At 37.5% G+C, this 276,242-nt stretch overlaps 2 long non-coding RNA genes across 8 annotated transcripts, besides 2 other annotated features; both read left to right on the top strand.

Moving 5' to 3' along the window:
- Window positions 1–38,612: 38,612 nt before the first annotated feature.
- On the top strand, window positions 38,613–214,242 carry LOC105374007 (uncharacterized). Of its 6 annotated transcripts, XR_001740463.2 has the most exons (5): window positions 47,414–47,509; window positions 212,827–212,969; window positions 213,083–213,447; window positions 213,590–213,709; window positions 214,093–214,242. It is a non-coding gene; the product is annotated as an uncharacterized LOC105374007 (long non-coding RNA). The 6 variants fall into 6 exon arrangements; XR_924270.3 differs by lacking the exons at window positions 47,414–47,509; window positions 212,827–212,969; window positions 213,083–213,447; window positions 213,590–213,709; window positions 214,093–214,242 and adding exons at window positions 38,613–39,296; window positions 59,768–59,958; window positions 86,856–87,114; window positions 88,133–88,225; XR_001740465.2 differs by lacking the exons at window positions 47,414–47,509; window positions 212,827–212,969; window positions 213,083–213,447; window positions 213,590–213,709; window positions 214,093–214,242 and adding exons at window positions 38,613–39,296; window positions 59,804–59,958; window positions 86,856–88,219.
- Window positions 89,149–135,381, top strand: LOC105374005 (uncharacterized). Of its 2 annotated transcripts, XR_001740466.3 has the most exons (6): window positions 89,149–91,598; window positions 119,738–119,839; window positions 122,262–122,344; window positions 126,907–126,996; window positions 129,530–131,217; window positions 133,748–135,381. It is a non-coding gene; the product is annotated as an uncharacterized LOC105374005 (long non-coding RNA). The 2 variants fall into 2 exon arrangements; XR_007095985.1 differs by lacking the exon at window positions 126,907–126,996.
- Window positions 196,856–197,391: an enhancer, noted in NCBI's record as "NANOG hESC enhancer chr3:99158569-99159104 (GRCh37/hg19 assembly coordinates)". NCBI's record gives its function as "activates a minimal SCP1, AML or CMV promoter by ChIP-STARR-seq in primed H9 embryonic stem cells {active_cell/tissue: H9 hESC(primed)}" and the evidence as "EXISTENCE:reporter gene assay evidence [ECO:0000049][PMID:30033119]".
- Window positions 218,251–218,390: an enhancer, noted in NCBI's record as "active region_20145". NCBI's record gives its function as "activates an Ori minimal core promoter by ATAC-STARR-seq in GM12878 lymphoblastoid cells {active_cell/tissue: GM12878}" and the evidence as "EXISTENCE:reporter gene assay evidence [ECO:0000049][PMID:35858748]".

Raw genomic sequence — 276,242 nt, 5'->3', positions numbered from 1 at the left:
GTAGCAGGCTCCAAGAGAAGGAAACTTGATGGTGAAGAGCAGAATTACTCAAACTTAGCACTACTGAAACTTTCGGGAGAATATTTCTCTGTTGTAGGGACCTCTCCTGTGCACTGTAGAATGTTAAGCAGTGTCCGTGGCCTCTACCCACCAGATGCCAGTAGCAGTACCCACTCCGCACTCGCCACCCAGCTGTGAAAATAAAAAATGTCTCTAGATTTAGCCAAATGTCGCTGAGGGACAAAATCCCCTCCTCTTCTTAAGAACTATTCGTCTAAAAAAGGCCCACAACTATAAAAAAGCATTTTAAAAGAATCTATTAAGAAAATACCCAGTAGTGCCATTTGGATAATAATAATACCTACGTCCATATGTGCCGAGTTTACACAGCACTTAGGTTTTTACATACGTATTTCCATCTGTTAGCTTCAAGAGCTCAAAGCCTCAATTACTTCCTTTGTAACTAAGCTTATTCTCAATTGGTTACGTCTGGGAGTCAACGAAATAAACTCCCATGTGCCCGGGATATGAGGCAAGAACAATCATATATGAAATAAAAAATTTAAAATTTTTATCGTAAACACAAATTTGACACCAGAGTTTTCAAATTTACTCACGATGTTTTGCATTATTGATTATTCGCCTTTTTATAATTTTTTATCTCTATGTTCCCTATTCAAATTATATTCAATAATTTTTTGGCTGCACAAAGTTATAACTAGTGGCTTACTAGCTAGTAAAAAATAAGTGCTCAATAAATATGTATAGTCTCGCTAATTGAATAAACAGCAATATTGAGGACTGACAATAGAGAATGGTCAGCATTTGTTAGTTTAATGAATGCTTAGAAAGCTAAAACTTTCACATCAACTTTCTGCCCGTTTGCTGTTTGGTTTTACTCTCTTCTTACCCTCCATAACTCAGTTTTCCTCTTCCCAAATAGTATGTCTTTTGAGGATGTGGCCAAATCTACTGAGTGAAGTCTGTCAAACGAGTAACACTTGTTACTAGACCTAGAAATAGGACTGCATTATCTATTCTTGGACATAACGCTGAAATCAGATGTGATTTTACAAGCACAATACCACTTTTGGAACTTTTTAATTTAGCAAAGAAATGTGTTCTGGGGAAACAAAATGGGACTTTTAGAGGAGAAGCTGGGTGATAAAGTATGTTAGTAAATACCCTTATCAGATTACAACAAATCATCTTTTCTATCCTAAGTTAATTCTTCTCAAACATTCCAGTTCCATCACATACGTATGAAAAAAAAAAAATACCAGAAAGGCAAGAAAAGCACATTTGAAGAAAAGACAATTGATGGCTGTAGGCTGAATTTCTCTTCTTATTTTTAATTCTTTCTTCCTTTCAAACCAGCCAACATAACAAAAGCACTGCTTTCATTTTTTTGGATGGCACTAATAATTAGTTCATTTCTCCCATTCACACTTACCTGAATCTGATTCAGTAGCAGATCTGGACAACAAGTCAGGAATCCAGGAATGTCGTCTCTTTGCTGACTCTTAGTGTGCCCTTCCTAGAATCTCTCTGAAGGTGACTGAGGTTTGAAATGACCTAGTTTGGTCTTCTGTGGAAGGAAAGGAATCCAATGACAACATACTAGATGCTCTGAAGTTTCCATTGTGTGGCTATAACAGCTACAGATCATTACCTTACTTTTGAGAGCTTTGCAAATGTAACCCTTTTTTGGAGTTTATTTAGAATTAATCAGTTAACAAATATTTATTAAGAATGGATATCAGACAATGTGAGGTATTCAAAGCAGAGGAAAATATGACATCTTTTCTCACAGAGGAAGAAAAGCATGAAATCCTGATAGTTGAATTTTAGTAAAGAGACTTCAGGGAGGAGGTGGCATTTGAGCTGAGCCATGGAAAGTAGCATTTGAATAGACGAGTGATGGACAGTAGTACATTCCAGGCAAGGGAGGATATGTGTGCAACCAGGGAAATCACAGGAATATTCAGAAGGTGGTGAATTGGCCAGCATGACTGTATAGAAAGGTCCATGTGGTAGAACAATGAGGCTGAGAAATGGAGAGGAGGGATGAGGAGGGATGAGGTCACCTCAGTAGTCTGAAGTATAAACTATATTCTGTAGGCAATGCAGAATCAATGAAGACTTTTGAGCAATAGAATGGCATGGTGAAAGTGGCATATTTTCAAGATTTCATTTTTCTTTGAATATAGGGTCTTTATTGTGGCTTTGCAGATAAATGCTTGCCTGTGCATCTCAGACTGATAGCATACTTAGAAATAGAGAAAACAGAGTGTCTGCATCCTGCAGACTTGGAGGCCTGAGCAAGGTGGCAGAAACAGTAGTGGTTCTAGCCCAGTTTTCCCTGGAGTGTCCTGTATGGTTGTAGGAAGGGGGTAGGAAGGCAGGACCCTCTCACGGTGTGGCCAGGGTGACATATGGGATTCACATAAAGAGTGATGTCTTCTCTGTGTGTCCGAGGAGCCCAGTGTCTTTCTCACCTGCTGTAGCTTTACATTATCCCTAAATAATATACCTGATCCATGAGATCCTTGAGTTTTCAAGGATTTCTGGATTGGAAAACAGTGTGATCTGGCTTTAAAAACTGCACATTCACATCTATGTTCTCAAATAGTTAATTTTTAACTATTTGTTTGTGCTGCCCATGCCAGATTTCAAGCTCTGATTCTTCCTTTCACTCCTTAGAGCTTTAAAATGCAAATGAATGTGGCTTTGGCCTAAGCAAAAGTCACAGACAGGTGTGCTCACTTGAAGTAAATCTGACAATTTGAAATACGGTGTACAGAAATTTGCTCTCCATCTATCAAATGACTCATCAGTCAATCAGTCTTAGCCCATGCTAAGCATGACCAAATATGATCGTAGTCCGTAAGGCACTTAAAATTGCCAGCTCTCCTAGGACATTTAAAATGGGGTTTTATTTACAAAAATGGAAAACGCTTTATAGCACAGAAGAAAGGCACACCTCTTACGCATTCCAAAGGACCGTTGGATTTTGTGAGTCACTGTTTTCCTGTTGGCCCATAGGGTAGAGCTGACTGATGCAGGTGACCCCACAGATGACTGCCTCACAGCTCCTGCTGGCTTTGTAAAGAGCAGTGCATGGAGAGTCAGGAAATCTGGAGTTTAGTCCCCGCTCTGCCACTAACTACCCAGGTGAAAACTTGGGGCAGGTGTTTTATCCTTTTTGGACTCAGTGTTTGCATTTGTAAAAGTGTCTGCATTTGTAAAATAAGAAGGCTTAACCAGACCCTCTCTAAAGTTCTTTCCACCTTCCAGATGCCTGCTGTGTGCCAGTTGGTGGGCACTCCACTCACTCAACATCCCCATGAAGTCAGCTCAACATACAATGATACACATGCTCAATTTAGGTATGTGTATTAGGGTTCTCCAGAGGAACAGAACCAGTAGGAGATACACACACACACACACACACACACACACACACACACACCACACACACACACACATACCAGTAGGATATATATGAGTTTATTAGGGATAATTGAATCACATGATTACAAGGCGAAGTCCCCTGCAAGCTGGGGAAAGAGAGAAGCAGGTAATGGCTCAGTCAAAGTCTGAAAGCCTCAAAACCAGGGAAGCTGACAGTGCAGCCCTCACTCAGTCTGAGGCCGAAGGCCCGAGAGCCCCTAGGGGGATGCTGGTGCAACTCCCAGAGTCCAAAGGCTGAAGAACCTGGAGTTTGATGTCCAAGGACAGAAGGAGAAGCTGAGTTTCCAGCACCACACAGGAAGAGAGAAAGAGAAATCTGACTTAGAAAGCAAGCTACTTATCCCCATTCTTCCACCTGCTTTGTTCTAGCTGCCCTGGCAGCTGATTGGATGGTGCCCACCTGCACTGAGGGTGGGTCTTCCTCTCCTAGTCCACTGATTCAAATGTCCATCTCCTCTGGCAACACCCTCACAGACCCACCCAGAAACAATGCTTCATCAGCAATCTAGGCATCCCTCAATCCAGCAAGTTGATGCCTAATATTAACCATCACAGCATGGAAGAGCTCCTAATTAATTACTCCAGTGTTTGCTACAAGGAGAGTACCCCTTAATATTAAACCTTATTTGTATCCTAGGTACAGAATCCCAAAAGGTGGGGCTTACCATTGTTCCTTAAGTAGATCTTGACTGCAACCATTGCCTCTCTAAGTTTCAGGGCTTGGTAAGCATCTCCTAGGCTCAGCCATTAGCCTTTTAACTCTTTTTTTCTGAAGCAAGCAGTATTGTCCTTTTGATGGATGAAAATGTAACCACACCACACAAATCTCTGGTTTCTGAAAATTTTCCCTATTGTGCCAGATTTACTTGATGTCTGAACACATTAGCTTGATTTCCTAAGAAACTCTCTACTCTTACTGTAAACAGTTCCTTTTCCCCAGTGCTGTACCCCTTTATTTAATTAGGAAAAATTTGATCACCCTTTTTGCTATAGACTAAATTACTGTAGCTCTTTCTAGTTTTCCAAACTATTAGACTTTTATTACGGTCTCTGAACCCTTTTTCCAGCTTTCACTCTCCCTATTACCAATGTCAACTAAAGCCACTTCAACCTTTTTTAATTCCTTAAGAAATTTAATTGTTGAGATTCTCTCATGGGGGCAGAGCAAGGGAGGGAGAGCAATGTAGCCCAAGTATTTTTTTTCCCACTCAAGGAGAGAAAACTAAAAAGCCTTCCAGGGCAGTAGAAATAAAATTCACTCCCGCTATGTGCTATCTTGAACCCTAGCTACCATACGACAATTGTCTTGATCCTAGACTTCCCTGATGAATAATTATCTCTGCTTTATCTTCTATCTTCTGCTCCTTCTACTCATGGTTTAGTCTCTTATGTTCTTATTATTTACCTCATGTTCGATTTTAGTAAATCCAGTATTTTCTGCTCGGAGTTATCATATCTTATACAGCCTGAGATTTTTCATGATATGAAAACTCTGATTTGAAAGGCAAAAATGAAAGTCTGAGATGAGAGATCTAACAGGTGTGCTGGCCTGGGACTGGCATGTCCTATTCCCAGATCACTTCCCATGTTGCCTCCAGAGTCATCACCGTAAACCTGGCAAAAATTATGTGATACCCTTGTTCAAACCCTGTTGATGGCATCACACCATTCACAAAAAACCCTAAATTTGTGTTTGGCATTCAAAGCCCCTTTCCAAGGTTCAGGCCCAGTCTTTATGTCCGGTCTGATTTACATAATTTATGCTTCAGTCAGGGGAAACAATCTGCTTTTCAAAATGTTATTAACTTCTCAGCTCCTGCATGGTCGCTAATGGAGCTCCTGCTGCTGGGTCCACCTACAGACACATGCTCAAATCCTTTATTACTTCCATGCCACCTTCAGGAAATGCTTCCTGGTTAGTTTTCTGAACTGCCCAGGAAAATTGGTACTTCTCTTATGCAATTTTTTATAGTCTACCTTGTCTTATACATATGCTAACCTCTTTTCTTTGCAATTTTACTGCTCTTTCCTTGAGAGCCTAACCCTTTTTCCTGACACTAAGCCTAGCATAGAGTAAGGTGGTCAATATGAATCTGTGGATTGCAGAGATTAAAAAATAATTAAATACTCTCTTATCTTTCCCCATTCCCAGCCCCCTTTACCCCATTTGGCTCAAAACAAAACAAAACAAAAACAAACATTTAGAGTTTCCTGGTACATTTCTTGCAGGGTCATAGAAATGAGTTCTGAAGATCAATATGACTGGCTTCCCATTTTTGAGGATTTTAAACAGTCTGGTAGGGGAGAGAGGAAGAGAAATAGATAATTTCCCTTCACTGAGGTAGATTCTATGGGCAAGATAAGTATGGGGCTGTATAGGAGATCTAATGGAGTCTACTCATTGGAGGGAGCTTTGAGGTGGTTACTGAGAATGCCAGGTGTAAGACAGAGAATATCTTTAAGTAACACACAGAAAAGAAAAGCTTGGTTCATCTCTGTGCTTTTTGGGGATGAAAAGACAATGATATGCTTTATATATTTTGGTTGAATATCGGGAGGGTCTGGCTGCCTGTTGGCCAGGAAACTAACTCTTCTTGCCAGGTGAGTCAGTCAAGGTGGGAGGGTTATTTGAACAGATGTGTTTCAACATTGCTTTGAAATATAAAGGGTCAGAATATACTCTTTTGTAAATACCACTGCACACTAAGAGTTTTGCCTGACTGACTGAGCAAAAGTTGCACCTAATGCTGAATGCACTTGAGAACTGGAGCACTTATTTTTGGACCCTCTATGATGGCTTGACACCCTCATGGTGACTAGTTCCCATTTATTTCCCTTAAAGACAAATAATCTTCTAAGATATCCTTAGCGAGTCTCTGTGACATTGAGGGGGAAAATTTAGAGCCCCATATACCTTGGCTTCTATATTATTTATGAATTTATTCCCTAAGTGTGGACATATAATGGTTGGCCCTTGTCATTTCGGCTTAGAACCACCATATGGTTTTGTGAGCACATTGAGCGTGCCAATACCAGATCTCTTCATTTCTGGCAGCTGGTTTGTTTTCCTAGAAGGAAAGTCAAACTCCTGGAGTTTCATTTTATGTATAAGGAAATAGGTAAGTCTCTTTGCCAGAACATCACAGCTATTGCACATGACTAAATGAATTTTAGATCACTAGGTAAGGGAGTGGGAAGAGAAATGACCTGTTAAGAAATGAGACTTAAATTCTTGTGCAAAAAAAGTTGTCAGATCCCATGAAGCTCTGTAAGTTGTAGCTCATAGTTTTGGCCTTCTTGGATTTTACAGAAGGAATTTGTGTCATTCTGTCTTGGTTTCATTTTATTTTTCTTAGTCTCATTTCTTCTGTTTTCTAATTTCCTTATTCTCTTACATTTTCAATTGATCCTTTCTGCATGTTGCATTCTTTCTGGAACACTTCATTTATATGTCTTTATTAGACTTTCTGTGCTGTATTTATTATCATAGGGTATAGAGTTTTTTTTGTTTTGTTTTGTTTTGTTTTTTAGACAGGTTCTCCCGGTGTCACCCAGGCTATAGTGCAGTGGTGAAATCTCATCTCACTGTGACCTCCACCTCCTAGGCTCAGGCAATCCTCACATCTCAGCCTCCCAAGTTGCTGGGACCACAGGCACGTGCCACCACTCCCAGCTATTTTTTTTTTTTGTATTTTTAGTAGAGATGGGGTTTCACTATGTTGCCCAGGCTGATCTCGAACTCTTGGGATCAAGCAATCCTCCCAACTCGGCCTCCCAAAGTGTTGGGATTGCAGACATGTGCCACCAAGCCTGACTTATCACAGAGTTTTAGGAGGGTATTGGGATCTCATCTGGCCACATGGCAAAGGAAGGACACTGTTCAGGATCAGATGGGCATCTTCATTCCCCACTCTCTCTGTAGCTGGGCCAGGAGGGTTTCTCACAGCTGGTGACATTTATCAACATAACTTATGTTTATATCTGAACAAATGCCTATTAACTATTATTTTAATTTTTGTTATCTTGTGCTTCCTTCTACCTTCTAGAACATATATTTCTCAAATAGAGGGGTCCAAAAGACTGCGGGCTCCTTGAAAGCAGGAAATGCTGTGTTATGCAAAGCCCTAGTATAGGGCTAACCTGTTCATAAACATGTATTGATTTATTTTCATTTTGAGACGAGGGCTATATACGTCTTTAAAATCCATGAATATATTTTCCTTTGATTTTTTCTCTTTGTGACAAAAATACTACAGGCACATGTAAATGATAGGCATTTGGGATATTGTTTTTAGGTCCCAAACTTGGATTTTAATTTTTGAAGAGGATGCCAGTATCAGTGGTTTTCTCATAAATTAAGAATCCCACCTTGCATGCTGCTAGTATAGGCAAGAATTTGGGGTTTCATGAAGGGAAGGAGTTGGCCTATTATGATAAGCATTTGATTCAGTTGAACATTTCATTCTATGTTCCTTCTAAATAATAATGATTCTCTGTGGAACTCTAATGCCTTGGAATATTAACAGATGTTATGTAGCAAAAAATATTTCTAATCCATTTATGTCTTAGAAATTCTGCATTATTAAAATTAAACATAGTTCTTTATTGTAAGGCTATTCTAATCCTTGAATGGCTAATGTCCTTTTCAAATTTCAAAAGTTAAATGTCATATATAGGGTTTTCTGAGGTTATTTGACTGCAAAACCAACCCCACACTCTGCCTGCCATCCGAGGGGCTTCTCACGGAACTAATGCTCTGTGGGCCTTAAATGAGGGAGACTGTAAAAAAAATGGCTACAATGGGAGGCCAAGGACGGTGGATCACGAGGTCAGAAGATCGAGACCATCCTGGCTAACATGGTGAAACCCTGTCTACTAAAAATACAAAAAATTAGCTGGGAGTGGTGGTGGGCGCCTGTAGTCCCAGCTACTCAGGAGGCTGAGGCAGGAGAATCACTTGAACCTGGGAGGCAGGGGTTGCAGTGAGCCGAGATCATGCCATTGCACTCCAGCCTGGTGACAAAGCGAGACTCTGTCTCAAAAAAAAAAAAAAAAAAAAGAAAAAAAAAAGGCTACACTTCCACCACTGGTGCTACCACCAATACCAACATCACCACTCTCTCTTAAATACAGAAAGGCCTTGAGGCTTTTCAAAGAAATTCCATATGTATCATCTCATTCCATTTTCATTGGCTATGATTAGTATAGGGCAAGTAGTATTTTAAAACTTGGTAGATGAGAAATGAGACACATTATATCAATAGTCGTGACTTAGTATGTCAAAAAATTTAATGAGTTTCAGTGATCTGTGTAAAGAGAACACAGATCCATGACCGAGTAATTCTTATATAGAGTTTTTCTGTTTTTTATTTTGTAAACATTTTTCTCCATTTCAGCACTCTGTCCAGAGGAAGTGTTTTTAATGTGTGTAGTGATTTCTGCATGATTTCAGATACTGTCCCATATGGACAGAAATATGCTTCAGACTCAGCATTAACATGCCAAATGCATTTATTTGCCTGTGTAAAACAGATTAATTCAATGTTAGATCATAATGGAATTAGGAGAAAAAGAGTCCTTATTGAAAACCAGCCAAAACATCTCATTTATAGCAGAGAATTTGGTACAGATTTATTAGAAATTCTGCATATAGGCAACTCATTTTGAATGGTTTGAAAACTTTCCTCCGCCCCCACTTTTTATATGGGAAAGGAGTGAGTGGTACCAAACAGATTCATTTCCTGATGTCCTTGAATGACACAGATTTATATAAAGTTGTTAGGTGCAGAAATAAAAATAACCAAAGTAAAAAAAAAATAAATAAGATATATAGAAATCTTCAACTGTAAACACTGACCTTTAAGCAATTGCAGGCTGAGAGGCTTCAAGGGTGTTGTAGCATCTGCCCTGACACCAGGAAGAGACAGGACAGTGTGGTGGGATGCTGAAGTGCCGCTCTAAGACAGAGGCTCTGACATTGTACAGATATCCTCTTTCCCCCTGCTGGAGGATCAGTGTCAATTTGGCTGAAATGTTTACCTAATGATTAATGCCAGCTAGCGGGCCAAGGGGTCATCTTGGAGCACTGAACTATTCAAGACTCAGGAGACATAGCTGGAGAAACAAGACTGAGACTTGATCTGTTAGGAAGAGCTGAGAGTCAAATATCAGTGTCTTCTCCATTACATCTTCAGTGCCTACCATGGTGCTTGGAACACAAAATAGTGTTCAATAAATATGTGTGGAAAATATGAGTGATGGACACAATGACAGTGGTACTAAGTCTGATGGGGACAGGCAGGATGGAAATTGGGGTGTAGTGTTGAGTCAGCGAGAGCATCAAGGGTGAAGAGATAAAACCTCATGGTGCCAGGTTCTGGATTAAAAATGACATAGTGGTTGGAAACAGGAAAAGGAGAAAACCAAGAATGTGTAGAGTATATGACTCAAGCTGTCCTTATTAAAGGAGAAGCAGATTGGTAGTAAATTTCACATATACACCCTCATGGTTGTATGTCATACGTATTGTATACTGGCAAATTCTTGTTAACCTTTTAATAGTATAGAATCAGTTCTTCTTGACTAGTCTTTATAAAAATCTGAATTATGCAAAACTTTTAAGGAGTTGGCAAAGAAGTAGGAAGACCCAATGGGGATTTCAAATCTGGTTTCATCTCCTATCTGGAGAAACTAGGTAAGCCCCACACTCATACACAAATACACAGTAAACAGGATGTATTGGGTAGCAAAGAGGGTCAGCACATGTTGTAAGTTTAACTAGAGACAATCTACATTATCAGGATAATCAACGTGGAGATGTGGAATAACCCATATTTCAAGTGACAGTCTGAATGGATTTTTTCTGGTCCTTGTTTATCATTGTTTGTCAAATCCCTAGAGTAAGCTTCAACAAGCAAGAGGTTTAAGACTTGTGTCGTTCTTATTAACTTTCACATTGCATTAGCAGTGGTTAAAGCTCTGGTTTCTATTTATGCCATGGTTCTGTTTTTAGCAAATTTGACTTGTGGCAGTTTGCCCATTATTGACATGTTGGTTTAAAGCAAATTGGCAATAGAGAATGAGTGGCTTGATTTTCAAGAGATGAGAATGTAAATGTAAATGTCTGAGTTATCATGGGACTGATCATGCACACACTTCACTTGTCACCATCTCATTAAGTCAATTTCAAAAAAAAAAAAAAAAAAAGAATTGCCAGACTTCTTAGCGTGCATATCTATTGTCCATATATGGGAATCATTAGACTATGTAAATGTTGCCTTTTTGTACTCATCTGTTCTTCATGTTCACTGGGTGGAGTTATTCAGTAATATAAATATAAGTCACAGACAAAAGTCCTAGACAAAGAGTTCTTTGGGCTGGGGAATAACATATGATTTAAAAAAATGTGTTTGTTGCTTCCATATGAGTTTTTGTTTATGTTCTGGATTATAGCCATTGCCACCATTGTGCAAAAGCCAGAATGAAATTTAATCGGGTGTTGCTCATAGGAGTTGAGATTTATTATAGTTTTCAGTTTTCACTACATCTTACTGAGTCAATGAATCCAAAGGCAGCATACCTCCACTGCAGAGGTCTAAGGCAGGCACTTTCAAAACGATTGTTTCATAATTCTTTAAAATTATTTCAGTCTCTTTGTTAAGTTTGTCTGACAGAATTCCGAATTCCTTCTCTGTGTTATCTTGAATTTCTTTGAGTTTCCTCAAAACAGCTATTTTGAATTCTCTGTTTGAAAGGTCACATTATCTCTGTTTCTCCAGGAGTGATCCCTGGTGCCTTACTTAGTTCATTTGATGAAGTCATGTTTCCCTGGATGGCCCTGATACTTGTAGATGGTTCATCTGTGTCTGGGCATTGAAGACTTGGGTGTTTATTGTAGTCTTGTCAGTCTGGATTTGTTTGTACCTGTCCTTCTTGGGAAGGCTTTCCAGATATTCAAAGGAACTTGGATGTTGTGATCTAAGCTGTATCTGCTTTAGTGGCCACCCCATGTTCAGTGACACTGGTTCTTTCAGACTCATAAACGTACTTACCCTGATGGTATTGGGCATGATCCGGGAGGATTCTCTTAATCACCAGGAAGAATCTTTTGCTCTCTTCTCCTACTTTCTCCCAAACAAACAGAGTCTGTCTGTTCTGAGCCACCTAGTGCTGGGGGGTGGAGTGACACAAGTATCCCTGTGGCCACCACCACTGTGACTGCCCTGGGTCAAACCATAAACCAGCACAGTGCTGGGCTTGCCTAAGGCCTGCTGTAACCACTTCCTAGCTACTGCCTATGTTTTCTCAAGGCTCTGGGGCTCTACAATCAGCAAGTGGCAAAGCCAGCCATGCCTTTGTCCTTCACTTCAGGGTGGTGAGGTCCTCCAGGCCCCAGGTAAGTCCAGAGGTGCTGTCTGGGAGCCAGGGACTCCCAGAAGTCTACCTAGTGTTCTATTGTACTGCAGTTGAGTTGACATCGAACCACAAAATACAGTCCTTCCCACTCTTCCCTCCCCTTTCTAAAGGCAGAGGAGCCTCACCCTGTGGCCACTGCCACCACAGGCCCACAGGGAGTACCGCCAGACTACTGCTGATGTTTCCTTGAGGCCCAAGGACTCTTCAGTCAGCTTGTGGTGAATGCTGCTTGCCCTGGGACTCACCCTTCAGGGCAGTGGGCTCCTCTCTGGCCCAGAGAAGGTCCAGAAATACTGTCCAAAAGCCAAGTCCTGGAATCAGGGACCCCAAGAAACTTCTTGACACCTTACCCCACTGTGGCTGAGCTGGTACCTAAGATGCAAGACAAAGTCCCCTTTACTTTTCCCTCTGCTTTTCTTAAGTGGAAGGAGCCTCACCCTACAGCCACCATAGCTGACAATGTGCTGAGTCTTACCTGAAACTAGCAAGTCTCAGAGTCTTACCTGAAACTAGCAAGTCTCAGAGTCTTACCCAAAGTCCTGACATAGTACCTGAGTTTCACTGCTGATTATTCAGGGCCAAAGGGCACTTCAGTTGGCAGGTGATGAATCCTGCCAGGATTGGGTCCTTCCCTTCAAGGCAGCAGGTTCCCTTCTGGCCTGGGATGTGTCTAGAAATGTTGTCTGGAGCTAGGGCCTCATGAATCTGATTGGTGCCCTATCCTGCTGTGGCTGAGCTAGTAACCAAGAGGCAAGACAAAGTCCTCCCCACTCTTCCCTCTCCTTTCCTCAAGAGGAAGGAAGGGGCCTTTTTTGGAGTCTTGAGCTGTACAGCCTGGGGTTGGGGAGGGATGATGCCAGCACTTCCTTAGCCAGCCTGGCTGGTGTCGCAGTGGGTCATGTCCTCCCTGGCCCCCCTACAACCCACCAGCCAGGTCCACTGACTCTGGGCCCAGTTCAGCACTAGGTTTTGCCTAGGACTTGCAGTCCTTGTGGCCTAGACTGCCTTTCAAGTTTAGGACTCCAGGGCACTGTAGCCCATGGTGGCAAAGCTTGCAGGAACTCAAGTTCCAACCACTGGGATCTGGATTCCTTTCTAGCTAGGGCTGGTTTAAATGCTCCTCCTGTGGGCAGTTGCCGGCTGAATTTGGTCTGGTTTTGTGTTCTGCTATAATAAGGTGGCACTGAGTTCAATGCCTCACAGTTGCTGTGATCTCCCTCTCTGTGCCAAACCACCACTGCCAGGTGCGGGAACAGAGGGGTGGGTGTCAGCAATTTAAGACTGATTTTCCTACCTCTTCAGCGCCTTTTACAGCAATATGAAGTTAAAACCAGGCACCGCGAGTGCTCACCCTATCTTTGGTTCTTATGAAGGTGCTTTTTTTTTTTTTTTTTTTTTTTTTTTTTGGTGTAGATAGTTGTTAAATTGGTGTCCTGGGTGGGGATGGGAGCAATTTGTAGTGCCTTCTATTCCACTGTCTTGCTCCATCCCAAGTCTCCTGTTTCATAATTAAAACATGGTCTTATCCATTCAGATTTATTCACAGATAAAAATGCATTTAAAAATGATCTTACTCTCCTAATTAAAAGTTCCCTCAATCCTTTTTTATGTCTAGTTTCCCTATGTCTAGTTTTTGGTTTCCTGCAAAACATCTGGCCGATGATCCTTTTCTAAGTGTATAATTCATACAATTATTTTACATTTCTCTAGCTTATATCTATTTGACAGTGTATTCCCTTCATCTATGTAAAATAAATTAAATTCTGAAAGAAGTGCCACTTTCAGAACTCAGTTAAGAAATTCCATCCTTCGCTCTTCCATGTTTTTTTTAGTATCTAGCCTTGTACCTCTCCTAGCTGCTTCATTGACTGTTAAAGTTTCTAAAAATCCTTTCCCCTTTTCTGCCTTCTGTATCCAGACTGTTGTTCAGTCCTGTTTATTTGATTGACATCTCACTCATCAATTCATTCATTCAGCTTGCACTTATTGAGGCAAAGGAATAGTCAGTCTCAGGGCACCATGGGCACTGCTGTCTATAATATTCCATTCCCCATTACTGGCAGAGTTCAGGCCAGTGAATCACTTCTCATTTAGACCACTGAACTTGCCCTTTACGGGCCTTAAGACAAGAGCCATTGTACACAGGTCTGACCCACAGTAGTTCAGAATACATTAGAACTGAGCATTCCCCTGTCCAGTACCATACTTTTGTTTCTTGATATTTTGAGTGTGTTCCTCATTCCTAATGCTTGGCTATGATGGCAGGCAGAATAATGGCCTCCTAAGGGTGGCCACATCCTAACCCTTAGATCCCTTGATACATATGTTACCTTTGCAGATGAGATTGAGTTATAAGTCTTAAAGTGGGAGTTTATCTGGGATTCTCCAGATGGACACAATCTCATCACCATTATCCCTTCAAAATATTTCCACTCCACCCCATTCTTAGCTGTAGTCAAAGAAGTTGTCAAAAATGAAGACGGTCAGAGAGATTCCGCCTTGCTGACTTTAAAGATGGAGAAAAGGTTCCATGAGCCAAGTAATGCAGGTGGCCTTAAGAAACTAGAAGAGGCAAGGAAATGGATTACTCCCTAGAGTCTTGAGAAATACAGCTTTGTTGATGCCTTCATTTTAGCCAGTGAGATGCATGTCAGACTGCTAATTTACAGCCCTGTAAGATAATGTTTATGTTGTTTTAAGCCACCAAGCTTGTAATAATTTGATATAGCAGCAAGAGAAAACTAATACAACTTTCCTCCTAGCCATGGGCTTTAAGCAGCTTCCTGATTGGTTATGGCATTTCCTGCCTAGTGGCCTCTCTGTTTTGACCTCATTATCTACTTTCAACCCTGTCGCTTGGATCTCAAAATGAAGACATCATCCATGCCTCAATATCTGATATTAACTGAGAATTTTTTTGTTTTTTGTTTCTTTCCTGACACATTTCTTTGGGCTTACCAACCTAATTGTTTTTTTCCATCTGTAGTACCTTCCTCCTGCAATATATCTTCTAGACTAGTCTGGATTTCAAGGGTTTGTATTATCTGACCTCCAGTTCTCTTTCTGATTTTATCTCCTCTAGCTCCTCATGGCCTAGCATGTTCTAGTTAAATTGTACTGCTCACCATTTTCACATACAACTTGTCCTTTGGAGATTTGGATGTCAGGGAAGGCTAGGTTTTGCTGTAGAAACAGAAACAACAATATATCCATGTGGGTCAACTGAGGACTCATGTACCTGACGAAGCAGCTACCATCTCAGCAGTTGCTGGTCACTGTGCAGTGGAAAAGAGAGAAGTGCATGAAGTCAGCAATTATACTTGGCCTGGAAGAAACATCTGTCCCTTTGGTTCTCAACCCACTATTCAAAGCAAGTCATATGGCCCCACCCAAGAGGACTATGGAGTATAAGTGTATCATTATGTGGAAGATAGCACTGCCATCAGTCTATAACCTGCTGTAAGAAGCATTGGGGAATAGCTTCACATCTACCAAGTCTGTCCACAGGTTTACTCTCCTGTAAAGAGGCTTCCTGGGGTATACCTGGTTTTGAAATGGTTAATATTACTGTGTCTTCATCTTACGTGTCCTATGTATAATGAGCATTTTAAGGGAGATAACATGTTTGTTCATTCAATCACCACAATCACGCATTGAAGTCCTACTGAATGCAAAGTAGCTTTGAGTGCTTTGGAGACTGTAATGATGAACCTGAATGCTGCAGGGTTACAGTGTCCACTAGGTGTAGGCAAGGGCTTTGGGAAAATGCTCTCCTCAACTTTGGTGGTCATGAAGGAGGTGGTCAGGAAGGCAGGTGGGATGAATACAAAAGCATGTTGGGCTTATCAGTTTTGTCAAGCACTTGCATAGGCATTTGAAGATGTTTGTCTAGTTTACTTCACAACTTCTGAAGGAACTTGCAATGAACCAAGTTTCATGGAATTTCCTTCTAAGGATTATTGTTATTGCAATAAAATAAACACGGTTTATTGGTTATTGCAATAAACCAAGTTTTATGGAAAAATCTCTAAGGAAGTATTGTGCAAGAGTGGAAAGAACACATGCTTTGGAATTAGGCATCTGAACTAGATTCCCAGATCTGTCTTAGATTACTGTGCGATTTGGGAAAATTACTTAACCTTTCTGACATTTGGTCTCCTTATCTGTAAAATGAGTAATAGATTCCTCAAAAGATTAATGAGAAGATACAGAAAATGCATTTATTCAGAGTGTAGACTAGGCTCTAAATAAACATTGGTTTCCTTCAATCTTCCTCATGGGACATATTAGGTACTAATATTTCATTTCACTTCATACCAGGTTCTACATAGCACTGTTTAAAACTTGTTCTTTAAAGACATTTGTTTTGTATAAGTTTGACTGTTTTATGTAGATTTCTTTCCTTTATGGTACTTTTTATTGAGATGTAACTCACCACAAAATTCATGCTTTTGAAGAGCACATTAAATGATTTTAGTATATTTGCAAAGTTGTACCAATTTTATAAAATTTCATATCCATTAGCAGCCACTCCCTTTCCCCTGGTTCCTGGCAACCATTAAACTACTTTCTATCTCTATGAATTTTCCTGTTCTGAATATTTCACATAAATTGAATTACATAATATGTGGCCTTTTGTGACTGAATTCTTTCACTTACCATGATGTTTACAAGGCTCACTCTTGTTGTTACATGTATTTCATACATTTTTATTGCTGAATAATATTTCATTGCATGAATATATGGACACTTCAGCTGTTTTCACTGTTTGGCTATTATGAATAATTCTACTTTGAATGTTCATGTACAGTTTTTATGTGGCCATATGTTTTCATTTCTCTTGGGTATATCCTAGGAATGAAATACAGTATCTCTATGTTAACTATCTAAGGAATTGCCATTGTTTCCCAGAGTGGCTGTGCTATTTACATTCCTACCAGCAGTGGATGAGGGTTCCATTTCTCCAAATCCTTGTCAACATGGGTTACTGCCCATATTCCTGATTATAGCCTTATTGTCTGTCTTTCTGATTATATCTCTCCTAGTGGGTATCAAATTGTATCTCATTGTCGCTTTGATTTGCATTTCCTTGATGACTAATGGTGTTGAACATCTTTTCTTGTGTATCTTAGCCTTTTATATATTTTCTTGTCTTTGGAGAAATGTCTATTCAAATCAGTTTTCTTTCTTTTTGCATGATTTCCTCTTGTTTTAAAATTTTACTTCTTTAACTTTTATTTTAAGTTCAGGGGTACAAGTGCAGGTTTGTTACATAGGTAAACTTGTGTCATGGGGTTTGTTGTACAGATTATTTCATTACCTAGGTATTAAGCCTAGTACCCATTAGTTATTTTTCCTGATCCTCTTCCTCCTCCCACTCTCCACCCTACGAAAGGCCCCAGTGTATGTTGTTTCCCTCTATGTGCCCATGTGTTCTCATCATTTGGCTATCTTTTATAAGTGAGAACATGCAATATTTGATTTTCTGTTCCTGTGTTAGTTTGCTAAGGATAATGGCCTCCAGCTCCATCCATGTCCCTGCAAAGGACATGATCTTGTTCTTTTTATGGCTGCGTAATATTTCATGGTGTATATGTACTATATTTTCTTTATCTAATCTATCATTGATGGGCATTTAGGTTGATTCCATGTCTTTGCTATTGTGAACAGTGCTACAATGAACAAACATGTGCATCTGTCTTTATAATAGATGGATTTATATTCCTTTGAGTATATACCTAGTAATGGGATTGCTGGGTCAAATGGTATTTCTTTCTTTAGGTCTTTTTTTTCAAGATGGGGTCTCACTCTGTTGTCCAGGCTGGGGTATAGTGATGTGATCATGGCTTGAACTCCTGGGCTGAAGTGATCCTCATGTCTTAGCCTCTTGAGTAGCTGGGATTACAGACACCATGCTTGGCTAATATTTTTTTTCTTTTTTTTTGTAGAGACAGGTTCTCACTATGTTGCACAGGCTGATCTTGAATTCCTGGCATCAAGTAATCCTGCCACCCCAGCCTCCCAAAGTGTTGGGATTACACATATGAGCCACTATGCCTGGCCTGCTTCTTTGTTTATACTGCTAGGCTTTCTTATTACTTCAAGGAAACACACATTCGAAGTCCAAGTGAGGTACCAGCTCCTTAATTGCAAGCTATTCAAGGAAAGAACACTAAACTGTGAGCCTGAGATCTGGGGCCTAGCTCTGGCCCTGTCACATCAGACTGTGCCTGTGAGACCTTGAACAAGTAGCTACAAACCTTAGCCTCCTCATCCAGTTTATCTAGTTCAGTTAAGATGATCCTAAGTCCACAAAATGTAGTATTGAGCATCAGTTATTAATCAAATGTGGTGCAAGTTCCTGGGAAATGAATAAGGCTTGGTTCCTCTGCCTGATGCCCCTTGATATCTAGAAATATTTAAATAGATATTACAACATAAGAAGATGCAGTTGCAAGGAAGAGAATCAAATCGTGTGCAAGCTCCAATAAGGGAGCAGCTTGCTGTCCCCAAAGCCATTTGAAGAGGCTTCAGGGAAGAAAGTCTCTGAAATGTCTTTCACATGAAAATTTCCTGAATCTATGACATCCTGCCTCTTCGGTGTGCGCATTTTGTTGTATTAAATGGAGACATTATATAGCTTATGAAGATATGAAGCCCTATAGTTAATTATGCTTATTGAGATCATGTTTATTGAGATTACTAGAAAAACTCTGTCAAATAGTGTTCCCTAGTTTTTGAATCTAAGGGGCAGGGGCAACTTTGCTTTGTCTTTGCATCTCAGTCCCTAGTATATGTTGAATGAATGAATGCTTTTAGACAGAAGGGGAAATTACAGAGTACATTTGAAAGGCCTCAGCTATATTTTTTTCTATCATACTTGAGCTCCAGTAAGAATATCTACTTTGAGAATACTTTAATCCTTAACAGGAAAAATTCAGTTTCCTTATGGAGAATTCTGTAATGCTCTTGGTTAGGAGGCAGTTATTGTTCCCTTTTTACCTTGTTCCAAAGTTCTTTACACAGTCAACCAAATTGAGTACATATCTGTTCCTTTTCCTCCAATATTAAATTAAAAGATTTGGAGAATTCTATAGATGGAGAGGATATTTGGGGATCATTTAAAATTTCAATCCTTTATTTTTTGAGACAGGAGTCTATGTTGCTCAGGCTGGACTTAAACTCCTGGAATCAAGCGATCCTCCATCCTCAGCCTCTCAAGTAACTGGGACTACAGGTGCACACCAGCATACTTTGCAACCTTTTATTTTATGAAAGAGGAACTTTGCATCAGTTATGTCAAATGATGTTGTTTAGTCCAAGTCCAGGATTCAGGCAGGCAGTCACCATCTTTGTAGGTTTCCTTCCTCTTCTACATTCTGTTTGGTCTCTTAAAAAAATAAGATTAAGTAGTCTGAACAGAAATGAATCCACAACATCTTTTAAATTGTAGGCATTAAGTTGAAGTAGGCAATAAAGTATTTTGAGCTCTGATAAACTTTTTGATAGACTTTCAAAAAAGTCTTCTTAAGACTGACTGTGTTAGTCAGCCCAGGCTGTCATCGCAAAATACCATAGACTGGGTGGTTCAAACAACAGAAATTTATTTTCTCACGGTCTGGAGGTTGGAAATCCAAGATTGGGGTGCCAGTATGGTTGAGTTCTGGTGAGAGCCCTCTTCCTGGCTTGCAGGTGGCCAAATTCTTGCTGTGTCCTCACATGCTGGTTGGGCAGACGATGATGGTAAATACACTAATAGATTGATTCTTCAGTTTAACAGTTTCCTCCCTCCTTCCCATCCTTCCTGCCTGACTCATAGGGAATATTGGGGTGAGGTATTTATAACGTAATACTTTGGAAGAATTTATCTTCATTTGCCTGATAAACATTATGTATGTGTATGTAATAACTAGAATACATAATACATATGGCTATTCCTTAGCCAAATTTAAATATTGTTTCCAACCACCCCTCAGAGCTTCTATTTGAACTGCAAACATGGAAAAGACTGTAACATTTACTAGTGGAGTAACTGGGAATTTGATCTGTTATTATTCAAAGTGCTCAAGCAGAATCTGGCTTGTGTAAATATCTGTTGGGGATAGGATAGAGGAGATTCTAGCACTGAGTGGGAATTTAAATAGATAACACTGGAGATTACTTCCAATTTTAAGATTTTATGACCATCATCAGGATATTACATGGGCTTGAGATTTGCCTCCTCTTTTCTACTGAACACTCTTGACAGAGGCGATAACAAGCAATGAAATGCCCCTAAATGCAAGTGGCTGAAGGGTGCAAGGACCAAAGCCAGATTTCTGGAATCCACCATCAAAATTGAGAGCTGGCTGCATTATTAGTATGGTGGATGTGTTATAATGATTTTGGAGTATTAATACACTAATGTTGAAAAGGGAAGATATTACCGTTACCCAAAGAGCATATGGTTAATACAGTGAGAATAACAGAGAAACAGCTACTCATGAAAGAGTGCTTTATATTAATAGGTATTCCTAGCAACATTCATTATATTTATTTAATATTTTGATGTAAAGAAAAATGCAAGGAGCATTAATTACCATCTCGGAAACAAATACCATAGCTTACTTTACCCAGTGATGCGTGTCTGTTATTTCACAAATCTGTGAAGTCCTTGGGAAGACAAGTCATGTTGTAGAAATATTTCTGCTGCCAGCATCCGGCACAATGATTAGCACATACGAGCCATGCAGTAGTTGTTGACTGAATGAATTAATGACTATATCTGAGTGATATGGGTTACTTATTTCCTATACTTATTTTAAAAATTTCCTTTTATGTTTGTTTATTTTAAAGAGTGTTGGTGGGAGTATAAATCAGTTCAGCCATTGTAGAAGACAGCATGGCATCTTCAAAGACCTAAAGACAGAACTACCATTCGACCCAGCAAATCCAATTACTGGGTATATACCCAAAGGAATATACATCATTCTATTATAAAGATATATGCACATGTTTGTTCATTGCAGCACTATTCACAGTAGCAAAGACATGCAATCAACCTAAATGCCCATCAATGACAGACTGGATAGAGAAAATGTGGTACAACTACACCATGGAATACTATGCAGCCATAAAAAAGAACAAGATCATGTCCTTTGCAGGGACATGGGTGGAGCTGGAGGCCATTACCCTTAGCAAACTACCATAGGAACAGAAAACTAAATACCACATGTTCTCACTTATAAATGGGAGCTAAAGGATGAGAACGCATGGACACATAAAGAGGAACAACATACACTGGGGCCTTTCAGAAGGTAGAGGGTGGGAGGAGGGAGAGGATCAGGAAAAATAACTAATGGGTACTAGGCTTAATACCTGGAAAATGAAATAATCTGTACAACAAACCCCTATGATTCAAGTTTACCTATGTAGGAAACCTGCACTTGTACCCCTGAACTTAAAATAAAAGTTAAAAAATTAAAAATAAAATAACTTTGGTTTTGGTGAAAAAAAAACTGTGCTGTGAGTTATAATAGACTGTAATAACCTACATGTGTTTAAAGCATATGATTTGATAAGTTTAGAAAACATTCTCACAATCAAGATAGTGAACATAGACATTACCCCCAAAAGTTTCTCCATTCTTCCTTTTAATTACCTTTCCTGCCCATACCATATATCTTTTCCCTAAGAAACCACCATCTTTTTGTCACTATCAATGAGTTTTCATTTTCTTGAATTTTATATAAAAGCTATCATACAGTGTATACTCTTTTTTGTATTGCTTCTTTCAATTGGTGCAATTATTTTGAGATTCATCTATGTTGTGTTGTTGCATGTATCAGTAGTTCATTCCTTATTTTTTAAAGCTCATTAGTTGTTATTGAGGAGTAGTACTACATTGTATGGACATACCATAATTGTTTATTCATTCACTTATTGATGATTTGCATTTTTTTCTAGCTTTTGGCTAGGATGAATAAAGCTGTCAAGAATACTCATGTACAAGTCTCTATATGGACATATGCTTTAATTTTTCTTGGATAAATATATAGGAATAGAATGGCAAGATCATATTATTTGAGGTTTAAATATGGTATGTTTTAAAATTTTTAAGAAACTGCCGAACTTTTTTGAAAAGTGATTGTACCATTTAAAATTTTCACTTGCAGTTTATGGGGATTCTAGTTCCTCAATTTCCTTACCAACATTTGGTATGGACAATCTTTTAAATTTTAGCCATTCTAATGGGTATGTAGTGGTATCTCATTGTGGTTTTAATTTTCACTTCTGAAATGACTAATTCTGTGATGAACATTTTTTCATGTGTTTATTTGCCATGTATATATCTTCTTTGGTAAAGTAACCATTCAAAACTTTTGCATATATACATTATATATATAGTATGTAATATATTTATGTATTTTAAAATAATATATTTTAAATATATATGATATTATATATATTATATTTAAATTGAATTGCCTGTTTACTTATTACTGAGTTTTTACATTTAAAAACATAAATCATACTTTTTTTCTTTTGAGACAAGGTTTCACCCTATCTCTCAGGCTGGAGTGTAGTGGCATGATCATGGCTCACTGCAGCCTCGACCTCCCAGGCTCAGGTGATTCTCTCACCTCAGTGTCCTGAAGAGCTGGGACCATAGGCATGTGCCATCATGCCCAGCTAATTTCTTTTGTTTTTTTTTTTTTTTTTGTAGAGATGGGGTTTCTCCATGTTGCGCAGGCTGCTCTCAGACTTCTGGGCTCAAGTGATCCACCTGCCTGGGCCTTCCAAAATGTAGGGGTTACAGGCATGAGCCACCGCACCCAGCCCTTAAAATGTATATTATTGATTCAAGTCATTTATCAGATATTCTTCTTATATTCTTCTGTGCATTTTGATTCGTAAAGTTAGAAATACAGTCCTAAGCACTTTATGTTCTACATACTTTATGTATGTACAAATATATAAAACAGTACTTAGTTAATTCTACTTCAAACCAAGCATATAAAAATAAGACAAATGACGATTGTGCTATTGTAAGCATAGGAAGTAATGATGGGGTCAAAGCAAGGTTTCCAGCTTCTCATTTGTATTACTTTTGCTTTTTCGACTCGCTAAACACTTGCCTCACATGTTCCTTCTTAGCATGCCAAAAATTATCTGTCTTAGCTATATAGAGAAGCTAGAAATGTGAAACACATTTTTGTTATTGCACAATATATTATTTCCTTAATTTAATATTTAAATTTTTAATCAAGGTAATGCATACCTATTGGTACATAATATAATATTTACAGAGAAGGCTTATAAAAAGTCAGTAATTCTCTGATACATCCCTCACTATGCTCAGATACAATCACTATCAACTCTGTTAGCTGCCTTTTCTGGAATTGCCTCCATTTTTCTAAATGATAGTCCTTTGTGTGTGTGGGGGGGGGGCGGGTGGGGAGGGGTGGGGGAGATTGTCCCATTTTACTTTATTTAATTTTTAATTTTTATTTTTATTTCAATAGTTTTTGGGGTACAGGTGGTCTTTTAGTTACATGGATAAGTTCTTTAGTGGTGATTTCTGAGATTTTAGTGCACCCATCACCTAAGCAGTGTGTACTGCACCCAATATGTAGTTTTTTATCCCTCACCCCTTCCCAGCCTTCCCCCCGAGTCCCTGGGTTATCCATTTTAGACTTCATCAATTGACTTGCTTTTAGGATAGAGGAAAATTTGGATCTTCTAAATGCCTTTGTTTATATATCCTCTCAATTTTAGTTAAATCAATAGACAGTAGTCATAATAATAATAGTGCAAATAGTCCCACATATAGCTACAATGTATTATGATTCCATTCTTTTCTTGTATATCTATTTTGCCTGGAGTTAATTATTTATTTCAATTTTATGTGGCACAATTTTCTTTGTATCTATTCTTACTATTTCCCATTTGCTCTATCAGATGGGTCATATACCCATAGTATTTTTGTCTCACATGATCAAGTGTTTTGGTTAACATATTAATTATTTTTTTCCCTTGAGATCTTTCCTGTTGAAGTCCTTATTCTTCTGCTCCATTGCAAACACACTGCTCTTTGAGCCTTCTGCATAGCTGTTACTCTGGGCTTAACATTCATACTTGTTTTCCTCTGTTAAATGTCCCATAGCCTGGATCTTGTCTTTTCCTCTTTGGCTGGAACACATACTTTAGCGGCTTTCCAATAAAGAATGCAAAGAAAACAGCATTTACTTTTCCCTCATCTTTGATTGACAGTTTAGCTAGATATGGAATTTTAGGTTGAAAATAATCTTCCATCAGAACTTGAAAGGAATTTCCCATCATATTTTATCATCTAATGGTGCTCTTAAGAATTCTAATACAATTCTAATTCTCTTGAATGCAACTTTTCCCTTTCTGGAAACTTCTGCACTCTGTATCCTGGTTGCTTATGGATATTTGTGATGATGTGTGTGCAACAGGTCTTTTCATTGTGTGAGCATTTAGTCGATTTTCTTAGTCTGTGGAGGCATGTCTTGATGGGGAAATTTTCTTGAATAATTTAACTGATGATTTTCTTTCCCCCATTTCTTCTGTTTCTAGAACTCCTGTCAAATGTTGGAATATTCTAAACTTATTATTCTCTCTCTCCTATTTTTCAATTTTTAAAATATTTTAATTCTATTTTTGAGAGATAGCTTTGATTTATCTTTTAATCACTCTACTGAATTTTTTATTTTATTACATTTCTATTTTCTAAAAGTTCTTCATTACTTTTGGATGTTTCTTTATCCGAGCACCCTCTCTAGTACATCTTTCTATTTTGTAATGCTGTTTCTTACTAGTCTTTTTGAAAATTTAAACTTATTGATGATTTTTTGTTTCTGTTGCCTGTATTACCTGTATTCTGTAGAATTCTTAGCCTTTTTGCGTTCTGAAGTATGAAACAGCTTAATTTTAAATTCTGGTTGATCTTCCTGTAGCAGATGCTGTTGGTGTCCTGCAAGATTCTTTTTACTAGGCTGCTGCACACATTCCTCTGCTTCAGGGAATGGTGCTTGCTAATAGCTTACATCTGCAGCCTTCTTTGGAAGCTGCTGTCCTGATAGAGCATTGGAATGATCTCTTGGTGGTATAATTGAGGGATCCACTGACACCTGCCAATCTTGGGCACTGCTCGTCAGGATACTGTATTTGCTCAAAACCAATGACCTTTGTATGTTTTATTGTCCCCAGTAGGTAGACTATATGGATCTAGAAACTAAGGAATATCTCAATAAACTCAGAATTGAAGGTATATACTTCAAAATAACAAGAGCCCATGACAAACCCACAGCCACCCTCATACTCAATGGGCAAAAGTTGGAAGCATTCCCCTTGAAAACTGGCATAAGACAAGGATGCCCTCTCTCACCACTCCTATTCAACATAGTATTGGAAGTCCTGGTCAGAGCAATCAGGCAAGAGAAAGAAATAAAAGACATACAAATAGGAAGAGAGGAAGTCAATTATCCCTGTTGGCAGATGACATGATTCTATATCTGGAAAACCCCAGAGTCGCTGACCAAAATCTCCTTGATCTGGTAAACAACTTGAGCAAAGTTTCAGGATACAAAATCAATGTACAAAATCACTAGCATTCCTATACACCAACGACAGCCAAGCGGAGAACCAAATCAAGAAGGCAATTCCATTCACAATTGCCACACAAAAAAATACCTAGAAATACAGTTAACCAGGGATGTGAAAGGTCTCTACAACAAGAATTACAGCGCTTCTCAAAGAAATCAGATGACACAAACAAATAGATAAACATTCCATGATCATAGATAGGAAGAATCAATATTGTTAAAATGACCATACTGCCCAAAGCAATGTACAGGTTCAGTGCTATTCCTATCACATTCCCAATAACATTCTTCACAGAATTAGATACAACTATTTTAAAATTCATATGGAACCAAAAAAGAGCCAGAATAGCCAAGGCAATGTTAAGCAAAAAGAGCAAAGCTGGAGGCATCACTTATCCAACTTCAAACTATGTTATAGGGCTGCAGTAACCAAAACAGCATGGTACTGGTACAAAAACAGACACATAGACCAATTAAACAGGATAGACGAGTCAGAAATAATGCCATATACCTACAACCATCTGATCTTCGACAAAGCTGGCAAAAGCAAACAATGGGGAAAGGACTCCTCATTCAGTAAATGGTGTTTAGATAACTGGTTAGCCACATACAGAAGAATGAAACTGGACCCTTACCTTATACCATATACAAAGGTCAACTCAAGATGGATTAAAGACTTAAATGTAAAACCTCAAACTATAAAAACTCTGGAAGATAACCTAGGAAATTCTATCTTGACTTAGGACTTGGCAAAGATTTTAGGATGAAGACATCGAAAACAATTGCAGCAAACACAAAAATTGAGAGATAGGCTCTAATTAAACTAAAGAGCTTCTGCACATCAAAAGAAACCATTAACAAAGTAGAGAGAAAACCTACAGAATGGGAGAACATATTTGTAAACTATGCATCTGACAAAAGTCTGATATCCAGCCTCTATAAAGAACTTAAACAAATTTACAAGCTAAAAACAACTCCATTAAGAAGTGGGCAAAGGACATGAACACACACTTTTCAAAAGAAGACATACATGCATCTAACAAGCATATGAAAAAGTCCGATATCACTGATCACTAGAGAAATGCAAATCAAAACCACAATGAGATGCCAGCTCACACTATTCACAGTGGCCATTAGAAAAAGGCCAAAGAATAACAGATGCTGGCAAGTTTGGGGAGAAGAGGAAACACTTATACATTGCTGGTGGGGGTTCAGCCTCTATGGAAAGCAGTGTGGCAATTCCTCAAAGAATTTAAAACAGGATTACCATTTGACCCAGTAATCCCATTATTGGATACACACTCAAAGGAAAATAAATTGTTCTACCATAAAGACACATGCAGGCATATATTCATTGCAGTACTGTTCACAATAGAAAAGATGTAGAATCGCTTACAGTGAGCCGAGATTGCGCCACTGCACTCCAGCCTGGGCGACAGAGCAAGACTCCGTCTCAAAAAAGAGAAAGAAAAGATGTAGAATCAACCTAAATGCCCATCAGTGGTAGACTGGATAAAGTGGCACGTATACACCATGGAATACTATGCAGCCGTAAAAATGAATGAGATAATATCCTTTGCAGCAACATGGATAGAACTGCAGGCCATCATCCTAAGCAAACTAACACAGGAACAGAAAACCAAATACAGCATATTCTCACTTATAAGTGGGAACTAAATAATGAGAACTCAGGGATATTAGGGGGTGAACAACAGACACTGGGGCCTACTTGAGGGTGGAGAGTGGGAGGAGAGAGATGATCAAAAAAATACCTATCAGGTACTATGTTTATTACTAGGGATGATGAAATTATCTGTACATCAAACCACTGTGACATGCAGCTTACCTATATAACAAACCTGCACACATACCCCTGAACCTAAATAAAAGGTAATAATAAAAAGAGAAATTAAGGGATATAAGTAAGCATGATCTGATTCACATTACCATGAAGCTCTAGCTCCGTGAGTCTAGAGATCCTGGTTCCCACAAGGGAAATTCTTTCACCTGGGATCACAGAAAGCGTTCAACCTAATTTAAAACTACATCCCTGGTGGCCTAGTGGCTAAGAGAAACCAAATAAAAACAAAACTATAGCTGACACCTGGCATTGTGGCCTACCAGCAGGCAAAGAAAGGAATTGTCTATTGGGAAGGCTAATTTTGACCCTTTTCACCACTGAAGTGGTAAAATTACTGCCATATGAAAAGGCAGGGAGGAATACGTTTGGCACTTAGATGATCCACTGGGCCAGTGGGATATCTCTTGATAAAGTGACACCCAATCTCAATTGTAAACTGGCAAATGAAACAATAAAGGCTTGCTAACAAGGGGCTTTGACTACTCAAGGATGAAGGCCTGTGTCTTCCCAATAGCTAAGTCACCTAAATTATCAGAAGTGTTATCAGAAGGGGAGGAAATCTAGAAAGGATGGAAGAAGAGGAAGATGTATATTAGTTAAGGTCTTGAAACCTATTTCAGCAGGGAGGCAGAAGCTCATCCCCAGTAACTCTCCTCCTGTAAATTTTACTGGAAATTGCAACCAACCAGAACCCTGAAGAAGCAGTGACCAGATGGAGTATATTTAAAGTGAGAAGCAAGTGGACTAAGCTGTGTAAGTGATGGCTAGAGAAGATACTGTTGGTACCTTGCCCAGATTCCCTTTACTAAGGGAGTACACCCAGCCTCCAGCTGTTGGAGATGCTTGCTGCTCTAGTGGCTCACACCTGTACACTTCCTTGAAAGATTGTCCTTGGCAAAGGGGAGCTTGTTGGTTCAGAGATACATGGGAGATCACACTTCTCTCCCTCTGCCTGGGGCAGACCTGTAACTGACTGATGCAGTGGTGTAATAGCCCGGCATTCTTTTGTCTGGAAGGGATAACTTTTTGGTACTATTTATCCTCCAGCACTCTTTGTGGGATCGGGCTGAAGCTAGACTTCTCTGAAATCACATTTTTGCCTAGCCTTTTCTTATGCTCTAGCCAACATCCTTCATTTTCCTATGAGTTTCTCCTGAGGGTATTTCATCAATACGTCATTTACGCAGGAATCTCCATTTCAGGCTCTGCTTCTAAGGAACCTGACCTAAGACCTTTCGAGGCACTTGAGATTGTATTCCTCCATAAGCTTAGTTACCACCACTCCATTAGTTATCCAAAAATTTGCTGAAATTTCTCATACTCTGATGTTGTCTTTCTCATAATTTTTTTGTTTTTTAGAACTGATATCTTTTTATTCCTCTACTGACATTGTAGCACATTTTTTGGAGAGAATAGTTACATGCATATGGTCAATCTCATAAGGAAGTTTAAGTTGTCTGTATATAAGAATTTAGGTTTATTCTGTATTTTCTACTAAATATACCATTTCCACTAAAGATACGAAGGACTCCATTAAAAATTTTTTTTGATAAGAAGACAATGAAACAGTATTAAACAAGACTGTCAGAAATTCCAAGAATAGCATGTTGGGGTGAGGTCATCCATTTTGCTTTTGGTTTAGTGTTTTCAAAAACACATTTCATTTAATAGAGTGACATGTATGAAATGTCTACTTTGATCAGATTTACTAATCTCTAAAACACCAAATTCCAATACCTTTGTTAATGGGATAGAACTAGAGTTATAATTACAAACCTCGCTAAATTTTCACCAACTTTGTTTAATTTGTTATTGTTTTCTTAAAATGTTTAATTGCCATGGTCATATTTCTTGGCTTGCAACCAGTGTGTATGTGTATAAATATCTTTAATGATTATGTGATGTAGGTCAAAATGACTCGATGATGACCAGCCAAAAACCTACTTTGATTCTTAAAGAATGTTGTCTCCATTATTTGTAGGCCCATCCCTACTGCATTGTGTTGTATCTATTTGTGTATGTCTTATTTCCCCTACAGAGTTGAAGGCAAGAGCTATGGCTTATTCATCTTTCTATCTCCACAGTGTTTATTACTATTCGGATACATTGTAGATACTCAACTGGGTATTGGTTTAAAACAAAACAACACAAAACAAAAAACAAAATACTCAGCAAATATTTCTGTTTTGAGAAATTTCTTATAATCACCAATGACTTGCAAATTGGTTGTGGTATCTCTATCTTTAATCTCTTGCAGGCAAATAAATGTTTTCCCTTGGGTCTCCATACACATTCTTGTTGCAAATAAGACTGGATCAAGGATTGTGGCACAGCTGGTTTGAGAACCAGCTACCAACTCATAGCTCAATTGAAGTCATTCTTGGTGCAGCTGGCTGGCTCACAGTCACTCAGTTTCACTTTGCAGAGGTGCACACTATTTATGTTCTTCCTCTCACATCTGCAGAACTGCTTTTAGAGTCAATGAGAATTACAGGGTTTTAGCACACTGGAGAGGTTGTATAGGATTTTATTTTGTGCTTTTTTTTCTTTTATTGCCAGAGGACAGGATTAATATTCGGGTGATACACAAATAGTGTTATAGAATCCACATAATCAAATAACTTCACAGTTGGGAAGGACTTTAAAACTCACTTAGCTGAATGCTCACCAGCTCTATTTTAAGCCTAAGAAAGGTGATACTTAAAGACTTGAAGTTACTTGACTAGGTATAACTACTGTTGAATGTAGGATTAGTGATGTTATCTCAATGCAGGTGTACTTTAGGAAACTGATGCTCAGTTGTTAGACATACTAAAGATCGTAATGGATTTCTATTGTATTCAATATCTTAAAATCTCGGTTTATTGGAATATTAGAAGTTAGTATTGTTTGGTTAATTTTTGCTGTAATGTTAAGGGACAAAGCTTTTAGTATTGAAAATCATTCTAACATACATCAATGTATGCTCCTACTTTGGTATCCATGAGGCTATGGGGGCCATTTTAATCCTTAATCAGTAAATAATAGACTATCCTTGGTTTAGAATTGTTTGTGTGAGATTTGAATACATAGAATCCTGATCCCAGGACATACAGGAATACCTTTAGAGCAAATTCCTTATGTAAGTTTGTTTTAATGACTTAATTTGTCTGACAGAAAGTTGAAAAAGTTTAAAAAGTTTGGACTATTTGAAAGCTAGAGCTAAGTAGGTTCTGCTAATTTAACAGCTGTTCTAAAAAAAAAACCCGTTCTTTATTTAATTATTTATTTTAGAGATGGGGTCTCGCTCTGTTGCCTAGGCTGGAATATAGTGGTGTGCTGATAGTTCGCTATGTTGCCCAGGCAGATCTCAAACTCCTGGCCTCAGCCTCCCAAGAATCCAAGATTAAGATGCAAACCACCATGCCCAGTCACATCAATCAGAATGGCTATTACTAAAAAGTCAAAAAATAACAGATGCTGTATCCTGATACCAAAGCCTGGCAGAGACACAACAAAAAAAGAGAATTTTAGACCAATATCCCTGATGAACATCGATGCAAAAATCCTCAATAAAATACTGGCAAACCGAATCCAGCAACACATCAAAAAGCTTATCCACCATGATCAAGTGGGCTTCATCCCTGGAATGCAAGACTGATTCAACATATGCAAATCAATAAACATAATCCAGCATATAAACAGAACCAACGACAAAAACCACATGATTATCTCAATAGATGCAGAAAAGGCCTTTGACAAAATTTAACAGCCCTTCATGCTAAAAACTCTCAATAAATTAGGTATTGATGGGACATATCTCAAAATAATAAGAGCTATTTATGACAAACCCACAGCCAGTATCATACTGAATGGGCAAAAACTGGAAGCATTCCCTTTGAAAATGGGCACAAGACAGGGATGCCCTCTCTCACCACTCCTATTCAACATAGTGTTGGAAGTTCTGGCCAGGGCTATCAGGCAGGAGAAGGAAATAAAGGGTATTCAATTAGGAAAAGAGGAAGTCAAATTGTCCCTGTTTGCAGATGACATGATTGTATATCTAGAAAAGCCCATCATCTCAGCCCAAAATCTCCTTAAGCTGATAGGCAACTTCAGCAAAGTCTCAGGATACAAAATCAATGTGCAAAAATCACAAGCATTCTTATACACCAATAGCAGACAAACAGAGAGCCAAATCATGAGTGAACTCCCATTCACAATTACTTCAAAGAGAATAAAATACCTAGGAATCTAACTTACAAGGGATGTGAAGGACCTCTTCAAGGAGAACTACAAACCACTGCTCAAGGAAATAAAAGAGGATACAAACAACTGGAAGAACATTCCATGCTCATTGGTAGGAGGAATCAATATTGTGAAAATGGCCATATTGCCTAAGGTAATTTATAGATTCAATGCCATCCCCATCAAGCTACCAATGACTTTCTTCATAGAATTGGAAAAAACTACTTTAAAGTTCATATGGAACCAAAAAAGAGCCTCATAGCCAAGTCAATCCTAAGCCAAAAGAACAAAGCTGGAGGCATCATGCTACCTGACTTCAAATTATACTACAAGGCTACAGTAACCAAAACAGCATGGTACTGGTACCAAAACAGAGGTATAGACCAATGGAACAGAATAGAGCCCTCAGAAATAATGCCACACATCTAACAACTATCTCATCTTTGACAAATCTGACAAAAACAAATGGGGAAAGGATTCCCTATTTAATAAATGGTGCTGGGAAAACTCGCTAGCCATAGGTAGAAAGCTGAAACTGGATCCCTTCCTTACACTTTATACAAAAATTAATTCAAGATGTATTAAAGACCTAAATGTTAGACCTAAAACCATAAAAACCCTAGAAGAAAACCTAGGCAATACCATTCAGGACATAGGCATGGACAAGGACTTCATGTCTAAAACACCAAAAGCAATGGCAACAAAAGCCAAAATTGACAAATGGGATCTAATTAAACTAAAGAGCTTCTGCACAGCAAAAGAAACTACCATCAGAGTGAACAGGCAACCTACAGAATGGGAGAAAATTTTTGCAATCTACTCATCTGACAAAGGGCTAATATCCAGAATCTACAAGGAACTCAAACAAATTTACAAGAAAAGGACAAAAAACCCCATCAACAAGTGGGCAAATCATTTGAACAGACACTTCTCAAAAGAAGACATTTATGCAGCCAAAAGACACATGAAAAAATGCTCATCATCACTGGCCATCAGAGAAATGCAAATCAAAACCACAATGAGATACCATCTCACACGAGTTAGAATGGCAATCATTAAAAAGTCAGGAAACAACAGTTGCTGGAGAGGATGTGGAGAAATAGGGACACTTTTACACTGTTGGTGGGACTGTAAACTAGTTCAACCCTTGTGGAAGTCAGTGTGGCCATTCCTCAGGGATCTAGAACTAGAAATACCAGTTGACCCAGCCATCCCATTACTGGGTATATACCCAAAGGATTATAAATCATGCTGCTATAAAGACACATGAACACGTATGTTTATTGTGGCACTATTCACAATAGCAAAGTCTTGGAACCAACCCAAATGCCCAACAGTGATAGACTGGATTAAGAAAATGTGGCACATATACACCATGGAATACTATGCAGCCATAAAAAATGATGAGTTCATGTCCTTTGCAGGGATATGGATGAAGCTGGAAACCATCATTCTCAGCAAACTATCGCAAGGACAAAAAAACCAAACACCGCATGTTCTCACTCATAGGTGGGAATTGAACAGTGAGAACACATGGACACAGGAAGGGGAACATCACACACTGAGGCCTGTTGTGGGGTGGGGTACAGGGGAGGGATAGCATTAGGAGACATACCTAATGTAAATGAAGAGTTAATGGGTGCAGCACACCAACATGGGACATGTATACATATGTAACAAAGCTGCACTTTGTGCACATGTACCCTAAAACTTAAAGTATATATAAAAAAAATAACAGATGCTGGTGTGGTTGCAGAGCAAAGGGAATGTTTATACACTGCTTGTGGGAGTGTAAATTTGTTCAGGTATATTGGAAAGCAGTTGGCGATTTCTGAAAGAACTCAAAACAGAATTATCATTCCACATAGCAATCCCATTATTGGGTATATGCCCCCCAAATATAAATCATAGGGTACTACCATAAAGACACAGGTATATTTATTGCAGAACTATTCACAATACCAAAGACAGGGAATCCACCTAAATGCCCATCAATGGTAGACTGGATAAAGAAAATATGCTACATATATACTATAGAATATTACATAGCCATAACAATGAATGAGATCATGTCCTTTGCAGCAACAAGGATGGAGCTGGAGGCCATTATCCTAAGTGAACTAACACAGGAACAGAAAAACCAAATACCACATGTTCTCATTTACAAGTGTGAGCTCATCTTTGAGTACACATGGACACAAAGTGGGGAATAACAGACACCGGGACCTACTTGAGGGTGGAGGGCGGGAGATCAGTGAGGACCGAAACACTGTCTGTCAGCTGCTATACTTATTACCTGGGTGATGGAATAATCTATACACCACCCCCCTGTGACACAAAATTTACCTATATTACAAACCTATACATGCATCACTGAACCTAGAATAAAAGTTAAAAAAACAAAAGAGTTACCACATTTCAATTCTTACATATGGTCCTTCTCACAGGCTTCCTGACATATGCAGTTCTGTATTCACTGAGGCCACTGCTAACTTGTGTGTTACTTTGTAACCCTTGCAGAATTGTTGATAGTGATTTTTTATGACCCGTGAGGTCAGTGAGAATTTGAATAACAAAAAATGGAAAGAACTCATTACCTTTCTCTTTAGAGCTTGGTTTTGTGGAAAATCTTAGGAAGATGAGGCATTAATAAACATTTTCAAACAGGGTAGATTTTTCTGACTAGAGGGGACCATATAAGTGTACAGGGAAATGTTTTTGGGTTATGATGTTCTGGAATTTGTCATTTCAACTAATTGAAAGACTTATGAATCTGTGAAAGTCCAGGAGTTGTGGTAAGAACTGTTTTCTTATTCCAGTCCCACCACGATATTATAGAATGACTTGAAAAAATTATTTCTCTGGATCTCAATTTCATTGTTGGGAGACAAGAAAATTTTAGACTAAAGCTTTAGGGTATTTTTCAGCTCTGTTCATGTTTATTTTTTGTTTCTCACACACAGTTTTGGCCCATAATGGGTACTCATTCAAAAAACACTGACTGATCCTGGCCTTCACAAAACCATGTGTTTCTAAGAAAGAGAAGTGGTCCCACGGGTTGGGCAAACAAGCAGAGAAGGATATGGATGAATAAACCTACAAATTGAGCGTCTTGCTGAAGTGTATCATAAAGAAGATCTGCCTGGCTCCAGACATTTGATAGCATGCCTAATTACTTTTGACAAGTAGAATTGCTGGTGAAAAAAGTTATGTCAACATCTGAGTGAGGCGTAGAATAGCAGTACCTAACTTCTTAGGGAAGGCTTATAACTGAGACACAAGAAAAATAAGGCCAATAGGAAGGGTATCCAAGTAAATTAGAATAAAGTCCAACCTACAGAATGTTCTCAGCTGAGGTGTAAAAGATTCAATTGTAATTGGCAGAGAAAGTATTTTCTTTCTACATGAGAAGAGCCAGCGAGAACAATGGAAAGGACCCAGCAAATAAATGAGACATTCCAAAAAGATGGAGAGACTGATGTGGCTATGTAGCTCAAACTGACTCCTTCCTACTACGTTTTATATTATCTTACCTCTTCTTTTCTCAAAAACAGTTTCCTCTTTTTCTCTCCCTTGTGTCTTCCTGTCACTTCTTGAAAGACTTGTTATTTAGATTACGGCTTCTGTATACCAATGAAAACTTGTACTTGAACCATTAAGTTGAAAGATTCTTACTCAAAGGCCCCTGAGAGATTCTGACAACAGAACTGCTTCTAGGGACTTGAGAAATGACCAGTCTCTTTGATTTCCCAAGGGAAGCCACCACAACAAAGTCCTCAAGGTCAAAGCTCAGTTTTACACTGAACAAGAAATTGCAAATTTTGACTTTTTGGTGGGTTCACAGGGAGGTCACCAGGACTAGTTCCTACACACATTGCCAGTAACAACAGACTTGTCAACAATGAAAAAAAAATCCTTGGAATATTGTTGCAAAGTCTCTGTGGATGGATTTAAAAATTTGATGAAGACTGGGCATGGTGGCTCATGCCTATAATCCTGGCACTTTGGGTGACCCAGGCAGGCTGATTGCCTGAGCTCAGGAGTTCGAGACCAGCCTGGGCAACGTGGTGAAACCCTGTCTCTACTAAAATACAAAAAATTAGCTGGGCATAGTGGCATGCGCCTGTAGTCCCAGCTACTCAGGAGGCTGAGGCAGGAGAATTACCTGAACCCAGAAGGCGGAGGTTGCAGTGATCTGAGATCACGCCACTGCACTCCAGCCTGGGCGACAGAACAAGACTCTGTCTCCAAAAACAAACAAACAAACAAACAAACAAACAAACAAACAAACACTTGATGAAATGATTGATCAACTGGATGTAAAATATGATTAAGTGGATCAAAGAGTAAAGAGTGACTTAGAGTGCAACTGTAAACACATAAACTTAGGTATAGTAAGGCAAAATTTCTCATTTCTGTGACTTTTGCAAGGTTAAACTTATAGTCTTGTTGTCTTTTTCCAAGTCAAGGCACATTGACTCAGGCTTCTCCCTGTGTCCCCTCTCCCCACAAAAGTGATTTGATGTTCTTCTGCTCTTTTGAATCTCTATTCACTCTATTAACTCTTCTCTGATATTTCAGGCAATAATCTCAACGAACTTTGGAAATCGGGTCTAAGCTTGCATAGGCAGACTGTCTGCAAAGCTAATAATGTTGCTGCAAATCCAGGTCATCATTGCTAAACATGGGGTTCTTTCTTGACCTGGCAAAGCATCACAGCTATGTCTGTGTTTGGAGAACCCGGGTTGTCTGAAAAGAAGCATTATTCATTTACAGCATTTTCTGCACTCTTCATTTAAAGTATCCTTTTTGGAAAGATTGTACCAGGGGTCTCTAGACCCTTTCCAATGATAACTCCTAGATAGGAGAGTGAAAGTTTTGTCCATAAGAAATTTGACACTTCACTCAAGAAAAAACACTTTTCTTCTAAAAATTGGGGGGCACATCTGAAACAAAAGAGACTTAATTCAAAGACAATTATTGTTTTATAGCAGTGACGAGAATGTACTAAGACAAAACTCAGTTGAAAGGTCTATCTTGGATTGGAAAGTGAACTATCCAAGAAAAAGGACTTGGGCTCTTGAAAAGCCTGATTGCTGCAGAAAACCCTTCATACTGCTCAGTCACTTTAATGTAAGTTTTGGGGAGAAAGAATTTTTGCTTTCCATCGTAGTTTTCAGGCTTGTTGCTTTAATATATCATTGTTTTTAATGTAAACATTTCTAAAATGTTTAAATCCTATTTGAGTCCCTGGAGCTGTAAGCTCCTTTTGCATTGATTAGGGACTGACTATAGACTGAGTCCTTGGTTTTGTTTTTCCTCTAGGTAGAGTTGTAATAAATTTTTCCCCATAGTTTGGACTTTGGAAGTTGGCCCACTGAGCTCAGTGGCTATTCTACCCTTGCTTTCTCAGGAAGGACAGCAGATAGCACTGCTGTGGAGTGCTGCTGAGAACTGCAGGACAGCCCACTGAGAAAGCCCTTCCGAGGGTCAGTTTGGCAAGAGCCACAAGAAAAGAGGGTGAGGGTTAATGACTCCCTTCGTGCAGCTTGCTGGCAGCGGTACTTTACCTCAAATGGAAATTTCAGAAGTTTCGGTACTGCTCACAAGAGCATTCCTGGAGTCGAGTAGTAGAAAGCAAGGCCAAACATAATGTAGTGACTCTGCTGAACACTGCTCTGTCTCCAAGAACTCATCATCATCATCAAACAGCATTTATTAAAAGCCCACACGCATATGGTGCAGAACAAACCACATTAAACAAGCACAGTTGGACTGCTCGTCCTCTGGAGGGCCACAATTTAAAACACTAAAAAATCAACTCTGCTTCTGTTAGGCTTTGTTCTTACAACCCAAGAACATTGAGAAAGATCAGTTACACGTTGAAAAACATTAATACAAATAACAATTATTGTTACGCTAAAAATAATATTAAATTAATATAGATAAAAGTTATTTAGTACTTTCTCGGTGCCAGTACTATGCTATTTGCTCATATTATTGCAAAACTCCATGAAGTAGGTGGCATTGATATATGTATTATATGAAACAGGCAACTGAAGCTTAGAGAAGTTAATCATTTGCTTATGAAAACAAAGCTACCAGGTAGCAGAGCCAGGACTTGAACCTGGGTTTATTGAAATCCCAAGATCATATGGGCCATATTACCAGATCTCATTAGAGTTGACAATTGGCCTTGGGCTGCTGAGTAGAATAGTTATATTCACAATATAATAATTTCTAACTTTCATAGCATAGTAATTTATCTATGACTTCAATAAAGTTCATTAGCTCTTTATTTGAAATGGTGCTGATTCATTCATTAATGGGATTAAAAATTTTCTTTGTCATGGCAAACCGGTGGGTCTCAAGGGTCTTGACTAGAATACTTTACACACTAAATTGAATGAGGAAGATTAATCTAGATAACTTGTCAGAATCACCTAGACCACAGAATTTTGAAATTCATGCTTCCTACAATAATCTATGCTGATTAATAATCTTCATATTGGAGGTAAGAGGATTCAACTAATTTCAACCTCTTCTCCTTACTATATTTTTTTCTAGTTAAAGCAGAGAGCTGACTGAAAAGTAGTTAGTGGAATTGCACAAAATGAAATCTATTTTGGGAACCATGCCCTCTCTTCTTTACCACTGTTCCTTGCCTATGAGGCTGAGCATAATGAGTGGCAGCATGGAAGTCAGGCAGATAAAAATTTGTATAAACAAATTTTATAGATGGCACAGCAACTCAAAGGTGGAGAAAAATCCGGGAGTGGAGAGGATGTGTAACTTACAGAACACACCTTGTGCTATAAAGAAAGCTTATTTCTTGGCCAAAGAGTTTGGTCCCTCCCTATTTTTATTTACTATTGGCTATATACTATTAATTTCTCTATATTATAAAATAATTATTATCCTACCTGTTTATATATTGATGTTTATGAACATCTTCCCCAACTTTAATATTCAAACTACATTTTTGCTTAAGTGTATTGATTTACCTGTTTAAAACATCATTTGTTCTCTTACCTGAACATTATGCTGACTTTTACAGACACATCTTCGAACTATTAAGCTAAGTAATATCCAAACTATTTTTTATTGTTGTGGAAGCATGTGGTGGATGCTGTGGTATGCCTTCTGCGTTGCCCCTTCAGGTCTGAAGCGTGCATTTCCACACCTGCGAGAAGTATTGGCTGTAGACATTTCATGGCTGAGTACCACTTTGGAGATTGCTCTAGAATAAAGGGAGCTGCTTTGCTCAAGGTTATACCCTCTTACTGGAGTTAGCTCACATCAAAGAACTGGTCTATGCAGATGTACGAAGACCTGGCCTTTTTGTCTCAATTCTGGAAAACTTGGAAGAGCCATTCTAGCTCCTGGGCTCTTGAAGGACTGGCTAAGACCTGTTAGAATTGCACACTGACGTTCAACTTCCCCCTCTGTCCAATTCTTATTTCTCATTCTTTTATAAGTATTGTTCCATCTTAGAATCTGTTTCCTAGGGAACCCAATTTAAACACCAGTTAGAATGTCTGAGGAAGCAGAATCTAAAATGCAACTTTGAAGCTGGATCCCTTGCTGGCTGCAGGGAAATGAGAACCCTGCCACTGGTATTAGGTGGGGAAATGATAGCCCCTAGCATGCTATAGCAGTGCAGTTGTTAGAACTTTTACAAGTTCTGAGCTGGAATAGGACACGAGTGGAAGGTAATGCACTGGCAGGAGCAATATCTCAGGCATTTGAGCGGTTCTAGGGAAGTAGTAATTACCAGGCCAAGGGAATCAGATTGCTTTTCCTAGATACTAGCAATGCACTGGAGAAGAAAGACAAGGAAAGGCTGAGGGTGATTAATCCCCACTTTAAGGCAAAGTATGAAAGCCAGGGGGCTTTCTTGGCAGCATACAAAATGAATTTTATCTTCTATAAACAGAAGAAAAAGTCGAAGATCAATTCCAGGACTTAATTATGGGAACAGTGGAACTGCAGAGAAGGTTGTCATTTCAACCTCAGCAAGTCTACTATACCAAGATCAGGGCCTAGGTAGGAAGCAGAAGGACTCTTGAGATTTGAAATGGGGACATCTAGGTTAATTTCCTCAAAAATCTTGTACCTGCCTGTTTCTTTGAATCCTCTGGGCCCACATAAGTAGCCCACTCCCCAATAAATCCTGTTTGAAGATGACACACAGGCTTTGAAAGACAACACATGCTCTTTTCAGGAACTCTCCTTACCTGCACTTCTGGGCACCAGCTAAAAAAACTAGAGTTAATTTACAATATAACCCAGCCAGAGATGTGCTGGGCTATATTATTTCAAATATCAAATTAGAAGAGGTTTACAAAAGGTAATAAAATCTGGTTAAGGCCAGATTTGTAGAGCTATAAGTTGGTGTAATATTTTTGAAAGGTATTTTGTAAAATATATTAGCCTTAAACATACACCTATATTGATCCAGAAATTCTCCTTCTTAGAAACTATTCTGAAGAAATTATATATATAATATTACACACACATATATAATATACATAGACAAAAATGCCAATTGGAAGGGATTTTTATGACAGAATCCATTTGAAAACAACCAAATTTTCTATAATAGAAAAATGTCCAGGTAAATTATGGCACATAGTAGAATGTATTATGTAGGTATATAGTGTTAATATGAAGCACCTTAAGGATAATTATGACATGAAAATAGTCAAGATAAAGCTAAATATCATATGATGTCAAAACACAAAGACAGAGACTTTGACAAAATATTAAAAATGGTTTTCTCCCCCTGGTAAAGTAATAAATATATTATTTTCATTTTATCTTTTTAAATGTATATTTCAACACTTTCCAAGAGAGAATTTTTAAATTTTACAATGTGGCAAATTTTTATTTTAGGAAGTAGACCTTGTGGTCTAATCTTTTACTTCTGATGCTGAGCTACAGAGGCAGAGGTGAAGGGTGGATAAGTAGGGGATGGTTCCTTTTCCTGCTTGTCCCCAGAAACGCCTGGTCCTTTAAATGAATCGTTTGGTTACTTTGACTAGTAGGAAGCAGAGTCAGTGTCCATTATTAGAACTCTCACCCAGTCTCACAATTGTCTCAAACTTTGTAAAAAATGAGGTTCATTTGGGAGGCTGAGGCAGGCGGATCATCTGAGGTGAGGAGTTCGAGACCAACCTTGCCAACATGGTGAAACCCTCTCTCTGCTAAAAATACAAAAATTAGCTGTGTGTGGTGTCACATGCCTGTAGTTCCAGCTACTAGGGAGGCTGAGGCAGGAGAATAGCTTGAACCTGGGGGGCAGAGGTTGATGTGAGCCTCGATTGCACCACTGCACTCCATCCTGGATGACAGAGTGAGACTCCATCTCAGAAAAAGAAAAAAAAATTAGGTTCAGGGTGTGGGACTGGATTGTCTTCTCTGAGGTTGTGAAAATGGAAAATATCTTAAAATTATTAAAGCTGTTTGGGATGCAATCTGTTAGCATCTTAAAAAAATCCATTAGCCCCTATCCTGGAAATCTAACTCATAGGAATGAAAGCATTGGCATATAATGACACATATATAGTCAATAGTGCTGTAACACTTGACTTTTAAAATGTGAATTTGCTAGAGTGAAGCTGATATATTAGGGAACACATTGAACATAGTGTGGATTTTGCTTTTGCTTCTGCATTATTTTTTCTGTAAGAAATACTAGAGGATGGCAGGAAACTGCATCCGTCTGAACCAAGCTGCCTGGCAAAACACAAAACAGACACCACTAATATCTCCAGTTACCTCAGTTCACTGCATAATGAGCCGTACCTATCCACATCTAGTATTCCAATGTTCCATCTGATTTCAGATAACCATCCATCTACCACTTCACAATAACTCACAAATTGCAAACCTACTTCTGCCCAGTTCTTCATGCAAATTTCAGGTTTTCTTCAAGGTTAAGTGCCATATTTATTATAGTATTTATGTATTTCTTAATGTGTATTTAACACATGTATTACCATTTTAAACCATTTTTTAGGTTCCTATCTTTTTTATATGTTGCTGTTTTGGGAGACTTTTTGAATGTTGAGTCCGCAACCCATTTTTCTCCAGAAGCTCTGTGGTTTTTATTGCACAATTTTGCATTGCATAGTGATTTTCAGGATGCATATATTATCTTAGAGCAAAATTGAGTATATAAGATTATTTACTGCAGCTGAGTATATAAGACTATTTATTCTGTTTGTAATGGCCGAAAACAAGAAACAAAGTAAATGTCTTACATAGGTTATGATTGAATAAAATGGGTTTATTCGGGCCATGGAATAGTGCAGTCTTTAAAAAGAGTGCATTAATGCTATAAAAGCACCTTAGAAAGATTTTCATAATGTAGTGCAGCTATATATATATTTTAGTACCTACTATATGTCAGACACGATGTTATGCTCTTTGGTATGTAATTTACGTAAAATTATGTTTGGGCATACAAATGTAAATGAGTGCAATGGGAGTTTTAAAAATTTTTTAAACATTATTATTATTATTATTATTATTTTATTGTACTTTAAGTCCTAGGGTACATGTGCACAAGGTGCAGGTTTGATACATAGGTATACATGTGCCACATTGGTTTGCTGTACCCATCAACTCGTCATTTACATTAGGTATTTCTCCTAATGCTATATCTCCCCCAGCGCCCCACCCCCTGACAGGCCTCAGTGTGTGATGTTCCCTGCCCTGTGTCCAAGTGATCTCATTGTTCAATTCCCACCTATGAGTGAGAACATGTGGTGTTTGGTTTTCTGTCCTTGTGATAGTTTGCTGAGAATGATGGTTTACAGCTTCATCCATGTACCTGCAAAGGACATGAACTCATCATTTTTTATGGCTGCATAGTATTCCATGGTGTATATGTGCCACATTTTCTTTATCCAGTCTATCATTGATAGACATTTGGGTAGGTTCCAAGTCTTTGCTATTGTGAATAGTGCTGCAATAAACATATGTGTGTATGTGTCTTTATAGTTGCATGATTTATAATCCTTTGGGTATATACCCAGTAATGGGATCACTGGGTCAAATGGTATTTCTAGTTCTAGATCCTTGAGGGATCGCCACACTGTCTTCCACAATGGTTGAACTAATGCATTCCTACCAACAGTGTAAAAGAGTTCCTATTTCTCCACATCCTCTCCAGCATCTGTTGTTTCCTAATTTTTTAATGATTGCTATTCTAACTGGTGTGAGATTGTATCTCATTGTGGTTTTGATTTGCATTTCTCTGATGACCAGTGATGATGAGCATTTTTTCATGTGTCTGTTGGTTGCACAGATGTCTTCTTTAGAGAAGTGTCTGTTCATATCCTTTGCCCAATTTTTGATAGGGTTTTTTTTTCTTGTAAATTTGTTTGAGTTCTTTGTAGATTCTGGATATTAGCCCTTTGTCAGATGAGTGGATTGCAAAAATTTTCTCCCATTCTGTAGGTTGCCTGTTCACTCTGATGGTAGTTTCTTTTGTGGTGCAGAAGCTCTTTAGTTTAATTAGATCCCATTTTTCATTTTGGCTTTTGTTGCCATTGCTTTTGGTGTTTTAGTCACGAAGTCCTTGCCCATGCCTATGTCCTGAATGGTATTGCCTAGGTTTTCTTCTAGGGTTTTTATGGTTTTAGGTCTAACATTTAAGTCTTCAATCCATCTTGAATTAATTTTTGTATAAGGTGTAAGGAAGGGATCCAGTTTTAGCTTTCTACATAAGGCTAGCCAGTTTTCCCAGCACCATTTATTAAATAGGGAATCCTTTCCCCATTTCTTGTTTTTGTCAGGTTTGTCAAAGATCAGATGGTTGTAGATGTGTGGTTTTATTTCTGAGGCCTATGTTCTGTTCCATTGGTCTATATCTCTGTTTTGGTACCAGTACCATGCTGTTTTGGTTACTGTAGCCTTGAGAGTTTGAAGTCAGGTAGCATGATGCTTCCAGCTTTGTTCTTTTTGCTTAGGATTGTCTTGGCAGTGTGGGCTCTTTTTGGTTCTATATGAACTTTAAAGTAGGTTTTTTCCAGTTCTGTAAAGAAAGTCATTGGTAGCTTGATGGAGAAGCCATTGAATCTATAAATTACCTTGGGCAGTGTGGCCATTTTCACGATATTGATTCTTCCTTTCCATGAGCATGGAATGTTCTTCCATTTATTTGTGTCCTCTTTTATTTCGTTGAGGAATGGTTTGTAGTTCTCCTTGAAGAGGTCCTTCACATCACTTGTAAGTTGGATTCCTAGGTATTTTATTCTCTGTAGCAATTGTGAATGGGAGTTCACTCTTGATTTGGCTATTTGTCTGTTATTGGTGTATAGGAATGCTTGTGATTTTTGCACATTGATTTTGTATCCTGAGACTTTGCTGAAGTTGCTTATCAGCTTAAGGAGAGTTTGGGCTGAGACGATGGGGCTTTCTAAATATACAATCATGTCATCTGCAAACAGGAATAATTTGACTTCCTCTTTTCCTAATTGAATACCCTTTATTTCTTTCTCTTGCCTGATTGCCCTGGCCAGAACTTCCAACACTATGTTGAATAGCAGTGGTGAGAGAGGGCATCCTCATCTTGTGCCAGTTTTCAAAAGGAATGCTTCCAGTTTTTGCCCATTCAGTATGATATTGGCTGTGGGTTTGTCATAAATAGCTCTTATTATTTTGAGATACGTTCTGTCAATACCTAGTTTTTTGAGAGTTTTTAGCATGAAGGGCTGTTGAATTTTTTCGAACACCTTTTCTGCATCTATTGAGATAATCATGTGGTTTTTGTCATTGGTTCTGTTTATGTGATGAATTATGTTTGTTGATTTGTGTATGTTGAACCAGTCTTGCATCCCAGGGATGAAGCCGACTTGATCATGCTGGATAAGCTTTTTGATGGGCTGCTGGATTCAGTTTGCCAGTATTTTATTGAGGATTTTCATATTGAGTTCATCAGGGATAATGGTCTAAAATTCTCTTGTTTCATTGTGTCTCTGCCAGGTTTTGGTATCAGGATGATGACCTCATAAAATGAGTTAGGGAGGATTCCTTCTTTTTGTATTGATTGGAACAGTTTTAGAAGGAATGGTACCAGCTCCACTTTGTATCTCTGGTAGAATTCGGCTGTGAATCCATCTGGTCCTGGACTTTTTTTGGTTGGTAGGCTATTAATTATTGCCTCAATTTCAGAGCCTGTTTTTGGTGTATTCAGGGATTCAACTTCTTCCTGGTTTAGTCTTGGGAGAGTGTATGTGTCCAGGAATTTATCCATTTCTTCTAGATTTTCTAGTTTATTTGCATAGAGGTGTTTATAGTATTCTCTGATGGTAGTTTGTATTTCTGTGGGATCAGTGGTGATATCTCCTTTATCACTTTTTATGGCATCTATTTTGATTCTTCTCTGTTTTCTTCTTTATTGGTCTTGCTAGCAGTCTACCAATTTTGTTAATCCTTTAAAAAAAAGCAGCTCCTGGATTCATTGATTTTTTGCAGGGCTTTTGTGTCTCTATCTCTTTCAGTTCTGCTCTGATCTTAGTTATTTCTTGCCTTCTGCTACCTTTCGAATTTCTTTGCTCTTGCTTGCCTAGTTCTTTTAAGTGTGATGTTAGGGTGTCAATTGCAGATCTTTCCTGCTTTTCCTTGTGGGCATTTAGTGTTCCCTCTACACACTGCTTTAAATGTGTCCCAGAGATTCTTGTATGTTGTGTCTGTTCTCACTGGTTTCAAAGAACACTTTTATTTCTGCCTTCATTTCATTATGTACCCAGTAGTCATTCAGGAAGAAGTTGTTGAGTTTCCATGTAGTTGTGCAGTTTTGAGTGAGTTTCTCAATCCTGAGTTCTAATGTGATTGCACTGTGTTCTGAGAGACAGTTTGTTGTGATTTCTGTTCTTTTACATTTGCTAAGGAGTGCTTTACTTCCAATTATGTGGCCAATTTTAGAATAAGTGCGATGTGGTGCTGAGAAGAATGTATATTCTATTGATTCCTGGTAGAGAGTTCTGTAGATGTCTATCAGGTCTGCTTGGTGCAGAGCTGAGTTCAAGTCCTGTATATCCTTGTTAACCGTCTGTCTCGTTGATCTGTCTAATATTGACAGTAGGGTGTTAAAGTCTCCCATTATTATTGTGTGGGAGTCTAAGTCTCCTTGTAGGTCTATAAGGACTTACTTTATGAATCTGGGTCCTCCTGTATTGGGTGCATATATATTTAGGGTTGTTAGCTCTTCTTGTTGAATTGATCCCTTTACCATTATGTAATGGCCTTCTTTGTCTCTTTCAATCTTTGTTGGTTTAAAGTCTGCTTTATCAGAGACTAGGATTGCAATCCCTGCTTTTTTTGCTTTCCATTTGCTTGGTAGATCTTCCTCCATCCCTTTATTTTGAGTCTATGTGAATCTTTGCATGTGAGATGGGTCTTCTGAATACTACACACTGATGGGTCTTGACTCTTTATCCAATTTGCTAGTCTGTGTCCTTTAATTGGGGCATTTAGCCCATTTGCATTTAAGTTTAATATTGTTGTGTGTGCATTTGATCCTGTCATTATGATGTTAGCTGGTTATTTTGCCCATTAGTTGATGCAGTTTCTTCATAGCGTCGATGGTCTTTACAATTTGGCATGTTTTTGCAGTGGCTGGTATTGGTTGTTTCTTTCCATGTTTAGTGCTTCCTTCAGGAGCTCTTGTAAGGCAGGCCTGGTGGTGACAAAATCTCTCAGCATTTGCTTGTCTGTAAAGGATTTTATTTCTCCTTCACTTATGAAGCTTAGTTTGGCTGGATATGAAATTCTGGGTTGAAAATTATTTTCTTTAAGAATGTTGAATATTGGCCCTCATTCTCTTCTGGCTTGCAGGGTTTCTGCTGAGAGATCTGCTGTTAGTCTGATGGACTTCCCTTTGTGGGTAACCCGACCTTTCTCTCTGGCTGCCCTTAACATTTTTTCCTTCATTTCAACCTTGGTGAATGTGACAATTATGTGTCTTCGGGTTGCTCTTCTCGAGGAGTATCTTTGTGGTGTTCTCTGTATTTCCTGAATTTGAATGTTGGCCTGCCTTGCTAGGTTGGGGAAGTTCTCCTGGATAATATCCTGAAGAGTGTTTTCCAACTTGGTTCCATTCTCCCCATCACTTTCAGGTACACCAATCAGACATAGATTTGGCCTTTTCACATAGTCCCATATTTCTTGGAGGCTTTGTTCATTTCTTTTTACTCTTTTTTGTCTAACCTTGTCTTCTCCCTTTATTTCATTCATTTGATCTTCAATCACTGATACCCTTTCTTCCACTTAATTCAATCGTCTATTGAAGCTTGTGCATGCATCATGAAGTTCTTGTGCCATGATTTTCAGCTCCATCAAGTCATTTAAGGTCTACTCTACACTGTTTATTCTAGTTAGCCATTCATTTAACCTTTTTTCAAGGTTTTTAGCTTCCTTGCAGTGGGTTTGAACATGCTCTTTTAGCTTGGATAAGTTTTTTATTACCGATCTTCTGAAGCCTACTTCCATCAACTTGTTAAAGTCATTTTCCATCCAGCTTTGTTCTGTTGCTGGCGAGGAGCTGCCATCCTCTGGAGGAGAAGAGGCGCTTTGATTTTCAGAATTTTCAGCTTTTCTGCTCTGGTTTCTCCCCATCTTTGTGGTTTTATCTAACTTTGGTCTTTGATGTTGGTGACCTACAGATGGGGTTTTGGTGTGGATGTCCTTTTTGTTGATGTTGATGCTATTCCTTTCTGTTTGTTAGTTTTCCTCCTAACAGTCAGGTCCTTCAGCTGCAGGTCTGTTGGAGTTTGCTGGAGGTCCACTCCAGACCCTGTTTGCCTGGGTATCACCAGTGGAGGCTGTGGAACAGCAAATATTGCAGAACAGAAAATACTGCTGCCTGATCCTTCCTCTGGAAACTTCGTCCTAGAGTGGCACCCACCTACATGAGGTATCTGTTGGCCCCTACTTGGAGGTGTCTCCCAGTTTGGCTACACAGGGGTCAGGGACCCACTTGAGGAGGCAGTCTGTCTGTTCTCAGAGCTCAAACACCATGTTGGGAGAACCACTGCTCTCTTCAGAGCTGTCAGACAGGGACGCTTAAGTCTGCAGAAGTTGTCTGCCACCTTTTGTTCAGCTAAGCCCTGACCACAGAGGTGGAGTCTAGAGGCAGTAGGCCTTGCTGAGCTGCGGTGGGCTCCACCCAGTTCAAGATTCCTGGCTGCTTTGTTTACCTACTCAAGCCTCAGCAATGGAGGACGCCCCTCGCCCAGCCAGGCTGCCACCTTGCAGTTTGATTTCAGACTGCTGCACCAGCAGTGAGCAAGGCTCCATGGGCATGGGACCTGTTGAGCCAGGCATGGGAGAATCTCCTTGTCTGCCTGTTGCTAAGACCTTGGGAAAAGTGCAGTATTTGGGTGGGAGTGTCCCGTTTTTCCAGGTACAGTCTGTCACAGCTTCCCTTGGCTAGAAAGGGAAATCCCCTGACCCCTTGTGTTTCCTGGGTGAGGCAACGCCCCACATACTATGGGAATTTTTAAGAACAAACAGGTAAACAAACGTAAACATAGAAAATTGGTGCTTCCCAATTTGTTGCAGGATCCAGATTCATAAATAATTCACTATAATACAAGTCAAACAGTGACCCCAAAAGGCTGATGGGGTTTTCCAAAAGACAAATGTTACATGTTAGTAATATAGCTGAGGGAGAAACACCATCCTGACTTAAACTCTAAGCATTTTAGACATGATGAGTCAGGTAAAATATATATGTATCTATATGTACTAATGGAGTTTTTAAGATGCTGACAGATTGCATCCCAAACATATATATATAATATATATATATGTTTTTATATGTGCTATTTTATGTTTACCTTTTAACTTTCCTGAACTATGGGCTCTTATGAGCAGATTTATTTGGTATAAAGGAACAGTTATCAAATGGAGTCTCTTGTTTAGGTGAAGGATCCATGGCTAGCGTGTTCTAGCATGTCAGCTTATGCTTATGAATTCTATGCACTCCCTCTGCAAGAAGAAAGCATAGCCAATGGGTATTATTTATACTACATTCACTATAACCACTCAGAACTTTTTTTTTTTTTGAGACAGAGTCTCTCTCTTTGCCCAGGCTGGAGTGCAGTGGCGTGATCTTGGCTCACTGCAACCTCTGCCTCCTGGGTTCAAGAGGTTCTCCTGCCTCAGCCTCCCGAGTAGCTGGGGTTACAGGCGTGCACCACCACGCCCAGCTAAGTTTTGTAGTTTTAGTAGAGATGGGGTTTCACCATGTTGCTCAGGCTGGTCTCGAATTCCTGACCTCAGGTGATCCACCCACCTTGGCCTCCCAAATTGCTGAGATTATAGGCAGGAGCCATCATGCCTGGTCCAACCCCTCAGAAATTTGATGACTTTTTTTCCCCTTGAAATATCACAATGATTTCAACAGTGAACATTCATTACATGCAGCCAGGAATACAAATCTTTGTTCTCTTCAAACACCAAAAAGAGGCAGCTACTTGTATTTACTCTATGCTCATGATAGTTCTTAAAAATACACACATCACACACACCTTTGAAAAACATATTTTAAGGTATAGGAAAGTAGAAAAGAAGGTATAAAAATTATAATTATAAAGAACTTGCTGTGTACATGTGGCTTCTGATATTTAAGGAGCAAGTTACAGGATGTCAAATCTGATTTCTTTTTTTTTTCTTTTAGAATTAATGAGAAAGGACAGGAATATGCCTTTAAATAGAAGAGCAAGATTCTGCAATATGTTTTTTATAAGCCATCAGCAACTTGCTAATAGATTTCTTTTCTCTTTGAAACTGTCAGATTGAAGGCTGAGCAACCCAGTCTCATTTTCTACTGAAGGGATGGTAACTTGTGGCTTCTCCACTTTGGCTTATTAGGTTTATGATCCTGTCATCTCTATGGACAGCTTCCTTTTAAAAAAAATCACACACTTGTAACAGATAGAATGCAGGTGTGTGTGTGTGTGTGTGTATATATATATATATATATATATATATATATATATATATATGTAAACAGTCAATTTCTTTGAATGGCTCTCAAGTTAGATTTGTCTTTGGGTTGTATATAATTTATTTTTGCTTAATTTAACTTGCCAAGAATTATTGAGTGATTCAAAAGACTTTGCTATTCAAAACATTTTCAAAATTACCCTTCAACTGAGGAAGAACTTGTCATAAAAACATAACAAGGCAAACATAAAATTGTACTTATGTAGTAACAAACTGCTGAAAAGGAAGAAGAGTCTCTGAGCTAGAAAGTTAAGATTTTTATCTCTATTGCTATTATTTTCACCGACTTACAATCAATCTCTGTGACACTGTTATTTATATCTTTTTCTAATTCTCACCTCATATAATAATTGTTGAAGCAGAAACAGTTTCTCGAGTTTGGAATTAAAAAGAATTGCCATTTCCTGAGTGCACATTGCTACCAATGTTGCTGTAAGAAATAAATAACTTTTGAATCAAAACATAGGAATCTGTAGCAGTTGCCACAAACCAAAGAATCCTCAAAATTTAATATTTTCTTGTTTTTGTTCCAACTTCTTATTCCGGGATAGAGGAATGCTGGGATATCCTATTTTCTGCTTATGATTTCTGTGGTCCTTTTTGTTTTTGTTTTGTGTTTTCTCAATACAGAAAATGTCTGATTAAGTACTTTGTTGACTCATTCTTGTTTAAAGGGAGGTGGCAGCATCTTCCCACTAAGCTCTGTTCACTAGGCAGCAGCCTCCGTTTCAGACCGAGTCAGGTATCTACAGTCCTGGTGGGAAAGCTAGAAGAGGGAGGGACATGATACCTGGGGTTCTTTGCCCAATCTCAAAAAGAGGGCTTCTCCTCAATTATTTTATGCTACAACTTTGTTATTTGCTTTATCCAGGCCAAGTCAAAAGCATCTCATGATTCTATTATTGTTTATTTTGATTTGTTTTGGCGTGAGACACATGTTGAAGATTTTTATTTTTTTTTCTGTTGAATGGTTGAATGTTTGCATTTTAGAATTTTACTGTTAGAATTGTCATGTAGCGTGAGCCAAGTTTCTTTGGTTTCTACTAGATTTTGATTTCACTCATACCAATTAGAGGGAGTTCCAGCAGTCATAAAAAGCAGTAAGTTGTTTGTCATAATTCTGGTCATACCAACAGCAAGGTCTTCTAAGGCAGCTCTAGAAAACAATTATAGGAAAAGGAATTTTGAAACTTGATTTCTGTTGCTGGACTCAATCACTGAATATTCTAAATCAAGGTTTTCCCATTTCTGCCTCAGTTTCTCCCCCTGGAATATACAAATGGTGTTGTATAGGGTATAATATAGGAACGATGCTTTATTGGGCCATAAATCTAAATAATTATAAGACCTTGGCAAATCCTTCAAGTCCTCTTTTAGAAGATGCACATTTGAAGCTACACTTAATTAAGCAAAAATTATTTAAGAGGTTTGCCCCCCAAAGCACTATTAGAATATATAAATCTATAATCATGCTTGAAAACATTATTCTTAAAAAGCCAACGGCAAACTGTGTAGAAAACATATTCAAGTATAATGCACATGAAGAATTCTCATCAGACCAGCTGAATTAAATGGCAGATGGATATGTAACATCTTGGTATGTGGGCAGATTTAAAATCTAAGTGTTCACATTTATTAATTCTAAAAAAGCATAAATTTCCATTGATTTGAATCAGTGCAAACACACAATGTCTACATTATTCTACTTTTCCAATGTTTCTAATAAGGAGATTTTTTTTCTCTGATATGAGCAGAAGCATATCAAGTTTAGGGCTAGAAATTTGGGTCTCCAAATAAAAATCTTTGCAGGAGTCATGATACTCTTTTGGCTATTTCTTTTGCATATGCTTTTGTTTCGTGAGCCTTCCTGCTTCTTGATCCGACCTTTTCAGTAATACATTAAACTGTCAGTTTCTAGTGCTTATTTGGATTATTTTCAGACCGAGCACATAGATTTTATAGTAAGTTGTTATAACACCATTTTGACTCCTTAGTAACTCTTTCTCATCATAATAATATTCGCATTATATGGAATCATATGTATTTTGCTGGGCCAGGATAAGATGAAGGTGTAATACAGAGAACGTGTTTTAAAGCCATTTATGTAAAAATGAGAATCTGGATGAATGCCATTGCCGTCCAGCTATTGACCTGCAGGATATATAACGTATACCACTGGCATGGAACATAATCTGAAGTGATTTAGTAGGAAGGTTAAAACATCTTTACTGAGGTCTGAGGGGCAAAGGAATACTTTTCATAATAGTTTTCCTGAACTTAAGCAAAGAATATTAATATTTATGTACATTCTTGTGAAATACATATACTTTGTTATATCATTTAATACAGCCTCTCCAAAAGTAATGTAATAGAATACATGAAACTGACAATGCAATTAGGATTTATCTCTCAATTTTTATCTTTGAAAACAGCTCTGGAGTACTAATTACCAGGAGAGCTGTCAGGAACAAGGTGAACACAGATTTGACTTGGTTTCAATTCATTCATGCTCCACTTGTTGCTGGATTTGGGCAATGGAAGGTCTGCCCGAATGCTGGATGATGGTCAGTTGAGGACCACACAACTGTTAGTATAACTTAGGCAAGGGTCATCAAAGGACCCCCTACAACAGCAATCCTATTCAGTAACTCCTGCACAGTGCCTTGGATTTGTAAAATGCTTTCACATCTATTTTCCTTTTTGAGCCTCACAAAAATCCTTTTGTCTAAGTAAGGTAGATGAAAATATTCCAGTTTTATAGATGGGAGAGCTCCAGTTTGGAGGGACTAAGAAACTTGCCCAAAGTTACAAAGTAGTAAGTGATAGCTGGGGTTCAATTACAGTTCTTGGAACTTAAGTCCAGCAGTCAGCCTCTATAGGCTGCAAGTAAGGTGAGACAGGGAATAAATCTATACATTGTGGAAATCACTCCTTTGATGGTCTGTGCTTAACAACAGACTGAAATGCTCTGGGCCATCTTAATTACTGAAATATCCAGATGCTATAAATTCTCTTTAGTGCTAATTACTGATGTAACTACTTGTGTTTCTGTCTGAGGGTTTGAAAATTCTTTCAATATTCCAGGTCATTAATAACACCAGATGTGCCAGGAAAAGCACATGGTAGCTTTAACTTATAGAGGGCAATTCCCAGGCAAAAACAGCCCCTGTTGTATTTATCTTTAATAAGGATTATGGTTTGTTTCTTAATCAGGATAACATCTAAGGAAGAGAAAAGCAGTCAGTATAGAAAGATTTCCTTAAACACCTTCCCTCTTCCTGTCCTGACTCTCCTATCCATCCTTCTCCAAATATTCTGGGCATGAAACAAAACAGGCAAATGTTGTTTGTGGACTGAGAATTGCTTCCCAGATGTCTCCTTAAATCTTGATCAGTTCTGTCTCAGATTTGGAATGTTTTAACCTTACTACTATAATCTTGAGTTCTTCCAGTGACAATCCTGAATAACCACCTTGAAAGGCCAGTCCACATAATCTTGGGGAATGTCTCTTGAAGCTCAACTATTCCTCAGACAATTCTCATCTCCACCCTTCTTGGTAAATCCGCATTTTCTTCCAGCCATTTGTCTCACAGAAACCAGGAAATCCACAGCCTTTTGACCCAATCTGAAAGGGAAATTTCCCAGGAAGACTTAACGAAAGAAAGCAAGCCACAAAAGAGGAGGAAATAAAAAATGACTCAAAATGGCTTCAGAGCAAAAATAATCAGTTAATAATTCTGTGGTCACATAGACTTTTTGTCCCAGAAATATAATAACGAAGATTGTTCATTTTACATGTCTGTATGCTTTTATAGAAAAGATCTTTTTGAATTTTTGAAATTCTCTTTTAATACTTTGGTCATCAATCAGTTGTCTAGAAGGTAAAAGTAATTGATTATTTTTCTGGGGCATCTAATTTTTATTACCTATTTATTGATCTTCTCTACTTAGTGCAAACTATTGTGTATGTTGCTGGGAGGGGTGGTTTGGGTACAGTGAGGAAATACACTGATTCTTACCCTCAAGGAGCTATATTAAACTATTAAACAAATTTTCTAATTTTTGTGGGTACATAGTAGGTTAATATATTTATAGGGTACATGAGATATTTTGATATAGGCAAGCAATGTGAAATAAGCACATCATGGAGAATGGGATATCCATTCCTTCAAGCATTTATCTTTTGAGTTACAAACAGTCCAATTATACTTTTTAAGTTATTTAAAAATGTATGATTGAGTGATTATTGACTATAGTCACCCTATCGTCCAATCAAATAGTAGGATTTATTTACTCTTTCTATTTTTTTGGTACCCATGAACCTTCCCAACCTTTCCCTGAGCCCCCCACTACCCTTCCTAGACTCTGGTAACCACCCTTCTACTCTTTATTCATGAGTTCAATTGTTTTGATTTTTAGGTCCCACAAATAAGTGAGAAAATGCAATATTTGTCTTTCTGTGCCTGGCTTATTTTCACTTAACCTAATTATCTCCGGTTCCATCCATGTTGTTGCAAATGACTGGATTTCATTCTTTTCTTATGGCTGAATAGTACTCCATTGTGCATATGTGGTACATTTTCTTTATCTGTTAATCTGTTGATGGACACTTAGGTTGCTTCCAAATCTTAGCTATTGTAAACAGTGTTGCAACAAACACAGGGGGGTGCAGATATCTCTTCAATATACTGATTTCCTATCTTTTGGGTATATACCCAGCAGCGGGATTGCTGAATCATAACGGTGGCTCAATTTTTAGTTTTTTTAAGGAACCTCCAAACTGTTCTCTGTAGTGGTTGTACTAAGTTACATTCTAACCAACAGCGTACAAGTGTTCCCTTTTCACATTTTTCATTGTTGGCATATAGAAATGCTACTGATTTTTGTATGCTGATTTTGTATCCTGCAATTCTGTTGAGTTTGTTTATCAGTTCTAAAATTTTTCTTGTAGAGTCTTTAGGTTTTTCCAAATATAAGATCATATCATTGGAAAACAAGGGTAATTTGACTTTTCCCTTTCCAATTCGGATGCCCTTTATATCTCTCTCTTGTCTGATTGCACTAGCTAGGACTTCCAGTACTACGTTGAATAACAGTGGTGAAAGTGTGCACTCTTATCAAGTTCCAAATCTTAGAGGAAAGGCTTTCAGTTTTTCCCTACTCAGTATGATACTAGCTGTGGGTCTGTCATATATGGCTTTTACTATGTTGAGGTATGTTCCTTCTATCTCCAATTTTTCGAGGGTGTTTATCATGAAGTGATATTGAATTTTATAATCTCAAATGCTTTTTCAGCATCAACTGAAATGATCATATGGTTTTTTTATCCTTTATTTTGTTGATGTGATGTATCACAATGATGGATTTGCGTATGTTGAGCCATCCTTGCAGTCCAGGGATTAAATCCTACTTAGTCATGATAAATATTCTTTCTAATGTATTGTTGAATGTGGTTTGCTAGTATTTTGTTGAGAATTTTTGCATCAATATCCAAGGAGTTACATTAAAGGAAGATAAGAACAGCACATTTAAAATAAATTGGGTTAAATTTTACACCAAGACAGTGAAGATTTTAAAGCTACAGAGAAGGGACACATGGCTCTGTAAAAAGGACAGACTCTTCTTGAGCCCTAATAAAGTTTATATAAAATTGACTAGAAATAGCTATTTCACTCATTTTATTGAGTCTTGGATACCTTCTTATTTTTCTTCTACTTTTTGTTAAGAGTTATTTACAAATAAGAGCAATTATTTGGGGGTGTCTGAAATGTAAGGTAGAGAGGATTCTGACCCTCAGCTGTATTGGTGTCCTGAATGATTTCTGGTGGGAATTTCCACCAGGCAGTTGATGGAGGACGCTGATAAGTCAAGCTTGGTGAGGAGATGACTTGGAATTGATGTTTTATTGAGTTCTTGTCAGAATACATGCTGGGATTCTCAGAATCAGTGAGACGATATAAATATAACAACTGAAAACATCTGGCCACAAAGTTTAGAGACCCTTAGAAAAGCAGAGACTTTCTCCATTAACCTCTTGCTTAAATTGCATAGACTAAGGGTGAACATGGTGGCTCATGCCTGTAATCCCAGGACTTCGGGAGGCTGAGCTGGGTGGATAACTTGAGCCCAGGAGTCCAGGAGTTTGAGATCAATCAGCCTGTGCAACATGGCAAAACCCTGTCTCTAAACAAACAAACAAAAACCCAGAAAACAAAAAGCGTAGACTGTTTTAAGCAAGCAGGGGCCTCCTGCTAGTTGGGAAAACATCTGAAAGCTTTGGAGGCTCCCTGTTTCCTTCAGGTAATAGTTTGATAAGTTTATTTTTTTTCAATAACACACCAATGCGCCTAAGTTGATAAATCACTTGAATCACTCAGTAAACTAACTTAGCGTAACTGGAATTCATGATCTATCTCTATACTTATTATCCTATCTCCTGAGTGATTAATTAGTTGCTATACACCACATGCTTGTTAAAAAAAATCGTTGTGTTTCTTTTTTTTGGACTTCATGGCTTAACAAAAGTCCATAACTGCCTTAAGTAAGAAAATGGTAGAAAATTGGAATTGTCTTTCATTTCTTAATTCTTTAACTTGTGCAAGATGTGTTTCAGACCTGACAACAAAAGCAACTAGAATTATTTCTCTCTGTGTGTGTCTGTCTCTTTATATATTTCACATATACCCCAAAATGTATTATGAGGAAAGAAAATAAAGCTGGTCAAATATCTGCATAAGAACATTTTAGGAGACCCTTCTTTTTGGGAAGTGGAATGGGGTAGGGGGATGTACCATAGTAGTCTGTTACATAAATTAAAAGAATGCTTTAGACCAGTGGCTTTGTTGCTAACTTTATCTGCCTCAGAGAAAAGGAAGACTTCCTGAGTGCAAACATATTTTGTGAAAAGGAGTGGGGTCTTTGTTGGAAAAAAAAAAAAGCAACAGTGGAAAGACTGGGATGCTTGGAAAAAACATATTTTAAACAGTTGGACAAAGACAGGTGGTTCATTTTTTTTCTTCCTGCCAAGCCATTTCTACTTAGGATTAAAAAAAAAAAACCACAGTTCGATATTGAATTCAGAACCAAATTTTCAAAGAAATTCATTGCCAGGGGACATACATGGAATTCCCACCAATGATAGCATAAAACATGAAAGGATAACAGTCTGACCTCCCAGTGTGGTCTCTTCTTCTGGAACACCAGGTAACCAGCTAACAGTGTATCTTTGTACATAGGGTAGGGTCTTTCCTCTTTCTTCATATACCCCTGGCTGGCTGTCTTTTGCAGGTCTAAGTTAGGCACCCCTTGTGGTCTTACTTCATGACGCCATTAACCTCTCTTTTGAAATGACTGGCAGTTCACAGAGCACACTTTCTCATCACCGCAGTCCAGTCACTCTCCTTCCTCTCAGGTGCCAAAAACACCCAGCACAAGGAACACAAGGCCAAGTTGAGGGTGGGGTGTGACTCCCTGGCCAATATTTAGTCGTAGAAAAAACAGAAAATATGAATCAGATGTTCTTGTTCAATACTTACTACTTTGACTATTTCGGGCAAGTCTCTACCTCACTCAGGCTCATCTGTAAAATGGGGCTATTGTTAAAACCCAACTTGTATTATAGCTGTCTTTATATGTAGACATGCTATGTAAACTGGAATTTACTATGTAAAGCTAGTTGTAATTAACATGAACTATGTAGTAAAACCACTATTTTTTTCAGTTTGTCTGTTTCCTTGTTGCCTTTTGACAGATAGTAAACACTTTGGGGAATTTACCTCTGTGCAATTGATCCATTCATATTTATTGAGCTTCTGCTTTGTGCAAAGCCTTATGCCATATGTTATGGAATATATAAAGGTGACTAGCACATGGCCCTGGCTCTCAGATTATACAGACTAGTCAGAAATTTGTGACTCTCGAAAATAACTACTAGTGAAATAGACTATAATGCTATTTTTTTCCTACCTTTCCCAACACAACCTTCTTTCCCACTCCGTATGGCCCTAGTGGGGTTGTGACCATGCACCAGAGTCCTCAGTATCAAGAATGAGTTATCATGGTATTGGAATGAATGAGTCACAACCATTTACCCACTACTGGAACACTGCTTAAATTCAAAGTCCAGGCAGCGGGGCTCTGATTTGACATTGCAAGAGAAAAGCTTTTTTTTTTTTTTTTCCTTTCTTTCTTTTTTTTTTTTCGGTGGGTCACTAATCTGGAAATAAACAAAATTGGAATTAAAGAAAATTAGTCTGCCCTTGGAGAGAATAAGGCCACACAGAGGGGAGCAGAGATGAAAGATTAAAAAAAAGTCAGAGACTGAGATCTGATAATGTCTTCAGGCATGATTGTATTCATGGTAAAGATGCATCACTCCTTTACTTCCCATTTGCCTAATACATTCTCTTTTGACTCTCTTTTGGTGTAAACCACTTAGGGCAGTTTTATATCACTTGCAATTAAATGGGCTGTGGTAGGCAGAAATTTGGCTCCCTTGTGTTCCTCCTGTGAATATGTTATGTTAAATGGCACAAGGAACTTAGCAGGTATAATTGGGGTTACTTATCCTGGATTATCTGGGCAGGTCTAATCTAATAACATAAGCACTGAAAAGCTGAGTTCTTTATTTGGCTAGTAACAGAAGGGGAAGTCAGGGAATTAAGGTACTATTGTTGGCTTGATGAAGGGGTCATGTGTAAAGGAAATGGAGGCCTTAGTTCTATAACCACAGAGAAATGAATGTTACTCAGAAGCAGAATCTTTCCCAGAGCATCCAGATAAGAGCCCATCCCAGCCAACATCTTGATTTATTCCTTATGATTCCCCAAGTAGAAGACCCAGTTAAGGCAGGCTGTACCTGGACTTCTGACGCACAAAACTGTGAGATAATAAGTGGCTGTTGTTTAAGTCACTAACTTTGTGTTTATTTGTTATGGCAGCAAGAGGAAACTAATATGTAAGTCACATAAGTGGTATTTTTCCATTTAGTAAGATTTATGGAGCCCCTGCCTCATGTCCAATGTCTAGAGCCACATGGACACAAACACTAAGTAAATATCAAAAATAATTACACAAAGTTCTCTTCAAAGGCTTTATGGCCTTTTTATAAAGAATGCTTGGAAGAAAAGAGAATGCTTGGTACAGTGGCAAGGACAATGTCTTATTTATCTCTCTGTCCCCTGACACCTTCCTGGCACATAATAGGAGCTCAACTTCTATTTGTCCCACTAGACTGAAAGGTTTTACAATACTGTTGATTCAACAGCACATGGTACTGGGGAGTCAAGAGCCAAAGACTTTGGTGTGGTTTGGAAGTTATGCTTTAGGGAATGTTTTCTGCTCTGGTCTTCAACTTACATGTGAAGAAGGAAAAACTTTAAATGCTTAGGTTTACTTCTTTCTCTTTAAAATATAGATCTGCTTGGTCTTCACAATGATTCATATTTTGATTCATTACTAAGATTAATTGTGATTATTTATGGCTTACGGTTTAAGTGCCCCAACCATCAGCACATTTAAGGCTTAATGTCTGGAGCAGATTCAGGAATCAGCAAATTCAGCAATTATACCTGCTTCTCAAAAATTTAATGTGAGTAGGCTTAGTTAGCATTTTCTCCTTGGTGACTACCATCAGTGTCCAATCTAGTTACCAGTATTTGTCCTTTGTCATGGTTCCAGGTTGTGCAGGGTGCGCTGGCCCTCCCTTTGCATGTTCATACTCCAGGGTAAAGTTCCTCTATACACCAGTCAGATGTCTGAATTCTGTCCCCCTCACTCCTTTGATCCCTGCAAGTCCCAGTTATTAGTTCCTCTCCCAGGGCTTGTTTGAGATTTGCAAACAACTTGTCCTCTACACTTTCCACTACCTCCAAACTGCCTCCTTACTGGCTTACTTCCCCCTATTTTACTGCTTATCTCTTACTCAGGAATGGGGATGCAACTTATGTGACCCCACATTTACTTTCCTTATGATTCTGATACCTAACAGGAAATATCCACATACTCTTAAATTCTGATATGCTTCTGTAGGATGGCTAATGAATACTTTGCATTTCTGAGCTGTGAGAGTTTAGAGTTTCAGTAACTTTGATCCATAGAAAATATCTGGGCAAAACTAAACAAATAAAATAACTATTCTGTCATGATTGACTCTGTTCTACAGATGTGCTGTTCTTGACGTCCTTACTTCTGTCCTCAGAATCATATCTTCGCATCTGAAAGAAGGCAACAGCATTGAGCAACAATCTGGGACTCTATTTGATATCTTCCCTTGAGAAGTGTTAAATGTTGCCATAATCTTGACAGTTCAAAAGTTAGTCATGTGGTTGATATTTTACCAATGAGATGAATGTGGTGAGTATCACTTTTCCTTTAATTAGTTTTGTCAGTACAAACTTGGCAAGAGATAATAGTAAAGAGATATTGGCATTTAGGCGTGTTCATACTTACTTTTATGATTTAGGATTATGACAGCTTTCATGGTCAGTATCCTAAGAGCAACCCTGTCTGGTTTATAAATTCTGAAATTACAGTGTTTTACTTCTTTCCAGTCCTGCAGACAGAAGCAGCAACACTCATCAAACACTGCAGTTTTGATCAGATACGGTCATGTAGGCATGAAAACATTTTATTTTATATTAATCAACTGATATTTATGATTCATGTGGAAAAATAGGTCTTTCATTTTCTCTTTTTCTGACAAAGTTTGCTGTATAGTTTAATCTGTTTGAGTGCTTTTTTTTTCAACTCTTCACTGTGTTTTGCATGATCAAAGTTATTGTCTTCAAAACTAAAATAAAGAGAGTTGTTTGTCTTTTCCTTATTATTATTACAGAGCCTTGGAACACATGTATGACCATGCTTTTTACTTTTCTGGTTCAAATTATTAGAATTCAGAACTTGTCCTTGACATTCTACTAATAGAAAAACAAATGAAGAATTATTCCCTTAATGATTAAAAAACCTATCATTTTTTTCCATGCATGACATTTTCATGAACGAAAGAAGATAACAGACAGAAGCTGGTTAGGCTAGTAGAATAAACAATAATAACAATAGCTACTGTTTATTAAATGCCTAACCCCTGCCTGATAATTTATATAAATAATATCACCTTCTATTTCTGATAATATGGTGGGACAGATACTCAAATAAACTTTCCCAATGAAAACCATTAAAAAATGCTATCTAATAGTGCTTAAAAGCATCAATGAGCAGGCAATAAGGTAGATAACTATCTGGCTAAAATCTAGTTCGATAAAACAGAAGTCCAGACAGCTAAACTACTGCTAAATTTTACTTTATCCAGAGGACATTTACTGAACATAGTAGCCTTCAGATTCAATTTCCTCACAGAGTTATGAGACAAGAAACAGAGATCATGGGACACTGGGACAAAAACACTCTCCCTTCAACGGAGAGAGTGAACAACAGGGAGGGTGAACTATAAATTCCACACCCTCCACTAAGAAAGATAAATATTTGGAAAATATGAAAGAGCTTAAAAGTCACACAGGAGAGGATGAGATATCTAATGTAAGTATAATTTGAGTTTCAACAAAAAAAATAAAGAGTATGGGAAAAGGTAATATCCAAAGAGATGATGGCTGAGGATTTCCCAAAATTATTGAAAGACATAAATCCTCAGATACATAAATTCCAATAAATCCAGAGCAGACGTTAAAAATGAAATCCTTACCAAAATACATGAGTAAGCTACAAAACACCAAAGACAAAGAAAATATCTTTAAAGCAGTCAGAAGGAATAAACTGATCACCTACAGAGGAATGGTTGACAGCTGGTCTCTCGCAGCAACAATGAAAACCAGAACAAGAGAAATAGTATATTCCATATGGTAAGAGACAATAATTGCTGATTAGGAAGGTTTAACTGAGTGAAACTATCTATAAATCAAAGGCAAAATGACAACATTTTCAGGCAAACCTAAAGTGAAACTCAACTGACTACCCAAAGATCATCATTAAAGTACTTTCCAAAGGATAAATTTCTTTTTATTTTTTATTTTTCAATTTACATCATAGTATTATATTTTCCCCCTTCTCTCCAACTTTATTTTAGGTTCAGTGGGTACATGTGTAGGTTTGTTATGTGGGTAAATTGCATGTTGCTGAGATTTGGTGTACAGATTATTTTGTCACCCAGGTAATGAGCATAGTACTAGGATAGTTATTTTTACATCTTCACCCTCCGTTCTCAAGTAGGCCACAGTGTCCATCATTCCCTTCTTTGGGTCCACGTGTTCTCAGTGTTTAGCTCCCATTTATAATGAAAAGATGTGGTATTTGGTTTTCTGTTCCTGTATTAATTCACTTAGGTTAATGGCCTGCAGCTTCACCCATGTTGCTGCAAAGGACATGATCTTGTGCTTTTTTTATGGCTGCATAGTATTTCATGCTGTATATGTACCACATTTTCTTTATCAGTGAACCATTGATGAACATCTAGGTTGATTCCATGCCTTTCCTAATTATGAATAGTGCTTTTATGAACATATGTGTTCATGTGTTTTTATTTTCCTTTGGCATATACCCAGTAATGGGGATTGCTGGGTCCAATGGTAGTTTCGTTTTATTAATAAGTTCTTTGAAAAATCTCCAAACCGCTTTCCACAGAGGCTGAACGAATTTACATTTCCACAAAAAGTGTATAAGCATTCCCTTTTCTCCACAACCTCACCAACATCTGTTATTTTTTGTCCTTTTAGTAATAGCTATTCTGACTGGTGTGAGATGATAGCTCATTGTGGTTTTGATTTGCATTTCTTTAATCATTAGTGATGCTGAGCATTTTTTCATATATTGGTTGGCCACATATATGTCTTTTTTTAAAGAAGTGTCTGTTCATGTCCTTTGTCCATTTTCTACTACAGTTGTTTATTTTTTGCTTGCTAATTTAAGTTTCTTATATTAACAGATTCTAGATATGAGACCTATGTTGGATGCATAGTTTGCAAATATTTTCTCCCATTCTGTAGGTTGTCTGTATACTCGTCGATAGTTTCTTATGCTGTGCAGAAGCTCTTTAGTTTAATTAGGTCTCCTTTGTCAATTTTTGTTTTTGTTGCAATTGATTTTGGAGCTTTGTTGTAAAATCTTTGCCAAGGCTGACATCCAGAATGGCATTTCCTAGGTTTTCTTATAGGTTTTTTGTAGTTCGAGGTTTTATATTTAAGTATTTAATCCATTTTGAGTTTATTTTTGTATATGCTGAAAGGAAGGGGTCCAGTTTCAATCTTTTGCATCTGGCTAACCTAACCAGTTATACCAGCACCATTTATTGAATAAGGGGTTCTTTTCCCCATTGCTTGGTTTGTTGATGTTGTCAAAGATTAGATTATTATAGGTGTGTGCCTTTATATATGATTTCTCTAATTTGTTCCATTGGTCTACATGTCTGTTTTTGTACCTTAACCATGTTGTTTTGGCTATTGTAGCCTTGTAGTATAGTTTGAAGTTGAGTAGTGTGATGTCTCCAGCTTTGTTCTTTTTGTTTAGGATGACTTTGGATATTCTGGCTCTTTTTTAATTCCATACGAATTTTACAATAGTGTTTTTTTTTCTACTTTTGTGAAAAGTGTCATTGGTAGTTTGATAGAACAGCATTGAAACCATCAATTGCTTTGAGCAGTATGGCCATTTTAATGACTTTGAATCCTCCTATCCATGAGCATGGAATGTTTTTCCATTTGTTTGTATCATCTTTGATTTCTTTCAGCAGTGTTTTGTAATTCTCATTGTAGAGATCTTTCACCTCCCTTGTTAGCTGTATTCCAAAGTATTTTATTTTATTTTTCTGTGTGGCTATTGTGAATGGGATTGCATTCTTGATATGGCTCTCAGCTTGGATGTTGTTGGTGTATAGAAATGCTATTGATTTTTGTACGTTGATTTTGTATCAAAGGATATATTTCTAAAGAATATACTTCAAGAAGGATGAAAATGATCCTAGATGGGAAATCTGAGATGCAGTAAGAAATGCTGAGCAAAGATTATGGTAAATTTAAATAAAGATGGCCAAGGCAGGTGAATCACCTGAGGTCTAGAGTTCAAGACCAGCCTGGGCAACATGATGAAATCCTGTCTCTACGAAAAGTATAAAAATTAGCCGGGCAAGGTGGTGTGCACCTGTAATCCCAGCTACTCAGGAGGCTGAGGTATGAGAATTGCTTGAACCCTGGAGGCAGAGGTTGCAGTGAGCCGAGATGATGCCATTGCACTCCAGCCTGGGCAACAGAACAAGACTCTGTCTCAAAAAAATGAAGGAAAGAAAGAAAGAAAGAAGAAAGAAAGAGAAAGAAAGAGAAAGAAAGAAGGGAATGAGGAATAGGTCAAAAGTAAAATACTGAAAAAAAAGGCAGAACTAAAATACTGGAAAATCATAGCACTTAAATTGGGAAGGGAATGAATAAAGTTAAAATTGTGTTGTTCAAGACAGAAATGAAGATATTTCTATGGTATGAATGTTATAATTTCTAGGAAGACCATTAAAATAGTAAAAATGGTACATGTCTTTGAAACTAGTAGAGGAAAAAAGGTGATAAAAAATAACCAATTTTAAAAAGGCAAGAAATGAGAGAAAAAAGGAATCAGAAAAAGGCAAGATAAATAGAACCTAATAGCATATCTCAAAATTAATGAAACAAAAATGGACAGAAATTAAAGATAAATAAATAAATTCTCAATTATAAAGGAGGTTTTAAGATATCTATCAGAAGAGAAGTGATGGAGCAGATAAGGAATCAGTAAGGAAAATGAAGATTTAAACAATACAATTTACCAAATATATCCTAATAGACTTGTGTAGTATTGTACTCACACAATGCAGAATACAAATTCTGTACAAGAACACAAAGGACATTTGCAAAAATTGACCATATAGCGAGTCTCAATAATTTTCAAAGTTACCTGTCATTCTTTGAACACAGTTCAGTTAAACTAGAAATCAATAACCAACAGATAACCAATAAAACTTCATGTATTGGGAAGTTAAGAAATACATTTCTACATAAACCACAAGTCAAAGAAAATAATCATAGTAAAGCCAGAAAATATTTAGAATGGAATGATGGTGAAAATACTACCGTTAAAACTTATAAGATGCAGATAAAGCAGCAATTAGAAAGAATTCTAGCTTCTAATGATTATATTAAAACAAAAACAAAGATTGAAAATTAATGACTGATACAGCCATCTTAAGAGGATAGGAAAAGAAAACTGAAGTAAATGCAGAGAATCTGGGACAAAGGAAATAATGAAGATATGAGCAGAAATTAATATAATGGAAAATAAGCATAGAGTAGAAAGGATGAACAAAAACAAAAGTTGGTTGTTTGGAATGACTAATAAATTTGACAAATCTTTGATCATGGAAAAAGAGCTATCCCAAGTAAATAATATGAGGAAAAAAAAGAGAATATAGCTGCCACTATTAAGGAGAAAATAAAATGATAGAATGAATAATTTCATGCCAGTTACTTTGAAAATTTATATGAAATGGACAAATTCCTAGGAAAATGCTACAAAAATTGATTTTAAAAAATAGGACACATGAAAGGTCATAATCATTAAAGAAATTGAACAGGTAGTTAAATATCTTCCCACAGAGGATAACTCCAGGCCTAGATAATTTACCATGCTGTCCAACCAAACATTCAGAGAGCAAATAATTTCAACTTTATAGAAACAATTTCAAAATAGAGTAAAAGAGGGAACATTTTAGAGTGAAAGAGAATTCATTTTATTTTATTTATTTATTTATTTTTTCAGACACAGTCTCATTCTGTTGCCCAGGCTGGTGTGCAGTGTCATGATCACTGCTCACTGCAGCCTCAACCTCCCGGGATCAATTGATGATCCTGCCTCTGCCTCCAGAGTAGCTGGGAATACAGGTGCATGCTGCTGTGTCTGGCTAATTTTTGTATTTTTTGTAGAGATGAGTTTTTGCCATGTTGAGGCAGGTCTTGAACTCCTGGGCTCAATTGAACTTCCCACTTCAGCCTCTCAAAGTGCTGGGATTAAAGCATGAGCCACCATGCCTGGCCATTCATTTTATGAGGCTGTTGTAACCTTGATACCAAAAACCAAATGTGGACAGTACAAGAAAGGAAAATTCAAGGCAAATCTTATTTAGGAGCATAGATAAAAATAATCTTAAGCAAAGTATTCTCAAAGCCAACCCGGCAATATATGAAAAGAATAATGCATTATACTGAAGTTGTGTTTATTGCAGGAATGAAAAGTTTTTAAGAAACATTAGAAAAGTCAATAGTTTTCTCCATATTGACAGATAAAAGCAAAAAGCAATATGTCAATAGATGTTGAAAATCATTTCATAAAACTCAAAATACATTCATGATACAAATTCAGAACACTAGAAATAAAAAAGAACTTAACTTGAAAAGAAGCAACTAACAAAACCTTATTACAGAAATAAAACTTAATGGTGAAACTGAAAACTTCTCCTTTGATACCAGAAATAAAAGTTTGCCTATTTAATTGCATTAATTAACAGAAGAAAGGAAAAAAAATGCTAGCATAAAAATATAAACTATAATAAACTGGATATAAATCTAGGAAAGGAAAGACCTTTCTGGAGGAAATCATGTTATCTCTAGCTTTTATAGCAGCTCTGCAAGGATATTAGTATCATCCATCAAAGCGGTAAAGCAGCTTACACAGATTTCACATAGCTGGGAAGTAGAGATGTGAGGATTTGAATCTAGGAGCATTCAACTCCAAGATCTGTGCTTTTTCCCAAATAGTGGCCCTAATTTTGGGCATCCCCAAATGTGCTCAGCCCTACGTGACTCCTGAGCCTTAGCTGCTTGTCCCTTTTCCTAGCTAGAGAACAGTGACAGGTTGTGTCATTTCTAAGGTCATTTCTAAGGTCATAAGCACTAGCTGTATGACCAGTCCCTAATCTTAGGTTGTCTCAGCCTCCCTTGAGGGTAAAACCTGGCCATTGGCATTGTTTCCAAGGGCAGGTGTTTCCAAGGTGAGCCTTGGCACAGGTCTCACCTCATTTGAGGAGTCTCTGCCCAGAAGGACTGAGTGATGCAATCTAGAAATAGTGGGGAAAGGAGTTGAGTTGGGATGAAGTTTGACCAATGAGAGACTGCAGATGAGAAGGAGCTAGTAGTCAATAGCTTGCCCTTCCTCATCCACCCTCTACAAAGGACTCTTCTAGGATGTAATGGTGCCATGTGGCCACTCTGGGGATGTCCCTCCCTTGTGACTGAGCAACCAGCTGTTTGTTCTTATAAAGCTGTGGCCAGCTGAATAATGCACCATTTTATATGTGATCTTCGTTTTGCCTGACTCACTCTTCCTTTTACTCTTGCTTTCCTGAGATAAAGCCCCCCAACACTAAAACCTTACCATGGGGTCTGATTTCCAGGAAATCTGAACTTGGACATCTCTTAAGTTTCAACTTCTCCAAAGTTTACACAGTACATCACAGTCTGTTAGTAGTTTATGCAATCATTTTCAGTGCATCACCATCAGCATTTGAAAACATAATGAAATAGAACAGAAGCAAAGTATCAGGGTATATCTTATATACTGAAGATAAGCACCATTTCCTAAAACTGTTGATTCATGTATGTGTGTATGTTTGAGGTTATGAGTATGTGCGTACTGAGTTGTGATGTTAAATGTGTATTTTGCTGTGTGTCATTGTCAGAAATGTTTGAAAGTCACTGGTCGAGGCAGCAGCTACATGAGGTGAAGAGTTCATGTTATAGCTATGACATCCAGTTGTGCATTCACAATGTCCTATCAGTGGAAACTTTTGGTGCCCTAATTTCTCACTTTGAAAAGTATTAAAATGTCTTAAAAGCCCTCACATGATTTTCCTAAATGGAAAAAGCTTACATTTGCCTAGCAGTCATCTTAGAGGAAGAATCTTTTGCAGTATTATTTCTTTCCCTGGAAGCTAGATGGCATACCTTATTTAGAAAAATAAAGGGGATTATCTAGTGAATGGGGTTTTATTCAATCATGTCTAAATGTGTTTATTTATTTATATGCTTTTGTGAGACTATGGTTAAATAGGCAGATACATTTTCCAGTAGCAGTCATTGACAATCCAGGCAACCAAAGTAATATGCATCTTACTTTTTCTTAATGGTGTTTATATTTTGAAAAATATATTCACTTTTTCAAGTATGATGACTTATTGATACTCCTTGAAACATCCTGATTTGGAGAATGCTGGAAATGCTGGGGGTTGGGAGAGGGAATACAAGTCTCAAAGCTGTGAATGCACTTGCTAACTTTAAAAACAAAACATGCAGGGCAAGTTTTAGTTTATAGTGTGTGTACTGATTTAACCTGAAGATAATAACTAAGAACAGCTGCTGAGTTGCATGTGGTTAAATTTTCTGAGATAAAATACTCTGGCAAGACACTTGAAAAACAAACAAGAAAGTTTGTGAAGACAGATGACAATCTTGTAAGTATGATCCAAAAATCAAATAAATGGCAAATGTTGTGTTAATCTCTCTGATTCTAAAAAATATTTTCACTATCACCAGGGAGGGTAATTTGAATGGATTCACACCCTCTTCAAAATGCAAGGACATAGTTAAGTTGCCAAAGCCTTATCGAATTCCTTTTAATGTTATTGTAATTCCTAAGTAGCAGATGGGTGGACCTAGCTTTCTCACTTGATAGTCATAACACAATCTACAATTACTGCCAAGCCTACTGAGAATTTAATACATTTAGAAATCTCTGAAGAGAAATTTTGAAGTTCATGCTATCTACACCCAGATGGTCAAATCATTAAAGCTTGGTAAAGACTATGAGAGGTTATCTCTTCCCCATTAGTTATTATGGAATAACTAGTGAGCACCACTCTGTGTCCAAATAATATGGGATTTATAAACTACTTTGGATATTTTTACTTATTCATAAGTATTAGTGATATGCTTAGTAAATCTAAAGAATAGTATTTAAGGGGAAGAATGAGTATTCATTTCATTTTTGTAGAGCTATTTCAGAAGGTATGTATTGACCAGAGTAGATTTGATTCAATATTCATTATTCTTATTGTGGATTCAATAGTAACAAAGGCCAACTATCACATAAAGGGAGCACACTTTGCAGAAGTAGCCTTGGCCTAAGATGACGGGTCTGCTGGTCATCTTCATATCTGTACAGAAGTCCCATTTATCGTCTGCTTGTTATTTGGTCTGCTTGTTGACCACCTCTGTGGCAGATCACAATTCCATTCTCTCCCCTATATTCATCTTCTTTGCCATGTGACTGTTCAGTTTCCCTCATTAAAAGGCTACAGTTTATTTCCTCACCCTTGACTTTGGGGATTGGTCACAAGCCTTGTTTTGGCCAATAGAATTAGATGCAAGTCTAGGGTGCCAGTTATGAACCTAGGCCCTAGAGACTTTGTGTGTATCGACTTGCTGTCTTGTGCTTCTGCAATCCATGAGAATAACATTCCCAGGCTAGTCTGTTAGTCTTAAGAGAAAGCTGAGAGACATATGGGTGTGGGGTGGGGGGTAAGTATTCAGTCAAGTCCAGCTGGGATTAGCTACCTCTAGTAGACCTGCACTGCAAGAGCTAAATAAGTGCTTATTGTTGTTTGCCAATAATGTTTAGTAGATTTTGTTATGCAGCATTATTGTAGCGATAATTGATTGATAGGCCCTCCAAATCCACATGTGATTTTCAGGAAATTTCTTGGCCCCATCAGATTTTAGAAGTTGATCTTTGTCTTGTGGATTAAATAAGGAATTAATTCGACCTCTGCAGAAACAGAAAATTAAAAACTGTATGTTATCACTTATAAGTGGGAGCTAAACAATGGGTATATATGGACATATGGAGTGGAATAATAGATATTGGAAACACCAGATGTTGGAAGATTGGAAGAGAGGTGAGAGATAAAATGTCACCTGTGGGGTACAATGTACACTATCAGGATCATGAGTGTACTAAAAGCTCAGATTTCACAACTATCTAAGATATGCATGTAACACAACTGCACTTGTACCTCTAAGTCCAGAAAAATAAAAAAATAAATAAAATGTGGCTTTTCAGGAATATACACATTTGAGTTAAGAGAATAAAGCAATTTGCAGAACAACAACAACAAAAAAATGGATTCCTGGCTTTATTCTTGAGCTCTAGATCCATGTACTTACTCTTTCTGGGCTCACAAAAACATCAAACAGCAGTCAAGTTTGTCAGGATATCACTTGACCTCTACACACCGTATACTAAAATATTACATATGTTCAGCTGCTCTGGCCGAGACCTTCTCTGTATTTAGTCAGGTTCCAAAAATCACATCTCCACTAGTTCTTTTCCTTTCTCTTCATGTGCAAGGTTATAGGAGGCTTCATGTTGGAACCCGACTGAGTTATGAAAGCATTCAAAGACACCATTACCTCAAGTAATTTTGATATAACGAGGAGTTATCACTGGGTACATTGAAAATGTTAAAATTATTAGTACAATTGCTGCAGACTAAACTTCTTTCCCTAGGTATTATTTCTGGAATCTCCTAGGAGTTTATTGAGTAAAAAGTCTAGGATTACAATCACCGTGCTGTACAGTTCCTACCTTATAATAAGTTAATGGCTTCCTACAGAAAGAACTCATATGTGACTATGCCATGCCTTGTCCAGCTGCAGATGTAATGCTTCAGTAAAGATTTCTAAAGGAGGTCCTAGCCAGAGCAATCAGGCAAGAAAAGGAAATAAAAGGCATTCAAATAGGAAAAAAAAAGAAGTTAAATTATCTGTCTTTACTGATGATATAATTCTATACCTAGAAAACCCCAAAAACTCCACCAAAAGGCTCCTGGAACAAATACATGACTTCAGTAAAGTCTCAGGATACAAAAATTAATGTACAAAAATAAGTAGCATTTCTACACACAAATAACATTCAAGTTGAGAGCCAAATCAGGAAGACAATTCTATTTACGATAGTCACACATGCAAAATACTTGGAATATGTCTAACCGGGGAAGTGAAAGACTTCTACAAGGAGGACTATAAAACACTGCTGAAAGAAATCATAGATGATAAAAACCAATGGAAAAGCATCTCACGCTCATGGATTGGAAGAATCAATATCATTAAAATAACGATACTGCCTAAAGCAATTTATGAACTAACAATGTTATTTTTCACTTAATTAGAGACATCTATTTTAATTCATATAAAACCAAAACAGAACCTAATTAGGCAAAGCAATCCAAGGCATCACACTACCTGATTTTAAACCATACTGCAAGGCTACAGTAACCAAAACAGTATGGTATTGATATAAAAATACAAAGCAGTGTAACAGGATAGACAAACCAGGAATAAAATCACACACCTACAAGCATCTGATCTTCAACAATGTTGATAATAACAAGCAAAGAGGAAAGGACTCTCCTTTTAATACATGGTGCTGGGATGACTGGCTAACCATATGCAGAAGAATGAAACTGGACCCCTACCTCTTATCATATACAAAAATAACTCAAGATTCAAATATAAGACTTAAAATTATAAAAATCCTAGAAGAAAACCTAGGAAATACCCTTGTAGACATCTACCTTGGCAAAAAATTTGTGATTAAGTCTCCAAAAGCAACTGCAACAAAAACAAAAATAGACAAGTGGGACATAACTGAACTAAAGAACTTCTACACAGCAAAAGAAGCTAACAGAATAAACAGACAACCTACAGAATGGAGGAAAATATTTGTAAGCTGTGCATCTAACAAAAGTCTAACATTCATAGTCTGTAAGGAACTTAAACAATTGAACAAGTAAAAAACAAAAAATTCAATTAAAAATGGGCAAAGGACTAAACAGATACTTCTCAAAATAAGACATACGCATGGCCAACAAATACATGAAAAACTGCTCAACATCACTAATCATCAGAGAAATGAAAATCAAAACCACAATGAGATGCCATCTCACATCCGTCAGAATGGCTATTAATAAAAAGCCAAAAAAAAAAAAAAAGAAAGAAAAAAAAAACAGATGTTGGTGAGTGTGGAGAAAAGAGAACGCTTATACACTGTTGGTGGGAATGCAAGCTTGTTTTAAGTTCTTTGAGAAATCTCCAAACTGTTTTCCACAGGGGCTGAGCAGTTTGGAGATTTCTCAAAAAACTTAAAACAGAACTACAATTAGACCCAGTGATTCCATTACTGGTTATATACCTAAAAGAAAATAAATGGTTCTACCAAAAGACACATGCACTTGTATGTTCACTGGAGCACTATTCACAATAACAAAGACATTGAATCAACTGAGATGCCCATCAATGGTTGACTAGATAAAGAAAGTGTCATACATATGTGCCATGGACTACTGTATAGCCATAAAAAGAATGAAATCATGTCCTTTGCAACAACATGGATGAAGCTGGAAGCCATTATCCTAAGTGAATTAGTACAGGAACAGAAGCCCAAATACCACAGGTTCTCACTTATAACTGGGGGCTAAACATCGAGTACACATGGACATAATATGGGAACAATAGATACTGAAGACCACCTGGGGTACGGGTAGGAGGGGAGTAAGGGTTGAAAACTACTTTTCAGGTACTATGCTCACAACCTGGGTGACAGGATCATTTATTTGTACACCAAACTCAGTGACACGCAATTTACCCATGTAACAAATATGCACATGTACCCCAGGAACCTAAAATAAAAGTTGAAGAAAAATCAGGAAATTCCATTTCCATAGGAAAAAAAAAGTTCTTGAAAAGAGAGGTCTTTCTCATCTACTGGGATCTCTGTAGCTTCTGGGTCGCTCCTAAAATTTCCTAGACACGTTTTACTTCTGCTCTCTCATCAAACAGAAGTGGGTGAATTTAGTACTAGGGTAATGTGTGTCTTCTGCCATATACAGTCAAAATGGCACCTCTGGAATACTTGTAAAATATCTATTACATTTCAGTTAATTTTGTTGGATATAATGAAGCCCAGACCAAGCTCTCATCATCAAGAGAACGTGTACATATGAAACTAGCATAATATTATTATGAATGCCTAGAAATTGTAGATAAATTGTCCTGTGAGACACAGGATGGAATAAGATACTATCTATTACTTCCACCATCGAAATGACTGCCTTAAAACTGAAATGTTTAGAAAAATTCACACTTTCTACCTCTATTTGAAGCACTCCCTTCAATATAGGTTCTCTGAGTATTTGATTGAGTTTAGACTTGGGCTTCTGGGTGTTCCCAGGGAACAAGGCTATTCTAGAGATGGCCCGAAGATAGCTAGCCAGTGCTCTGTATTTATTTCCTATGAAGACCAATGCAATTATGCTCCTAGTTCTAGGACTAGGGACCAGTCACATTTTTGGAGAGATTAGTTTGGTACATCTCAAATTACAAACCACTTTAAATTCACCTCATTGGAGGCTTGCTAAAAAGAAATTCTAAAGCCCCACTCTAGGAGATATATTGAATCAGAAGCTTTGGGCAGAGGTCTGAGAATATTCAGTTTAACAAGCTTCCTGAATGATCTTAATACTCGGAAAGTATCCTGAGAAACAGGCCATATCTGGCTCTCCTGAAGCTTTAAGCCTCCTTTGGCCATATATGTCAAGCTTATTGGGCATTTTAATTGTGTTCTGGATTCCCTTACCAATCCGTTAATACATATTCTTGCCAGGCATGTTATAGGATCTAGTGATTCAATAGTAAACAACAGAGACAAAGGCCTCCCCTCAAGGAGTTGACACAGTTTCCTGCAAAATGTCTTGATCCACTAGCAACGTTAACTCTTTCTAAAATCACATTTATGTAGGTCAGGACAATCCAGTGGCTCCTTAGAGTTCAAGAGTTTGATAAATGTGTCTCCTCAACTTAAAGATGGCCCACTCTTATAGCTACACTCATACCACTAGCAGCCCAGTGTCTTTGAGCCTATAACTACAAACTCATTTAGCTCTCTTGAGCTGAGGTACCCAGCTTCTCATTTTCTGAATTCCTTGAAACATGCTCACTGAACTTAAGGGCAAGTGTCAAGCTGCCTACTTAGAACTTTCTGGCATAGTCACAGCTGAACATATTGAATCTCAGAAAGTTATTTGTTGTAGAAAGTTTTTTTTAGCTTAGAAAACTCATACCAACTGTTCTTGCTTATTTCTTCCTAGAAATATATGCTGAGGTGCTAGACCCCCACATGAGAAATATGAAAAGAATCCTCAAATGTTTTATTACTCTGATAACACATGGGAAAAATATGTGCTTGAAATTCCATTAATATAGGTCATAAATTTCTCTGTGAGTTAGATCAGGTAGGTTGGAGAATATAGGGACTACTCTGTAATAAATCAGTACTCTGTATTAGATCTGGGGGAACCTGCTTTCCCAGACAAGAGTACCTTATGTGGCTTCCCTGAAGAGACTTAATTGGCTCTATAAGTTTCCTCCAGGGCACGCTGACTCCCCAAAATGTAACAGTCCTTGTCTCTGAACCATATTCCAACTCAGTCTCTGTGGATGCCTACAGAGAACATATGAACCTGAGTTGGAACTCCAAGCGATTGTCTAAAATATCCCAGAGCACATGGGCTATGTCATGAAATGTGCTAAAATTATACTAGAATTGCCATTTAAAGCTTGTTAGGTCTGTCTGAACAGTGCTGCCACTCGTGAGAGCTTGTGGAGGCATCAACAGAGCTTGCTGAGGCCCTAAAAGCAAAGAGGTGTTTCAGGAGCCCAGCCTAGCAAGTTCAACTCAGGCCAGAAGGGACCCTGAAATACTGATGCAGAGGTTATATTATTCCTCACCCATACCATACCCTCCATGATTCCGAATGTACCTAAGCATCCATCTGAGACTTGGCCCTTCACAAATGCCAGTAGAGTCTGATTTGTGAATGCTGACTTTAGACTGGACTGTGATAAAATATGCTTCCTGTGAGCCTTTGCTGTCTCCATTTATCTACCACTAGACCTTGAGAGCTAAGAAAATATTGCAGCAGATACACTTAATGCTTCAGCCAGACTCTGGTATTAAAAACTACAATGAGGGTGGGAGATTGAAGAATCTTCTAGCTACAAATGTCAGCCTTGCAATAAAAATCACAATTGGGAACCTAACCTGACGGGGAAGCCCTAGGGAAAGGAGCTGTCCCTGGTATTGGTGCTGATTGGCCACAGCTTGTTTGCCCTATCAGGAACAGGAAAAAACATGTGGGAATAGGTTGATGGTCTTAGTGAGTCCCATCTGGAAAGGCATGAGGAAAGGAGAGAACAGAAGAAAGGAGGAGAAGAAAGGAGGAGAAGAGGAAAGAGAAGAGGAAAGGAGAGGATGAAAAACAGCATTGATATAAATACAAACTAGATAAAGATGATCTGTTTGAAGGGCTGCTGTTTCTCTAGGCCCTTTGCAGGTAATCATGGAAGAATCTCAACACCTACTTTACAATATGAGGGAAACCAGATACAACCTAATCGTAGGGTTGTTTTATCATATCTCCAGTAGTCCATTGTTGGAAATAAACTTTTGAGACGTCAGAATTATAGTATAAGCAAGTTTAATTACAAATTTACAATGTCAAGCTACCGCCCAGTTTAAGGAGAGGGCCGTTTAAGTAGAGGTTATGCAAAAGGGTGCAGACCCTTAGAGGTCTAAAAAAAGAAGCCTTTGACCAGCATAATGTTTTCTGTTTAATCTGGAACCATGAGTCATGCTTCTGTTAAGCAAAATCAGCAAAGTGTATCCAGACTGATATTCTAAGTCTATAACCATCATCAAGTGTCCATCAATAGGAAAAAAGTATAAAATACCCTGCTGATTATGAGAGAGGTCTCAACAAATCCATCCTACTTTATGGGAGGTGCCCTGGAAATAGATGGTGCTTGTTCTTGCTTTGATTTTTCTTTCTTTATGGTCTGTGGTTGTCTTTTGTGCACCATGTTATTTCCCTCACCAATTAAACTTAGAGTTTAGGGCAATGAAGGGGAGAACTGGCACTCTATAGCCTGTAGTGGAAGTGTTAGCTACATCTCTATACCCTGCTTTGAAGCGTTGCTCTATGAACACTAGACACCAGACAGCAGCTGGTTCCCTCCTACATTCTTCATCTTTCCTGGTTCTTGTCCTAGTGTCTGATGTCTATCTTTCTATGGGCATATCGGACATAAGAGCAAGTTCTGCCTGTTTGGATCCTAATGCTAGATTTTGTCGGGCATCATTGTTGCTATGTCTTCCACTTTTCCATCTAGTGACTAATTTCAATCACTATCTTAACGCTCATTTCAACAAAGAACTATGAAAGGCAGTGTTGTGTAGCAAACCAATCCAAGAACAGAAAAAACTGGATATTTTGCTTATCCAATCTATCTTTCTCTGGTTAGGAAGAGAGATTCCAAAGCCAGATTGCCTGGGGTTAGATTATATCTCTGGCCCTGCCTGGCTATATTCTTGAGCAAGCTACTCAAACTCTCTGTGCTTTGGTTTCTTTATCTATAAAACAGAGATGGTTACAATGGAGCCTACCTCATGGGACTTTTTTGAGCATTCACTGAGATCCATTTCCTCGTCTATAAACTGAATCAATGAAAGCTTAACTCATGCTTTGTATGCTAGTTGCCTTATGTCTTATTGGCTCTGCGCTGCTATAACAAAATACCACAGACTGGGTAATTTATAATGAACAAAATTAATTTTCTCACAGTTCTGGAGGCTGGGAAGTCCAAGATTGAGGGGCTGGCATTAGACAAGGGCCTTCTTGCTTTGTCATCCAATAGTGGAAGGTGGAAGGGCAAGAGAGGCCAAGAGTTACCAACCCCACCCATGAGAGTGAAGACCTCATGGCCTTATCACCTCTTAAAAGTCCCATCTCTTAATACTGTTATAGTGGCAATTAAATTGCAACATGAGTTTTGGAGGGGACAAACATTCAAACTGTATAGCGCCTTACATCATCATATCTTTTGATCCTTACAAGCCTTTGAGGTAGGGCCATTATTATTCCCATTGTATAGTTCAGGCCAGAGAAACTAAGTACATTTTTTGAAGATTAAACACCCACTAAATTGTGTGGCTAGATCTTAAACATAGGTCTAACTTCAAAGACTGAGCTTTTGACATTATATGACCTTAGATTGGCTAATTGTTCCAATCCAGGCCCTTTTCTGTAACTCCTAGGCTCCCAAGCCTTTATCTTACTTAGCCCTGGTTCTCAGCCCTCAGATTATGCAGTTACTTGGGTATAGCAACATAGATAGAAGGGATTGATCGGCCGGGCACGGTGGCTCATGCCTGTAATCCCAGCACTTTGGGAGGCCGAGGTGGGCAGATCACGAGGTCAGGAGATCGAGACCATCCTGGCTAACATGGTGAAACCCCATCTCTACTAAAAATACAAAAAAAAAAAAAAAAAAAAATTAGCGGGGCATGGTGGTGGGTGCCTGTAGCCCCAGCTACTCGGGAGGCTGAGGCAGGAGAATGGCGTGAACCCAGGAGGCAGAGCTTGCTGTGAGCCGAGATCTCACCACTGCACTCCAGCCTGTGCGACAGAGCGAGACTCTGTCTCAAAGAAAAAAAAGGGATTGATCGTAGCAGGAATGAACACTGTAGAGCAATGACCCTTTTGTCTTTCCTTTCTACTGAGTTCAGCTCATTCAAAAAAGTAGCCATCTAGCTGTGGTCTTGACTGGTGGGGCCAGAGGGCTTCTGCTTCACACGAAGAAATCCAAATGGGCATATGCAGGTGTATCTTGTGTTCATAGTGACATTCCTCCAGAAACTCAGTGTGAATGTAGCTCAGCAAAATATGTAAAAGGAGCTTATGAAAAAATAAAGAAGAATTTTTTTGAAAGTCAGAAGGGTTTTAACTTAGAAGAATATGTTGAGTTAATCACTTTGAAAATATTCTGTTCAACATCAAATTAGCAAAATGCAAGATATTTCAAATAGAAAGTTCATTTTAAATTCAAATAAAAACAAAAGAAAATTAACTATGAGAACATTTCCTTACAATGAAATCTAAATGCCATGCAAAGACTTTCCCTAAATTTGAGTTTGAAATAAAGTTTGTGTGTGTGTGTGTGTATTTGTGTTATGTGCATGTTTTGGAGATCCTCTTTCCCAACAAAGTGATGCAAGAACCCAGTTTGAAAATAACAATGTTATGGTTCCTTTAACCCAAAGAAATTCCAAGCTTGCTAAGCTGTTTTTTTTTTATATTGCTTTTTTTGGATCTTTCATGTTGGAATTTATGTGCTTTAGAAGTTTTAAAGGAAAAAGGAAACCCTCAAACTACTCAAAGATTTGAATCTCACTGTCATCTAAAACTGTAGTTAAGAGAAAGATTAATAAAACAACAGGCCCCAGTGTGTGGGGTCGGGGGAGGGGGGAGGGATAGCATTAGGAGATATACCTAATGTAAATGATGAGTTAATGGGTGCAGCACACCAACATGGCACATGTATACAAACGTAACAAACCTGCATGTTGTGCACATGTACCCTAGAACTTAAAGTATAATAAAAAATATATATAAAAAAGATTAATGAAACAATAAAAGGAATTAATTAAAACCTTCCATAAAAACGAAGCATCTAAAAATAAAAACCACCATAGAGAATAAATAATAGAACTATTCAGATTAAATGAGTAAGTCTTTCCAATTATTATACTCTCAAGCACACTGAAGGAAAATATAATTCTGTAATTGTTACTATTATTTTTCTTAGGTAATTAACTTACATTATTAATCTTTCCTATACAGAATGCTTTACTGTGTAATTAAATGTCATAGTATTCATGGATCCTACTTCATGGACCTACAGAGTCAGTGTGATTGTTGACTCAGAGTGTGACTATATTTTTTCATTTTGAGGTATTCAAATGAAAGAACTAATACTTTTAGGTGATAAATGCTTTCCTCCTTTATTCAGAAAAAATATTTTATTACTTTTTAATATTTTCATATCCATAATGAGCAAGATTTATCTATTCCATCTTGATGTTCTCTTTAATTTTTTTATAATTTCAATTTTTATTATAGATTACAGGATACACATGCAGGTTTGTTACATAGTAAATTAAATGATGTTGAGGTGTGGAGTTCCAATGATCCCATCACCCAGGCAGTAAGCTTAGTACCCAACACGTGGTTCTTCAGTTTATACCTTCCTCCCTCCTTCCCCCATCTACTGTCCCAGTATCTGTGGTTCCCCTCTTTACATTCATGTGTATTCAAAGTTTAACTCCCACTTATAAATGACAATATGTGGTATTTGGTTTTCTGCTCTTGGGTTAACTTGCTTAGGATAATGGCCTCCAACTCCATCCGTATTGCTGCAAAGAACATGATTTCATTCTTTTTTATGGGGCTGCATAGTATTCCATGGTATATATGTACCATATTTTGTTTATCCAGTCTATTGTTAATGGGTACTTAGGTTGATTCTGTGTCTTTGCTAATGAATAGTGCTGCAATGAATACATATATGTGTCTTTTTGACAGGATGAATTATTTTCCTTTTGGTATATACTCAGTAGTGGGATTGCTTGGTTGAATGCTAGTTCTGTTTTAAGTTCTTTGAGAAATCTCCAAACTGCTTTCCACAGGGACTGAACTAAATAGTGGGAGTTTACATTCCCACTAACAATTTGTAAGCATGTCCTTTTCTCCACAGCCTCACCAGCATTTGTTATTTAATAATCACCACTCTTGACTGGTGTGAGGTGATATCACATTGTGGTTTCGATTGGCATTTCTCTGATGATTAGTGATGTTGTTGAGTAATTTTTCATGTTTGTTGGCCATATACATGTCTTCTTTTGAGAAGTGTCTGTTCATGTCCTTTGCTCATTTATTATTGGATTTTTTGGGTTTTGCTTGTGGATTAGTTTAAATTCTGTATAGATTCTGGATATAAGAACTTTGTCAGGTGCATAGTTTGTAAATATTTTCTCCGATTGTGTAGGCTGTCTGTTTACTCTATTGGTAATATCTTCTGCTGTGCAGAAGCTGTTTAGTTTAATTAGGTTCCATTTGTCTATTTTTGTTTTTGTTGCAATTGTTTTTGGAAAGAGTCATAAATTATTTGCCAAAACCTATGTCAAAAAGGGTATTCCTGGGTTTTCTTCTAGGATTTTTATAGTTTTGGGTTTTACATTTAAATCTTTAATACATCTTGAGTAATTTTTGTATATGGGGAGAGGTAGCAGTCCAGTTTCATTCTTCTGCATATGGCTAGCCTGTTATTCCAACACCATTTATTGAACAGGGGGTCCTTTCCTTATTGGTTACTTTTGTTGATTTTGTCAAAGATCAGATGGTTGTAGGTGTGCAGGTTTATTTGTGGGTTCTCTATTCTGTTCCACTGGTCTACATGTCTTTTTTTTTTTTCTAGTACCATAGTGTTTTGATTACTGTGGCCTTGTAGTATAGTTTGAAGTCAGGCAATGTGATGCCTCAGACTTTGTTCTTTTTGCTTAGAATTGCTTTGGCTCTGTTTTCATTCCCAACTAATTTTAGAATAGGTTTTTCTAATTTGTGAAAAATGATATTGGTATTTTTATAGGGATAGTGTTGAATCTGAAAATTGCACTGGGCAATATGGCCATTTTAATTTTATTAATTCTTCCAGTCCATGAGCATGGAATATTTTTCCATTTTATTTGTGTCATCTCTGATTTCTTTCAGTAGTGTTTTGTAGTTCTCATTGTAGAGATCTTTCACCCCTTTGTTAGAGAAATTCTTAGATATTTAATTTTCCTTTTTTCTTCTCTTGTTGCTTAGGCTGGAGTGCAATGGCACGATCTTGGCTCACTGCAACTTCACTGGCTATAGACAGGCAAAACTCAATAGCTTTGTTGACTATGCTAACAGTAATGATCTAAGTTTTTACCCTAGATGCAACTAAAAGCCACTAAAAGGATATAAGGTAGGGGATAGGAAAATAAAATAACAGTTACACTTTTTTTTTTTCTTGAGATGAAGTCTTGCTCTGTCACCCAGGCTGGAATGCAGTGGTGTGATCTTGGCTCACTGCAACATCTGCCTCCCGGGTTCAAGCGATTCTCCTGCCTCGGCTCCCCGAGTAGCTAGGATTACAGGCACCCACCATCACGCCCGGCTAATTTTTGTATTTTTAGTAGAGATGGGGTTTCACCATGTTGGTCAGGCTGGTCTCGAACTCCTGACCTCAGGAGATCCACCCGTCTCAGCCTCCCAAAGTGCTGGGATTACATGCGTGAGCCACCGCGACCAGCCAGTATTTATTTTTTGTGGCTGTTGAAAATGCGATTGTGTTCTTGATTTGGTTCTCAGCTAGAACACTATTGATGTATAAAAATATTACTGATTTTTGTACATTTATTTTGTATCCTGAAACTTTGTGTCATTTATCAGTTCCAGAAGCCTTTTGGCAGTGTCTTTAGGGTTTTCTATGTATTGAGTCATAACATTGGCAAAAAGAGACAGTTTGACTTCTTTTCCAATTTTGCTCTGGCTAGGACTTCCTTTTTTTTTTTTTTTTTTTTTTGTTTTTGAGATGGAGTCTTACTCTGTCACCTAGGTTGGAGTGCAGTGGCACAATCTTGGCTCACTGCAACCTCCACCTCCCGGGTTCAAGCAATTCTCCTGCCTCAGCCTCCGGAGTAGCTGGGATTCGAGCATGAGCCACCATGCCCAGCTAATTTTTGTGTTTTTAGTACAGATGGGATTCTGCCATGTTGGCCAGATTGGTATCAAACTCCTGACCTCAGGTGATCTGCATGCCTCTGCCTCCCAAAGTACTGGGATTACAGGCATAAGCCACCACACCTGGCCATGGCTAGGACTTCTATTACATTGTTGAATAGAAGTGGTGAGAGTGGACATCTTTGTCTTGTTCCAGTTCTCAAGGGGAGGATTCCAGCTTTTGCTCATTCAGCATGATGTTGGCTGTGGGTTTGCCATAGATGGCTCTTAATATTTTGAGGTATGTTCCTTTGATGCTAGTCTGTTGAGGGTTTTTTGTCATGAGGGATATTGGATTTTATTGAAGGCTTTTTCTGCACCTACTCTAATGATTGTATGGTTTTTGGTTTTAATTCTTTCATGTGGTAAATCACATTTATTGATTTGCATATGTTGAACCGATCTTGCATCCCAGAAATAAAGCCTTCTTCATTAAGATGAATTAACTTTTTGACGTGCTGCTGAATTTTGTTTGCTAGTATTTTGTTAAGGATGTTTATGTCCATGTTCATCAAGGATATTGGCCTGAAGTTTTCTTGGTTCATTGTGTCTCTTCCAGATTTTGATATCAGGCTGATGCTGGCTTCAAAGAATGAGTTAGGGACAAGCCCCTCCTCGATTTTTCAGTAGGATTGGTATCATTTGCTATTTCTATGTGTGGTAGAATTTGGCTGTGAATCCATCTGGTTCAGGGCTCTTTTTGGTTGATAGGTTTCTTATTACTGATTCCATTTTTACACTTATTATTTGTCTCTTTCCACTTTCCTCCTGATTCAATCTTGGGAGTTTGTGTATTTCCAGAAATTTATGAATTCCTCTAGATTTTCTAATTTGTGTGCATAGAGATGTTTATAATAGTCTCTGAGGATCTTTTATATTTCTGTGGGATCAGTTGTAATATCATCTTTTTCATTTCTGATTGTGCTTATTTGGATCGTCTCTGTTAATCAAGCTAATGATCTATCAATTTTGCTTATTTTTTCAAAGAACGAACTCCTGATTTTATTGATCTTTTTAATGGACTTTTGGGTCTCAATTTCATTTAGTTCTTTTCTGATTTTAGTTATTTCCTTTCTTCTACTAGCTTTGCAGCTGGATTTGAAGTAGGTAGAAATTGTCTAAAACAACTCCTGCCTCTTTTTTCTTAATTTTTTTTTTCTTATTTGGAGCCCACCTCTCCCCCTTATATGTGCACACCTGGCCCCACAGATGTTCCCCATTCTTTGGCCACTTAATGACTGCGTTTGATGTTTTCCGATGCTATTTCACTCTCTGCTGCTGCTACCTAGAGTATCTTGCCAGAAATCAATGTCCTACACATTTTCTCACTTTCTCCCTTTTCTTCATATCTCAGCTACTCTTTCCTTCCCATTGTTCTCAGTTGATGACCTTTTTGTTATTCAGTTTGTCTTCAAATGTTCGTGGGAAATGCATATTACAAAAAAACTATGCATGGATTTCAAAATTTTGTACCAAAATAAACTTGTACTAACTTATTGTAACATGACTGAATGGAATCTAGTTGAAGACACTAACAAGGATAAGAAATCAATTTAAAAAGAGCTCCTGTCAGTGTAACACGAATCCTGCTAAAATTGAAGTCAGAACAACAAATTTATGGTGAAGCTTGCATAAAAGAATGATGAAATTATTGATGCTTTATGAAAAGTTTATGGGGGAAAACCCCCAAAGAAATCAGCAGTTTAAAAATGGATATCTCATTTTGAGAAAGGATGAGACAATGTTGGAGATGAAGCCCACGGTGGCAAACCAACCCCATCAATTTGTGAGGAAAAAAATTAATCTCATTTGCACAAATTGAAGAGGATTGATGATTAACAGCAGAAACAATTTTCAACACCATAGCCATCTCAGCTGGCCCAGCTTACACAATTCTGATGGAAAAATTAAAGTTGAGTAAACTTTGTACTCAACTAGGGTCAAAATCATTACACCCAGATCAGCTGCAGATAAGAGCGAAGCTTTTGATGGAAATTTTAAAGCAGTGAGATTAAGATCCTGAAGAAGTTCTCTGAAGTATTGTTAACAGGAGGTTGAAAGTGGCTTCACTAATATGATCCTGAATACAAAGTACAATCAAAGCAATGGCTACTAAGCAGTGGAATTGGTCCAGTCAAAGCAAAAATGGACCAGTCAAGAACCAAGTTCATGGAATCAGTTTTTTGGGGATGCTTAAGATATTTTGCTTGTTGACTTTCTGGAATGCCAAAGAATGATAACATTATTAAAGTGTTTTGAGAATGTTAGTCAAAGCTTTGCAGAAAAATGCCTCGGAAAGCTTCACCAGAGAGTCCTTCTCCTCCATGAAAGTGCTCCTGCTCATTCCTCTCATCAAAGAACAATTTTGGGATTTAAATGGGGCACAATTAACATCCTAATTTGCCTCTTCTAACTTCTTTTTGTTTCCCAATCTTAAAAAATCTGTAAAAGGTGCCCATTTTCTTTTCAGTGAATACTGTAAAAAAGTCTCCAGTGACATGGTTAAATTCCCAAGACCCTCAGTTCTTTAGCGATAGACCATGGCTGATTTCATTGGTTACAAAAGCATCTTGAACTTGATGGGGCTTATGGTAAGAAATACTTCATAGTTTTTATCTTTCAATTCCATGTCCATGGGCTTTTTGAAGTTCCCTATCACTGGAGAAAAAGAAGCAAGTAGAAAAGGACTTTCTTTTCTACCACTAAATAATATCTGTACCAGTATATTGTACCTTTAGTCCCTTTCAGATATACTGTGTCTACTCTTTTCTACTGTTAAGTCCTCCACTTGTGCACTGGATCTTGTTTTCTGTTGTCTAACCTAGATTTTTCTCTTGCCCATTTCTTTCCAACATGAATTCCTTCAGTTCTACTGGATCTTCCTATCAGCATGTAAACATGCTGTAATGTCTTGCACTTAAAAAAAAAAAAAGCCCATAAAACCCTCCTTTGATCTCCTTGTTATTTTCCAGCTGTTTCTCCATTTCTTTACTCCCTTTATATGAGGCAAAATTTCTGCAAAGATTGCCTGTTATTGTCTCCCTTTTTTTTTCTTTCATTTCCTCTTGAACTCACTCAGTGAGGTTTGTCCTCATCATGCCATGAAAACTGAATACCAGTGCTCTAGGTGTTCCCAAATTCTGTGGTCAATTCTCAGTCTTTATCTTGACCTTTTGGGAGCAACTAAAAGTGTTTATCACTCCTTTTTAAAATGCACTTTCACACTTGGCTTCTAGCACACCACAATTTTTGGTGTTTCTTTTTTTCAGGCTTCTTCATCTGTATTATTTTGTGTTAATCAAAAATCCTTTGTTGGTCCTTTCATTACTGACCTGTAAATGTTGGAATGACAAGAGTTTCTTGGACTTTATCAATTTCCCATCACACTTATTCTTTGGGTCATCTTATTATGTTCAATGATTTTAAACACTATCCACTTATGTCTCCAATCTTAATCTCTCCTCTGAGCTCCAGACATCTTAATTCAACTTCTTACTCAATATTTTCATTTTAAAGACAAGTATATAGCTCAAATGTAACATGATCAGAATTCTTAATTTCTCCCACTGACCTGAGAAGTCAATGCTATTCACCTGGTGGGCTTAGACTATAAACCTAGGAGTCAATCTTAAGTTCTTTCTTACAAAATATTCACATTTAATCTTGAAACTGTTCTTGTCACTTCTACTTTCAAAACATACTTCCACCCAAAAATTTCTTATTGTTTTTACTGCTATTATCCTCGTCCAAGCCACTATCAACTTTCTCCTTAGCTCCATCTCTCAGGTGTCCATTTGTTCAGCAAAGACTTAGAAGGTGCTTGTAATGTATCAGGCACTATTCTTGGTGCTAATTTTGCAACAATGAGTAAGTCAAATAAAAGCCCCTTCTCTCAAGAACTTAACTTCTGCTTTAGGGAGATGCTTCCTCATTGGCCTCTTGGATCTCCTCTTATTCTTTCCCCCATTCTTCACATAACAGCCAGAATAATCTTATAAAAAGCTGAATAAGGTCATTGTTTCCCTGCTGAAAGCCCTCTAGTGGCCTCTCTGCCCTCCTCTTCACTCCTCCTCACCTTCATTTATTCCATGACAGCCATACAAAAACACGCTAAGCTCATTCCAGCTTCCTGGACTTTGCACATATTGTTCTCTCAGTGAGACAGTTCTTCCCACATTGCTTGTGTGGCTTGCACCCTTACTTCATTCAGAGTCTGCTTAAATATCACTTGGAGACAGTTCCTTTGATTAACCCTCACCTCTCTCTCTTTTTTTAGACACAAGATCTTGTTCTATCACCCAGGCTGGAGTACACTGGAGCTATCATAGCTCATTGCAGCCTCAAATTCCCAATTTGAGTGATGCTCTCAGCTCAGCTTCCTGAGTAGCTGGCATTACAGGTTCCTGCCACTCCACCTGCCTAATTTTTTATTTATAGAGATGGGATCTTGCTATGTTGCTCAGGCAGGTCTCAAACTTCTGACCTCAAGCAATTCTCCCACTTCAGTCTCCCAAAGTGCTGGGATTACAGACATGAGCCACCATGCCCAGGCTGATTAATCTCTTTTGTATAGCATCCCCTCATCATTCTCTATCCTTTGACCTTCATTTATTCTCCTTGCAGCATTTACCCACCTGACATGATACTATCTATTTGTTGATCTAAATTTTGTTCATCTCTTCCACAAGAATGTAAACTAATTGAGGTAGAACTTTTATCTGTCTTGTTGCTTGTTCTTTGTCCAGAACTCAGAATATAGCTTGCCATATGGTGGACAATGAATTGATGAATGAAAAAAAAATCAATGTCATAATGGGGAAAAAGCTTACTAAACTTGGAATCAAGAGGGATCAAGACAACTGGGTTCTAATCCTGGTTCCCTCATTGACTAATTATGAATCATTTGACTTTCTTGGATCTCAGTTTCTGTACAATGAGAAGTTTGGATTGTGAACTTTTAAGACCCCAATTCCACCATTCTCAAATTCTGTGTGTGTGATGTTTTCACTTAGAGACCATCTCTATGTCTCAACCCTAGGCCCAAACAGGATTTATGGCATTTTTTTTTCTAGAGCTCTTGGGAAATAAGCACAGGACTTTTCTTCCCTCTATATCCTGTCAAGGTTGAAATCCCCTCCAGGAGGGAAGTCACAATATTTGCACCTGCACAAACATTTCAGTGGAGAATCTCCCCAAGTTGCCTACTGAAAGGAAGAAGCCAGAGTTGTGAATTCCACATGGAAAGAGATTCAATTGTGCTTTGATCAGAAAGTTCATTACATTTGCTTCAGATTGCAATGCATATTCACTCAGGCCTGCAATCACTTACTCTGTGTTAGGCAGAAATCTTAGTGGAAAAAAAATAGCATGTGTGTACAACTCCATCTGTGTGAGTGCCTGCCAGAAACATTTATGAATCACTTGTCTCCTGATAGACAACTTGCCTTCTTAGTTTGCAACCATATTTCCCACAGATGTTGCCTTTGAATTAGCCATTGTCTCATTTAGTTTTGAATGTTTTCTCTGATTTCAGACTGTAATATGGGCAAATCCCACCTACCATAAAAGCTGGCAATACTTGCCTAATATTGAAGGAAGGAGACATTTAGAGCAAGCCAGGAAGCTGGAACACCGGATCAGGAACAGACACTTCTCCGCAAGTTTAGAGTTTGGTATTTCTCAAGTCCTGGCCTGAGGGATGTTTACTCTCAGGTTATACAAAGTCCCAGCTTGGGTTCTGGAAAAATTGAACTGACAACTTTGCCTGAAAGAAGTTTCTTGCTAACTCCTAGGTACATCTTGATTTTATTAGACCATGGCTATTATTGTGAGGTTTATTCAGAGCAATGAAGATGTCACTCACCGTGTCAAATTCATAGGTATGGTGGCCTTTATTACCTGGCAACATGCATTTTGTTATACATCAAATCCATGTAGGGCCATATTATCTGGATCTCAGATGTTACTGAGAAATGTTGTAAGGTAAATAGATTTTTTGGGGAATATCTTGGACTTAGCACACTTTACTTAATAGAAATATATTTATTGTCTTCACTTTTAAGTTACTCTGCCACTTTGCCATTCAACCTCTATTGGCTCTTTATTAACTTCAATTAGATTTTTCCTTCTCTTTTCCTTTAGAGATAAAATTAAATAAAAATAAAAACTTCTAAAGCAAACTCTATTCCTTTATAAATACTGTCTAAACGTGCCAGTGGTGTGTCCAATTTTAGACACAAGAGCTTAAAGTTGAATGCAAATTTTGATTTTCTTTATAAATGAGATGATGAAAATCTATTGTGAAAAGGTTATGAGAAAAAAGCTTATCTTGTAATTGCAGCCAAGATCCAAGCCATTATTTAAGACGTGAAGCATTTGGCAACAAAGAGATTGTTGTCATTAAAAAGGAAGCCCAACGCATTATTCTTGGGCTGAGAAAAAATAATTTAGCTGTCATTGTTATTTAAGGAGTAACACCGGAAGATGGGAGACATTAAAATAAGCAGCTTTACCTCAAGAAGTGTAATATCTTCTTTTCCCTCTAAGATGCAGAGGTAGTTAATAAACATTTGATGATTGATTTAAACATATTAGAGAGAGATTCACTTGTTAGTATTTATCATCTAGCTAAATTGTATTTTTTTAATGTATACAACTGAGATGAAGCCAATAGAACTTTACCACAGTGGTTGTAAAGAGATAAGAAATTATTATTTCTCATTATACCATCAGCAGACTGAGGTCTGTAACTTGATACTTATGCAAAAGATTACTAAATTGGTAGCTATTCTTATAAAATATTCACTTTAGGAAAGAAGGTGAGAATGAGGCCACTGACGTCATCTTGGCTTGGTTTACTTAAGCCTGGGCAAAGAGGGAAAAGGGCACTGGAGATTTGCATAGGTAAGTATTTAGAAGGCACTATTGTTTTTAAAGGCTACAGAAATGTTCAATGTGCTTATCTTCAACTCCTCCCAAATAGTTCCTCCAAATGCCCCATCCCTCAGGGGTTATTGTGAATCACAGTCCAAAATAGTTTGGCTGTCTCTTTTTTCATTTGCTTCTAATGTGGTGTTCTCTCTCTTCTTGGTATGAGAGGAAAACAATGGACATCTCTCAAAGATGTTTTCAAATGGGTTTCTTAATCTAACATACTATCTCATAAATATACCTTTTCTTTGTCTATCATCATTGCCTTAACCTTGCATTGCACTTCTTTTTCCATTTTTGGGGGTGAGGAAAGAGATGGCACATTAAGCTTAGGCCATTAAGGAGAGATTAATGCAGGACTATTTTTGAGGGTGTGAGCAGCCTTAGTGGAAACCACCCAGGGAAGGTAGAGTACATTAATCTCATAGGTCTCTCATTCTCTTATCTCCTACTGGTGCTTCCCATTGACCACACCCAATTGAAAGCTCAAGGGGCTCCTTGATGCAGGTCAACCTTTGGAGCACAGAGCAGGGTGGAAAAGATTGATGTGTGTATAGAGGTGGACAAATAGAGGTTATTCAGTGCATGGATTACTTCTGGAAAGCTATCAGTTTCTTCCTTTCCTAGCACTCAATGGGCAGCTTTCTTATTCTGTCAGTTGGTGTCTTCAGCAATCCAAAACAAAAGCATAATTTTTAAAGTGAATTGGGAATTCACATTCAAAGGGAAGGGAAAATAATCCAGGATTCTACTGTATTTTTGCTTCCCATACATAGTCTTAACCAACTTAAGCAAAACATAGGAAAGTGAATCTGCTCAAATATGTAATCTTCCCTTGTAGTCCCAAGTGCAGTATAAATGAATATGGAATGATATGTTGTAAATTATTCCAGCCACGTGCAAGTAATTGAGAGCTCATCATAGTAAAATTTTTAGTTTTTCTTACTATAATTCTATTTAATTTAGAGTATTCCTCCCTTTTCTCTATTTTTATTCCTTCTCCAATCAGTTTTTTCAATCTGTACTTTCTTGTCTTATGCGCTTTTAAATACATACCCTACTTTTTTTCCCTGATGCTGATGAAACCATTATTGCAATTAGCTAAGATACCATCAGTAGTGTGTTGCTTTCACCCTCCTTCCAGAATAGGCAGTTATAAACTAGGTTCTTCAGAGTGAGAATTCTTGACCAAGGAAAATGTTTTAAAGATTGACTTTTTATATATTAACCTCTTCTCTTTCAAAACCTCTACCTTGTAGTAGGTTATGGAAAACTCCTTCATCTCATGGGGGATGTAAATTTTGCTTAAGTTTGTGAATGTCTCCTAGTCCTCATGCCATTTCTCCATCAGACTAATGGCATTCCTTCAGGTATCATCTAAATGCCATTTTTTTTTTCAGGGAAGGTGCCTGTAAGTCCCAAGACAAGGATAAATCTTCTGTTGTGAAACTACACTATAATTCATCTCTTATATCTGTCTTGGTCTGATTGTAAGCTTCAGAAGAGCAGAAACAACCAGTGTTCTGTCTACTTCCACATCTCCTGACACCAATCATGTAGTAGACACTGATTAAAGACTTACTGAGTGGAAATTGAATCTGACCTAGTTAAAGACCAACCAAGCTGCAACCAGGCTGGTTTGGAAGCTCAAGAGCTTTATCAGTCATGGTAGGCTACACCACACTGTCAGGCTTTTTAACAGAGACATTTTTTTTTGTTTTTTTTAACAAAAAGACATGGTTTGGTCAGTAGCAGGATTAAATGTAGAATTTTGCATTTAGCTGCAAATACAGTGGAATTGCAAGTTTATTGCAATTTACAAAATTCCAAAAGATATGGCAAATATTTTTGCCTATTGCATTTTTGTAAGTATTTATTTTGGGAAGAGGCTGAAAATTTAACCTTCTTTTCATGGTCTCTTTCTTGTCTTATTTATGTCTAAAAGAAACTGATATGAAATGAACTGGAAACTTTAGGATTCTCTTTGTTCTTTTTAAACTCTTATTAAAACAATATGGAGAGAACACTGAAATTGGTCTCATAAGCTCCAGATTCCAGTTCCCAATCAACCATGTTTTCTCTTCTATAAAACACAGACAATAATAATGCCAATTGCATAGAATTGTTGTGAAGATTAACTGAGATGATTCATATAAGACATTGAGTGCAGGGCCTAGCAAATAGTAAGTGCTCATTAAATGATGATGATGGTGATGATAATGGTGATGGATGCTAAATTACTTAATATATCTGAATACTTCCTGTTTAATCTACATCACAGTATTGGGAAGTCATGTAAAAATGAGAAAAAAATATATGAAAGCACTCTGGAAACTACTTAATTCTAATGTACAACATTAATAATAGTAACAATGGGAGTGGTAAGTAATGGTAAGCATAAATGTTTCACGTGGATCTAACTCCTAAGTCATGCAAGGAGCACTCAGTTCTGTTCAGAACATACTGTGTTCTCTTTCTCTTTCTGTTTCCTTGCTTGGGAAATCAAGAGTTATGACTGGGAATGTAGTTTAAATGAGCCAGCAAAACACTCATCAAACGGTTTATTTTCCTAATCTTGGTGTATCAATTTCAAAACCTGAAAAGTTCATTTCATATTTCACAGGCTCTTTTATATATAGTGTCATAAATGCCAAGAAAGTTGTTGACTTAACTTTACATTTGTGAAAAGTAACCCTTAGTTGGCAAACAAATACTCCTGAACTGAAGGAGATAAGCTTCCTGTATACTTGCAAGTCGCTGCTTTTTGTTTTGTTTCATTTTCAAAAAACAAAAGACTTTTGGTTGCTTAAATTCTTATCACAAATAGCACAAATTTCCAGATTCTCAGCTGTGTTGAGGTCTCTAGCAGAAGTTCATTGCATTTTCTGCCAGCATTCTCCTTTAGAGGTGCTTTTACAACCAATCTTTAAGCTTGCTAAGGTTCAAATCACAGCTAACTCTTCCTGTTCAAAGCCACTGAAGAAAGACATATTTCAGAGAATCTAAACGTGGGAAAATTCTGTGCATAATCTCAGAACTTCAACTTTCTATCCCATCAAATTTGACTTAATAAAACTTCTCTTTCTCTCCTCTTTGTTTAGCAATATTAATGAAAAATGAATACAGGGTAAGAAACAGAAGGAAAAGAGGCAAAAATAGAGTATGGAGTACTTAAAATTTGTAACTAGCCTTTGAAGCATTTTTATTCATGTTATTCGGCAGATGCCTTCTGAAAAGTTTTCTGTTCAACAGAGTCATAAAATGTTAGCCCTAGAAGGTGCCTTGAAGACCACGATGAGTTAACTTTCTTCCTTTGCCAAGGAAGAAGCGATTACTTCAGCAACTGGTGGGTATCTCTTATATACGAGTGTTATGCTCACTGTGCTTTTCTGCATCTCTCTTGTTAGGTCTTGGTTATCACATAAACACTTGCCAGCAATCAGTATAATCAGTGTTGGCAAAACACAAATGTTAATGCCTTTTAATCAGCTAGGCTTTTAGAAAACTTGGGCTGAAAGCCCGGAATAATCCTACTTAGCTCTACAGATGAATGGTGCAGCAAGTTTTAAGAATTTTCATTCTTAATTAATGATGGTGACAGAAATGGCAGTTGTGTTCACAGTGATAGAAAAAAACCACATAGTCATGTGTTGTGTGGGCATGTGGGTGTGTGTGTCCTGACCTCACCACATGTTTCACATTCCCAACTTTCTTCTTACATTTCCTTCTAGCTTCTGTATTATTTAGCAATAAGCCTGGGGCAAGACACTGCCTCTGCTACCAAATGTTAGTGGAGCAAATACACCATTAATATTTCTTTGGCACGTGGGGAGGCGGGACATCTATGCAGTTTGTCCTTCCCAGATATCCTCATGTAGACCAAGTTGACCAATTTCTTTTCATAACTCAGGCCCTTTTGGCCGTGGGCCTATCTCTGTTCCTTCCATTTCCTTTCACTGCTTCCTGATAAGAAGTATAAGATTTGATGCCCTGAGTCAGAGGGTGAGGATATTTCTACTGCTAGCACATGCAGGTCAAAATCTGCTAGCACTTCTGCGGTTCCACACCCATGGATTCAACCAAATGCAGATTGAAAATATTCGGAAAAATAATTGCATCTGTACTGAATAGTACAGACTTTTTTTCTTGTCATTATCCCCTAAGTAGTACAGTATAATAGCTACTTACATAGCATTTATGTGTATTAGATATTATAACTACTCTAGAGGTGACTTAAAGATTATGAGAGAATGTACATAGGCTATATGCGAATACTATCTCATTTTATATCAGGGACTTGAGCATCCTCGAATTTTGGTATCTGTGGGGGCTACTGAAACCAATCCCCCACTGATAACAAGAGAGGACTGAAACCTTGGAACCTAGTAGTTGACACCTTAGAACCTAGGCATTTAATAACAACAAAAAAAGCCATTTATTCACTTAAGCTTGTGATTTTGGAACAAATTTTTGATGAGTAATCAGGATGAATAATAAAATTTACTTGATTATAAGAAAAGAGCTGCATTTCAAGAACTATGTTCACCTAAACATATTCTCCATAATTAGAACACTTTGGATTTAAAATCTTACCCTGAAGTACGTGCCAGTGATTGCCCTAAAAACCTTTCTATGGACAGTTACATATCCTTGATGAAATGAGCACTATAGGGACACCACTGTCTAGTTTCACCCTAATACTTCTGCTGAGGCTTTTCCTCCACACCTCCACAGCCTCTCTGCCTGTCAAGAACTCTACTCTTTGGGAGGGGCTTAAAGTACCCTAAGCTGTAGAACACAATGAGGGGTCTATGTAGTGTCTCTGATGGAGAGCAGCATACTCCAGGCATGAGTGAGCATCTTTTTGCTGGCACTTCCACCGTGGCTTGCCAGCAGCTGTTGATGCATGGTGTTTTCTGAGAGAGATGAGCAGCTAATGTGATCCTTTAGCATAAGCAGATGAGGAACTCAAGCAAGGGACCTTGAGGTGGGAGAGGATGTGGGGATGGGCTGCAAAAAGTGGTTTTGCTTTGACTTCCAAGAGGATCCCTGTGCTGGACAGACAGACTGTTTTCTAATACATCAGCTTCTTCTAGTCATAGATCCCTCCCCCACATCAGGGTTCTCCTCTACCCAAAGTTGTTTAATTGGTATTCTTTGAGAAACACTTTTATTGTCTGAGATTATGACCTTTCCCCATTTTTAAACTTAAAATGCTTGTTGTTCACAAAATGAGGGTGATGATAGATGGTATTTCTTATTTTTGATGGGCCAACTTGGCAAAATTGACACTTGGCAGTTTTCTGACAATTCTCTACATTTTACAAAAAATTTACTGGTTGTTGAATTCCCAAAGTTGCGAAACTAGGGTGTTCAGGTCTTCGGAACAAGGGTAGCCAGGAAAGCTTGGAGGGGAAAAGGAAGATCTTGCAGACACTATAAATAAGGCAGACAAGGACATTGAGTGCCAGAGGAAGGGAGGAGCAAACAGGTACTAGACAGGAAATGGGTTAAGTCAGAGGAAGTGAGATTAAGCAGCAAGGAATGGGCCTTGCAAAATCGATAGAAAGGAATGTGAAAAAGAAGTGACCTCAGGGGCAGGGTTGCAGCACAGGTGCTGGTGCATGTGGTAGTCTTGGAACTGGAATAAATGCCAGGTAAGTCAGACCTTGAAACCCCACTGCTACTTTGTCACAATGAAGGAGTAGAGGTTGCTAGAGGCTTCTGATTCAGTAGAAAGGGAACTCAGATGTGATATCTTCCTTCAACTTAGAACACACATAGTGGGGCTAGCCATGGGGTTTTCTGTGTTAGCAGAGGGAGGGAAATGTGATAACAGTGTCACAGGCTGCCAGGACAAGGGGAGACAGGCACCTCTCCAAAATCTCCAGAACATAACAGGAAATAGCAAGATCAGCATCTTCACCCAAAACAGATATTGTTAATGTTTTTAACACTTACATCCAAATATAATGGATGATAAAACAGATAATACATTGCTGTTTCAATTCATATTTTCCTGATTAGTAGAGATTCGACAGCTTTTCTGACTTTCAGAGTCATTTGTACTTCTTTTCAAATTGCCTATTTGAAATTGACCATTTAGTTTTCTGGCTATTAGAATGTATTAAGGGATAGAATATGGTGTGGTTTTGTTTTTGCTTTTTTAGAGACAGTGTTTCACTCTGTTGCCTAGGCTGGAGTGTAGTGGCAAGATCATAACACGTTGCAGCCTTGAACTCCTGAGTTTTTTAAATTTTTACCTACCTATTTACATATGAGATTAAGATCTTGACCTTGGACTCAGAGAGCCTGGGTTCAACTCTTGGCTTTGCTACTTATGTGTGATCTACTTCTTAGAGCTTCAAGTACATAATCATTAATGAGGAAATTCTATGTAAAGGGCTTAGCACAAGATTTGGCACCGTACATGAATGGTTGTGATTGTATTTAATAAAAAAAAATTCAGATCACTAATAATAAAGACCAACTCCACTCATCCACTCTAGTCAGTTAATTCTGCTTCAACCTGAAACTTAGGCTGGGGTTCACACTGGGGTTTCTATTCTGAGTTGTGCTGTTAACTGCTATTCCTGAGATACAGGATAAACACTATAGATATAGATATGGATGAGATATTATTGCACCTCATCTGCTCACTTTATTATGTATTAGTTACCTCTTATAAATAGTTTAGAAACTAATGATTAATGATATTCATATATAATCATATCTAAGATCTATATCTGGTATAACTATTCTTGTTTTATATTTTATTATACTGGAACAGCTCGTGTCCTTGGTCTCTTGCCTCGGCGCCTGGGTGGCTTGCTGCCCACAACAATCGTTATTGAGTTGTAAGTTATGATAGCAATAACTGAAGTGAATGATGCTTTGAGTATATGAAAAAGGGAATAAAGTTCCAGTTTTCCGCTAGAATATTTTGGAGAATTATTTGTCATTATTATCAATAACTATAATATGAAACTGTTAATATAATTTAAAATATCCTTATACCAAAGGTATAACTAAGGTCATTTCATGAAAATTGATAATTTCTCTTAAGAATTCTATTAAGAATATATGTGACTAAATAATTTTGAGAGAAAATATGGAATGTTTCTTCTTTTTCCTCTTATTACTGAATTATGTGTAAAGCTATAAAATGTTACATAAAGGACTTATAAATGTCACCCCAGTCTCTCTTACCAATAATTTTTATTTTATGAAACTGGAATTTCTATTAAAATGAAATAGGTAGAATTAGGAATTTACAGTAATAATCTTGATAGCTCTGTGCTTCAGAGACTATTTCCCATTGATCTCTACAAATTACATGGAACTTTTGAGAGGAAGCAGATGTTATGTCCTCTTGGTGGATATCAAATGCATGTGGTCATGAAGGGGCTTGTTGAGTGAAAGCATGCAAGAAACCAGACTGGCATCACAATCTAAGTCTGTCAGTTCCCAAAAGTGGACCCCTGGGGCTCAAACAAAGCCAAGGGTTGAGGCAATTAGGCTGATGATTACTTCAACTGCCCTGCTTCTTGCATCTCTAAATGGTGCTTCTATCAATTCTAGGAAAATGAACAATTATGAAACAGTGTTTGGATTTACTTCTAACTCAGGTGGCTTTCCTCATTATAATCCTATAGGCTGTGGCGAATGGCATAATGTCTATTCATCTCCAGGTTTTGCAGAATGAAAGAGATAAAGTAAATGGGACATAATTCTTTATTTTAGAAGGAATTTGTTTTCTAAATGAGAATGTAAATGGGATGATACGTATGAACATGGACATGACAGTATCAGGTCATCACTGAGAACAACCAAGCATCTGCTGGTAGCCTGTGTGATAAAACTTCAGCTGAATGGACAGAAATATCATCAGAAACAAAGTTTGTGTTGGTGGACTGACACCATCAGGATTGACCTTTCTGGTTTGGTGACTGATGGGATTACAGGATTAGGTGCACCAAAGAAGTCATCTCAAGTCTTTACAGGTTACTTGTTACACCAGAGTTTTGTCTTTCTGACTCTCATATGTGCTGCTCTATCATGGAATTTTCATGCTCCATTAAAAATTAGATGTGATTTTTTTTGAAAGAGGATGAAGGCAAGGGATTGAGAGAGAATTCTTTTCAGACAATGGCAAATATAGTGAATTTTACTACTCAGAAAAAAATAACTCTTAGATAAGTTTCTTAGAGATCTCTATTATATAATAGCACAAAATATACATGGCCATGATGTGTTTGATGCAGGCTGTCATGAGTGAATGACACAATTGAAAATAAACTAAACTCCCACATGCCCAACAAAGTCCAGGCAATGGTGTTGATAACCACAATACACAGACTCAAGGGCATTTGGTGCCAGGTTCCAAGGGAGCTGCATTGTATCTTCAAGTTAAAGCCAGTCACAGAACTATCACCAGAGGCTGAGTATGCCATGCTACTGAGCAAGATCTCCTAAGAGTGGCACAAGGCAGCATTGCAGCTGGACTGCATGGAACAATGAAACACATCTGGACTACAAATGGAACACCTGGGTCCTAGTCTCAGCTTTGTCCTTCAGTAGTTGTGATTTCATGGATAAATCATTGTACTTTTTACTATCCCCATTTATTTGTTTGTGAAACCAGAAGATAGGAATAGATTATTGTATTAGTCAGGGTTCTCTAGAGGGACAGAACTAATAGGATGGGAGTTTATTAAGTTACACGAACACATGATCTCACAATAGGCTGTCTGCAAGGTGAGGAGCAAGGAGAGCCAGTCCAAGTAACAAAACGGAAGAACTTGGAATCCAATGTTCAAGGGCAGGAAGCATCCAGCATGGGAGAAAGATGTAGGCTGGGAGGCTATGCCAATCTAGTCTTTTCATGTTTTTCCTGCCTGCTTTTTATTCTGGCCACAATGGTGGGTGACTAGATGGTGCCCACCCAGATCGAGGGTCCATCTAACTTTCCCAGTCCACTGACTCAAATGCTAATCTCCTTTGGCAGCACCCTCACAGAGACACCCAGAATCTATACTTTGCGTCCTTCAATCCAATCAAGTTGACACTCAGTATTAACCACAATTATTTTCAAGGTTTTTTTTTAGCTCTAAAATGTTAATGATTTGCCAGTATAACTGGCAATCAATTGTCACCCTCTTTCTTTTGTTTGTTTTTCATTTTTAAAGTGAAGGGTTTAAATGTATAATGTTTTCTCTTGGTTTATCCATATGTACTTTTATTTCAGTGAATGGAGAAACACAATTGACATTTAAATTAAGGACTATTGCAAATACGATATCTGTCTTTCTTGAGGCTATAGTTCTGTAGGAATAAATAATATTCTTTGATAGCTGGGATATGACCAAAATTCCACAGAAATAGGACAAAACAATGCTTACCCTAGTTGCCAGAAAGTTGGCTTTCAACAAATGCATAATTTTCTGGTATTTTTGATCTCAAACTCCACCCTACTGCAAAAATGCAATTTGAGCCAAATACCATACACCATATCCAGGGATGAGGTAAATTTAATCTCTTTTGGTTCTGGATGAAATTCAACTGATTTTTTTTTTTTTTTTTTTACTATTTTGGTACAGTCTTCAATAGGAATCATTATCCTATTTAATAGACTATATTTTTCAAAAATATGTGGGCAGTAAAGATAGTATCATAAAAATTATATCCACCAAAGTCAATCTTTCTAATAAATAGTTGGCAGCTCTAAATTATAATGAGAACCTCTAATTTATTTTGAGCCCCCAATTTATTAAAAATGCTTTAAAGAGATATCATCTATATTTTATTCAACCATTTTCCATTAAATGTACAGTTTTGTCAGATTAATTTTAGTTAGATTAAAGCAGAGATTCCTTCTTCCTTTAAAAATGCAATGTTTACAGTCTAGTCTGCACTCATTTAGGTATTTCGTCAAGTATGATGTTTGTTTTCTATCAACTCACAATTATGGAAAACAGTCTCCATAATAAAATAAAATAAAAGCATACATTCACGATAGAGTCACAGTAAACATATATGGCATGCATGTGATACATACACATGACAGAATTAACTCTTTACTAAATAGTGACTGAATGTCTGCTGTAGTCAGGCACTTTATTATACACTGGAGGTACAGCAGTGAGCCCAAGAGACACAATTCCTAACTGACATAGCTTATTATCAACAGGGAATGATTGCTCCAAAGGCACATTAACTTCTTTCTCACACAAGTGTAGGAAGTGCAGCAAGCCCTGTTGCTGCCTGATGTGGCACAGCAATACTGAGTCTATGAACCAGAAGGAACTGAAAGATGCCTTTTGTACCTTTTGTGGAGTCCTGTGCACCCACCATGGACCCCAGAAAGAGATATTGGATATTTCTAGATTCCTGTAAGAGCAATTACCAGTACTTTAAGAGAAATTTCTGCCTCCAAACTGGATTTTCATTTTTCTGTTTGACTTTTTATGCTTTGGTAAGCATGAGAGGCAATATGATCTGATAGCTAAGAATCTGAGTTCTGGAACTAGGCAACATGGGTTCAAGTCCCAGCTCTGCTATTTTGTAGTTCTGGGACCTTAGACATGTGACATACCCCATTTCCCTCACCTGTGAGATAAAGATGATACTGTTATCTACCCCGCTGATTTATTGTGGCTTACCGTGAGTACTACATTAATTAATAAATGTAAAATACTTAGAGTACTGCTTGGCATATAGGAGGCACCCAGAAGATATTATTATACATAATAAAAATCTCACCCAAAATATATACATTTGGGAATTATTTTCTGTATATTTTTGTTATAATCATTATTTTGGAGGTCTTTTTTTCCTTTTCGTTTTGAGAGAAACCTTTGTTAATGACCAAAAAAAAAAAAAAAAAAAAAAAAAGACCCAATTTTGATAAATATGAAGATACAGGCTATGTTTTAGGGGCTTCTCTCCCTGAAGCCTCTCCATGACTTGGTTCTGGTCCCCTCACTTTCATCCTGTGGGCTTCAGGTTCCCTATACAACAAAAACACAGAACAGATGTTATGAGGCTGAGCTAATGGCCGCCCATGGCACCAAGCTCTTTGACTGATGGGTTCAAAAGCTTTTCCTCAGCAATTCAAGAGTGCCAAGAATGAGTGGGCCAAGAAGGAGAGTTATGGCTCTTTGCAAACCCAGAAAGAGCAGTTCTCAGTCTGCATTTGACATGTCTGAGGCTTTAGAAGACCGTTTTGTGGTACAGTTGAATCCCCAGTGTGCTATGTTCCCAGGGAAGAAAACCAATAACAACAGATCACACAACTCATACCATTTACTAAATGGGCTTCCTCGCAAGTGGGGCTCTGGGAGGAATCTTACAATTTCCTGCTGCTTTGTCTCTGAAGGGTAAGCAAGGAGAGTTGTTCCCATTTCAGCTGCTTTTGTTTCTTGAGACTGTGTGGAAAGCGTGGCTATGTATTTGATTATCGTTTTTGCTTCCATTCTGCTTGCCTTTTTGTCAGCTTTGCCTTTTATGCTGCCTGATAACCCTCAAATTTGAGATAAAATTTAAGCCAAACTTCTAATTTCACCTGTTTGGGGTTTTGGATTAGAAGAATTCTCATATCTTTCAGTCTCAAAGAAGACAGAAAGTGGAGGGAGCATGATGACAATATGAGGCAGGACATCTCATCCAGCTGAAGTGTTACAGAAACACCACAGACACACATGAGACTCACACCAGAGTCTCCAAAGAGCCATTTGTTATCTGATTTAACTAACATTAACTTTTTTCACTTAAATATGCTTTCATGTAACTAGAATAAACAGAACTTAATAATTCCCTAGGGATCAGATTCCTGTTTCTGGCAGGATTTTGTAATCAAGTCCTTGAAACACATTCTGTCTGACAAACACTGATGTTCTAAAAACCTGATTTACCACATTTTTGAAGTGCAAAACGGCGCAGTTTCATCCTTCAAAATGCAGAAATTCATATTCAATAGTCCTTGACCTTAACCAGTTGATCTTTGATGTTAGTTTTAATATTTTTGTGTCCCACTCACCATTTGAATGAATCCTTGTGGCTTGTTGGCTTACCCAGAAGGGAACAGCTTGGAGACTGAAGGACTTGAGCTAATAACTGTCTTAGTCATGAGAGTGCAATATCATGCTTTGGGTGTCCTCACCTCTTGGGTACCTTATATTCTCTCCCTGAAGAGAAATGATTTGGCTGAAGTAAGAAATGATTGAGCTGTCACTTCTAAGAAATCAGGACTGTAATACATTAATAACTAAATTAGGGAAATTCTTATTATTTATTACCAATTACCTGTAAAGAACTAGAGAAATGATCTTGAAAATTTCTCCTTTTGATAGGTGAGAAAACTGATTAGAAGGGCTTTTATGTTGGTGACAGCGATGTTTTTAAAAATTTTTAATTTTAAATATATTTTTAGGGATTTGAAATGACCTTTCAGTTTTAGTGAAGGATAAGAAGTGTTTGAAGAAAAGGTTGTTATAAAGAAAATAAGAAAACAAGGATTTTAATAAACCCAGTGAAAGAATAGTAGAATGGATAAAGGGAGGAAGTGGCCAGGGTTGCATGAGACTGTGATCAGTGGATAGAAAAGTGGCAGGCATTTGGGTCTAGACTCTAGGGCACTGAGAGGTCTTGACACATGATGACATCAAATTAATCAATTAAAACTGAACCCAAGCTGAATATGTTCTAGGTGTTTAACCTATATTTGCTCTATTCCTCTTGTTTCACTACCACCCTCTGCCGAAAACATATTTTTTGCTTCCTATACATGTTCAGTAATGCTCAAACTGGAAGGAAAAGGAATGGGTAGAATTAGAATGGGCAGATTTGATGAAGAGGGTGTTGAGAATGGCATGAACACTGAATGTGGCAAAAAACAAGATATGCTTGTGCAAGAAGAGTAAATATGCCAGCAGGGTGGGAAAAATAGGAGCTACAACTAGGAAAATGACAGTTACTTTCTACATAAGTTCTAAAAAAAGTCAAATCTGCTTTTTGTTTCAGAAGCTGAGAAACACTGGAATCTTGAGAGCTGTGTAGTTCTCTGGCACTGTGTTTTCTACATATTTCCTGGGTGCGCTTCCATTAACTGTAATAAAGACATATAACACTCTAAATAGTGAATTTAACTCCACCACTTTTATTTAGTTAGTTTTCATCCAAGATCTAGTGTTTTCTTAAATGCTGGATTGCTGGGCTTCTGCTTATTATAATATGATGTAAAGAAAGTATACTCTCAAGTGTCATCTTGCATGCTGGTGCTTTGAAGACTGAAATAGGAGAATGTCTGAGTCATTGCCATAGCCAGTGGTTATTTTCCAGTTCCCTCTCTGTTAACATGTGGTCATTAATATGTTGTGATAAAACATATGGTTCCATAGTTTAGCATAGTTCCTTGTTGTTAAAGAGGCCAGGGTGTCTGAGCATACCTCAAACTCCGCAGCACATTCCGGCCCCAGCCTGCATTCCTGCCTGATCTCCTCCCATTATGCATACACAATTATGTTCCAGAAATCATACTAAACTTTTCTCATTTCTTTCCAAACATGCCTCAGTGCCTTTGTACTTGCTATTTTCTCTTCCTGGAATACATTTTCCTTCTTCTAAGACTGGTAATCTACATTTCATCCTTCAGAATTGATTTAAAATTTGGCTTCTTATGTAAAATCTTTCCTGACTCTCCTGGGCTGACTTCATGAATCACTTTTTTGGGGATTGCCAATTCTATGTCCTCACAGTACTCTTTAGCTTCTCTAGCTCAATAATATGCTACTGAAACATAGCTCAGCTAATTTTTATAATTCCTCAATGCAACTATTCATTTAATGTCATCTTTCCAAAACATTATATTTAATGTATAAATAATTTCTAAAGGAAGGGTAGCTTATTGTTAAAAGCAAATAGACTTACCACTTTTTTCAACACCCCAAAGTTGAGTCTGTACATTTTTAATATTGCTCCCCTAAAGACTTTTCAGGACCTTTGTCCTTTGGCAGTGGTGTTTGAAGACATGAGAACTCTTTGTTTTTCATAATACATCCTGCAGATTTAGGCAGTTCCACTTTTAGAACTGATAAAATAATTCTAAGATGTGTTCAAGAATAGCAGAGTTTTAAGTTCGTTTCCTATTTGATGAAACTTTTAATTTTTTTTCCCTTAACTGAATTACATGTCACTGAAAATTAAACATCTTCCTTACAAATTTTCTGAAAACTTTAAGTGGCCAAGTATTTAGAATTTTCCTGGTAGTAGTCTGTCAGGACCTATGTATTCCCACTAAACTCTTTTAACTTTAAAAATTCTATGATCTTTCCTCAAATTTGGAATCTTTTATTGCCTTAATTTCATGACTTGTCATGTTACAGTGGTTGACTGAGTATAGAACTTTCATTTTAAGGTTGTATCATAATTTATTCTCTTTGAAGATAGTAAAAGCAACAGCAGTCTGAATTTATGGGAATGTTCAACAGTTTCGTTCTCTTACTCCCTCCAATATTTTATTCTTCTAATTTTCTTCCTGGGAGGAAACTTGTGGAAGCTCCAGTGCTTCACAAGAATCAAGGGGAGAATACAGGGATTACAGAGAAAGATCAATGTGAATTTTTTTTTTTTTTTTTTTGAGATGGAGTCTCACTCTTGTTGCCCAGCCTGGAGTGCAGTGGTATGATCTCCACTCACTGCAACCTCCACCTCCTGGGTTTAAGTAATTCTCCTACCTCAGCCTCCTGAGTAGCTGGGATTATAGGCACCTGCCACTACGCCCAGCTAATTTTTGTGCTTTCAGTAGAGATGTGGTTTCGCCATGTTGGCCAGGCTGATCTTGAACCCCTGACCTCAGGGGATCCTCCCACCTCAGCCTCCCAAAGTGTTGGGATTACAGGCGTGAGCCACAGCGCCCGGCCCCATTGTGAAAATTTTAAATTATTTGAGAATGGGCTTCAAACTCTCCTCTCTTTAAGGGGAGGGGATTTTGTCCACTCTTTTTTTTTTTTTTTTTGACAGGGTCTGGCTCTGTCTCACAGGTTGGAGTCCAGTGGCACAATCTTGGCTCACTGCAACCTCCACCTCCTGGGCTCAAGCCATCCTTCTATCTCAGCCTCCCAAGTAACTGGGACTACAGGTGCATGCCACCATACTTGACTAATTTTTTTATTTTTTATATTTTGTGCACACAAGGCTTCACCATGTTATCCAGGCTGGTCTTGAACTCCTGAGCTCAAGCTATCTGTCCGCCTCAGCCTCCCAAAGTGCTAAGATTATAAGCGTGAGCCACCATGCCCGGCCTGCTCTTTCTTTTCTCTTGAAAATGTGATAGTCAGAGCTGGGACAAGTAGAATTGTTGAATTTGTAAGAGCAGGATAGATTAAGATGACACTTTCATTTTAATGAGGAAACTGAGGGCCACAGAGATTAGGGCCTTGTCCAAGGTTACACAATTAAGCAATCTCAAAAACCTGAAAAATTTCAGAGGCAAGTGAATAGGCCTGGCTAAAACAGAGGGGATCAGGTTTTATTTAGTTTTGGGAGAATAAAAACATTGGTACGTGCAATTGCCTTGGGGGTAAAGATACACATATTGGTTACATCTGCATGTCCTTCCAAACATTCACAAACATATGGGAATGAATTATAAGTAACAATGAATGTGAGATAGCTCCATGTTTTAGTGACTTACTTTCAAATCCCATATCCCACTTATGTTCTTCTTTTAGCTGTATTGCCCCTGGCCCAACACACGCTAACTGGATTGTTTCAAATACCAGACATGTAAAGACACTAGCCAAATAATTTTATCAGTACTCCTTTACTTTTGTGATATATTCTCTATAATAAAAAAACCTTGAAATGGCCTATTTATGCATCAAATGGAGACTTTTAAAAATAAATTATGACAAGGTTTCCAACATACATACCTAAGTGGAAAAAAACCAGATAGAATAATAGGTATTTTGTGCTTGTGGACATTTAAAAATATTCATGCGTGTATATGGGAAATTTCCAGAAGAATACACAAAATAAGTAACAGTGGCTATGCTGTGTAGAGGGATTGGGGGTATGAAGTGAGAGATAAACTTGTTTTTTATTGTATAGAATTTGTATACAATATATGTGGGTTTTTCCCCTCATATTTTAAAATAATTAAATAAACACATGCGTTGCCCATAACACAATTCCTATCAAGGACCTTTAGGTGAAGTATGGGAAATAGATCTAATTTTCTCTCTCTTTTCTTCTTTTTCTTTTGCTTGCTGTGCCAATGGTCTTTTTTCTGTTTGCTTTCAATTCCATCTCCCTCCCTTTCCCTGTAGGTTACAAGAGAACACCATGTGAACTGCATTCCCAGGCTCCCTTGCCGGGTGACTTTCATCTAAAGTTAGCCAGTAGGGGGCACTGGGAAGATGCTGGAAGGAAGGAGCACGGAAGAAGGGAGGCTACTTCTACCCAGCCCTCTGCTCCTGGTGGAAGCTCTGGTCCAGTCTCCTCTGTGCTTTAACTCCCTCTTTAGTCCCAGCTTTCAAGAGGCAGTACTGTCAGAGTTCCAGCATTTTTGGTGGGCCCAGTGCTTAGACCCTAGGAATATCATCCTCTCCTTTTGTCCTTCCAGCTTAGGGATATTAGCAACTTTCCACTGTTAATAATTTTTTGATGGCACCTTCCTTCATTTACTCTTTCAGCTATTCTAATACCTTTATAATTAGTTCCCACATTAAATTATCTTATTTAATTATTATATGTCAGGACTCTGTATTGCTAGCTGGGCCCTGACCGATAGAGTCACTATTGAAAGTGAGATATTTCTAGCTCCTATATTTTAAAAGTTATTATTTGTGTATAGGATAACAATTAATTTTATGTATGATTTTTATTATTTATAATCTTATGTATTCCCTTATTTTCTTTTTGAAGTTATTTCTAAAGGTTTAACCTGATGGCCTTGGCTGGAAATTAAAACCAAGATCCCTCAAGCCTTCAACCTCCTAATATGGCTGTTTCAGTTTGATTTCCTGTTTGACTTGAATTGTTTGAGAATGTTTCAGTTCTTGGTTTGTTGGCCTTAATTGTTATTGCAAATTTCTTATGTCTGGCATCATAATTAAAAACTATTATCTATGTGTGGCTCTTACGGAAAATCTTAATACATTTGCTAGTGTGAAATAGTATAGGTGACATTCTTTAATTATAATACAAAATTTATGGAAATTTTCTTTATGGGCTATTACCTGCCAACTTTAACACATTTTCCATTTGTCTTTAAAAGTTGCTTCATTTGATTTTATATATGTGTGTATGTATATAACATCCATATTATTATGTTACTTATTTTTTTCTGTATTGGTACTTATTTTATTTTATTATTTTTTTTGAGACTGAGTTTCGCTCTTGTTGCCCAGGCTGGAGTGCAGTGGCATGATCTCAGCTCACCGCAACCTCCACCTCCCAGGTTCAAGCAATTCTCCTGCCTCAGCCTCCCGAGTAGCTGGGATTACAGGCATGCACCACCATGCCCGGCTAATTTTGTATTTTTAGTAGAGACAGGGTTTCTCCATGTTGAGGCTGGTCTTGAACTCCTGACCTCAGGTGACCCACCCGCCTCTGCCTCCCAAAGTGCTGGGATTACAGGCGTGAGCCACTGCGCCCAGCCGGTACTTATTTTAAATCTATATCATTTGTCAAAGATTGTGTGTATGTTTTGTATTACTATCCATTTATGTCTACTTCCAGTTTTTGGCATTATGCATTTTTATGTTATATTATTTGGTGCATAGATATTAAGGATAGCTAGGTAGCTAGGTCTTCATTATGGAGTATATACTTCATCATTATCAAGTCCCATTCTTTGACAAATTTAATAACTTTTGCCTTGAAATTGTAACTTGCTTTTTAATTAAAATGTCCTGGAATGTTTTTCTCTAATACATCTTTGAATTTGTTTCTAATTCATTTACTTCTCTTCATGGATATGCATATTGGATCTTATTTATTTGTCTTCCATATTAATTTTAATTTATCTTTAATTTTTCTTTCCAATGATTTCGAATTATTTTTCTCTCGTTCATTTTACTCGGTGTTCTCAAGTCTAACTTCCATAATTAAGTCTGTATTTTTGGTGACATCCATTAAAAGATGTCTGCTTCTAAAGTGGATTTTATTTCTGAATTAATCATATTTATTTCTTTTATTTCCTTGCTAAATTCTGCTAGCTTACTTTTATTGTCCTTCTATTGGCTTGTCTTTTCTTCTTTGAGCCATTCTGTCTTGTTCTAAATATTTCTTCAAAAAGGCTTTATTTAAAATTTTTTTCAATATCATTGAAAATTATTTGAGGAAATAATATATTTCTTCTATAATTGTTACATTTAATTTGTGTGCCTCTTTTGTATAATTTTTTAATTTTTTTCTTGTAGTATCTCTATATGTTGTTTTTATTCCAGCTTCTTTCTGATATTTTTCTCATCTTTAAATGGGGCCATTGTTTCGGGGGTAGCTAGCTATTTGCTAAACAATAGTCTGAAAAAGGGCTGGGGAAGTAAGTTGGGGCAGAAGATAGCTTTATTATGGTTCTGCTGTTTCAATTCTTTTCCCAAAGTTTCTGCTAGGGGACAGATTTTTGCTCACTTCTTTCACAGATGTGCCCTTTCAGTTTGCTTATCTTGCAATGGAGCAATGTGTTGGAATTCGTATTTATTAGTTTTACTTTAGCAATTTTGAACAGCAACTGTTACCCACCATCTCTCCTTGCCATACTGCCAGCCTAGTAGTTTGAAAGATGGTGTGTCTGCCTCCTTCATCATTTGGCCCCACATTGCCTGTCACTCTACAATTTGCTGTTTCAAATAAAAAAATCCCTGGTCAGGCACCTTAGGGCTGTGTCTCTTTCCTTTGTAGAATTCCATGCTCTGCCTGAGGTCTGTTAAGGTATGCATCTATTATGCTCAATTGAATCCAAATCTCACTGTATTCCTCACAGTTTTTGGTTTGGTATTGTAGTAGCTAATATAATTTAAAATGGAATTTCCTTGTTTTTATTTTTTTCTTATTGTTATTTTCAGCCAATTTCAGAGAAGAGAATAGACGTAGAAGCATCTTTACTTTGCAATCTGTAACTGTAAGTCTGTAGGCCAGTTGCTGTCAGAATGGTAACAAACATTGCTGGGTTCACTCCCAACAGTTTCTGATAAAGCAGTTCTCTGGGAGGGTCCTAGAATTTGCATTTCTACAAGTTCCCAGGTAATGATGAGGTTGTTTGACTATGGGTCATACTTTGAGAACCCCAGCTTTAGGTTATTTATATAATAGCAGCACCATCTCTAGGCTTACCTAGTAAGAGATAGATTTGAATCACAAGTCATAAATGTCAGATGGAATTTTACTGAGTTCTTAATCACTATGTGTTTTGTAAGACTGCTGTGTATAGACTTTCTTAAAGGTCAGTGAAAATGTCTAGGGCTATTGACTCGGTGGAAATAGTTTTGTTCATTTTTTTCCTCAAATAACCAATTTTACTCAAGATTGAGCTAACTCTTTTCCTGGCTGGTCTCAAGTTTTCTAAATGTAATTAACACTCAGACTCATGTGTTTAAAGTATATTTAAACAGGTACTTCTTTGCTCTGAACTTCTATCCATAGTTTTTAGCTTTGAACTACTCAGTAGATAGCTGACATATTGAACTGAGCTCTACCCATGTATTCCACCTGAATGCTTTTCACTCTGGCCAATGTATTTTCAGGTTTGACAATTTGATGACTTGCTCATCTCTATCTCAATTTTCCTATCTTTCCCAACATAGGACAGAGATTGGCCCAGTAAATGCCATGTTTCAAGCAGCAGAAAGCCCAAACACACTTAAAACTCAATGATTCAGGTTAATCTAGAGAAAACTAGAGATTCGATAGAGGTAATGAATTTTCTGGCTATGTATTAATAATGAAACCTCTGTAGTTATAATAAGCTTTAATTGGGTGAAAGATTTACTTAAAACTTAAAAATTCAGAAGCTGCATCTGGGGAAACAATTTAATCTTTTGTTGGTGGTTCATGTTAACTTTTTTCAATGGTGTCATTTCTGCTGCCCATAAATTGTAAGCTGCTCTACATACAGAGTTCAAACCTGAATCTATGCTGTGAGCTGAAGGATAATTCTGGCATTTGTTAATCTACACCAGAAATGCCGATCTGTAATAATGGGAAGCTTTGATGACTGGAAAGTACTATAATCTCCTTTAAAAAAAGTAATGCTGTCAATTAGAGGAAGGCATAATGGGTCCTTAATTTTAGCAGGGGTTCCAGAAGCATTTACTGAGTTTAAACCAAGTTCAGAGCCATGTGCCTGGGAAAACTATTTGAAGATATGCACAGTTGTCAAAAGAGCCAAAAGAGCAAGGGCATCATAGCATTTTCAGGTCTTTTACACTGTTTTTTCTCTTTACAATCCCTGTCTGATAGACCCAGCCCACAACTACATAGATAGCTATAAGTGATTTACCCATTAAGATGAAGAAGAAAAATAATTAAGGATCAAGTAAGAGGGTTGCTTTAAAAATCAGCCAGAATAAATTTAAAAAAGAAAAAATTGGCTAAATAACAAGATGACAACTGTCAGGCCTCCCAAAATACTGTTGTTCTTTAGGGCCTGACCCCATGGTTTTGGATGTAGCCTGGGTTATGAGTGCTGCTGAGTGTTTGCTACTACAGACTTACTCTATACCCTGGCCAGCCACCACAGCCTCTGTCACTTACATGGGAAAGACACTTTTCTCCTTTATTTAGTGAAAGACTGCTGTGGCACTCACTTGGTGAAACTAGATTAAAGCTGTACAGTTATGTGATAGTTACCTTCCCTAACTTCCTGGCATGTCATTTCAACAGTGTGCCTCCCTCCAGGGGGGCTATAGGCTTCTCAACACATGGCCGTAGAATTTCTGCTTGTGCCTGGGTGAAGCCCCCAGGCCGTGATATTTGTCCATTTTATATTCCCATGTGCATATTTTCTTTTCTCAGTTGTGCCATTATCTAATAGAAGTCTGTTTGTGTTTCTCACTGAAAACACACTATTAATATTAATAACAGTAGCAACTGCTTTACTTACTGTTTGTCATCTCTAATTTCCATAACAATTTCAGTAGCACAGTTCTTAATATCTCCACTTCACAGATAAGAAACTAAGGTTTTGAGACAAGATCTTGTAGCTAGTATCTGGTGTTACCAGCGTTCAAAATTAGCTTTTTCTGAATCCAAAAACCCATAGTTTCTTCCCTATACCCCTCTATGATATTGCTTTGTCTTGCTTTATATTATATGGGAAAAGTAGAAGCAGAAATTACTTTCCTTTGCATTTCTAATGCAATACTGTGGTCTATAGCAGGAGGTTAGTGTAGCAGGATGACTTGCTAATTTCCAGAAACCAAAGTGAAGAATGGGCTAACTCAGAGATTCAAAGTAGCCTTGGGATGATTTTTCAAACCCTCAGTCCAAGAAGAATGACAGAGATTGAGCCCACATAAACCTGGTTGACAGAAAGCTGCCCATAGTGTAGGTGGTTAATTTTGTACAACTGAACTTAGAGCTTAGGATAGGAACATCTGACTCCAAAAAGGGGCTGACCAGTTGAAAAAGTCCACAGTCCTTACAAATCTCAGAGATTTGACCAGGGAAGCAGAAAGCGGATTTAGCTTGGCATGTGAAGCTGCCGAATGAAAACATTTCAAGTATGCAACCTAGACTTGTTTTTTCCCCCCTGAAAAGGACTAATATGGAAATCTCAGCTCATAGAGACCCCTCCGGAAGTTCTTCACATTACTGTGAGTATCATTCTTTCTCATAAGCTAAATGTACATGCAGCTAAGGAATAAAGCATTCTAGCTATGTATTTGTTAAAGATTAGGTCTGCACTGGAATTTTATAGCATCAATGAGAGAGAGAGAACGAAACAAAACCCCAAAAAGATAACATTGAATTAAAGTGCAGGTACTAGTCTGTGAGTGCTAAGTCTCAAGATTAACTGACCAGTCAAAAACTAAGACCAATTTGCTTTCCAAGGCCTGGATGTCTAGGCTACTCTATCTAATCAACACAGCCAGTAGTTATTTATAAATATTGATGCCTTTATTTAAAAAGTAGAGAAAAAACTCACCAGAAAAAAAAAGGAATCAGAGTATTTCATAAAAGCTTTGCAAAATACAAATATAAGAATAATTATTAGGCCCGTGAACTCATAATTAACTTCTCTTTTCCCACCTCCTTCTACTTTGTAGTACTTCTCACAGTAAGAAATTTTGGCAACAAGAGCATTTATTTACAGCAAACAGAATTTGTTCACAGAACACAGATTTTTATGAAAAATGAACAGAAACAACAACAACAGCAATAAAAGCCCAAAGGGGGAAACAAGAAAAATAAAAGAGTAACTGAATTCCTTTAATCCCTATATTCTCTGTGTCCTCCCTGAATTCATATGTTGAAATTCTAACCTCCAATATAAGGGTATTAGGAGTAGGAGGTGGGGCCTTTGGAAGATGATTAGGTCATGAGGGTGGAGCCCTCATGAATGAAATTAGTGCCCTTATAAAAGGGACTCCAGGGAGCTTTCTAGTCCTCTCTCTGCCATGTGAGGACAAAGGAGAAGCTGGCAGTCTGCAGCCCAGAAAAGGGTTCTTACTGGAAATGACCATGCTGGCACCTTGATCTCATACTTCTAGTCTCCAAAACTGTGAGAAGTAAAATTTTCTTACTTATAAGCCACCCAGTGTATGATACTTTGTAATGGCAAGCTGAACTGACTAAGGTACTATAGCCAAAGTGAATGTGATTTTTGACGCTTGTGTTCTTGATCTGTTGGCTGCGGCAGGAGTGTGGACAGAGGCTCATCTTTAATGCCTCTGAAGCAGGCTTGGCTTCTCTCTTCCATGTTGTCCCATGGCACTTTGTACATAGAGTGATGTCACTCATATGTACACACTCATTTTTCTCAGAACGCAGAAATATATGGAGGTCTGAGGTTGAATCTCATATGACTTCCTAAAGAAGGTCTGTCCTTTATAGTTGCTTTACTCATTACTGCTAAGGAACTTTTTACATTTCTTGATATCCCCTGTCATTTTTGTTTTGTTTTGGCGTTGGGGGAAAGCAGATGTAGGATTGAACAGGGAAGGCGGAAGCAAGAAGATGAGGATGGCCACTCTCATTTGCTTCAGTTGACTGTTTTCAATTCCTATTGTTAGAGAAGTGAGTGTGAAAGAACTGGCTATTCAAGAGAGTGTTGGAGATTCTGGCAAGCAGAGATTCTTCGGAGCCCAGGTGGAAAGTGAAGCGCTGAGTTGGGGAGAAATGCTCATGCCTTCTGCAGACTGTAAGTTTTGGGAGCTTCTGGAGGCAACTCCCTTGGCAGGCGTGTTGGAGTTCTCCGGGCCAGCAGTGCCAGAAATGAGGATTCTCAGGCCTGAGTCTGTGCATCATAGGATATCATGCTGCTGCTTTAAGCAACTGAGCTTCTTCAATTTTTTGAGGAGTCCTTGGCCACTCCAGGCTCTTGCTTCTCCATGACAAGGGGCAGAGCAGAGATAGCTTCTGACTTAGAACCTCAGATGGATCAGTCAGCCATGGACTATTCCCATCTTTGCTATGAGAAGTGGCTTTCTGGTGGGGATTGTGTTGAGGGTTGGGTTGTTCTGATTACAAGAAGAGCAGAGACTCTGCAGAGGGGTGGAGAATGTTTTAGCCAATATTGTCCAAATCCATTCCATTTCGAGGTAAATGGGGAAGAAACAAAAAGACCCACATAGTAATCTCCACAGAGAACCACACTGAACCTTTGTAGGCAGGTAGGAAGAGAGTTATCTCCCCTTTCCTTTACTCCTCCCCTCTCCTCTCCACCCTCCCTTTTTCTCTTCCATTCTCTCCTCTCCTTTTTTTTCTTCTTCACCTCTTCTCTCCTTTCTTTTTTTACTTTCTCTCACAGTTTATGTTTCTAAGAAGCAAATGTTAAAAGTAACAGAAAACAGTGAACTATAATCCTTGTCAGCTTTGATTGAAACTATATTAGTCAGTTTCCAAGGAGGAACACAGGAAACTCCCTGAGTATGTAAAATAGTGGAAGCTTAATAGAAGGACTTGATTATATGCATGATGAGAGATCTGAGAAATGAAACAGAAGATAGAGAGGCAACCCAGAGATTAGCAACAAAGAAAGCCATGCCAAGAGAGACTAAGGGAGGGACATTTTTATGGGATCCCAGGGATTGAGGGTCATCCAGTGGAATTTGGAACTGTGGCTTGGCCTTTCCTGCCATGAAGGCATGCTGGAGACACAGCCTGAAGAAAACAGAGAGGTAGAAATATCGGGCATTTCCTTTTTTCCTGCTCTCCAATTTCCCCACAAGTTACCTCTCTTTAGCAAATGCCAGAGGCCCACTGGGAACTTGGGGAAGGCAGCCTGCAGGAGTCAGCACATCCTTGTTACAGAGCAAAACATGGTGCCAGGGAAGAATAGATTTGAGAACAAACACACAAAGGAGCATCCTGCTCTACTTTATAGGAGGAGGCTTCTAGGTAATGTGACAGAGGGTGTGTGTGTGTGTGTGCGTGTGTGCACGTGTGTGTGTGTGTGTGTGTGTGTGTTATGAGTGGTGGTGGTGGTGCGGTGGGAGTTTCTCAAATTGAGAGAAATTTATAACTTTACTGCTAGAAGAGTTTATGCTGGCTTGATACTCAACTTTCAGACCAAGAGATCATATTCAAAGTGAATTCATTTCACAGACTTCAATAAACATTACACTCTGCCACCAGTTCAACTGAGCTTATCTAAGATTGTATTCAAAATGAGTGATAGAAGATAGAATTTTTTTTCTAAAATGCGGAAACAGCCAAACAGTTGAATCAAATGATGCTTGGTCTTTACACTGAAATGGTAATACTCATTTCTCTTTATAGTAATTGTGCAAGAATTAAACTTAGAGGAAGCAGATGTGTTTAATGTATTCATGATGTTGTCACCAAGGATAGCAAATTCATTTGGATAAAATACAAATTTGCATAAAGGTTAACATAAAAATCAACTATTTAAGCATTGAAAATATTTAATTAATCTTTTTTTCTTTTTTATTTTTATGTGTCTCTTGCTTTTTCTGTTTTCAGCCAAGAGAGACAGTACTGAAATGTCATTTTAAAAATGTTGATTTTGCAGTATTTCTCTGCCCTTGGGAACAGGAAATACCTAGAATTCTGCTAGTAAGATGGTTCTCATGAAATGTCTAGTGTAATTTTTATAATGAGGGGGATTAAATATGTTTGGATGAATATCCAACTTTGAGAACTTTGTCACCCTGATACTTCAGACCCATTGACGTTTTCCCAAAATGTTCCCTCTTCCATATGTTAGGGAATTACATTTAAGAGCGAGTAATGAGGATAATTGAGTCTGTGCTGGTTTTGGATTTCATACTCCTTATGAATGTGAAATAGATTAAATAAAGGACACTTGAGAAGTAATGAATTCCAAAAATAATATCAATTGTTGTACCAAAAGCTGAGCAAGTGACTTTTCTACAGCATTAAAGTGGTGTTGACCTTTTCTCTTCAGAAAGAGAGAAGTTGGGGCTAGGTAGTAAGTAACAGTCAGCTGTCTAAAGGCCTCTCAGGCTACCTAGATAGCATTTTGGCTTGCATAGTGATCTGGCCATCTGCGCCATCAAACTGATTTAGCAATAAATTCATAAAACAATGTTACATAAAGGCCAAAATTGAAAAAAAATTATGCTCGTCTCCTGTCTTTCTTGTATCATGGAAAAGAATTTTCTATCTTTTTGGTATTTAGTTACTTGAGATCCATTCCTTATGCCTACAGTTATTCTTCCTATAGATGATTTGATTGGCTTAGTCAACATTTGAGAGGTGAAAAAAGCAAATTAATGGTCAGTGTGCCCACAGTGTTCTAGTCACTATGTGAGGTGCTTGGTAATGCTTAAGATACAGAAAAGGCATTGTGATATTGGCAAATGGATAGCTTGTTTTTGTCACAGCTGCAGGCTACACTCAGTTAACACTACTGGAAGTAAATGTTGGAGTGTAGGCGACATAGCTTAATGAGGTTAACATGAGCTTTGGAGTTGAGTGAGCCTTTGCCTGTTTATTCTCAAGTTCCTTCCCTTGTATCCCTATCTGTATTGGAGAGAAGCTATTCTTGTGAATTAGTTCCAAGACTTCCTTGCTAATCAGCTTCTCCCTAGAAGTGGCATTGGAGGGCACTGGTAGGAGATAGGAGGGTGGGAGGAAGAGATAACCTAGGGTGCTTGCCTCCATATCTCTTTGCTTTTAGTAGTGACTGTGTCTCTTGTGAAGCTCCAGCTCCTGCCAGGCAGCTTGTTCTTCCATGGCCTCAACTCCCACCGTGTGAGTCTGTTTCATTTCAGCTTCTACGGCATATACATCCTGAGCTTTAGTAACCTCATCTCTTCCTTTGTTTGTCCAACTCTGGGGATGATAGAGCCTCCAGTTGAAAATTCTTGGTTGCTTCCTCTTCCAATATTTACTCTTTGGGATCTTCTAACACCTTTGTGACTAATACCCTATGGTAAACTCCCTCTTGAATTTCTGAGTTAAAAAACACAGGCATTATGTTCTTGGCTACACCATGAATGATACAGAGTCTGATAGATTCAAGTTAAAGTCTGTGTTTGACCTGTCATGAGCAACACATTTGGACAAGTTATTTAAACTGTCCAAGGCTGTTTTCTCATCCATATAGTGGGGTTAATACTAACCTCCAAAAATTGTAATGGAGCTTAAATGAAATTTTTATCATGGTACCTGGCACATTGCAGCATCCAATGAATCTTAGTTCTTAATCCTATAATTAAAAAACTGGGGCACTGTTCTCTAAACTAATACAGAGACTCATAGGGGAACAAGAAAAGCATCATGATCGTATGAGTAAAACATCCATTTAAGAGGGTGTGTGGGTTGTTGGAAAGGTCATGGAATACAAATTGGAGTTGTTTGGACATACTGACTATGGAGAAGAGCAGATTGTCTGGGAGAAATAGATGAGACAAGGGTGTATTCCAGGGAAAGGGTCAACTGGGAGGCAAAAGTAAATGTTGGCTAAAAGACCTTAAGGCGTGCCTGTGGAACAAGAAGAGTGGGTAGCAAGTAGTTACAAAAGCTGAGGGCACATAAGGATAGCTTCTCACTGTGGGAACCATAAGAAGATTAATGTAAACCCAAAGTATCAGGGGAGGGTATTCCCTTATGTAAAAGGAAGTAATGCTCTTTATACAGTTTTGATAATGTATTTGCAACATGACATAAGAACTCTCTTATGGCATATTTAGTAATTGGAAATGGGAAGCTATTTAAGCAGAAAAAACTTTTAAATTTACCCCAACTTATGGAACCACATTCAAGGAAAACCTTTGATAGTTGTCCAAATCTTAATTGTCTTAGATGTGTTCTTAACCTCCTTTCTTTTACTGGAAACATCATGTAGAGTAATATAGTTTATTCATGTGACAGACATGGGATTTACGATATGTTCCATTTGTCTGAGGCTGCAATGGAAGAACATTTGTAAATATGTTTACAGGGTGACATGAGGTTGAAAGGTAGGTGCTCAATTAATGAAGGTTTATTTAATTAAATGTGTATTAAATAAAATCATTCGCAACATGAGATGACACATTTTTCAAAGATTTAACAAGAGAATTACACAGAAACTGCACCTGCATTATGAAATAATGAACTTGAGACTACAAAATTTGACACAAATGTAAGATATTGTTGTTATTCGAAAAGTAGCTTGAGTAACATGACAAGAGTTCTTGGCATTAAATAATAATCATAATTTCGATCTGGTAGAGAAGGGAGTGTAAGGTGTTTGTATCTTTGATTCATATTTCAGTAAACCATGGTACAAGTGTAGTGGGCCTGGAAAATACAAATCCAAAGCAGACTTGAGTCTGCTTTTGATGATCCAACATTTGGGTGGGATGCAAACATTCCAGTTCAAGGTATGTAACAGACTGTAATAGCAACACAATAAAATATACACATTAGGTCTTTCTCTCTACAAGGCTTGCCCTTTTCCTGGCTGCAGAGAGCAAGAGGATTAACCTGCCCCTCCCCTAAACTGGCTCACACTATCTTTATCCTCAGGCTAAATCTGATACCAAGGAGACTGCATATACAGTTGCTTTGGGTCCACTGCTTGACAAAGGAAGCCCCATTCTTTGTATGTAGAGGGATATAGTACTTACTTCTGTTAGCTACCATGAGGGACACCTGTTGCCTTTGCTATTTGGGAAAACTAGAGATAACTTCTCACTCATAAGGTTGTACTCTTCAAGAGTATTGGGAATACTTAGGAATATATATTTGGGGATAAAGACATGGAAATTTAAAGCCAGAAGAAAAATTCCGGTGACTCAGTCTTATTTACACAGAGATTGAAGTTAATATGTTTAGTTAACCTATAATAAACTATATAACCTGTATAACCTATAAAACTTCATGAAATTTTCCTTTTTATGAATTTACACTTTTTCATAGGATTCTTTGCTGATGCTCCTACCTTATCTTTTTCAATATTTCAAATCAACTTTCCCTGATAATTTTGTATGTTGCCTAGACACAGCTGTTGTTTTGTTTTGGGGAAAACAACACAGAAATTCCTAAATGAAGACAGAATGGAGCTTCTTTCAAATATAACAATATGCTGAGATTTTTATTTTTATTTCAGCAATATGCTGAAAAATAAATAAAGTTTCAAATAGCCACTCCGAGAATCCTAAAATGCTCAAAGACATTTTGGCACCATTGATAGAAAATTAATTTGTGGTTTATTCAAATTATGCTATGTGAGGAGAAAATAGCTCAATAAATGAGTGGAAACCAATTTCTTAATGTTTCTCACTTGCCTAATTGTTTTCCAAAGAAATAAATAAAAAAAACTCAAATAGAAAGTTCATAAAAATATACAAAACATGCTTATGGCCACAGACTTCTCCTCATGCTTTCAGAGCTTTACATTTTATTTTTGAACCCATTGCATATATTGCTCCTGAACATTATCAACATTAATAAAACACAATAGTCAACCTTTCCAATTGTTTTCCCCTTCTCCTACTCTTTCTTTTTATATCCCCCCTATACCCCTCCTCCTTTTCCTCCTCTTTCTTCTACCCTCCTCCTCTGCCTTCCCCTTTTCAACAAAAGAATCTTTATTAAGCATTTTCTGGGCATAGGATACTGTGGGCTCAAAGGTGGGCTGTAAAGAGTTCACTGAAAGAATAAAGAGGGTTTCAGAAATTAGAGTTCATTGTGGAGAGTCTTTGGGGAGGATGGATAGTGGAGGAATGTTCAAGAAACAATGAATCCATGTCTGACTGGGGAGAAAAGAAGTAGAGGAAGTAATGAGAGGAAGGTAAGTGTTGGCCAGATTATAAAAGCCCTTGAATGCTGTTTGGATTTCATTCTGTAGGCAATAGAGAACTGTCAATGGTATCTAAATGTCAACATATGTTAAAGAGTGATTAGGGAAGATAAACGTATTAATTAAAGGTTCAGCTGGTCTAACAGAAACCATCAGTAAGAGTGGCTTAAACAAGATAAAAGTTTATTTCTCAGTTTATTAACAGTCTAGGCTGGTAGATTGGCTCCACAGAGTCAGGGCTTTGGTATCTTCCCATCTTATTACTTCACCATCCCCAGGGCTCATTCTTGTTCACATGGTCCATGACAGCTTGCTTCTGTTTCCATATGACTGCTACAGGAAAGCAGGATGGAGAGGGCAGGTGTCTAGCTAAAATACAGAGGTTCTATTCGTATAAAAATACTAAGAAACAAGGGTCAAACATAATTAACCTGGCAGGCAGCAGTGTGCAGAATACACTGGGACAGGGAATCTATCTTTGTCCCTTTCAGTCCCATAACTATCCTAGAACCAGCTTACAATATATAGGGTTCTGAATCATATGTTTCCTGACTCCTTGGGGAAAATTAAACTATTTCATGGATATATTTGGTTACAAGGAGATGCAGAATGGTGCAGTGGAAGAAGTAGCAGACTGATTGTCAAGTGAGCTGGGTTTAAGTCTCAACTTATAACTTCAGCGACCTTGGGCAGGTTGCCCAAAATTTCAATTTCAATTTGTTGTCTATGTATAAGGTTATAAATACTTTTTCCTTCTTGTCACAGTATTTGAAAAAGAGAAAGTTACTATCATTCCCTTGCTGCTAGTACAGAATGTAGATGTAAATATTTATCTATGTATAAGTATGTGTCTGTATTCGTTAGATTTTAAAAGGAATAATAGAATAATATAATCAGGAACAAGCATGAAGATGGCTATGATTATGACTTTGATTTTTATTTATTTCTTTATCCTCAGTGCCTGGCATATGATAGGCCCAAGACATTTTGGTTGAGTTTATTTATTGATAAATTGCAAGTTTTACCTTAAAACATCACATCCAGATGTTTTTAGGGAAATTATTTCTATTTATTTATAGTTTGTCAAGCCTTTTTCCATTTTATGTCTCTTTATTAACTCTTTATAGTAGACTACATGGTAGAAAATAAGTGTGGCTTAATACAAAATTTCTTTTTTTATATTATCAGAAATCTAAAAGTGTATCAATTAAAAAATACTTATCAGTTACATTTTTCATTCTCTCTCTCTCTCTTTTTTTTTTTTTGAGACAAGTTTTGCTCTTGTTGCCCAGGCTGGAGTGCAGTGGCTCTATCTCGGCTCACTGTAACCTCTGCTTCCTGGATTCAAGTGATTTTCCTGCCTCAACCTCCCGAGTAGCTGGGATTACAGGCACCCACCACCATACCTGGCTAATTTTTTGTATTTTTAGTAGAGACAGGGTTTCAGCATGTTGGCCCAGGTTGGTCTCCAACTCCTGACCTCAAGTGATCCCTCCGCCTTGGCCTCCCAAAGCGCAGGGATTACAGGAGTGAGCCACTGTGCCCGACCTCATTCACTCTTAAATGATCTTTTCCTTTAGGCCTCCTCTCATTAAGACTAAGCCAAGGCATGGTGGCTCATATCTGTAATCCAAGCACTTTGGGAGGCTGAAGCAGGTGGATCACTTAAGGTCAGGAGTTGGAGACCAGCCTGGCCAACATGGTGAAACCCTGTCTCTATCAAAAAATACAAAAATTAGCTAGACATAGTGGCGTGCACCAGTAGCCCCAGCTACTTGGGGAGGCTGAGGTGAGAGGATTGCTTGAACCTGGGGGCAGAGGTTGCAGTGAGTTGAGATCCTGCCACTGCACTCCAGCCTGGGCAACAGAATGAGACCCTGTCTTTAAAAAAAAAAAAAAAAAAAAAGATTAAGCCAAGAAGGTTTTTGCCTTGGAAATGAGTCTCAAAGATGAGTTTTTGAGTCCACGGTATTAGAATGGTTTTGATACCTAGTTTTTTTTTTTTGAGAAAGAAAAGAATTTATTAAATGTCTAACTCTCTCCCACAGTAAATATCAAAAACCAATCCTGGCATACTTCCTTCAGAGAGTTTTGTTGTAAGCCATTGTATGGAAATATTGGAGTCTGTTTTAAGGAAAGTTCTCATCAAGGTACTTCAGTTTTTGTTTTTACTTGTTTTGTTTTCCCATAAAGAGAAAAAGGTAAGAGGAAGAGAAACAAGAAATCAGATGTTATTGTCCTACTTTTCCTCTCTTGGCCAAAACCCTAAGGAGTGGGAGTGAAAGGCAGAAATACCCAGATAGTTTTGGGAAACTCCCAGCATAGGGAGGCTTGCTCCTCACTTCTCAAACAGGGAACACTGAAGTCAGCCCTTTATAGAATTTGTTTCTTTCCATATGTATTGGAGTCTTATGATGGCAGCCAGGTTAGATAGGCCACACGTGATGTGCTGGTAACCTGTTGTCTGAGTGTGGCCTTTAGGGATTCTAAATATTTCTGTATCCCTTGGCAAGTAGACACCTAAGCACTAAAAACAGGACAAGGAAGTGGCAGAAGGTGTTAAACTGATCTATGCCAGGCACTGGTTTCATTTCAACAGATACCAAGGAAGGATTCCTAAGGGCAAGACCAGATCTACTGCTATATGGTAGACAGGGAAGAAAACAGCCATGGAGGATATGCAGAGTCTCCCCACTATGTAGATGCCATCTTTCGAAGATGGAGCAGAAGGGAGAAACTCCTAAATAAGTGAGACACAGTTGACTGAATTAACTCAAAGGAAGTAATTCTAATTTGAAAAAGAAGGGTTTTGTTTTCCCTCCTGCCTAAAAAGATGTTCTAGAAAAAAAGTTATAGACAATGGCAAAAAAGTGTAGGATATTTCCGAATTGTCATATATACTACAAGTTTCAGTCCTGCTACATTTCAGTCCTACTACAAGTACTTAAAGTATCTAGTACCATCCAAAAGTGAACACTGACATTTGTTGACACTTAAAGTATATACTATTTTAGTCAGAGATTGCATGGTAAGATATTCTCTTTTATATAAAAAAGAAGCCATTGATTCCAGAAGCTTAATAATTTCTGAATTTCTTCATGAATAGGTGGTAGGGTGGAAAAATTTAAACCCTTTAAGAGAAATCCAACTGGCCATGATGAGCATTTGCCAAAGAACTTGGAAGCTCCATGAGAGGTTACTGAGCATCCTGTGGAAGGCGCAGGATGCAGAGGTAGAAAATGCTTATTGCCAAAGGTAGGGCCTGGAGGCAGAGCCAGGGCCCCAGCTGCATTTACTTTTGTGCCTGCTATTTGGCTTGGCAGAAGCAGCCTCTTTTCCGGGAGGGAAATGATTTTTACATCGGTCCGTAGACTTAGAGGATATAAACTCAAAAGAAAGGAGGATTGAGTTGTTCTGACTAACTAGGTTTGGTTCATTTCCTTGGGACCTCCCCAAACACATTGATATTTCTGTAAGAATTAAATGAAGGCAGTGATGGAAAGAAGACATTTTAATTGCTGCCTGAATTTCCAGTTAGTGTAATATCTGCTTGTTAATGTTTCTGAAATGGTTCTGTGTAGGAAAATCCCAGAGAAGTCATCTAATCCATCTTCCTGGTGGTGCAGGATCACTACCTACTATTTATCAAAGATAAGGTAGTTACATCTGACCCAAAAGAGATACTTTGGAGGAAGCATCACTGTTGAACAGGCCTGTTCTATAATTAAGGGTATATGCCAAGGAGCTCATAGTCAGGGAGATAGTAAAAGAACACACATTTACAATGTAACAAGTATTTTGGTAGTTGATCATTCATGTGTCACACTGTTGTTAAACACCGTCCTTGTGCCAGGTTCTGGGCTAGGTGCTGGGAACATCAAAGAGATTGTTTTCTAACTGGAGTGGTAAGTTTAAATGTTAAATACCATGAAAAAAGTTCTAATGGAAGAGCTAACAGAGCCCTCAAGTAGCATGAAGAGTGATGATTGGGGATCTGGGTTGGGGAATCAGAGAAAGCTTCATGGAGAAGGTGATATTTGTGAGAAATTTTTATAGATTGCCACATGAAATCACCTCTGTAATACAACAGGTGCATTGATGAATATGCCAGTTTGGGGTTGTTCTTAAAAAACAAGTGAGGCTGGGTGCGGTGGCTTGCTCCTATAATCCTAACAGTTTGAGAGGCCAAGGAGGGAGGATCGCTTGAGGTCAGGAGTTCAAGACTAGCCTGGGCAACATAGTAAGACCTTGTCTTTACAAAAATTCAGAAAAAAAAAATAGCTGGCTGGCTGCATTGGCATGCACCTGTAGTCCCATCTACTTGGGAGTCTGAGGTAAGAAGAGTACTAGCGCCTGGAAGGTCAAGGCTGCAGTGAGCCTGAATGACAGAGTGAGACCCTGTCTCCAAAAACAACAACAAGAACAACAAACAAAACAAAAAAACAAAAAACAAGAGAATAAAAGTGAATTGATCAACAGGAGGAATTATCTTTAGAATGCTTTTTAAAGTTAATCTGAAATGAAAAGATTAAGCCATTTTTCATAGCTTGGTTTATTTTGATTATTGCTAAGGTATAACCAGCTCTATCATGTTGCATTGTGCTTGATGACTTGGGGAATGATCATTATGACGGTCAGAATCTGCTGGAGCAAAGGTATGAAGGGAAGTGAAGTTTGTCAGAGATATTTTCTATTTACTTCATCTTCTCACGCCCTTTATCTCTTAGACCCTTCTCTTCTTTCCCTTGACAATTGTCACGTATAACTGGGGTTCACCCATTCTTCTCTCTCTTTGCTGGTTAGGAAAGAAATTGATAATCAAATTGACATTTAGCTTTTAGAACTTAATGATTTAACCCATACTTTAGGAACTTTGATTTTCTTTTTTTTTTTTATTATAGTTTAAGTTTTAGGGTACATGTGCACAACGTGCAGGTTAGTTACATATGTATACATGTGCCATGCTGGTGTGCTGCACCCATTAACTCGTCATTTAACATTAGGTATATCTCCTAATGCTATCTCTTTGATTTTCAAAGAAATTTATAGGAGGAAGACAATGCTTAGCTTAAAAAGAATGATAATGACAAAATGTCTGATATGAAGACATTTAGATGGTAGGGAATATACTTTTACCAAGTGTCCTTCCAAATCCCTGGAGGAAATGCTTCCCCCTTTGCTTAGGTGACTACCTTGACTTACAGCCCTCCCTGAATATTCCCCAGAAGGATTTTTAGATTTAGTTAAGCTATAATGACAGAGCCCATAAGACTGTTAACTTCTAGTGTAGTTATGATATATTTGCACTTTGTAAACTCATGAATGAATTCCATGACTGAAGGCTTACTTATGTATGTGCAAGATCTACATTTTTATTCCCAGTGTAGACTTGAGTGGTGAGGCTAAAGAAAAAGGAATTGGCAGAAAAAAGTATGTGCATGTGTTTACATATAGCCCTATACACATGTTTGTGTATGTATTTATGTGTGTGTATGTGTGTATGTATACGTGCATGATATATCACACAGCATATCATTGCACTACATGATGTTGATTGTGGCACCAAGAATCACAAGGTCTGGGAAATTTTAATTGAGTTCTTTTTGTGTCTGGCACTCTCATTTTCTACCCGCAGGGCATGTGAACTTTTCAGCTTAAGAATTGATTGCTTATTTTTAGCTGTTTAACCAGTTGGGCTCTATCAGTCCAGAGCAATCTGATTCTGGGATGATTTCCTGGCAATACTGAGTGCCGATCCTTTTTAGAGAAGGCGTGCAATCAATTGTTATTGACAAGATTTTGATGGTCTTCAGTTTCCTTACCATGCAGTTCTATACACGTTTTTGTATCAATGTACATTTCCTTTGTTATTTTAGTTTATTATCTTGTTTTATATGCTAACTATTACACTATTTAAGGTGATTTTTTTCCATCTTAATTTTCCAAAATAATCAGTGGAGAATTCTCACTGATTTTCCACTGATTATTCTGGAGAATTATCAATATGTTGATCAGTATTGAGCCCAACTACCAGTATACTCTCTTTTTCCCCCTTCCAAATTTTAATTTATTTTCTCTTCCTAAATTTCAACAAAATTCTAAAGCTCCCACTATGTCTAATGAGAAATTCTCACTGTATTTAACATTGTATTTGTTTATTAGTTTCATTTCAGTTGCTTATCATTTCTTATGAATGTCAAGTGGAAGAAACAATGTAAAAAATTTAATATCCCTGCAACTCATAAAATCATAAAATCTAATCTTCAGTTTGATGCAAAGTTAAAAAACAACCCAAACTGTCCAAATGTAACTTCTTGGAAGCACTTCCAAATTGATTCCAAATATTCTTTTGTAGCTGTGGGTCTTATTTCCCTCTACATATTTGTTAATTTTCCTTCCCCCACCCCAAGTTTCAGCAAAATGAGAGTTCAAACAAGTACCATATGATCATGGAATCACATAGTGATTAGGTTACATAAGACTTTCATGGTTATTTTATTCATCTATGCATTGTGTTTTTAAATCTCCTTCATATACAGACATCCCCTCTGAGAGATAATCTGGCTTATTCTTGAATTCCTCTTAAGAGAATTATTAACTTTCAAAACAATGTAGCTCATATTTCAACAACTATGTCAGAAATATTCTCCTTTCAGGACCTTTCTGCTCCTAGCCTTAGTTCTAGAGTTATCTTAGAGTTATAACCTTTTTGGAGTTATCTCGAACAAGTCTGATTCTTTGATCCCATGCAAACCTTTAACTGTTGTATGTCAACAACTATGGGTCCCAAAGTCTTTTTCTCTCCTCATGTGTCCATCATTTCCTATTTCCTTGATCATTGCTTACATCATATGGTAGACTATTGTTCTCAGGACATGCTCAGTTTATAGGCTTCCTAGAGTGTAGTGCCCTAAATTGGACACAAAACTCTGGGTTTGGCCAAATAGAACTATCATCCTTCTTCACTCTAAAATGATAAACGTTCGTCAACATATCCCAAGATTGCATATTAGGAATTTTGGACATTGTATTTCACTGTTGATTTATCTCAGGCTTGCTGTTGATTTAAACCATAAGTCATGTTTTCACCTTTCATGCTGAGCCCTGTGTCCTTCACTACCCAGAACTCAAACTGTTTTTGGACTTCAGTGAAATATTTTAAAATTGTCTCCTTTAAATTTCATCTCATTGTATTCAGGCTGGCTTGAGAAGATGTTTTTGGTCTTTATTTGGTCCTAAATCATTCATAATAATTTCCAGCTTTCTACCATCTACAAATTTGGGATATCTATCTTTCACATTTTTATATGAATTATTAATAAAATTATGTTATGATATAATTAAGAAAATTTCTCTCTAGGTTGCCACTGATACATAGATAAATGACTATTGCATAGTGTACAGTTATTCAAAAATTACAAATGCAACTAGTCAAATGGTCATCTCCCTTGTTTTCCCATATTATCAACTAAGCTATTTAGAGAGACTTTGTAAAATGCAGCTGTCACATGTTCCATAGCTATTACACGTGGCCTTTTGGTCTGCCAAATAGGAAAAACAGGTTAATCTCATGTGACCTATTAATGAACTCATGCTAACTACTAGTAGAAACTAGTTTCCCTCTTCTGAGTGAGGATAGCTCACTGTCCTTTGGTGGGTGCTATTTCCATCTCTCTCTCTCTGTTTTGGAATAAGAAAGACATTTGGTGGGTCTGCAATACTCCTGATCCTCTATTGGTTTTCCCATTTCCTCATGGGCACACATCACATTTGCATTTCTCTCAGCCACAGACATTAAAATTCTCCCTGATAGCATTATAGAGCTTGTTTAGAGAATGTAAATGTTCTCTTGGCACTTATGTAAATTTTAATACGTTTAATAAACTTAATTCCCTCCTGCTGTGTTTGTAGCACAATATCCATTCTGAAGAACATTCTCCACAGAGAAGATGGAGAGCAAACGAGAGATATGGGCTTTCACCGTCTCTCCATTTTCTATCAACTCTCAAAAGTGGGCTTCAAAGTGGTCTATAGGTCTTCAACATTCACTCTTAGAGGAATAAAAGGATAGGCTGGAGGAAATACTTTCAAATCACATATCTGATAAGAAACTTATGTCCAGAATACAAAAGAACATTTGAAAGGCAATAGTAAAATAGCCCAATAAAAAGTAGGCAAAAGATTTGAGTAGACACTTTACCAAAGAAATAAATGGATGGAAATAAGCATATGAAATGATGCTCAACATCATTAATTAGCAAGGAAAGGCAAATTAGAGCCACATGAGATGTCAATGCACACTTATTAGAAAAGCTTAAAGAGAAAACTGTTCATATCCAGTGTGGGTGAGGCTGGAGAAGAACTTGACCTCTTACATTGTTGGTGGGAATGCCAATGGTTTGGTCACTTTAGGAAACAATTTGGCAGTTTCTTATAAAGTTAAATTTACACTTAGCATACAAACCTAGGAATGTCCCTCCCTAAGTATTTACCATAGGCAAATGAAAACTTACATTCCCACAAAAACCTGTATGGGGATGCTCACAGTGGCTTTATTTGTAATTGTCAACAACTGGAAATAGCCCAAATGTTTCCCAAATGTGATAAAGTCATACAATAGTGTAATACACAGCTACAAAAAGGACAAACTATTGATATATGCAATAACATGGATGTATCTCAGATGTATTATGCTAATGAAAACACCAGGTCTAAAAGGCTGAATACTGTCCCATGTAAATGACCTTCTTTCAAAGGAAAACTGTAGAGACAGAACAGGTAGGTGGCTGCCAGGGGCCGGCATGGGGAGTTTTTTTGGATGGTGGAACTGTTCTTTATCTTGACTGTGGTGCTAGTTACACATGATCATATGTGTTTGTCAACCCATAGAACTGTGTACTAAGAAGGGTGAATTTTACTGGATCTAAGCTAAACCTCAGTTTAAAAAATGAATATGTAATTTTTTGTTCTTGTTATCTAAATATGTTTTGTTTTTGCAAACAAAACCATTTTAGTTTTTCTAACATATTGTTAGCTCAGCCAAAAGATCTTTAATAATAGCTGGACATAACTTCAAGCCTGTCTTGGTCTGTTCAGGCTGCCGTAACAAAATACTCCTATAATTGGTGGCTTATAAACAATAGGAATTTATTTCTCCCAGTTCTGAAGGCTGGGAAGTCTAAGATCAAGGTGCTGACAGATTCTTGCTTCTCCATAGATGTGTCTTCTCTGTGTAACTTCACATAGTGGAAGGAGTCAGGAACCTCTCTGAGGTCTCTTCTATAAGAGGACTAATCCCATTCATAAGGTATCTGTCCTCATAACCTAATCATCTCCCAAAGGCCCCACCTCCTACCATCACCTTGGTGGTTAGGATTTCAACATACGAATGGGGGCGGGTGAATACATATTTAGTTCATTACAGACACTGACCATTCAGATCTCCCTTTCCAAACCCTTCTCTCAAGGATTTTTTTTTCATCATAGAGTTCTTTAGTGTATATCTGATTATAGCCCTCAGGATCACAGCCCCCTAAGAATCTTTGCTGTTTTTCCCATAGATTAATATAGCACAAACCTAAAGGCCAGATTTTTAAAAAAATTTTTTTCAAATACCCTTGAACCCTAGCCCCAGTTTAACATTTGGGAAGGGCTCTGCAATGATGAAATACACACATATTAAATATGTCTGGTATGATCACATATTCCTGGTATTTTATAGAATCGTGAGGTTTTAAAAACCACCACCAGTCCAGATCGGATTTTCCTTGTTTGTCAATGAATATGGCACGTGGGGTGGAAGCATAGAATCACAGAATGTTCAAGCTGGAAGACACTTAGAGTTCGTCTAGTCCCATTCTCTATTTTACAGAATCAAAAGCTTCGTTGCCTCTTGGCCATTATCTGGTAACTTCAGGCACTCTCTGATCTTGCATTCCTTGGGCTCCATCCAGACCCAGGTCCAAGATACGCTGTGCTCCTAGAGAAATGCATTCCACTTGGATAAAGCAAAACAAAACAAAAGCCCAGCCACCTATTCTACTAGCAGACAAGAGTATAAATATGCAATTCTGAGGGTGCATCAGCGATCAGCTATGCTGTGGTTCAGTAAAACGAGGCTTCTTTAAGTGGCCTTGGGTCTCCTCTAAGGTTATACATTTTGGGTTCCTTTAAGGTTTCTGGTGGTCTAATAGTAATGTCTTTAGATGATATATTTTATGTATTTATTTATTGAAATTTAACTGCAGTTCAGGCTGAATATCATCCTGGATGTTCAGAAGTCTGTTTTTTCTTTCTTTTCTTTTTTCTTTTTTTTTTTTTTAAAAAACCACCTACCTCCAAGCCTACTCTACATTGTTTGGTAAATTTCTGAGAAGGAAGTTCAAGGCTCTTTCAAAAAGGAAAACATAAAGTTAGGTTTTCTGCTGCTCTTGGCTTCTCAAGAATAAAGTCTGTGGCAAAAGTACAGAACCACCAAGGTTTGGAGTTGTCACTGCTGAGGATGGATGTGTGATATTTGAGGAGACAGTCTCAATGGGAGGAAAACAAGGCTACCCAGCTCAGTTGTTTATTTCCCTTTCTCTCAACCAATTTACTAAGAGAAGTGTCTGGATCCTCAGTATATTTGTCCTGTTGATTATTTTCCTTACAATGATGTTTCCAAAACATGATACTGTCACTTTTAATTTTCACCTCTCTCTTACCAGAGCCCTTCCACTCTATTCTGGGCACTAGCAAAGTCACTATCCCTGGGGCATAAACTTCTACTTGAATTGAATTGGCAACAGTTCAGGTATATGGAACCTCTGATTGTTGAGAAAATGTGTGCTTTTGTGTCATTCTCTCTAAAATCTTGTCCTTCTTGTGTCCAGAACATGGAAGAGCTATATTGTTAAAGTGACTTAGGTTTGCTGTTTTCCCTTTTTGTTTCCTTGCTTGAGAGTGTGGATACTGTTTGGACTGGAAGAACTCTCATTAGAGCTTGATTTGGGGGCTGGGCAGGGCTTGCTGGGGAAGCACTTATTTCCCTGTGAAGCTGGCCACCTTCCTGTTCAGAGTTCCCTTTTGGAATTTCTCTTTGACATACTCTTCTAACTTCTTCACTCCTGCTCTGGTTGGCAAGGCCCCATGAAATGTGAATATCCTGTGGGCTGCCCTTGTGTCTAGTCCTTGCCACTCTCTGCCACCCAGGTCCTATCAGGATCCAATCTCATGCCCCATAATAATGCTCCTTAGACGTGGTCTCATTTTCTTAGTTCTTCTGAAAGGACAGTTTAATCTGATAAGTAAATGTAAGGTAAGAAACTCTTGTAGATTTTAACAGCAGCCATCCAGAGACAGAGAATCTGCTATTGCTCTCTAAACTAACAGAGTATCTCCAAGAGGAAAATGGGGAGAGCTGGGGAGGGTATCCCACATTGAAGGAGCCTCCTTTGCCCACCCTGGCCTTGGGACTGCCCATAGCAGTTCCAGAACAGTGAAATTTAGACCTTGGGCTTGGGCTGCGTGTGGCTTTTTGTGTTCACTTGGGCCTCTAATGTCTGTATTTCATATCCCATTATCCTGAGCCTTGCAAGCATCAGCAGTTCTGTGGCTCTTCTGGTGAATGCTACTTGTGAATAAGCCTCTCAAATCACAAAATGGGAGGAACTTTCACTAAGGGAAAAAGCATGGGCAATATTTAGCCACTTCCCAAAGCCACTTGGAATATATGTTGATTTATTCTTAGGAAAAACAAGACTAGAACAAGAAGTTTATTGAACATTAAAATTATTTAAAAAGTTAATGAATAGCTGTTTATTAACATGCTTACCTCCTTCTTCACTTCTCCAAAAACAAAGGAGCGGTATTTATACCCCAGCAGGACTTGCTTGAATACAAGGAACGCCATCTAATGAAAATCCCATGCCGCAGGCTGAGCTGGAGGGAGCATCGTGAGTGGCTCAGACCCAGGCCTTCAAGGCAAGGGACAGACACCGTCTTACTTGGTTTGCGGTGGAATATCTGGAAAAAGCATTGGTTACATTTTTTGTAACCCTTGGCTAATGAGTCCCAGTCAGTGGAGGCTGAGCTAAACACCACACAGGCAGCAGACCATCAGCTCGCTTCTCATGAATGCAAAGAAGATGTCATGGAATCAGGTCTTATCTTTTCATGTAACCTGGCAGCTAATTTCTCCCTTAATTAGTTGTAACACCGTTTATGCAAAACAAAGGATTTTCTTATTTCCTTAAACAAAAATTGTGCTGGAATTCTAGAATTTATTTTCTAAGTATGTAATTAAGCACATTACAAAAAGACATAATTGCAGGTCAGAGATTTTCTAGTGGAGACTGTTACCCATGTTCTCAGGGTGTTGACAGGATACGCTTCATCTCCCTGGTCCTGCCCCCATGTTATAATAGCTAACAGTTTTTTGGTATTTTTAAGTTTGCAAAGAGTTTGGATATGCAGAATCTCATGTGGAGCTCCTTATTAGGATTAAAGGGGGAAGAAAAGAATCAGAGAGTAAAATTTTAGAATATTAATGCTTGGAGGCCTTTGGGGATCACTTAGTCTAGCATTTTCCAAATTGTAACCAGTAGAATACGAGTTCTAGAAAATGATATTTGAAAATAGAGTTCCAGCTGGGTGCGGTGGCTCATGCCTGTAATCCTAGCACTTTGGGAGGCCGAGGTGGGTGGATCACAAGGTCAGGAGTTTAAGATCAGCCTGGTAAACATGGTGAAACCCTGTCTCTATTAAAAATACAAAAATTAGCTGGGCATGGTGGCACGTGCCTGTAGTCCCAGCTACTTGGGAGGCTGAGGCAGGAGAATCACTGGAACCTGGGAGGCTGAGGTTGCAGTGAGCCAAGATCCCGCCACTGCACTCCAGCCTGGGTGAAAGAGTGAGACTTCATCTCAAAAAAAAAAAAAAAAAAAAAAGAAAAAAGAAAATAGGGTTCCAAAATGAAATGAGGTTGGGAAACCTGGGACACTGTTTCCCCTCCTGGAGATTTGCAGTTCATATTAACATATTATAGGCTTTGGGGATTCCCAAAATAAAAAAAAAAAAGTATTAAGTTTCTTTTAATGAAGCATTTCCTACTTTTATTTGATTATGCAGTATCTCCCCTCCCCTCATATATATATATATATTTAACATTTAAGGAAACCAAAGCCTTACAGTTACACGGTTAATTGGTGGCAAATCCTCGATTTCACAATTCTCGGGCTCCAGATTATTACATCACTTGCTAAGGTCTGTGAAGTACTCTGACTGTGACTCACAACCGAGGACTTGTGGAATAGTGACTGGGCCACGCGACTGCACTCTCTTAAGATTTTGGTTTGCCAAGTCATTCTGAATCTAATGATCTTTGGGTGATTCCCCAGACTGAGGAGGAAGCAACAGCAGCTGTGCATTGGGCCCACAGAAAGAATGGTTGAAGACTGCAGTGTATTTTGAGTTTCTGCTTTGGAGGGGAGGGTTGGTCCTGATGCCCACAGACGAATGGCCTCCTGGTTCCAATCAAGGCCAGCCCAAAGTAAGTCAGTGAAGAGGTGAAATGTGACTTCAGAAAAACTCTGCTCTTTTTTCATTTTACTATATAATCCTTGATATAAGTGTAACTACACTTTCACATCCTCAGTGCTTTTGATAAAAATTCTGCTCTGAGAGCTTTTATTCATATTACATTATAAGTGATTGATAACTACAGTTAAAGGTTAAAGTGTTTCCTATCCCACAGGGATTTCCATTCCACCCTAAACACTGTGCTAAAAAAAATAAAGCTCTAAGGGTGGGTCTCGAGGCGAGTGGTGAGGGAGAATTTTTTCCCCTACATGGGGACATAGGCTCTGAAAACCACATTGGATGGATACATATCCTTTTCATGCTTGAATAAAAAATATACATTTCTGGTCCAACCGAGTTTAATACACATCTTGACATTTTATTTTAATATTTCTAGTAAGATATCTTTTTTTTTGCAAGATGGAGTAGCCTTATTGAGTCCCTAGGGTACAATGTCACTTGATTCTTCACACATGAAGAATGTGGTTTCATTTTCTCAGTTCTCTGATAAGTAAATGTAAGGGTTCTCTCTCTTCTTTGAGGAGATAGGAGAACATGCTCAGTGCTGCATAGTACTATAGACTCATTAATTCCTTGACAGTGAGTAGCTGTCATATTCCAGACCTGGGGAAAGAGAGACACCTAGGTCATGGCTTCTGTCCTCAAAGAGATTACCTTCAAGAGGAAGCATTCATAAATTTATATAAACAGATAATAATAATTTGATAATTTCTATAATGGAGATCTATCCCAAGAATGTGGGAATAAATCTTCATGTTAAAATGTTTTGAGTTCTTTGACAAAGTCAAATCTGTCTGAAAAGTACTTTAATAGAACACAAATTTTATGCTAATTTTCAGGCCTTAAATCTAGGCCAAAGTCATGGGTAGTGCTTAACACATAAATAAGTTTCCTGTATGATGTGTGTGTGAGGTGAAAACCTTTTCACCCTTAACCTACTCCCCTCACTGCCATCATAAATGGTACAAGCTTTTAAGGTGACATTTGTGTTTAGTGTGGTCTGAAGGCCTTTGTTATTGGAGACAGGCAGCACACTAAGTTAGGGAAAACCTTGGATTTAAAAAATATTAAGAATTACTTGGACAGCCAGCAAATTCCTTAGTAACTTGCAATAGAAAAGAAAGGCTTAAAAAAAAAGAAAAAAAGGAAAATGTGGTCTTTAGGCCTTGACATCTCAATTAGCTTTTTCTAAAGCTAATCCACCCAACTAAGTTTACAACATATTGGTTAGGCACATCATCAGGAATTGAGATGGCAGGAATCATCTAAACTTGCTTAATCAGGGCCTTGTTGAATATCCCAGCAATGCAAAACCCTAGATGGCGGATGCAGGTGGTAACCAGTGTCCCTAGGAGTTGTGCAATGTGGAGACAGTATCCTGTCTATGAATGTCTTTGTTTACTCTGTGTCCCTCTTTTCTTACATCTGCCACATGTGAACTCATAGGGCATGAGTTCAAACAGTTGAATTCCAGAGCTATAAATGACGTGGATTCCCTCTGGGAAGCAGTATTGGAACAGTTTAACACCCAGTTTTTGAAACTGACATGTTTAGGTTTAAACCATGGCTCTGCCCTTTACTAGCTTGTGTGACCTATGAAATGGGGAGATTTATAACACTAACTTGTAATGAGATCATCTAGGCTAACCACTTAGCACCTGGCACAGTATAAATATACAAATACATGTTAATTGTTATTATAACCTTATCTCCTATCCCTCCATTTAAAAAGCAGCTTGGGACTCAGTAATGTGAAAAGATTTGTCTTACGTCTTTTGTGGCTAGTCAGTAACAGTCAGAATTAATTTAGTGTTGGCCTTAATTGAGCCATGTGATTTGCTCAATAGAATTTTATATTTTAAGCCACCTTTGAACAACCATATAGTAAGGGTCCATTTGATCTTTCTCCTTCAACTACTTTTCACACTTACACCATGACATTCTTTTTGCAAACATTTCAGTAGTTTTGGTATTGGGCTTTGAATTGGTAGCCTTAATATTCTGTTTTTCAAAGTCTGTTTTCTGTAAAGCTAAACCCACAGTGGACTGTGCTATTACTCTGCCCAGATTCCCTCAAATCCCTTTTACTGTTTATGTCTGTGAGCTTCCCCTCTTTTGTTTGTTTGATTTTCTCCTAACAGTCCTCACTTGCAACTCTTCTGGAGCTGTGCAGACAGCCAGAAGTGTCCGGGATTTTGTGTTCCCCGATCACTCCACTCCATTCCCCTAAGCCCTTAGCCCATGAGTGTATCTTCAGGAATATGAAGGCCCAGCCCCTGTGCTACTGGTCAGGACAAACTCTAAAGTGTGGCTTATATTCCAGATTCCCTTTGGGGATCAGGCTGAAGCTAGGACTTTGCCTGAAATCCCGCCTTTGCTTGGCTGCTTTTCCTTCCCTGTCCCAATTTCCTGGTTAGGAGTGAATCACTCCCACATTTGTTCACATTTTATCTCTTTATTATTTTTTTTTGTTCCATCAGAGTCTGCTTCTGGAACCCAAACCTAAGGGACTCAGCTATGTTTGTGTTGACCTACTATCAATAAAGAAGATCCTTATTTAAGAACAGGCCACCTTCTGTTTTACACATATACTTTCTGACCCTAGAAATTGTTCAGAAGGTGGAATGTTTTGCTGTTTCAATGAGATCACATGTGTAAAGGCTCTTTGTACACTGCAGGAGCTATAGAAATGTGAGTTATGATTGCTCAAATTTCATTCCCTTTGCTCTAATTTTGAGTTAGGGGAGAGAAAGCCGGCCTGTAAAGTACATATCACAGTTTCTCTTTCTCAGCTTTCAACTGCATGGGAGTTTGTATTTCTGTTTCTACTACTCCATTTCCTCTGCTGATACCCTGCCAGGGAGGTGAATGTATCAAGTCAGGAAGTAGACTTCTCAGAATAAAGAATGCAGAATTAGAATGTTTAGTGCACCCAAGGTTAGGTGTAGAGTGTGTCATATGAAAGTAATAGGTATACTTTTTTCATAGCATTTAATATGCCTTTATCCTTAAATTTTTAATAGGTTTTGATATATCAAAGTATATAAAAGTATACACTTTATTATAATTGTCAACTGTATTTTTGTAGTTTTCTTCTCTCACTTTTCAGAGAGGGGAGAATTTAGCCCTTACTGTGAAAACAAATACACAAGGAAGAAACAAGCTTATTACAAACAAGAATGTTCCTCTATTACATGTACTGATCTAAAAACCTTAGTCTAGTTACTCCTCCTGAAGCTCATGTTTAATATTTGGAATAGAAAATACTTTTCTATTAAAAAATCCAGAAGAAATTAAGATATTGATTTTTCCCCATAAGATCTCTGTTGTGGTGACTGCAGTGACTGTAATATCTTCTGTCGTTGCATTTGTAATGGCTTCATCAAGAATGAGATTGCCTCCCAAAGGGTGGGTTAGAAGTTTCCCATCTGCAGGCATTGCTTGGCCAGCATCTATCCTCTATTTCCACAACCCACCATGTTTTTTGGAATAATATGGGTGCTCTTAGTAACTCATGCAAGGGTGGTCATTTTGCTTCTGTATGATATTGATTCTATAACTTGCAACCAGTGGCAGAGCTCAGTGGAGGACTTTCCACCTTCCACCCACCCTGCTCTTTTCTGGCCACAGCCAAGAGCTCCAGATTACAGAGATTCTGACTGGTGAATTTGGAAGTAATCACTTCATTTCCCAGGAGGTCCAATTCAGGATATACCTCTAGTTTAGAGTTGGTTGCGAGAGTTATGCAAACCAACAATAAAACTGGGAGACTCCAGACGCCATTGCCCTCAAGGCCTTGGGCACAGCCCAGGGAGTGCCTGGCTGTGTGGACTTGGAGCCAAGGGCCCTGGGACTGCATGCGACACCACTACTCAACACACAAGAGATTCCCAGCTTAGCACAAAATAGGTTTTTGTTTGATTCCTTCCCAGTGTTTACCTAATTTAAACTCTGTACTCTAATTTGAACAATTGTTATGTTTGCTCTCAATAAATCAAAATGAGATGTTCTGAATAATCCATTTGGTACCAATGGAAAAAAAAACCCACTGTTGAAATGTATGATTGTTATTTTGGTGAAAACATGAAGAATAAAATTATTCTATTTATGACAACCCTGACTGTGGTTCTCTTTTCTCTCATTTCGAACTTATAATTTTGGCTTTAAAATTCCAGATGAGTTTCCTGCCAAAATGTACAGTCTCTGTTTGTGCCTGAATATCTCAAAATATTTTTTTCGTATAAAGGAGAATTCCCTTATTCCATCCAAAGGATTATAAGACCTCAGTGTGTATGTTGCTGCTGAGCTCAAGATCCTTAAAAGCCAGTTTTGGTTTGCTGCGACTTATCGGAGGTTTTTCACTACGTCCAACTCCACCCTTATTTTGTACATATTCTTAGAAGTGAATGTTTTAGAAGAGTGCAAACGCCATGAACACTCCTTGGATGGGGTTGTCTCTCAGCCCCTGGGCATCTTGAAATACTCAAGACTGCTTTTGCTTGCATGAGCAGGTTTTATTGGATTAGGTTCTGATTTCTTGATGAAGGACCTCATCTGCATTGTATTTGCCATAAGCAATGCAATTGATACCAACTGGGCACATCCACAGACTGTAGGCCATGTGATATTGGCCTTTAGGTAAGTCAGAATTGAAATATTACATTTTTCCACTGAGGCATACCTGACTGAGCTCTTGGCACAGAGCTCAACTTATCAATTAGAGAGAAAGATGGTGACCAGGGAACTCCAATCATTTGTGGACCATTGTGGGCAACATGAAGCCAGGAATCAAAATGCAGCCGTTTCATCTTTGTTCACATTTTATCACACACGTTTACAGGAAATTTGTAAGATGCTTCATCTAATGCTCCAAAACCACATACACTTGCCTCTTCTGCTGGATGGGATGGGATTCAGAGAAGGGAGGGGCTTGTACACTTCTGGCTCCATCTTCTTCTCCATAGTTTTATCATAGATCTGGATAAGAAAGCCAGCTGTCAGTAAGCCTTTCCTCATACTTAGCAACACTGTTGTAGCTAACAGCACAGCACAGCTAACACAGCACAGCACAGCTAACAATACCATTGTAGCTTCAACAGCACAGTACACTCTTTCTCTGCTTAGTGAGGTGTTGAGGGCGGCAGAGAATAAAGATAGAAACATGTCCTTGGAGACAGGAAACTTATTATCTAGTTGGAGCGAGTCCTCATATGACCTCTCGGCACTACAGTTTCCCTTGAGTAAAATGAAAGTACTGGACACCCTCACGCAGGAGGCAGGATGGAGAGTGGAGAAAGATAGACTCACCTGGATTCACATTCTGGTTCTACTGTTTGTTTCCAGCTCTTAGACCTCGGGCCACTTTCCCAGTTTCTCTAAAATGAGGCAAATAATATGTAACTTATAAAGATAGTAGGATCAGAGGTAGTATTTACAGAACATCTAATTTTTCCTAGGAACTTAAAAAGCAGTAGCTATTATTATCATTACCTATTTCAGTGTGTGTGTTAGAAACTTTGTGCATCCAAAGAGCATCATCTACTCATTTTCTGAGTGCCTATCTTTTGATTACCTTATGTTTCTTTTCCAGCAATATCTCCTGTTATCTTTAGGGAGATGTGTAGGCACAAATGAACCTAAATGCAATTCTTTTGCCTCACTATTATTTGGAGTTTAGTTCTGCCAATATTTTTTGAACTTAAGTTATGTTTATTAAGTCTATTTTGTGCCAGGCAGTGTGTGCCATGTGCTGGGAATACAAGAATGACTGGGTGTCTCTGTCTGCCAAGTGCTATTAATTCTGGCGAAAGAGAAGAGAGAGAAAGAAACAGAATATTTCAATGCAATTTGATCAGTGCTATGCACAGGGTGTGGCAGACACTGTTGGTTTCCTCCCCAGTAATAGTTCCGTCTTCTTTGTAGTTGATAGAACTCTGATTTTTTTCTGACTGACAGGGTGTCCAGTTAGGTTCTCACATCCTTAGGCTCCCTTTATGCTAGGTGTGGCTGTGTGATGGAGATCTGACCAGTAGGGCACATGCAGAGGTCTGATGGAGATTCTGATACAATTGCAGTCCTGATAATTTGGGATTAACACAGGGGACTCTGCCCTTCTACTTTTTTCCTATCTTCAACATGAGCATAGTGCCCACTGATGCAGCAGCCATCTTGTGATTATGAGAGAGACAAGCCTGAGGGAAAGTGAGAGAATTCCAGAGATACTAGCCCTGATGCCACTGAGCTACTGAACCAATGCCAGCTGCTATCTAGATCCAAAATCTTGTTATGTGAGAAAAATACACTTGTATTTGTTTGAGCGACTGTGAAGCAAGATTTCTGCTACTTGCAACCAAAGACATCCCTAAATGTCTACAGGCATAAGGAAGAAAAAGTCATATTTCTTGTAAAATACAAAGTAGCTTGGAGGAAGCAGCCACTTTAGCCAGAACATCTGCCCTCTGGTGGATGAAGAGTGCTGGGCAAATGGCCTCTCCTTTGGCAATGAGGAATTTCTTATCCATCGTGTACTGTTTAAAACACTTCTCAGGCTGTAATTGATAGAGTCAAAAAAAAAAAAAAAAAAAAAACCTTGTAGGAACCTGCCTCCTGAGAGACTTCTGTCTAATTGGAGACATGTTCCTGTACAATCTTTAATGCAATTAGTCACAATATCACCTGAGTGACCCCTTGTGCTGAGGGACCTCACGGTTCCCTCTGACTTAGATCACGCCAGAGCCATCTACGGTCCACGTTTCAGGTTAAACCCTTTCTGCATTTTCCAGAAGTAGGGCCTTGGAAACCCTGACCATGGCCGGATTCACAGACATGCAGCTGCCAAGACTAACAGACTGGTAGACAGTCTTTTCGCTGCCCTCACAAACTCCCAAAGAGATACCTATTTTTTCCAGTAATTCACTTTTCTCTCTCTCTCTCTCTCTCTCTCTGTCTCGCCCTTTTATTTTTCAGGCACAAGTTGAGAGTCTCACAGATGGCTTTGGGGAAAATAACTGCTTGTTCTCAAACATGCTGTTGGGAGACACATTCCTCTCCCTCCCTCCCTCCCTCCTGCACAGTTCCTGGCCTGCCTCAGTCCTGTCTCCAGGAGATCATGATGCTGCAGCCTCATTCTGCAAGTCCCCATACCTTCCAGCAGTCTTGCTGGCGGTCTGGGCTGCTGGCATTTATATTTTTCTTCTAAGTAGCTTGGCACATAGGAGGCTTTGCCTCTCTGTTTTGAGCCTGGCTTTTAATTGTTGGGCTGAAGGGAACATTTAGCTTTGTGCCCACAAACACTCAGACTTCAGGGAGCCCTTCCATCTCTTCCTCCCATGCCTACCTGTAATTGCTGAGGTGTGGCTCAGGGTGCAAAACAAACAACCACAGAGTGAGCTGGTTTGAATTAGAGCCTCATTTGTGAGGAGGTGAGACAGGATCAGCTGGGCATCCATAGGTTGTGAGTTGGCATTGAGGGCTGGAAAAGAAGCCTTAGGGGCCCGTGAGAATGCTGTAGCTATGATCCAAAGTAAGGACAAGCACAGTGTGAGTTCCCAGGTTTAGTTTTGGTGAATTCCAGGCAGGTGAGGAGACCAGGAACTGTAAGCAAACACTTAGAGAAAGTGAATTCAGACGTCACCAGTGACAATAACCATTGGCATAAAAGGCAAGTGGCAGCTGACATTTAGAAGAGACAAGGTATGTGTTAAAGTATGGTCTTGTCTGAGTTTTCAAAGGCCCTGAAATAAGTAAAACTGCCCCTAACTAACACTCATTCCTGCCTCTGCCTTAAACTTTCTTTATGTAAACTTCTGAGTCTTGGTTTCTTCACCTGTAACTTAGGTGAAGTATGTAAGTTCTTCTCACAGGATTGTTTTGAAACTTACATAAATTGACATTTTCAAAAGAACTTTATAATCTGTATTATTCCTCACAAGTTAATTTTTTAATTTCTTTTATAATTTTTAATGATTTTTATTAAGGTATAGTTGACATAAAATGTGTATATATTTACACTATACAACATGATGTTTTGATGTGTGTATACATTGTGAAATGATTAGCTTAGTAACACATCTGTAACCTCACATGCTTATCATTTTTGTTGTGAGAACATTTATCTACTCTCTTGGCAATATTCAAGTCTACAATGCATTATTATCAACTACAGTCATCATGCCCTATAATACATCTCTAGAAATTATTTATCCTGCTTAACTGAAGTTTTGTATTCTTTGACCAACATCTCTCCATCCCTCTACCTTCTTCCCCCTGAAAAATCACCACTCTACTCTCTGCATTAATAAGTTCACAACTTTTTTAGATTCCATGTGTAAGTGAGCTCATGCAGTATTTGTTTTTCTGTTCCTGGCTTATTCTACTTAGCATAATGCCTTTTAGGTTTATCTGTGTATTTCCCGCTTTTTAAAGACTCAATGGTATTCCATTGTGTGTGTGTGTGTGTATGTGTGTGTGTGTATCACATTTTCTTTATCCATTCATCTGTAGATTAACACACATGGTTCGATTCCATGTCTTGGCCATTGCGTGTGTGTGTGTGTGTGTGTGTGTGTATCACTTTTTTTTATTCATTCATCTGTAGATTAACACACATAGGTTGATTCCATGTCTTGGTTATGGGGAATATATATACACATACCCAAAAGTGGGGTTGCTGAATCACATGGTAGTTCAGTTTTTATTTTTTTGAGGAATGTTAATATTGTTTTCCCTAATGACTTAATTTACATTCCCACCAACAAGTGTGCAAGGGTTCCTCTATCTTTGCATCCTTGTTAATGCTTATATTTTGTCTTTTTTGGTAGCAGCCATTCTAAGAGGCGTGAGGTGATATCTCACTGTACTTTTGATGAGTGATGTTGAGGATTTTAAAAATATAACTGTTGGCCATTTCTACGTCTTCTTTTGAGAAATGTTTATTCAAGTCCTTTGCCTATTTTTTAACCTTATCATTTTCTTGCTATTGAATTGTTTGAGTTCCTTATAAATTTTGGAAATTAATCCCTGATCAGAAGAATGCTGTGCAAATATTTTCTTCCATTTCATGGGCTGCCTTTTCACTCTGTAGATTGTCTCCTTTGCTGTAAAGAAGCTTTTTAGTTGAATAAAATCCCTTTTGTCTATTTTTGCTTTTGCTGCCTGAGCTTTTGAAGTCATACCCAAAAATATCATTGCCCAGACCAATGTCACGGTGATTTCCCCCTATGTTGTCTTCTAATAGTTTTACAGTTTCAGGTCTTATGTTTAAGTCTTTAATCCATTTTGAGTTGATTTTTGTACATGGCATGAGATGAGGGTCCAATTTCAATTTTTTTTTGCTTGTGGATATTTAGTGTTCCCAACACCATTTATTGAAGAGATTGTTCTTTCTTCATTGCATGTTCCTGGCACCTTGTCAAAGATCAGTTAACTGTAATTGTGTAGATTTATTTCTGGCTTTGCCATTCAATTAAATTGTTTCATGTACCTCTTTTTATTCCAGTACCATGCTGCTTTGATTATTATAGCTTTGAAGTATTTTTTAAAACCAGGTAGTGTGATGTTTCCAGATTTGCTCTTTTTGCTCCAGACTGCCTTGGTTATGCAGAGTCTCTTGTGATTCCATATAAAGGATTGTTTTCTGTTTCTGTGAAAAATGTTATTGGAATTTTGATTGCATTGAATCTGGATCACTTTGGGTAGTATGAACATTTTAACAATATGAATTCCTCCAATTCATGAATTTGGGATACCTTTCCATTTTTTTTGTCTTCAATTTTATCAATGTTTTATGGTCTTCAGTGTACAGGTATTTTACCTCTATTTCTACATATTTTACACATATTTTAAAGCTATTGTAAATGGAATTGTTTTCTTAAATTATTTTGCAAATGGTTTGTTGTTAATGTATACAAATCTACTGACTTTTGTATGTTGATTTAGTATCCTTCGCCTTTACTGAATTTATCAGTTCTGAAAGTTTTTGGATGGAGTCTTTGGAATTTTCCATATATAAGATTACATCATCTGCAAACAGAGACAATTTTACTTTTTTCTTGTCCAATTTGGATGGCTTGTGTTTATTTTTTTAAATATAATTGTGGTAACTAGCACTACCATACTATATTGAATAGAAGTGATGAGAGTGGGCATCCATCTTGTTCCTGATTTTAGAATAAAAGCTTTCTGCTTTTCACCATTTAGTATAATGTTAAATGTGGGCTTGTTATAAATGGCTCTTATTATGTGGAGGTATATTCCTTCTATACCTAATTCGTTGAAGAGTTTTTATAGTGAAAAGATGTTGAATTTTATCAAATGCTTTCTCTACATCTCTTGGGATGAGCATATGATTTTTATCATTCGTTTTATCAATGTAGTGTGTTACATTTATTGAGTTGCATATGTTGAGCTATCTTTGCATCCCCCCCAAACAAAATATACATTTCATTTAATCATGATATGTAATCCTTTTTATGGGCTATTAAATTCAGTTTGCCAGTGTTTTTTAAGGATTTTTGCATATATCTTTATCTGAAACATTGACCTGTAATTTTCTTTTCTTATAATGTCTTTGTCTGGCTTTGATATCAGAGTAATGCTAGACTTGTAAGATGAGTTTGGAAGTGTTCTCACCACTTCAATATTTTAGAAGAGTTTGAGAAGGATTGGCATGAATTCTTTTTTAAATGTTTGGTAGAAATTACCAGGGAAGCCATCAATCACTGAACTTTTCGTTGGGAGGTTTTTGATTACTGATTTAGTCTCTTTACTTGTTATTGGTCTGTTCAGATTTTCTATTTCTTTATGACTCAGCCTTAGTGGGTTGTATGTTTCTAGGAATTTATCCATTTTTCTGGGTTATCCAATTTGTTGATGTATAATTGTTCAGAGTAGTCTTATAATTTTTTTTTGTAGCATCAGTTGTAATGTATCCTAATTTATATGTAATTTTAATTATATGTGTCTTCTCTCTTTTTTCCTTAGGTTTGTCAGTTTTGTTTATTTTGCCAAAATATTAACTCTTCAGTCTCCTTGATATTTTTTATTGTTTTCCTAGTCTCTGTTTTGCTAATAATAATTTTTATTATTTCCATCTTTCTGATGACTTTGGGCTTAGATTGTTTTTCTTTTTCTAGTTCCTTGAGGTATAAAGTTAGGTTGCTTATTTGAGATCTTTATTCTTTTTTTTTTTTGACAGAGTCTCGCTCTGTCGCCCAGGCTGAGTGCAACGGCGCGATCTCGGCTCACACCAAGCTCCGCCTCCCGGGTTCATGCCATTCTCCTGCCTCAGCCTCCCGAGTAGCTGGAACTACAGGCGCCTTCCACCACGCCTGGCTAATTTTTTGTATTTTTAGTAGAGACAGGGTTTCACTGTGTTAGCCAGGATGGTCTGGATCTTCTGACCTCGTGATCCGCCCACCTCGGCCTCCCAAAGTGTTGGGATTACAGGCGTGAGCCACTGCGCCCGGCCTATTCTTTCTTAATGTAGGAACTTATGGCTATAAATTTCCGTCTTAAAAGTGATTTTTGTTGTGTCTCATAAGTCTTGGTATATTGTGTTTCCATTTTTCTTTGTCTCAACATATCTTTTGATTTCCGTTTTGATTTCTTCTTTAACCCATTGGCTCTTCCAAAGTGTGTTGTTTAATTTCCACATATTTGTGTATTTCTAATTTTTCTTTCTGTTACTTATTTCTAGTTTAACAGCATTGTGGTCAGAAGAGATACTTGCTATGATTCGAATCTTCTTGAATTTGTTAAGACTTCTTCTGTGGCCTAAAATAATCTATGCTAGAGAATGTTCTGAGTGCAATTGAAAAGAACGTATATTGTACTGCTTTTAAAAGGAATGTTCTGTATATGTCTTTTAAATTTTTAAAATTTTTGTGGGTACATAGTAGTATGTATATTTACAGGGTACATGAGATGTTTTGATACAGGCAAGCAATATGAAATAAGCACATCATGAAGAATGCATATCCATTCCCTCAAGCATTTATCCACTGAGTTGCAAACAATCCAATTACTGACTTTAAGTTATTTTAAAATACACAGTTATTATGGACTATAGTCACCCTGTTGTGCTATCAAATTCATTCATTCTTATTCAGTCTCATTCATTCTTTCTATTTTTTTGTACCTATTAACCATCCCTACCTACTCTCCAGCCCCCCAAACCTTTCATAGCCTTTAGTAACCATCCTTCTACTCTATGTGTTCATGAGTTCATTTTTTTTTTATTTTTAGATCTCACAAATAAGTGAGAACACGCAATGTTTGTCTTTCTGTGCTTGGTTTATTTCTCTAAACATAATGAGCTCCAGTTTCATCTGTGTTGCAAATGACTGCATCTCATTCTTTCTTATGTCTGAATAGTACTTCATTGTATATATGTACCACATTTTCTTTATCTACTTGTTAACGGACACTTAGCTTGCTTCCAAATCTTAGCTATTTGTAATAGCTTCCAAATCTTAGCTTTACTGCACTCCTAAACAAACATAGGAGTGCAGACATCTCTTTGATATACTGATTTCCTATATTTTGGGTATACAACCAGCAGCGTGATTGCTGAATCACATGGTAGCTCAATTTTTAGTGTTTTAAGAAGCCTCCAAACTCTTCTCCACAATTGTTGTACTAATTTACATCCCCACCAACAGTGTACAAGGTTTCCCTCTTCTCCACATCCTCCCCAGCATTTGTTATTGCCTATGTTTTGAATATAAGCTCTTTTAACTGGGTGAGATGATATCCCATCGTAGCTTTGATTTTCATTTCTCTGATGGTCAGTGATGTTGAGCACCTTTTCATAAGTGTGATTTCCATTTGTTTGTTTTCTTTTGAAAAAATGTCTACTTAATTTTTTTTCCCATTTTTTGATCGAATTATTAGATATTTTCCTGCAGAGATGTTTGATCTCCTTATATATTCTGGTTATTAATCCCTTATCAGATGAGTAGTTTCCAAATATTTTCTCCAATTCTTGGATTGCCTCTTCACTTTGTTGATTGTATCCTTTGCTATGCAGCAGCTTTTTGATGTGATCCCATTTGTCCGTGTTTGCTTTGGTTGCCTGTGCTTGTGGGGTATTGCTCAAGAAATTTTCACCCACACCAATGTCCTGGAGATTTTTCTCCATCATTTTCTTGTAGGAATTTCATGGTTTGATGCCTTAGACTTAAATCTTTAATCCATTTTGATTTGATTTTTGTATATGGCAAGAGACAGGGCTCTGGTTTCATTCTTCTGCATATGGATATTCAGTTTTCCCAGTATCATTTATTGAAGACATTTTCTTTTCCCCAGTGTATGTTCTTGATACCTTTGTCAAAAATGAGTTCACTGTAGGTGTATGGATTTGATTCTGGTTTCTCTATTCTGTTCCCATTGGTCTATGTGTCTGTTTTGTGCTAGTACCATGTTGTTGGGTTACTATAGCTCTGTAGTATAAATTGAAGTTAGTTATATAGTTTGCCTTTGTCCCCACCCAAATCTCATGTTAAATTGTAGTTCCCATAATCCCCATGTGTCATGGGATGGACGTGGTGGAGGTAATTGAATCATGAGGGCACTTACCCTCATGCTGTCCTTGTGATACTGAGTGAGTTCTCATGAGATCTGATGGTTTTATAAGGGGCTTTTTCCCCCTTGGCTTATACTTCTCCTTGCTGCTGCCATGTGAAGAAGGCCATGTTTGCTTCCCCTTTTGCAATGATTGTAAGTTTTCTGAGGCCTCCCCAGCCATGGTGAACTGTGAGTCAATTAAACTTCTTTCCTTTATAAATTACCCAGTCTTGAATATATCTTTATTCGCAGTGTGGGCATGGATTGATAAAGTCAGGTAATGTGTTTCCTCCAGTTTTGTTCTTTTTGCTTAGGATAGCCTTGGCTATTCTGGGTCTTTTGTGGTTCCATATAAATTTTAGTTTTTTTTTAATTTCTATGAAGAATGTCATTGGTATTTTGATAGAGATTCCATAGGATAGTATGGGCATTATAACAATACTGATTCTTCCAATCCATGAATATGGAATACTCTCCCATTTTTTGGGTCCTCTTCAATTTCTTTTAACAGTGTTTTATAGTTTTCATTATAGACATCTTTTATTTCTTTGGTTAAGTTAATTTCTAGGTATTTAATTTTATTTGTGGCCATTGTAAATGGAATTAGGTTTTTATGTCTTTTTCACATTGTTGACTGTTGGTATATAGAAATGCTACTGATTTTTATGTTGATTTGTATCCTACAACTTTACTGAATTTAGTTATCTGTTCAAATGGTTTTCTTGTGGAGTCTTTAGGTTTTTCCAAATATAAGATTATATCATTGGCAAACAAGGATAATATGAATTATTCCTTTCCAATTTGGATGTCTTTATATTTTTCTCTACTCTGATTACTCTAACTAGGGCTTCCAGTACTATGCTAAATAACAGTGGTGACAGTGGGCATCTTTGTCATGTTCCTGATGTTAGAGAAAAAGCTTTCAGTTTTTCTCCATTCAGTATGATACTAGCTGTGGGTCTGTCATATATGGCCTTTATTATGTTGATGTATGTTATTCAATTCCAAGTTTTTTTTAGGGTTTTTAAAATAAAGGGATGTTAAATCTTATCAAATGCTTTTTAGCATCAACTGAAATGATCATATGGTTTTTAATCCTTCTTTCTGTGAATATGAGGCATCACATTGATTGATTTGCTTATGTTGAATCATCCTTACATCCCAGGGATATATCTCACGTGGTTGTGATGAATACTCTTTCTAAAGTATTGTTCAATTCAGGTTTGCTAGTATTTTGTTGAGGATTTTTTTGCATCAATATTAATCAGAAATATCGACCCATAGTTGTCCTTTTTGATGTGTCTTTGTCTCGTTTTGGTATCAGGGTAAAACTGCCATCATAGAATGAGTTCAGAAGTATCCCTCCTCTCTGTTTTTCACAATAGTTTGAGTATAATTGGTATGAGTTCTTCTTTAAATGTTTAGTAGAATTCATCAGTGAAGCCATCAGGTCCCAGGCTTTTCTTTACTAGAAGACTTTTTATTACAGCTTCAATCTCATTACTTGTCATTGGTTTGTTCAGGTTTTGGATTTTTTTCCTGGTTCAAGCTTGTTATATTGCATATATCTAGGAATTCATACTTTTTTTTCTAGATTTCCTAATTTATTGGCATATAGTTGCTCATAACAGTCACTAATGATCATTTGAATTTCTGTAGTATCTGTTGTAATGTTTCCTTTCTCATCTGTGATTTTATTTATTTGGATCTTCTCCCTTTTCTCTTAGTCTGGCTAAAAGTTTGTCAATTATGTTTACCTTTTCAAAAATTCAACTTTTTGTTTTATTGATCTTTGGTATTTTTAATTTCAGTTTCATTTGTTTCTGCTTTATTATTATTATTTTTCTTCTACTAATTTTAGGTGTGGTTTGCTCTTTCTTTTCTAGTTTTATATGATATGTTGTTAGATTGTTTATTTGGAGTGTTTCTTCTTTTTCTATGTAGACATTTATAGCTATAATATTTCCTCTTAGTATTGTTTTTGCTCTATCCCATAGGTTTTGGTGTGTTGTGCTTCCATTATCATTTGTTTAAAAATATTTTTCAATTTCCTTCTTAATTTCTTTATTGACCCACTGGTCATTCAGAAGCATATTGTTTAATTTCCGTGTATTTGTATAGCTTCCAAAATTACTCTTGTTATTAATTGTTAGTTTTATTTCATTTTGGTCAGATAAGATGCTTGATATTATGTCAATTTTTTAAATGTTTTCAAACTTGTTTTATGACCTAATGTGTGATCTATCCTTGAGAATGATACATATGCTAGGGAAAATAATGTATTCTGCAGGTCTTGGATGAAATATTCTGTAAATATCTATTAGATCCATTTGGTCTATGGTGCAGATTAAGCCTGATGTTTCTTTGTTGATTTTCTATCTAGAAGATCTGTTCAATGCTGAAAGTGAGGTATTGAAGTCTCCAGTTATTATAGAGTTGAGGTCTATCTCTCTCTTTAGCTCTAATATTTCCTTTATATATCTGGGTACTCCAGTGTTGGGTGCATGTATATTTAACATTGTTATATCTCCTTGCTGAATTGACCCCTTTATTATTGTATAGCAAGACTTTTTGTCTCTTCCTATAGTTTTTGTCCTGAAATCTATTTTCTCTGGTATAAGTATAGCTGAATTTGGTCTTGTTTTCTTTTCTGTTCTAACAGAACGGCACTGAGGTCCATGCCTCACAATTGCTCTGTTCTTCCTCCTCAGAACCCAGAGATACTCTCTGAACCACAGCACCACTGTTGGGGGTTAGGGAGGGGTGGTATTGGTGTTTCAGAACAGTTTTTTCTATCTCTTCAGTGCCTCTTTCAGCAATATGAAGTTCAAACCAGGTACTATGAGTGCTCACCTGACTTTTGGTTCTTATGAAGGTGTTTTTTTTTTTTTTTTTTCTGTGTAGATTGTTGTTAACTTTATGTCCTTGCAGGGCAGGTGGGAGGGGGAAGGGACAATCAGTGGAGCTTTCTATTCCACCATCTTGCTCTGCATCTCTTCCCGTATATATCTTATATGTCCATTGGTCATCCGTTATTCAAGTTTGCTGTTTCCTTATTGATTTTCTGTCTGGATGATCTATCCATTGTTGAATATGGGATATTAAAGCTCCCTGCCATTATTGTATTTTTGTCTATTCCTTCTTTTAGTTCTGTCAATATTTGCTTTATATATTTAGGTGCTTCAATGTTGGGTGCATATATATTTACATTTGTTATATCCTCTTGATGAATTGACCCTTTTATCATTATATGATAACTTTCTTTGTTTTGTTTTACACTTTTTGACTCAATGTCTATTTTTTTCTGGTATAAGAATAGGTACCTTTGCCTTTTTTGGTTTCTATTTTTATGGATTATTATTTTCCATCTCTTACCTTTTAGTAGATATGTGAAAGCTGAAGTGAGCCTCTTGTACACAGCATGTAGTCAGATCTTCTTTCTGTATCCATTCAACCATGCTATGTCTTTTGATTGGAAAATTTAATACATTTACAATTAGTGTGATCATTCATAGCTAAGGACTTAGGATGCCATTTTGTTGTTTTCTGATTTTATTGTTCTTCCTTTCTTGCTGTCTTCTTTTGTGATTTAATTATTTTCTGAAGTAGGGAGCTTTGATCTTTTGTGAACCTAGTACAGGACTTTTCTTTGTGGATACCATGAGGCTAACACTTTATAACATCCAATTTTAAGCTGATAATAAGTTAATTTTGATCCCATAGAAAACACTGCACTGTTACTTCTTATCCCCACATTTTATGTTATTAATATCAACATGTACATATTTTATATATTGTGTATCCATTAAGAAAGTATCATCATCATTTTAATACTATTGTCTTTTAACTTTTATTCTAGAGTCAGAAGTGATTTATGCACTATCATTAAAGTATTCTGAATTTTACCATATTCTTGCCTTTACAATGAGTTTTCTAGTTTCATATGTTTTCATGTTTCTAGTCAGTATACTTTCATGTCAACTCAAAGAACTTCCTGTAGCATTCTTGAAGACAGTTTTAGCAGTGATAAACTCCCACAGCTTTTGTTTGTCTGGGAAAGTCCTTATCTCTCCTTCATTTCTGAAGGATGGTCTTGCCAGGCATATTATTCTTGATTGGCAGATTTCTCCTTCAGAATATTAAATTTATTATCCCACTCTCTCCTGTACTGCAAGATTGCTGCTGAAAAATCTGCTGTTTGTCTTCAAGTGTTTCTATTTTATGTTTCAAGTTGGTTTTCTCTTGCTGCTTTCACAATTCTTTTTTTTTTTGTCTTTGACCTTCGAAAATTTTATTATAATGTGTCTTGGACAAGATCTCTTTATATTTAATCTATTTGGTGCTCTGAGAACTTATGGATTTGAATGTTCATTTTCTTCTCCAGATTTGGAAAGCTTTCTCTGATTATGTCTTTAAATAAACTTTCTGCTCCTGTTTCTTTCTTTATCTGTTTCTTCTTGGATTCTCATATTGCATAAATTGGTTAACTTGATGGTGTCCCATAATTCCTATAAACTTTATTCACTCATTTACATTGTCTTTTCTTATTGTTCCTGACACTGGGTAATTTTGAATGAACTGTCTTAAGCTCATTGACTATTTCTTCTGCTTGATTGAGTCTGCTGTTGAATCTCTCTATGAAGTTTTTAAAGTTAGTCATTGTGTTCTTTAGCTCAAACCAGAATTCCTTCTTGTTTTTTTATGTTTTCTATCTATTTGTTGAACTTCCCAGTTTATTTATGTATTGTTCATGATTTCAATTAATTGTCCTCTTGTAGCTCATTGAACTTCTTCAAAATGATTATTTTGAATTCTTTGTCAGATAGTTAATATTGATTTAATTAGGGCTGGCCACAGGTGCTTTATTTTCTTTCTTTGATGGTGTCATGTTTCCCTGATTGTTCATAATCCTTGTGGCCCTGCATTGCTGTCTGTGCATTTGAAGAATTAGGAATTTATTGCAGTCTTTAAAGACTGGATTTGGCAGAAAAAGCTCTTCACCAATCAGTCTGTCCAGAGATTCTGGGCAGGCTTTCTAGCATGGTCCCCAGGAAGGCTTTCTGTTGTAGCCCTTGGCCAGGCTGTCCTGATGCCTGGGTCAGCAGGTGGGTGGTCCTGGCCCTTGGATATGTGAGATTAAGCCTGGATTCTGGGTCCACAGAGGCTAGTCTGGCACCAGGATTATCCACCAGGGTGAACTTGTTGACTGGGTTCACAGGGTTGAGCCTAGAGTCTAGGTCCATAAAGGTGATCCTGAAGCCTGAGTCTATGGGGGCAAGCTTGGGTCCTAGGTCTTCATGGGACAATATGGCACTAGGGTCCACTGGGATGGGCCTGTTAACTGGGTCCCAAGAGGGGTCCTAGATCTTGGGTCCACAGGGGTGGGCCTGGATCTCGTATCAGCAGGAACTGACCTAGAGCCTGAATCTTCAGGGGCTGGCCTGGCAGTGAGATTGGCCTGAAGCCTGAATCCATGGGGGATGGCCTGTTGGGTGGGAGAGTGGGGAGTGGGCCTAGAGCCTGAATCTGTAGGGACAAGCCTAAGTCCTGGGTTCACAGAGGTGTTGGCCTGGGCTATGGAGGCTGTCCTGATATTCAGTTGGACTGGGTTCTTTGTCAGTAGGGGTTAGTGTGGAGCTAGGATTATGGGTACTAGCATAATGTTGGGAAGGGTCTAAAGACTCGGTTGGTGAGTCCTTGCCTAGAGTCTGGAGCTAAGGGGGAAGCCTAGAGCTGGGTAGATAGGGGCTGGCCTGCTGCTGGGGGGTGGTTTGCAGCCTGGGGCTGTTGGTGCCTGCCTTTTGGTAGGGTGGACCTGCAGTCCTGAGCAGGTCTACAGCCTGAGTTTTCAGGAGGTGGCCTAGGGCCTGGTGCCACTGGGACTAGCCTAATCATGGGTCAGGCTCTGAGACTGAGTCTGAGGGGGCTGAACTGGTAATGGAGTGGGCTGGAGACTGGAGCCCACTGGCCTGGAGTGGGACTGGCCTGGAGACGGGTTGTGGTGTCCTGACTGGTGCTGGGTCTTACTGGGGTGTGCCCCTTGCTGGAGTCTGAGGCAATGTTCCATGCTGACGTCACTCTTCTCCCCCCAGTTAGAAGGGTATCTCTCTCTGATCTGTGGGAGGGGTGACACGGATAAAGCAAAACTCTCCTTTCTACCCTTTTCAATGCTTTTGTTATTTCTGTGCTATATCCAAGTCCTTTAATCAATCACCTGGCTTCCTTAGCTCTTGGAAAGCTGGAAAGCTGAGGCTACTTAGAACTAGAACTTAATTTTAGGAGTTCAGAAGATAAGGGCTGTAAATATCTAGTTCTCCTCCACTTCCAGATATACAGGGACTATGATTCCTCTGTTCCTTGAGATCAGGCATTGCCTAGAAGTGACTAGAGATGGCCAGCAAAATGCAAGCAGGAATGACATATCTTTTGTAGTCCCCATTAGTTCCCATCACTCGTATGGGATTTCCTGCTGTCTCCCACTGCCACAACTGCCAAAGGGGCCGTGTGTTTCGGATCGTGCAATGTGTTGGGGGGGTGGTGGGGGGTAGGAGTAGAGGTCAGGGCAGCCTCTGAAAGCCTGAGTTTTGTGGAGTTTCCATGGCAGGGACAGTTGCCCTGGAGAGTATCCTGAACTGCAGAGGATTATTGCGTGAATGAGAAGTAAACCTTTATGGTACTGGGTGAGGTAGCACAACAGCATAAAGCAGCCCATGCTGAACGGTACAGATACATGGAGATGAGACTTTTGTTCTCCTCTTGGTGGCTTTCCTTGTGCTTTGCCTACATCTAAGCAGCCAAACCACTGCAGAGTTTCCCACTTCTCTTTTGTTCTTCCTCTATCCAAAACCCAGAATAACAGATGTGTGAAGGATTTCAGCTATTGGAACTGCAGGGAGGAAATGATTGCTCCTTTTCTCTTCAAAATTAGTCTTGTCAAACTGGTGGTCTCCACAGATGCCAGGTCTGTGTTCTCAGGTACTTCTCCCATTCCACACACGGCCAATCCCAACTTTATCCCAATGCTTCAATTCTCTGAGCAGAACAGTGGAAAAAGAGAAAGTGGCATCCACAGGAGCCAGGGACCCCCCACAGAGTCAGGAGGCATTGTGACACTTTAGGGGGTCCAGATTCCTCTTTGGAAACAAACAGACCTGATGTGTGCCACCCACAAATCCAGCTATTGAGGAAGGAAGGGATGTAGCCACAAACAAAAAATCTGCAGAACTATTTCCTGGCAAGAAATAATGAATGTGGTTTGGTGTTCCCTTGAGCTCCCCCAGGGCCCCAGTGGTATGAAAACAGTATATCTCAAGTGACTTAGAAAGGAAGTGTGTCTGAAATGTACTTTAAATTATTCCTGTGGGTTTGTGTGCCATCATGTCTTCACTCTACATTTTTTTCCAAGTATACTTTATTCCTGAAGCTTTTGGAATTTGCATCCCAAAACCCATATGCACATTATTTTGATTTTATTTAATTAGGTGTAATCATAGATTAATATAATTGTCCATAGCATTTACTAAAGAAACTATTGCCACATTTTAAAAAATACTGTAAAATGTAATGGTTACATTTTGCACACTGATTAAAAGTTGTTAGTATTTCAAACAAATATGTCCAAATCAAAAATGGAAATAACTTATATTAACAAAAAATACCTTCCCAGGAACATCTGGCCCTTTATTTCTTTTGCTTTAACTGTGCAATAGGGATAATGACAAGAAACCTTAGAGTATGCCACCGTATCTAAACCATTGGCTGTTAAGAAGTATTGATGATCATTATATTAGTTAAATACAATTAGGAAGTAAACAGGACCTATTGAAATCACGTTCAATTTTGTGACTTGTATTAATTCAACAGATAAAAAATTTGGTTAGCTTTGTTTTATTTGAACTCACTCCAGTTAATAAATTTTAAAGATTTTTCTTCTCTCCTATTAACTAAATCACATTTCTTAATTTCTAGTACAAAATCCTAACTTCACATTTCTGAACTAGGGGGAGAAAATCTAACTAGAAGTCAAAGGATGGGAACATTCTAAACTCAAATTGAGTCTAATTAAGTTTTCTATTACATGTGATAACCCAGCATTGATTGTGGTGATAAGCATAACCACTGTGGCAGGGTTTGGGCAGATCTTGTTTTCTTTGAACTGAGAGAGATAAAAGCACATCTCTGTGTCCAGCTTTTGTTTACTCAGATCTCATCTTTGGATACTCATTTCTGACCCTTTAGAGTCAATTCCAGATAAAAATTATGACACAGATATCAAGTTAAAACACAGATTTTGGGCAAACCCTGTCCTCAGCTGTGCTCATACAGTCCTTATGGCCTTGGTAGGAAACCTTGCAGGCAAACCTGCAGACAAGATTTGGCCTGGGGTGGCTAGATCTGAATGGCTGTCATGCACAGAATTAGAAATTGCTTAGTTCATTGTGAATTCTCAAATTATTCATCGTGAGCATCTTTTTGCTGGAGCTGCCAGCTGAAACTAAAAAGTCAAAAGGGACTCCGTAATCTGTTAAATGATTTTAAGCTTAAGGAGAAGCATCCAACTTCTTAAGTTGGATGGGAATCTAGTTGTAAAAACAGGGTATGTCTCAACCTATGTCTATTCTTAGAGTCTGCTAAGATTAGTACCTGTCTGAAGTCTCTAAAGGAAGGATTGTCAGTTTTGTCTGAATAAAAAGAATTGGTCCTGAAACTATGATCTTTGGAGGCAATTGAGGCTGGGGGAGGAGAAAAAAATTAGCTTCTCATAAACACAGCCATTCCTAGTCTTCTTGGATCCCCTTACACAGATGGCTATCCATGAAATTGTTTCTTCCACTGGTTTATTTTTCAGTGTCATAGACGAAAACACCTGTTCAAAAAGCTTATTAACAATAAGCTGCCAATGGGCCTTTGAATGTTTTAGACAACAGTGTAAGGAAGAAAAAGCAACATCTTTTTTTCACACATCACAAGGTTAATGGCTGAAAAAAATACAAATTAACAAGACAAAAGTATACAAATGTATTTAATGTAAGTTTTATGTGACATGGAACCTTCACAAATGAAGACCCAGTGAAACCTAGAAACCTGTGTATTTTTATGCTTAGGTTTGATGAACAGTGGATAGTCATGGGGAAGTCTGATTGAACAGAGGGGTTATCACCTAATGGTAATAAACTGGGGTCAGGGAACTTAGCAAGTCCTGTTCATAATCTTCTTTGTGATCCTGTGTCTTCAAAGATAAGAACATTCCTATCTTCCAAGTATTGGCTGGGCACCTTTCAAATAAGGTGCATGAAAACTTCCTCTATTTTAGAGGAAGGTTGAAGAACTCTTTTATGTCCTTCTTTAGGGGAAAAGGGTAGGAGTATGTGAGAGAGACATTCCAGCTTCAGCTGTTTTCTCAAAATGCCATGGTGCCACATTTTGGGGTAGTGTGTCCTAAACTCCATCAATATTCTTAAAGAGAATTCTTAATTAAGAGCAGTCTGCACTAACATTTTATAGATTCAAAAACGTTTCCATTGACCTATTCCATTGGGCACTACTACTGGATTGAAATAATATATTAAGGTAAGTGTACCAGTTAAGATAGTCTAAGTAATGCTTGGTTAGAAAAAAGCAACAACTAAAATTGTAAAGGTTTAAAACATTTGCTAGTACCTCATGTCCATGGTGGGTTGGCTTGTGGGGGTGGGAGGGTGGGAAAGAAGGATGTGTTCTACATTGTCTTTTGTCAAGAACCCTGATAGGAGAAACTAAATGTCCACACTGCCATAATGTCAAGTCAAAAAAAAAAAAAAAAAAAAAAAAAGAAAGAAAGTCAGGGTGGGAGGAAATGATGCAGAGCAGAAAGGAAGAAAGCAGATGACATAGTGATTCATAAAGCTTCCTCTCAGAAGTGACACACATCACTTCTGCTCACATATCATTGGCCAAAGATATTTATATGGTTACACCTAACTTCAAGGAGCAGGGAAGTGTAGCCCTGTCAATTTCTAAGAAAGAAAACTAAGTACTTTGGTGAACAATGTTAATGACTACCAGACTGAACTTTAATTCATGTGAACCCCACTAAATTCTTACGTGTATTTAATTAAGAGTTTATCTGTCAAGTCCCTATGTCTTACAAAGACAGCTAGAGGCAGCTAGTCTTACACCCATACTTCTGGTAAATTGTCCTCTCCATAGACATGGAAATTAGCTTCAGTGTAGCAGCAAAGCTTAAAGGAGCAGGTGAGTAGTTAGCTAGGAGTATGCCACCATATCTAAGCCATTGGCTATAGAGTATCATCTATGGGATCATGCATAGAAGGGGCCAGGGAATGAGTTAAGTACAAGAAGGCACCCTAGTATAGTAAAAAATAAGACAGGGGTTGAAGTCAGAAGACCAGCTTTAGCCTCTAACTTTGCAGTTTACTGCATGACTGATTATGTGTCCATTGTTTGTCCTCTAGGAGCCTTAGTGTCCCCATATGAAAGATAAAAAATCAAATGGATATTACATGCAAAATACCTTGTGACTCATAATCACTATGTAACCATCACAGAAAGGAAGAATACATTATTCTGAACCCTGGGCTTGTCTGAGCTGTGCACAGATTTTAATGAATCCCTGATTCTGTCTCAGAAAATAGAATTACTATTTGGCATGGTACCAATCCATTTCTTTCTTTTTTTGAGACAGAGTCTCGCTCCGTCACCCAGGCTGGAGTGCAGTGGCTCAATCTTGGCTCACTGCAACCTCTGCCTCCCAGGTTCAAGCAATTCTCCTGCCTTAGCCTCCCGAGTAGCTGAGACTACAGGCGCGTACCATCTCATTCAGCTATTTTTTTGTATTTTTAGTGGAGACGGGGTTTCACCGTGTTAGCCAGGGTGGTCTTGGTTTCCTGACCTCGTGATCCACCTGCCTCAGCCTCCAAAAGTATTGAGATTATAGGAGTGAGCCACCACACCTGGCCTCCATTTCATTTTTATGTAAGTCAGCAACTCTAATTTTAAAAGTACAAAATGTAATACTAATAAAATGATATTTTATGATACTTTACAGAATTATTTCGTACCATAGCACCCAGAACCCATATCAACTGCCATCATCAAACAGAGAAAAAGACCCTAAGAAACTCAGTGAGTGATAAAATAACAGAACAGAAAACAAACTTCCTGAACACAGAAAATGAAGTCTCCCTGAAGGAAGGCAAAAGATAAAACAGAGAGACTAAAATGTAAATTGTTATATCTTTATGCCTGATGTTATAACATTAGAAGCCTATACATTATGTGCAACCACCTCCCTTTATTATATCACACATTTTCAGTATTCAGGAGCTCTTTTCTCATTCAGTAAATATTATTGTGAGCTTAGCAACTGTAAATTTAGGTTTGGAAATATTTTTGGTCGTTTTAAAAGCTTTAAGTCTTCCTTTCTTTCCTTCCTCCTTTCTCTCCCTTCCTCTCTTAGTTCTTTGTACATTTATTAACCATAGAGCTGCTTCGTGTCACGTGGAGTGCTGCTCTTAGGGATATCAATGTGCTTAGTGTATTTCCCTGCCCTAGAAGGATGCAGAAGCTAGAGATGGTAATGAGGTAGAGGCTGTAATATATGTATAAATAGGATGTTACAGGACCAAGAAAAAGAAAGTAACTGTGTTTAGGGAGGTCAGGAAGGGATTCACAGAAAAGGTGGCATTTGAGTTGAGTTTACTATGTGTGAAAGGTAGGGTAAGAACTTCTGTGTAGAGAAAACAGCTTGTGCTAAAGCACAACGATGAGAAATAGCCTCATGCATCTTGAACCTCACCTGATTAAAAGTAGCTCATACAGAGGATATTTGTGACAAGATGAGATTACACAGATAGGCAAGAGTCTGACCATGGTGGTCTTTATGGGCAATAGCCAAGGAGTTTATGGGGTGTTCTAAGTGGACTTTAAATAGGCAGATTTTAGAAAGAATACTAACATTGTTACTTAGTAAAAATGCACACATTACCCACAAGTGGGAAAAATACTGTTTACTTTCAAGTTTATAAATTTGTGAATTACTATATTAATCTATGTGTTGATATCTAAAATAACCTTTTACTTTGTCTCAACAACATTAGCAATATTACCTTCATAAAGCAGGAAATATCCTGTCCTGATCTCCTTTGGAGTAATTTCATAAAAAACATTGGTCTCTTTTAGGGAACCTAATCTACATACCCAGTATTTTAACTCCAAAGCATTTGAGTGTGATTCGTTTATTGGAGTTGTGCTTGACTTTAGTGTAATCATTACAAACACAGACACAGGGAATGTTCTTGAGATTTTTCCATTGTGTAACTCAGTGCTAAAAGCTTTCAAACAAATAAAGCTGGCATGCAATTTCTTTCTCTTTCCCATGCCATCTCAGTGGTGCCAACAACCCTAAGTGCTTAACAAGCTAATTTTTGATAGTCGAATAACCAAAAGTAATAGTTCTATGGTCTTAATTTTTCACAGTGAGTTCAACTTTGTTGCATGTTGTGACAATAAAGACCTTTGGAAAAAAGTAAGCATAAACTAATGACCATGATTCAGATACACTTGCAAGCTGGAAACATTTTGGTCATTGTAGCTGGATGCCTTAAAAGAAAACTCAGTAATACATGCTCTCTTTTCTGTAAGTGTAACATTTACACATTTATATCAGACTCATAGATTAGAAAATGCTTATAGTAAATTTAAATTGAATATAAACTATACTACTGGGATATTTTATTTGAGTATGCAACCAAATATCTTGATTATCTGTATGACTACGATAGTAACATGCACTCTATTTTTAAATTAAAAATGGATAAGACCAATAAGATGGGTAATATTTTCTGAGCAAAACATCAAATGATTGTCCTTGGATTCTGACATCACTAGGACATTATACCTGGTTCTATGGAATGGTATATAAAAAGCAAAATCTGATTTAGTGAGTAGAGAAAGAACACTTGAAAGTAAAGTTTAGTTGAATATAGGCCGAAGCAGATCAAAATGCTGTACGATGATGACATAAGCTTAACCTGACTTTTTCTTATCTCTGTAAGGCTTTTGTTTACTTCACCCTTACCGTGTTCATATTAAATGTTGGTCTCTTGGCCACAGCTAAAGTGCAAAATGGTTAATTCTTAGCACTTAAAATTCTAAGGGCTGGAATTCTGGTTTACATAATAGATTGGAAAAATACTTAGCTAGTCAGTTCACTAATGGTGTTCCTTGTGCTCCCCTCCTCCCTGCCAGCCATGGGGAAAACAGATGAAGGCTCTAAGATGGGTGATAACACTTCCAAGGTGAGGAGAAATGTTTCCTGTGGATATTTGCTGAATCCTGGATATTTTGTCCTTTGGAAAATGTAATTAATTAAAGGCACAGCCTACAGATTGGGCTTGGTTTAGGCATTGAGCCACTTCCAGGGAGAAAGAGAAACCAGCAAAGTTTTTGTTGGTTTGTTTGTTTTAGCCATTGTAGGAGGCCGGTGAGGGAAACTGGAAATTTTAGGGGCTTCTTCAAATGCTAATTTACCCCATATGACCTTGGCAAAATTATGGACATCTGCAGCCACACTGGAGGTTGAGAAAGTCATCTAAAAGCTTCAAAAAGACATACTGGAGGAGTACCTTAGGCACTCAATTAGTCTCTAAATAAGACATGTGCTAGACTATTAAGATGCCTGAATTGACAGGCTAAAGAACTGGGCTGGAAACTTATGAACGATAGAGCTGGAAATTCTGAAGTCTTTCAGAACTGCAGAGAAAGAAACCAATTAGGCTCTTAATTAAAAGCTTGAGATGGTCATTTTCAAGAAGATGACTGAAACAGATGTATACTGGGACTTATACAATCTATAGTCCAGCTCTAACCTATATCAATTCCTGACTCTGCAAAATGGTCAGCTGCTTAACTGAGTGACATAACAGAAGAAAGGGGAAACACTGTCTGGTGAAACATCACATTATTTGGAATCTCTTTATTTCTTTTATGCTTAATGTCTGACATACAATAAAATATTACTATACATGCCAAAAGACAGGAAAATTTTTATTAGTAATGAAGAAGAAAAAGATAGAAATAGTAGCAGACTAATAAATGATCCAGATATCAGAGTTACCAGTCAAAGCCTTTGTAATAACAATAATTAATATATTAAATAAATTAGAAAAAAGATAAAAAGAATAGGTGAAAGTATGGAGATTTTCTCCAGAGAATTATATTCTGTTAAATAAAAAGAAATAGATAATATACAATTGAAAAATACAATCTCCGCAATTAAGAACTCAATAGATGGATTTAACAGTAGATTAGAAACAGAAGTATACAGGACAAGTGAATTAAAATATAAGTCAATAAAAACACATAAAATTAAGATTAGGAAAAAATTAAAAGAAAAAATGAATAGAGATGTATAGGATGATCCAAAGGTCTAACATACATATAATAGGTATCACAGAAGTAAAAAGAGAAAATGGGTGGAATCACTATTTATATTTTCCAAACTGATGAAAGATAACAACTGAGAGATTCAAAAAGCTTTGAGAACCACAATTTGAAGATAAACAAAGCAAACTACACCACAGTATATCAAAGAATCTTCTGAAAACCAAATATAAAGAGAAAAGCTTACAGTTGTTGACTTAAAAAGAGAAACACTAAGACTGAAATCTAACTTCTTAACCAAAATGATGGAAACTAGAAAACAATAAAATGACATCTTAAAAATGTTAAAATAACTGCCAACCTATAATTTCACACACAATATTTTTATATCCTTCAAAAAATGAAGATAAAGATAGTTTTAGTCAAATAAAAAATAAAGAATTTGTCACTAGTAGGCCCACCTTTGTAAAATTAAATGAACTACTCTCAAGCTGAAAAATGATTCCAGACAACCTACAAAATGGGAGAAAATTTTTGCAATCTATCCATCGGACAAAAGGCTAATATCCAGAATCTACAAGGAACTTAAATAAATTTACAAGAAAAAAAAACCATCAAAAAGTGAGTGAAGGATATGAACAGACACTTCTCAAAAGAAGACATGTATGTGGTCAACAAAAATGTGAAAAAATGCTCATCGTCACTGGTAGTTAGAAAAATGCAAATCAAAACCACAATGAGATACCATCTCACACCAGTTAGAATGGCAATCATTAAAAAGTCAGGAAACAACAGATGCTGGAGAGGATGTCAAGAAATAGTAATGCTTTTACACTGTTGGTGGGAGTTTAAATTAGTTCAACCATTGTGGAAGACAGTGTGGCTATTCCTCAAGGATCTAGAACCAGAAATACCATTTGACCCAGCAATCCCATTACTGTGTATATACCCAAAGGATTATAAATCATTCTACTATAAAGACACACACCTGTATATTTATTGCTGCACTATTCACAATAGCAAAGACTTGGAACCAACCCAAATGCCCATCAATGATAGACTGGATAAAGAAAATGTGGCACATATACACCATGGACTACTATGAAGCCATAAAAAAGGATGAGTTCATGTCCTTTGTAGGGACATGGGTGAAGCTGGCAACTATCATTCTCAGCAAACTAACACAGGAACAGAAAACCAAATATTGCATGCTCTCACTCATAAGTGCGAGTTGATCAATGAGAACACATGGACAAAGGGAGGGGAACATCACACACCGGGGCCTATTTGGGGGTGGGGTACTAGAGGAGGGATAGCATTAGGAGAAATACCTAATGTAGATGACGGGTTAATGGGTGCAGCAAACCACCATGGCATGTGTATACCTATATAAGAAACCTGCACGTTCTGCACATGTACCCCAGAAATTAAAATATAATAAAAATAAATAAATAAAAAGAAAAAGAAAAAAAAGAAAAATGATTCCAGATGCAACATGAAAATATAGGAGAAAATTTCAAACTTCAGGAGAGTAATTATGTGGATAAATACAAATGACTAGTGGCTGTATGTATGAAACAAGAATTGTAATGTCATATATATTTGCGTATAGTATATATTATATATGAAAAAACCAGAATTACAGTGGAAACATATTATTATATTGCTGCAGGTAATGTAGTACTTAGAGAGAAACTGCAGCACTACAATTCTGATTTGGCATGTTTCTATTTTATTTTAGTTCAAAATGTTTTCTAATTTCTAGCTTAATGCTGTTGTGGTCAGAGAATATGCTGCATATATTAGACAAGAAGAAAGACTGAAAATCAATTATTTAAACTTACAACTCAAGAAGCTACATAGTAAAAAGCACATCAAAACTAAAGAAAACCTAAGAAAATAAATAAAAAAACAGAAATAAACAATGAAAAGGAGAAAAATTAACAACATTGAGGCTTGAGACTTAAAGTTGATAAAGTTTTAATAGGATTGATCAAGAAAAAATAAAGAATCCATAAGTTTTCAGAATTGAAAGTACACAGATCACAATACATTCAGTCAGATAATATTATGAACACTTTCTCCAATAAAATTACTGATTTGGATGAAATGGATTCATGACTCAAAAAACTCAACAACTTACTAATTTTGCCATAAGAAGAAATAGAAAATGTAAACAATCAGATATATGTGTTTAAAAAATTGGATTCTTAATCAAAACTTTTTCATGTTCAAATTCTTTCAAACATTTAAGAAAGACATAACAGCAATGTTGTACAAATTCTTCCGGAGGAAAGAAAAAGAAGAAACACTTTCTAATCCTTTTAAAGAGGCACCATAATATGGATTATAAAATTGACAAAGGCAGAATAACAAAGGGACATTATATACCAAGTTTTCTGATGAACATTGATGCAAAATTCTCAAGAAAACATTAACAAACTCGTGTGAGCAATACATAAAAAATGATGATACATCACCATTAAGAAGAGTTTATTTCAAGTATGCAAAAGTAGTTTAACATCAGAAATTACTCAATGTACTTCATTACATTAACTGAGTATAGGAAAAGAATAAGAATTCATAAGTAGATTTAGCAACATCACTGAATACAAGGTTAATCTGCATAATTTAGTAAGTCTTTCTAATAATCTAATAATCTAATAATCTGTATAATTTAATAAGTCAGAAACACTTGAAAAAAATAAATTTTAAACATTATCACTTACCAAAGTATCAAAAATCACATCCCTAGTATGTTAGTCCATTTTGTGTTGCTATAACAGAATACTTGAAACTGGGTAAATTATAAAGACAAGAATTTATTTAGCTATAGTTATGCCAGCTGGCAAGTATGGGAAGCATAGCACTGGCATCTGCTCAGCTTCTGCTGAGGGCCACATGCTAAGTCAAACTATGGCAGACAGGGTCAAAGGGGAAGTAAACACATGGGAAGAGATACCAACAGTGAGGAGGAACCTTGCTTTATTGCAACCCCTTCTTGCAGAAACAAATTCATTCCTGAGGAATGAATCTAGTCTCAGTAAAGCAAGAACTTATTACCATGAGAAAGGTACCAGGCCATTCATGAGGAATCTGCTGCCATGACCCAACACTTCTCCCACTAGGCCCCATCTCCCAATACTGCCACATTGGGGATCAAACCTCAACATGAGTTTTGGTGGGGACAAACAAGACTGAAATCATAGCACATAGGAACTAATGCAATGAAACATGTGCAAACACCTCTACAGTCAAATTACAAAACATTATTGAGAAAAGTGAAAGAGGATCTAAACACATGGTGAGATATTCCATGTTCATAGATGGAAGACTCAATGCTGTTAAAATATTAATTCTGCTAAATTAGTCTATGTATTTAGTGTAATTCTAATTTTTAAAACCAGCATACTTTTTATTAATGAAAATTGGAACTGCAAAAGGCCAAGGATATCCAAGGTATTCTTGGAGAAGAACATAGCTAGAGGGCTTTTTTGACCAGCTATCAAAATTTATTATAAAATTACAGTAGTCAAGATCGACATCAAAATTTATTATAAAATTATAGTAGTCAAGACAGTGTGGTGTTTGTAGGACAGAAAAACTGACCATCAGGACAGAAGATGTCCAAAGAAGAGAGAGTCCAGAGCCAGACTAACATAGTCACTGGATTTGTGACAAACAGTAGAAGTTGCAATGCAGCGCAGCAAAGAGATAATAGTCTTTTCAATAAATGATGCTTAGTCCTACTAAATAGAAAATAGTCAAATTCAGATGGATTATAGATTTAAATGTAAAAGGCAAAACAATAAAGCTTTTAGAGGAGAAGCTTGATGATCATCTTTATGATCTTGGAGCAGGTAAAGACTTTAAAATGGGACACCAAAAGAACTATTTCTAAAACAAAAATAATGATAATTCAGTTTATATCAAAATTAATAACTGCTTTAAGAACCTCAAGGTACATGTATCCAGAATACATAAATAACTAAAAATCAATAAGAAAAAGGCATATAACCAGTAGAGAAATAAACAAGACTGAAGTAGACAGTTTAATAGAGAATATTCAATCTCATTAGTTATCAGGAAAATACAAACAAAAAAACCCCACTATACAACAATACTGTACATTCACTAGAATAGCTAAAACAGAAAGGGCGGAGAATCCTGAGTGTTAGTAAGGATGTGAAGCCATAGAAATTGTTGGCTGTGAGTCACTGCTGGTAGAAGTCTAAATTGGTACAACTACATTGGCAAACAGTTTGGCAATATCTTCCAAGCAATATGATGCCTAGGTATATAACTCAACATAAATGTCAGCATAGCTTTATCAAAAGACATGTCCTGGTTGATCTTAGAAGGACTATTTATAAAAGTACAAAACTGAAAATTGCTTGAGTGCCTGTCAAGGGTAGAATGGATTAATGAATTGTGGTATCATCACAAAGTGAAACACTGTACAGCTGCATACCGTGGACAAATATTTTCCTCAGAACTCATCATTGAGAAATGTGTAGCTGCTTCCAGAGTGTGTCTAATACTATTGGAACAGACATTTCAGAATGAAACAAGAGGCTCAATGGGGTTAACTCCATGGAGGGCTCTATGAGCCTCTGGTGAGAGGTTTGGCCTGTGAGAGGCAACGTTTCTATCATTTTGCGATTCCACCCTCATTATTCCTGTGTGGCTCAGCAGTATCTGAGCAGCTTGAGTTGGTGAAGGCATCCCTTAGGATGCACAGTTATAGAGTGACTAAAAGTGGTCAGTCCTTTCAACCACTTTAATGGCATTTGCCCAGTGGGATAGAGTTAAAGTATGTTTAGATCTTGAAAGTCATCTTCTTTTTTTGCTGGTTGTTTTTTGATGGGAAGATAGAACTGGACAATATACCCACAGGTGTTTGACAAAAGTACACTCATGTGAGGAGTCTTGCATTACAAATCTGTCCCTGAGGCTGAACTTGCTATTTTGATATGTTTTCATATGACATCTAATGTGCAGTGAGAAGAAAAAACAAGTGGAGGGTTGGTTGTGTTTTCCTAACAATGAATAAGACAGAAACCCTTGATAGCTAAATTCATCTGCAGTCAAACTAAGTTTTGCAGTGTCTTTTTAAGAGCCAGGCAATTCTACCACAAAATAAAATATATTTTTTAAATCCACATTACTATACCACTGACAAGTCTTTACTTCAGAACTCATCATTCAGAAATGTGTAGCTGCTTCCAGAGTGTGTCTAATACTGTTGGAACAGGCGTTTCAGAAAGAAATGAGAGGCCCAGTCTCAGTAACTCCATGAAGGGTGCCGAGCTCCTCTGTTGAGGATTTGGCTTGTGAGAGGCAATGTTCCTATCATTTGCCAATTTGGCCTTTGTTATTCCCACGTGGCTCACCAATAGCTGAGCAGAGTTTGGCCTCCTGTCAGCTGGGCATTTAGGTAGTATGTCCCTTGAGTCACAGTGTGACTAAAAGTGATCAGTTCCTCTAGTCACTTTAATGGTGTTTTGGTACTGAAAGAAAAAAAAAGCAATTTTCAAGAACATTGATCATATTAACTCTTTTATATTATTATTATTATTATTATTATTTTTACATTCCCTAGCCTGAAATGGAAATGTCACTACTGGGCACCAGCCATCACAGACTTGGCTATTTAAGCAAAGTTGGGAGAGAACAGAGCTGGTGGCCAAGTGAGTTGCCTGAATCATTAAGAGTTGGAGTGAGTCCGGACACAGTCAGGGTTCTGCTCTTGCTACTTACCACTGTTCCTGGCAACACTGATCATTGTGGCTGCGCCATGGGCCTCCGGGACTCAGGAATCTGAGCCTGTGATGGAAGAAGGGAAGTCCAAGTTCTCCCAGAAAGGAGAAGCCTCAGAGTAACCTCATGTGGCCTACATGTGCCTGGCCTCTGTGCCAGTCTGCACTCGGCTGGAGTACCAGATAATCCTTCCCGAGTCTGTATGGAGTCCCTTGGCCTCCACAGGGAAGGCACATTCAGGACACTGGGGCTATTTATCATGTTTTCAGAGCAGGCTCAGCTGTCTTCACTTCCCACTTATTATGTAACTCCCACAGAAGTAAGAGGATAGTTTCTATCTAAGAATATAGAGGGTGTGAGGAAGTGGGGAGAGAACTTAAGAGAAATAGAGCTACTTCCAGGTAGAATATTCTTGGCAGAGAAACATGGGAGGTCAAAGAATTTTAGAGATGGAGAGACACCTTGGATGTAAACTTATCTAAATCCTTTGGTTTACATAGAAGAAACGAAGCTTCAAATAAGTCAAGTGACTTATCCAAGGTCATAGGTATATAGATAGCAAGGTCAAGATTAAGCCTTTTTTTTCAAAGGTTGAGATTTTTGTCTTTCTTTCACTTTCTGCATAGCTGTAATTATACACTCTCACATACACCTTCATGTTTCAGTTAAGAAAATCGTATTTTTTCTTAAAATCTCCATTGTGTACTCATACTTCTGAAGTTATATAATATTGAGTAACCTTTTTTTCCACACTTATTTATTAGGTCCAAGGATTGCTTCCTCTTGGCAATAGCAAATTCATCGTTCTCTAGTTTCCCTACCTTAAAAATTAAGGGGTTTTCTTCTCCTTCCCTCCATTTGTCTGGCAGCATCCTCAATAAAAAACAAACAAGCTGTGAATTGGTTAAAAAGGGGGCAGGGGGCAGTCTTTAGAAATTGTGTTTAGCCCCATTTGGCCTTAGGCAAACATAAGAATTGGTGATCAAGTACATTCAGCAGGATGGCTGCCTTTCAAGGGAAACAATATCTGGATATTTCTATGTCTAGACCACAGAGGAAAAATGTTTCCTTGGTAATTAACCCACTGAAAGCAGAATAGGCCCATGTGGCTCTAAGAGATAGAGATAGAGAGGAGTTAGACAGATGAAGTTACTGAAGATTCATCCTACAGATGGCATTGTTGGTGATACATTTATAAAAGCTTGTTCACAAGTCTGTATTTCAGCATTTTAAATCCAGAGTCTCCCTAGAGTGAAAAATAAATAGGGGGTGGTAAGAAGTTATTTGTTTTCTTAACCAGACAACGGTATTTTTTCATTTTACTGTTTTCATTTCACTCTCTGTTTGCATGCTACTGGTGAGGGTCTTGTGAGAAACCTTCCTTCCTCAGGAGTATGAAGCAGGGGCCCTATAATTAAGACCTTCAAGACATTTTTTTTTGGGAATTAAGACGTTAAAAGGTTGCTTAGACAAGTAGTTTGTCTGGGTTCTGAAGATGAATCTGTCTGAATCTGGGTAGAATTATGAATCTCATTTGATTTGATAATCATAGTCTTTGGGTCTTGCGTCATCATTTACAAAAGCTAAATATAAGTTGATGTGTATTATTATCTAACTAAATAATTTATTTAAAAATATTCTCTGCAGGGATAGGCCATGAAATAGCACAGATTGCAGTGAAATATTTTGAACCTTTTATGTGGATACTATACATTAGCAATCATAGAAAAGGGAAAGGTTTCTTTTACATTTAAGTTTCCTAAGTATGACCTTATATTTTCCTTCCATAACCACTTATAAAATGCTACTGCGGGCTTACCGAGATGTTTAAAATCATGGGGATCTGAACTGACAGAACACACAGGGTCTGTTTGAGAAATGCAGTCTACAGAGAGAAATAAGATAAAACAAAAACAAGTGTACTTGTAATTAATATTACATAAATGATATAGCAGTGCCGAGAAATACACAATACAAGCATGGCCACTGTGTGCGGTGAAGATAGTTAGGGGAGATTTTTACAAATCTCAGTTAATTGATGAAATAATGTTACAAGGGATGTTTAAATAGCTATGAAGGAAATAAAAAATAAAATACCTCAAACTAATCTCTTAGCTTGATTTTTTTTCCCACATTTCCTTCTAAGCCTTTTCCATATGCAGGCATAATTTTAGGAATCTCCAGTGGAGCATGAGTCCAGGCCTTTGCCTTCCTTCCCAGCTCCCCCATGCCTGCTCCATCTCTCCTGCTTCCCTCTTGTGAAAGCTCCCCCTCCCTCCACCAGGCTGCTCATCACTGTGGGACCTTTCTCCTTTGCCTGGAATCATCTTTTTCAACACGATCCCTCATCACTCTTCCTTTCACCTATCAGACTTCTGCTCACACTTTGAAGCGCTGGCATTGCATTTTCCAAGAATTCTTCCTAGTATGTTTCCTACTCCTCCACTCACCTGTTTTTCTACTTTTTTTAAGCCTCACCTCCCTTTCCCTGCAGATTATATTAGGTGCTCCTTCTCTGTGAGCTTATAAGAACCCTTTGCAATTTTTATGAATGTATTTACCATATTAGATTTTAATGATTTATTCCTCCAACTACGATGTGAGCACTTTGAGAGGAGGAATTGTATCTTATTGAGGCTGTATTATTAGTGCCTGTGTTAGTGTCTACCACACAGAAATGGTTCCATAAACTTTACTGAATCAATGGACTGGGGGCCTGATATCCATTGCTGAAAGAATAATTCAGAGTCCCTTTCCTCAAGGAGAGTATAATCTGGTAGACAGACAGACACCACACACACAGACACACCCCTCCCTGATCTCCCCCCATCCACTATAAGTTGTGATAATACAATAAAGGAAACAAAAAGTGTTTTATGATAGAGAATAATAGACTAAATATGCCTTAGACGGGAGCTTATAAATGTTAGGTTGTAGTTCCAAACAATGGAATCCACTGTGGTTTGTTCTAGCAGAAAATTAATTCATCAACGTATAAGAGGTGACTCACAGGGTGTCTGAGAAGATTGGGGAACCAGGAACAATGTCCACACATAATCCAGGGTCTGCTCCAGTAAAAGCAGCATAGCCACCACCCCTTGGCTCTGAAACTACACCTTACACAAATCCCCACCCCACCAGTGATGCTCAGGGTGAGCTGTCAGAATCTCTACCCTTACTGCCCAGAATAGCTTGTCATCTCCGCCACCTGCTTTCTGAAAAGTGAGTACTAGTAAGACTAGGTTGTCATGTTAGCCCCTTCTCAGTGGAAGGCTAACTCTGGTGCAGCTGACTGGCTGATCATGGATCACAGACCTGTATTCCAGCTGCAGTGGAGCAATGGAGCTGGGAAGTTGAGTTCTGGTATTTACTTTGGGGAAGCAGGATTCACAATGCAAGTATTATTATGTTATTGGAATTTCTATTAATATAAAACAATATTAAAGAGATGCTAGCCAGCCACAAAAGAAGGTCACTGTAGCTTATGAAGAAGCTCTCTGAGAAGGTAACATTAACATTGATATCTGAAGGATGATAAAGAACTTGCCAGGCAAAAGCCAGTTGTTTGACAGAAATGGTGAATGTTTTATTTATGGCAGGGAAATGCTTAGCAGCTTCCAGGAACTGAAAGAATTCCACCATGGCTAAAGAGTGATGAGTGATAGAGAGAGGGCCTGTGCTGAGACTGGAGATGACCTTGTAGGAGACGTGAAGGTGTTTGTATTTAATTTGAAATGTAGTGGGAATCCCTTAAGGGTTTGAAGCCAGGGGGGTTGAGGAGATTTAATTTGTATTTCACAAATTTTATAATGACTGGTATGGAAAATAGATTGGAAAAGGGCAAGAGAGAGAACAGAGCAATGAGCAAGGAGACTATGGAGTTTTCCAAATGAGATAATTGTAGCTTAGACAGGGGTGGTGGGTGGCTGTGGCGACAAATAGGCGAAATATGAAATATAAGTTGAAGAAAAAATGGCTGGACTTAACACTTGTCTATATTGTGAATGCCTGGTTAAAAAAAAAGAGAGATTAGGAAGGACTTCTAGGTTTCTAATTTTAAAACTGGTGGGTAGATTCCTGAAATGGAGAAGACTGAAGAAGGGTCATATTTAGGGGTGGAGGGTGTTGGTTGATTTTACAAGTTTGGTTTGGGACATTGCAGTGGATACTGAGACTCACCACCCAGATCTGTGGGTATTACCCAGATAACAGAAGTCACAGAAATGTAGGTTATACTTACCTATGAACCTGACTCCTCAAGGAAGATGTCAGACATGCAGAGCTTATTGCCCCAGCTGTGAGAGTGCTGTCAGCAGACAGGCTTCAGCTGTCAGCCCCATCAGGAATGCCCTCAGCAAGCCACTTCACACAATGTCATGCTGCCTCCAGGGGTGGGAAATGGGCAAATCTGATGACTGATAAAGGCCTGGCCATCTTGTTCCAACAGACGGTCTTAAAGGTGTACCAGTTCCAGAGCTCCTCATGGCTTAGCGAACACTGTTGTTGGTCCTATTTCTCCCTCTTCTCACTTCTGCTTTCTACAAATACTGATTTCAAGCATACACTTTAGTAAACATCTAAACCCTGTCTTAGGATCTGTTTTCCAGGAAACCCAACCTGTAAAGTTGATACCAAGAGCGGTTTAAGAAAACAAGTGCTCAAATGGAGTTTTGGAGCCAGATTACCTGCTACTTTGCCAACAATGAAGACACCATCCCTGGTAGTAGGTGAAGCACAGAGAGCCCTGCTACAACTGTCCAGTTGTCAAAGGTTTTACTGGTGGTACATCGGGTTGGTATAGCAGTATAAGGGAATCCACTAGTTGGTTCCATATATCAGGCATTTGAGGAATATGGGTGAAATAGAAAAAAAACAACAAAAAATTGAGCGTCTATTGCTAAGCCTAACTGATGCCCTGAATACAGATTATGAAAAACTAAGATTATGTAGAGAGCTTATATGGAGTCACACAAGGAGGTTCTAACCTTTGGGGGTAGGGTAAAAAAAATTGAGAACTTGGCTGAGAGCTTGAATGACTGAGTTTAAACTCCCAGTTGAGGCAGGTCTCCTCTGCCATTGAGTTCTCTGGTGAGAAAAGAATCTTAATATATTGGATGGGAATATTTAGATTTATGCACCTGAAAATCTTGAGTCTCAGATTTCCCTAAACCCTTTGGGCCTGTATAATTGGCCCACCACTTTTTCATAAGAATCAGAATTCTCTTGTTGCCAGGGATTTGAGATGAAGCAGAAGACTCCCTCCAGCCAGCATGTGTCTTCCTTGGAATCTACTCTACCCTCCTTCCTGGGCATTTGATCAATAATTAGCATTGTTACAACAAAGCCCACCTGATGAGTGCTGGTCTTAATGAGATAAAAAATGGACTATACACTAAAGAAGCTACAAGACCTAGCCAGCAGATATCTTCAGCAACTGGGGGGAAACACATCAGATTGTTGAAGGGGGCCAGAAAAAAATGATAATTTTCTGGGTTACAGAAATTATTAATAACACCCTGGCAAGAACTCCAGGAGACGGTGAATCATGAATCATGTCTACCTAATGAAACCTCCATAAAACCCCCTAAACTAGGGGTTTGGAGAGCTTCCAGGCTGGTGAACATGTGGAAGTGATAGGAGGGTGGCTCACACAAACAGCATGTAAGCTCTGCAGCCCTTCCTACATACCTTGCCCTATGTCTCTTTCATTTGCTCTTCCTGAGTTGTATTATTTATCATAAACCAGAATAGAGAGTAAGGAATAGAAAGTCGTCATTCTAGCAAATTCTTTAGCATAAGGAAGGAGGTGTCAGAGCCTCTTGAATTTGTAGTTGGTTGGAAAAAAGCCCCAGGGTCTGGGACTTGTGACTGGCATCGGAAGCGGAGGCGGTCTTGCAGTACTGAGTCCTTAACTTGTGGGATCTGATGCTAACTTCAGGAAGTTAGCATCAGAATTGAATTAAATTGTAGGACACCCAGCTAGTGTACAGAGAGTTGGAGAATTGATTGTGGGAGGAAAACCTCCTTGCCCACTTGGTGTCAGAAGTAGGCCAGATGTGGTAGCTCACGTCCGTAATCTCAGTGCTTTGAGAGGCTGAGGCAGGGGAATCACTCAAGGCCAGGAGTTTGAGAAAAGCCTGGGTAGTATAGCAGGACCCTGTCTCTAAAAAATGTATTTTTTTAGTTAGCTGGGCATGGTGGCATGAACTTGTTATCCTGTCTACTCAGGAGGCTGAGGTGGGAGGACAGCTTGAGGCCAGGAGTTCAAGGCCGCAGGGAGCTGTGATCGCATCACTGCATTCGAACTTCAGCCTGGGAGATCTCATGTCTAAAAAAGAAGTGTTCTATGGGTAGAAACAAATCATAGTTGTCAATATGTTTGGCACAGAGGTGAACTACTTGGCTACTTGTTGGTACTCCCTTGCCAACAATTGAAGGTAAATGAATGAATGCAGCACCCTAGTCTTAGAAGGACATGAAGGCCATGGACCCAGATCTCTTAGGGCTGAAGTCCGGATCATGTCATAGGTTAAGGTATCAAGAACAGGACAGGTGCTAGCCGAAGGTAAGGGGGATCTAGAATTGATAGTAAAGAATGAGATAAGAAGTACCATTTGCAACCTGGAGACCAGCAGTAGTGTAGAGGCTGTCATTCATCTAAGTAATCTTCTAGGTTTGCCCCAGGAAGAGAGCTCTACCGAAATCTTGAAAAAGCTGCTTCTAGAACATGCAAGAAAAAGTAGATATGAGAAGCTCACAGGGTAGACTCCTTTCTTCATGAAATTTCAATTACACTTGGTTAGACCTTTTTGTTTGTGCCACAACGCTAATATGTTCTGTCACTCCCCTACCTTTCTTAAAAATTCTCTCTTTTAAAATTGTGTTTAGTTCGGGTAAATTTTATTGATCTGTCAAGATCACTGATTCTATAGTTGTGTTGACTGATGAGCCTTTTGAAGGCTTTCTTATAGTGATAATGCAGATGTTTAATAAACAGCTGTATTGAATGTAATATTTTCTCTACTGATACATTAAAAATGAGATTACTCTATGACTTTCTTTTATTGTACTGTCCCAACTGGGTGTTGACATTAAAGTCTTCTAGCCTCATAAAATACATTTGTAGTTTTTCCTCCTTATTCAATGAATTAGTTTTTATTATACAGAGATTACTTATTGTATTTTTTAAGTGTTTCTTGTAAAGTTAACTTTTTCTGGTGTTTCTATGGGGAAGGTTCCTTTTTTTCAGGTGAAAGCCGCATAACATACAATTAACCATTTTAAAGTACAATTTAGTAGTATTTAGGGTACAATTCAGTGGTGTTTAGTGTATTCACAATGTTGTACAACAACTAGTTCTCTTTAGCTTCAAAAAATTTTTATTGTCCCATAAAAACACCCCATATCCATTAAGTAATTACTCCCCATTTCCCTCTCCCGAAATCCCCTAGTAATCTCTAATACGCTTTCTGTTTTCATGGATTTTCCTAGAATGGATAGATCCTATAAAAGGAATCATATAGTATGTGACCTTTTGTGTCTGGATTTTTTCACTTAGCATAATGTTTTAGAGGTTTATCAAGTTGCAGCATGTGTCAGTACTTTATTCCTTTTTATGATTAGGTAATGTTTTATTCTTTGTAATATACCCCAGTTTGTTTAGCCATTTATTCATTGATGGGCATTTGGGCTTTGCTGTTTTCAGGCTATTATGGATAATGCTGTTACAAGTTTCTGTATGGACATATATTTTCTTTGTTTCTTTCTCTTTTTTAAAGAGTGATGGGGTCTTGCTCTGTCACCCAAGCTGGAGCACAGTGGCATGAACATAAGTCACTGCAGCCTCAAACTTCTGGGCTCAAGTGATCCTTCTGCCTCAGCCTCTTGAGTAGTTAGGACTACACATGAATACTGTGTGCACATATATTTTCATTTCTCTTGTGCATATACTTACGAATAGAATTGCTGGGTCATATGGTAATTGTATGTTTTACTTTTTCAGGAACAGCCAATATGTTATCCACAGCAATGACATCCTTATATTATATGTTACTATCAGCAATGTATAAAGGTTTCAATTTTTCCAAATCCTTGCTAACACTTGTTATTTTCCTTTTTTTTGATTAAAGTCATCCTAGTGAGTGGTATCACATCTTGGTTTTGATTTGCATTTCTTTAATGGAGGATGATGCTGAACAACTTTTCATGTCCTTGTTGTCTATTTGTATATCATTTTGGGATAAATATTAAAGGAATCTTTGGTCCATTTTAAAATTAGGTTGTTCATTTTTGTTGTTGAGTTTTAAGAGTTCTTCATATATTCCAGATATTAAACCATTATCAGATATATGACTTGCAAATATCTTCCTCCATTCTATAGGTTGTTGAGGAGACTTTTGACTAACGATTAATGATTATTTTCTTTAGTGCTATATACTTTTCAAGTTCTCTGTATCTTCTTTAGTCAATTTCATATTTTTATAATAGTACCAGTTTTATTTATAAAATATATTTCTGTAAGTTTTATGTTTTTCTCTGCTTGTAGCTTTAATGTCTGTTCTATCTGTTTCACTGACCTTTTAATATTCCATATATATATATATTTGAGACAGAGTATCACTCTACTTCCCAGGTTGGAGTGGAGTGGTGTGATCTCGGCTCACTGCAATCTCCACCTCCTGGGTTCAAGCGATTCTCCTGCCTCCTAAGTAGCTAGGATTACAGGCGCCCACCAACATGCCTGGCTAATTTTTTTATATTTTTAGTAGAGATGGGGTTACACCATGTTGGCCAGGCTGGTCTCGAACTCCTAACCTCAAGTGGTCCACCTGCCTTGGCCTCCCAAAGTGCTGGGATTACAGGTGTGAGCCTGGCCAATATTTGTAATATTTTATTTGTCTATTTTTTATTGGGTAATACATTATTGGTTTATAAATCTTCTCTCTTGTGCCTTTGTTTTCTATTTTATTATTCTCTACACTTAGTTACATAATTTCTTTTCTTTTACTTCATTTAAGTACTGTCTGTTTTTCTTTCAGTCTCTTAATTTGAATATCTAACCCATTATTTTCAAACACTCTTGTTTTATAGTAGAAATATTTCAAGGCTTAAGGTTTATCTACATGTACTACCTTAGCAACATCCTAAAACTTTTAAATGTAGTACTTTTATTTTCCAAGTCTAAATGTTTTGTCACTTCCAATGTGATTTCCTCTTTATCCCATGAATTACTTAGAACTATAGTTCTTAGTGCACAAACATAAATTTAAAAAACTATTTTAAAATCATTGGGAACTGTTTTATTTCATTTTTACTTTTAAAAATGTTTTAATTTTTAATTTTTGTGGTACCTAGTAGGTGTATATATTTATGGGCTACATGAGATATTTTGGTACAGGCATGTAGTGTATAATAATTACATCATGGAAAATTGGGTATCCATTCCCTCAAGCATTTTTTCTTTGTGTTACAAACCAATTTTACTCTTTATTTTAAAATGTACAATTAAATTAATATTGATTATTATTATAGTCTCTCTGTTGTGCTATCAAATACTAGGTCTTATGCATTCTTTTTACTTTTTTGTACCCATTAATTCTTCCCACTTACCCCACAGCCCCCCATTACCTTTCTCAGCCTCTGGTAACCATCCTCCTATTTATTCTCTATCTCCATGAGTTCAATTTTTTTATATTTATTTTTAAATTTTAATTTAATTTTTAAAAAATATAGATGGGGTTTCACCATGTTGCCCAGGCTAGTCTCTAACTCCTTGGCTCAAGCAATCCATCCACCTCAGCCTCCCATAGTGCTGGGTCTACAGATAATGAGCCACCACACCCAAACCTGTTTTGATTTTTAGATCCTACAAATAATTAAGAACATCTTTTAACTGGGTTTAGAGAACGTTGTTCATATAATATCATTTCTTTGATAGTTGTTGATTCTTGTTGACCTAGTCAATTTTAGAAAACATTCAATGTTGAAAAGACTACATATTCCCTGTTGGGTACAGAGATTTTTAGTTGATCAATTATATTTTGACATTCAAAAATTCTGTAATTTTACTAATTTTTAATGTGCTTGGTATATTAATTTCTGACAAGTGTTCAAAAATATGCCACCATGATTTGGGATTTGTAATATTTATTTTTAATTCTGAGAGTTTTCATTTAATGAAATGTCAGGACTTTTATAGGTTAATATTTGTATTAGTTCATTCTCATACTGCTAAAAAGAACTACCTTAGACTGGGTAATTTAAGAAAAAAGAAGTTTAATTGACTCAGTTTCACAGGCTTAACAGGAAGCATGACTAGGAGGCCTCAGGAAACTTACAATCATGGTGGAAGGTGAAGGAGAAGCAAGAAACTTCTTCACATTGCAGCAGGAGAGAGCACAAGTGAGGGGGGAAGTGCCACACACTTTTAAACCATCAGATCTCCTGAGAACTCACTATCACCAGAACAGCATGGGGAAAATCACCCCCATGATCCAATCACCTCCAACCAGGTTTCTCCCCCAACATTGGGAATTACAAGTTAACATGGGATTTGAGTAGAGATACAGAGAAAAACCACATCAATATTAAATGCTTGTTGTATCTTCCTGTTAGATTATTCCTTTTATTATATAGTACTTAATTTCCCATGATGTTTGTGCATTTAATTCAATTATATTTGATGTTGAGTTGTTATACCAGCTTTATTTTGGTCAATAAATATCTGAAATATCTTTTTTTGTAACTTTATTCTCTGTGACTTTATCATGTGTCACTTTTAGTAGCTTACAGCGGTATTATTTTTTTCTTAGATCCCAATCAGATCATCTCTGTTATTTAATAGATAGCAATATTTCATTTACATTTATTACTATTAATATTTTAGACTTTTAAATCTAATTTTATTTTCACTTTTGTTTAAAAAAATCTTTATTTTTGTCTCTCTGTTTATCTTTTTCTGCTGCTTTGTTAACTCTTTTCCTAATTTGTTACGGATTGATAACATTAAATTTTTTTTCTTTCCCGTTTTTTTTGTTTTCAAGTAATATATTTCTATATTTTTAATGGTTAGCCTTGTATTTTAAACTTTCATGTTTAACTAGAACACTGAAAAGTAAATGTATAGTTATTAAATATTCATATCCTCTTCCTGAATATGACAATCTTATTTATCCTTTACTACCTATTATATATTGTGCCTCTAGATCTTGTTATTTTTCTTTAGGATGCAGGTTTTAATTTATTTTAAAACCAAAAAAGTTAATATTATATGTATTAGTTTATTAAGTTTATCAGAATATTTTATTATTGTCTGCGCTCCCCAATGTTTATTTTAAACTTTGCTTTCCTTACAGATTTACTTTTCTAATTGCTTAATTATGTCCTAATGTAATATCCTAATTCAGTTAGGAGCAGGGTAGGAATAAACACTCTTACTCTTTGTATTTCTGAAGTTGTCTTTGTTTTGCCCTCACAATTGAAGGTACAATTGAAGCTTATATCAGTCTAAATACCATTTTTCTGGAGATTCAATTAGGAATGTGCTCAAGTCTTTCAATCTCTCCTTTACATATTTTAACAACTCTTTCACATTTTTAAGGTTTCTTTCTGTAGTGCATTCTGAATGAGTTCCTCAGAACAATCTATCATTTTTCTAATTTTCACTTTGACTGTATTCAGGCTACATTCTACCCTATCTACTGAAATTAAAAACTAAATGTTTTTAAATTTTATTTTAAAGGTGTCTAGTTTAACTTTTCCAAGCTCCTTAATTTTAATCAGACTGCTTTGTAACATTATTTTATCCAGTCAATTTATATTAAATTTTTTTGCCTTTCTCTGCATTAAAATTTTTCAAGTGTTTTGCTTTGTAGGCCCTTTTTGAATGAGACTTTTTCCTTTTTGCTCTTTCTAATAGTTTGTAATTTTCTCCACCTGGAGTTTTGGACCATTTGTTCAGAACCAAGTCTTACAATGGCATTTTGGAATTCATTTTCTGTGGTTTGAATTGCAATATAATTTATAATTTTATTGTTGTGTCTGTGACCTCAGTAATCCATAGACCTGAAACTTCATTTAATTTGTAGCCTTAGACTGCCTTTGAACAACTTTATTTTCAGCCTCTTTTTACAAATACAGCAGCCCCTCCCTAGTTCTTGGCTTCAAGTAGTAAACCTGGCTCAGGTTCTCTACAATTTTGTGTGGAACACATTTTGTTTCTGTACCTTGCAGGGCCAGATGCTTCATTCCCAGAGCTTACTTCCATCACCAAATCCAACAGGCCTTTGGCGTGAACCCCTCTCTGCTTTAAGGGGGTTCTGTTTCTGATCAGCAAAGATGTTTACGTATACATACACACATATAATATTAAAAATACGCATATATAAAACACTGTATATATATGCATGTATGCAGTTACATATATATGTGAGATATACAGATATATATTTTAAATAAACCAATACATATTTTTAAAATATCTCAATGTATTTAGAATAAAAGGATTTTATAAAGCATTAGCTTACATCTTAAATTAAATTTCATTTATTATCAGTGATTTGGTTAAAGTTTAAACATGTGGAGAAAAAGTTCAAAATTAAATTACACTAACGACTTAACCCCTAAATGTTGTCATATTTCTGTCCCAATTTTTAACAGTAAGTACTACAGATGAAGCTAATATTTGCTTAAACTATGACCCCAGGTTTATATATTTTCTTTTTCTGTAAATATAGCCACTATCGTGGCTTTGTGTGTGCCTATCCATTCCATATGTATATGCATTATAAAAACAGTTTTATTTTCTGCTTTTAAGTGTACTTAAATAGTACTACACTGTTGATTTGCTTCTGTGTCTCTAGGATTTATCCTTACTGATTCCTATCAGAATCAATACCTTTATTTTTTTTAATATAATTTCACTATATTGATAAAATATATTTTTCTCTAACTTACAATAAGTCTGCTTTAATTTTTCATTATTACAACACAGGTACAATTAATATTCTTGTATGTGTGTTCTTGTGCAGATATCTGTAGCTTTTCTAGGGCATATACCTTGAAGTAGAATATCTGGATTGTAGAATATACACACTTGTAATTTTATCATGAATTGTAATTTTATCATGAATGCTCCTCTCCAAACGATAATATAAATGTGGCCTCTCACCAGTGGTAAATGAGTGTATCATATTCTCAATATTTTCCCCAATGGAGTATTGTTAGACTTTTAAAATTTTGCCAATGCTATCAGAAAACAAAACAAAACAAAACAAAACAAAACAAAACAAAAAACAAACCATTGCTTCTTTTAGTTTGCGTTTCCCTGATTATAATAGAAATTGACTTTTTTTCAAATATTTATTGCCATTTAGATTTCCTCTTCTGTGAATGGTCCACTGATTTTCTTTGCCCACATTTCATTATGTATATATTTTTAAGTCAGGAAGTGATAGATGGATGTTCTTAGTGAGATGTGGGTCCAGACAAGAGAAAAAACAAATGAGACACAGAGGAACCAGTAAGGAGATTATTCACCAATTTAGGCACGGAATGATGAAGTTATGCATATGGGTAGTGGAAATGGGTAGAAAAAAGGGTCAAATTTTGAAGTACTGTGGAGAAAGAATTATCAACCGTGGAAAATGAAGACATTAAGTATATTTTAAAATTTATGTTTTAGGGGCTGGCATCTGTGGAGGTGGAACAAGATGGTGAACTAGAAAGCTCCACCACTCACCCCTCCTCCTCTCCCCTGCAGGGAGTTTTTGACACCAAGTCAACAAGTATCTACACAGAAAAAAACAGCTTCATAAGAACAAGAAATCAAGTGAACACTCATAGTACGTGGTTTTAACTTCATATCACTTAAAAAGGAACTGAAGACATAGAAGAAACAATCCTGAATCACTGCTGCTGGTCTCACTCATCTCCAGCAGTAACAGTGTGGTCCTGAGAGCATCTCTGTGGGCTGGGGGAGGAGAACACAGCAATTGTGAGGCACTGAGCTCAGTGCTGTCCTGTTAGAGCAGGAAGGAAAACCAGACCAAACTCAGTGGATGCTCGCCCACAGAGGGAGCATTTAAACCAGCCCTAGCCAGAGGGGAATCGCCAGTCCCAGTGGTCTGAACTTGAGTGCCTGCAAACCTCCTCACCCACAGCCAAAGTACTCTGGGTCTCTAAGTAAACTTGAAAGGCAGTCTAGGAGAGTCCTAGGGCTGAACGAGGCCCAGAGACAGTGGACTGGGGAAGCATGCAACATACTGAGACACAAGCTGGGGAAGCCAAGAGAATGCTGGCATCACCCCTCCTCTAACCCCAGGCTGCACATCTAGTGGCTTCAAAAGAGACCCCCTTCCTTCTGCTTGAGAAGAGAAGAGGGAAGAGTGGGAGGACTTTGTCTTGTGGTTTGGATGCCAGCTCAGCTGCAATACAATAGAATCCCAGGTGGACTTCTAAGATTTTGACTGTAGTCCCTCACTTCAGGATGGTACTTCTGGACCCACTTGAGCCTGTAAGACCTCAATGCCTTGAAGGGAAGGATACAGGCCTGGATGACTTTGCCACCTGCTAATTGTAGAGTCTCAGGGCCTTGATCAGAAAGGTCTGACCCAGCAAGGTCCTAGTAGTGGTGGCCACAGGGATGACTGTGTCACTCCATGCCCAGCTTTAGGTGGCTCAGAACAGAGAGAGGGAGACTCTGTATGTTTGGGAGAAAGTAAAAGAAGAGAACACGATTCTCAGCCTGGTAATCCAGAGAATTCTCCTGGATTTTTTCCAAGACCATCAAGGTGGTACCTCTACAAGTCTGCAAGAACCACAGTGTTACTGTGCTTGGGGTGTCCCTAAAGCCGAAACAGCTTAGATCAGGGCACCTAAGTCCTTTCAAATGTCTAGAAAGCCTTTCCAAGAAGGACGGCTACAAATAAGCCCAGACAGTGAAGACTACACTAAATGCCTAACTCCTCAATGCCAGACTAAGAATAAAAGAGAGAAGATCAAAATACATACAATCAGAAATGAAAAAGAGGAGGCATTACAACTGATACTACAGAAACTCAAAGGATCATTAGTGGCTACTGTGAGCAACTATATGCCAATAAATTGGAAAATCTAGAAGAAATGGACAAATTCCTAGATACATACAACATACCAATATTGAACCAGGAAGAAATCCAAAACCTGAACAGACCAATAACAAGTAACAAGATTGAAGCTGTAATAAAAATTCTCCCAGTAAAGAAAAGCCTGGGACCTGATGGCTTCACTGCTGAATTCTACCAAACATTTAAAGAAAAACTAATGCCAATCTTACACAATATATTCCAAAAAATAGAGAAGGGAGTATGTCCAAACTTATTTTACAAGTCCAGTATTACCCTGATACCCAAACCAGACAAAAACAGAAAAAAAAAAACCCTACAGGCCAATATCTCTGATGAATATTGATGCAAAAATTTTCAACAAAATAATAGCAAACAGAATTGAACAATACATCAGAAAGATCATTCATTATGATCAAATAGGACGTATCTGTGGGATGCAAAAATGGGTCAATATATTCAAATCAATCAATGTGATACATCACAGCAACAAAATGAAGGATAAAAACTATATAATCATTTCAGTTGATGCTGAAAAAGCATTTTTAAAAATTCAACATCCCTTCATGATAGTAACTCTAAAAAAACTGGGGATAGAAGGAACATACCTCAACATAATAAAAACCATATATGATACACCCACAGCTAGTATCATACTGAATGGAGAAAAACTGAAAACCTTTCCTCTAACATTGAGAACACAACAAGGATGCCCACTATGTTAGTCAGCATAGTACCAGAAGTCCTAGCTAGAGAAATAAAAGAAGAGAAAGATAAAAAGAGCATCTAAATTGGAAAGGAAGAAGTGAAATTATTCTTGTTTGCAGGTATGATCTTATATTTATTTATTTTTATTATACTTTAAGATTTAGGGTACATGTGCACAATGTGCAGGTTTGTTACATATGTATACATGTGCCACGTTGGTGTGCTGCACTCATTAACTCGTCATTTAACATTAGGTATATCTCCTAATGCTATCCCTCCCCCCTCACCCCAACCCACAACAGGCCCCGGTGTGTGATATTCCCCTTCCTGTGTCCGTGTGTTCTCATTGTTCAATTCCCACCTATGAGTGAGAACATGCAGTGTTTGGTTTTTTTGTCCTTGTGATAGTTTGCTGAGAATGATGGTTTCCAGCTTCATCCATGTCCCTACAAAGGAAATGAACTCATCCTTTTTTATGGCTGCATAGTATTCCATGGTGTATATGTGCCACATTTTCTTAATCCAGTCTATCATTGTTGGACATTTGGGTTGGCTCCAAGTCTTTGCTATTGTGAATAGTGTTGCAATAAACATATGTGTGCATGTGTCTTTATAGCAGCATGATTTATAGTCCTTTGGGTATATACCCAGTAATGGGATGGCTGGGTCAAATGGTATTTCTAGTTCTAGATCCCTGAGGAATGGCCACACTGACTTCCACAAGGGTTGAACTAGTTTACAGTCCCACCAACAGTGTAAAAGTGTTCCTATTTCTCCACATCCTCTGCAGCACCTGTTGTTTCCTGACTTTTTAATGATTGCCATTCTAACTGGTATGAGATGGTATCTCATTGTGGTTTTGATTTGCATTTCTCTGATGGCCAGTGATGATGAGCATTTTTTCATTTGTCTGTTGGCTGCATAAATGTCTTCTTTTGAGAAGTGTCTGTTCATATCCTTCGCCCACTTTTTGATGGGTTTGTTTGTTTTTTTCTTGTAAATTTGTTTGAGTTCATTGTAGATTCTGGGTATTAGCCCTTTGTCAGATGAGTAGATTGCAAAAATTTTCTCCCATTCTGTAGGTTGCCTGCTCACTCTGATGGTAGTTTCTTTTGCTGTGCAGAAGCTCTTTAGTTTAATTAGATCCCATTTATCAATTTTGGCTTTTGTTGCCATTGCTTTTGGTGTTTTAGACATGAAGTCCTTGCCCATGCCTATGTCCCGAATGGTAGTGCCTAGGTTTTCTTCTAGGGTTTTTATGGTTTAGGTCTAACATTTAAGTCTTTAATCCATCTTGAATTAATTTTTGTATAAGGTATAAGGAAGGGATCCAGTTTCAGCTTTCTAAATATTGCTAGCCAGTTTTCCCAGAACCATTTATTAAATATGGAATCCTTTCCCCATTGCTTGTTTTTGTCAGGTTTGTCAAAGATCAGATAGTTGTAGATATGTGGCATTATTTTTGAGGGTTCTGTTCTGTTCCATTGGTCTATATCTCTGTTTTGGTACCAGTACCATGCTGTTTTGATTACTGTAGCCTTGCAGTATAGTTTGAAGTCAGGTAGTGTGATGCCTCCAGCTTTGTTCTTTTGGCTTAGGATTGACTTGGCAATGTGGGCTCTTTTTTGGTTCCATATGAACTTTAAAGTAGTTTTTTCCAATTCAGTGAAGAAATTCTTTGGTAGCTTGATGGGGATGGCATTGAATCTATAAATTACCTTGGGCAGTATGGCCATATTCATGATATTGATTCTTCCTATCCATGAGCATGGAATGTTCTTCCATTTGTTTGTATTCTCTTTTATTTCATTGAGCAGTGGTTTGTAGTTCTCCTTGAAGAGGTCCTTCACATCCCTTGTAAGTTGCGTTCCTAGGTATAGAAGCCCATTCTTATTCTCTTTGAAGCAATTGTGAATGGGAGCTCACTCATGATTTGGCTCTCTGTTTGACTGCTATTGGTGTATAAGAATGCTTGTGAGTTTTGCACATTCATTTTGTATCATGAGACTTTGCTGAAGTTGCTTATCAGCTTAAGGAGATTTTGGGCTGAGATGATGGGCTTTTCTAGATATACAATCATGTCATCTGCAAACAGGGACAATTTGACTTCATCTTTTCCTAATTGAATACCCTTTAATTCCTTCTCCTGCCTAATTGCCCTGGCCAGAACTTCCAACACTATGTTGAATAGGAGTGGTGAGAGAGGGCATCCCTGTCTTGTGCCAGTTTTCAAAGGGAATGCTTCCAGTTTTTGCCCATTCAGTATGATATTGGCTGTGGGTTTGTCGTAGATAGCTCTTATTATTTTGAGATATGTCTCATCAATACCTAATTTATTGAGAGTTTTTAGCATGGAGGGCTGTTGAATTTTGTCAAAGGCCTTTTCTGCATCTATTGAGATAATCATGTGGTTTTTGTCGTTGGTTCTGTTTATACACTGGATTACGTTTATTGATTTGCATAAGTTGAACCAGCCTTGCATCCCAGGGATGAAACCCACTTGATCATGGTGGATAAGCTTTTTGATATGTTGCTGGATTTGGTTTGCCAGTATTTTATTGAGGATTTTTGCATTGATGTTCATCAGGGATATTGGTCTAAAATTCTCTTTTTTTGTTGTGTCTCTGCCAGGCTTTGGTATCAGGATGATGCTAGCCTCATAAAATGAGTTAGGGAGGATTCTCTATTTTTCTATTGATTGGAATAGTTTCAGAAGGAATGGTACCAGCTCCTCCTTGTACCTCTGGTAGAATTCAGCTGTGAATCCATCTGGTCCTGGACTTTTTTTGCTTGGTAAGCTATTAATTATTGCCTCAATTTCAGATCCTGTTATTGGTCTATTCAGAGATTCAACTTCTTCCTGGTTTAGTCTTGGGAGGGTGTATGTGTCCAGGAATTTATCCATTTCTTCTAGATTTTCTAGTTTATTTGCATAGAGGTGTGTTTATAGTAGTCTCTGATGGTAGTTTGTATTTCTGTGGGATCGGTGGTGATATCCCTTTTATCATTTTTTATTGTGTCTATTTGATTTTTCTCTCTTTTCTTCTTTATTAGTCTTGCTAGAAGTCTATCAATTTTGTTGATCTTTTCAAAAAACCAGCTCCTGGATTCATTGATTTTTTGAAGGGTTTTTTGTGTCCCTATTTCCTTCAGTTCTGCTCTGATCTTAGTTATTTCTTGCCTTCTGCTAGCTTTTGAATGTGTTTGCTCTTGCTTCTCTAGTTCTTTTAATTGTGATGTTATTGTGTCAATTTTAGATCTTTCCTGCTTTCTCTTGTCGGCATTTAGTGCTATAAATTTCCCTCTACGCACTGCTTTAAATGTGTCCCAGAGATTGTGGTATGTTGCATCTTTGTTGTGGTTGGTTTCAAAGAACATCTTTATTTATGCCTTCATTTCGTTATGTACCCAGTAGTCATTCAGGAGTAGGTTGTTCAGTTTCCATGTAGTTGAGCGGTTTTGAGTGAGTTTCTTAATCCTGAGTTCTAGTTTGATTGCACTGTGGTCTGAAAGACAGTTTGTTATAATTTCTGCTCTTTTACATTTGCTGAGGAGTGCTTTACTTCCAACTATGTGGTCAATTTTGGAATAGGTGTGGTGTGGTGCTGAGAAGAATGTAAATTCTGTTGATTTGGGGTGGAGAGTTCTGTAGGTGTCTAGTAGGTCCACTTGGAGCAGAGCTGAGTTCAGTTTCTGGATATCCTGTTAACTTTTTGTCTCGTTGATCTGTTTAATGTTGACAGTGGGGTGTTAAAGTCTCCCAATATTAATGTGTGGGAGTCTAAGTCTCTTTGTAGGTCACTCAGGACTTGCTTTATGAATCTGGGTGCTCCTGTATTGGGTGCATATATATTTAGGATAGGTAGCTCTTCTTGTTGAATTGATCCCTTTACCGTTATGTAATGGCCTTCTTTGTCTCTTTTGATTTTTTTTGGTTTAAAGTCTGTTTTATCAGAGAGTAGGATTGCAACCCCTGCCTTTTTTTGTTTTCCATTTGCTTGGTAGATCTTCCTCCATCCTTTTATTTTGAGCCTATGTGTGTCTCTGCATGTGAGATGGGTTTCCTGAATACAGCACACTGATGGGTCTTGACTCTTTATCCAATTTGCCAGTCTGCATCTTTTAATTGGAGCATTTAGCCCATTTAAATTTAAGGTTAATATTGTTATGTGTGAATTTGATCCTGTCATTAAGATGTTAGCTGGTTATTTTGCTTGATAGTTGATGCAGTTTCTTCCTAGCCTTGATGGTCTTTACAATTTGGCATGTTTTTGCAGGGGCTGGTACCGGTTGTTCCTTTCCATGTCTAGTGCTTCCTTCAGGAGCTCTCTTAGGGCAGGCCTGGTGTTGACAAAATCTCTCAGCATTTGCTTGTCTGTAAAGGATTTTATTTCTCCTTCACTTATGAAGCTTAGTTTGGGTGGATATGAAATTCTGGATCGAAAATTCTTTTCTTTAAGAATGTTGAATATTGGCCCCCAATTTCTTCTGGCTTGTAGAGTTTCTGCTGAGAGATCAGCTGTTAGTCTGATGGGCTTCCCTTTGTGGGTAACCTGACCTTTCTCTCTGGCTGCCCTTAACATTTTTTCCCTCATTTTGACTTTGGTGAATCTGACAATTATGTGTCGTGGAGTTGCTCTTCTCGAGGAGTATCTTTATCATGTTCTCTGTATTTCCTGAATTTGAATGTTGGCCTGCCTTTCTAGATTGGGGAAGTTCTCCTGGATAATATCCTGCAGAGTGTTTTCCAACTTGGTTCCATTCTCCCCGTCACTTTCAGGTACACCAATCAGACGTAGATTTGGTCTTTTCACATATTCCCATATTGGAGGCTTTGTTCATTTCTTTTTATTCTTTTTTCTCTAAGCTTCTCTTCTCACTTCATTTCATTCATTTGATCTTCAATCACTGATACCCTTTCTTCCAGTTGATCAAATCAGCTACTGAGGCTTGTGCATTAATCACGTAGTTCTCGTGTCATGGTTTTCAGCTCCATCAGGTCCTTTAAGGACTTCTCTGCATTGGTTATTCTAGCTAGCCATTCGTCTAATCTTTTTTCAAGGTTTTTAACTTCTTTGTCGTGGGTTCGAACTTCCTCCTTTAGCTCGGAGTAGTTTGATCATCTGAAGCCTTCTTCTCTCAACTCATCAAAGTCATTCTCCCTCCAGCTTTGTTCCATTTGCTGGTGAGGAGCTGCGTTCCTTTGGAGGATCAGAGGCACTCTGATTTTTAGGATTTTCAGTTTTTCTGCTCTGTTTTTTCCCCATCTTCATGGTTTTATCTACCTTTAGTCTTTGATGATGGTGACATACAGATGGGGTTTTGGTGTGGATGTCCTTTCTGTTTGTTAGTTTTCCTTCTAACAGACAGGACCCTCAGCTGCAGGTCTGTTGGAGTTTGCCAGAGGTCCATTCCAGACCCTGTTTGCCTGGGTATCAGCAGTGGAGGCTGCAGAACAGCAGATATTGGTGAACAGCAAATGTTGCTGCTTGATCGCTCCTCTGGAAGTTTTGTCTCAGAGGAGTACCTGGCCGTGTGAGGTGTCAGTCTGCCCCCACTGGGGGGTGCCTCCCAGTTAGGCTACTTGGGGGTCAGGGATGGTAAGATCTTATATTTGATAAAACCCGAAGACTCCACAGAAAACTATTAGAACTGATAAACAAATTCAGTAGAGTTGCAGGATACAAAATCTACATACAAAATCAGTAGCATTTCTACATGCAAACAGTGAACAATGTGAAAAAGAATTTAAAAAGTAATCCCACTTACAGTAGCCACAAATAAAATTAAATATCTAGGAATTAACTTACCCAAAGAAGTGAAAGATCTCTATAATGAAAATTATAAAACACTGGTGAATGAAATTGAAGAGAACACCAGAAAAAAAAAAAAGAAGGAACATATTACTATTTATGGATTGGAAGAATTAATATTGTTAAAATGTTTATACTACCCAAGCAATCTACAGATTCAATGCAGTCCCTCTCAAAATACCAATGAAATTAATAACAGAAGAAAAGAAATATTAAAATTTATATGGAACCACAAAAGACCCAGAATAGCCAAAACTCTCCCAAGCAAAAAGAAAAAAAGAAGTGGAGGAATCACATTACCTGACTTCAATTTATACTACAGAGCTTTAGTAACCGAAACAGTGTAGTACTGGCCTAAAAACAGACACAAAGACCAATGGAACAGAACAGAGAACCCAGAAACAAATACATACAGCTACAATAAATGCATTTTTGACAGAGGCATGAAGAACTTACTCTGTGGAAAAGACAGACTCCTCAATAAATTGTGCTGGGAAAACTGGATATTCATCTGTAGAGGAGTGAAACTAGAGCCCTATCTCTCAACATATACAAAAATCAAATAAAAATGGATTAAAGACCTAAATCTAAGACCTCAAATTATGAAACTACTACAAGAAAGCATTGGAGAAAACCTCCAGGGGGAGGGAGAGCATCAGCAAAAATAGCTAATGCATGCTGGGATTAATACTTAGGTGATGGGTTGATAGGTGCAGCACACCACTGTGGCACATATTTGCCTATGTAACAAACCTGCACATCCTGCACATGTACCCTGGAACTTAAAATAAAACAAAACAAAAAGTAGGCTAAGGATGTGAATAGACAATTCTTAAAGAAGATATACAAATGGTCAACGTTACTAGTTATCAGGGAAATGCAAAACCAAAACCACAATGCAATAACACCTTACTCCTGAAAGAATGGCCATAATAAAAAAATCAAAAAATAATAGATGTTGTTGTGGATGTGGTAAAAAGGGAATACTTTTTCACGGTTGGTAGGAATGTAAAGTAGTACAACCACTATGGAAATCAGTGTGGTGATTCCTTAAAGAACTAAGAGTAGATCTATCATTTGATACAGCAATCCCACTCCTGCGTATCTACCCAGAGGAAAAGAAGTCACGGTATGAAAAAGATACGTGCACACGCATGTTTATGGCAGCACAATTCACAATTGCAGAAATATGAAACCAGCCCAAACGTCCATCAATCAACAAGTGGATAAAGAAAATGTGGTATATATATATACCATGGACTACCACTCAGCCATAAAAAGGAATGAAATAATGACATGCACAGTAACCTGGATGGAATTGGAGACCATTATTGTAAGTGAAGTAACTCATGAATGAAAAACCAAACATCATATGTTGTCATTAATAATTGGGAGCTAAGCTATGAGATGCAAAGGCATTAGAATGATATAATGGACTTTGGGGACTCAGGGGAAAGGGCGGGAGAGGGTGAGGGATAAAAAACTACACGTTGGGTGCAACATATACTGCTCGGTTGATGGGTACACCAAAATATTACAAATCACCACTAAAGAACTTATTCGTGTAACCAAATACCACCTGTTCCCCCAAAAAACTATCGAAATAAAAAAAAGATTGATAAAAAAAGAGAATCATCATTAAAAATTTATATTAGAATACACACTCACAGGTTGGTAGATGATATGGAGAAGTACATGATGCTAATCAAAGAGAAAGAAGAGAAGGAATTTGTAGTCTCAGAGAATGAGATAAGGATAGAACATCTGTATTTCAGATGTAAGAAATAAACTAGGAAAACAGGGGATTAATCAAGCTCCAACAGCACCCGGTGCTCATTTCTTCTTGTGCCTAGTTCTTACTATCTTCTCTCGCTGTGCTTAACTTTTGCTGTACTCTAGTGAAATGACACTAGTGAACCTATAATTGTCTCCCCCTTAACAAAAATATAAAAACCAGAACACTAATAAAACCTTGAAAAACATTGGTGGAACATAAAAAAGGGAAAAAAGGAGGAAAGAGAGGGAGAGTTTAATAGTGCCAAATGGCTTTATTTAATTTTAGGGTTTATATAGTACCTTGTTTCAGAAATAATTTAGAGTAGCACAGAGTTGAATATTAGAATGGCTGAAGAGGATGGAGAAGGGGAAGCAATAAATTAAGAGACCACAGTTCTTTATAGCTGTATCAGGTAAAATTTATGGCTTTAAAAGGGGAGGGATTTAGAATATGAGAATATATGTACATTATACAACCCTTGTAAAGAATGCATTCACAAAAATTATTGCATTTTTATTTAAATAGACTACCATGAACCATAAATACTCTACTAGAAACCAAGATATTTAGATTGTGGTTTTTGGGTTGTAACAAACTGTACACTAGAGCAAGAAACAAGCCTTTCTGTTGTCAGAGTTATTGTTTATGAAATAAGGAGTTTGGAATATAGAATTTTGAAGATTGCTTACTGCTGTGAAATTGTATGATTCTGACTGCAGGTATGGACTGATTTAAAGCCTGATTGTAGTAAGTGACCTTTGAAGCTTTTTTTTTTTTTAAATAATGTATCCAAATAAAGTCAATATAATATAGTGACAAGCATTTTCTACCATTTTCTTTTAGGGAATACTGAAGCCCTGCCACTTATTTGCTAAGTTGTTTTCTTCTATTCCCCTCATTAGATATTCTCCCACTTTTTATCTCCCCTTTGCAGCAAACATTTTGAAAGATTCCTTGATTTTCAGTGTCTCCAATGTCTTTAAATTTCCACCTCTTTGTTCTCTCTTAAACTCATTCCAGTCAAGCTTATACTGCCCTAATCCTCTAAAACTGCTCTTGCCAACATCACCAATGATCTCTGACTGTTAAATGCGGAGGTCAACTTCCAGTTCTTATCTTATGTAACCTATCACAGTGATCACTCCTTTTTGTGTGTGTGTGTGTGTTTTTGAGATGGAGTCTCGTGCTGTCACCCAGGTTGGAGTGCAGTGGCGTGATCTTGGCTCACTGCAACCTCTGCCTCCTGGGTTCATGCCATTCTCCTGCCTCAGCCTCCTGAGTAGCTGGGACTACAGGTGCCCACCACCATGCCCAGCTAATTTTTTGTATTTTTAGTACAGACAGGGTTTCACCATGTTAGCCAGGATGGTCTCGATCTCCTGACCTCATGATCTGCCTTCTTTGGCCTCCTAAAGTGCTGGGATTACAGATCACTCCTTCTTAACATACTTTCTTCACTTAACTTCCAGTTCCCAACATAGTCTTGGATTTTTTTCTATGTCACTGATTGCTTCTTCAAAGATTCCATCACAGTTTTTCCTCTTCTTCCTATCTCTTAATGCTGTAACACTTCAGTGTATCTCTTTGGTCCTCCTCTTTTCTCCATTTAAATTGACTTTTTATGTAGTATTATTCAATCCTGTTAAAAAATTACCATCTGTGTGCTGAAAACCCCTACATTTTTATCTCCAGGCCAAATTTCACTGTAAAATACCAGATTTATATACACATTTGCCTACCTGGCATCTCAAGTTGTATGTCTAATGGACATCTGTATTAGTCTGTTTTCATGCTGCTGAAAAAGACATACCCAAGACTGGGTAGTTTATAAAGAAAAAAAGGTTTATTGAACTTGCAGTTCCACATGGCTTGAGAGAACTCACAATCATGGTAGAAGGTGACACATCTTACATGGTGGCAGGTAAGAGAGAATGATGATCAAGCAAAAGAAGAAACCCGATCTAAAACCATCAGATCTTTTTTTTTTTTTTTTTGAGATGGAGTCTTGCTCTGTTGCCCAGGCTAGAGTGCAGTGGCGCAATCTTGGCTCAAGGCAAGCTCCGCCTCCCAGGTTCACGCCATTCTCCTGCCTCAGCCTCCTGAGCAGCTGGGACTACAGGCACCCACCACCACGCCTGGCAAATTTTTTTGTATTTTTAGTAGAGACGGGGTTTTACCGTGTTAGCCAGGATAGTCTCTATCTCCTGACCTTGTGATCCACTGGCCTCGGCCTCCCAAAGTCCTGGGATTACAGGCATGAGCCATCGCACCCAGCCTATAACCATCAGAGCTTGTGAGACTTATTCTCTACCATGAGAACAGTATGGGGGAAACCATTCCCATGATTCAATTATCTCCCACTGGGTTCCTCTCACAACATGTGGGAATTATGGGAGCTACAATTCAAGATGAGACTTGGGTGGGGAAACAGCCAAACCATATCATTTTGCCCCAGCCCCTCCCATATCTCATGACCTCACATTTCCATATCAATCATGCCTTCCCAATAGCCCACCGAAGTCTTAACTCATTTCAGCATTAACTCAAAAGTCCACACTCCAAAGTCTCATCTGAGACAAGGCAAGTCCCTTCGGACTGTGAGCTTGTAAAATCAAAAGCAAGTTATTTACTTCCTAGATACAATAGGGGTACAGGCATTGGAGAAATGCAGCTATTCCGAATGGGAGAAATTGGTTAAAACAAAAGGGCTACAGCACCCATGCAAGTTCAAAGTCCACAAGGGCATTCAAATCTTACAGCTCCAAATGATCTCCTTTGACTTTATGTCTCACATTCAGGTCACACTGATGCAAGAGTTGGGTTCCTATGATTTTGGATAGCTCTTCCTCTGTGGCTTTGCAGGGTATAGCCTCCCTCCTGGCTGCATTCATAGGCTGGTGTTGAGTGTCTGTGGAAAGCCACATGGTGCAAGCTGCCAGTGCATCTACCATTCCAGGGTTTGGAGGAAAATGGCACTCTTCTCACATCTCCACTAGGCAGTACCCCCAGTGGGGATTCTTTGAGGGGGCTTCAACCCCACATTCCCCTTCCACACTGCCCTAGCAGAGGTTCTCCATGAGGGCTACACACCTGTAGCAAACTTCTGCCTGTACATCCAGGTGTTTCCATACAGACTCTGAAATCTAGGTGGAGGTTCCCAAACCTCAATTCTTGTCATCTCTGTACCCACAGGCTCAAACTAAGTGGAAGCTGCTAAGGCTTTGTGCTTGCACCCTCTGAAGCCATGGCCTGAGCTATACCATGGCCCCTTTTAGCCATGGTACCTGGCTCTGGATTCTAAGCCCACCTTTCCACCTTTGCACTCCTGATACCCTTTTAGCCTTTAGCTTGGCCCCTGGAGCAGCTGGGAGGCAGGGCACCAAGGCCGTAGGCTGCACACAGCAGGGGTGTCCTGGGCCTGCCCCAGGAAACCATTTTTTCCTCCTAGGCTCTGGGCCTGTGGTGGGAGAAACTGCTGCAAAGGTCTCTGACATGAGCTCTGACATGTCTCCAGGAGCCATTTTCTCCATTGTCTTGGGGTTTAATATTTGGCTTCTGGTTACTTATGAAATTTCTGCAGCTGGCTTGAATTTCTCCTCAGAAAATGGGTTTTTCTTTTCTATCACATAGTCAAGCTATAAATTTTTCAAACTTTTATGCTCTATTTCCCTTTTAAAATTGAATGCTTTTAACAGCACCCAAGTCACCTCTTGAATGCTTTGCTGCTTAGAAATTTCTTCTGCCAGATACCCTAAATCATCTCCCTCAAGTTCAAAGTTCCACAAATCTCTAGGGCAGGGGCAAAATGCTGCCCGTCTCTTTGCTAAGACATAGCAAGAGTTGCCTTTACTCCAGTTTCCAACAGTTTCCTCATCTTGATCTGAGACCTCCTCAGCCTGGACCTTATTGTCCATATTACCGTGAGTATTTTGGTCAAAGCCATTCAGCAGGTCTCTAGGAAGTTCCAAACTTTCCCATGTCTTCCTATGTTCTGAGCCCTCCAAGTTTCTAGGAAGTTTCAAACTTTTCCATATTTTCCTATCTTCTTCTGAGCCCTCCAAACTGTTCCAACCTCTGCTTGTTACCCAGTTCCAAAGTTGCTTCCACATTTTCAGGTATCTTTACAGCAGTGCCCCACTCTACCAGTACCAATTTACTGTGTTAGTGTGTTTTAACACTGCTGAATAGTGCTTTCACACTGCTGATAAAGACATACCTGAGACTCAGTAATTTATATAGAAAAAGAGTTTTAATGGACTTACAGTTCCATTGTGGCTTGGGAGGCCTCACAATCATGGCAGAAGGTGAAAACATGTCTTACATGGCAGCAGACAAGAGAGAATGAGAACCAAGCAAAAGGGGTTTCCCCTTGTAAAACCATCAGATCACATGAGACTCACTATCATGAGAACAGTATGGGGGAAACCACCCCCATGATTAAATTATCTTTCACTGGGTCCCTCCCACAACACGTGGAAATTATGGGAGCTACAATTCAAGATGAGATTTGGGTGGGGACACATCCAAACATTATCAACATCTGACACCCAACATGTCTAAAAATGAACTTTTGTTTCTTCCCTTCATATCTGTTCTGTTGACAGCCTTCCTTATTTTGGCTGATAGCAGCTTTAGAACCTTAGCACCATCCTTGAACCCTCTCCTTCTTTCATACTCTATAGACATTTCTCAGGAAATTCTGTTGGGACAAGCCTCAAAACATGTGTAACATGACCACTTCTTACCACTTCCTTTTCTATCTCAATGGTCTCAGCTATCATCATCTCTAACTTGGATAATTACAATGCCTTCCCAACTGCATTTCTTGCTTCCATCTTTGTCCCTCTACATTCATGATTTATATAATTTGAAAGAGTAAGGCAAGTAAAAAAAGTAACTTTTTGCTCAAAATCCTCTCATGGATCCCCATTTCACTCAGACAAAGCCAAAGTTATTAAAAGTACTACAAAGCACTATATGAGCAGACTCTCCATTATTTCTTCAACCTTATCATCTAGTGTGTTTGTCACTGGTCATACTGCCATAGTTATATTGGCCCTCATAATTTTCTTCTAGCCTATCAGCATGTTCCTACCTTTGGAACTCTACCATAGTCTAAAATACTTTCTCTCCAATAACTGCATAGCTAACATTTACCACTTTGAATGTCATCTTCACAATGAGGCTCACCCTAATGATTCTAAGCCTACCTTTTCACCCTTGCACTCTTGATACCCCTTAACATGGTTTGCTTTTTCTTTTTCCTTGCATAGCACTTATTGCTTTCTAAAATACTACATAATTTACTTAGTGCCTTATAACATAATACATAATTTATATACTATATATTTGTTATGCTTATTGTCTGTTTCCTTCCTCTAGAATGCAAGGGCCTGGTATAAATATTTGTTGAATAAATAAATAATGTATAAAATAGATGTGATGTTTTCTAATGTATAAACTAAAGATTTGGAAAGCAAAATAGAATTTTCATAAAGACATTTAAAACTTATCTTAAAGACCTCCCCCTAAGACATGTACTTCTCTTTGAAAGAGAAATCAATGTTAATGCATAAATACAGATTACTTAATTTTCATTTTATGATGTTATATTTTACGAGTTGATATTTTGCATTATTTTACATCTTTGTAGTGACAGTCAAAAATATGTAATTTACATTTACTGTTTGTCTGCTTTCTGTGACCTCATTCATGTTATTCCTTTCTTCTCTATTTTATTTCGTAAATACATGAGCACCAATTACGCACTGACTATGGACTAAGCACAGTGCTAGGCTCAAGGAACACTGCTAGGTACTGGAATGTTGATAAGCATCTGGGAAAAACATCCCTTTTCATAAATTCAGCAGGCTGGCAATAAATTTCCCCAGCAAATGCTTGTGTAAAGAGAATCCCTGAAAGAAGTGACGCTGCCTGTCTGGGGGATCAGTGATGCTTTAGACAAGATACATAAGGTTTAGGTATTCTATGTTGCACTATTGTTTTGATGCTGTAACAAGCTACAGATGGTAAACTGTGAAAGACTGTTTTCTAAATAACTCTCATACCTCTGTATATATAGTTGAGTGTAGGCAAACACACACAGAGAAGCAATCTTAATTACCAATGCACTATGTTCAGATCTGGGTCCAGGAATGGACTAATTATAACTGCAAAAAAAAAACCCAAATAGAACAAAAATGTAAGAAATACTTTCTTTAACATCGCCCTCTGTTTTGGCCAGAGACATAAATTAATAGATAAATCCAAAATGTATACTTTTTTATTAATGTAACATTAGTTTTTCTTTGCTCCTGTAAATGAATGAACAAGAAACATCTTAAAACTATAATTTTGAATTGGCACTGGGATAGGGAGAATAATTGCCCAAATATGTTCACATCTTAATTTCCAGAACCTGTGAATATGTTACATCACATGGCAAATGGGACTTTGCAGATGTTATTAATGTTACAGACTACAAAATAGAGAGATTTTCCTATATTATCTAGCCAGCCTCAATCTAATCAGATGAGTCCTTAAAACGGAGAAGCTTGTCTGGCTAGAAGGAAAAGAAAAGTGCAGCACAAGAGGAAGAAAAGAAATGGCAGAAGTACAAATCATAAGAGCTCCCAAGTGTGAGAAGGATTTAACATGCTTTGCTGGTCTGAGATTCAGAGACCACATGCAAGTCTCAGAGAGAGACTTCTAAAAGCTAACAGTAATCTCTGGCTGACAGTCGGCAAGGGAACAAGGACCTCAGTCCCAATCTGAAAGGAGCTGACTTCTACCAGCAACCTAAATGAGCTTTGAATGGGACTACTTATTTCTCTCTTCTCCTGATAATAGCTCACCTAGCCAACATCTTGATTTAAACCTTGTGAAACATGGAGCAAAGAAACTAGTTACTTGTGTTGTTACATTTGTGTTGTTTTAAGCTGCTAATATAGACATCCATTAATTAAAATTTCCAAGGCACCCAGCTTGGTTGAATTATGAAAATTCAATTTGCTCTCAGTTTCTGAAGTCTTATAATCCATTTACCATAGAGATACAGGCTTATTGAATGTCCATATCTCCACATGTGCTCATAAAGCTTCAGTTTAACCTACAGCATGGCTTAAGTAGAGCATTTATATTTTAACCATGCCTATCCATCCTGTATACCATGATTTCTGTCAATAAATTTATCCCAGCTCCTAATACATCTTTATTTTACTCTGAAGAGCAACAGTTTTCCTGAAAGAGGCATTGGCGAGAAGGAGCTCCATTACTACTATGCTGGGGTAGTAATTCCTGGTTACAAAAAGGATCTCCTGAGAAAATATACTTTCTTGGCATTCTAAATGTCCAATTAAGAATTAAATGTCCAATAAACAGGACAACTACTTTTGCACAAGAGGTATATTCCCTTGATGGTTCACTAATCTGTTATTCATTAACTATCTATTACATGTTAGGAATTATTCTAGGAATTGAAGGGACAAAGATATAACAATCCTGGTCTGTCTGTACATTGTTACTGCCTTCATAGAGGTTATAGCCTGGGTGAAAGAGTTTATGAGCCCCTAGGGAGTGCTTATGGAAGGCTTCTCAGAGGAGGTGGCTATTCAACTCAGACTTGAAGGATGATAAGGCTATGACCCATGAGAAGAGGATTTAGGTTTGTTCTAGCTAAGGTGAGGATCATGTTCAAAGGCAAGCAGAGGAGAGGTGTTACAAGCAGCTCAGTATTTCTATAGTGTGAAGTATGAAGGGGGAAAGGGGTGGAGAAGAGAGTGGATAAGTAGGCAGATGCCAGATCATGAAGAGTCTTGTATATTATGCAAAGGGCTTGGTAGAAGTTTTGAAATTTAGAAGCTGAGTTCTCACAAGTTGAAGATTCTCTGTGTCTTTGTGTATGCACATATACACATCTGTATATAATCATGTATATGTTAGTGTGCAGACTTGATGCTCAATACATTTTTGAAAGATTGGCTGGGAACAAAAATAAGATGAAGTCTGAAAACAGAGAGGAAAAAGGAAGAAGAAAAAGTTAAGACTGGATTTGAAAGGAAAACAAAGTGCCTGATTCAGAGAAACAATGCAGGGAGAAATGGGATCAGAAGTAGACTTTGATTAAATAAACACAATACAAACCAAAAGAGAAAAGATCACAAAAGCAAATAATGAGAACTGGCTGTATATTTATCTTTTCCTGACATAGGCACAATAATTTATGTATGTGTGTGTGTCTGTGTGTGTGTGTGTGTGTGTGTGTGTGTGTATGAATTAATATGTAGTTCATATTAGACTCATTTAGTTTTGCTTTTTGGAATTTGACATTAATGTAAATACTATTCTATAAGAAACAATAGACAAGGTCAATACTAAGTCTTTTCAAGCTGTTAAGCAATCACCTCATTTTCAAATATGTAGAGTTTTATGACTTTGTTTCAATGTAAAACTTGGCTCCAATTTATTTTAACACTTAGATTTAGTATGCCAGAAAATCAAACTGTAGCTGAACAACATTAAACTGTCTGAATATGATGATTTATATCATCTGACCTAAAAGAGCAAACTAAAAACAAAAATTACAGCCAGTCAGGACAGATGCACTTATGCAAGAGTAACTAACTTCCTTTCTTATCATTCTAAAAGCAATTATTTCTTGGTGGAAAACCTGCCATTTTCTCCCTTGGGGAAGGTTCCACAAATGTAGTGGATTACCTCAGCATCCCATTCCCTGGAAAACAAAGGAGCTTTTTGTTTTCTGATCCAAAACCTGTTTACCTCTTTTGTGAAGCAAATCCTAAAACAGCTATAATTGAGACAACGGGCAGAGCAGACACAAATGACCTTGTTTCACCAGACATATATATTAAGCTTTGGAAGACAGCATATAAAAAGGTTTGTTGTTAAAAAATGTTGATTTTCTTTCCCATTATGACCTTTGGAACAGAGATTTAGAGGAGAATCTTTACCTGCTGTCACTTCCGCATTTCCTAAAGCTTCTGAGACAACTCCTACAGTTTGCTCTTAGTTTAATTTATGTCCTTTGGGGTGGACACTCACAAAAATGGGTAACTAGGTTTCCTTGGGTTCAGCTACCCAAAGCTATCTCATGTAACTCTCCCTTTTTCATAAATAAGTGATTTTAAAAATGTATCTCTTTCTAAATTTAGAATGTAGGGAACATCAGTGGAAGGAAAGAACAAGTAGGAGGAAGAGTCAGAGGAGTTTAGTTGGTTGACAAAATTGTATCATTCAAAGAAGTGGGACTATTAGCCATCCTCTCTGTGAGGCCATTTTTCTGATATCCTGATACCAAGATTTTTTTTAAAATTCTTCATTTTTTTTTAAACTTTTCTTTCTTTTCTTTTTCTTTCTTTATTTTATTTATTTGTTTATTTTGAATTGGGTCTCACTTTGTTGTTGTCCATGCTAGTTTCAAATTCCTAGCTTCAATCCCTGCCTTGGCCTTCCAAAGTGTTGGGATTACAGGCATGAGCCACCACCACATCAGCCAAATTCTGCCCTTCTAATCACCATGCCCCTGGAAGTGACATGGACTTTCCTCCTGAGTTTTTAACAATGCTATATTTCTAGAATTGGGTACCCGGCTTTCTTTTCACTGATTGAACTTGGAGCTTCATGTCTCTGAGCCTTCAATTCTTTAATTGAAAAATGAGTTGAAAAAAAGGGAAATGCTTCATGTCTTTTCCAGCTCTGTGAGTTTTTGTCTAATTAAAATCCTTAAAACTGAGATTATTGAAAAAAGTTCTTAAGAGATAAAACTTTATACTGCCCTACTTTCCTTTTTTCCTTATTTCCCTCCCTCCCTCCTTCCTTCTTCTGCTTTAAATTTTATGCCACAAGTATTCATTTGCTAGGGCTGCTAAACAAAGTATTGTAACTAACAGAATTTATTTTCTTACTGTTCTGGAGGCTAAAAGTCTGAGATCAAGGGGTTGGCAGAGTTTGTTTCTTCTGAGGCCTCTCTGCTTGGCTTGCAGATGGCTGTCTTTTCCTAGTGTCTTTACGTGGTCTTTCCTCTGTACATGTACATGTCTGTGTCCTAATTTCCTCTTCTTTTAAGGACATCAGTTATATCGGATTAGAGGCCACCCTAATTACCTTATTTAACTAAGAGTTAGAACTTCAACATATGAATTTGGGGGTGGGGACATAATTCAGCCCACAAAACCACACATTGATTCTATATTTTGTCTCCTTTTTTGTATATTAAAATGTCTTAGCTGAGAACAAATTGAAGACTATGATTGAGTTGTGAGCTCCTGAGAATTTCCTTGAATATAATGTGCATACGAACTTTTGTAGATGTTGCTGACAAAGAAAGTGTTTGTGTAAAGGAGGGTATGAGAAGAAGAAAGGTGAATATAAAAGCAATAAAAGGGGGAAACATAAAATTTCCTTTACCCTATCTTCAGTTGTGATCAAGTACTTTTGAACCCATAATAAGAGAGTTTCATGCTAAACTGCGTAAGGCTTTGTATTAGTTCCTTTTTATGCTGCTGATAAAGACATACCTGAGACTGGGCAATTTACAAAAGAAAGACGTTTATTGGACTTACAGTTCCACATGGCTGAGGAGGCCTCACAATCATGGTGGAAGGTGAAAGGCATATCTCACATGGCAGCAGATAAGAGAAGAGAGCTTGTGCAGGAAAACTCTCCTTATAATAACTATCAGATCTCATGAGATTTACTCACCATCATGAGAACAGAATGGGAAAGACCTGTCCCCATGATTCAACTACTTCCCACCTGGCCCCTCCCACCACACATGGGAATTCAAGATGAGTTTTGGGCAGGGACACAGCCAAACCATATCATTCTGCCCTGGCCCCTCCCAAATGTCATGTTCTCACCTTTCAAATCCAATCATGCCTTCCCAACAGTCCCCCGAAGTCTTAACTCATTTCAGCATTAACTGAAAAGTACACAGTCCAAAGTCACATCCGAGACAAGGCAAGTCCCGTCTGCCTATAAGCCTGTAAAGTCAAAAGCAAGTTAGCTACTTCCTAGATACAGTGGGAGTAGAGGCATTGGATAAATACAACAATTCGAAATGGGAGAGATTGGTCAAACCAAAGGGGCTATAGGCCCCATGCAAGTTCAAAATCCAGCAGGGCAGTCAAATCTTAAAGCTTCAAAATGATCTCCTTTGACTCCATATTGCGTGTTCAAGTCACATTAATGCAAGAGATGGATTCCCATGGTCTCTAGCAGCTCTGCCCCTGTGGCTCTGCAGGGCATAGCCCTCCTCCTGGCTGCTTTCATGGGTTGGCAGTGAGTGTCTGTGGCTTTTCCAGGGGCATGGTGCAAGCTATTGGTGGATCTAGTATTCCAGTGTCTGGAGGACAATGGCTGTCTTCTCACAGCTCCACTAGGTGGTCCCCCAGTAGGGACTTTTTGTGGGGGCTCTGACACCACATTTCACTTCTGCACTGCCCTAGCAGAGGTTCTCCATGAGGACCCCACCCCTGCAGCAAACTTTTTCCTGTGCATCCAGCCATTTCCATACATCTTCTGAAATCTAGATGGAGGTTCCCAAACCTCAGTTCTTGACTTCTGTGCACCCACAGGCTCAACACCACATGGAAGCTGCCAAGGCTTGGGACTTCCACCCTCTGAAGCAACAGCCTGAGCTGTACCTTGGCTCCTTTTAGTCATGTCTGGAGTGGCTGGGATGCAGGGCACCAAGTCCCTAAACTGCACACAGCACGGGGACCCTGGGCCCGACACATGAAACCATTTTCTCCTAGGCCTCTGGGCCTGTGATGGGAGGGGCTACCATGAAGACTTCTGACATGCCCTGGAGCCATTTTCCCCATTGTATTGGGGATTAATATTTGGCTCCTGGTTACTTATGCAAATTTCTGCAGCCAGCTTGAATTTCTCCTCAGAAAATGGGTTTTTCTTTTCTATCACATTGTTAGGCTGCAAATTTTCATGCTCTGCTTTCCTTATAAAACTGAATGCCTTTAGCAGCACCCAAGTCACCTCTTGAATGCTTTGCTGCTTAGAAATTTTTTCTGCCAGATACCCTAAATCATCTCTCTCAAGTTAAAAGTTTCACAAATATCTAGGGCAGGGGCAAAATGCTGCCAGTCTCTTTGCTAAAACATTACAAGAGTCGCCTTTGCTCCAGTTCCCAGCAAGTTCCTTATCTCCTTCTGAGACCACTTCAGCCTAGACCTTATTGTCCATATCACTATCAGGCTTTTGGTCAAAGCCATTCAATAAGTCTCCAGGAAGTTTCAAACTTTCCCACATTTTCCTGTCTTCTTCTGAGCCCTCCAAACTGTTCCAACCTCTGCCTGTTACCCAGTTCCAAAGTTGCTTCCATATTTATGGGTATCCTTTCAGCAATGCCCCACTCTATGGGTACCAATTCACTGTATTATTCTGTTTTCATGCCACTGATAAAGACATACTGAAGACTGGGCAATTTACAAAAGAAAGAGGTTTATTTGAGTTACAATTCCACGTGGCTGGGGAAGCTTCACAATCATGGTGGAAAGTGAAAGGCACATCTCACATGGCAGCAGATAAAAGAAGACAGGTTGTGCAGGAAAACTCCCCCTTATAATAACCATCAGGTCTCATGAGACGTATTTACTATAATGAGAATATCACAGGAAAGACCTGCTTCCATGATTCAATTACCTCCCATCTGGTCCCTCTCACCACACGTGGCAATTCAAGATGAGATTTGTGTGGGGACACAGCCAAACCATATCAGACATAGATAAATTTATCTTCTTTTGAAGGCATGAAAACAAAAATGCAACATATTTTTGGGGGAATAGTGTTTCTTCTTCTTAACATTCCCCCACCCACAATCAGACTACTCTGACACAGACGACAGGACAGCATTGGTAGACTGGGAGCTTAGTATAGTGTAGCCACTGTCTTAGTCCATTTTATGTTGCTGTGAAGGAATACCTGAGATTGAGCAATTTATAAAGAAAGAAGGTTTATTTGGCTTATGTTTCTGATGTCTGGAAAAGCTCAGGATTAGACATCCGGTGAGGGTCTCAGACTGTTTCCACTCGTGGAAGAAGGGGAAGGGAAGCTGATATGTGCATCATGGAAGACGGGGAAGGGGAATTGATATGCGCAGACATCACACAGGAATAGAGGAAGCAAGAGAGAGAGAGAACAGAGGGGCATGCTCCTTTTAACAACCGGATGTCATGGAAACTAATAAAGTAAGAACTCACACATTAACAGGAGGGAGGATGTCACCCAGCAGTTTATAAAATCTGTCCCCATGATCCAAATACCTCCTGTTAGGCCCTAACTCCAACACTGAGATCAAATTTCAAGATGAGGTTGGAGGGTCACATATCCAAATGATAGCCGCCACCAATAGAAAATATCTGTGGAAATTGTGATTGATAGAGGAAGACAATTAAAGCAGAGGCAGTGTCATGGCTGCTGAATGGGAGACCACAGTGAAAAAAAATGGAAACAACCTGAAACCTCAGGTGGCTTATTAAGGGATGGTGTTGAATTCATTAATTAGAAAGTTCTGGAGTCTACTCAGAATTGTGCACATGTACCCTAAAACTTAAAGTATATATAAAAAAAAAAAAAAAGAAATCGTAACTAGTGAAGAAAATTATTTCAGGTAAAAGAAGTTGCTGAGAATAATTATAATTTCACTGAGAACAGTATTTTTTGACCAGTATATACTCTAGTAACAAACACTTTCACTGTCTAGGAAACAATGGAGTACTACATACACTAGATTTTTTTCTGGATGGATTGTGGTTTGTTTTTTTCCACATTCATTGTGCTGAGCATACTTAAACTCTTTAATCTATGGTTTTATGTCCTTCAATTATGGATGTTTTTCTTCTATTATTTCTTTGATAATTTACTTCTTCTTTTTTTTTAATGGAGTTTCGCTCTGTCACCCAGGCTGGAGTGTAGTGGCACGATCTCAGCTCACTGCAACCTCTGCTTCCCAGGTTTAAGCGATTCTCCTGCCTCAGCCTCCCGAATAGCTGGGACTATAGGCGCATGCCTCCATGCCCGGCTAATTTTTGTATTTTTAGTAGAGACGGGGTTTCACCATGTTGGCCAGGGTGGTCTCAATCTCCTGATCTCGTGATCCGCCCGCCTCGACCTCCCAAAGTGCTGGGATAACAGGCATAAGTTTTTCACTCAATTCCTACTAGTTGTATACTGATGTCCCATATCCATATCTGTTTTATTTCAATATTCCTTCTCTTTGGCTTTTAAGGCTGCTTTCTGGGTCATCTTCTTGATCTTCTCTTTTAAATATTCTAGGAATTTTCTTTAAAATTTCAGCTGTTTTACACCAAGGCATACAGTGATATAATGGACCTTGGTGACTCAGAAGGAGAAGGGTGGGAGGAAAGTGAAGGATAAAAAAACTACATATTGGATACAATGTACACCATTTGGTTGTTGGGTGGACTAAAACCTCAGACTTCACTACTGCTCAATTCATCCATGTAATCCATGTAACCCCAAACCACTTGTACCCCAAAAGCTATTGAAATAGAAAATATTTAAAAAAATAAAAATTCAGCTGTTTTAACTTCAATTTCTTTTTTATTTTATTTTATTTTTTACTTTTTCTGTTTTTATCACGTCTTTATTTCAAGGCAACAACATCTTCATTATCTGAAAGTATTAAGTGCTACTGTATTTAAATTTTTTTTCTCTGCATTATCTCTGTTTCCTCCAAGTTCCTTTTATTAGGTTTGTTGTGCTTTGTTTGACCTTTCTCTCCTACAGTAGTGGATTTCCTTCAATATGTGATCATCTTTGTCTTCCGCAAGAGTCAGGAACCAAAAAAGCTGATTGGAGTTCTGTGTGCATAGATACGGCATGCCAGTCAGTGAGCTTTCTTAAAAGCAATTGGATTTAAAAAGCGGTATTTTACTTTCAGATGTTACAAATGTCAATACCTGTATATCAATTTTATGTCTCCTCTAACCTTTCTCCTGGAGGCTCCTCACTGCTAATGGTCAGGTGGTAGGTTTGAGAAGAATTTAGGGTTTCACTAGTTACTGTGTAGACTTACACGTAATATCTTCATTTTCAATCCATTGCCTTGTGGCTGTCCTCCTTTGGGTTTGGTGCTTCAGCATCTGGAGCCTTGCTGATTCACTGTCTCAAAGCAAATTCCTCCCGGAGTTGTAGAAGGGAAGCAGCCACCTGATGCTGCGTTAGAGTGGGCACCTGGGTCCTAATAACTCCATAAACGGGCTTTCAAATCTCTATTTTCAGCCACCTGCCTAACTTACACCTTTTGCAGTTCTTCATGCTCCTAATTGTTGAGCCTTTCTTGAAATCCTATGTGGTGAATTGGTTTACTTTTTATCGGTTATCTCCACTTTCTCCACCATATACAGGAACTTGAATTTGACCTTTTCTTTTTTTTCCTGCTAAGATCTTCATAATTCCTCTATCTGTTTTCTTTCTTTAAATGTTATAATTTAGGATTGTAGATGTCTTTGTGTTTGATTAAGCATGGGGTTTATGTTACTGTTTCTTTAACTCTTTGATTTTTGTGTTGTAACTTTCAACAGAAAAAGGGGATGGAAAGATCTCTACTGCCCTGTCTTAGCATTACCAAGTCAATTTTCTTCTCACTTGCACAGACAAACTTCCTGACTTTTCTACAATCACTCTTTTTACTTCCTCACTTCTCACTCACTCTTCAACCACTTAGGTCTGGTTTCACACTTATCACTCTATAGAAACTATTCTCATTAAAAGGAAAAAAGTTTTAAAAATGGTTTCACTGTAGCCAAATTCAATAGACATTATTTAGTCCTGTAGTCATTAACTGCTCTTCAACATTTAGTGTTACTAATCAATTCTTGATTCCAGAAACACTCTTTCTTTGGTTTTCAGTCAGGAAGAGTTCGCTTACACTGCAATAAAAAAAATCCTTTATATTTATAGAAAATTGACCTGGGGCTCCAATCTGACTTCTCTTCACTCCTAGACATGGCTGATGAAACAGCCAGTATCTAGAACATGGCAAAATATTAAGGCAAAGGAAGAGAGAAAGCATGGCAAGTCATACACTAGCCCTTTAGCCTCCATCAGAAATAAATACATGCCTGTTAAGTTTATATTCCCTTGCCAAAGCATCTCACACCACACCACCTATCTACAAGGGAGCCTGGAAGTACAGACCTACCAAGTGCTTAAGAGAACTAAAAATAATTTGGGAAACACACTAAGGACAATCATAAGCACCTTTACCACAAACTACCTTAGTATTCAAATTGAGGCAAGCAATATGAAACAAAATACACAATGTTTGGAAATGTTATTTTATCCATTTTACCAACGGAATGAATCAATCAATTATAGCCACATACAACAGGAATAAAAATGGCTAAAATGACCACCTAGATTGTACTGAAAACTAAATGTATAAGTCCATTCTGTATTAGTAACTATCTTTGTCCATTTGTGCTGCTATAACATAATACCCAAGACTGCATAATTTATAAATAATAAAAATTTATTTTCTCATAGTTCTAAAGGCTGGGAAGTCCAAAATCAAGGCACTGGCAGGATTAGTGTCTGGTGAAGGACCATTCCTCATAGATAGGGGCCTTCTAGATGTTTTCACATGGAAGAAGCGGGGGAAGAGAACAAACCAACTCCCTGAAGTCCTCTTATAGAGGCCGTAAACCCATCCATGAGAGCTCTGCTCTCATGACTTAACCACCTCTTAAAGACTCTACCTCTTAATACTGTCACATTGCTCATTAAGTCTCAATATATGAATTTTGGGGGGCACACTCGACCATAGTAGTCTTCTTGGGCTGATATAAGAAAATTACCACAAACTGGCTGGCCTAGGAATAAGAAACACGTATTTCTTACAGTTCTGGAGGCTGCAAATTTCAGGATTAAGACATCAGCAGATTCCCTCATAGATGCTGCCTTCATGTTGCATCCCCACTTGGTGAAAGAAGCAAACAAGCTCCCTTAGGCCTCTTTTATAACACCCCTAATCCCATTCATAAGGGCTCCACCCTCATGACTAATTACCCCCAATTAGGCCCCATCTCCTAATATCATCACTTTGGGGGTTAAGTGAATTTTTTGGAGCACAAACATTTAGGTCATAGCACATCCATTTATTCAATAAATACTAAGTATTTACTCTATTTCCCATAAGTACTTTATACTTGGCACAGTGCTACATGATGGAGATTAAACAAAACATAACAGAAGTAGGGAAAAGCCATATAAAATTTGTAATTTTTAATTCTGCTTCCTAGTCATCAGTGAATTACTTTACATATGTAAAAAGCGAATCTGAACATAATGTTTCCTACAAAATAGAAATTTGAATATTTGCAAATCTGAAATAGCTATTAAGAAGAAAGTAGAACTCTTTTAGTTTAATTGCTTCATAGACTACACCAATTAATTAAGTATATTCTGGTCCTTAGAGATAGGTTATTAGGATCCCTCTTCCTTTTATTACCTAAATCAAAATCTTTCTTCAAATTAGCAATCTTATAAAAATTCTCCAAGATAGCAGTTGGCAATTTCCAAGGGAGCACAATTTTCATTTGGAAAGAACTCTCTGGTGAGGTCATTAACATTTATTAATCTCTCAAAAAAATATCACCAGGTAAACATTCACAAGAGAGGAGGTTTAGAATGACTAGGATTATATCCAGTCAGTGAATTCATATTTGGAGTGACCACCTGAAGTTCTAGACTAATTTCAAGCAATGCGTAGGAGTCTGAAACTGGAAACACAAATGCTGAGCTGCCACTCCATTCCTACTTCTTGTATACACTTGCTCTTTTTCTGACAGAAAGGAGCATGTGAACAAATGAGATAATAGCTGGAAACGTGAAGCCCTAGCCACCAAGAACAGAGAGCTCTCCAATTGTAAGAATTCTTCTAAGTATCTTTTTTTTTTAATCACAAGATTTTTCAAGTGCTTCCTAGGAATATGCTGAGATGCAAAGAAAGTTAGATGAAAGATAGTGACTGGGAGCAGACAGTTACTTAGAAGTCTTGTTATGAAATATTTTTTAAGGTGGAAAAACCATGCTAGCACTTCCCAAATCAGGCCAAATTTATTTTAGCTTATGCAGTTGTTTCCTATTGAGTCAGTGCACTATAGAAGGCAGAGACACCCAACACTTCCGTATTAGGTCAAAGAAAAGAATCTGTGACTGGAGGAGAGAGAGTGCATGAGGCTCACTACAGCATGTCAGGGCTGCCCCAAGAATCATTGTGCATGGAGATCTTACAGGGTGACTTTTTAATCTCAAGGGCAGGAAACATATGTATGAGTCAATTTACATAAATGCAAATTCATTTAAATGGTCTGTATTTGGTTACTTTCTGAAGGTTTGTGATTATTTTAGTTGGATCTTTAGGACTACAGGTGCCCTTCAAATGTAGGGCATTTTAAAAAGTGAAATATTAACACCTATTAAACAAAAAAAAGGCAAACAGAGTTAGGGCATACATATATGGTATAGGAAACTCCAATTGTCTTCAAGATATATGTGACTATAATGTTAAACTAAGATGTGTTCATTAGCATGCTCCCTAATCTAATATGCCTGAGATTCTCCTGAAGGCTTAGATTGAGATTCTAAGCAAAAGTCTAGTTTGCTAGTTAGACTGAGACTCTGGCTGAGTCCTCCTTCTAAGATAAGTCCATAATCTCACCCCTGTCCGTTATTCAGGAATATCTCTGGCTCTGTCATTAGTAGACCATCACATTTCATTAAGAGAACCAGAGGAACATAGCAAATGTCCCACCTAGACCTATTTCTTTGGTTATTCAATTTTGTTGGGGGAAGTGCAAAGGCATAAACTCCTGTGAGGAGACCGGAGACTCCAAAGGCATAAGACTTGGCCCATGATAAGTAGAAGAAAATATCCATATTAGGAAAGGGAGAGTTGCAAAGTCCAAGTTAAATATGACACCTTTGCCCCTTAAGGCTTCCACATGTGGATATGCATGCTTGATTAAGATGAAGACATTACTGGTTTCACATGGTTTAACTTGGCACTTATGAGCACCATTTCGCTTCTCAGTTTGGTTGCATGTCTGGCCAGGTTCCAATGATCTCACAGTACAAATTTTTGACATTAAATTTGTGCCTGTAAAGCATTTTAGAGATTTTTGAAAAAATATTTTTATTTTAAGAAAAATATTCAACATGAAATAAAGCACTAGCATATCTATTAATAACTTGAACTGAAACATACATACAATATAGATGATACAGAATTTCAGCTAACAGCCCCTACTATGACGTTTGCACTCAACACCTCTTTGTGTTTACAGTATGGTATTTCTCACATGTACATTTAGAGTGGGCATTTGCAATGTAACTGGCCATGCATTTTGTCTACAAATAAAACATTTAAATGAAGATAATAACATCAAAATATATTTTCAATTCAAATAAAAAATTTTACAAAACTTCAATAAACATAATACGTTCCTTAAGAAGGTGTACAAGTGTAGTGATTGAGAGGACAAGCTGCTACCAGTAACTACTTTTGTGAGCTGGGGCAAGATACTTCACCTTCTACCTCTCATTTCCTCCTTTGTAAATAGGGCAATGTAACTCCTGGAGGTCTTGTGAGGATTAATTGAGTTCATATGTATGAGAATTGCTTACAACAAGGCCTGACACATAAGTAGGGCTTCATAAATTTTGGTTGTTGCTGTTATTGGTCTATTGCAAGCACTGCCCTTGGTGTACCAGTGCAAACAAAGGGAAAGGAGCAGTAGTCCTTACCTTCAAGATGCAGAAACCTGAAATATATACAGAGAGTTATAATTCAACTCAGGCTGCAGGAAGAGTTATAACAGAGACATAAACTGCAGTTAGTAGTACTCAGGGAGGGCAGGTTTATAACAAGGGGTACATTTGATATGGGTCTTAAGGAATGAGTAAGATTTTGACAGGTAGAAGGGAAAATGAGAGAACAATAAACTATTTTGGACAGATGAAGCAGAAGATAAATTTATGGATGTAGGAGATACAAGGGACCACATGTATTACAAATTAGCTACAATGTAGTATACAGTATCAGTACAACTAACACTCTTTTCTGTGCCCAATGGCAGACTCTGCAAATCTATTTCAACATTGTTTCCTGCTGAGTCTGATTTGCTTAGAATCCTTCTTAGTGTAGGGCTCAAGAAACAAACATTACCTCTTCACCAATTTGGTTTGGGTAATGAAATCTGTTTGCTACCTCAGGTATAGGATAGCTCCAAGGTGCGGGGCAGTGGGTGGTGATAGGAGTAGATGAAGTCAAAAAGTTAAAAAATAGTAATGATTGCTATATATTCAATGTTTATTATATACCTTTATGTAGGTTATCTAATTTAATTGTCACAAAAAATATGTAAGGTAGGCATTTTTCTTTCCATTTTCAATAAATATATAAAGAAACAGATTGCAGAAGTTAAGAACCATTTCCAAGGTCCCTTAGCTCGAAAATGTGGGAGTAAGAGTTTAAACTTAGGGCTTTTAAAATCTAAAACCTGCATTCTTAATCACATTATGATACTAAATCTCATTTAAAACAACATGGAGGTAAACTGAAATCAGTCACAAGCCAGGTCTTAATTTCATGTTAATAATTTTTTAAATTTATTCTGTACATAAAGGGAAGCTATTGGAGGTTTTTGAGCAGAACAGTTTGATTAGATTTGCCTTGTAGGAAGAAAACTCTGGTGGCAGGATGAAAAATATATGAAAACTAAGGAGACTGGAGATGGGACAATCAATTTGTTGGCAGAGAAGTGGGAGTATGAGTAAAAAGGAGATAATGGAATCAAATTATAGCTTCAAAATGAAATTCATAGGACTTGCTGACTGTATGAAAAGAGGTAACATTTCTGAAATTCTGAGTTTGGCCCCTTGGCAATTGACATGAGCAGGAAGAGAGTGAGTTAAGTTTGAGACACTTATGGAATATACAGATGGAGATTATCTATCAATTTGTATATATAAGGTTTAACCTACTAAGTTTTGGTCTAGTCAAAAAAAACAATAAACAATGGGCTAATGGAACTCTAGACAGTTCCAGGATATAACAAAAATGGGCACATTTCCCAATGACATTGAAATGTGTGTACAGTGGAGGGGAGAAAATGAGAAAAAAGTTACAAGATTTAAGTTAAAAGAACAATGTGATGTTATCAGAGATATACTCCTTTTTTTCATTAACTCACTTCTTTATAAGCACAAGGTAGATTTATTGTCGTTTTCATTCTTTCATGGTAGAGAATTCTTGCCCAGTCATAAATAAACTTAGTGCTAGGGCTCTCAGCAGTCTGACCTACTTAGCTAAGTTATTATTACTATTATTATTATTGAATTTGTAGTTTAATTCTGATGAGAAAGTGTCAGAATGATAGCCCCTGGGGCTGATACACAGTAGAATACTCAATTTGTTGGAAAGCATGTAGGTTAGCAAATTTCAATTCCTGTGTTCTTTTAATCATATTGAAATTCTTGAGCATGGCAAGGTGTGAAAGGTATTTCATGTTTTTATTCCAACTCTAACCATCAATTAGAATTTATATTATAGTAATACCCAGTAAATGTTATCATTCTGAAGAATATTTCTGTGTAGCTGGCAGGTAATGCATGTATCTCCTTGTAGAACTTTAGTAAAGTAGCCAAGGCAGATAAGGAGACATAAAAAAGAGGGTAATTAGACACTAAAACCAAAAGTAGCCTACAGACATGAAAATAGATGGTGAGAAAGCAACACCCACTAATTCTTATAATAAGATCAAACTGTGGTAGTTAATAGACTTATTAATCTCTATATTACGAATACTAAATTTTCTAATAATTCAATGTAGTATCTTGCATTAAAATAATTACAGTCTTTCATAATGCAGTGAGAGTAAAAAAGTGATTTGTGTTCAACAGCCAATAGACCTTAAGATAAATTATTAACCAAATGTTGAACATGTTTCTAGGCTCTTATGGCTTATACTAGAGAACATGTTCACTAGTCTTTAGAAGTTTAGAGCGTAATAAAGTCATGGGAGATATATAATAATCATGAATGCATTCATCTGAGCAGTTGTTAAAGGGAACAGGAGATACAGCAAGCAAATTTTTTTTATTTAGAGATGATGCAAGTATTTATTACAAAGAAAGGCCTCCCTTAAAAAGTAGGTCTTGATCTTTATGCTAAAAGAATAAAGAAAAGAGAAACTCATTCAACCTCCTAAAGGACCAAGATTTGAAAATTAATCAGTGCTGTTAGTACTGTTGAATTTTTTGCATAATATCAACAAAACCTTAACTGAAATATCCTTTATTTAAAAAGTTTAAGTAAATTAATGATTAAAGATTGAGTAAAATTGGCTGGCAATAATTTTATGTTATATAAGCTCAGATAAATATGATTACTGATTCAAAACTGCAGGGAAAAGTGACAAATAATCAGGGTCTCGGCTGTAATTTTGATGCTTGGGTTGGGAGCCAGCTTCCTCAGAAATCAGCTCGGTAGATCCCTCTCCTTTCATGTCCTTGGCATGCAGAGCATCTGCTTGTCTCCAGAGTCCAGCTGTGAAGAATTTAAGGGAGGCCTCTCCCAAGGGTGTCAGTCCAAGGTATGTTCTCCATGCAGATTTCTACCAGAATCTCAATACAGCAAAGCTTACAATGTGACCATCTTTCTATTTGGACTTCTCAATAATGTTAAAGTATTTGTCATGCTCTTTCCACCTCTGCTACTATTTATTTAGTCTTTGCCTCTGAAAAGTAATGCCAAGAGGAAAATTTCCCGCATTTATTTTATTTCTAGTGTGACATCTTGCTTTGAAACCTGAGCATGTAGTATAGGCAGGAAAAGAAAAAAGAGGCTTCACACTTTTCCTCTTTGCATTAATACACAGTCTTGGGAGGAAACTCAGGATAAATGATAAAAGTCATGGGCTTAAAAGATCTTGTGGAGTGAGTTAATATGCAGTCTTAATAATAGAGGTTTTATTGTACCTTCAAAGAGAGTCTTACTAAATAATTAAAAAGAAAGTAACGAACAAAAACTGGAGTTTGAGTTCTTTATTCAGAAATTGAAAAGAAAATCTAAATTTTTATGCATTTTTTGGTTGTTGGGGCACAAAGAAAGCAGTAAGAGGTGTCAGAGACTTTTTGTTTTTAATTTTTGTACCCAAGAGGATAAAATTCAGTTATAGGTTACAAAAGAATGCATCCGGTTTAATGTTGAATAATCTTTTGGGAATGAAGGAACTGGGTATCTTGGTATAAAGTAAAGGGAGGATACTATCATGTGCTGGGATTTGACATAACAAATATATCAGAAAAAGTCATTAAAATGGAGATACACTTAAACCTGGTGAGAAAAAGGCAATAATGGGCCTTCCAAATACCACTTAAAATTCCCCATCATGACAAGAAGCTCTACATAAAAAAAAATGCTATGACCTCACTAATTTTAAAACCTACACTTTTAGAAAACTAGTGGATTTTAGTAAGGAGAAACTGAATAGCTTAAGAATGTGACAACCATGATAAGGTATCGAAAAGTCAATTTTCCTAAGGTGGTTAGCATTGACTCTGTAATGAACTAAATACTTGGAAATTTAATTTGAATTTTCCAAACCGTATGCCCAAGTGTGCATGACTGAAATGTATTTTCAGAAAGCTATAAAATAATAGTATTTCTTGACAAGGACTAATAGTCTGCTTACACAAAGATCTTTAAAAAAAATCTGAGGACTTCGAAGAATAAGTATAGAGTCAAGTATAATGCCACCATTTACAATTAGGGAGGGTTAGGAGTGGCCATTGGGAAATGATGAATCTGCAAGTTATATTGAGTCATGGTTCATATTGTTTTTTCATTTTAAATCTAGAATTCTGCACTTTTCTTTGCTTTTTTTTTTTTTAAGTTAGAAAAACTAGAAAGTCTTCCACAATTTCATTCAAAGAATATCCCCAATGTTTAAAGACTGGTATTTTATTTCAAATATCAAAAATATTTTCAAATTGTATGTATTTTTAAAATTTCTAAATAATAAAATTCCAAGACAGCTCACTTAGTGAGCACTAGGGCCATAATTCTTTGTTACTGAAAAATCTCGTGAATAGAATAAGAAAAGAGAACTGAACTTACCCTCAGAGGACTGACTGGTCAATAGGCGTAGCAGGTGGTGTGTTCAAACAGAACCTGGGGACCATAGAAGATAGGAGAGTGAAGTCCTAAAGAGGGTTGTATGGGACATGCTGCATAAAACTCCAAGACTGTAAAGAAGGTTGGGGAAAAGGGAGTCTGGGATATGAAATCTAATTTTGGAAGGAGCAAGAGAAGAACATTAAAGACAAGCGTTGCCTGCTTTACAACTTTGTATAGGCCCAGTGTTCATGATGTGCTCATGTTAACATTACAGGAAGCCAGAATGGACTGAATGTCACAGCCTTTATAACCCACACTGTGGCCGCAAGAAGAGATTCAAAGAAAAGAAGATCCTCCCTGCCATTCCTCAGTGGCTGAAGTGCGTGGCCAGTCATCATTCGCTGAGCCCTTACTAGTGTAAGACATGCTGCGGAACCATTAAGATATGCTCTCATTTAATCCTCATGCTAACCTAAGAGACAGCTAATAGTATCTATACCTCATCTCCACTTTTTTTTTTTTTCTTACAGAAGATACTGAGAATCCGACAGGTTAAATTACTTCAAAATCAAACAAAAAAAATCGTAGAACTGGGATTTAACCCTCAAAGCGTCAATTCTGAAGTTAAAGCTTTACCCCAGGGCCTTAAGACACAGGAACTAGCATCAGAAATGTCTCAAAAACATGATGCTATTTGGTTTCTACGTGCTTTAACTCAGCCCACATCAGCAGCCTCTGTTCTGGAGCAGAAATGGAAGGAAAATTCCTGGGACTTTAGTGCTTCCTGCAGCCAGCCTCAGGCCCTTTTCTTCTACAGATTCTGGGATGCAAAAATCCTACTTCTGCTCTAAAAGGAGAAAATGTGATTTGCAAGGAGAATGTAAGTCTCAAAGAGGTAAAGATGTGAATCTCTCACTAGTTTCTGCCTCTCCCCATCCTCCTCACTCACTTCCTACTTCCCAGCATCAAAGAGCATGTAAGAAAGGACAACATTTGGAGGGGCAGGGCTCTTCAGCCCCTGCTTTGCTCTTTTCTAGGTACCTCTTCTTCTTCCTTGAGAGCCATTGCCCCTTTTATCAATGTGACACAGCCCTTCGGAAACAGGCTCCTTGTTCTTGGAGCTTGGCAGGGAAAAAAAACCAAGAATTCATTTGAAGGTGAGCTAATTATTGTATCCTGTAAGGATGGCTACACTACAGTGCTGACTGTGGCATTTGCTGCTTATTAAGTATGACAGTTTATAAATGACACTAATTGGAATGAAGTAACTTATAAAGCATGTCTCAAAACAGAAGGATTTTATCCCAGATAGATAAGATAGTTAATTCCCCTTCCTCTTATTACTTTCCCCTGTGTCTATGAACACACTGACTAACTTTTCCCTATGGCTTGGCACAATACATGAGTAGAGGAGGCGATGTGGAAGGATAAAAACATTACTCAGGCACATGCTACGAAACTTTCTAACAGTTGGCAAGACTCAGTCTGACCTTCATGTTGAATTTTGCTGTAGTTTTAATCACTTTACCATCACTTGCAGGAGAGAAAGCATCGTTAAAAATGCCCTATTTAGGGAAAACTTCAGAGCCAAGACTAGATGTATGTTCTCATTATTTCACATGTTGTCAGAGTAACCAGTACAGTGAAAAGACAGCCTTTTGAAGAAAACAAGTTTGTGGAAAGTGCTTAATTAAGGTAGGAGGACATTTTATTGCAATTATTTATATTTGTTATTAATATTTTTGACATTTCATATTTATGCAGCAATAAATACAATATATGTGAGTTTATTGCATCCAAAACTTTACTTCTAATTTTCTACCACTGTATACCAAAGCCCTTGTAAATTCTATGTCTTTTGCAAGAATTTTTGGACTATCTACTGTATTCTTTATGTTTCTGTGTAGTTGGCAGATTTTTTTTTACTATAACTGGGATCCCATTTGCAAAAATTATTAACTCACATATAGCATGTTAAAAGATTTTCTAATGTGTTTGTTGATCAAAGGTAAGCTTAACTTTTTCTCTGTATGACGACTAACACCCATAGGATAAAGCATTTGATTTTATAGTGATCATTACTACCGTCATTCATTTTATTTACTGTTCTTTTTCCTAATTTTGAAAATATCAAGCCTGTAGAAAAGTTGCAATAAAGGCCCTTCAATTAGATTTACTAGTTGTTAACATTCAGTTGTTTGGAAGTTAATTGCAGACATCATGACACTCACTGCCAAATACTTCAGCATTTCACTCCTTAAAGGAGAACATTCTCCCACAAATCACAATATAATTATCACTACAATAATTAACATTGATATAATGCAATTATCTAAACCCAGTACATATTCAAATTTCCAGAGTTGTCCCAAAGAAATCTTTCTTTCATGCCCCTCCTTTCAGAATCCAATAAAGAATCATACATTGCACTTAGTTTTCAAGTCTGTCTATCCCCCTTTAATCTAAAGTAGTTCCTAGCTTTTAAAAAATTTCATGATACTAATATTTTTAGAGTCCAAACCTTTTTTCTACACACTATACCCTAAAATGAGTATTTTCTCATAATTAAATTCAGGTGAAACATTTATGGCAGGACTAATACACAGGTGATGCTGTGTCCTTCACAGAACAGCCTATCAGAAGTACACGATGTCAGTGTGTCCCAGTTTGGAGAATTTAGCTTGATTACTTGGTTAAGGCATGTCTGCTGAATTTCTTCATTGTAAAGATGCTCTTTTCTTTTTGTGATTAAGTAATCTGTGGGATAATACTTTGAGACTGTGCAAATATCTTGCTCTCCAATGATTCTAACCCTGATGGTTTTGGCATCCATGAATTCATACTGCTTGAATCAATCGTTACTACAGTGTCAGCAAATGATTTTCTAATTTCATCATTTCTTCCATATTTACTAGTTATGTTTCTATAAAAAGGAGCTTTTCATTCATTATCTCTTCAACATTTGAAATTACTATTTTGAGGTATCATTAAGAGCTATTAATTGCAAAGGAGTACAGTTGAGTTTTCACTTGTTATGTAACCGGGTTCAGAATAAATTCTGTGAAACTATTGGCCCAGTTTATTAGAGATTCCTTCTTTGTTTAAAGTATTGTAATTTACTCCACTTATTATTTGTTATAGTGCACAAATTGTCCCAAATTTGGCAGTGGAAGCCCTGCTAAGCTCTGCTATTCATTTCAATTGCCCTATCCACTTAACTTCATCATTGGAAATTGGTTTTCAAGACATTTTTAAATAAACTGTAGTCCAATTGTTTGTAGTGATGCTTCAACCCCCTTATCAAATTTATTTTTACCTGTGAAATGTCATATAATGTTTCAGCTCCAACATGTCAAGAAATTGGAAGTTTTCACTCCTGTCATTATAAGATAAAAATTAAACATACTGAACCCCATGACCTTTCTCAGGCCCAGTAGAGGCCTGAGGTCACATGTTGAATTGTCACCTGCAAACCAGGTAAATTCAGAGTTACTACCAAGATCTGCTTGCCTGGAGCAGAAGTCCCAGCAATAAATTTATAGCAACACTTATATGGCAAACTTGATGAATTGTACATGCTGAGTGTGGATAAGCATATGGATGAGAAACTCCTAAGGAATACAGTGTTAGCTCCACCACCCTCCAACCACTTTCTTGGGCTTTACCTTCAGGAACTCCACTAGACTCTTACGGTAGAGTCAAGAAAGATCCCCTTGTAGCTTTGGCACAAGGGGAAAAAAGTGACTTACCCAAAGCAATCACCATACAAAGGCTCACCCTCCAAGGTAAAAGATATTACTAGAGCCTTATCCCAACTGGGAAAAAAGCATCTACTCCTCTCTAGCTCTTTCTAGCCACCTTGTTTCATATAAGTGGCGAGTAAAGCTAAGAAATACTTGTTAAGGTCACAGCTGAGTGACACAGGCCCATGTAAAGACTGAGATTTAATTGTAAAATTATAGAATGGTCCTTCCCCCTCCCCAACACCTTACCAACACACCAACACACCAACAGAACACAGTATAACAAAGAATTATAGCTGAAAGAGGCACAAGACACAGACTCTCTCTGAGGAGGAGTTCTTACGGAAACCAAAAAAAAAAAAAAAAAAAAAACACAGGGGAGACAAGCAATATATATAGAGGGGTTTGCGACCTCTGGTATGTACAAGTACAGAAAACATTAAACACAGCCCAACCCCTAGCCAGATTAGCCTAAAATCTTACACTAAAGGCCAATTACAAAGCATGCTAAAAGAAATGTAAAATGAAGATGAAGGGGGGGGTGGCCTGCCCCTCCACACCTGTGGGTCTTTCTCGTTGGGTGGGACGAGAGACTGAGAAAAGAAAGAGACACAGAGACAAAGTATAGAGAAAGAAAAGTGGGCCCAGGGGACCGGCGCTCAGCATACGGAAGACCCGCGCTGTGCGCTGGCACCGGTCTCTGAGCTCCCTCAGTATTTATTGATCATTATCTCCACCATCTCGGAGAGGGGGATGTGGCAGGACAATAGGGTAATAGTGGGGATAAGGTCAGCAGGAAAACACGTGAACAAATGTCTCTGTGTCATAAACAAGGTTAAGAAAAAGGTGCTGTGTTTTGATGTGCACAGACATAAACATCTCGACGCATTAAAGAGCAGTATTGCCGCCAGCATCTCACCTCCAGCCTTAAGGTGGTTTTCTCCTATCTCAGTAGATGGAAAATATAATCGGGTTTTACACCTAGACATTCCATTGCACAGGGACGAGCAGGAGACAGATGCCTTCCTGTTATCTCAACTGCAAAGAGGCCTTCCTCTTTTACATGCAAGAGAAAAACCCATATAACAAAGAGTCCTCTTTTTATGAAGACATTTTCCACCTTCAGTTGAATTAAGATGAAATTACACAGAAAAATCATTTGTTATATTTGTGCTATAAAATGTCATATGTAACATCTGATTTATGACTACAAAGATCAATACAATGGCTCATTTAACATGAGGAAAATTTAATTAATAATTCAGTACTAGAGCAAACAAGAAGTATAATTAAAGAAATACCATTAAAAAGACTTGTCAATTGAACAAAAAGCTGACTGTTTTCCTTAGGAATGGAGAAACTAAAATGAAACATTTGCATTGAAGGGACCTGCTGGCTTTATAATCACATCTGCTAACCAGTCTGCATCCTTGGCTCACAAAGATCCCCATGACTGCTAAAAAAATAAAAGCAATGCTTTCAAAAACATTTCCCCTTCATGTAACCTAGCATATTTCAGCAGTCCGTGTTCCCAAAACTTGTGGTTGAAAAAATCTCAACTTCATGCCTACATTTCCTGAAAAGAAGATCAGCCCAGGGGTGAATCAGTAACACATGAAGCTTGCTCTCCAGACACAAATAGAAATACACATCAGAAAAAAACACTGGCATAAAGATGACAGAAACCTCATCATGTTGAGTTGAGAAGTCAATCCTATTATTAGTTAACAGAGATTGAGCGTCCTTTGGCACTGGATGGTGCCAACACCATTGCTAGGTGCTGTAGAGAACATAGAATTAGGCAAAGTCTTGCCCAGGGGGTTCATAATCACATCAGACAAACCAGACACTAACACAGTCCAGCAGTCTGGAGTGGAGAGAGCTGAGCTTACATGGGGAACCTAAGGTCAATCTGTCCATGAGAATTCTCAGTTTCACTCCAACTCTCTTGTGTCAGAAAAATCTGGGGAAAAACCTTTGACATACTATCATGTGATTTCCATTTCAACGTCACCCAGGAAGCCTGTTTTGCAAAGGAGTACAGTTGAGTTTTCACTTGTCATGTAACCGGGTTCAGAATAAATTCAGTGAAACTATTGGCTTAGTTTATTAGAGAAGGAAGGAAAAACTCACAAGGCCAGAGTTATTAGGAGGAGAAGTAAAGTTATGTAGGTGAACATCCCACAGAGAAGCCTGGGGGCCAGACTTCTGCTGAGCCTGTATTACATACTGTATAGATGACCATTTGGTGGTGGGTCTATTCTTACCTCCACTCTGTCATGAAAAGTCAAGGTTACATAAACGATATTGACAAGTGAGCTGGGCTGCTTGGCACCAGGTAGTCTGAATTTGACTTGTCAGTTGTTAACAGAAGATTTCTGGATGTATCAGTAACCCAGCTATTAGAAACACTGGAACCCGTCTGATATTCATAACATGAAAAACAGGATGTTGCTGTTCACATGGGAGTCTGAGATTAAAAAGCAGTAGTATGCATGTGAAAACTCTTCTCAAGGTTGGGTTAGATCATTTCCTGTCCTCCTATAGCACTTTAGTACTCACCACCATCATAGAATTAATACTCTGTGTTAAGGTAATTGCCTATTTGTATCTCTCCTTAGCACTTAGACAGTACATGATACATGGCAGGTTCCAATACAAATTTATAATAAATAAATGCTGTAACGAATGTAAGCAAGCTGTAACTCTGCATACTCTTTGAATTTCTGAAAAGAATTCAAGTATGATAAGTTTCAAAAATCTTCACACAGTCCTCCAATATCCTAACTTTTTTTTTTTAAAGACAGCCCATGGGCCCCAGTTTTACATTTAAAATGTAGGATGTTTTTCATAGTTGGTTGGAATAACAAGAGTATCAATTTCCTCATCTAGTCCATAGTTCCATGTATACATAACCAGGTATGCATTGTATACATGGAATTCCTTCATGCTATTTTTTTTGTATATAACAGTGCCTATGTAATTTGAACTCAGAATAGTAACTGTTTGTGAATTTAAGAGCCATGTGGTATTTAAATAACAATTCTACTTCTTTAAAGTTCCTTCAAGATATTTTGCAGATTTTTAATAGAGAAAATGACTTTTAAGAAACCATGTGTGAAGGTAATATAGACAGACTAGCTTCCAGTAAGAGTAATGGATTCTTATCCAGACTGCCTCGGAGTCCATCAGCTGGTGACAGACAGAAGAGCAGAAGTGTGCCCCAAATGTCATGTAAACATGTTAGTTCTAACAACTAAGCCAAACCCAACATTGCTGAAGCTAAAGTGAATTAAAGGACCTGCCATACATATGTGGGTTATTCCCCCTCCCTGAGAAATAGGGCATGGGAAAAGTTTGGCTTTCTGAAAACATCAAAAATAGCTAGAAAGGAAATATTTCTTTAGTTCTCTAATGGGCTGAAAAGGTAGAGGTTTATAATTTAATCTTAAACCAGTCTCTCATATCTAATATTTTGGGAAAATGCTGTCTTGTGCTGGGTTGAAGACCCTTTTTAGAGATTTTTTCATTAATAAGCAAACAGATTGGTCTTTTTTAAGTGCAAGATCTTTACGCTTGGGTATGACTGTTTTCCTGGATTTAAAATAATTCCCATGTACTTTATTTCAGTTGTGTGGAGAAAAGTATATTTTACAGAAACACTCTTTTCTAGGAAATAAAATACCATGGAAGAATTATATAACTGGAACACAATTTCAAAAATCAACTTATCTAATCTACACGTTTAGACATTAGAAATCTTTGGTTGTGAAAGTTAATACCCAAGGTCATATGGCTTCTGAGTGGTGTTACTGGACAAGAACTTATGTCCAATGCTGTACTCCTTTCTTTAAAAATAATTATTCTTTGGGAGGCCAAGGCGTGTAGATCATGAGGTCAGGAGATTGAGACCATCCTGGCCAACATGGTGAAACCCCGTCTCTACTAAAATACAAAAAATTAGCCAGGCGTGGTGGCGCTCGACTGTAGTTTCAGTTACCCCAGAGGCTGAGGCAGGAGAATGGCATGAACCAGGGAGGCGGAGGTTGCAGTGAGCCGAGATCACACCTCTGCACTCCAGCCTGGCAAGACTGTCTCAAAAAAAAAAAAAAAATTGTTCTATTGTTTCTTAAACTTTTAATGTTGAGATAATTATAGATTCGTGTGTGGTTGTAACAAATGACACAGAGAAGTTCAATCTACCCTTTATCCAGTTTTCCCCAATGTTAACATCTCACAAAACTATACTGTAATATCACAATCAGAATACTGACATTGATACAATAGACATATAGAACATTTACATCACAACAGGGATTCCTCATGTTGCTTCTTACAGCCACACCCACTTCCCTCTTACCCCATTCAACTCCTTAATCCCTGAAAAGTAATTATAGTAATTTGTTCTTTATTTCTATTGTATTGTCATTTTAAAAATGTTATATGAATGGAGTCATACAGTATATAACCTTAGAAACTGATTTTTTTTCACTTGGTTTAATTTTCTGGAGATTCATTGAGACTGTCATGTGTATCAGCAATGTTCCCCCCACCTCCTTTTTTTTTCTTCTGAGTACTCTGTGCTATGATTGTATCACAGTTTGTTTAACCATTTACCTGTTGAGGGAACATCTAGGTTGTTTCCAGTTTTGGGTTAATATGAATATATTTGTGGTAAACATTCAGTAGAGGTTTTTTGTGTACATAAGTCTTTATTTCTTTGGGATAAATTCCCAAAAGGTTCCCAAAGGTATAACTTATGGGTTGTATGATAAGCACATTTTTAATTTTAGAAGAAACTGTCAAACTTTTTCGTAGTGGCTGGACAATTTTACATTCCCACCAGCAATACGTGAGTGATCTAGTTTCTCTATACCCTTGCCAGCATTTTGCATTGTCACTACTCTTATATTTTTATAATTCTAAGAGGCAGGTAGTGATATCTCATTGTGGCTTTAATTTGTATTTCCCTAATGACAAATGAAGTCGAATATTTTTCCATGTGATTATTTTCCATCTGTGTATCTTTGTATCTTCAGTGAATGGGTCTTTATACCCTTTGCCCATGTTCTAACTGGATTTTTTGGTTTGTTTGTTTATTTATTTATTACTGTTTAGTTTTGAGGGTTATTTATACATGTAGATATGGATCCTTTGTCAGATATGTGGCTTACACATATTTTCTCCCAGTCTCTAGTAGGTCTTTTCATCCTCTTTACAAGGTCTTTCACAGAACAAAAGTTTTGAACATTGGTGAGGTACAGTGTACCAGTGGTTTCCTTTATAAATTGTGATTTTGGTATCAAGTCTAAGAACTCTTTGTCTAGGTTTAGATTCCAAAGATTTCCTTCTATGTTTTTATATAATTCTTATAATTTTATGTTTTAATTTATGGCCATGATCTATTTTAAGTTTATTTTTATATAAGGTATGAGACTTAGGTTGAGGTTTATTTTCTTCCTAAAAATATCCAACTGCTCCGGGACTATTTTTTGAAAACACTGTCTTTCCTCCATTGAAATAGTTAGCACATTTAGCAAAAGTCAATTGGCCATATTTGTATGAGTCTATTTCTGGGTTTTCTATTCTGTTTCAATTTATCTATCTATCCTCTACATTACTCACAGTCATGATTATTATAGGTATAGAATATGTCTTAAAATTGGGTAGACCAATTCCTCTCATTTTATTTATCTTTTTCAACACTGCTGTAGCTATTCCAATTCTTTTGCCATTTCATATTCATATTTCATAATAATCTCTATTTTTACAAAAAAACTTGTTAGTGTTTTTATTTTTTATTTTTTTAATTTTAATTTTATTTTATCTTATTGTTTTCGAGATGGAGTCTCTATCGCCCAGGGTGGAGTGCAGTGGCGCGATCTCGGCTCACCGCAATCTCTGCTGCCTGGGTTCAAGCAATTCTCCCTCAGCCTCCCCAGCAGCTGGGACTACAAGCCTGCGCCCCCAGGCCCGGGTAGTTTTTTGGTATTTTTTAGTAGAGATGGGGTTTCACCATGTTGGCCAGGCTGGTCCCGAACTCCTGACCTCAAGTGATTCGCCCGCCTCGACCTCCCCAAGTGCCGAGATTACAAGCATGAGCCACAGTGCCCAGCCAGGGTTTTTATTATAATGGTTTTTCTTTAAAACTGCACATCAATGCGGGAGAAATGAATCTTCCAATGCACGAACAAAGTATGTCTTTCTGTGTAAGTCATTGATTTATTTCATCTGAATTTTTAAATTTTCAGCATAAAAAAAATTCCTTTCAATGGCAAAAACCACAATTACTTTTGCACCAACCTAATAGATCCTGTGCATGTCTTGTTAATTGTATACTTAAGTATATAATTTTCACTGGAGTGCAATGTAAATGGTATTGTTTAATTTCAGCGTTCATTGATAGAACATAGAAATATACTTGATTATGTACTTTTACCCTTTAGCTTATAACCTTGCCTAACTCACTTATTAGTTTAGGAGTTTATTTTGGGGAGAATTTCTCGGGATTTTCTATTATTAGCAAACCAACCTTTGGAATACAGAAAATTCAGTTCCTTCCCAAAGTGAACCGGCACTCTTCTCAGTCCATTCTTTCTAGGTAGTCACTTTATTTGGAAAAGGAAATTCTATGGAGTTGCGATCATGCCTTTAACTTCTTTGTAGTTCGCTCAATGCCTGCTACTGCTATAGGAATTATAGCATAGTGACTAAAAGTTAGGCTCTGAAATCAGACTGGGATTTCAAAGCCTATTAAGGGATCAAATCCTGACCTAATCCTATACTGATCTATCTGACCTTGTGTATGCTTCCTAAATTCTGTATGTTTTCTCAGCTGTAAATAAAGATAATAATAATATATCTCTCACTAGATTATGTAGGGTTAAATGGAATAAAGCATTTAGCATGAGGACTAACATGGAGTAAGTGTGTGGTACAGATTTAGCTGGTTACTAATATAATATGCTAATATATTTTACATGATTAATATAGATACAGACATTAATAAATACTTATTGAATAGCTCTTATATATTTTCCACTATGCTTTGGCTTTAAGCATTGCCTTGGAATTCATTTAAAACTTGCTTGGTATTTCCTGTCACAGAGAGAGAACTCAAGTAGTTTTGAGTGGTGAAGATTCTTCCACTATGTGTCACCATATTTTTCAATGTATTATTTCGGTCAACAGATTCCAACTAAATGGGGGGTTTTAAAAAACAAATTCAGTTGGTTTTCTGAAACACAAAGATGTGCAAATGAACAATTTCTGATAATTCAAGTAATTTTAGACAGACAAGGAAACCTATTTTAGAAGTTTCCAGAGGAGCTGTCTGTACTACTCAGATTTATCCAAAGTTCTTTCTCACTTTGGCAGTATAGACCTGATTCTAAACATACCATGAAATAAGCTGTACATTTGGCTTAAAGGTTATTCTATTCAGTCCAAAATGGTCTCAAAATTATTAGCTAAATACACATTGACTTGGAAGGAAGAAGAAAAAGAACTCAAGTAAAACATGTTTTTTATTGCCAAAATCTGAGTTTTCTTTCAGTGCCTGCTATAACCTCAGTAATACCCAGGGCAGGCAAGAGGCAGGTGTTCTTTACACTATAAGTGCTAGTGATGATGTAAGTTGTAGTGGGAAACAATACAGTACTTTTTAAAGCTCTCATTGGTTTTAAAAAACGAAGAAAAGGGTTTTCAATATTGAGTCTTAAAAATATTTATTTGCAAATTATCCTATTTTTTCTTGCTTCTTTTGTTTTGAATTACATCTTGTAGTTACAACTGTAGGTTTTCAAAATGTTCTCACTATCATGGTTTCTACTTGCATGCTTTCAGGACACTGGCATTTATTTTTGACATTTATGAGACGAGAAATGGTCACAGAAAACTAGATGACTTTGCTTCACAAACATACTGAAAACAAACAAGGAGCATCATTCCCACCAAGTGCTGAAGCAGCATATACTTTAATGCCTTATTTTGGTCGAGCCAATATTTTGGTCAAGTGATAATGGGTAAAAAATAATTTAATACTATACCATTGATTTTACTGATAAGACAAAGCAAGAGGCTACAAGCAAATGCTGATAGTACTCCAAGGAAAAATGATTCCACGGACCATGTTAGCACGGTAATTTCTAGTGTCATCATGATGCCTTTCTAGTCTCTTTTTATTCAGTGATTCATATAGTAAAGAACTGCTGCCATGTTTCTAAGTTTAGGAAAATATTAACTTATCCACAGAAACTTCCCAAGAGACTCAATATAATTTAAAGGTCCTATATGTTATAAATGTTAAGACCTAGATACTACTTCTATATAAAATATTTTTTCATAGTCTATTAAGTTTTTAAAATAGATTTATTATTATGGAAAATAATTGGACATCATAAAATGTTTTTAAAACACCAAAGTATAAAGAAAATAAAGGTAAACTATAATCCTATAGCCAAATAATAACAGGAGTTGATATTTTGTAGGATATCTTTTCAAGTGCTTTTCTGTTCTATACATAAAAATAATTATTTTTAGGAAAAATTAGATTATACTATAAATTATTTTATAACAATTTTAAACAAATAACCCTTCGTAAGCATTTTAATGTCAATGTTTATCTACATATCATTTTTAGTGTCTATAAAATATTTATCATTTATTTAGCCAAGTCTCAAATGATTAACAGTTGAGCTTTTGTGTGTGTGTGTGTGTGTGTGTGTGTGTGTGTGTGTGTGTGTGGGAGCAGGTATTGTTAGAAACAATCCAAAAATGAGAAACTCATATATATATCTTTGTGAAACTCTTTTGTTATTTTCTTAGGGTGAGCTCCTAGAAATGGAATTATTGGATCTAATGGGAAATGTTTCTAAAGAGTTTGGCAGTTATTGAGAAACTGTCCTCCAAATAGTTTGTATCTATTTATGCCTCCAACAATACTGTATTAGAAAGCACATTTCCATATACATTATTGTTATCAAAAGCTATTATTCAGCTTTTTATTTTTTGCCAAACTTGTGAATGGAAAATAACAACAGTAAGTTGCATTGGAATAAAAGTTTATATTTAATTCTAAAATTTTACTTATTCATTCACTATTTAACTACTTGGTGATTACCCTTAATGATTAAATTCTGTAGCTTATGCTTGGTAATGGTGGTGGGAATGGCTTGCTAGAACTACACATATTTTAAATATAGAATAATTACTTTTTGAAGTTCCTCAATTTCTTCCAAATTCAGAACATCATCAGATAGATTTTTCTTGTGCAGACAATTTATGTTTATTTAGACTACTTGGTTTTTATGGGAGGGGCGGGGGAGAAAAAACATAGATTAGATAATAAAATAGTAATTTTATATTTTATTAGTATTTATTGAGAGCTCTGTGGTCCAAGTGCTAAATTAAACATTTCACATGAACTGTCTATGTTTTCCTTACATAACCTCATGTAGTGGTAGTAAAATGTTCCTGTTGTAAAAGGTGTCATGGCCCTAAATGATAACAACCATAATTTGAGTCCAGGTCTGTGTGGAATCCAGAGCTTGAACGATTAATTACAGCAACATCCTGCTTTCTCTGAAGTGGTCTCACGCTAACGATGATATGAATTGATTCTTTCTTGATGATGGAAGAATGAGATAATTAATGCCAGCACATGCTACATCTGGTAGCAGCATTTTATTCTCTCATCAGAAAGTTAAAGAATGAAAAGGGAGGAGATTGCCTGCTATTTTTTTTTAACTTCCTTTAGTTCCCTCTCTTGCTGCCAGATTTCTGTTTAAGCCAGTCACGCAGGGCACGGTGGTTGTGTGAGAGCCGATACACTTCTTTTCCCACAGGCACTCATTCATCCTTGTTCTGTTTTCTTCATCTCAGGGGCACTGTATAATCTGCCGGGCCTAACTCATTACTCATCCTGGAGCCTGTCAATCCTCCAGAGGTCAGATCATTGGCTTTGGTGGTTATGTGGTCCTTGGTCTCTGCCCTCTGGGAGCTGAGGGTGAGAGAGTCTGTCACACCTGAAAACACAAATCCTGCTGCCTTTCAAGCCACCAGTCCTGCTGTGATAGACAAGCTACATTTTCTTCCCATTCTATAGAAAGCAGCGGAACACCAGCTAAGATGTGGTATAAACTCCTGATTGTTTACAGGCTTACAGAGCCTGTGGAATGAATGCATAACTGTCCACAAATATCTTCTAGTATTTAACCTTCATTTATTTTCCTTCATGGTTTAAATTTTCCATTGTGAGGGGGAAACTCCTGGATCTCTAGCAGTGCTTGCTGAAAAATGTTAATTTCCCCTCATATTTTCACATCCTCAAGACTAGCACAGAACAGGAATTTCTCATAGCTAGAATTATATTGACTTATACGAGAGAGACTTTGTTTGCTCATTTAACAAATATTAAATGAGAGCTGACTGTATGCCAGACACTACTGAAGGCATAGAGGACTAAACCATGCAGACTAGATCCCCTCTCAAGGGATGGCATTGGGATAAGGAGGCAGCGATAATCAAATAACTGAATAAATAAGATTAGTGGTGCATGCTATGAAATAAGACAGAGTGTTGTAATAGAAAGTGTTGGGGAGGCCAGTGAGGAAGGGCTACTTATAAGTGAATGTCAGTGAGGAGGTGACCTCTGAGCTAAGGCTTAGTGACTAGAGGAACCAGCTATGCAAAGGCCTGGAGGAAGAGAATTCCAGCATGAGGGATCAACAGGAGCAAAGGCCTCAAGAAAGGAAATATCTTAACCTACTCTAGAAGGGCAATGTGGCAAGAGCATAGAGAGATGGGGTAAAGCTGGGAGAAGTCATAGATAAGAATAGGGTCAATCATGTAGAACCTAATGGACCATGAAAAAGAGTGAATTTTGTTCTAAATGCAGTAGGAGGCTACTGGAGATTTTGATATGGAGATTTAAACAACCCATTTCATATTTTCATAGCACTACTCTGAGTTTTTTATAAATTATAGAGGAGCTCAAGTAGAACAAGATTTCATAATAATCAAAGCTAGAGATAACAGTGGCTTAGACCAAGGTGAAAAATGGTAGAAATGAAAAGAAGTAAACAGATGTGAAATATATTTTTTAAATGGAGCCAAGAGTTTTTGTTGATGGATTGATGACGTCTACTAACACGAGGAAGACTCCGGAAAGAATAATTGGCAGGGGGTGGGATTTAAGACCTCTCTTAGGTAGAACTAAAATTGATAGGTGCTTTAGAAATTCAAGTGAGAATGTCAATCGTGTAGCTGGGCTAAATGGTACTTAGTTAAGGTTAGAGTTTGGAGAACATCTTTCAATTAATTAAATCCAAAATGAAGAGAATCTCAAATGAAAACATGCATAAGTTTGGTATGGGGAAAAAACTTCTCAATCTAACATCTCTGTTTCTGTCACTGACACCATTTTTCTCATTATCCATATTCAAAAAGTTATATTGAATTCCTTTTCTCCCCTTCACTTCCATATTTAGACACAGTATTTATCATCATGGTATTTATCTGCTCCAAGATCTTTGATGACTCTCGATTGGATAAATTATTTAGCCTTCTAGACCTGCATCTTTATCTATTTTCCAGCTTTCTTTCTTCTATCCCCTATCATGAACTCTTGGCTTCAACTGAATGTATCTCTCCAACTGGAATCTACTTGTGCCATATCTGCTTCCTTGTCTGAGGTGGCTTTTCCACTCCTCTTAGCTGAGTCTTACCTGCCTTTTGAGGTCCAGATAAAATTCTACCTCCTCCAAAAAATACTCCTTGGGTTCTCTCAAACCTATAGACAATGTTTGTCTTATCATTTGGACCATCGTTTTCATGATCACTCTGTAATTAAGTGTGTGGTATTGATAACTGTCCATTACTCTCTTCCATGTCATGTCTATTCAGGAAATCATATGCTTCTTTAGGCTAGAAATTTGACATATCTCTTGATAATTAACAATTGCTGGCCAAGTGAATTTGAAATTCAACTTAACCATGTAGTTTCCTTTGAAACATAGCTGAGACTATATATTTAAAATACAGTCACCTCTTGATATCCTCGGGGGATTGCTTCTAGGACGCCCCTCATGTACCAAATTCCTCTGATGCTTAAGTCTGTTATACGATATATGCAGGTTATATACAAATACTTTGACATTTTATATAACAGACTTAAGCATCAGAATCGTTTTTTTTCTGAATATTTTTGATCTGGATTTGGTTGAATCCACAGATGTGGAACCCATGGATATAAAGGGCTGACAGTACTTCATTAAAGAACAAAGCAAAACAAGTAAATCTTAGGTGGGGATTGAATGAAAGAGCATGTAATTTGAACACAGAAGGCTCACAGAAATTTTATGAGGTTTTACTAAGAAAATGTATATAAAAATCCTTTGTACCTGGCCGGGCGCAGTGGCTCATGCCTGTAATCCCAGCACTTTGGGAGGCCGAGGCTGGCGGATCACAAGGTCAGGAGATCGAGACCATCCTGGCTAACATGGTGAAACCCCGTCTCTAGTAAAAATATAAAATATTAGCCGGGCATGGTGGCAGGTGCCTGTAGTCCCAGGTACTCGGGAGGCTGAGGCAGGAGAATGGCGTCAACCTGGGAAGCAGAGGTTGCAGTGAGCTGAGATCACGCCACTGCACTCCAGCCTGGGCGACACAGTGAGACTCCGTCTCAAAAAAAAAAAAATCCTTTGTACCTATAAATTACCATCTCAAATTATTCTTAGCATGAAGGATTCATGAAGTGAAACACTTGGGCATCCATATTGCAAATTTTAATGGCTTGGCTGGCACTATACCTTTGTCTCTGGCTCCATAGGACATTTTTCTTATACTCTGAACTCCTTTCATTTTTAATTAAAATGTTTAGAATTAAATAGCTGAAGTTTATCACCATTGAATTAATGTTTATTACTATCTCCTTGTGTTGTTTTATTCATCCCGTTTGAATTGGAAAAAAATGCAGATATTAATTAGTGGCAAGCACATTTAACACACTCTGAAATATGCATCCTCTAACTCTTTTCTGAATCAATCCACCAAACTCTCAACCAGATTTTGAAGAAGCCTGATTGAGAAGACATGCTGCACCCCTTAATCATAAAAATTCACACATCAGCTTTGGTCTCTTTGAAGTTTTCTGCAGAAGCCAGAGGTAGAAAAACCACCTTTCATACTTTCTTGTTTGTTCACAAGTAATGAAACACTTAAGAATTGAGATAACATATATACATGCTTCCTTCAGTTTATGCTGACAGTATACGCAAGGCGAAAGCAAAATATATAGCATCTGTGTTAAGAATGTAAGCTGGCCCTCCAGCAACGTGGAGTCAGACCGAGCTTGACAGCATGGGCCAGAGGGAACCACATCCTGTGGGAAACCCTAACAGCATCCACTGCTCTGACAGCATTTCACTTCCACCCTATTGCTGTTTGACTAAACAATCTCTTAAATGTTAATGGCCTTCTCCAGAGCTGCAGAGGAATTGCTAGTATACTGAGGGTAATTTTTAAAAAGTCATTATAATAAACTGTACTTGAGTCTGTTTCAGGTTTTTAACTGTGTGCTAAGGGACAAAGGGAGCTATCAATAAAGTGAAATAACATAACAGAACGACAGACAAAATCACTTGGCTATCTCAATAGATGCAGAAAAGGCTTTCAATAAAATTCAGCACCATGGAATACTATGCAGTCATAAAAATAACAAGATCATGTCTTTTGCAGGAACGTGGATGGAACTGGAAGCCATTATCTTTAGCAAAGTAACACAGGGACAAAAAATCAAATACCACATGTTCTCACTTATAAGTGGGAGTTAAATATCCACATGGACACATAGAGGGGAGCAACACACCTTGGGGCCTATCAGAAGGTGGAGGTTGGGAGGAGGGAGAGGATCAGGAAAAATAGCTAATGGGTACTAGGCCTCATACCTGAGTGATGAAATAAGCTGTACAACAAACCCTCATGACACAAGTTTACCTCTGTAATAAACCTGCACATGTACTCCTGAACTTAAAATAAAAGTTTAAAAACAAAGAAATTATCATTTGTTTTACCTGTGAGAGTGTCATTATGGCTACGGATTTTTAAAGTGCTCAAATATGAGAACTTTTCCTCTCAAAATTTGGTTTCAGGATTGCTTATACTTTTAAAAATTATTGAGAATTCTAAGGTTATTAAATTGTTTTATTTTTAATTATTATGTATACATATTAACTGTACATATTTATGATTGGGCTATCTGTCACCTCAAGCATTTATCATTTCTTTGTGGTAGGAACATTCCAATTTCACTCTTTTAGTTATTTAAAAATATGTAATAAATTGATGTTAATTATAGTCACCCTATTGTGCTTCTCACTACTAGATCTTATTCATTCCAACTGTTTTCTGTGCCTATTAACCATCCCTTCTTTATGCTCCACTCCCCACTATCTTTCTCAGCTTCTGGTAAGCATCATTCTAGTGTCTAGCTCACTGAGTTCATTTTGTTTTATCTTTTAGCTCCTACATATGAGTGACAGCGCGTGATATTTGTCTTTTCGTGCCTGGCTTATTTCACTTAACAGGATGGCCTCAAGTTCCACCATGTTGTTGTGGGTGACAGGATTTCATTTATTTCGTGTGTGAATAATATTTCGTTGTTTATATGCTCTGCTTTTTCTTTACCCTCTCATTGATGGCTACTTAGGTTGATTTCTACTTGGCTATTGTGAAAAGTGCTGTAATAAACATGGGAGTACAGATATCTTTTCAATATACTGATTTCCTTCTCTTTGAAGATATATACTCAGCAGTGGGATTGATGGATAACATGGTAGTTCTATTTTTAGTTTTTTGAGGAACCTCCATACTGTTCTCCATAGTGGATGTATTAATTTATATTCCCACCAACAGTGTAAAAGGGTTCCCTTTTCTCAACATCCTCACCAGCATTTGTTATTGCCCGTCTTGTGGATTAAAGCCATTTTAACTGGGGTAAGATGATATCTCATTGTAGTTTTGACTTGCATTTCTCTGATGATTTGTGATGTTGAGCAGTTTTTCTTATACTTTTTGGCCATTTGCATGCTTCCTTTGGGAAATGTCTGTTTATATCTTTTGGATTATACTGATTGATATGCATGTATTCAAATATTTTAAAACTCAAATTAAAACAAAACATTTGTTTATGAATTTATTTAAAATTATGATAAGAATCCAATTACATGTTAACATATTTTTACAAAAAGAAGTACATTTTCCAAAGCAAGAAAAAAAAAAGATAAGTGTGGCATTATTTCATGTTTACAAATCTTTAAGAGTTTTTTTAGTAGAAGACAAATGGAGTCTCATATTTTCTTTTATATTCAATCCTTTGTGATATCACAGGTCATGTAGCCTCTGGAAAACTTCACAAGAATGGAGATAAAAAGGCAACCGCATCTTAGTATTATTATAATAATAATCCCCCTGAAAGGGTCTTAGGGACCACCAGTAGTCAACCAGAGCATGCAAAAAACAACTATATTAGAGATAGATTCTGATATATTTAAAAATGAAAAACAAGATTTTCGGTACTAACTTTACTATAGCTAGGGGTTGGAGAAAGTGATTGAATATGTATTTGACACAATATTTTCCACAATTTAAGAATGGTTTAAACTAGGTGATGAGTACATGGGGTTCATAATACAAATTTCTTTCTGATGTTTAAATTTCCCATTAATAAAAATTTTAAAAAATAAAGTTTGCTTAAAGGAAATAAAGTAAATAACAATACAAGTGTTTTGCAAATGAGGAAGATATTGGACTGTAATACAACTATGATTACAGTATTGAAAATTTTGGATAAGAAAAATAATAATCTTAGTCTGGGAGAATTACCTTAGGAAAATATGAATGAACATATTATGAGCAATATTATATTATTGTAACATTTAAACTTTTTGGAAAGACACACAGTTTTAATTCTTTAATTGAAATTTGGTGAGTTTTTGCCATGAAAGCATCAACAGATATAAAGTTAATATAAATTTTTAAAGTTGGATGAAATGGAGTTAAGAGATGGTTTGTGCTTCAGTTTCCTAGACTATTTGTTTCTTACAGTAGTAATAGTAGTAATTAATAGTTAACAGTTGGCAAGCAAGTCTTCCCTCAGAGAAAACATCAATCTTAAATGATTTTACAGGTAAGTTTTAACAAGCTTTAAGAGATGTCATCATCTAATCTTATGTAAAGTCTTTTAAAGTGTTGAGAAGTATTAGCAAGGGTCATCATTTTATTCTACAAGAATAATGTAAACTCTTTACCCAAACCAGAGAAGAGCAAAAGAAGAAATAAAAAGTATTGGCTCATTTCACCCCTGGATATAGCTGCAAAAATCCTGAACAAAAAATTAGCAAACTGTATTTTAAAATGTATAAAATGCATGATATATCATATATGATGAAATTAAGCTTAATACCTAGAATTCAAGGAAGATTTGTTAAACAGGCTTTATTATATCAGTAGATTAAAGAAGAAACCTGGAAAATTGTGCCAATAGATGAAGGGGAAAAAACATGACAAAATTCTTAGTAAACTAAAATTGAAAGAGAATTTCCTAAATCTGATAAAGACATTCATAAAAAACCTAAATTAACATAATTCAAAATTTGAAAATATTAGAAGCATTTCCTGTAGAACCAGCAACCATATAAAAATACTTGTTATACCACTTCTGTGAGAAATTATATTTGAGGTCCTAGTTAGTACAATAAGCAAATAAAAGCCTAATGATGGGGAAGGAGGAAAAAAACTGCTATGATTTGCAAATGAAGTGAATGTCAACAGAAAAACCTGGTGGAACCTATAGGTGAGTTATTAAAAATTATAAGAGACCTTAGTCAGGTTATTGGATATAAATTCAGCATTCAAAAGTCAAGTGCATTTCTGTATGCTAGGTACAAAACTTAGAGAATGAAATTTTAAAGGGGTAATATTTGCAATAAGAAAAAGAGCTATAAAGAATTTACGGATCAACCAAATAAAAATTTGCAAGATTTATTTACTGAAACTAACAAAACTTTACCAAACAGTACAAAGGAAGATACATGTAAATTGCAAGATATCCTATAGATGAAAAGATAGATCCAATATTGTCAGAATGTCAATTTTCTCCTAAATTATCTCTACGTTCAGTATAATATGACAAGCCTATTCTAAAATTAATTTGGAATAACAAATGGTTGATATATATTTAAATAAGAATATTAAGGCATGGAGGATAGCCAGATGTAATACTTATTGTCGAGCTATAGCAATTAAGGGAGTGGAATATTAATGAAGAAATAGGCAAATTAACCAATGGAAGGGCACACAGAGCCTATAAACACAAATATTTGAACTTTCATGAATGACAAAAGTGAAATGGCTAGTCACTGGGAAAAGAAAGAGGTATTCAATAAATGAAGATTGAAAAATCAGTTATCTGTATGGGAAAAAAAGGAACTTAGTAGATTAAGAAATGTGAAAAGAAAATCCTCATTATTTTAGGTTAAAATATAGCTGAAAGGTTTTCTAAAGAAGACAAATATGTTAACCATAAAAAACTAGTTAAGTTAATTGGGCTACAATTTTAAAATTAAGTTTAAGAAAAAACTCTTAAACATGCTTTCCAGGTACAAACTGGTAGTAGATATCTGTGACAAAAAAGATTACTCTCAAAAACATATCAAGAATGCTTACAATAATAAAAGAAGAAACCTCAAAAGAAAAATCAGTAAAAGACATAAAGAGACCTATTACAGAGAAGGAAACACATGATCACACATGAAGAGATGTTCAGAACTTAAGAAAATAAAACCAAAACCAACATGAGATACCGCTTTACACCCACTTGGCAGAACCTAAGAAAATCTGACAGTACCAAGGCTTGGAGAGAATGTAGATCAGTGGAAACTCATTTACATTGCTGGTGAATGTAAATTGTTACAATGACTTTGGCCAGATTTGTGACTTTTCTTGGTATATTAAATGAACAAATTGTATATCCCAGAAATTCAGAAAAAAAGTTATTTCTGGGCCAGGCACGGTGGCTCACACCTGTAATCCCAGCACTTTGGGAGGCTGAGGAAGGTGGATCACCTGAAGTCAGGAGTTTGAGACCAGCGTGACCAACATGGTGAAACCCTGTCTCTACTAAAAATACAAAAATTAGCCTGGTGTGGTGCACACCTATAATCCCTGCTACTTGGGATTCTGAGACAGGAGAATCTCTTGAACCCAGAAGGCAGAGGTCACAGTAAGCCGAGATTGCACCACTGCACTCCAGCCTGGGCAACAGAGTGAGACTCTGTCTCAAAAAAAAAAAAAATATATATATATATATATATATATATATATATATTTTATATATATATGTATTTCTGTACATACTTAAGAGAAACTTTGAATATGTACTGAAGATATACCAGAAATGTTTTTAGCAAAACTGTTTGTAATAACACAAAATTTGAAAAAAAACAAAATGTTTATTGACAACAGAATGGATTAGTAAATTGGGGCATATTCTTATAGTGCAATACCATAGATGAAAGAATGCAGTTCTATACAATAATATGGATAAATCTTGGTAAAAAATGCTAAGAAAACAACTGACAAGTACTAGCACACTCTGCAAAAGTATGTTTTTTTATGACATTAAAAAATAAGCAATATCCAAAGTATCCATAAATACATATTCAAATACATATCTTCTTATACACATGTTTACACACATATATTTATAGATACATCTATACATATATTTATGTATACATATATTATTTTATATACAGATACACATATATTTATATATGCATGATTAAAACTATTTTCACAAAGAAAGAAAATTATAAATGTACAATTCATTGTGACTTTTTTTTTTGAGACCGAGTCTCGCTCTGTTGCCAAGCTGGAGTGCAGTGGTGCGATCTCAGCTCACTACAATCTCCGCCTCCTGGGTTCAAGCTACTCTCCTGCCTCAGCCTCTCAAGTAGCTGGGACTACAGGCATGCACCACCACGCCCAGCTAAATTTTGTATTTTTAGTAGAGACGGGGTTTCAGCATATTCACCAGGATGGTCTTGATCTCTTGACTTTGTGATTCACCCACCTCAGCCTCCCAAAGTGCTAGGATTACAGGCATGAGCCATTGCACCTGGCCTTTGTGAATATTTTTAATAGGTAATGGGATTCAGTATTCATTTTCTTATTTAACAATGAATGAATGAATGAATGAATACAAATGAGTGGTGCATAGACCAAGGATGATAGTGTGTCATGAGCCAAGAATTATTATTAAATCCATTCTGTTCAGCTTAGTTCCAAAAGTGACAAGAAGAAAACATAATAAAAAATAAAACTGTACAAAACTAGAAAAATATGTAACTAACTGGTCTTGGGATAACGTATGGCTTTTCAAGCATAAGAACATTAAGAAATCATTAGGGAATTATTGGTAAATCTTACTATACATAATTAATATTTGCAAATACCAAAATTGCTGTAAACGTAGTGTAAGAACAAATATTGACCTAGAGGAAAACATTTGCAAATAAGACACATGGTTAAAACTTTACATATGTTAAGAGCACTTATTAATAAGAAACACATTAGCACCACAATAGAAGTGTGAACAATGACCATATAGAGGATTTGGAGAAAAACTATGAAACCCCAGTATGAATTTTTAAATCATGTTTTATTTAAATGAATAGAAACAAAATAACAGTGGTATACTATTTCAAGTCAAGTAAATAAGTCAGAATTCCTTATAAAGGGTAAAGATGATACTGATAAAAAGATGCTCCTACTATATTGCTGGTATAAAAATAAATTTTGACAAGCTGCCAAAATGATGTGATTATGCTTGAAAATTATGCTTGAAAATTCTTCTAGAAATCGGTTTATTTTATAAATATTCATCATGTGACTTTTATGTGCCAATTATTGCAAAGCAGTAGCAATACCATGAAAAATGATCTTAGTTGCTGATCTAATTGACCTTATTGTATAGGGAAGAATGTAAGCATTAATAAAATAATTACACAGAATTGGTAATTACCAAATGTAATTACTTCTGTGAATGTAATGTACACATGTCATGTAAACATATAACAGGAAATCAGAGTTCTGGACATAAGAAGTTTCCCTTGAAAAGTGGTAATTGTCCTGAAACTTAAGGAACACTGAAGAATTAAATAGGCTAAATCAGACATGGTGCAACATGCCTGTAGTCTTAGCTATTTGGCAGGCTGAGGTGGGAGGATCGCTTTAGTTCAAGTCCAGTCTGGTTAAAATAGTGAGACCTTGTTTCTAAATAAATAAATACAGTGAAAAAGGTGAATTCTAAGAAGATTTAGAATAAGATTGGTGATTGAGGCAGTGATGAGATGATCTAGGGATTTGGGGTCCGTAGTAAAGTCTCTGGTCTTTATTCCAAGAGTAACCATTTAGTTTTATAGATTGTGTTGGCTGCTGCATGAGACTAGATTGAAGGAAATTAAGAAGAATTGTAGGAGCTCATTAAAGAGACTGTTTAAAGTATCTAAAAAATAGGTGATTGTAATTTGACTAGGGAAATGAACAGAAAAGTTTGTTGTAGTTTTATTTTATTCAAGTAAACAATGTCTGATATGGTTTGGCTGTGTTCCCAACCAAATCTCTGCTGTTTCCCCACTCAAATCTCATCTGGATTATAATACCCATGTATCATGGGAGGGACCCAGTGGGAGGTAATTTAATCATGGAGATGGTTACCCTCATGCTGCTCTTGCTGTTCTCATGATAGTGAATGACATCTCACGAGATTTGATGGTTTTATAAGGGGCTTCCACCTTTGCTAGGCTCTCATTCTTCTCACTCCTGCTGCCATGTGAAGAAGCATGTTTTTGGTTCCCCTTCCACCATGATTTTAATTTTCCTGAGGCCTTTCCAGCCATCCTGTGCTGTGAGTCAATTAAACCTCTTTTCTTTATAAATTACCCAGCCTTGGGTATTTCTTCATAGCAGTGTGAAAATGAACCAATACTGTAAATTGGTACCATGTATTGGGGTACTGCTATAAGAATACCCCAAAATGTGGAAGTGACTTTGGAACTGGGTAACAGGCAGAAGTTGGAACCATTTGTAGAGCTCAGAAGAAGACAGAAAAATATGGGAAGGTTTTGAACTTCTTAGAGACTTGGAAGGCTCAGAATACAGAAAGAAGCAGCACAGTCTGAAACTTCCTAGAGACTTGTTGAATGGCTTTGACAAAAATGCTGATAGTGATATGGACAATGAAGTCTAGGCTGAGGTGGACTGAGATGGAGATGAGGAACTTGTTGGGAAGTGGAATTAATGTGACTCTTGTTATGCTGTAGCAAAGAGACTGGTGACATTTTGTTCCTGCCCTAGAGATCTGTGGAACTTTGAATTTGAGGGAGATGATTTAGGGAATCTGGCAGAAGAAATTTCTAAGTGGCACAGCATTCAAGATGTGACATGGGTGCTTTTAAAATTGTTGAGTTTTATTCATTCATAAAGATATGGCTTGGAATTGGAACTTATGCTTAAAAGGGAAGGAGAGCATAAAAGTTTGGAAAATTTGTAGCCTGATGATGCAATAGTAAAGAAAAGCCCCATTTCCTGGGGAGAAATTCAAGCCTGCTGCAGAAATTTGCATAAGTAATGAGGAGCCGAATGTTAATCACAAAGACAATGGGGAAAATGTCTCCAGGGCATGTCAGAGAACTTTGCAGCAGCACCTCCCATCACAGGCCTGGAGACCTAGGAGGAAACAATGGTTTTGTGGGCTGGGCCCAGGTACCCCCTGCTGTGTGCAGCCTAGTGACTTGGTGACCAGCTTCTCAGCCACTCCAGCCCTGGCTAAAAGAGGCCAAAGCACAGCTTGGGCTGTGGATTCAGGAGGTTCAAGCCTCAAGCCTTGGCAACTTCCATGTGGTGTTGAGCCTGCAGGTGCACAGAAGTCAAGAACTGAGATTTAGGAACCTCTGCTTAGATTTCAGAGGATGTATAGAAATGCCTGGATGTCCAGGCAGAAGTTTGCTGCAGGGGTGGAGCCCTCATGAAGAACCTCTGCTATGGCAGTGAGGAAGAGAAATGTGGTGTCAGAGGCCCCACACAGAGTCTCCACTGGGGCACTGCCTAGTGAAGCTGTGGTAAGAGGCCACCATCCTCCAGACCCAAGAATGGTAGATCCACCTACAGCTTGCCTGGAAAAGCTGCAGGCACTCAAAACCAGCCCATTGAAGAAGCCTAGAGGGGAGTTATGCCCTGCAAAGTGAAAGGAGCAGAGCTTCCCAAGGCCATCAGAGCCTACCTCTTGCATCATCATGACCTGGATGTGAGACATAGAGTCAAAGGAGATAATTTCACAATTTTAATATTTAATTACTGCCTTGGTGGATTTCAGACTTTCATGGGGCCTGCAGCTTCTTTGTTTTGGCCAATTTCTCCCATTTGGAATGCCTGTATTTACACAATGCCTGTACCCCCATTGTATCTAGGAAGTAACTAACTTGCCTTTGATTTTACAGGCTCATAGGTGGAAGGGACTTGCCTTGTCTCAGATAAGACTTTGAACTTGGACTTTTGAGTTAATGCTGGAATGACTTGAGACTTTGGAGGACTGTTGGAAGTGCATGATTGTGTTTTGAAATGCAAGGGCATGAGATATGGGAGGGGCCAGGGGCAGAATGATATGGTTTGACTGTGTCCCCACCCAAATCTCATCTTGAATTGTACTCTCCATAATCCCCACATGTCATGGGAGGGACCTGGTGGAAGGTAGTTAAATCATGGGGGTGGTTACCTTTATGCTGCTCATGCTATTCTCCTGATAGTGAGTGATAATGAGTGAGTTCTCACAAGATCTGATGGTTTTATAAGAGGCTTCCCTCTTTGCTTGACAGCATGAAAATTAACTAATACAATGTCCAAATGTCCTTTAAGCTGTGTCCATGTAATATGGTATTATTCAGTCACCCACTGAAATTTGCTTTTGAAGAATAGTTAATGACTAAGACAAATATAGAGTGATATAAAGTAGAATGGAAAGCCACACCTGCAGGATGTACTTTTATTGAAAAGCTAAAAGAAGGAGAAGGAAGAGAAAGAGGAGGAGGGAGAAAAGTCTATGAAAATATTACTAGTTTCTTTGTTATGTAAGAGTATAAATGAAGTGTATCTTCAATTGTATGTATTTCACTTTTTAGTAAATTTTAACAGTAAGTGTATATTGTATTTAAAAACAGAAAAAAAGAGATATGATAATATAATTTATTTCATATTTCTATTTAGAAAATTATAGCCAAAACATGAATTAAAGAGACTCAAGAAGCACATCTGATAGATTTGCATGCGTGATTCATTTTGTAGATTAGTTAGCTGTCAAAGCAAATATGCCACTGGGATAACTCGGAGCTTTAAAAGCAGCGGTCTGGGTAACAGTATTTTCAAACACCACTATGATAACTTAACTGGGCTATGAAATGCACAGATAGCTGATAAAAAATTATTTCTGGGTGGGGCTGTGGGGGTATTTCTAAAAGAGATCAGCACTTGAATCTGTAGACTGAGTAAAGCAGATGGCTCTCACCAATGTAGATGGGCATTACCCAATCTGTTGAGAGCCCCAGTGGAACAAAAGGCAGAAGTTTTGGGTGAGACATCCATCTTCTCCTGCCCTCAAATATTAACACTCGTCATTCTCAAGCCTTTGGAAGTGGGCTAAATTACAATACCAGGTTTCCTGGTTCTCCAGCCTGCAGGCAGCATATTATGCAATTCCTTAGCCCCTATAATCATGTCAGCCAATCCTATAATAAATCTACCCTTATACCTCTATCTCTATTTCTGTCTCTATATCTATATATCCTATCGGTACTCTTTCTCTGTAAAACTCTGACTAATAAAACTACCAAAACCAAAGTTATTCATCCTGTTTCTTTTAAGTATCAGGAACATTTGTTGATCCATTGAGAGTCATAATTCTTGTGAAGATTTGCAAATCAAATGCAGATGCCTGACTGACTGGGTAACAAACCGAATCAAATGGGGTAATCAGCTTCAACAGTATGATTTATTTATATTTTCATTTCTGTTTCTCCTCAAATTCTCCTGGTTTTATTAATATTGTTAATAAATAATGTGAGCAGAAGTCAGCATTGCCAAGTAATTAAACCCACAAGTTCTTCAAGCAAACTGCCTGGGTTTGAATTATGTCTCCCTTCTTACTGGCTTTATGACTTGGAGCAAGACATTTCACATCTCTGTGCTTCAGAATCTTTATCTATGAAATGGGGATAATGGTAACACCTTCACAGGATTTTAATGAGTGGTGATGTGACTTGCATAGTGACAAAGAACATGGTTATACAGCCTAGAAAATTCTCAGTGTCTCTTCTGTATAGAAGGAAGACAGGAAGTGCCATTTCCAGGTTGCTTTGTGACCAGGGAAAGGTTGAAACTCCTGTACCATCTCAAGTGTTTCCTAGGAATATGGGATCCATATTTCCAGACTTGTACTAAGAAAAGTCTGAGGCATTGGCATAAGATGGCCTACTGACTTTCCAGCTGTAATACTGAAAATATTTTCATTTTCCCAAATGCACTGTAAGTACCAAGTGAAGAATGCACTGTACATAAAACTAGGCTCCCTAAAGTGTTTGCTATTTATAAACAACTTAATGTGAATTCACATACTTATACTGACTTATTTCCTTATATAGGTTTTATACTAAATCTATTTAAATAGCATTTTGGTTAAGTCCTCAAATTTAGCATCCTTTAAAGTACTTAAACATTGCTGACAGCTAAAATGTTTAGTTTTCTTCTCAATCCCATGACCAGCTCCCATGATTTAATGATTGACAGCAATGCACAATTATTTTCTTCTTTCTTCACCAAGAAAGATATCCTACAAGGATCATCAGAAATCAACAAGAGTAGATATTAGGGGCTTACTGGTTCTCTTTGAAGATTCCAGGGATTTAGATCTCAGTTGAACTGAGTTCAGATGATGAAGTAGAGCAACGAATTTGCTTCTGAACCTCGTTAATTTTTTAGTTCTAGGAAGTTGATGTGTCAATGATTACCATAATTCTTACCAGCTTAAAAAATATGCACAGTGAAAAGTCATAAAAGTCACTTCACCACATTAAATGTTGATGAAAGAAATTGCATCCTTAACCTTTGAGTCATTGATGTTGCAACAGCCCCATATCTTATAGTTCTTGCTAAAGGCACACAGTAGTTTAACAAATATTTTGCTTAACTGTATAATGTCTTGATTATAAAGGGTAAAAGGGAATTCTAATCCTGAAAGGTTATACGTGTGCAGGCTCATAGGCCAAACTCAGAGGATGATGGGAGGACTTTGATTCTGTCGGCCATTTATTCACAGGAAGATCTGTTTAACAAGAAGTTCACTTGTAGGATTGGCTTTGCTGCAAGCATACCAACTCATTCTATTATTCTAAATATTATGACATTCTTTCCTCACTTGTAAAATTGGAAGAGATTTTTTGGGGAAGAAATAAGTGAGTAATTGTCTTGGATCTTTGGAAACAATTGTGAATTATACTGAAGGCAGCTGTGGTAATGTAAAATTTTTGGACACTTAAGATGAGCCGTTTCTTGTGCAGATCCCATTTACTGAAAGCATCTGATCACACATCCAAAAACTCTCCCGGCTCCAAGTATCTTTGCCACCATGGTGATGTTGAAAGATATCTAGTGTTCTAGACTCACTAAAAAGTGAATTCAATAGTGATGATTCAGTGAATGTTATGGAGTGCAATACAGATCCTTGCTTTCAGGACCAGGACACTCATTATCCCAGGTTACAGGCGTTGGTTGCCAATAGCTCTGAGTTTCTCTCTGGGAATTCCCCTCAGGTACAGGAAGCCACCTCTTCTAAAGTTGTATTTCTTTCCCTGGGGCAGTCTGCACCCAGTGACTGACTGTTGATGAAGGTACAATGGCCCAACATTATTGCCTCCATTTGGGACTACTCTGAAGGCCTTTCCCAGCTCCAGAGCTTCCTGGAGGACTGGCTGAGACCTATGTTTGATTCTGTTGCAGTTCCACTTGTCCCTCTCCCTAATACTGCAGTTTTTCCATCATTTACTGGTGTTGTTCCCAAGAGCTCTCTCCCACAAAAATCTCCTGCATACAAATCTTTATCTTAGAGTATCTCTCACAGGGAACCTATCCTCTGACAGATGAAGTCAGGAGCGACTCCAGGAAATAGATTATAAAGTGAAAGTCTGGGAGCTGTATCTCCCTCTGGCCAACTTGTAATGAGGACCCCATCATAGAAGGTGAGCAGAGTACTCATAGCCCCCAGCGTGTTATAGTGGTTATTGTGAAAACTTTCACTAATGGTGAACTGGAACAAGATACCTGGTGAAAAGAAATGCACAAGTATGAGAGTGTCTTAGGCATTTGAAAGATTCTGAGGAAATAGTAATCATAAGGGCAGTGGAATCAATCAGACAACCTTCGCTGGCTGCTACTGAGTCATTGAAGAAATACTTTAAAATGCTGATGATAATTAACAATTAAATATTAGCTCTGAAAGCTGAAGAGCTTTTTTGGTAGCAGAAAAGAGACTCAATTCTTGGAACTTGAAGGGAAGAAAAGAATGATGTAAGACTCAGACAGTTCCAGAGAAAGTTGACTTGTCAACCATGGCAAATCTGACATGCAGGGATCAGAAGCCTATTATGAAGGCAGAGAATCCTGAGTCAGAGATGGGGCCATTATGGGTCAAATCATCAAAAATCCTGGATTTCCAGATACCGTGTTCCCTTTGGGCCTGCAGGAATGGCCCACACATCCCTTTAAAAGGCCAGTGCTTCCCCATCCTGCTTTAAAAGACAGTATGCACTCCTCTCAGGATCTGTCCCCATCTCCTATCCTGACCACCAGACCAATATGTAGGGTTAATTCATAATATATCCCAACCAGAGAAGTGGTGGATCTGCCAAAAAAGGAAAAGAAATGTATTCCAAAGGATCAGTGAGACCCAGTCAACAGACAGTAGCAGGAGCCAGGAGTGTTTTTTGAAATTTGTTCCTGAGGTGCTGGATCAGGGGGCAGAATATAAAGTTGGATAACAAGAATTTATTTGCTGCTTTTCTGGGATATAGGATTTAACCTCTTGGTAAGACTTTAGAAGAAAGTATTAATATACTGCTAGTATGCTCCTTGGAAGCTTGAAAAAAACAAAGAGCGCTCTAAATGAAGTAAGAATACTAGAACTACAGTGGCAAACAGCTGACAGAGGGATCAACAGGAAGACAGAAGTGAACATGTTAGAAAGGATACACTACATATGGCTAGAAAACTTACCAGCTGACAATGTTTGTGGGAGGTCTAGGCAGACAATCTTTTTACCGAGGGAACAAGGATTGCACTTGGGAGAGGGATACCAGTGTCAATGGGAAGCTCAATGGGTGCTTTCCCTTGCAGACCAGGAAATGCCGTCACAAAACAGGCAATGAGGATGAAAGAGGGCAGGTGCTTAATCATCAGAAGCAAGCTGTGCACAATTACTGTAATGAGAGGCAAAACTGGAGTGGCAATTCGGGGTCTGACCTGCACAGAGCTATAAAATGATTAATATAATACAAAATTCCTGGGGATAAAGATACACAGGCAGCAAACAGGGATATTGCTTAATTTATACTACCAAATACATGAAAAATTAATAATTAGGAGGCTGAGAGCACCTCCCTCAATAATATATCACAATCATTGGCCCAGTTTCCAGACTTGAGCCAAATCTTGGGCCCAGAACCTGCTGACTGAAGGGGAGAAAGACTGGGTGCTCAGGACAAGGGGGCTCTGCAACTCTATGGTAAATATATACAGGAATAATTCCCCGAGTTATTTCCCCAAAGGAAACTTAACTATTTACACATAACACCATACACTGGAAAAAGAGGAATTTCCAGAAATTTCAGGGACTCTTGTATATAGGCTCTGAGTTGGCACTGATACTCAGAAACATGAAGCATTTTCATGGATGTCCTTCTTACGATGGTGATTATGAAAGCCAGGTAATAAGTGGAGCTCTGGCCCAGGGATGGTTCATAGGTAAGTTCTTATTCCTATCTCCAAATGTGTGATTCATTATGGGCACAACTCTCACATTGATTCCTTGGCCTGTGGAATAAGCATTATCACAGTATGAAAGATGGAAGCTATTGAAGCTGCCCACTCCATGCCCAGTCAAAATGATAAATAAAAACAATATTGCATTTCAACAAGAATGGTAGAAATTAAGACCTAAAGGAGGCAGAGATGATTGATGCTATCATTTAATTTACCAGTCTGGCCCCTGTGAAAATGTTGGGGTTCTGTTGGATAACAGTATACTGCTGCAGACTCAACAAACAATTAAACTAGTCCCAATTGCAGCTTCTATGCCAAGTGTGGTATCATCAATAGAGCAGATTACCATGGACTCGGGTAGATGGCATTTGGCCATTGACTTAGCAGATGTGTTATTTTCCATCTCTGTCAAGAAAGAGGCTTAAAACCAGTTTTCATTCACATGGAACAGAAAATAATAAATATATACAGTCTTGGCCTAAGCTATATTAAATCTCCAACTCTGTCTTGTAATATATTTCCAAGAGACCTCAACTGTCTGGATATTCTGCAGTATGTCATATTATTCTACTATATTGATGACCCATGTTAATTGGAACAAATAAGCAAAAAGTGGCAAGTATGTTCGAGGCTCTGATAAGATATATGTGCTCCTTGGAAAATCATGTATAGTCCACAGGTGGAAGATACACCCTGTGAAGATTCAAGGACTGCTGCATCAGTGAATTTTACAGTGGTCAGGGGCATGCATGTAAATCCCCTCCAAAATAAGGAATAAACTATTAAAACTTATAACTCCTATCATTAGAAAGGTAGCACAATGCCTTGTAAACCCCTTCAGGTTCCTGGTGAGAAAATATTACATACTTGGGAATACTTCTTAAACCCACTAACCAAGTGATACAAAAGCTATCTGCTCTTAGCAGGGCTCAACAAAGATAAGAGGTCTGCAGGACGTCCAGGCTATAATTCAGGCAGCTCTACCATCTGGGCCATAAGGCCCAGCAGACCTTATGTTACCAGAGATTCTGTGGTGAGGAAAAGCACAATGTTGAACTTATGAGCCAACTGATATCAGATAGCATCTGTCATCTACCACCTCACTGCTGAGACAATAGGCTTATGAGAGGAGTAACCAGAATGGCAAGAATAGAGGATATCTCCTATTTGTTCCCACTTACCAAAACTTATCTAGCTACTGCCACTTCTAAATATTCAGCATCCAGCAAAGGATACTAATACTGAGCCCCTAATATAGCAGAAGGGTAAGCAGCCTATTGATAGTAAACTGATTACATGGAATCACTCTTATTCTGAAGAAGACAGCAATTCATTTTGTCTTTCCTGCTGACATAGTCTTGGTTAGCACTACCATCTGAGGGCTACAGAATATTAAATCAACTGAACAGATAATAAGATATCCTTCATAATAACAAATAAGACCCAAAATGCCACCTACAACAATGAAACGGTTATAGTTGCGGGTTCTGTCACATGACAGCCCACTACTTAGAAGCTGCCCACCCAGTAGAGTGATGGATTTGCCTTTTGAATATTCAGTTCTGGCATCAGTGGGATATGTTACTCTGCAAGAATGGAATGCCATTCCCTACAAAGCACTACACACTCTAAATCAGGAATCAACAAACTACAGTCCAAGGACCTGCCACCTTTGTTGTAAATAATGTTTTAATAGAACATGGCCACTTTCCTTCATTTACATATTGCCTATGGCTGCTTTCACAGTAAAGCAGCAGAATTAAGAGTTGCAACAAAGATCATATTGCCTGCAAAGCCCAAACTATTTACTGTTTGGCCTTTTACAAAAAAAAAAAATATGCTGACACCTGCTCTAAGTCAATGACTATCATATGGTGCAGGGTTCCCCGTAGGTTAAATACATTGGTTCTTGAACCAAATTGTGGAAATCAGAATATCCCCACATATCATCACCTCCAATGGTCCACATATGTGCTTTCCAGCCCAGAAACTTTATGTTTTTTGAGGCTAGGAGTTCTAGTTAACTGAGAAGGATAATGCTTCCTTTACAGAACACAGTGAAAACCCCATTAAACTCTAAGGTACGGTTTCCATCCAGTTACTTTGGGATCTCCATGCAAAGAGGTCAGCACAAAGGGTAATAGGCTCTGAAGACCAGAAGGAAGCAGGATAGCTACTATACAATGAAAATAGGAAGTAATATGTTTGACAACTAGGTGATACAATAGGGAATCTTTTAGTATGCTCCTGCAGCCCTTCTGAATTTTGACTGTAGTAGTAAAGTGCAGTAGTCATGGCCTAGAACAACATGGTGACCTGAAGCTTATATTCCACGTGAGGGTCTGGATCACCTCACTAAATAAGCCACCTGGACCAGCGGAAGTGCTGAAGTTGAAGGAATTCTAGAATTGGTAGCAGAGAAGAAAGATGAGCATTAGTTGCAATCTTGAGACAGCAATATGGTGGGGTTTGTGGTTTATCCCACTAACCTTCCTTAGTATAGTTCCCCAGAAAAAGATACCAACCATAATTCTGGAAAAGCGGATGGGATGAATTTATAATAGAAAGCAAATGGATCCAAGAAGTACAAGGGGTGAAATGGAACTTCATTTCTTTTCTCTTCAATATATTCCATATCAGTTCGTACCATTCCTCTCTCATGACATTCCAGTTACATTGATCTCCTTTATAAAAACATTCCAAGTCTTTCAAATTTCTAGGTCATTGGGATTTTTCTTCCTTCTGCCAGGAATGCTCTTCTTCTGGCTGTTATCATAGTAGTCTCAATTTCTTCAAGTCTCAACTCATATGTCATCTCCCCTGAACGTATTCACCAAACCGCCCTATCTAAAGTGGCCTTTTCAGGTTGTTCTGTATCATCAACATGCTTACTATGTAACATTTAACACAATCTGTTAATTATGTTATTTATTTACTGTGTCTTCCCCATTAGAATGTAAATTCTGTAAGGGCAGGGAACTTGTTTGTCATATTCATCATTTTATTTCCAGTACTGTGACTGGCATATACCAAGTGTGCAGAAATACTTGTTGATTCATTCAACAGATAAATAAATTCAAAAAATTAAGTACATCTGGGTGTGAGTTAGAAATGAGCATTTTTCACAAGTAGCCCACGCTGTGATATTGATGCAAATTTTCCTCATACCACATTCGCAGAAAGAATTATTTAGTGGTTAAAGAGTATAAAAAATTAACTTTCATTTACTCCTTATAAGGTATTCTGATAGTGATATAATCTACAATTTTTTTGACTTTGTTATATATCCATTCTCCACTTACCACTATATGTGTATTACCCCATTTAATATATGCAACAACCCTGTTATTGTTCCCATTTCACTTAGGAGGAAGCTAAAACTCAGAGTACTCAGAAACTCAGCCAAGGTTTATACATATGGTAAACAGATTCAGAACCAGGACTTGGGTTTGTCTGACAGCAAAACCAATGTTTCCTAACCTCTCCTCTATCACATTTGATATACAAATGGCTCCCCTCATCTGTTGCTTGGAGTTTATTTAGGAATACCATTCTCTAGTCTTCTTCACTTTTTTTCTTTTTGCTTGTCACTAACCAAGAAAGAAGCCATTACTTTAGCCAGATGGCAGTAAAATCACACCTCTTTGAGAAAGAACCAACTGCCTTTACTTTAAATGGCACATAAATCTTAATGTTTAAATTATCCTTTCAACATAGTGCCAGGAAAAATATAGGGGAAATGACTGAATGTATCAGAAATAGTCATAAATCCCTTAGTGTAGAAAGGTTTGAAGCTTTCAACAATGGAAAGGATATTTCAGGCTGTTACACATCTTGCCTCAGACTGCTGATTGAAAGACAATGCTTTCTCAGAAAAAGTAGATTTGAGGAGTTTTAGGTAGTACTGTCAAGAATTTCTGATACCAAATTGATTTGGGAACCTTGCCAAAGCAGCATTTTCCTAGGATATAAACTTGTAGTCTCCTATTTGTAATCATGGATATATATTTGCTCCATAAATGTACATGTGTTGGATGCTTTCTTGTAATGATGATTATCCACTCCCAAATAGCATCCTGTTTTGTTCTTAGAGTGATTCCTTTTTACCTGTTGGACTTATTTAGCCTAAACAACTGTATCATTGGAGAACATAGAGCATGTCTTTGTAGCCTGGATTTTCACCAAAAGACTCAACCAAAATAAAGAGTTGTAGGATTGTTAATTAAATTCAGGACTTAAATGCAAATAATATACAGATGTTCCTTGGTTTACAATAGGGTTATATCCAATAAACCCATCATAAGTAAAATATACCCTGTCAGAAATGTATTTAATATCCCAATAAACACATTGTAAAGTTGAAAAATTGTAAGCCAAACTATCCTAAGTCAGGGACTGTATGGACTTTGTTGTCTGTTATCACTGTTGTAGTAGCAGATATCAGAAAAGGAGAGATGGCGACTGATTGTTAACTGTGTTGCTTAGATACAAAAGTAGAATAAAACACACCAAAGAAGCTTCCATTTTATTTCTAAAAAGTACATAGAGAGCTGTGGGTGAAAGAACTTTTGTTATTTAAGTCATAAGCTTTATCACTTGTTCTGCAGAAAGACTACTTAAATTAACTTCAGTAGCAGTGAACAAAGGGTTTATTGAATTTTACATTGAGAAATAAAATTAAAAATTATAAAAATATACTTATTAAACCAATAATTAGGTTATTAAATGAAATATGGTTATGCTTGCAACTACATGCCAATAATAGGAAGAAACAAAATATAAATCAAGATCTCTCTTTTTTTTGTGGTGAAATCATACAAAATTAATTAGCCCTATCTCTAAATACAATCACATTGAGGGTTAGGTTATCAACATATGAATCGGGAGGGACACAACTCAGTCGATGGCAACATGTGCTCATATCACAGCTCCATTGCTTCCTTCCTGTTTGAATTTGGACAAGTTATAAACATCTCTAAGCCTCAATTTGAAAATCTATAAAATATGGGTAATTCTACTACTCAAAACATAGGATGCTGACATGGATTAAAATAAACATTGCGTTTTAAGGACCCATTATAGTATCTGGGCATAGAATAAGCAAAAAATAAATGTGATATTGTTAAGAGTTTCCATTGCTATTCCAATACTGATTAAATGCGAAAAAGGGAAAAGCCCTCATTTCTCTTCTTCACGGTAGTAAGAAATGGTAAAGCTGAGGTTTGCGGAAAGGAGAAAGAGTGGGAAGAAGCAGCCACGCAGAGAAGAGAAAAGCAGGATGAGTCCCTGAGACTTTGAGTGGGAGTAAGAAGAACATTTCTGTCCAAGAAGGAGCCTTGGTGCTTAGTTGCCCAAAGACATGTTACGTTTCCCATCAGACTGTCTTTTCCAATAGACTCTCATCCCAAGGGGTAAAATGACAAAGTTTTATAAACCTTTGTAACCCTTACATTATCTGAAATTGTGCTTTGCCTGTGGTCGATGCTCAATATTTTTATATAGTTTATATGATATTTAATAATTTAATTATATATTATTTAATTGGGATCATTCTATCTCTTTGCCTAACCAGTATTTCTGGGGTCTGGCCACTATAGAGGATCAGATCATCCAGATTGCTCTGAAGCATGCACATTTGCTGGGGTACTAAAGAAGCACAACCATGTTAGCCTAACTGAAATAATCAATGACAGTCCTTCAGTTACTTAAGAGGAATGTTGAGATTTTGATATTTTATTATGAATAGAAAAACAGAAACCCTTAAATAAATTCCTAACTCCCTTTGAAGTCATTCCTTCTTTAGCCATGTTTTAAGTTTTTACATATTTATTGAAAGTGGTGTGTTTTAGTGGGTTTTCTCTTACCATTTGTTTGTTTCACTTACCATTGTTATTCTGTGGTTTCTAGATTATTTTTGTTTTTCTCCAAGTTATTCTACTAGGTTTCTTCCTTATCTTCATTTTTTTCCTCTTCCGAAAATATAGAAGTTAAAGATGGAAAAGACACATTGCTCGTCCTCAAGCCTCTCTTCTTCCATGGTTGGATAATACTCTTAATAGAGCAATTTTTCCAGCTTAGCTGAAAATGATTTCAAGTGATGGGGTTTCCACCACCTCCTTTGAATGACTATTTCACAGACTGACAGATCTCATTACGTGGTCATTTTCCCCCTCATTCTCTGCCTACATTTTCTTTGCTCAATTTAATCCTGTTTCTCTTAGTTATACCCCTTTGGATAACTCAGAAATTCCTCTCCCCTTCTTGCTCCCTATTTTCCTAAAATATTTACAGATGGTTATTTTTTCTCCTTAGTCATTATTTGGCCCAGTCATTTGAATTAGATCTTTCATCTTTCTCTGTTATCCAGTGCCCCTAACTTATTCAATATTTTGATGTTTGTGCTCAGAACTTGTCATTTTAAAAAGTTTTCTGACTACTTCAGAATGAAAAGTTCCAAACCTCAGCATGAGACTTTTTTTTTTGCCAGAAACTTCAAGATAATATCCACACTCCTTGCAGGACAGAAACAATTCAGGGCCACGGTTGCTGTTAGCTTCAGTTGTAACATTAAGCAATGTGCTTCTGCCTGGATAAAATTCTCCTTGTTCAAGTCCTGTCTTTTCCATGAAACTTCATTCACAGCACTTGGCACCATTAGGGGGAAGGCCAATACTGCATTGTCTGAAAGAAAAGGAATACTTTTGCCACAGAACATTTAGAAACATCCTGAAAGAGGCACCCTTCTTCTGAAGGAAGGATACAATTTTTCAAAAAATGAAATTTTAATTAGAAAAGAGAATTTTCTTTCAAATTTCTCTAAAAATCAAACTCACTCTCACTACATGCTCTGAGATCTCCAAAATAATTTCTTTTTCCAGGTGCAAAGTTTTTTTAAATTTCAATATCTTTTGGGTACAAGTGGTTTTGGTTACATGGATGAATTGTATAGTGGTAAGGTCTGAGATTTTAGTGTGCCTATCACTCAAATAGTGTATATTGCACCAGATACATAAGTTTTTATACCTTGTCCCTCTCCCACCCTCTCTGCTGTGAGTCTCCATATTTTATTATATCACTCTGTATGCCTTTGCATACCCATAGCTTAATTTGGTTTTCCACTTCTGAGTTACTTCACTTGGAATAATGGCCTCCAGCTCCATCCAAGTTGCTGCAAAACACATAATTTCATTCTTTTTTATGGCTGAGTAATATTCTGTGGTGTGTATATATACCATATTTTATTTATTTACTCATTGGTTGATGGGCACTTAGGTTGGTTTCATATCTTTGCAATTGTAAATTGTGCTGCAATAAACATAACCATGCAGGTGTCTTTTTGATATAATGACTTATTTTCCTTTTGGTAGATAACCAGTGGTGGGATTGCTAGATTAAACAGTAGGTCTACTTTTATTTCTTTAAGCAGCCTCCAGACTGTTTTCCTTAGAGATTATACTGATTTACATAACCATCAGCAGGGTATAAGTGTTCCCTTTTCACCATGCCCATGTCAACATCTACTGTTTTTTGACTTTTTAATAAGGCCATTCTTGCAGAAGTGAAGTTGTATTTTATTGTGATCTTAATTTGCATTTTCCTAATGATTAGTGATGTTGAGCATTTTTAAAATAAGTTTATTGGCCATCCAAATTCATTTTTGTTAGGGCTCTTTACAAGCCAGTGTTGTAAGATCATTTGAACATGATATTCTAAGAAATAGATGATTTCTTTAAAACTGCTATGTATTGTTATTTTATTAGTAACATAAATAAGGATGATGAGAAAAAAATATATTGCAAATATTATCTTTGGAGTTCCTAGACACCACCAATTCTGAGTCTCTTCCTTCTTGATCTCCTGGGTGGTCACTGAATGAGTCAGATGTCCTTTACTCATATCTAACTCATTTTTCCTTTTATGAATGACTATTCTCTTTTTTTTTTCCTGTTGCTACTTACTCCAGATATTTTGCAGTACCAAATTAAGCTACTAGGGTAAGTTGTTAACATTTGCTTTGTTCACTGATCTTGGAAATGATGAAAACATGGGACAGATACTTGTTAACCTGGAAAGTCTTCAGTATAAACCTGTTAGAATCATAAATAGAGGCCACATAATAGAGTAGAAATACATGGACTTTGGAGCCAGATGGACCTAGTGTAGACATTTCTGCATCTCTGTGTAATCTAAAGCAAGAACCTTAATCTCTATAAGCCAGTTTTATCATATTCCTTTTCAAATATTCTTTTTGTCTGCCTCCTAATTTGGAAGTATAATCTGGCATCTACTTTTTACTAGTGATTGCTTTTTTATCTTTAAAATCTTACCCGTAACAGTTACATCTACATCATTTACTAAAATTAAATGACGTTATGATCTCCACCCACTGTATTTACTTGGCCAAATCTATCCATTATCTCCACAGGAACTAGACCTTTAGGATAGTTATACTCTCCCAATGAATCCTTCACTTCTCTTCCAACCCTTGGGTTTGCTAAAATAGTTCTGTATTTTGCTTCCTTGTTAATATATATTTTTTTCTTCACAGGATGTCTGTTTTATGACATGAATTCTCACTTACCTATAATTTTTAATTACATTAAAAGCATGTATTCAGAATTCACTGTGAGTATTACCAAATTAATTGTGCACAATGATCTATTACAGGCACTGTTTTTATCTAGAGAGTTTGTACACAATTTTCTTGGTGAATCAGCCTCCTTTCTCAGGTAATTGCTTCAGTCATAATGCATGGAGAGAGTAGCTGAATAATTTTTGTATCTTTTTGATGTCTGAAAATGAAAGATATCTTGGGGAGGTATAAGAATCTTCTATGATAGCACTTTTTTTTCTCATTAGTCAATAAATCTTGTAGTTATCTCTTGCATTTTCCATTGGTGAAGATGAGATATTTGATGCCAGATGGATGGCTTTCCCAAAGTGAATAATCCATGGAAAAGTAAGGTAGAAACTACAATGTCTTTTATGAGCTATACAAAGGCTGAGTACTGGGGATAAGTGGGAATCCCAGGATCAGGGAGAGCTGTCTTGGAGGCTTACTAACACAGTAGTCTACCTTTTGTTTTATTGAGATTTGCACTGAAATAATTATAGATGTTTATGTAGCTGTAAGAACCAATACAGAAAGATCCAATGCACTCTTTGTCTAATTTTTCCCAATGGTAACATTTTGAAAAACTATAGTAAAACATTGTTAAAACCAGAAGATTGGCATTGATATAATCCACCCAATTTCTATTAGCTTTACTAGTTTTACTCCTGCTAATCTCTGTGTGCATGTATGTACTTGTGTCTGCATGTATATATTGAGTTCTATACAATTAAATCACATGCATTGGTTTGTGCATCCAACACCTCAGTCAAGATACTGCAACACAAGTTTCCAACACCACACGTATTCCTCCTGTTATCTTTTCATAACTACACCCTCCTTCCTCTTGCATCACCTCTCACCCTCTCTTCAACCCTAACTCCTAGTAGTCACTAATCTATCTTTCCTTTCTGCAGGTGAATGCTTAAACAAAATTTAGTAAAAGTATACCATGAAATACCACTTATCAATAAAAAAGAAGAGATAATTTATACAAACAACTTGATGACTCTCCAGGGAATTATTCTGATTGAAAACAAAACCCCGAGGTTCTCTTCTTTCCTTCTTTCTTTTCTTCTTTCCTCTTTCTTTTCTTCCTCCCTCCTTCCCTCCCTCGCTATCTTTCTTTCCATCTTTCATTCTTTCATTTCACTTCAGCTGGAAGAATTTCCTTTAGCTAATAATTAAGAATATGTTTGCTAGTGTCAAGTTATTTTAGTTTTTTTATTTCAGAATGTTTTTATTTCCCCTTTATTCATAAGTAATAGTTTTTTTAGATACAGAATTCTCAGTTGACAGATTTTTTTTTTAATCAGTTGAAAAATATAGTGCTACATCCTATGGCTTTCATGATTTCCAGTGATAAATCTACTGTTATTTGAATTGTGACTCCTCTATGGGTAATATGTTACTTCTGCCTGGTTGCTTCCAAGATTTTTTCTTTGCCTTTAGTTTTCAAAAGTTTATGTGTTTTGGTGTAGATTTCATTGAGTTTATTTATTTATTTATTTAATTTTTGGTGGTGGGAGAGGCTTTGCTCAGCCTCTTGGATCTGTAGGTCTTTGTCTTTAACATATATAATTTGGAAAATTTTTAGGCATTATTTCCTCAAATACTCTTTTTGTCTCCTTTTCTCTTCCCTCTCCTTCTGGGATGCCAATGATATGAACATTTTTTCATTGTTAACATTAACTAGGTCTCTAAAACACCAACAGTGTATAAGAGTTCCCTTTTCTCTATATCCTCACCAGAATCTGATTTTTTTTGTCTTTTTAATAATAACCATTCTAACTGGTGTGAGATGATGTCTTATTGTGGTTTTGATTTGCATTTATTTGATGATTAGTGATGTTAAGCATTTTCTCATGTACCTGTTAATCATTTGTACATCTTATTTTGATATTCACGTCCTTTGTGTACGTTTTAATGAGATTATTTGTTTTTTACTGTTGAGTTGTTTGAATTCATCATACATTCTGGATATTAGTCCCTTGTGGGTGAATAGTTTATAGATATTTTCTCATTCAACAGGTTGTCTCCTTACTCTGTTGATTGTTTCCTTTGCTGTGTGGAAGCTGTTTATTTTAGTATAGCCCCATCTGTCTATTTTTCTTTTTGTTGCCTGCATTTTTGAATTCTTAGCCATAAAATCTTTGCCTACACCAATGTTCTGAAGAATTTTCTCTATGTTTTCTGCCAGTAGTTTTATAGTTTCAGCTCTTAAATTTAAGCCTGTAATCCATCTTGAATTTTTTTTGCATATGATGGGAGATTGATGTCTAATTTTATTCTTCTGCATATGGATATCCAGTTTTTTCAGTACCAATTGTTGAAGAAGAGGTCTTTTCCTCACTGTATTTTCTTGGTGACTTTGTTGAAAAACAGTTGGTTGTAAATGCATGGATGTGTTTCTGGTTCTCTATTCTGTTCTCCATTGGTCTATGTGTCTGTTTTTATACCAATACCATGCTGTTTTGGTTACTATAGCCTTGTAATATATTTTGAAGTCAGGAAGTGTGATCCCTCCAGCTTTGTTGTTTTTCACTCAGGACTGCTTTGGGTATTTGGGCCCTTTCTTTCACCCAAATGAATTTTATAATTGTTATTTGTTTTTCTGTGAAAAATGACATTGATATTGTAATAGGGATAGCATTAAATCTGTAGATTGCTTTGTACAGCATGGTCATTTTAATATTAATATTTTCAATTCATGAACATGTGATTCCTTTTCATTTGTTTGTGTCATTTTCATTTTTCAATTTATTTCATCACAGTGTTTTTCTTTTTGTTATTATACTTTAATTTCAGGGATACATGTACAGAATGTGCAGGTTTGTTACATAGGTATACATGTGCTATGGTGGTTTGCTGCACCCATCAACCGGTCACCTACATTAGGTATTTCTCCTAAAGCTATTCCTCCTCTTGCCCCCACCCCTCGAAAGGCCCCAGTGTGTGATATTCCCCTCTCTGTGTCCATGTGTTCTCATTATTCAACTCCCACTGATGAGTGAGAACATACAGTGTTTGGTTTTCTGTTCCTGTGTTAGTTTGCTGAGCATGATGGTTTCCAGCTTCATCCATGTCCCTGCAAAGGACATGAATTCATCCTTTTTATGGCTGCATTGTATTCTATGCTATATATGTGCCACATTTTGTTTATCCCGTCTATCATTGATGGGCATTTGGGTTGTTTCCAAGTATTTGCTATTGTGAACAGTGCTGCAATAAACATATGTGTGCATGTGTCTTTATAGTAGAATGATTCATAATCCTTTTGGTATATATCCAGTAATGGAATCGTTGTGTCAAATGGTATTTCTGGTTCTAGATCCTTGAGGAATTACCACACTGTCTTCCACAATGGTTGAACTAATTTACACTCCCACCAACAGTGCAAAAGCATTCCTATTTCTCCACATCCTCTCCAGCGTCTGTTGTTTCCTGACTTTTAAATGATCGCCATTCTAACTGGCATGAGATGGTATCTCATTGTGGTTTTGATTTGTATTTTTCTAGTGACCAGTGATGATGAGCTCTTTTTCATATGTTTGTTGGCCGCATAAATGTCAGAGCTTTTTTATATGTTATTTGCTGACTTGTTTCTCTTCTCTTATTGCTTCCATGATCCTTTTTTTCTCTTGACCATTGAAGTGAACTTTGATCTACAGCAGCTAAAGAATCAAAAGATATATATGGATTTTTATAGATAATGCTTTCAGACATTGAATTTCTTTCAGTCATCCCTAAAATGTGACTGTCTAGCAATTATGCTGATTACAGTGGGATTTTTTTTATTATACTTTAAGTTCTAGGGTACATGTGCACAATGTGCAGGTTTGTTACATATGTACACATGTGCCATGTTGGTGTGCTGCACCCATTAACTCGTCATTTACATTAGGTATTTCTCCTAATGTTATCCCTCCCCCCTCCCCCCACCCCAAGAGAGGTCCCAGTGTGTGATATTCCCCACCCTGTGTCCAAGTGTTCTCATTGTTCAATTCTACAGTGGGATATTTTTAAGAAGCTGTTTTTTCTACCACTTCTGGCTCTACATTTTGAAATCACAGGAAATAAGTGAGTAACACCCTCTGGGGCACAAGAAAATTGATAGATTGAGTAATAATAGAAAAAAATAATATATTAATAATACAGGTTTATTCTAAAATGTTTTTGTGTAAATATGGTATAATCTTTTCCTAAAAAATAAGATTTATCCAAAAACAGTTCATAACTTGCTTCTAGAAGATAAAGTTGACAATTATATATAAGGTCTTTTAATGTCCACTCCTCAGTTTAATGAAATTTTGTATACTATCATTATTTTTAAGATGACTTTTAAATAAAATTATGTGTAAGAAATATAAGAAATTTATAAAAATAAAAGAGAGTGAAATACACTGTCACATAATATTATGCTATCAAAATTAACAACTTTTAAACAAAGTAACTATTTTAAGTATGCCAGCAAATATCTGTACAGATAATAGATTATACTGTATCTTCCCTTATTTTTTCTTGGTCAGTAAAGCTAGTGGTTTCTTGGTTTCGCTTACCTTTTGAAAAACAGCTTTTCATTTCATTAATTCTTAGTAGCCTTTTAGTTTCTATTTTTTTATTTCTGCATGAACTTTATTATTTCTTTCCTTCTACTAATTGTGGTTCAGATTCCTTCTTGTTTCTCTAGTTCTTTGAGGTGCATCATTAGGTTGTTTATTTGAAATCGTTCTGATTTTTTGATATAAGTGTTTATTGTTATAAACTTCCCTGTTAGCACTGCTGTTTCTGTATCCCATCAGTTTGGGCATGTTGTGTTTCAATATTCATTTATTTCAAGAAGTATTTTGATTTACTCTTTAGGTTTTTTTTTTTTCTTGACCCAATTGCCATTCAGGAGCATGTTGTTTAATTTCTGTATACTTGTACAGTTCCTCTTTCTATTGATTTCTAGTTTTATTCCATTGTGGACTGAGAAGATGCTTAATATGATCTAATTTTTAAAAATGTGTTGAGATTTATTTTATGTCCTATCATATAATCTATCCTGGAGAAATTTCCAGGATAGATTACATGTTGAGTGCTAATGAGAAGAATCTGTCTTCTTTAACTGTTGGATGAAATGTTCTGTATATATCTGTCTGTTATGTCCATTTGGCCTATGGTGCCGTTTAAATCCAGTATTTCTTTATTAAAGTTTCTGTCTAGATGATCTGCCAAATGCTGAAAGTGAGTGTGGAAGTACCCAACTATTATTGTATTGGAATCCATCTCTCCCTTTAGTTCAAATAATATTTGCTTTATATATATCTGGGTACTCTAACGTTGAGTGCATGTATATTTAGAATTCTTATATTTTCTTGATAATTTGATCTCTTTATCATTATATAATGGCCTTCCTAGTCTCTTTTTGCTATTTTTGACTTAGAGCCTGTTTCTTTCTGCCTTCAGAATTCTTTGTCTTTGACCTTGGACAGTTTGACTATAATATGCCTTAAAGAAGATCTTTTTGAAATGTATCTGTTTGGGTATACGTAAGCCTCCTGTTGTATCTGGACGTCTAAATCTCTTGCTAGACTTGGAAAGTTTTTATCTATTATTTTGTTAAATGGTTTTTCTGTCTTTTTAATTTTCTCTTTGGCTTCTGGGACCCTGAAAATTAAAAAATTTGGTCACTTGGTGGTGTCCCATATGTCACAAACATTGTGTTCATTTTAAAAAATTATTTTCTTTTTATTTTTGCCTGACTGGGTTATTTTAAAACGCTAAAGTTCAAGTTTTGAAATTCTTTCATCTGCTTGATTTAATCTGTTGTTGAAGTTTTGAATGCATTTTGTATTTCATTTAATAAATGTTGTGATTTTGGAATTTCTGTTTTGTTCTTTTTCATGATATGTATCTCATAAATTTGTCATTTATATCCTGAAATGTTCTCTGATTTCTTTGTATTGTTTCTCTGTATTCTCTTCTATTATTAAATTGTTGAGCTTCTTTAATATTATATTTTGAATTCTTTTTCTGAGATTTCATAAATGTCTTTTTGATTGGAATATGTTGCTGGAGAATTATTATGTTCCTTTGGAGGTGTCATGTTTCCTTGCTTTTTTATGTTTCCTGTGTCCTTATGTTGATATCCATGCATTGGATTTAACAGCCGCTTCTTCCAATATTTTGAATTTCCTTTTGTTGTGCAATGGGGGAGGGGCTTTTTTGTGGAGATATGCCTATGGAGTTGGTTGGTTAGGGCACTTTGGTTTTTGATTCTGGGTGTTTGCAGTAGTGTAGTCTCTGTATAATTTCTTCAGCTGTAAATAGTATCAATGATATCTGTACTTTCCTTAGTGGCTTAGGGTGCAGTTGTTAGTGGAGGCAGTGGTGAAGTTTTGCTGGAAATGGGGATGCTAGTTGGGCCTGTCCTCAGGCCTCAGTGGTGGCATTGGCAAGCTGAGCAAGCCTATCCTTGGACGCCAGTGAGCCATACGTTGGCACTAGTGTTAGTGGGTCCAGACAGGCCAATTTCTGGGCTTCCAGGTGGTTTGGTTGGGTGCCAGTAATGGCTTTGGTGGCTTGGGCTGGTGGGCAAATTCTGAGGCTTCTGGGTAGTGAGTGTGGCAATGGGAGTGGTGGGTTAACCCTCTGGCTCTTGAGAGATTTGTACTGGTGTTGGTGGTGACTGTGACGAGCTGGACAGGCCAATCCTGAGGCCTACAGGAGCTGACATATATGGGTGAGTGTCAGCTCTGCTGAAAGCAGCAGGTTGGGTGGGCCTGACCTCTGGCCCCCTGAAGGAGTGCTCAGGTGCCATTGGTGGTAGACTGGGCTGGATGGTTTCCAGGTCCCTAGATAGCATACCGGGACACTGGAGGGGTAAAGACAGGTTGGGCAGACCTGTTCTGAAGTCCCCTGATGGTGTGTGTAGGCACTGGCCGTGGTTAGGCAAGAGTGAGGTGATATCCAGCACACTGGCCGAATGCTTGAGTAGGGGAGGCAGCAGCACTGCAGCCCTGCTACTGAGGACAGCAGGGTTGCTCTCAGTGGCAGTAACTGTATTCAGGCATTTGGGAAGCCTGTACTTCACTTCTGCTTTGGCCCCAGCAGTGGCAGCCCACAGTGGTAGTGGCTGTGGGTCAGGGACTTTGCCCTTGGGGCATGTGAAAATTCATGATGTCTTTGCTGCTGGGGGCAGCGGGGTCATTGCCAATGGCTCATGCTTTAGCCCTAGCAGCAGCAGAACCAACTGTGGTAGGCTCCAAGGCAAGATACAGTCTAGTGGGGACTGGGCTCTCAATATGAGCCTTGCTGTAGCTGCTTAAAGCTTACAGGTGTATGGGACCCAGTGTGAGTTCTCTCCCTCTAGCAATGCCTTTATGTGATCTCCAGACACTCCTGTGATCTCCAGACACTCCCTATGTTAGTCTTAGGGCCTGCAAGGGTCTGGACACTCTACTGTGGCTAGGATTGTAGGAATCTGTGGTGGGAATATGGACCCCTGGGGGTCACTCACTTCCCTTTTCCCACATTAGGAAGTCTCTCCAGTCTCCCCAGCCAATCCTTGTCAAGCGGGCTGACTCCGTTTCCTCTTTCTCCTTGTGCTGGGTCTTTTCTGTTACTTTTCTGTTGAATTCAAGTGTTCTCTTGGGGAGCCTCACTCCCCAGCTCCAGGCCCCTTCCCTGCTGCGCCAGGGGCTAAAGGCACTGGCACTTTGATGATCCATTTGAAGTGTGATTATCTACTCACTCTTGTGGTTTTTCTTTGTGGAGGAGGACAGCGAGTATCAGATGCCTCTAGTCAGCAGCCATCTTGAAGTATCTTCCTGATTATCACTTTTAATCTATTTTTCATCTATATATTTCTTAAGATTCCATTTATGAATTTCCTTTGCAGTTTGCAATTTATACTTTAAATTACACACATAATTTTTATTGGTAGCCAACTTATTTTCAATTTCTCTAATTTTTAAGTTTGGATTCTTCTTTATTTTGGTCCAAATACTCTTTGTGTGTGTGTGTGTGTGTGTGTGTGTCTGTGTGTATGTGTTCTAATTTGTCTCCTTCATAAGGCTTTTATTAGCGTCTCCTGTTTCTTCCATTAGTTCTGCTTACAGTGTCTTGATTATTTGGTGCCATCATCTTCTCATAAGCTATTATGTCCCTTAAATAGACCCATTGCCTTTTCTTATCAATAAATGCTTGTGGGAAAGTGAATAATGGCATAGGGAGGTTTTTCTCCAGGTGGTGATAAGTTTGGCAAGTTGATGCTTTTCTCTTGAGGCATTTCAGAGGAACGGTTTTTCTTCTTCCGGGTGAAATGGAAGGAGCTTGAAATTTACTGCTGGGGCTGTTGCATTAAGGAAATGGCCTGCTTTTTCTAGAGCGACACATAGCAAGCTGTATTTTTTTTTCCCATTCCAATAAATTCACCTTAGTAACTGGCCAGATATCCCATGTGATTTCCATCCCAGGACACTTGGAATTGTGGCATCTGTCTTTGCACAGAAGCAACCCTCTTTCGAAGTCACTGGGCTCTCAGTAACACCCCATTCATGCACCTCATTCATGAGTATATAAGATTTAATGTATGTCTGAATTCTTCTCAGCCATGATTATTTAGGATTTTTGTTCTTTAATAGAAAATTGTCAGGCAGAGTACTATCTGGCTTATTCTGCCTCTGCTAATTGGGGGAAGGTGAGAGACAAAAATTGGAGAAATTGTAGAAGACGGCTAAGTTCACACTGGAACAGACAAAGGGTTATTCGCAGAAATAAATGAAGGTTACACTAAGAGTGAGAAAATGAAGGGGTATGAGTGTCTATGTGGATGAGACTTAGGGAATTTGTGTTTTAGGTGTGGAAAGAGGAGAGATGTGGGAAACAGCTTATAAGTGTAGGTATCATTGAGACCAAAAGAGGCAAAAAGGAGGATATAAAGCTTTACTTGAAATATGAATAGAACCTCCTTCCATCCTGGAAATTTCCTGAGGCACAGTAGTATATATGTAATCTTTAAAAAATCATGTTTAAATGTTGGATCAATGTCTCTCTGAATGCAACAGTTGATCAAGATAAGGCCACCCAGCGGCTAGGTTTTATGTGAGTTAGAAGACAGGCCATAACATACAAAGTAAAAGTCAGAGATTTTGGAGCCAGGCAGCGATTGTTTAAAAATCTGGTTTGACCAATTTCTCACTGAATAAACAAAAGCATATTTAACCTCTCTATGCTAATTCTTTATCTGATAAGTGAAGATAATACTATTTGTCCATGTAGTATAGTATCTATCTATCTGTGGTTTAAGGATAAATTCTAAAATCCAAAACATACTTTATGAAGGTTTTCATAATTTAGCCACTGCTTATGACCTCCTTTCATTGCACAACTTAGGAAAACCAGGACTCATTTCCATTCCTTGAATATGCTATAATCTTTCTTTTGGCTTATATTCTTCCTAAAGGCTATTTCCATTGCCTGCAAATCACTCATCCCCTCTCTTTTCTTCGGCATAACTCTCAGTCATCCTTTAGGTTTCAGCTTAAATATAATTTTCTGTCTCCACATCCCTTAGTCTAGTTCTCCTTTTGTTCTCTTTTTCTTTATTATAATAAATAAATAGTGTCCTTTTTTATTATAACATCCAAAACATTTTCTTGTGATTATCTGCTTGTTATCTTTCTGGTTCTGTCTTTCCCACTGGTTAAGGACTGTCTATGTCTTGCCATTATAGCCTCAGTTTTTGTCAAAATGCCTGACATATATTAAGTACTCAATAAATATTTGTTAAATGCATAAATGAGTGAACAAATGATGCAGTGCCTGAAATGAAGTAAGTGCCCAACAAATGGTTTCATTATAGGATCCTCTGAGTTTCATAATTTAGAAGATAATTATTAGTCATAAAAATGGCTATAAAAAGAAAATACTAGAGTTCCCTTAATTTCAATACATCCCTAGTTACAGATCTTCAAATCTACAAAGTAAAATAAAAAAGCACAGTATTTTTTATTAACACACATAGTAACCCACATAACATGTAAGGAATGAGCATCCCTTTTGTTAATATTTATCCCATGTGTCTAGTCAACAGTAAGTCACATACCAATATTTTCTAGTTGACCTAAAAGAAAACCTAGCAGTTATTCTAAACAGCATGAAATTGATGATGTGGAGAGAAAAAGCACGGCTTGTCATATTTGAAATCCCCGGAGTCAATCAGATTTGCCATATAATTTTTCCTTCACAATCCTTCCTGCCCATACATATTTTTTAAAAAAGATTTCTCTTCTGTAACAGTGCACAAAAATAACCATAAAAAATTCAACTGTTTCCCACAAACCAGAACTAAGGTAGCTAAGTCCCATTTATCATAGTACTGGGTAAGTTGCCAGGAGTCAAAATACATTCCAAGTACTTAACTCAAGGGGCAAGTTCAAGAGCCCACCAGATCCTCTTGAGATGTTGAGAAAATAATTAATGAGGACAATTCCTGTCATGGTTACTTTTGTTTCAGCTCATTATTCTCACTGCCGAATTAGGAAAGACATTGAACAGTTCCTCAGAAATCTAGTGTGAAGAACATTATTCTCTCAGAGCCATACATTTTTGAGTGAAGTCCTGGCCAAAAAGATGGGTCTGGATATGCCAGACAAATTTAAATTAAGTCAATCTTGCTTAAATAAAAAGAGTGAGGGCCTGGACACACTGTGAGTTAGAAAATAGCTTTTGTAAGCAAGAGACCTCGTGTTTCTTGCAGACAGTGGAGACTTAGCCTGAGAAAATCTTCTCAACTGGGAGATAAGAAACAATGAACTACACATTCCACGTAACCAGGCTCTGTCTGACATGCAGATGATCCAAAGTTTTATTTCGGTAAGGCTACTAAAATCTCAGACTCACAATTTTTTTATAATTGTTGTTTGTTTTTTGCCCTTCCCACTGTACTGTAAGCTCTGTGAGGTCATGGACTGTCTGCATCTTGCTTGTCACCATAGCCTTGGAGGCTTCTTAGGTCCATGCCATTGCATGAGGCTCTGACGTCTCTTTTAGTCCTTGGTAGGCTTGCCAAGTACCTGGGTACTAGTGCACATCTCATTCTCCCATTTAAAAGTAATTTTTCACAATCCACAGAGGTTACAAAAGAAAAATTTGAAATTTTCCCATTAAGCTGAAGTACAGACTCTCTCTCCAATGGAGGGCATGTAATATCTTCCCCATAGGGGAGACGTGAAACTTAGTACTCTTCCAATCTCTTGTAAAAGGATCACAACTATTCTGCTCTAAGAATTGAATTTGATTTGTGAAATGTCCTTTTGGGGGCTCTCTTTATATTTTATAAAGTGTTGTTTTTAAAGGTGTTTGAAGATCTTAATGTTAATAGAGATGACTGTTATGTTAACATGGCATGCTCTTCCACAATGGCAAGTGCAGAAGGCTCTCTAGGGATAAAGTAGAAACCCTCTTGAACAAGTGGGATTGCATGTGGACCATTCAAATGAGAAGGATGTAGGCTCAATTTAGTTTAAACACTCCTATACTAACCATATGGTCCAGAAATCCTATGTCTAGAAATGTAACCTAGAAAAGTTCTCACATAAGTCTGAAATGGTATTTTTTGTGGCATTGGAGTATTACAGCCAAACTTGGTGTCTGCCACTGGGGGATGTGGTTTATGTGCACTATGGAATATGTGCAACAATAGAAGAAATACTTAATGTTCACAGAGTAGCACAAGCAGATTTACAAAAATTAATATTGAATGAAAAAGTTAGAAACATATTCATCATACCATGCATGTGCGCGCACACACACACACACACACACACACACACACAATCAATATAGCTATTCCAAGTAAATAAGGGCTAGTTTGAAAATATTTTGGAATGAGACCCCAGGGAAGTATAATAATAACTGAAGTGAGGAAGTGAAATATTAGGTTGGTATAAATGTAATTGCAGTTTTTGCATTGTTGGAATTTGCCGTTTGATATTGGAATACATTCTTAAATAACTATGGTTATGTTATGCAGTGTTTTAATGGGCTTTTCTCACTTTATGTATTTTTGCTAATGACTTATTACTTGCTGTTTATTTTATGTTTATTTTAGACTATGGAAATGATGTTAGAGAAAAAGCAAATTTGGGCAATTTTCTTATTCGAGTTCAAAATGTGTCATAAAGCAGTGGAGACAACTCCCAACATCAACAATGCATTTGGCCCAGGAACTGCTACTGACCATACAATACAATGGTGGTTCAAGAAGTTTTGCAAAGGAGAGGAGAGCCTTGAAGATGAGGAGCATAGCGTGGCATTTGAAACAAATTGGTAAGGTGAAAAATATTAATAAGTTGGTGCCTCGTGAGCTGAGCAAAATTTTTAAAAATTCGTCACCATTGTGGAAGTCAGTGTGGCGATTCCTCAGGGATCTAGAACTAGAAATACCATTTGACCCAGCCATCCCACTACTGGGTATATACCCAAAGGACTATAAATCATGCTGCTATAAAGACACATGCACACGTATGTTTATTGCGGCATTATTCACAATAGCAAAGACTTGGAACCAACCCAAATGTCCAACAATGATAGACTGGATTAAGAAAATGTGGCACATATACACCATGGAATACTATGCAGCCTTAAAAAATGATGAGTTCATGTCCTTTGTAGGGACATGGATGAAATTGGAAATCATCATTCTCAGTAAACTATCGCAAGAACAAAAAACCAAACACCGCATATTCTCACTCATAGGTGGGAATTGAACAATGAGATCACATGGACACAGGAAGGGGAATATCACACTCTGGGGACTGTTGTGGGGTGGGGGGAGGGGGGAGGGATAGCATTGGGAGATATACCTAATGCTAGATGACGAGTTAGTGGGTGCAGTGCACCAGCATGGCACATGTATACATATGTAACTAACCTGCACAATGTGCACATGTACCCTAAAACTTAAAGTATAATAATAAATAAATAAATAAATAAAAAATAAAAAAAAAGAAATATGAGTGAAGAAGAGTTGAGAAAGCTTCAGCCCAAGCCACCAACTCACTGTAGCACCATGAAAGATTTTGAGCAGGAACATTCCTTGCTGAGCCAAGCCAACCTGGAGAAGCATAGGTAATAATAATATATTATTTTAAGGTAGTCAGTTTGGAAATATTTCTTCATGTACCAATCGATAACTGGAATACACTTCAAAATCAAATAATATATAATAGTTTTCTATTATATATTTTATAAATCCCAGACAAATAGAGGAAAGTTTTTTTCCAAAGAGTTCCTAGAAAACAGCCTGAAGGAACACACTTTACATATTGCATTACATTATACATTAATCACAACATTTGATTGATCTTTAGTGATATAAGTTATGCAACTCTGTATCTTGTGTAAGTATTAAACAAAAGTCAGGTCACCTATGTATGTGTGTTTGATTTTTGTTACAGCTTAAAACAAGATTTCATCAGGTAGAAATTTAAAAAAAAATCGTCATTTTGAAGCATTGTCACCTCTTATTCAACACAACAACAAACTATTTCTTGATCCCATTGTAATGGGCAATGAAAAGTGGATTTTATACGACAATCAATGATGACCAGCTCAGTGGTTTGACTGAGAAGAGGCTCCAAAGCACTTTCCAAATCCAAACTCGCACCAAAAAAAGGTCATGGTCACTGTTTGGTGGTCTGCTGCTGGTCTGATCCACTACAGATTTCTGAGAAGTATGCTCAGCAAATCGATGAGATGCACTGAAAACTGCAATGCCTGCAGCCAGCATTGGTCAACAGAAAGCCCAATTCTCCATGACAACACCCAACTGCACATTGCACAACCAGTGCTTCAAAAGTTGAATGAATTGGGCTACAAAGTTTTGCCTCATTCACCATATTCACCTGACCTCTTGCCAACTGCCTACCACTTCTCCAAGCATCTCGACAACTTATTGCAGGGAAAACACTTCCACAACCAGCAGCATGCAGAAAATGCTTTCCAAGAGTTAATCAAGCCCCAAAATATGGATTTTTATACTGCAGGAATAAACAAACTTATTTCTCTTTGGCAAAAATGTGTTGATTGTAATTGTTCCTATTTTAATTAATAAAGAGGTATTTGAGCCTAGTTATAATTATTTAAAATTCACCGTCCACAACTACAATTATTTGTGCACCAATGTGATGAATGATAATTTTAAAAAATGAATAATAAAGTGAGAAGTGAGATGAATCTTGCATGAATAGAAATGCACTCAACCTGAACCCCTCTCCCCATCTGAAATGGGGAGAGGAATTGCACACACCTGCAACACTTGCACACATAAATACACACATACAGTAACTGAGAATTTCTCAATGGTTCGAACCTCCTAAAGACAGCTGCAAGTGTCAAAAACCTTTGTGGAATCAAATACACAATCTAATGGGGGTAGGAGAGGAAGGTAGCCCAAGAAAAGCTCACTAATAAAGGTTGCCTAAAATCAATCTTTTAATCTTGGCTCAGTCACTTCCTCTCTATTACATTAAATAGATTATTACACTCCCTAGGTACCAATTTTCTCAAAATGAGCATATTAACACCCATTGCATATGTAGTTATTACTGAGATAACATATTTGTGAAGAACTTCACACAATGTTTGACATATAGTGGGCATTCAAATAACATCCGTATTCTTTCTTCTTTTTCCATCTACTTCCATTCTTTTTTTCTGCTTTCTTTTTCTACTTAAAGTGAGATAGTGGCCTATTTTTTCGGGTGGAAATAATAATGATCAATTTTGGAACACTCTCATATTCCATCCATTATGCTCCATATACATAATTCCATAAATTAGATGTAGCTATCCTAATGATCTTGAAGCTTGATGCTAATATTATGTTTTTCCAGATGAAAAGACTGAGGCTCTGAAAGGCTAAGCAACTCAACCAAGTCTATACATTAGTCCAGGCATTACCTAGAATACAACTACATTTTCCCAACTCTCACAGAGAATCAAAAGTGTTTGAACAGTTAATTCTTTTGGGAAATAATCCTCAAACTTCAGCTACTGTCTGGCTAACAGTGTGCTATGAAATGGATACAGTACAACATTAGCATTTTTCTTATGTTTGAGTGTTTCAAAAGTGACCACAAAGTGAAAAAGACATAGGATGGGAGCAATAAAAGGAAGGAAAGAATCCAACATACCTCTGCAGACACATCGACCAATGGAATAGAATGGAGAGCCCAGAAATAAGGCCACACACCTACAACCATCTGATCTTTGACCAAGCCAACAAAAAGAATCAAAGGGGAAAGGACTCCCTATTCAATGAATAGGGAAGTAAATGGTATGCAGTAAATGGCGCTGGGATAACTGGCTAGCCATATGCAGAAGATTGAAGCTGGACCCCTTTCTTACACCATATACAAAAATCAACTCAAGATGCATTAAAGACTTAAATGTAAAACCCAAAACTATGAAAACCCTGGAAGACAACCTACGCAATATCATTCTAGGCAGAGGAACTAGAAACGATTTCATGATGAAGACCCTAAAAACAATCATAACAAAAGAAAAATTGACAAATTAGATCTAATTAAACTAAAGAGCTTCTGCACAGCAAAACAAACTATCAACAGAGTAAACAGGCAACCCACAGAATGGTAGAAAATATTTGCAAACTATGTGTCCAACAAAGGTCTAATATCCAGAATCTATAAGGGACTTAAACCAATTTACAAGAAAAAAGGAATAAGCTTGTTAAAAAGTGGGCAAAGGACATGAACAGACACTTTTTGAAAGAAGACATACATGCGGCCTATAAACATATGACGAAAAGCTCACTGATCATTAGAGAAATGCAAATCAAAACCACAACGAGATACCATCTCATACCAGTCAGAATGGCTATTAGTTAAAAAGTAAAAAAAGTAGATGCTGGCAAGGTTGTGGAGAAAAGGGAAAGCTTATACCCTGTTGGTGGGAGTGTAAATTAGTTCAACCATTGTGAAAAGCTGTGTGGCAATTCCTCAAAGAGGTAAAAACAGAGCTACCACCCCACCCAGCAATCCCATTACTGGGTATATCCCCAAAGGAATATAAAGCATTCTACCATAAAGACATATGCAATGTATGTTCGTTGCAGCACTAATCACAATGGCAACAACATGGAATAAACCTAAATGGTCATCAGTGGTAAACTAGATAAAGAAAAAGTGGTACATATACACCATGAAATACTTCACAGCTCTGAAAAAGAATGAGATCATACCCTTTGCAGGAACATGGATGGAGCTGGAGAACATCATCCTTAGCAAACTAACACAGGAACAGAAAACCAAATACTACATTGTTCTCACTTATAACTGGGAGCTAAATGATGAGAACACATGGACACATAGAAGGGAACACACACAACTGGGGCCTACTTGGTGGGGGAGGGTGGAAGGAAGGAGAGGATCAAAAAAATAACTATTGGATACTAGGATTAATATATGGATGATGAAATAATCTGTACAACAAGCTCCTGTGACATGAGTACCTATATAAGAAACCCGCACAGGTACCCCGAAAGTAAAAGTTTAAATGTTTTTAAGAAATTATGAGACAATTATAAAAATATTTCCACTCTTTTCATGGGTTTAGACTGTACAGTCTCTGAGAATAAATATTTATTCTTGGAAGTCATGTATATATTTTGTTCAGCAACTACTCATTGGTCAATCAAAGGAAGAAACAGGTTTGTCTGAAATCCACCCTGGTGGAGAGATCTTAAGGAAACTTGTTCAACATGACTCTTTCCATGTGAGAGGAAGCAATAGCCTATCAAGTGGCCAGTACCTAAGAGTCCTGTGTGGGGCTCAAAACAGGGAAAGTAATGATGGCATTTGGCCAGAAGTGGGAGCAGTTTTGAGAAACACAGGAGGCTGAGGAGCAATATTCAAGCAGAAATAAGTCAGAAACCATTTCAAATAAGTAAATCCAAAATTTCTTCTTATTTTAGATGAAAGCTGAGATTATATTGGCAAAATCAGAATTCAGTCTCAAAACCCATGTTCATTCCATCAGACTACAGTCTTTTTCTATGATTCTTGTGACTTAAATATAGACTTTTCGATTCCAACGGTCAAGCAGATATACCGATTTCCTTATACCCGCTGAGCTTTTTCATGTCTCTCAGTTAGTTCCACATGCTAGTATTAGCTTGGTGCACAAGTAATTGCGGTTTTTGCCATTACTTTTAATTGTGAAAACTGCAATTACTTGTGCATCAACCTAATAGTTAACACCTTCCACTTCTACTCCATTCATCAAGATCCAGATCAAGTCCCTAACTTCCCTCTGAGGTTTGTCTCAACATAACCTAGTTGTACTGATACCTCCCATTACAGAAATCATATCACATCACACTTCCTATTGGCATCATATAGACAATTATTACTTAATGTCTGAATATGCACAAATTCCACTTAGGTTTTAAGTTTTGTGTGAATAGACATCGTGTTTTACTTCTTTTGTGGATCTTATATTTCTTAGCACAGTACCAGAAACATAGGAGGTACAACTGAAATATGTGATCAAGTGATGGATTACTGATATTATTATTGATAATAACAATAACCCTTAATATTTCTGAGGAAGAAGTATAAAAAGCAAGCAAGACAGATTCTAAAGAGGGAATATGATAAAGAAGGAATTATTATGTTAAACTTGATAAATGAAACTTTTTAGTGGGTGTTGCATCTTTTTTGTGTACCCCTGTTTAACAATGTGTAATCAGATATAAGCACAAGACACCCACCCCCAACTTAACATTTAGACACAATATCATTGTTTCCTATGACTCAGAGTATTTGACCATTCGACTATCCAAGACTATTTATTTCAGTTTTCTTTTCCTTTTTTAACCACTTCCCTGACCTTCCCCCTTGTTTGAAAGCCATGGCTTTGATATATTGTCTTCATTACTGGAAATTCTAACTCTAAATTTCCCACTGCAAATCTGTAGTTTGAGAGAGCTTCTGGGGCATTGAGATAATTTTTCCCTGTTTTCCAAAAGCCAAGTTTATTCTCCCACATTTTCCCAAGTCCCACAGCCAATTATGACCTGAATACCTCAATGAATTCCAAGGAAAAATGCCACTTTGCTTGACTGACCTCATCGTTGGGACTGTCTTGCAAAAGGGATACTTAAACATTTGTTTTTCTCCTTTTGAGAAAATTCTGCCATTAGACCTTTTAAAATAATTTGTTATTTCTCCAATTCTTTTCAGCTACAATTTCAAAAGTTTGTTTTAAAATACTACTCTTCCTAGATTTCAACAGTTTCTTTCTTTGTATTTAGGAGACTTGAAAAGAGTAACTTCATTAAGACAATGGAGGGAGTGTAGATTCAAGGATTAGACCCATTTTATGATGAATTTATGAAGGGTTTGGCATGGTTTACCTACATGAGTAGTTGGGGTTTTGATTACAGAACATTGGTCATCAATTCTGGTGTGCATCCAAATGACCTATGGACATCTTTCAAGAATCTCTGTGTCTGGCCCATCCCCTGGGATAGACTTAAAAGAACTCTGTACTGCATCAGGTAATAATTTATCCTTTTTAAGAAAACAAGTGGGTTCAATAAACTGACCATTGTTCTTAACTCACCCAGATCTCTGTGCCCTCCTGCTGAAAATAAACAAGATGCTACAATAAGAGAGAACATATAATGTTTGCAGAGTTCCCATTTCAAACTTTAGCTCTATTCAGAATTATGAGTGCTCACTGTTTTAGGTTTGTATTAAGAGAAAAACAGGTCCCTCAGAGTAAAGAATGAGGTAAGAGCATTATGATATAATATTCTCGTTATTTCTGGCTATATGTACAAGCGTATAGACCTCTCCAACATACCAAAAACAGTTTTTCTTTTTCTTTTAGTTTTAGGTTTTGGGATACATGTGCAGGATGTGCAGGTTTGTTACATAGGTAAATGTATGTCATGGTGGTTTGCTGCACCTATCAACCTGTCACCTAGGTATTAAGCTGCACATGCAGTAGCTATTTATCCTGATGCTCCCCCTTTCCCACTACGGGCCCAAGTGTGTGTTGTTACCCTCCATGTGCCAAGAATAGTTTTTCAATTGCCCATTGCTCTCCCTCCACCAACAGAATTTGGTTGTCAGCTGCAAGCGAAACTCATCTGGGTGCACTTCATTACTAAGGAATCCAGGCCTGCTCAGGGTTCAGCACTGTACTTACTTATATCAGGAGTCTGGAAAGATTTAGGTGTCATTTGCTTGTTAATACCTTGTTTAAATAAGGAAAAAAAAAGAAACAACAGAACCATTTGGTTTCTGCTCTGTCCTGACTCAAAACTTGTGTTTCAATAGCAAAGATTCAGTGAGACCTAGCTCTAGAGGGTCTCATTTAGATCTTACGCTAGCACGTCTAGGGTGTGGCCAGGATGTTTGAATTTTTAAAATCTCCACAGGTGATTCAAATATGTGCCAAAGGCTTAAAAGTTCTGCCTAAAATCACTTGAGAAGGTTGTCCTAAGGTGTGCTATCTTGTCTTCTTTTCCAGGGCTGTCTGGTAAAGGAGTATGCAGAGAGTACTGTCACTCACCAGACTGCACTCCTTCATTTCACAGTCACTTTTGAAACCCTCCTATGTGCAGGTATTGTGCCAAGTGTTGGGAGTATCCAGAGCCCTTGCTCTCCTGGAGTCTATAGTCTACTATCTTTCTCTTACACTAGGGCAGTGAATAAAAGAGGTCTGGATTTCTACTTACTCCTAGGTGTGAATCTGTGCTCTGCTACTTAATAATAAGCCATCAAAGCTCTGGGACCTTGGCTTCCTCATCAGTAAAAGCAAGGATTATAAGACCTTAACAGCATTGTTGTCATTTATAAATTGTGTACATAAATAATACGGCTTGTTCTTATGATCTGATTACACATTGTTAAACAGGGGTACTCAAAAAAGATGCAACACCCACTAAAAAGTTTCATTTATCAAGTTTAACATAATAATTCCTTCTTTATCATATTCCCTCTTTAGAATCTGTCTTGCTTGCTTTTTATATTCCTTCCTTAGAAATATTAAGGGTTATTGTTATTATCAATAATAATATCAGTAATCCATCACTTGATCACATATTTCAGTTGTACCTACTATGTGTCTGGTACTGTGTTAAGAAATATAAGATCCACAAAAGAAGTAAAACACGATGTCTATTCACACAAAACTTAAAACCAAGTTGTGTACATAAATATGCTCTGCATGTGCAAGTATAGAGTATTATTTCTATTGACTCTCATACAGATTCCTTCCCCCCCCGTTTTTTTTTTACAATATAGCATCAATATCTTTAATTCATATTTCGTGTTGAAATGAAAATGATTTATATATGGAAAAGCTAAACAGAGAACATATTTAAATGAACTTATCACATATCTCATATATCCATTTACATATATTTCTGAAAAACTCAGGAAAAATAATTTAAAAACTCATTAACTTTGGCTTTGTTTGCGCCTTTTTTTAATTTTTTTTTTATTATTATACTTTAAGTTTTAGGGTACATGTGCACAATGTGCAGGTTAGTTACATATGTATACATCTGCCATGCTGGTGCGCTGCACCCACTAACTCGTCATCTAAGTATATTTCCCAATGCTATCCCTCCCCCCTCCCCTCACCCCACAACAGTCCCCAGAGTGTGATGTTCCCCTTCCTGTGTCCATGTGTTCTCCTTGTTCAGTTCCCACCTATAAGTGAGAATATGCAGTGTTTGGTTTTTTGTTCTTGTGATAGTTTACTGAGAATGATGATTTCCAATTTCATCCATGCCCCTACAAAGGACATGAACTCATCCTTTTTTATGGCTGCATAGTATTCCATGGTGTATATGTGCCACATTTTCTTAATCCAGTCTATCATTGTTGGACATTTGGGTTGGTTCCAAGTCTTTGCTATTGTGAATAATGCCGCAATAAACATACGTGTGCATGTGTCTTTATAGCAGCATGATTTATAGTCCTTTGGGTATATACCCAGTAGTGGGATGGCTGGGTCAAATGGTATTTCTAGTTCTAGATCCCTGAGGAATCGCCACACTGACTTCCACAATGGTTGAACTAGTTTACAGTCCCACCAACAGTGTAAAAGTGTTCCTATTTCTCCACATCCTCTCCAGCACCTGTTGTTTCCTGACTTTTTAATGATTGCCATTCTAACTGGTGTGAGATGGTATCTCATTGTGGTTTTGATTTGCATTTCTCTGATGGCCAGTGATGGTGAGCATTTTTTCATGTGTTTTTTGGCTGCATAAATGTCTTTTGGCTTAGGACTGACTTGGCGATGCGGGCTCTTTTTTGGTTCCATATGAACTTTAAAGTAGTTTTTTCCAATTCTGTGAACAAAGTCATTGGTAGCTTGATGGGGATGGCATTGAATCTATAAATTACCTTAGGCAGTATGGCCATTTTCAGGATATTGATTCTTCCTACCCATGAGCATGGAATGTTCTTCCATTTGTTTGTATTCTCTTTTATTTCATTGAGCAGTGGTTTGAAGTTCTCCTTGAAGAGGTCCCTCACATCCCTTGTAAGTTAGATTCCTAGGTATTTTATTCTCTTTGAAGCAATTGTGAATGGGAGTTCACTCATGATTTGGCTTTCTGTTTGTCTGTTATTGGTGTATAAGAATGCTTGTGATTTTTGCACACTGATTTTGTATCCTGAGACTTTGCTGAAGTTGCTTATCAGCTTAAGGAGATTTTGGGCTGAGACAATGGGGTTTTCTAGATATACAATCATGTCATCTGCAAACAGGGACAATTTGACTTCCTCTTTTCCTAATTGAATACCCTTTATTTCCTTCTCATGCCTCATTGCCCTGGCCAGAACTTCCAACACTATGTTGAATAGGAGTGGTGAGAGAGGGCATCCCTGTCTTGTGCCAGTTTTCAAAGGGAATGCTTCCAGTTTTTGCCCATTCAGTATGATATTGGCTGTGGGTTTGTCATAAATAGCAGTGTGTAGAGGGAAATTTATAGCACTAAATGCCCACAAGAGAAAGCAGGAAAGATCCAAAATTGACACCCTAACATCACAATTAAAAGAACTGGAAAAGCAAGAGCAAACACATTCAAAAGCTAGCAGAAGGCAAGAAATAACTAAAATCAGAGCAGAACTGAAGGACATAGAGACACAAAAAACCCTTCAAAAAATTAATGAATCCAGGAGCTGGTTTTTTGAAAGGATCAACACAATTGATAAACCGCTAGCAAGACTAATAAAGAAAAAAAGAGGGAAGAATCAAATAGACGCAATAAAAAATGATAAAGGAGATATCACCACCAATCCCACAGAAATACAAACTACCATCAGAGAATACTACAAACACCTCTATGCAAATAAACTAGAAAATCTAGAAGAAATGGATAAATTCCTGGACACATACACTCTCCCAAGACTAAACCAGGAAGAAGTTGAATCTCTGAATAGACTAATAACAGGATCTGAAATTGTGGCAATAATCAATAGCTTACCAACCAAAAAGAGTCCAGGACCAGATGGATTCACAGCCGAATTCTACCAAAGGTAAAAGGAGGAGCTGGTACCATTCCTTCTGAAACTATTCCAATCAATAGAAAAAGAGGGAATCCTCCCTAACTCATTTTATGAGGCCAGCATCATCCTGATACCAAAGGCTGGCAGAGACACAACCAAAAAAGAGAATTTTAGACCAATATCCTTGATGAACATTGATGCAAAAATCCTCAATAAAATACTGGCAAACCGAATTCAGCAGCGCATCAAAAAGCTTATCCACCATGATCAAGTGGGCTTCATCCCTGGGATGCAAGGCTGGTTGAATATACGCAAATCAATAAATGTAATCCAGCATATAAACAGAACCAAAGAAAAAAACCACATGATTATCTCAATAGATGCAGAAAAGGCCTTTGACAAAATTCAACAACACTTCATGCTAAAAACTCTCAGTAAATTAGGTATTGATGGGACATATTTCAAAATAATAAGAGCTATCCCCCCCCTTTTTGTTTTTGATTTTCTCTTTAATTTAGTCAAAAACATTTTATGAATTTGAACTCCATCTTTGACTCACCATGCAGACTACAGCAAAGGAGTTGTTATTTGGAGCTAGTTTCTTTATCTTGCTAAAGTGGGTATCACATTCTGGAAATTCTATAAGAAT

This window comes from Homo sapiens, chromosome 3 (genome assembly GCF_000001405.40).
Source record: "Homo sapiens chromosome 3, GRCh38.p14 Primary Assembly".
In the NCBI taxonomy this organism is placed as follows: Eukaryota; Metazoa; Chordata; class Mammalia; order Primates; family Hominidae; genus Homo; species Homo sapiens.
The sequence above is the reverse complement of the archived record's forward strand: the minus strand, read 5'-3'. Positions and strand labels throughout refer to the sequence as shown.